The sequence below is a fragment of the Acipenser ruthenus genome, chromosome 9, assembly GCF_902713425.1.
Source record: "Acipenser ruthenus chromosome 9, fAciRut3.2 maternal haplotype, whole genome shotgun sequence".
Lineage (NCBI taxonomy): Eukaryota > Metazoa > Chordata > Actinopteri > Acipenseriformes > Acipenseridae > Acipenser > Acipenser ruthenus.
Genome location: NC_081197.1, coordinates 47,142,164 through 47,406,544, shown reverse-complemented (window position 1 = coordinate 47,406,544; position 264,381 = coordinate 47,142,164). Strand labels below are relative to the sequence as shown.

At 37.2% G+C, this 264,381-nt stretch overlaps 2 protein-coding genes across 8 annotated transcripts; one reads left to right on the top strand and one right to left on the bottom strand.

Annotated features, from left to right (window-relative positions):
- Window positions 1-30,134: 30,134 nt before the first annotated feature.
- On the bottom strand, window positions 30,135-61,225 carry LOC117405102 (male-specific lethal 3 homolog). Of its 3 annotated transcripts, XR_009329517.1 has the most exons (15): window positions 60,938-61,225; window positions 56,645-56,727; window positions 56,007-56,102; window positions 54,623-54,723; window positions 49,929-50,026; window positions 47,343-47,438; window positions 47,120-47,242; window positions 45,916-46,076; window positions 44,559-44,717; window positions 39,072-39,334; window positions 37,553-37,662; window positions 36,913-37,012; window positions 36,101-36,185; window positions 31,662-31,811; window positions 30,135-30,776 (listed from the first exon to the last, which is right to left on the bottom strand). XR_009329517.1 is itself a non-coding variant. In XM_034007896.3 (14 exons), the coding sequence occupies exons 1-14, from the start codon at window positions 61,034-61,036 to the stop codon at window positions 30,677-30,679; spliced, it is 1,674 nt and encodes a 557-aa protein (XP_033863787.3). In that variant the 5' UTR covers window positions 61,037-61,224; the 3' UTR covers window positions 30,135-30,676. The 3 variants fall into 3 exon arrangements, 2 of the variants coding, with proteins under 2 accessions (XP_033863787.3, XP_033863789.3); XM_034007896.3 differs by lacking the exon at window positions 31,662-31,811 and having other exon boundaries at window positions 60,938-61,224; XM_034007898.3 differs by lacking the exons at window positions 31,662-31,811; window positions 47,343-47,438 and having other exon boundaries at window positions 60,938-61,223.
- A 13,360-nt stretch (window positions 61,226-74,585) lies between these two features.
- LOC117406087 (rho GTPase-activating protein 6-like) lies at window positions 74,586-248,241 on the top strand. Of its 5 annotated transcripts, none has more exons than XM_034009846.3 (13): window positions 74,586-75,342; window positions 216,860-217,019; window positions 220,668-220,736; window positions 227,128-227,384; window positions 229,935-230,130; window positions 230,245-230,300; window positions 232,031-232,181; window positions 232,320-232,468; window positions 233,889-234,068; window positions 236,767-236,864; window positions 238,820-239,079; window positions 244,367-244,447; window positions 244,987-248,241. In XM_034009846.3, exons 1-13 carry the CDS (start codon window positions 74,824-74,826, stop codon window positions 245,742-245,744), a joined length of 2,934 nt encoding a protein of 977 aa, XP_033865737.3. In that variant the 5' UTR covers window positions 74,586-74,823; the 3' UTR covers window positions 245,745-248,241. The 5 variants fall into 5 exon arrangements, with proteins under 5 accessions (XP_033865737.3, XP_058886112.1, XP_058886109.1 ...); XM_059030129.1 differs by lacking the exon at window positions 244,367-244,447 and adding an exon at window positions 239,253-239,316 and having other exon boundaries at window positions 244,987-245,091; XM_034009848.3 differs by lacking the exon at window positions 74,586-75,342 and adding an exon at window positions 162,816-163,213.
- Window positions 248,242-264,381: the final 16,140 nt, after the last annotated feature.

Sequence of the window (264,381 nt, the reverse complement as noted above, 5' to 3'; positions counted from 1 at the left end):
TACTTGTGTTTAATTTGTTAAACCAAGTGTTTTGTTTTTGTGTGGTGGAGAAGCTGCTTAGCCGTCCAACTTTATAGTCCAACGGAGCAAAGTACTACAAATGAATGGGAGGTTTATTGTTGTTTGTTTTTCCAAAACATTCTGATCATTGGACAGAAAGATGCTTACTTGTCTACTGTTAAAGTGAGTTCCAGTATCACACTTATACAGCATGATTTTCAAAAGGGGAGAAATAAGAACTAGGTTGCAAAGTGATTTCTAAAAGCTGATTTGGGTCACTTGCTGACGGTTTAACAATATAAATCAAGTGATGCGGTTACATTAAATCAGGCTTTAAAAATCATTTTGTGACCTAGTTCTTATTTTGCCCCTTTTGAAAATCACGATGACAGTATCACACATGAGTACATCAAGGCCAAGCTCTTCAAAGCGACGCGCAATCCCCTCGCAAAATTAGTGCCTTGCAAAAATTTTGCACAAAAATTGAGATTTTCCAACACGGCACAAAACAGTTGCACGAAGTTGGAAAATGCTTTATTGCTCAATTTGCAAATGTGTTTGTGCCTCGCAAAACTACCTGCGCATTCATTACCAATATAGCAGAAATGCGCAGAATTGGAATACTGCACGACAATAGACTGTTAACAATACCCTGCCAAGCAGCTATCACAGGTGTACAGTACATACCAATATTCCTCAGACAAGTCTACACTCAAATGGAACCTGCACATGGAATGCAGAATCAAAGCTCAACACACATCAGTAGCTTTGGCACCCCCAAAGTTGCCTGCCCACCCTCACAAATATATTAATAAGCTACTAAATGGAGAAATGAAACAATGGACCACAGGATAGTAGAGGCTAGTCAATATATAACTTAAATAAAAGAAAATATATTGGAGCGACTTGCTAACCGGATACAGCAGCCAACATGAAGGAGACGGACAAAATACGCTACGCCATGCCTTTTTTGAAGTTTTGTGCAGAACATCAGTGATTTTAATTCAATAGAGAATAGAGAATGAAGAATATTTCTGAATGTTTCTGTCTTGTTTAATTTGTCATTTGTCAGTCAATGTGTAAACTTAGGTTGATGAAGTATTACAGAAATAAGCATCTATATTAAATAAAGTCATTTGAGTAACTGGAGAAAAGCACACTGGGATATGTTAAAGCACGTATATGTTAAAGCAACAGCAGAATTAAGTTAGCACCACTATAAATGAATCGCCACTATAAATGAATCGGCACTATTGTGCCATTCGGTAACATGCCTCCATAAACTGACGTTGCCAATTGTCCAAGTTTTTCAGATGAGACTGCCATATTACAAAAAAAATTGTGCAGAATAACTGTCAATTTGTGCAGAATTTAAGGCTTGTGTTTTTAGGCACCTTTTTTTGGAATGACATAATGCATATTCTGCTACATCTGAAAAAAATAGTTTATACAAAAGCACATTAGATAATGTAATAACATTGTATTAACTGGGTAACTGCTATTGTGTTCTGCTCTTACGTGGTAACTACAAGCAGGGCCGCCCACAGACATTTTTGGGCCTGGGACGTTTTTAAGTCGGCCTATCCCCATCCACCCTCGAGACAATATGTGACAGAAGAAATGCCACTTATACTAATTAATTATACGATGGAGCGAGGTAACTAGTGGTGTACCACAGGGATCAGTATTAGGTCCTCTGCTATTCCTAATCTACATTAATGATATAGATTCTGGTATAGTAAGCAAACTTGTTCAATTTGCAGACAACACAAAAATAGGAGGAGTGGCAAACACTGTTGCAGCAGCAAAGGTCATTCAAAATGATCTAGACAGCATTCAGAACTGGGCAGACACATGGCAAATGACATTTAATAGAGAAAAGTGTAAGGTACTGCACGCAGGCAATAAAAATGTGCATTATAAGTATCTTATGGGAGATACTGAAATTGAAGAAGGAATCTATGCAAAAGACCTAAGATTATGTTGACTGAGAACTGTCTTCATCTAGACAATGTGGGGAAGCTATAAAAAAAGGTCAACAAGATGCTCGGATATATTGTGAAAAGTGTTGAATTTAAATCAAGGGAAGTAATGTTAAAACTGAATTGTGTTCAGTTCTGGTCACCTCGTTACAAAAAGGATATTGCTGCTCTAGAAAGAGTGCAAAGAAGAGCGATTAGAATTATCCCGGGCTTAAAAGGCATGTCGTATGCAGACAGGCTAAAAGAATTGAATCTATTCAGTCTTGAACAAAGAAGACTACACGGTGATCTGATTCAAACATTCAAAATTCTAAAAGGTATTGACAATGTCGACCCAGGGGACTTTTTCGACTTGAAAAAATAAACAAGGACCAGGGGTCTCAAATGGAGATTAGATAAAGGGGCATTCAAAACAGAAAATAGGAGGCACTTTTTTCACAAAGAATTGTGAGGGTCTGGAACCAACTCCTCAGTTGAAGCTGACATCCTGGGATCCTTCAAGAAGCTGCTTGATGAGATCCTAGGATCAATAAGTTACTAACAACCAAACGAGCAAGATGGGCAGAATGGCCTTCTCTCATTTGTAAACTTTCTTATGTTCTTATGATAAAAGTCTAGCTGTGAAATAATTTTTTAAAATAATGAGCAGCTGTTACAACAGTAATCACTATTGTTGATCTTAATGTAACATGTTTTTTTTTTATATATATATATATATATATTGTCATTTGTCTATCTGAAAGCATTCGATTACAGTAAATCTTTATTTCACTTCTCCAACCGAATGTTGATGAAGGCTGTAGCAGCTAAACACAGCCAATGTGTGACGACGATGATCAAGTCATGATGAAAAATCAATTGACGAAAGTGTACCTTATGAATAACACTGACATAATTCCATCACATTTCATCTTTCAGCTTTGAGAAGCCTCTTCAAAAGCTACTTTCTTCTGGAGTAGTTCATGGTAATTAATAAAGACAGAAACACAGCATAATATATCATTGTAGGATTAGTAATAAAATAAAAAAATAAAAGATAAAACAACAGGGATATATGTTCTAATCCAAGCCTATCAATGTATCATGGCAAGGTCCTATTTTATGTGAGTACCCAGGGTCTGGAAAGTATGGGGGTGATTTCAGAGAATACTATGGAGATTAAAATGGACAAGTCAAGTATATCATTTTTTGAATAGTTGTACCTGTTACATTGAAAATGTCAGCCCCTATTGTGCTTTGTTTTACTAAGACCTTCATAATATACTTAATCTGAAACTGCCCACATCAATAATAATCAGCACCATAATTGGTATACATGCTGACATGTCAGCATGAGGGTTTGACTCAACATATTTGGCACAACTGCTCTTTCAACAAAAAGCCTTGGATAATATTAAAACTCTAAGCTTGACTCTCTGCATTTATCCACACGTAAATGATCCCATGGTATCCTGGTACCTGCCACACCACTTAAAAAGAATAAAATGACCTGTGGCAGATCAATGTTTATTTCAACCAACCATCTTTAATAATACTTCTTCTGGACAGTCTTCTGGACAGTGGCCAAATACATTGCTCTAGTTATTGAATATGGATCCAGTGATGGATGATTCACAATAAAGTTATAATGCAGATCTTTTTCAGAACATTTCCCCCTAGGTATAAATAAACTTTGGCACAGAATAACCTACCAATACATCATCAGAGGTATGTGCATGAGCTGAGAGGGTCAGCATCCTCATTTCCGAGAAATAAACGGCTATCTGATTACAATAAGGGATTATATAAAATCGTTCTTAAGCTAAATCCATCTGATATATACCGGTAGGGTGCATGCTTTCACAGATAAACAGAAAATAGGGAAGGAGGACATTTTAACCAAAACCTGCTACACAAAGGATTAAAATCTGTGAAAATGAATGCATGAGAGATGAGGTTGTCAAGGTCACGTCATTGAGCAATTATTATTGTAATATTGATATTCACTATTATTAGTTATGCATTCACAGTTTATGAAAGTCTATTGTTGGTGACACACCTACAGCAATGCTGTTTTCTCTGTGTTAAGAAACCCTTTCTTTGTGATACGTTTCATTGATCTGTAAATTGTAATATATTAATAATATCGATACAATTTAAAAAAAACATTGTCATGAGAAGTATAAGGGCTTTACATTATAAGCTGAAAGTAGTTTGATTTTGCCCAGGGAAAGAGTCGCAACGAGAGTCCGTACAAGACTGACCCCTGTAGTTTTTTAACCGACTCTTTTGCACATGTATTAGGACGCTGACTGGGCTGGCAAGTACAAGGACCATTAAACAGGGAGAAAAATTTCTATACACAGAGAGAGAGAGAGAGAGAGAGAGAGAGAGAGAGAGAGAGAGAGAGAGAGAGAGAGAGAGAGAGAGAGAGAGAGAGAGAGAGAGAGAGAGAGAGAGAGAGAGAGAGAGAGAGAGAGAGAGAGAGAGAGAGAGAGAGAGAGAGAGAGAGAGATATTGATTATCTATGTCTCAATCCTAAAATTCTAGCTGACGCAAAACTTTTGGCCATAGTTGTAGACAGGATGCATTGATCAAACCAGTAATCACTTATCTGTGTCTGGTGGATGTTCCTTTGAATTCTCTGAAATTGAAAGGCACTTTAAGAACAGTTAAAATTATCCTCTTTTGTGTTATGTTGCAGGCATTAGCCCAAACGTTTGTCTGCATGACGTTTGTCTATATTGTCATTTTAACTTCTTATTGTTTTATTTGTATGCATTATTATTATTATTATTATTATTATTATTATTATTATTATTATTATTATTATTATTATTATTATTATTTTTGACTGGATTAAATTTCTTTTACGGTGCTACTGCTTTGAAGGGGGTTTTTTTGTAAATGGGTATGGGCTTCAGTATGGAAACTTCTTTAACAGCATATGCATGTACAGAGGGCAAAAACAAATAAACACCAGCAACAAAAACATTAAAAGCATCAAATGGTTACCAAAGAAAGTCTCAAACTTTGGTTCACATGCCTCAAATCCACAGAAAACATTCCATGCTTAAAAGTAAGGTGAATGTCTTCACTATAAACAGGCTGGTGTGCGGTGCATAGTTAAAAGAACGTTTTTCAAACAATACAAATGTCAGCATTAACAAAAATAAACCAGCATTCTCCATTTTTTTGCTTGGCAAGTTGCTTTTAATGTTTATGGTCTTAAGGACAGACTAGAATTAGCTGTATATAGTGTATCTCATGTCAGCCTTTAGACAGTAACTCTAAAAGTTGCCAGAATTACTTAGTGAGGGTACAAGGTGATACAACAGCTTAATTTACTATCTCTTAAGGCCGTTCTCCCCTGGGTCTAAATCATGTTCATTTCACATGTTAAATGGCAAGGGTCCACAGGGAGTCCCCAATTAAAAACACTGCCATTCAGAAAGGTTAACTATGCCAGCAGGGTTCGATTCCTGCCTGTACCAAGTTCAAAAATTGCTTGGGGGTGTCAGGTTAAACCTTATCTATGGCACAAAACCACAACATACTGGCACAATTTGATGAGGCCCATGAATTAGGCAATCTAATAAGACGAAACCTGACACAGTACCAGTGTCAATTTACCTCACCTTCCAGGGACACTAAACTCACAAGGACTTAATTACAAGTAAAAATTAAGGGAGTGAAACACCTGAGCAGGAAGTGGACAAGTTATTAGAATTCCACTCTGGTAGTAATGTTGTATAGTTGTATAGACACACAAAATAATTTTGAATGGGTACAAAGATACATTATTAAAAGGCTATACAAAGGAGAAATACTTTGTTGGTAGAATTTGTTAAGAATGACTGGAGTCTTTAAATGCATTTTTTATTCCATTGTGAAGTCCCTGAACTTTATCAAATGGGCCACGTGTCTCTCCCTGTACTGGATCTCCTGTACCTTGAAGAATGAAGACTTGTCAATAAGTCACCATGGGCAGCCAGCACAGGACTGATTCAACAAGTCTGGAGATCTTGATGCACATTATTATTTAATTATTACTGCATCCGATTTATTTAGGCCACAGGGGTCCATTAAGCATAACAAACTAATTATGCACGCAAATGTGATTGTTCTAATTATTTTCCAAGGTTATTAACTGAGGAGAACCATTTCTAGCCCTCGGCGTCTGGGCTTGCATACAGTAGTTCTGTTTCAAATACATTATTACAAGAATTTGGCAAAATGTATGAAAAGAGGCTTATAATAAGCGTTGCCCCACTTTCACAAGCTTAATGAAACTTGGGTTAATAGTCTTACAGAAATGTCTGTTTATCAAAGTGGCTTCCTTCCTGGGCTTGGATGAATATTAGGAGAAGAAAGAATATCAGATTAGAATTGATTTCTTACCATATATGTACAGGCTACTTAAAAAATGAATTATTACTTCTTTATACAAACTAATATTTAAGTTTTTATTTACTGGATTATTGTGAGAGATTTTGGATTGACATTGAGCAAGTGTTTTTAGAAAGTGAAGGGAAGTGAAGGATTGATATTTTAGCCATGCTTGCCAATGTTGTTGTTATGTTTTTTGCAGTAACTATTCACAGTTATAATAATATCATCTATTTGAGCATAGTGTCTTGTGTTCTGCTCAGGAGGATCTGACATATTTTTGTCATGTGTCAAATACCATTATTTTTTTTTATAAATCAGTAACTTGTGTTACACATTATTGAATTTTGGTTTCGATCGGTGGTCCTAACTTCAAAGTGCACTTGATTTTATAGCATTAGGCTACAGATCCCTTAGCAGTTGATCAACCCTATTCAATATTCATATTAATTTCATTGTTCATTATGTTGACCTTCTGACTCCCTGCCCATAGATGTGCCATGTAGCAAGCTTGGTTTTATATTGTACTGTACTTACTGCTCCAACTGTAGCATTGCCATGCGAGGCTGTGTGGTCCAGTGGTTAAAGAAAAGGGCTTGTAACCAGGAGGTCCCCGGTTCAAATCCCAGCTCAGCCACTGACTCATTGTGTGACCCTGAGCAAGTCACTTCACCTCCTTGTGCTCCGTCTTTCGGGTGAGACGTAATTGTAAGTGACTCTGCAGCTGATGCATAGTTCACACACCCTAGTCTCTGTAGGTCGCCTTGGATAAAGGCGTCTGCTAAATAAACAAATAATAATGTGTAATTCAACCTTGAGTGTCTCAGCCTATAGTACTGAAATGATAAAATGTAGAACTATATTGTGATTATTCTGACTGAGGGTGGTTCTACATTTTACCCTTCTTAATGTAGTTTAAATCCAAAGCAGTTACACAAGCTTTCAGTGAGATTTCATCTAACAGCAACATTCTTCTAACAGGCCTTGAAGCTTTACGAAACCATGGGCCACAATACATTCATGTTTGCAAATACAGTTAAATGATATCCCCTCCAGAACCTGTTTTCTCTTCAATAAAATTGCATTTTTACTGTTGCACAAAAGGAGATGAAGCGTTCTGTTTAGCTACATTACATTAGGTAGTCCAAGATTAGTTCTAGCCAGTTTATCGGTACCTTAGGATAGAAACTAGATAAAGTAGACAAATGAATCAGCCCACCTATCAGTCACTATACTGATAGCTAACTGTGATAGGCTTCAAGTATTGCACTGCCAGTCAGACCTTTCCCTAGCGGTATTTCCTAATAAAGTAGTTATACGTAGTCTATGTAGTATATGGTGGAAGCAGTATTATTATTATTATTTATTTCTTAGCAGACGCCCTTATCCAGGGCGACTTACAATTGTTACAAGATATCACATTATACATTATTTCACATTATACAGATGTCACATTATTTTTACATACAATTACCCATTTGTACAGTTGGGTTTTTACTGGAGCAATCTAGGTAAAGTACCTTGCTCAAGGGTACAACAGCAGTGTCCCCCACTGGGGATTGAACCCACAACCCTCCGGTCAAGAGTCCAGAGCCCTAACCACTACTCCACACTGCTGCCCCAAACAATGTAACAATAGTTATATAGTTGTCCATATTGCCATTGTATTTACACATAGTTGTTACTACAATTTAATTGTAGCAGGTAATTACAATGCTAATGATTTTGATGAACTGTGAAGTGTTACCAATCTCAGAAATGCATTAGGAGGTGTGGAAGGGTAGCATTGTAGCAAACACAGGAGATTGCAGTTCAGAGCGCTTTAAACACACTTTTATTAACAACAAAAACAAACAAAAGATGTAAACAAAGAAATAAAAACTAAGCCAACGTAAACTAGCACCCAAGCAAAGGATACAGTATCTTGGTGCAGAAGGCACAACCTGCTACTCACAGCCCTGTGTCTAAACCGAGGCCTTGGAGCTGTCTCCCAGCTCCTCTTTGATCACCTGGCCACATTATGATCATTATTTATATTAGTTATTATTTATGCAGGATGTTATCCAGTAGAGACCATGACCTCATTTGCAAGGGGGTTCTGGTAAGCAATTTAGGAGGATACTGTAGTGACCTCAAACATTAAACTTCAAGCAAGTTTGAAATAACGTTTGTAGTGTCTCGTCTTGTTATTTAGAAAATACAGTTTAAGAGGAAAAAATGAACACAATAAAAAATTGATTGTTTTAATCATATTGTAAGACTACTGTATACACTGTATATAAACTGCAAAATCAAATGTCAATCCATGTTTGTCTAATCACTGTTTTAAGAAAGAAAGAAAGAAAGAAAGAAAGTATGCTTCTTAAATGTTTAATATTCTCATAAATCAGAGGAAGGGGTGAACTTTTGCAGACCCCATTCAGAAACATACATATCACTGTATTTGTTCTTGCAAGGCTTGCTGCTGTGGCATTTAGAATTGCACTCCCTTATGCACACAGAAGCACTTCTTTGTTTGACAAAAAATGAAGCCTTGCATAAAAATCAGCTTCTGCTGCTGTACGAAGAGAAAATTTGATTTCTTAGGGTACTTCGTCCAAATTAGGAATGAAGTATCGGACAATTGAAATTCAATTCGACTGTAGAGCTCCTCCAGACCGAAGACTGAAGAAGCTGTCTCTTCTGTTATGCCTTGTTCTTCGTTTGTTTGATATCGTAACGGCAGGTCCCGAGGCGGGCTGACTGCTTGTTAACCCGGAAGAGCGCACCCCACGGGTCGGGGGCGTGGTCAGTGCGCTGGAATGAACGGGAGAACTAAGCCTGTACTTTTCTATCCAGCAAGGTTACCCGTGGTCAGGCTGGGGCCCCGCCCCCTTTCATCTAGAGTGTTCCGATCCCCAGACTGAGGCACCTGGGCTGGGGGATTTCCATACAACTGTCATTCTGGAACCTTCCAGCAGGGTGAGGTGTACGTTCTGGATTGGCTGGAACGGGCACAGCCTCCCTCCAGCTCTCCTATAAAAGGAGCTGAGAGCTGGATCCCAGGGTCAGACTGAGAGAAGGAGAACAGAGCTAGAGAGAGAAAGAGCTAGAGAGAAGAGAAAGCCGACTTGTAGAAGCGTAAGCTGTGGCTGACAGCATCTTTGTAAAAGCGATTATTAAGGCTAAAACAAATAAAAAGTTTAGCCTTGAAACCTTGTCTTGCTTCCTTGATACCGCTACAATATTTTTCATTTCGCAGTTTTGATCAAAATAATTTGCTCAGATCAAAATAACATTTTATTTTGTTCTTTGATCATTTGTAAATGCTCAAATCGGAAAATGGTTATTTTTTTCAGAGATTGATTGAATCCTGACTGAGTGTAACATACATACATCTATCTATCTATCTATCTATCTCCACACACACACACACACACACACACACACACACATACAAATATATGTACTTGCCCATGTCAATGTCCTCTTAGATATCCACGGATGGTCTCATAAAACACAAAAGTAGGGGATCTTTAAGAAACCTTTATGAAAAATGTACACAGCCATTTAATTATGTCTAAAAAGGTATAGCAATTCAAAGCATTGTATGTAAAATTTAAAGGGCAGTGGATCACAATCCATCTCAGTGTACAGTACTTCCATTGCATCAATTTAGCTTTCTAGGAGTTGCCGGTGAAGCATAAAATCATACCTTCAGAACTGTGACTGGAACTACTTTAACACCAATACCACTGACTGACATTCAATTAGTGGTGTATGGCTTTGTACAGGGATTACTTGTTTTTGCACAATTTAATAATTTTCAAATTCACAATTGAGCCACATTGACAGTACATTTTAAATGTACTGTCTGTACTTTCACTGCCCAAGAGGCAAATAGTAAAGCCAGTGGAAGCAAACAAGGGTTTCCTTAGAAACCACTAACAGGGAAAAACACCAGTACCAACTGATGTCCTTAAAGAGTAAATATAGAGTTATACATCCCCACGAGTTGCTACAACTGTTTAAATTACATTATTTAAACAGTTGTAGCAACAAGGGGAGCCATATAACTCTATTTTTCGGAACGCCTGCTACTCTTTAAGGTTATTATTATTATTATTATTATTATTATTATTTATTTCTTAGCAGACGCCCTTATCCAGGGCGACTTACAATTGTTACAAGATATCACATTATTTTTACATACAATTACCCATTTATACAGTTGGGTTTTTACTGGAGCAATTTAGGTGAAGTACCTTGCTCAAGGATACCTTGCTCAAGGATACAGCAGCAATGTCCCCACCCGGGGATTGAACCCACAACCCTCCGGTCAAGAGTCCAGAGCCCTAACCACTACTCCACACTGCTGCCCACGATCAGGTTAACATAAGAAAGCTAAAATAAGAAAGCTAAATGAATGTTAAGTTTCTCAAACCAAGCATCCTTCATTTTCAAAGAATCGCTACCACCTCTGCGCTGACTCAGGAGCGGCAAAGACGACTGCTTCTTTTCACTCTGCAGGCCCGCTATGCAGCCAACCCAGAGCTACAGCGTTGGAGGACAACACAGCTCAGGGCAGCTTACAAGCAAGCCCGCAGGTGCCCAGCCAGTCTACAGGGGTCACTGGTGAGCGGTGAGCTGAAGACACCCTGGCCGACCTAAGCCCTCCCCCCGCGGGCGGCGCTCGGCCCCCTGGGAGCTCCCGTACACGGTCGTCAGTGGAATAGCCTGGACTCAAACCAGCAATGTCCAGGCTATAGGGCGCATCCTGCACTCCACTCGGATGACCTTTACCGGATGCACCACTCGGGAGCCCATTTTCAAAGAACTTAACTCAATCAAACCACCCGATGCCAAGCACGAAATCAATTTTTTCTGATGTTAGATTTCAATGGATGCATTATTATTCCATTCAACAGCATGCCAGGTGCTGATGTAGATTATAGAATCAATGCCATCATTTCCAATTACACAGGGTTTTTAGAGGTGGTAGTGGTGGGGTTTACAAACTAAACACACTTTAAAAGTGCAATTGCATTGGTTTCTACCAATGATACAGAGCTTTATAGATATATCTCCCACTCAGTTATTCACACCAGTCAGAGAGGAATGCAGAGGATCGTGATGATGAATTACAGTTCACGGCCACTGCTGTCTCTTGGTGACCGGTTTCCCTTTGTTTTGCCATTGCTGATAGACTCTGATGAATAATGTCTTGGTAAAGCTTACCAACAGACAATTTTTGCCACTGTGGTGCCTGCTCTATATGCATCCAATATCATACAAATGCTTTTGATCTTTGCCTTTCTGGTAGACTGTTTGCAATTGTGCTGCTTCTACAGGTCTATAATGCTGCAAAGATCACATGTCACACTACATGATCAACTTAATTAGCATCTCTAATTCAAGGTGATGCCAGATACAATTAGGTTGACAGGTCTTAATAAAGTATTAAGGCAGAGTATATGGCATTTCTGATGCAAAGTGGCTTCAGCAATTGAGGGTAGGGAGTGCTGCCTATAATTGTGTTTGAGACCTCATCCCTTCAGCATTTTATCAATCAGTGATGTTAACACTCCTAGTCAATTTACTATGTGATAATTAACTAACCCAATGTGCTCCCAAGGGTTTTTCGGTGCCAGTCCAAGAAATACATTACTTTACATCTCTTGCATAAGCACAGCATGAGTGGACATTCCTCAGGGTACTTTATTCTAGTCTTGTATAATACAGTGCAGTAAGGTGTTAAACAAACAACAGGCTGCAATTACAGCTCATACTAAAATATTCTCTCGCAGCAAGCTTTATCTAATCTGTTGTACTACAATCTCAGGGGGACCTATAGTTGCAGGCTTGAGTGGAAAAGCAGATTATCATGAGGTCACAGGTTAGTCAGACGTTGTGAAAGGTGGGAAAATATAGATGTATAGAGAACTTTACATGCAGTAAAATTAAAGACTAAGATAGATGTTGTGAGAATAATGGAAATACAGACATACGGGGGTCTAATGAAATAATCCAGCATCAATGTAATTAAGTATTTAACTGTAGGTGAATTATATGGGTGTTTACCACCAGGAGGTGCATCACCCCAATCCCTTTATTAGCAACTACTAGCATTATTAGAAAGATCCATCATTGTTTATTTTGTTACGGATTTCTCTAAAACGTACAGTATTCACCTATTAGCCTTTCTCTCTTTTCCTATGACCTAGATAAGCTGATCATTCAAAGGCACATGATATTGAACATGGATGTAGGGGTACCAGTAAACAAATAGTTAAATACCAGCAAATTAAATCAGTTCAGTATAAACAGATAATGGATTGATACTTAACTATATATTGAATCTGTTGCTTCCAGATTGTAAGGAGACAGTCTAAAAACCACTAAGGAATTTAATTACGTGTTTGGGAGTGTATTGGTGTCATCACTCCTACAGTACATATACAAACATACAGTTGGTCTATTATAATATTTGTACTCTATTAATATGACTATTTTGTTGCTGCTACATTTATTTACAGGGTGTTAGTGCAATGCAATATTGATTTTGCCTGCTGTTTTCCAATTTTGTACTAATCTTTTTAAAAAAAAAACTTACTTTGTGTCTTGGGTTGCCATTGTTGGAGCAGGACAATTCTCAGTTTTTGTTTTAATTGATTTAGACAGGGGTATAAGATCATTGCTCACTGCATGAGCTTGTGGAGCTGAAAGAACAGCTGTGTGTACAGAAATGCCAAAATAAATAAATAAATAAAATACAAGTACCTATGACATATACAATGCTTATTAATAAATCAGTGAGAAGTTACTCTGAAGACTGTATTGAAATCTACCTAAATGTGTTTTCATTATTATTTATTATTATTTGTTTATTTAGCAGACGCCTTTATCCAAGGCGACTTACAGAGACAAGGGTGTGTGAACTATGCATCTGCTGCAGAGTCACTTACAATTACGTCTCACCCGAAAGACAGAGCACAAGGAGGTTAAGTGACTTGCTCAGGGTCACATAGTGAGTCAGTAGCTGAGATGGGATTTGAACCGGGGACCTCCTTGTTACAAACCCTTTTCTTTAACCACTGGACCACACAGCCTCCTATAAGTTTTCATGAAGAAACGGTGACATCTACACCCTGGAGTAAACTGATTTGATAAACAGACGTCACAATGCCCTAGAAAGTACATAAAGCATTCTTTCAGTCCTGTCAACAAAGTTGTTCATGTTGTTCAACATTTACCTTGCATGACCATAGTACTTCCTAACCTTTGTCTCATTTGCAGCCACTTTTAAACATTTTTTGTTTTCTATGAGTACTAGAACACATTTGTAGTCTACTGTATATGCACAATGAAAGAGATAATGTTTCCCGTGATTGCATCCCAGACATATGATAACTGGGCAAATACCTCAAACCTTCCATCTCTGCTGCAGAGGGAGGATTGCATTCAGTGTAACCAGCAATTATCTGTAATGCTGGAGAAAATCAATATAAAGATGGTAAGCTTGAAAGGTCAAAATGTAATCACTGGCACTTAAAAATGCAGTATGTCTGCTGTTACCAGTTTTTATTTTACCAATCTGCTTACAGGCATATCAATGCATTAAAATACTTTTGCTCTTTACTTAAGGTATTGGCATTTTTATTTATTTTTAAGCACGAGGAAATCTCATTTATGTGGTGAGGCCATTCTGTTTGTATCATTTCATAGGTCTCACATTTTCCTATATGAAACAGTGTGTAATAAGACGAAAGGCTGGGCATGAACCAGCAACTTTTAACAACATCTCACCGACAGAATCTGTAACAGCAGCGAATCACAAAACACTGCCTGCCTGTTACACTCGCACACATTATGGTGAATTTGATGGTACTGTATTTCATTTGAAGCTCATATTTGCATTTAGTGGGAGAAGCGAGGTGTGCAGGGGGAAAAAAAGTTATTTGTTGGTTAACTTACAAGTGAAAAATATTATCATCACAATAAAGCATGTATATAATATAACCTCTCTTCACCGCATGAGTTTTAATACTGCCATAATGCTGTCAATGGGTATAGCGGGTCACCACGGCAACCAGGAGAGCACTGAAACCAAAGCAAGTTTCTTAAGCAATAAGTCTTTAATGGATTATTCACCAGTAATTCCTTCAGGGATGATGGGGTGAACATTTTCAGCAATCACTGCTCGTCAGAATTGGTTTTGAATTTTGTATCAATTTTGAGACCATTCCTTACAAAAACATTTGTAATGGGCTCCCGAGTGGCGCATCCAGTAAAGGCGTTCCACGCGGAGTGCAGGATGTGCCCTATAGCCTGGAGATCGCAGGTTCGAATCCAGGCTATGTCACAGCCGACCGTGACCGGGTGTTCCTAGGGGGCGGCGCACAATTGGCTGAGCGCTGCCCGGGTTGGGAGAGCTTAGGTCAGCAGGGGAATCCACGGCTCACCGCGCATCAGCGACCCCTGTGGCCGATAGGGCGCCTGTGGTTCTGCGGTGGAGCCGCCAGATCTGTGTTGTCTTCTGGCACTATATGTCTGGTGGCATCGCTGTGGATCTGAAGTGCGAAAAATGACGGCTTGGCAGGAGCACGTTTCGGAGGACGCGTGTTCCAGCCGCCGTTTCCTGAGTCGGCAGGGGGGTTGCGAGCGGTGAGCTGAGGATACAGATAATAATTGGGCATACTAAATTGGGGCAATGACTAAATAAAAAAAAAAAATCTGTAATGTGTGCGGTCTTGGATACAGAAGCACCTGCCAACCAAGCACCTCCTGTCAGATCTCCTGTCTGAAATTTTTTTTTTTACACACGTCAGGGATAGCATATGCAAAACAAATTAACTACTGTATTCAAGTTAAGGACAGATCACTTACATATAGATGTGTGCTATGCAGTGTAGGTGTTTGGGCAATTTGGCCCCTTGGGCTATTGTAGTAGACGCATTACACAGAAGTTGTGATAGAAGCAATTTTATGATTTATGAGGCCAGTGGCATTCCTTTAGTTTAAAAATGGGGTGGGGGTGGTCGGTCAGTTTCTGTAGCTGGGGCATATAGTAATACAATTACAAATACATGTTAATTTAATTCAGTTTGGCGCCTTTGCGGTCGTGATCTCCCTCTTCAGAGGACAGGAGGGGGCATTTCACAGCCACTCTACAACAATAAGATCCCAATGTTCAAATAGAAAATATTTTATAGTATTGAGACCACAGACATGGGAAATGGTATCACAATTTAATTTTACAATGAAACTAAATAATAATAATAACTTGTAGAAACAGTTCCTTTACTTCTGGGCTCCGCTTTCTCCTCTCCGCTTGAGATTGCCCATAATGTATTACGTGCCAGTGCTGCTTCAGTTGCCATTTCTGCTGGGTCCTAGTGGAGACTTTGATACTGCTGCAAAGTGAGGCGGACATCTCCCCCTCTTGTCCCTGTGTAAATTACACCTGTGTTTACAGGCTTATAATAACTAATCCATATCACAAGTGTAAAGACACCAGTCACTCCTTTTCTTCAGTCAGCATCCAATGAAGTAGAAAAAATTTAATTACAGAACAAAATGCCTTGATTATGTTCAACATGTACGCAACATGCAATGTAATAAAATGCTCAGTAAGTACTGCATGTAAGTTTACTGCATCTGCATAGAAACTGGGACGCTTACAGGGACCAGTTTCAGCTGCATCGTCTCAGGATATCACCCCCACACATTTCACAAATTGGATGTCGAGTTCATGACCAAATCAGAACGAAATAACAATTTCCAATAATGTATCAGAAGGAACTTTGACAAATCTGTACTTTTTCAAATTACATTTTGTGATATTTGATAGTCTGGCACTGAGGGTGCAACATTGCTTTTACAAAGTGAAAATTGCCCACAGAAGTCTTCAGAGTAATAAGTTATATAAAATAATAATACTACTAATAATAATAATAATAATAATATGAAGACATATCCAATTACAAAAAAAAAAGTTTCTTAGAATTTTTACAAACCTGTAGTGAGAGAGAGAGAGAGAGAGAGAGAGAGAGAGAGGTGTCTAGGAAAGGTGACTCCACTCCAAACTACAGACCAGTAATATAATCTATCTATCTATCTATTAGATATATGAATAGATATACTAACAAGTATATCTATTCATAATTTTATTTGTTTTCACTGGCACAAACTATTTATTAGTTATCTTAACTAATACAACTATTTTCTGTTAAGTTCTGCTGAAGAGAGTAAAAAATCGATCTGTTTTCTTTTATAACACTTAAAAATGCAAGGTGTCACCAAAAGTAACCCAATAAGATTAGTTTCTAATATACATGTTAATTGCATTGAAAAGTCTTTCTTAGCATTAGGCACAGTAACGGTGCAGTAGGTATAGGAACTCACTCCAGCTGGTCTTCAGTCGGCTCGTCCGTGATCTTGACTTCCCAGGCTGAAGGTTGATTTTCCTCCAATTCCACGGCTCTATCTTGCAGTTGATTCCATTCCATGATAAGAAAAAGAGGAAAACAGTAAGCTTCTCAGCACAGCCTTGTAGGCAGCAGCTTCTGCTTTCTCTTTTCAGGGTAAGATTAAGTTTGTAGAGAAGCACTGAGTTTCTCCTGAAGTAAACATCCTAAAAGGCAAAGGAAAAAATCAATACCTTGTGGCCACGTGTACTTCAGAATTCTACGCATTAGAAATTAGATACTGTAATGTGCTGTGTGCCTTCTTAGCATTAGCTGTTTTTTTTTTTTTTTTTTTTTTTTTGTTTTAAATGCATAGCAGTATAAAGCGCTCATAAAAATGAAATTATTTGAGTGCTGGATAATATTTCCCATAATGCCAGTAGAAAGCCTACAATCAGCTGGGACAGGATAGCTATATGAAAAAAAAGACTGAGAATGTTGTTATTATACTGAAATACAAGTAAAACAACTTCCAATTGATACAAAAATTATATTTACATATACAGTATTACTAGAATAGTGGACAGTTCATAGAAACTAAAAAGTGCCTTTTGATTAATATTACAACAGACAGTTTAAAAGAATACTTTTCCTTCCGAGTCTGCATAATATCACTAGCAAATTTTACCTATTTTACATATTTTATCTCGACTCCGAGATATGCAGAATTTCTGTAATAAGTCCAGAATAAAAATAAAAAAACACTAGTGAGCCCCCAGCTTTTCTTCTACCCTGAAACAAGGTGTTTGTTCAATATTTGCATTGGCAAATATCTAATTTAGGATTGCCATAAACAACCCATGTGACCCTTCAGGGCTTTAGGGTTATTTGGCTATCCTCATTCGTGGATTAACTACAGAACAGTATTTTCATGGTGTACCCTCTTGACCTTGCAAGAGGAGTTAAACTTATGTTCCTCAAAATGCTGCAATGTCTGTTAGACTGCACAAGGGATTTTAATATATTGGGGGAATTCTCAAGATGTCTTTTTTTAATTACATGTAGTTACAGAAATTCCCAATGTGTTAAGGTTTAATTGTTTAAATGTATTTAATCCTAAAGTTTAAATGGTTAGGAAATTAAACTGAATATAACATCCCTACACCCTAGAGCTTTTGCCTTTAATATTCCTTTGATTGCAGTTTTCTTTGTGAAGAGCTATTATTATAGACCTTACATCACTATTCAATTTATAGTTCTTCTGTTGTTTAGGCATTATATTAAAAGTTTAATGCTAAATCAGCAGGCAAATTATTATTATTACTTATTTATTTATTAGCAAACACCCTCACAAAGTTGCATACAAAAAATACATAAAGAATTACAGTACAATTATAAGATACAAGATACAAAATACAATGACTTCAGACCTCATAAGAGCAAATACAAAACACAGTACAATTTGATATCGGGGCAGTTCAAGAGCAGATAACAGTGTTGATAGTTACATCAGGGTTAGATACGAGTGCAAGTTACATACAAAATACTACAGATTGGGTTAAATGCAGGATTAAATACAGTAAAATAGAGAGCATATACGTGCTAGTTAAAGTGCATTAAAGGCAGAGTGCTATATAGTGCAGAAGGGAAGAGTTGAGTTTTACAGGTGTTGTCTGAAGAGGTGTGTCTTGAGGAGGCACTGGAAGGTGGTCAGGGACTGGGCAGTCCTGACATCCGTGGAAAAGTCGTTCCACCACTGCGGGGCGAGGGTGGAGAAGGAGCGAAAGGGGAGTGTAAAGGAGGTACAGCCAGTCTTCAGTGCAGGCAGAGTAGAGAGGCTGGGTGGGGGTGTAGGGAGAGATGATTGTCTGGAGGTAGCTGAGTGCAGTCTTGTCAAAGCATTGGTAGGCGAGTACAAGAGTCTTGAACTGGATGCAAGAGGTGATCGGGAGCCAGTGGAGTGAGCGGAGCAGTTGAGTAGCGTGGGAGAAGCGAGGCAGAGAGAACACCAGGCAAGCAGCAGAGTTCTGGATGATCTGGAGTGGACGGGTGGCGGACACAGGGAGGCCAGCCAGGAGGGAGTTGCAGTAGTCTAGGTGGGAGAGTACCAGGGCCTGGACGAGGGGTTGTGTGGAGTAGTTGGTGAGGAAGAGTCGGATTCTTCGTACGTTGGTCAGGAAGAAACGGCAGGTGCGTGCTAGAGTGGAGATGTGCTAGGAGTAGGAGAGGCAGGGGTCCAGGGTTACTCCGAGGTTCTTTGCTGTGGAGGATGGAGAGAGCGTGGTAGATTCCACAGGAATGGAGATTTAGAGAGGTTTCCAACAGCCTCTCCTCGCAGGTCTCTCCTCGCTGGACTCCCACAGCTAGACTCCCTGCTCTTTGGTAGAGAGGCTGTTTGGTTGGCTGCCGCTTCGTGCTGGCGCACACATAGGCTAGCTGTTTATTATACTAAACTGCGCTAAAGACAATACCTAAGCAATACAATAGTTTCAATGCACTTCAATGGGATCACACAACTACAAAACGCTGTGTGGAAACCAATCAAATTGCAAATCAACCTCTATTCAATTTAACCATACTCGCCTGATATTAATCACAAACAGTAGATCATCTAATTAAAACAACACCACCTTTATAATGTCACTTAAATACAGCTAATGTTAAGAGTTGGAATGAGGCATCTAGTAGCCACTGGGAGAGATTTGGAAAAAACCCTCGCTCTACCTGTCCTCGCTCTGACTACTACAGCTCAGACTGTCCTTGGACGTGTGGCCCTTAGACTGCCACAGCTCAGACTGTCCTTGGATGTGTGGCCCTTAGACTGCCACAGCTCAGACTGCCCTTGGACGTGTGGCCCTTGGATGGCTGGCGCTTAGAACGGCTGCCGGTCTAAGACACCGTTTGCCTATTTATGCTGTCCTGCAGGTCAAGAGCTGGTCCAGTTTACACGCTATCTAAATTCACTTCACTTTAGAAAATTAACTCCTTCAACCAGCTAATGTAGTTACATCAGCAACAAGCATTCAATTGTACTTACCAAAATCGCTAGTTTCTTCCTTCTGAGTGCAAACAGCAAAACACAATCCATGCAGGTCGGGTGCTGGAACAACTGCTTAGCCAAGGGAATACCAAATACAAAGGAAACAAAAACCCACTAGATCTAGGATTTACATAACAATGAACAATAAACCACTTGTTCTGTGACTTTTAGTTTGAAAGTACACCGCTTGATTTGGAAATTGCAGGTTTAATTTAAACGGCAAGTGATTTGCAAGTGATTTGAATCGTGGTTCACTTGCAAACAGACCATTTTTTTCAGGTTTGCTTGGGTTCATTTCAGACCAGAAAAATTCAAGCAAACTTGAGTTTCTTTTAGAGTGCATTCACATTTGTTTGTTTGGTTCGCTTGCAGCTTCATCTAGACTAGAGTTCTATTGGTTTCACATTGCACTTTCCAAACGCACTCGGCTCTCTTGCTGATTACTGATTACAGTTACATTGTAACTGAAAGCTCTTTCTCCTTCCCTTTTTGTCTTAATCTTTGGGAGGGACAGAAGACCAGAATCAGCCGACTTTAAAGCACATCTAGGTACATACAGGGACAAACGCTCTTTTAGATAATCAGGTGCCAGGCCATGTAGTGTTTTATAAGTCCAAAAGTAGGATATTATAAATCAACTCTATCTTACTGGAAGTCATTGTAGAGAAGGAGTTATGTGGTCACGTTTTTTTTTTTTTTTTTTACTAAGCACCTGCGCCACTGCATTTTAAACAAGCTGTAACCATGAAAAGGTATGCTCTGGTAACCCGGCTAAAAGAGCATTGCAGTAAAATCGCAGGAGGATGATTGGAAATGTAGTTCTGAGAGGTCCATGCGGGTACATGGGAAGCCACCCTGAGGCACGGAATGCAATTTAAAAGTTTAAAAAAGTGGTCAAAATGTTTAAAAACACACACACACACACACACACACCTTACATAAACAGATTATTAAGGGAAAACCCTACGCTTTGCATACAGGCATAGAACAGGAGCCATTTAATTGTATAACTTCTATTTTCTTAAGTAAATCAGTCTCAACTGTATTCATCCTCCCTCCTCTTAGCTAAATGAAATTCAATATTTTCTGCCAATTTACTTGCCCCCAGTTTATTTAGGTGCACATGTATTTACTAAGTAACTACTAAGTAAATACACCATAATTAGAGACACAATGTAAAGTGTAACCCAACAGTTTCTCCTAAGCCTAGTGCTGCTGAACTGAGACTGCAGTAACAGACCAGCACCTGATACCATGGATAGCAGATACCACCCGTTTTGTTACCAGCTTAATAAATAATGATGTGTGTATTTTATATGCATTGGGTATTCAGTCTGTATGCTTGTAGTATTTAGGTTAAAATAGATTTATTGTAGACAAAATTGTAGACAAACTAACTTTTGCCTTCACACAGTATGTATTCTCAAAGGTTCACACCCTCCATTATACTGTAATGAGAGTCAGGAGTTCAGCCATGTTTCAGTTCATAAGAGCTATCTTTTGTGAATAATTATCTGAGTAATTACCAGTGGATGTGAAGGTCATTTACCAGGGATTAACTGGGTTTTAATTCATCATCCCTGCTTTGTTAAATGAACATAATGATGACTAATTAGCTACAATATGACATTTAATAATTACAATGAAAAGTGTTACATCATTTAAAATCAACTTTGACCAAAAGGGTACTTTTTGGACAGGGTGGCCCAAGCCCATAACCTTTCCAATGCCACATTGGTCAGTCAGTTAGAGCTAAGTGCACCACTATATTGTGGTCAGTAAAATAATGAAGGATGTTGGAAACACAAAGTCAGGCTGACCAGGCTTAAAACAAGCTAAATGTGACAGAACTAAAAAGCAAAATAAGATAAAGTCAACACAATTCAGAGAATTGAAGGCATTAACAAAATGGCATTGCATTGGCTGTGGGCTTGCCCTCACAGCTCTGGGAGTATGACCTGTTTTAAGAAACCAACGTATCTACCAATTACTCTCCATTTACATGGTCATTATCGCAATGGAAAACACCTCTCTCTCTGTCCTTAGATTGGGTCATTTAACTAATACTGTGTTCAATTAGCACATTGTTCATATACACTACATCTTGTTGAATTGCTTTGACAATGTAAATTTGCAATAATAGTCTGTTTCCCTGTGTTTAATATGGCACACATTGCCAATAGTAATAAATAAAAGTAAACTGAAGCCTTTCAGTAGTAGATGAAATATAAAATATGGTCCTAGAGTGCCAGAATATGTGTATTGTGTGTGTGCAGTTTACAGTGCTGGTACTGGCTCTATTTAAGATGAAAAGGAAGCACACATAACACGTAATAAAACTATTTATGGATTTTTATCTTTGCAGCATTAAAGTTAGTATGACATGTACCTGTTTTAATAAACTTGAAACAGTAATCTAAATGTGTCATTATTGTTAATCAATGTCTTTTGATTTTACATATTTAGGTTAATGTTTAATTTGACTGTAAATGTTATTAAGTGTTGTGTAGTTTTCCTTTTCATCTTAAATACAGCCAGTACCAGCACTGTAAACTACACACACACACATACATTCTGGCACTCTAGGACCATATTTTATATTTCATATGCTGCTGAAATGCTTCAGTTTACTTTTATTTATTACTATTAATAAACATTTACAAACTTGAAAGCCTTCAAGTTCTACATTTTGAGGTGTGTGTGTTTTTTTTTAAAGATTCAGAAATTGATGGGGGCAAACTGGAAATGGACAGGCCAATTGGAGTTGCCAAACAATAAAGTTGTGTTAAAATGGATTCTTAGCATTGCAGTTGAAAAGGCCAGTGATAAAGTCAGGTTACAAGCTCCAGGGCAGCCTGAACTTGCATTGTTCAGGGAATTAAAACAGATATCTCAATGCATAACTGCTCCCATCAGAGATACTGTAATTGGATTTGCTTTAAATCTCTTAATATTTCTTTGCATTATATAACTCTGTTTTAGTTTGCCAAGACACCTGGAAGGCTTTGCATATGCAGCATGCAGTATATTAATGGTCAAATGATACAACTATAGGACAGACATACAATTCTCACTGTAAACTAGTTAGTTAAATTCCTTGGAAATGATTAAGAGAAATTACATAATCATTAAGTCAAGCTACAAGTAACAGCACAAATTTCTGAGAAGCATATGGGGCCATGCACGCTCCTGAAGGAGAGATAACCACTGGCCTGCACACATTATTGCATTAATCAAATGACACTGTGCGTAGGCCTTCAACTGATGCAGATGTGTGCAAAGAATAAAATTATATATAGAAGATAGATGGGTTCTCTCTCAGGAAACCTTAATCACTTAATGTAAACACAAGTGAGAGTATCTATCCAAGGCTTAAATCAATGCATTGGCATGTAATGCAGGACAGTATAGCAAGATATTTTAAATTGGAATGTATTTTTTATCTCGGACTGCAATTAGCTATATTGTTTTACTCTCATAACAGTTTATTATATTAGAAGCCACAGTATAAACCGATAAAAAAAATAAAAAAAAATAATCACAACCAGTAGCACTTTCGATTACAGGTAGAGAATTTCCATTGGAATAATTATAGTCTCACACATTGAATAGAAGTTACCACTGCAATACTAGAACATTGCCAAGAGCAAACGACAGAAGAAACAAGCTGATCACAGTGTTGAAGTGCCAGTATCACGTCCACAAATAAGTTTGTACAATATCTGTAAGATGTATTGGACCTTGCTGTGCTGTTTCCTGTCTTCAAAAATCACTTGAAAAAGCTTTATGTACTGTGAAACAGTGTCTGTTTGCTGGCCCCATTTAAACAGTATAAGGTGTGTCAAGAAGAACCCAGAGCGAACACGAACTCTCTTTTTCTCATTTTACTAATCACAATTACTTAATATATTTTCCTGCAGCCCAGCGACCCCTGCTGGTTACTTCACTGCTACTGCAATAAAACTATATCTCGGTTTAAGCAGAGGCTAATTGATGCATCTTCCCTCGGTCACTGTCACCGTATCTTTTTCGACATTATGAAAACTACTTTGGACAACTCCAACTTATCCCGAAGCTTGGTGGGATGTTTACATTTTTGGTTGAAATTAGCATCTTCATTCTTTCCAGTCAGATAGTAGCAGATGCACCATAATAAACGTGAATTTCATGTTTTACCGACAGTAGCTGCCTAGGTTGCTAGGCTATGGTGTGCTAGGCGTCACGTTCAGTAATGTCATCTGGGATGAATGGTTTTTGTATTTTTTAGACACCATTAAAACATCACTTCAAAATTTATTTAAATGCCTACTGAAGCTCTAATTGTATACAGTAAATTAAACAAGACAAGACCGCTTTGGTTATGAATGGAGGTCAGAACCAATGTTTGGTTGTCATCCCCTGCATTGTTTCAAACCAGAAGCCTTGTAATTAATCCGGCATTTATGCAATTATGCATTGTTACTGTAACGTAATACACAGAATGAATGAATGAATAAATAAATAAATAAATAAATAAATAAATAAAGTTTGATTTATTAAAATATCAACATTTGTATATTATGGCAAGAAGAAATAAAACAAAAAATGTCTTCTTTTTTAAATACAAATGTGTATTGCTATTTTTAGGGAAACAACATTATAATAATTGAAATAGAATGCATGCACAATACAATGAAGATTACAATATGATACTGGATCTTTAACACCACCACAATGGATTTGGAACAAAAATGGCATAATATTAGTGATATTAACTGTTGGTTCACACATTGTTTTGTCAAAATATCAAACAGTGCCTATCATTGCCCCTCAGTACAACATGTATGCTTTAATTATTTGGAAAGGGTACTTACAAGATAGTATTACTACATTGTTCATGATAAAACCCCTATTTAAATATATTTAGAAAACAAGTTATATAAACTAATTCTGGATTAACAGAAATAGTTCTATAGGACCAGAACAAATGGTGCCTTAATAGGCATTTAATAATGGCAAACATGTACGTTCTACGGCTTCGTGTAACATAAATCATTAACCTTTTAGAGAGGATGGAGTGTCATCACTATCTTGGTATAACAGCTCTATGATGGCAAGTAAAATGGAGAACACATTTAATATATTACTAAGTACATGAATATGAAGTGTAAAATTCATTTCCTTTCATTTGCATAAATCAATACTGTGAGGTACAACACATTCACATTTTTAAATAGAGACATGTATCCACAACTTCGAAAACACTTCATAATAGGTAAGGTAAAACTCATAGCATTACACAAATGAAGGCACTAGCTAAAACATTTGTCTAGTTTCTCATACATCGTTTTTACTTTGGATATTGCAGAGAACACGTCTGGTAAATTAAAAAAGACCCAACTTCCATGTGATCGTTTTAATATTAGATCCAGCTTGATGTGTAACTATTTAACATTGTGGTTTTTCTAGCATATTACACCTCATATTCTACAGCTACAATTTACCTACAAATACAATACACCTAATGAAATGATAATATCCATTAAATGGATCCGCAATAAAAATGGTCCTGGGATTAATTATTTATCAAACTTGAGATGGTGGAGTCCATTAAAGTGCTCTTGGCAAATCTACCATGTAAAACTACTCAGTGACAGACACACTAGTGACCCTTCAGAAGAAAGGGAGAAACTGGAAGCCTAGCAGGAGGGCAGCTACTTCAGAGTGAAAATGCACTCAAGTCTCAGCCCACAGTAGCAATTAGCCATTATTAAGTATGATGTGACCAGATTCCAAACAACGATTCTATCTGGGAGGTGTATTACCACTATTAACAAAATGCATTTATTCTTACTCCACACCACATAATAAATGGGATTGACACAAAGAGAAATGATGAATGCAAACACCAGCATCATCTAGTGCCACGCAGTGCAAGTAAAAAGCGAAACTGGATCTGAACTAGCAGATCCCTAGGTGGCCCTGGCTGTTATTTTTATAAAGACACTTTGGATGATATAGCCTATTAGCTAATATATTGCAGAAAACTAGAACTGAAGAATAGCTCCTTAACTCAGACTTACTCAAATATGTGTTTTTTTGAATTTTTTTTTAAATTGCAATAAGAACCACTCAGAATCATATACAATATACATGTGGTGTCATACGGATTTCAATCTACTTCCTCTTTACGCCAAAACAAAAATGTATTTTTTTTTTTTTTTTAACCATGTTTTCCATCTGACCTTTGTATACATTGTCTCCCAATAGATCTAAATCATAAAAGTGTGAATGAGAAGACAAACAATATGCTGTGATGGTCATGTACCGTTGTAGACAAAAGTATTGGCCCCCTACACTTAAGATAAGACTCAAGAAAACATGTTAAATACAAGCATTTAGTGAACATTACCCCACTAATTAATATGACAAAACACCAAAAATACAGTTTCTGGTAGTTTAACAAACAATCATATTTTATATAATATCTATCTATCTATCTATCTATCTATCTATCTATCTATCTATATAAAGCACTTAAACCATTTCAAATATTTGTTCAAGTATTGACACCTTTACCTTAAGTCTGTAAAAATGTAATATAACTGATTAAAAAATAAATGTGTTGATTGAAACCATTTACACAGTAACAAAGCTGCATTATAAAGTCAGTAGTCAGAAAGAGGTCATTGTTTCCAGTATCTGTTAAAGAACAACATTTTGACAATACAGCAGATGATGGTCAAGACAAACGAGTTGGGTTCACATTTGAGAAAAGCACTCATAAAACAAAGGAAATGGCCACAGAACAGTATCAAAAGAAATATGAAATACCAAAATCCACAAATCAGAGCAATAATCAAGAAGTACCACAGAACAAATTCAACTAAAGTAGGCGCCCAAAGAAAATTATGGGCACAGTAGGTAGGAGAATAGTCGGAAAAGCAAAAAATAAAATGAAAAAATCCAAGATTAACAGTCAAGGACTTAAAGATTTGAAGTATCAGACATAATAGTGCATGAAATAACTAGAAAGGCACTTGAACACAGAAGAGATGTATGCATGTAGAGCTCACTGCAAACCACTTTTAAAAGAAACTTCATGAAACAAATATTCTAAAATTTGCCAAGCAATATGAAAAGGAATCTAAAGTATTCAATAAAATTCTCTGGTCAGATGAGACTAAAATGGACAGTTTCTCCAAAAATGGACCACAGTATGTTTGAAGAAAAAAAAAAGGGAAAGCCTTCAATGAAGAAAACCTTGTACCTACAGTTAAGCATGGAGGTGGTTCAGTAATGATATGGGAGTTCAGGGACTGGAGACATTCATGTGGTTGAAGATCAAATAAATGCATTCATGTACCAAAACATTCTACAGAAGTACAATAATACCTGCTTGTAGGCTGATTGACAGTTTATTTTCCAACACGACAACATCCCAAAAAACATGGCTGTCAACTCTGGAATTCTTAAAGAAAACACAAAGATAAAAGTTCTGGAATGACCTTTGCAATCATCAGATCTCAATCCAATAGAAATGCTTTAGAAAAAAAGCTGTAGCCAAGCATTGTGTATCCAATCTGTCTGAGCTGAAGGAAATACGCCAGACAGAATGGGACCAGATTTCACCAACAAGATGTAACATACTGGTTAAGAATGATCATAAACATCTGAAAGCTGCAATTAAAGCAAAAGGAGGACACACAAAATACTAAAGCAGGTGTGACAATACTTTTGTCATGAACGAATACTTTAAATGAAATGCATTTTTGTTTTTTGATTAAGAGTATTTGTTAAATTACTAGAAATTGTGTATTTTGTTTTTTGATTTATTAAAAAGTGGTTAACATTTACTAAATGCTTGTCCTTAATCTGTTACATTGAATTCTAGTATAATAAGAACAGGGTGCCAACACTTTTGTCAGCAACTGCATTTCTATAACAAAATTACACTAGATGTAGCACTGCAGAAACAGGTTTCTGACCCTTACCTGACCGGAAGAGAGTTATTCATTCAAAAATAGTAATGATGTTGTGGCTTCTTCAACCACTTGCCTGTTAATGCTACAGATGCACTCAGGAAAAAGAGACATGTGCAGAACTCTCTGCATTAAAAGCATATCAGGTTTCCTGGACTACACTTTTACAGGGCATTAGAGTTTCACACCTCACGTTAATGACAATGAAGATGTAAGGCTGCATAAAATTCAATAAAAAAAAAAAAAAAAAAAAAAAGCTTTTCTAAACAATACAAAAGTTATTGTCTACCGGTAACAACCAGAAAATACAATCTCAATGGTTCAGTTAGAAAGAGAAAAAAGTAAAAGTAAAAGTAAAATACATACTATAAGCCATCTCGTGTTTAGAATTTGTATTTTATTACAATAAATGTTTTGTTAAGACTATAAAACGCTATGGCCAAAAATCTTGTATAAAAATCTTGTATCCGCTAGAATTTTATGAGAATGAGAAAACTAGGAGAATAATTTAATATATTATATATATATATATATATATATATATATATATATATATATATATATATATATATATATATATATATATATAATTTAACATGTAATCAAAGAAACTACAAAATGATACTGCAAGAGTCTACCGGAACCATTATGTTTCGTAATGTTTTTCGGTATGTAGTTCAATATGTTAACGTAATATTATTCAACAGGTTTCATTCGATTTTGATGCAAAATTAGTTAATTCTATAGGTTGATGCAAAACATTTTGCCATAGCTGTACTGCACACTTGATTATTTACATAATATGTAGATGAAATCAGATTTGTCTGTTATTTATTACCTCTCCACAATGTTGTAAAACTAAATTGAATCTTCACATAAAAATCGAAGATTGACTGTATTCTTGTTGTTTGTGGCAGATTAAATACAGTCATCGTTTAAAATGCCAAGATGACAGCACAAAATGTTGGCTTGGAATAAATAAAGGATTACCATATTGATCTCTACATCCAATTACTACAATAACAGCACTTTTCTTTTAGGTTGGGTCGAACATTGAGGCACTGTACTGTGCAAGAGTGAATTATTGGCAACGCTGTATAGAGGGTCCGTGTATAATTCTGAACCCCACCTTAAGGGGTCCAGTATGGATTAATCCAGAGAAACAGCAACAAGGTGGATGTAATAATAATAATAATAATAATAATAATAATAATAATAATAATAATAATAATAATAATAATAATAATAATAATATACACCCAGCTGTGCTGTGCATAATGAGGCTGTAATTATATTGAGGGTTTCTGGCAACATACAAATAATAAGAGTGCTAGCTCAAGTGATTCATCAATGTCACCAAAGCCAGAGATATTATTTGTTATAATATGTGGTGACATACCAGACAGAAATGTTAGAACTAGCAGTGTTTAACAACTGAAGAAGTGTTGAGAAGAACATTGGAAAATATAATTTAAAAAAATTAACAATTCCTATTAAACTTCAATATTATTTTACGTTATTAACATCTTTTTTGGTGGGGGACACTACATATATTATTACAAAGAATTTTAGTAGAAAAGTTTCTTGGCTTTTTTGGAGGGTGCAGTTGGACGATTTCCTCTGCTTAGGGCATGTGGCTGACGTAATTTCTTACTAAATTTATGTTGCTTATTTTCTAAGAGTTCTTGTATTCTGGTGTTCCACAAATTTCTCCTGGTCTTCTGTAGATAAAACTTAATCTGCAGGCCACTGTTTGTTTTGATATTTACATTGTTTTGTTTCTGTACTGGTGGCGGAATTTGTTTTTAAAAACAGGTTAGCAGTTCAATCTTATACACAGGCAATCTTATTGTACAAAGGTCTCGTACCTCAACTGTGTACAAGACTGTAAAACACCAAAATTATCGTTCACCATGTTTTGTAATGGTATTAACAACAACAACAACAACCACCCTCCTTGTGGATGCAGACAATTAGTCCATTTCAGCAGGGACCTCATCCTATCACTGACAGGTGAAAGAAAAAAATAAATGCATACACTTTTCACAATAATGTTGTACCAACTACTTTGCAGCTTCTCTATACAAGCAAAGTACATACCAAAATACAGTGCATTGTAACCGACACAGAGATGCATTTATCATTTATGTATTAGTCTGTTACCAGTGCCACCCTGCTGCTCTATATCCTGTATCTCATTTGCTCTCTTATGTGAAGTTTTTTGTAGACATATTTGTTCCAAATACGTAAATATTTTAGAGAAATAAAAAGGACCAGTTATGCAATCAAGAAATACCTCTCTTGTAGTCTGTGTTACTTATTCACATACTAGAAGTCACTAATTGTGACTCTTGCTTGTTTTTATTTCTAACAGAAGAGATGTTGTACTGTAAACAACCAATGTGAAGGCGAGTTTATATAAGAAAGTAACATAGTTCTGGAACAAGTTTTATAGTCAAGTTCCTATTGAAAATGAAATAGTTTCTTTACATTAAACCATTACGAACAAGTGGTTCTACTCCATGGAGCTGTATTTAAAACAAGGTAAAACTGCCACCGAAAACATTAAATAATGAAACAATGAACTGCATATTTACAGTAACGCTTGTCCACATTTTCTGCCCAAAAATAAAACTGAACAGCTACACCATGTAGAGGAATGCAGTCATTTAGCAATAAAATGTCAATGCAAGGCTCAGACAAAAAAAGGGATGCAGTGCAACAGAGAAACGATAAAAGCACAAATGTGGTTCCAGTCTTCACCACCACTGTATATCACTTCCAAGCAGCAGTATCTTATGAAGGTACTAGGCCTCTTGGCTTTATGAAGGTCATTCAAAGTCCTCTAATGCTTCAGCTGTTAGCGACAGGGCAAAAAAGCTGTAATGTATCATACATTAAGTGAAAAGTTCCGATCTGTTTCCATTATTGATTTCTGAATCAGTAGATCGCCCGTGGGTGTTTCATGCTGTAGTGGGCCTCTGACGCAGATACATACGCAGATTCGGGAAAGAAATCCTCATGGAACTCTGCCAAAAACCTGCAATAAATAAATAAATAAATAAATAAATAAATAAAATAAAAATAAATCAATCAATCAAAACACAGGTTTTTAGTTAGCCTCTCCATAGGCAGAAATCGTCTAACGCCTGCTTCACTCACCCTAATATCAGAGTGGAGATTCACTCAATCGAAATCACGCATGCGTACAGGTGGATGATAATTTTGAAACTATACTAACCTATGACCTGCTAAAGAAAAATGAAATATTTATGCACAATGGTTTAGAGAGAATACATAATCCCATTACATCAATTCAAGATCATTTTCTTTTACTTTCATTTTTATGCTAGTAACTTTGTCAGATGTGCCAGCCCTGAAACACTTAAAATGCACACCAAAAAGTGCAGCAAATAGTTTCAATGTAAATCTGGTTGGCGTTATAGCCTGTAGCTATGCAACAGTGTTTAAATCCGAGTTGGGTGGTGGTATTGCTTTGTGTCATTTCCATCAGTACTTGAGAAAACAGGGATTGCTCGCATTAGATTGCAATATTTATATATCGATATCTTCACTGTGTACAGCTGTGGCAAAAAGTTTTACGTCACCTAGAATTGTATCTATCAATCAATCTTTTATATAGCGCCTTTCATAGTGGACCACCATCACAAAGCGCTTTACAAGATAGTGTAAAAAACAAACAAACAAAAAAATGCATAATACATGAAATACAGTGAAAAACAATGCATAATATATTAAATACAAGGCTAGGATGTAAAAAAAAATGTGGATGCGAGAGAGAAAAAAAAGTAGCAACACCACAACTGCTAATAACAGATATCAGAGTTAAAGAGCATGGAAAGCAAAAGAACAAGTGGGTCATGAGAGTTGATTTACAGCGAGCGACGGTGGGAGTATCACGCACCAAAGCTGGGAGAGAGTTCCAGAGAGTCGTAGTCATGAAGCTAAACCAGCGTTCTCCAAGTGTGGGGGATAGCAAGCAGGCCAGAGTCAGAGGACCTCAGCTTGCGGGCAGGGACATAGTGGGTCAGCAGGTTGAGGAGGTACTCAGGACCTGTGTGATGAAGGACATTGTAGGTGAGCAGGAGAGTTTTGAAAGTAATCCTGGACTTTACAGGTAGCCAGGGTAGCTGGGCAAGACGTGTTCAGGTTTTTCACATCTGGTAAGGATCCTGGCAGCGGCATTCTGAACTAGCTGCAGTCAGTTTATGGCGCGTGCGGGGAGACCACCATAGAGAGAGTTGCAGTAGTCGAGTCGAGAGGAGACAAATGCATGACAGAGTATCTCTGCATCCGGGAGAGAGAGGTAGGGACAGACTTTGGAGATGTTTCGAAGATGGTAGAAGAAAGACTTGACAACGGAGGAGATGTTGGCATCAAAGGAGAGGTTGCTGTCAAGAAGTACACCAAGCTTCAACAGTGGGGGAAGGCAACAACAGACAGTTTCCGAGGTTCAGGGCAGCTATATTGAGATTCATAAGTCATTTTACATGCTCCAAAAGGACTGAAAAAAAATAACACAATCTGTATTGTTAATATGTGAAGTAACGTTATTAAAACATAATTAGTTAGCTAAAATAAATAAATAAATAAATAAATAAAATAAAATGCCACATCACAGCCTGAAAAATGACATATTGACATCATTATTCAGATAATTTACAAATCAATCACGTTTTTGTAGAACATACCAAAGTAAACATGAAGTTCAGGCCGCATAACTAATCAGGCAGGCACGACTGTGGCTTGGTCTAGCAAAGAGAGAAGTTTACAATGTCCTGCTGCGTTTCATTGCCCGGTGGAGCATTTTCTTATTGTATTATAAACTAAAACACTAAAACGGAACGCTGCTCTTCGATCCCTTTTTAATTCAGAACACTCCAAGTTGCCTCTGGGAAGGTTAAAAACCATGACTCGGAAAATCAATTCTTGCTGCACTGGTGATGCTGTCCCACTTATCTGTATATTTTTAGAAATTAAATATTTGGCTATACCACAGTTTTGCCTACTAAGCACATAATTTTACTTTCTCCTAAAAAAAAAAAAAAAAAAAAAAAAAACACAACAACACATGCACAGTTCCCCTTCCTGGAATTAAACATATGGACTAGTGTACAGCAGCATTTTATTTATTTTTTCTAGTTGGTCTCAAATTATAGAAGCATCCCTTTGAAGACTGTTCCTTGTGAATCAATAACTAGTGCATTCTTGGGTATAGAAGCATTGTCTAGCTAGAAGTCTGTCCGATCTGTATGGCAAATGATCATTTAGAGATATCTCAAATAAATGTATAGATATCTCTAATTATTTTAAGATCTCTAAATCATGTTAAGATATCTAAAAAAACATTGAGATATGTTTAACACTAGAACCGCCGAGATTTCAGACTACATACAACCGCTGCACCCGCAAAATGTGCGGCTCCATTTTAAAACGGCTTTGATATGAAAATGAAAAACAAAACAAATCAGATACAACTTAATATTTTTTATTTATGAATATCATACATAATATTCAGAGCAGAAACACCGTATTTACATTGAAAATTAAACTTCTTATTTTTCAAAAAGAGCACATACATAAACATGAAACTAATAAAATAAACTTTACGCAATAAACTTGTGTAAACAGGTGTAGAGAGCTGTAAGCACATAAAATTATAAAACAAATAACTACTTAAAATAGCATAAAAACAAAAATGTAACATAACTTATATAACGTGAAAATGCTTTGAGTGAAACAGAGTTCAAAGGCTCTGTCTGTCTGTTCAGAGCTCTAGTACAGCTTTCTAAGTGCAATCTACACAGAAAATACACTTTTCAACTGTGCCAGTGCATTTGCCAACGGGTGCAGCAATCTGGCATTGTCTTTTATTCCGTGTGCCAGTGGGCGCAGGGCTGGCTGAAGGTTGATGGGCATTTACCAGCTTTCGTGTCTATTACCAAAATATTTCTGCGGTAGCTCCAGGGCTAGCTGCAAAATGTGATTGTGTTGCCGGTGCACTCCTTGTACAAAACCAAAACGCTGATGGCTGCCAGGTCCAAAACATTATAAAAAAACAGCCACAGGCCACCTGCAAGTACCACCTTTGACAGAATGCAGCTGTGCCAATTGATCCAGTATAGCCACACTGTACTTCGTTGTGTTGTAAAATGCAACAGTCTCTGGCTTTTGTTTAGTCCCGATGGTCACTAATTTGTGCAGAGAGCTTAGAATAAGCCCTTTTTTGTTGTTTTTTTACACCTGTACACACCTCAGAGTGGCACTGTTGTTCTGCATGAGGAGAGGAGTGGAGTGGAGTGGAGTGCAGGGGGGCTCGCACGGCTTGAGCTGTTGGTGGTAGCGCTTGTCTTGCCTTGTACACAGTCCCTACCAAGGTGTATTTTTTTTTTTTTCTTCAACTCCCTGGCCAAATGGAGAGAAGTAAAAAAAAAACAAAAAAAAAAACACAACAACAACAATAAGTGGTGACATTTCGTCCTTTGCCCAAGTACGGCTCCATCAGCCTCAGCACAGCACAGCACAGCACAGCCTCCCTGTCTCACACCAGTAGGGCGTGTTTTGTCCTTTCCCAGGTAGGGAAAACCATTTACAAGGTATTTGGAATCCACGCCAGCTGCAAGCCAGAATTTGATGCCAAACTTTGGTTTGTTGGCCATGTAACAACATGCCTTTGTGGGAAACAGCTGCTCATCCACGGTGATGAAAGGTCCAGGCTTATAGCAGGCAATGCTATTTTTGATGAAGCTATCCCAGACCTCTGATGCCATAGCAAATTTGTTTGTAATAAGTCGGGCTGCTCTTGTTTTCAAATCAAAACATATGAATCTCAGGATTTCCCAAAAGCGATTCCGTGACATTGTTTCCTTGAAGGAGGGAGACCCCACTCTTGTGACTCTTGTGCTTTTGCGCCACGCACATACAGGATTGCAATGAAAGCTTGTAATTCCTCCAAAGACAGATCTCAAGGGTCAACATTTAGTACCCGCTGTGCCTCTGCCACAGTACAGCGCTGGATTTTCTGATGTGTACTCTCAAAGCCTCATCACTGGGATTTATAATTTTCCAAACTGTCCCATCATTGCCCGTCTCCTGAATTACACTTGGAGAAGCTGATGCAGCAGGTGTAGTTGTCCTTGGTGCTGAAGTGGCAGTGACAGCAGCTTTTCTCCATTACTGGATATCTGGATCTGCCACGACCACTACCTCTCCCTCTCACCCTGGTCGGCACTTCTTGTGTTTGACCTGCAGGTAAATCCGGCTCGGTGTCCTCACTTTCACTGTCGGAACTGCTGGTTTCGACAGCCCAGGATGCGTCACTGTCGTTATCACTCACCCCGCCATCAGAATCTCCTTCAGCCAAATCTTATAACAGTTCAAGCACTTCTTCCATATTCAGTACTCGTCTTTGAGCCATCTTCTCAGTCAGTATAAAGATAATAATGAATTGGAGTGCCCACAGCACAGTCTAATAAACACTAACACCAGCCAGCCTGTCGCCAGCCCTACAACTAATACAATGAAATGCATTTAAAGATATCTGCAAATTATTTACAGACACAGTAGTCTCCATGTATAGGAACACCTCCTAAGAGAATACTTCGTCTAAGGGAACACCTTTGTGGGGAAACAGATTACTTATTCAGTTCATTTCATATGTTGATGCACGTGTGTCATGACAAGTAATACATATATTTATCGATTCATATTGTGTCTGGTGGCTAACTCCATGTTAGAGAACACTTTGCTTGCTTCCTAAGGGGTGTTCTCTTAGTTGGAAACCACTGTATCTCTAAATATTTCAAAACAACGTAAAATGCAATTTGGCTACTAAAGTATTTAATTTTGTGGATGGTGTTCCCTTATAGAAGCCTCAACCTGGGATTTCTAATGTTGTTCATTTATCAAATCAATGAATTGAAACACCAACTTGCAAACAAGCTACTTTACTGCACTGCTCATCAACACTGTATCAGAGGCATACATGGGAGTAATACCATTAACTGTGTAGCAACGTATTGTGGCTGAGACAGACTAAAGTCACATTATCATTCAAAGCAGAGTACTATACTGCAGAGTGATTAATCAAGATTGATTATGATTAACAACGTATTAGATTGAACATTCATACTAACGCTTAACTGAATCTTAATGAATTCTGGAAACTGTAGTGCACCCTTGTAAACTGACTAAAAATCAAGAGTCTTCTGTATAACACTACTACTCAGGATGGATAGATAGATAGACAGACAGATTAAATGGATGCAGAAATGTAAAGAGTAGATACAGCTCATTTTTATTGGGACCGTAAAGTCATAGTTACTAATACAAGTTAAATGTTACCTCAGGAACAACTCCAGATGCTTCACTAAAGCCTTCAGATTTTTGTCAGGAATGTGCATCTTTCCCAGGATTTCTGGAAGCTTAACTGAAAACAAACATTTGTTTAGTTTTTTTTTTTTTTTTTTTCTAAACCCACACAAGATACAATTTGATGTGAACAGCTGACAAGTATTAACACAAAACAAAGTGAAAACATTATAAAATTTAAATTTCTGGTGTTTTCTCAACTGATACCCGTTAAGCATTTGTGTATCTCAATCACAAGTGAAAAACACGTTAATAGTAAAATTGATTTAATGTACATGTTTTTTTTGTTTTTTTTTTGTGTGAAACAACTAAATGGGCTTTTTAAAAATCATCCAAGCCTCCATTTTTAATCTACAAGCAGAAAGTACAAACAAGATAGCAGCATGTTAATAAGCAACTGATCTTTATTAAAGCTATAATGAAAAATAAAGTTTTTTATGCTGCACACAGTATTGCAAAACATTATGGGTAACTATTTACATTAAAAGATGTCGCGTCTGCTTTTACATGAAAAAAGTAAGACAAGATTTAAGAGCCCATTTTTTGTTTTTTTTACAGAAGAAAAAAAAAAAGTAAATTAAATCAATTTACTATTAATGCGTTTCTCAGTTGTGATTGAGATACACGAATGGCTTAACAAGTGTCAACTGAATTCTTAAAAGGAGAGTATAAAAGTCGGGGTAAAACACCAAAAATCAGAAGCACTAGTCCAAGTGTGCAGGGAGATTCCAAGCATGGTTACAGGGGTTCCTGGAATAGAATATATATTTTATACACACACGTACCAAAGAGGCGGAGCAGATGTTGTGATCCATACATGTATGATGGAGGAGGGGGCTGATCACTCTGTGGATAATTGTCAGGGGTCAGTTTCCAACACAGCACCTAAACAGAGGAGGGGGGGGGGGGGGGGAGAGAAGATTTACTTTTATTATTATTATTATTATTTGTTTATTTAGCAGACGCCTTTATCCAAGGCGACTTACAGAGACTAGGGTGGGTGAACTGTGCATCAGCTGCAGAGTCACTTGGAGCACAAAGAGGTTAAGTGACTTGCTCAGGGTCACACAATGCGTCACTAGCTGAGGTGGGATTTGAACCGGGGACCTCCTGGTTACAAGCCCTTTTCTTTAACCACTGGACCACTCAACATCAATTTAAGATTACAAGAATACCCCAAGCTTGGTGTGTGAACAAAAACAGTCAGCGAGTCATTTTGCATTCATAATATTTTCATCCAAGGTCAGTTCTTTTATTCTATGTTTTTCACATGTTGGACCACCCCACCCGTTTTCAAATGCAGTAGCACTTTACCTTATGTATACAATTTAATTCACACATGATGCTAAATGTGATTGCAGAAAGGCACGACAACTTCCAGATGACCTAATAAACAATTCTAGCTCATTTTATTCCACACTTTACCTCATTTAGTTCATTATTTCTCCTCCCTTCCCGTCCCGATAACATTGAGCTTCCCTCTTTGCTTGGAGTCAGTGTAAGAGGAGAAGAGGAGCCGCTGTGAACAGGAGTTTCTGCAAGAAAAAGTAAGTTCCTGAGATACAGTTCATCCCCAGGAATGATTATATATATACAAAGATAGAGCTCTCATGAAAAAGTAAAATCACCACGACCGATATCCACTGCAGCATTTATCTGTAAAAAGGCAAATGTGACATTACTAACTGATAGAGACTAACATAAACCCACAGACTGATACTCAACAACTATGCTAAAGAATGTTGTAACCAAGTTTTACCACAACTGGACAAGCAGTGCCCCAAATACTTTATTTATCAAATACTTTAAATATTTTATTTATCAAGTAATCACAGAAAATACAAAATTATATTGCAAGTCTACCGGTACCCAGAATAGTAGTATAGTATTTCAGGTAACATTTTTTAATTTCATTTTTCATTACTTATATGGAAAACTACAAAGCAGTATGTAATTTAATATGTTAACGTAACATTATTCAGCAGTTTTCATCCGACTTTATAAAGCAAAAATTGTTAATTCTATAGGGTGATGCAAAACTTTGTGTAAAAATAAACCTCAAACTACATCCTTTAAGTTGGTCAGACTTCAGGGCTTCGTACAATCCAATGTAGAAAGAGATACAGAAGAAATAGCCTTTTTTGGTATACAGTACCATGGGGTTTTAATCTTTAACCTTATTAAACCCTACCAAAGGCAGAGGCTGATAAGAAGCTGAATTTTCAGTGGTCCTTTACTGACGGTTATGGTAAATTTCTTGCATAACTAAAGGATTGAAGGACACACTACTCCCTACAGTATTTGTCTCTGAAGAGAGACACAGGAAGAAACAACGGCTTTCAATTAAAACATACATCAGGGGACAATCCTAGCAGAGCACCAAACCCACCACAGCCCCTCCAATCTTCTTTATCCTGTGAAATGAAGGCCTAATAATTAGATCTAAAACCAACCACAGGTATATTCAATTCAAATGTATATCCATGCCTTTTGTGGTACAGAATGCAAGGGTGTGTTTCATTAAATTATGCATGCTTAGCTTTTTTTACAGAAAAAAAAAAACAAAAAAAACACCACATACATCAAGTCAGAGTTAATAACAATGATAATGACATTCTTTAACAGGGATAGATATGTGCCACAAGTGCATTTAGCATTCGATTTTAAAATGAGAGATCAAACCATTAATTGCTATAGCGTCCTATTTGTAGCCTCATGTATACATTACATTAATAACACATTTTCAGTTGTACTTGAACATTGTGTCAAGTCTACAATATATACATATTCTCAACGTTTTACTATTGTCAATCATTACCTGATCGATATTCAATTTAAAAAAAAATTGATTTAAAAGTCACATCTTGTCTCCTGTAAATGCTGTACAAGACACACACTTGCATTACATTTCAAACAGGATTAAGCTCTTAGCTTGCATACATACTCTTGTCTAAATGCAGGAACAGCTTTGGCAGTGGAGCGGGGGTCTCTGCATGACGGCGCTTGGGCTGTGGGGAGGCACTGCTTTCGGAGAGCCGGTCTCCCCCAGATGCGTGTCTCGTCGATCTCCGTAGTGGCTGCTGGGCTTCGGGCTCTGCTTTCTTGCGCTTGGGCGTGGAGACTTCGCTCACTGTGGGCTGGCTATCCGTGGACTGGGGTGTGGAGGGGTGCAGAGGAGGGGGACTAGGAGACAGCTCTTCAAGGCTCCTGCAAAAAAAAAAAATCATAAATCAGTAAACCCCCTCAGCAAATCAAAATGTTCAGTTTATAAAATATTCCATCTTTTCAGAAGTCTCAACAATATCAACGGACACATTTGACAAGCACAGAATATTTATCAAATGGAACACAGTCAAATCAAAAGAATAAATCTGGCCCAGGTCTCTTCTGGTATAAAAGACCATCTTCTCAGTTGCACTTTAGGTCAAAGAAACACAGTTGACAAATTGCCAGAAAACCATCTAGTCACATGGACAGCAAATGAACATAAAACAGAGCCCTTTTAAAAGTTAACATACCCCTGTCTGTACACTATTCTACAGCATACTTGGATATTTACATGGTTTACTGTCCCAAACAATTAAGAAATAATTTATTTGTTAAAAAGAAGCATGGCTTACAATTTATAATACTTCTGACTAATGAGCCAGTTGCTCGGTCCTAAAGTGTTAAAGGAGTCTTAGGCCCTGTCCACACTACATAACCAATCTTGAGAACCGTACTCAAACGTTTTAATCAATCTAGCTCAAATCGTCCACATTAAAACACTGTTTCATGTTTAGTTGGGTTTAATGCTTACAAACACTAGTGAAATAGTTTGGTTACAGATCCTAGCACCTCAAGAGACTGTGGGGCTTAATATGATAGTATCCCACCACACACTGTCTTGCAAATATGGAAGACATAGCGTTGCTTTGCATGAACTTTATGGGTTTGTTTCTTAAACACGAGGTATCAGCGATGGAGAAGGCAGCAACGGTCTCGAAAGGCAAGTTGCATAGGCTCCTGCACCGGTTATGTTCTTTCAAAGCCTGCTTCTTGCATGCAAGTAGACATTTCATCATAAATGTGAATTGATAGTTGTTCTCAACTCCTTTAGGGGCCTGTTCCGAGTACTGTATATGTAATGTCCATGCGACAAAGCATATCAAAAAGCATTTGGGGATTTTGGAGAATACAAAAAAAATGTGGTTCGGTATTACAGCGTCCACACGTCTGACAAACCGCACTACTGATGCATTCTCATTTAGAACCAGACTCGAGACTACCCCGAGGTGGTCTCGAGTACGTATTAAACACTGCACAGTGTAGACGCTAACCCTATTAAGACGGTTAAAAGGCAACTAACATTATTTAAAGGCATAGTGTGGACAGGGCCATAGTATTTCTGTTATTTAGTGCTGCAATAGTTAAGTGACCATTCCAGTCCTCCAGTAGATCTGGAAACTCACCACAGTCACAAACTTCACGGTTTAGATAACCACAGCAGTTTATAAAATATACATCCAGACCAAAAAATATTTTTAATTTACAAAACAGCATCAAGTTATTACACTGCTTTCCCCCCTGGACAAAAACTTTTTTTTTTCTGTTCTATTTTTAAACTCACAGGCACCTTAGCTTTTATTCAGGCAATTTATCAAACCGATAGCAGTACACAGGGACTGACTATCAGAGAAACAGATGATTTGTGGAGTCAGCCAATTGCTTTTGTCAATATCTAAGTGGGGTCAATTCAAGGACATGTTCCAAGCCGGGAATTCTACATGCAGCACAGCCTTTCTGGTGCTAATAAACAATGGATTTTAAATGTAATAGTTTGTATTTGAAAGATTAGATCCCTTTGTTTGAATTTAATTTTTTTTGGACATAACTGAAAAATAAATACATTCAGAGCTGACTCTCTTTGTATTAGTTGTAGTTTTAAATCTGCATACTCTCCATCTAGGGCAAGTGCAGGGAGATACAGTTCATCTGTTACACTGCGGCACTGAATTATAGGTCATATCTGCCTTGATCAGCACATAGATAAAAACTACAGTCTGGCTGACACACAGCTCAGGCCATGACAGTATTAGTGCGTTAATCCTCAATATCATGAAATTAAGCTGGGAAGCCAGCTCAATCAGCTTTAGATTTCAGTGTTTGTCTGGGGAGGGGGTTGGGTACCTGAGGTTTACAAAACTTTATAAAAAAAAAAAAAAAAAGTCAGGAGGCCAAATTTCAAATGGTTTAATATATTTAAAGGAATTTGCCTCAATGACGACGACTGTAAATGTAACATTACAGCCATTAGTATCAGGAAAATGTAGACAATATACATCTACTTTTTAGTTTACCTTGCAACTGAGGCCACACATGCTGTGTGTCTGCTCATTTTCTGAACTCCAGTGCTGCTTCTGGGCAACTCAATATACAACCAGGTAAGTGGATTGTATTTAATTTGATAGTTAAATCATCGTTGCTGGGGTAACTATTCCTGCCTTTAACAATTGTACTTTAAGTTTTATAAACTGTGCTGGGCTGTGTTGAATCGTAAGGTTGATTAGAATATTGTTTTAAGTATACGGCTCCAGGCCTACAGGATAGTATAACCTGGCAAACAGTGTCTTAGAACGCCAGCTGTTCTAAGTGCCAGCCAGTCTAAGGGCCACACGTCCAAGGGCAGTCTGAGCTGTGGCAGTCCAAGCGAGGACAGGTAAAGCAAGGACCTTTTCCAAATCCCTAGCAATGGCTACTAGAGGCCTCAGTCCTACCTTCACACCTGGAGTCTGGATCCCCTGGGCAAAGCCGGCTCACTCATTCTCCACTCCCAGAATGAACACTGCTAAGTACCTGCTGCACATACCCGTACTAACTCCTTCTCCCCTACACTGCCTGCTACAAACTTGAAAATCTCATTTTACAATTGTCGCTCTCTGACGAACAAATTTCTGCTTCTCAGCGAACTTATAACCAATACCAATCTTGATCTTCTCTGTCCCACCCCCAAGGGCTATACCCTCTTTGACAAACCTCACCTCACGGCAGGGGCACTGCTGTTATTGCAAATTCTGTGCTCACTTCCTCAGTTCTTTCTATGCCTGCCTTTTCTTCATTTAAGCATCTCGCCATCCAGCTCCCCTCTCCCATGTCCCTCACCCTTGTTGTTATCTACCGTCCACCTAATAGCAACTCTGCTTTTATTGCCGAGTTTTCAGAATTCCTCTCCCTCGTCTGCACTTCTACTGACAAAATCCTACTCCTAGGTGACTTCACGCTACAGGCATGCGCTTGCCGCGGCCAGGGTGAAATACTTCTCTGAAATCATAACCATGGGACACGGTAAACCAAATGTTCTCTTTAAGACCATTGACCAAATCCTACATCCAGCCACCGACAGATCCAACTCCCGTTCATCCTCCTCTCTTACCTGTCATGATTTCTCCTCTTTCTTTCGGAACAAAATCGACATCTATTCTACGCTCTCCCACCACAAACCTTCTCTCCATTGCTGACATCTCCGGCTTACTGTTGAAGTCAACTACTGCCACATGCTCCCTGGACCCCTGGCCGACTAACCTTGTCCGTCTGTTTCTGATCTTGCTCCCTCCATTATGCACACTCTCAACCTGTCCCTGGAATCTGGCTCGGCTCCTGCTGCCCTTAAACTTGCCAGAGTTACGCCAGTACTCTAAAAACCCTCCTTTGACCCAACTTATCTATTTTCTGTCCCATCTCCAATCTCCCTTTTCTCTCAAAAACTCTCGAAAGTGCTATAGCCAGTCAGCTGATGAAACATCTCATGGATAACAATCTGCTTGAATCTCTACAGTCTGGTTTCTGGCCGCACCACAGTACTGAAACTGCTCAGCTCTGGATTGTGAATGATCTCCTGTTCAATGCTGATGCTCCCTCTGTGCTTGTCCTCCTTGACCTAACAGCCGCTTTTGACACCATAGATCATAGCATTCTTGAACCTGGAAACTGTCTCTCCTAGATGTCCTCTTACCTATCCGGACGCATGCAGTCTGTTTTCTATGCTGGACGCAGTGGCGTTGCAAACCCAGTCACTTGTGGTGTCCCCCAAGGATCCCCCAAGTACAAAAAGCCTTGGTGTACTTCTTGACAGCAACCTCTCCTTTGATGCCCACATCTTCTCCGTGGTCAAATCTTTCTTCTACCGTCCCTACCTTTCCCTCCCAGATGCAGAGATACTTTGTCATACATTTGTCTCCTCTAGACTCAACTACTGCAACTCTCTATATGGTGGTCTTCCGGCACGCACCATTAACCGACTGCAGCTAGTTCAGAATGTCGCTGCCAGGACCCTTACCAGATGTAAAAAATGTGATCACATCACCCCCGGTCTTCCCAGCTGCACCGGCTACCTGTAAAGTTCAGGATTATTTTCAAAACTCTCCTGCTCACCTACAATGCCCTTCAAATCACACAGGTCCCAAGTACCTCCTCAACCTGCTGACCAGCTACGTCCCTGCAAGCTGAGGTCCTCCGACTCTGGCCACACTTGGAGAACGCTCGTTTAGCTTCATGGCTCCGACTCTTTGGAACTCTCTCCCAGCTTTGGTGCATGATGCTCCCACTGTCGCTCGCTTTAAATCAAGTCTCAAGACCCACCAGTTCTCTCTTGCTTACCATGCTCTTTAAGCCGGATATCTGCTATTAGCTGCTGTGTTGCTGCTACTATTTCATGTATTATGCTACTATCATGTATAATGCACTTTCCACTGTATTTAATGTATTTTTTTATTTTACCGTATAGCATGTATTATGCCTTTCTCTGTATTTAAAGTAAAGTATTATGGATTTTCTTCTTGTTCCTGCATCTTCTACAGTGCTTTGTGATGGTGGTCCACTATGAAAGGCGCTATATAAAATAAAGATTGACTGATTGATACTGTACGCATAAAAATGTGACAAGTCCTGCATTCACAGAAATCAACAGGAACTTTAGCCTTTCCCTTTCCATTCTAGATCACAGTTGAGGGTCTAATGGTTTAAAAACAAGAAAGAAATCCATCTCTTGTATAAACACACATATTGATTTGGGGGCTAGTAAACAACACACCGTATCAATTACATTAAAATAAAAAATTATGATTTTGGATTACGTATGCAAGTCTGGTAGTGCTTTCATATCATTGTGTGACTGTTTATAATAGAATACCACTAATTGAATAGCTTTTTAAAATCAAAGTTTTTCTGTGAACATTTTAAGGACTTCTGTGCTTTGTATATGTGCTCTTCAGCAACATTTCTAACACACTGCAAATTGAGTCAAACTGATTATTTTTGAACACGGTACAATTTAAAAAACAGGTCAGATTTCAGTCATTCTGTTCCTTCAATGGAAATAACCCCATTTGTATTACAGCAAACTACCTAAATAGTGCCAGTTAAATTCCTTATAATGTCCATAGTGTCCATTTACCTGCTGGAACTGGCAGAGTTGTCTTTGATTGGTAGAAAGAACTTGGAAGACGTCACCTTCTTGAACTGGGCATGTTCATAAGGGTACAGCAGGATCATTGGAAGTGTGAAGTCAAAGGTAATCCGCAAACCATCCACCATTTCTTTACAAAGTTCAACACTGTAGGAAGGAAGCAGCCATTTAGTATAGCAATTGACCTAGTTTAAAATCTAAAATTAAGCGGTCACAAAATTACCAAATACAGCACCCTCCCCACCTGGGAAAAAACAGAATATGTCACTAATTTACAGTAACTTTATACTTTGTGTAAACAAACATGTTGCAGTTTGGACATGACACAACATTAAAGGAAATACCCACAACGTTAAGGAATGTTTTCAGGAGGGTTTTTCTTTTAAAAAAACTAATTGCTTAACTTAATCAAATTTGTGTTTCATTTTCAACTGTTCAAGGTGTAAAAGCCAATTCTCATCATTGTTTAAACCTGAGAAATACTTACACACTATTCAAACTACATTCTCATATATTTAATTTAAAAAAATCAAAGTTGTTTGACACTTTCTTGTATTCCTATATTCTGTGCCGTACTAAGTGTACTAAAAAGAGGTTTTCTGTTCTTTCCTTAGGAGAAATAAAAGGATGTACTGCAGGTGGATTAGTCTGAACAGGGATAGCCAATTATATTTCAGTTGTTGCTTAGCAAATATTGGATTATGCCAGTTTAATAACACAGATGAATTGCTTGTCAATTTCAAATCAGGTGTGTAGGCATGGCAGTCAGGATAATTAAAAGTAGGTTAACAAAGCACCATGGCTGTGCGAGTGACTAACAAGCACAGTTGAGTTTATTTTCAATAAATAATCTATGAGAATGAGAGCTAAAGTTCAGTTTGAGAAGTGTAATATCATTATCAAAGCTCAATATCTGCTTAAAATTCAGCTTCCTTTGTTACCGTCTCTGTTCATACATAATTAACTGTGACTTTAAAAAGCATACAATTCTCTTTACACCATTCCCCACTGATTCCCCATGATGCACCAATGAATTGCTTTTCTAATATAGGATTTTCAGCTTTGCATATATATGCATTTGAACAGACAGCACTGCTTTTTTTTAGTGCTCAAAATGTCATTTCTTGGGGTCCCCAGTGGCTCATCCAGTAATGAAACTACTCGGGAGACGTGACTATATGAAAAGCAGTGCCATCTTCTGGATTTTGCACATAATGCTTAATAGCAGACTTTTTACTTCCTTATAATTCAACTACACTCTTCAGCACTGTTGCAATCCCTCATGCACAAAACATAACACTCCAGGAGGTGAGGAGTGTCTGTTCACTACAGAACCGGAACTTACTTCTTTTCTGGTGGGACATAATGAGGATTTAGATTAATCTGCGAGGTAGTCAGATGATGCCGGCATCTTTCATTTGCTGAAAAAGCTGCATTAATCGCAAAATGTTTCACGTAGGACTCCAAGATGTTGACAATGTTCATCTGGCAAGGAAGTTTCACCAGCTGTTAAAGGTAGAAAGACAGAGCCCAGCATAAATAAATATGAATTTCATACAAATTATTTTGTTGAAAAATTCAATAAGTTGTTTTTTTTCCTTTTGCTGACTATTCTGCAGTCACTGAGCTACACTTCCTTTTTGTATTTTTAAAGACCACAAGGTTTAAGGATGAGGAAGCTCTGAAATAAAAAAAATAATAATATAAAACAGTAGGAAACAAAAACACCATTAGCCTTGCCTTTTTACAGGTAGACTTTGATTATAGTCCAACATGTGTGGTGAAACAGAGTTCATCTGTTTCACTGTTCAGGTCTTGATGAAATTGACTACTACCAGTTTTGGGTTGACAATTATGTTACTGATTATACTGCACATTAGAAAATGGCATGTTCTCACAACTTAAATCAGTGTTAAAAAAATGTTCATTATTTCTGCAATTTCAAAATAGAACTTGATTTTTACGCTGCGATTCATCTACAGTCATATCCCTTTAACTTAACATTAGCCCAATGTCATCATGCTTTTCACATGAACTAGGACTGGCAAATTGAAAATTGTCCTGCTACTATTCTCAATAATATTGTTATAGCTACACTAAAATTACTATTCCTAACCAGGAATTGCAAAAACCTCAGGACGTACATAAAAAAGTCAGAGGAAGCAAGGCTAGACAAATTGTTTGAAGATTGCTCATATTTTACAAGACCTCGGTCCTTGTGAAGGCCTAATAGCACAGAGCTTCTGAAACCTCAACTGTTTAATGAAATATACAAGAACCACCAAAGTGCACTGAAAATAGAAGTTATGTTTAATGGAACTGAAATTAAATTACTAAAAATCACTGGCTGTCAAACAAAAAAGATGAGCTTACCAAACATCTTAAGTAGACAGGAATAGATAATGTCTCATCTTGTTTTTTTTCCACAGAAGTCTGTATAAACTAATCATTTGGCAACACTTACCTGTTTTTCAGAAGCAGAGGTTATTTTTATAACACAGGAGATCCATTTCCCTTTCAAGCACTATACTATGCATTCGGTCCATTACCTTTTTTCTCTTGTTAATGTAGTAACAATCATCTTCCAGCTTCTTCTTCAAGACCTCAGGGATTTCTATGTTTATTGCTTTATCCTCCATGTCCTTTTTAGGGTGAATGTCTTGATCTTCTTTCTACAGGATTAGGGGAAGGAAATGTTGTGAGTTACTGCAAATGGACATTTGGCCTTTTTTGGGAGAAAGTAAGATCTATTAAACACTAAAGTACACTTACAATAGGCCCTTGCCATGGATTTCTGAGGGACTGATCCAGATGGATCAGCTGGGCAATGGATGGACTAACCTGTCCAAGTATGAACTGATCCTCGTTCTTAATAGGAAAAAGAGTTGTACCACACTCAGTTAGATAAAAGCAACACAAAAATGTAAGTGTTCGTTTCTGAAGATACTAAATGCTATCTTTTCTCATCTATTCAAAGGGAAACTGGGTATTTATCACCAAGTGCAGCAACGAAACCCACAGTATACAAACTCAGTTTACCTTTGCCTATCCAGGAATCCGTTTGCTGCGGAGTAACACAGATTTTCTATTCTGTCGAGAATTTTTAGTTTTACACTTGGGGCGGGGCAAAAAACATGCAAGGCTTTGTTTGGTTGTTTGATAACCAAATCAATATACTTATCATATATACACATCATCAACACAGTCAATTCTGCTTTAAATTTAGCAAATACACTTGTTTAATAAAACTGCTTCTGGTGTACATTGGTCAAGGTTGAACGAGGCGTACTGTCAGTGTCACATACAAAATCACCCCTAAAGATGAGTTTGGCAATAGCCATCCAGGTGACAAAAACTAACTCAAGATAAACTAATATGAATACTATTTTCTGGTTTTCGTTATTACTACAGACGTATTTGTAATGTTTAAAATTAAAATATGTTTGTTTCTGATTGATGACACTCTGGTGAGCTTCTAACTTTCTTCGAATTTGAAAGTGTACCAATAAATACTTCCTGTGTTAACTGTTATTCAGTAGTACTTTGTGTATCACATAACGTGACGGGGGACTCCATTTTAATTGCGGAAAACTGGGATCCCTGGTTATCATACTATGAAGAAAACAACTGGGAATTCCACAACCATTCCCCCACCTAAATTCCAGAAATACAAAACTGCAACTGATAATACCATACATGCATGTGTAAATGATGCACATTATACCATGACAAGGCACAGCATTTAAAAGGTTAAACTCTATAACAGTAATAAAGTTGCAAATAAGATGCAGAGAATATTGAAAATGAAATATAAAATGGCTATTTCTTGAAGGTGCCTCTGAATCGTAATCGAGTTGCTGGCTGGTCAGTGGTCACCAAGTCATTCTAGCCAAATAAAATAATTCACATTTATCCACAACACAGCCTTTAAAAGATAAAACAAATTAATTACTAACTGCTCTGAAATACAAGGCTGTAATTGATCACATCCCTAAAGCTGGAAAAGAAAGAATACATTATAGATGTGTGTGGGTATTAGGACAGAATCTTGTTATGAAAATCACATTTGTCATAAACAGGTTATTAAATATGACTGGTATGAACCTTATGCTCCATTTATCTGCATACAGTATTTTTAAATATCTATTTTGTCACTCTGGTTTTCTCCATCAGCATATTTGAAGTAGACGAGCAAATTGTTAAAATCCAATTTTACAAATAACTTTAAAAACAAACAGTCAAAGATCTTTAGTAATAAAATAAATCTTGCCAAAAACAGCAATTCACTATCTAGTATTTTAAATTAAAGCTAAAGTGTATACCGGTAGCTATAGCCAAAAGTTTTGCATCGCCTACAATTTTAGGATTAAGACTATATGAACATAATTTAGATATTTTATTTAACATCATGTAAATCAAAGAAACTACAAAATTATAAACCACAAAAGTCTACCGGATGCCACAATAGTAGTAACCGTAGTCGAAATGTCAATTATTTTCATTTGTCAGCTTTTCGTAAGTATATGTAAAACTACAAAGCGGTATGTAATTCAATATGTTAACGTAACATTATTTCAGCAGGTTTCATTTGACTATGAAACAAAATTAGTGATGCAAAACTTTTGGCCATAGCTGTAAATTTTAATATACTGTAATAGTAGACAAATGTTTTGACAAGGTGTGAAATTCCCTGTGTTTAGAACAGAGGTGTCAAACTCAACCAAGGGCCCCAATGAAATCTGGTATTTGCTTCACGGACTAGAAAACCATAATAATGTTTTCAAATGTTAATTTTGTTTTGGGATGGTGGTGGAGGAACACCAATCACTTCTAGCTGGTAAAATAAAAGCATGCAATAAAGCCAGTATTACTTAGACTTTCCAATTATGTCCGGTCAGAAGGATCCGCTGCAGTGTGGCGAGGTGACTTGACCCCTGTCATCTGTGACTCACAAACACGATGGCAACTTTGCATAGCCAAAACCTGGAAATGCACTCCCTTGACTGCATGACTCACTCTGCACACCACATTGTTGTGCCTTTACTAGGGCACTCAACTTAATGCATGTGCTTGTGAGTGTCAGGTCAAATGGTCACTGTGGAGCACACTTGTACCCTTGATAGCAAATCAAAGAAGAAAACTTTCAATTCAATTAATCCATGCTTTTAACTTTCTACTTTCACATGAAGAGACCTCCGATGTCTTGAAAGCTTGTGTTCAATTATTGTTTAGTTAGTCCAATAAAACGTATCATCTCTCCTTCTCTTTGTCTAACATTAATAAGTGAATGTCTGTTATGCAAGATTTCTTCATAGCTTTGTGAAATTCTTAATTTCACAACTGTTTAACACTCATTACCATTTCTGCAGTTTCTTCAAGATCACTCTCCTCACTTTTTAATGATTCGTCGTCATCAGAATCGTCCTCATCACTGTCTTCAGAAGACGAAATTAAAGCTATAATAGAAAAAGTAGAAAGGTTATTTTAAAACTTTAGACAGAACTATGTTCTTACTGGGCTTTTGGATAATTTTCTCTTATTTTACTTTCTTGTATTCTTGGTATGCTTTTTCTGGCTCTAAAAACACACAGTCTTTCCCACTACCAATCATGAAACATTTTTAAGCAGGAGAGCTACTTAATTAAACCAGAAAGCAAAGCAGCAGCTATGAATACCACAAAAAACAATTCTCATGATAGAAACTGCAATGGCCTGGAAAACAATACATCAGAATTTTTATAAATAAGCAACAGCCGTAAATTTGAAAACCGTATTCAAAACAAAAGTAAATCCCTGCCCTTAACGGGCAGGTGGGGGAGTTGCATACGTTAGTTAGCACCGTTTGCAAAATGTAAAGAGTACATTCATTTTAGTAATTCTTAATGCCGAATTGGGGTGTCACTACTGCTCAAGTCGCTTTAGGTCAAAGGTCCTTGCAGACCTGTGATTATTTACAGTGTAATAATTGTAGATTCAAGGTGTTGCTTTTCTATGTAACAACATTTTCATTAATTTCAAGATGCCACGCAACATCTATAAAGAGACTGCATATTTGATGTTGGCAATGTCAATACAATTTTCAGCAACACAAAAATGTAAGCGCTTCATGAACCAGATCAATAATGCAAATGCCTTCAGGAGCTGCTCTGTATACGTGGAAGATACAATAGTGTAGACGTCAGCATTACATCGCAAACCAAAAAAAAAAAAAAATGCGAGGATGCATCTGTTGACTGGGCTCAAGGGCATACCAAACAACAGGACTGGTTCCTGCTCTGCTGTTTTAAGTGTAATTATTTTTCCTAAACGGCAGTCTGTGGTTCTGTGTGGAGTTATTAATTTTTTTAAATGTATAAACACATTTGAAACACTTAAATAAACCAAAGCTGTAGATACTAAACAGGGATCATTTCATTTTCTGTATAATCCTTAAGATTATAGCAGTAGCTGCTTACTTCTAATGATTACATAGTTCAATTACTATTTATATTATTTTTCATTTGCAACAGCTTAGTTTCATCCACGATCTAATATAACATGGGAACATTCCTTTGCATACTGTGTTGTCCCAGGGATCAGGAACAAACCCATTTGGTTGGTCTAGTATAGTCTCCTAAGGTTTTTCTGGCCATTGGCCAACCCTGGATAAGAGTTTTTCCACATTTATGGTCATATAAGTGCTCGGACAAGTAAGAATAGGTTGAGAAAACAATGAACATTAAACTACAAAACAATGAATGCCAAACAGTAGTTTAAGTTAAACATTATTGTTGTGTGTATTTAAGGAAAAACAACAAGCTATATAAAGCAGACATAAATAAAGTGCCCAAAGATACATTTTGATCAAGTATAACATTACTGTGGTTTGCTGTGCCTTTTTTACAGTAGTTGTTGGAGTGAGCTGAACAAGCAATCAAATTTAACTTGAATAAACACTTCAACATCCCTTCAAAAAATAAATATGGAATGAAAGGAAAAAAGAAAGAAAAAAAAACTGGGCCAGTGTTGAAAAGCAGGAGGCATTTTGGAGTGACCACCTGTATCGTAAGCAAATACAATTCAAGTATCACAGTACAAGTAATAATACAATTAAGAGCAAGATAAATACATTATTTTTTACATACAATTACATTATTTTTTACACATTATTTTTAAATACAATTACCCATTTATACAGTTGGGTTTTTACTGGAGCAATCTAGGTAAAGTACCTTACTCAAGGATACAGCAGCAATGTCCCCCACCTGGGATTGAACCCACAACCCTCCGGTCAAGAGTCCAGAGCCCTAACCACTACTCCACACTGCTGCCCTATGTATGTATCTGCTATCCCTTTTGAGTTCTGGGATGCTGAAGTGATGCCATTTCTGGCCTGATGTCCGTTCTCGTGGCTCGTAACCTGAGCTGTATGTTTTTCATGATAAACAATAGCTTAGTTCAGTCTAAAAATAGGTATTTCATAATTAAACATAAGATCTATTAAATGCAGAAAAAAAATGTTGTCACATTTAAAATGTATCATTTCTCAGTTATTATACAACACATGTTCCTAAATATTTAAATGCTTACCTGAGCAACAGTAAATGTTAAAATTGAAGAATCTGTCATTTATGTCCACCTTTTAACGACTATTTTCACTATTATCTGTCATTAGCAGTTTTAGGTACACGCGGGCCCGTTGTCGTCGCTCAGTTACTATTAAACTTATATTCACCTCAAGTCTGCACCAGAAAGAATGACTTATTAGCCATTTTACCAATCTTTTTATCTCTACACTACAAACAGAAAAAATATGTGTAGGGATTTAAAGCCGTGCGCAAGTTTATCAGTATATGCAATCATGTCACCCATGATTTAACCTAAAAACAGCAAGACATTTAAAAATTAACTAATTTCAACACACTGAAAACAAAGTTTGCTTGCGCATGCCGTCAGTGCTGCAAACCTAAGGGGAATGCATTTATCGGTGTCTCACACACGTCGGGCTGCGTGTTTGAATGAACCCGGAAACCAATTCAAATAAATGTTTTTCCAGCCAATATATCGTCCTCGCCTCAACTACATCTACAAGGGAAATTTACTGGACCTGTATCCTAACCTCATTATTATTGACTTGCATCTGCTTTTGACTGACTGTGCCTGTCACAGTAGCGTTAGGGGAGAGAAGCTTTTCTTCCTGAAAATGAAATTAATAAAAAACTTCTTTCTACAATGTTGCAAGAATTTTTGACTGGACTAGGAGAGATATCGATTGGGCACCACATTTACCATTTTGCGACTGCTGTGGTAAAATGCAATACATTTAATTGTGTCATTGTTGCCCTGTTTGAATGTCATGGTGTCATAGCGCAGTATTACTGGTAAGAATAGGGGCCTCAGAAAATCAAGCTTTGCATGGGGCCACCGTGGGACAAACGCTGCCACTGCCATCAGTAAATTATCAAACAAAATAAAACATAAATAAATGTAAAAATAGCACACATGTGAAATGATCTCTTCTGCTACTGGACAGAGCGATCTTTAGCAGAAATAAAGGTATTTGTCATTGAGGACATTAAAGAAATCGTGCAGCTGCGTGCAGTGTGTTCAGTTATTTACAGGAGCAAATTAAACAGGCTGCTGGATTCCTAAATGTACTGTACAGTAACAGGTAGTAGGTCAAAAAGTTAAACATTTAGTGTATTTATTTATGCTATTCTTTCAGAACATAAGGAACTTCATATTACATGGCAATGGGTACATTTCGCGTAAATCGCTAAATCCATGATAACTGTGGGGGGAAAAAAAAAAAAAGACAAGAAAGCCTTACTCATAACTCGATAACCATGAATTACCCTGTAACACTGACATTGCATATATATATTTCTCCTTTGTTGTTGTTAGATAACATGGAGAATTACAGTGGTTCAGGAGTTCTCACAAGTACAATATGTAACATTTTTATTGCCATCATAGTACTTTTTTCTACATTTGGCTCCATTGCATGAACATCCATAGCCACCAATAGGTAATATGCTGATACGTTATTAAATCAGAAGACCAGTGTGTGTGTGAAACGAATATCAAGACGATATCGCGAAAGTTTGGACCACTCAAACATGGCACCTTTTCAGTGCTCGTTTTCATCCACCACAGGCACCTCCCATTATAAACCCATAACTCCAAACATAATGAGAGTTGAGGCAATCTTTTGGGATTCTTCCTGAAACAATACTAGGGGGTGAGGTGGGGAAGATCCAAAAATGCAATTAATTTAGTGTGGAATAACCTGGCGGGATACTCATTTTGTCCTGGGAGTTTCCATAAAATATGTCAACATCTGAAATGGTTTAAGATACATTTATTGCAGCAGTGGCTGGTTTCCAAAATATACAAGCCCTCCTCATGCTAAGGTAGAGTTTGTCTACTTTCAATGTTAAACAATAATGTAACCTGGCATGCCATTTTATTAAAATATATACAGAATGAATCCCCCTATCCCTAGGGTATCACAAGTGGAATACAAATGTAATCTCATGGAACAACATGACCTATTCTCAACATACAGTACAGTCAGTTTGACACGCTTCAAAGCTCTTCAAGGGAAGTTTTAATCAGCGATAACCAAAATGTGAGCACTGTGACTTTTTCCCACTACAATCTATCAAGGTTTGCATTCCCTTCCAATTATGAATTGTTAGGAGTTTATCATTCTTGTGCTTCTTAGTTACAACGGAAGAGACCATCAATAATAATGTAGTAACTGATAAAAGGTTCTTCTGTTTTAATTGTTTTAAGTACATAATTTGAACTGTACATTTATGAAGAAAAAAAAAGTAATCTTCTGCAATGACAAAGACACTGTAAAATGTTTCTTAATGCAGGCTATAGAAAGAAATCCAACAGTCCCAGTTTTTTTTGTTTCAACTAGGAACTAAACATTTGTTTTAAATATGCATTGTTTTCTAGTGCACACAATACATTGCTTACAGATTGTTAGTGATTGCTCTAGTTATTAGTCATAGCCAGATTGCAATAGAAATACTGCTGTGCTAGCAAAAAAAGAAACTTACAATTGTCATCATTTTCCTCTTTTTCCTCTTCAGGAAGAGTTTTTAACACAGAGTCAACACCAGGCAGACGACAGCGTCGCTTCCTTCTTCCCTTTCTCCTCCTGTAACAAAGTATTACAATGCCATTCACTTTTAGCACCAAGGATAACCAAACCCAGTCCAGTGAAAAGCAGTGTCCCAGTTCAAGTATGTACACGTGTATATAAATACGTTTTTATAAAGTTGAATTTTTACGTACAGTACAGATATTTAAAACAATACTCAAACTTCAACAAACGACAAAAAAAAAAATTCTTGTAGCGGCCATAAATATGATCTTTAAGTAATCTTAAAATACGTGAACTTTCAATACATCGTGTTTACAAGTTTCATCAACTAAAACAATCTGTGACATATCGGTGGTAGCAGTTTTAATGTTTGCCGATGGATTCATAAATGTGCCCTTTACTGTATCCCTGAATTACTGCATGTTGTATTAACTTGAAACTCGGAAAATGTAGTGCCAAGGAACAAGCAAGCATTAGTCCAAATAAAAAGAAAGTGTGGTTCAGGTAATGCTGGAATAAAAATAAATAGGATGGTAAATTGGTAAAACTTTGTTTTATTTTATTTCCTGAAGAAGCAGTACGAGCATGGTAAAAGTGGCAAGAGCTTTTTTACACTACACTGTTAATAACCCTAAGTTGCCTTTCATTAGTTACACTGTCATCTTGCTTCATTCTCCCATCATTTCCCCTTTCTCCACCTCACAGCTGGCTCAGTCTCATTTTGAGGGTGCATCTCCATTAATAAACTTTCCACCTGCCTTGTTTTATGCTATAGCCAGGTAGCTCTAAGGAGTGAAACCACTGGGACTAAAATACAGCAGCATCATTACTGCGACACTTAATGACTGTCAGTACATTCTACACTGTGAAAAAATATTGCCATTAAAAGTCTGCTGCAAATAAAGTAATTTTTGTAGTAGAGGGCAAAAAGAAAAAGAGAGGAGTCTCCTATTAAAAATAACACATCTGCAATAATTGTAATCTTGATGGAATTCAGAAAATAACAAAATAGACGTAGCAATTAATTAACAGTTAAGTGAAACAAGTCAGAGTGTTAGCTTTAAAACATACTAAACAGCTTTTTCTATATATATAAAAGAATACATCCTTATTTATCTTAAACAAACATGATTTGCAATTATGTATTTGCAACATTAATATCTGAAATCTGTCATATTTCAATTTTGCAAATGAAAAATGTTGGAATTTAACATTTAATCTGCTTTTATCTGCAGTTCAGAATCAACACACAATCACTAGAAATCTTATTTTACTTATTTATTTTTTAAACAAACATCAAAAGTTGTCAAATAATGTGCACTATGCTTTCTCCTTACATGCGAGCCACAGCTTTTCTGGCCAGTTTACGTTGTAATGTGCGGTTTTCATCCGTGTCACGAAGGACATGACCCTCTGCTGCCCATCTATCCCAACTGAAAGGAACAAGAAACTTACGATAAAATTGAAAACAGGTACAATAGAGAGAACCTGGACTGTTCTAATTGAGCCCTACTTTTGTTTAAACTTTGGGAGGTAGGATTGCAGAGAAGTGTATATATAAAGACACAGAAACCCATGGGTGCAACATTTGACTCCTGAATTAAGCAAGGCAGCATTGTAAAATGCAGGGCAAAGAGAGCAGAATGCATACATGATTTATAGTATGTATGCTGATAAATAAACATTTTCATGTAGAAACAGCATCTCACTTACCAGTTACAGGCAATGAAATTACTCCCAGCTTAGAGTAAGAAGCGGGGTTCCGAAATATAGTGTTATACGTCCCCACGTGTTGCTACAACTGTTTAAATAACATACCTGTAATTTTTCTTATCACTGTTAACAACCCAACAACTTTTTACACTTATAACTTTAAAGTCGGTTTCCAAGCTCTTTTCAAAATGGCCGCTCTAGTGCACTGGAGTTTGAGATTTATTTATATATATATATATATATAACAATGAATGCAGCTTACCTTCTGTTCCAACCATTAAAGTGAATTAGATACTCTGGGACTTTCCTACCCTTTTCATCTTTTCCACTGACAACATCTACAACCTGTTGAAAAATAAGATCACATGTTAAAGTCAAACATGTCCTGTTTTAGTATGCCTGCCAGGGTCAAAACCAAGTACAACATTTTACTCATTAAAAAAGCAGGGAATATGCTTTCGAACAAACTGTTTACCTTAAGGCAATAATATACCACTACAGACTTTTAGTCTACTGTACTAAGTGCCAATGAGGTTATAGTATCATAGTACATATGGACAGATACATATATATAGTGTTCTGCGGTATTTCGGTATATCGAAATATGATGATACAAAAATTATACGATACCTAATATCGGGGTAAAAAAAAAAATCGATATCGTTTTTTTCGATCCCGTCTTTTTTTTGGTGATATATCGTGTTTTTCGGTCTGACTTTAATTGTGTGCTTTAAAAACAATATGAACTTTTTTGCATATACCGGAAGAAACTAACTTTCCTGCACTGCGCGTTCGCGGAAAATTTAATTACAGTACTGCCCAAGTAACACCATGGCGGACGCGGGAGAACAGCTGGTTTCTAAAGCCAATTCCACAAGTGTAGTGTGGAACTATTTTGGTTATCCATTAAATGAAAGCGGCAATCCAGTTGAAGGTGGACATCCAAAATATAGGAGGTGTTTGAAAGAAGTAAAAAACAAGGGAGGAAACACCACCAATTTATTTAAGCATTTATCAGATCTCTTTGTTGAAGTGAATCGACAGCATGTAAGTTACAGTGAAAATAGTTCTACTTTTACTGTAGTTCTTTTGTTTTACATATTATTGAGATTCTGTGAATTACATCTCGCCTTAAAAATGTAAATAATGCACCCAATTAGTATTTATATATTATATATTATATATATGTGTGTGTGTGTGTGTGTGTGTGTGTAAGAAGTTGAAATAGTACAATTTTGTACAATACTATATTAAAAAAAAGCACTACTTTGCAGACGTGTCATTAAAATGACTCCATGTTAAAAATTGTTAACACTGTATATATTCCTTGGATTTTGTCGTAAAACTTTTTTTTGTGTGTGTAAAACAATTAGCTTTCATGCTGGAAACGGACGTCTGATTTTTGCAAGTTCAGCACAAAAACATACAGTACACAGTACATAGGCTGCATAGTCCCCCCCCCCCCCCCCCCCCATATATAGTTCAGCAGGTAAACGATGTGCTCTACTATATAGTTGTAAAAGTCTTTTATCTAATTTATTTTCTTAGCAAAATTAACATCCACGCTCGCATGATGGTCTGAATAAAATTGCGTAACATTTCCTATGTTTATAGTGCACTGCAACGTTGTTTTGAAGGAGACGTTTGGCTTGAATAAGATGAAACATAATATTATGTTCTAATAGTTATCAGTGTTTTCAGTACTACAGTATCAGAAGTTCTTTGCCAGAAATGCTTTTTTTCATCAGCTCAACTTATTTTATAAAATTAATTTGAAGTAATGATTCTCTCTCTCATATATATATGTATATGACAAAATTCAAAATTTGTGAAATTTAACAGCTTTGTTACCTTTACACACAAACTGTATTCCTCAATGTAACACATTACTCTGTTCATGTTAACATTTTTTTTATAGTGTAGATGAATCAATCAGGCTAGTCTAGTTTAGCATTACAACAATTCCTTTTATGTGTTTTTTTGTAGGCAGCAAGTAGGGAAGTTCCAGCAGCAACTAATACACAAACTAGCAGTGGTAGTTTTAAGCAACAGACCACCATCCAGAAGGCACTGGAGAGAGGAAAAAAGTATGATCCAAAGTCAAAAGAAGCACAAGAATTAAACCGTGCAGTGGCTGAGTTCATTTGCTTGGAACAGGTTCCTATCTACACAGTCTCAAAAAGTGGTTTAAAAAATATGTTATCAAAGCTGAACTACAAGTATGAGATACCAAGCCAGAAATATTTTATGGAAACTGAAATTCCCAAGCTGTACACAGAAACCAAAGAAATTATGCTTAAAATTATGAGTGGAAACACTGCTGCTTACTCATGTACTACTGACCTGTGGTCTAGCCGCAATATGGATACCTACATGGCAGTGACAGTCCAGTACATTACAGGTGATTGGGAGATGTGCTCTTGTTGCCTTTCTTGTGTTGGGATGTTTAAAAACCACACATCTGAAGAGCTGATTGAAACTTTCACTGAAGTTTTGTCTGAATGAAATTTGGACATTGCAAAAATGTCAGCTGTTACTACTGACAATGCAAGTAATAACAAAAAGGCATTTGATTCAAATACCTGGGTACCTTGCTTTGGGCACAATCTGAATCTTGCCATTCACAGGGCACGTGATTTCGATCAAGTATCAGCAGCCCTTTCTCAACTTCGTAAAACCATATCTGCTTTTACCAGATCTTGCAAACGTAAAACTGCTCTCCTTAACAAACAAAATAATCTAGGTTTGCCAAAGCACCAGCTTATCCACGATCAACCTACAAGATGGAATTCCACATATGATATGGTTGAAAGGTTCATGGAGCAGCAGCAGGCAATTTCAGCTGTTCTTGCTGAAGATCGAAAAAGCTGGCACTTGATGCCCAGGAATTCTGACATCAGTATCTTGGAGACTTTATTGGGGGTCCTGAGTCCTCTTTCTGACTTAACTGATGCTCTAAGTGGAGAAAAGCAAACCACTATTTCTTCTGTCCTCCCAGTTCTGTGGAAGATTTACACTTGACTTTCTGTTATTGACACAGACCGAAATCTTGCCAAAGAAATGAAAGAAGCCATTGTGACAGATCTGAAGAAGCGCTATGAGAGTGAACCACTTCAAACAGTTCTTAACTGTGCAACATACTTGGATCCTCGTTTTAAGAACACATTTGTCCTGGACGCAGAAAGGGTTAAAAGAGAGCTTTTAAGACAAGTGCAAGCCACGGTTACCCAAGTGCAAGAAGTGTTTCAGGACAACAGTCAAGTCAGGAGAATCTTGAGAACTCTGACAACCTAGCAGAACCAGACAGTAAGAAAAAAAAACATGACCTTAAAGATTTGCTTTCCAGCATAAAGACTCAAAAGAAGATGAGAAACACTTCAGAAACAAGTCATGCCAGCAGCACTGCAAGATCTGCTACAGAACAATTAGAAAATGAGTTTGCTTTCTATGAGAAATGTGAGGAAATAGAAGATCCACTTTATTGGTGGAAATATTGTATATATCGTAATCTTATGCAGGGTATCGTATCGCGGTAGCCTAAATCAGGTATCGCACAACACTACATATATACCCACAATCCCAATAAATTATGCTAAATAATGTTAACGAGTTCCATCTGAAGATATAAGCAAACACGTCAGTACATTTTTGCATACACACACACAATCTAATACTCTCAATAAATGTTGTTACGTAATGTTATTGTTAATGAGTTTCATCACAGTTGTAAACGCGTTCTTAAGTTGTATGGAAAAAAAATTGTGTGACGTACGTCTTACCACTATCGCTGGGCATTTTAAAATTACTTCCCGGGGTCAAGTCTGAATTGAATCTGAGATAAGTGCTTCACAACAGTCGTGGAAAGAAACGTACAGGTTTTGTTTTTTGACACTCCATAATTTTTTCTGTCCACACTAATGAAGAATTAGCGTTTCTTCGTATTTGTGTTTCGTTGGGCGTTGATACAGATTTAACAATGAAGACCGCTAAACAATTATGTGAACATAATTCAGGACTGCGTTTCAAAATGGCAGCGAACAAAAATAAACGGACATATGTATTTGTGTGTGTGTATATATATATATATATATATATAGACACACACACAAAATATAATATTTACCGTGCTTTGTAATACAAAATAGGAATTATATGCAACATTTATCAGACCATTACATTTAAAAAAAGGTCGCTCAGTCCCAGTGCCTATTTCTCTGTACCGCCCAGAGTACTGCAGTGTACGATTGGCGGAGGTCTTTGGCCTGCACAAAAAAAATAAAAATAAATAACAACCAAAAGTAATAGGAAATGCGAACACCAACTGGATATTACGTAAATACTCGTACATTTCTAGCATTTTGTAAAAATAAAAATTACGCAACTCAGTTTCACATTTCCGGACAAAGGCTAAAACGACGTATGATTCTACTCTTTATTATTATTTTTTTTAAAATGAATACATTAAAAATGTAAAATGTCTGTAAATGTCCTGGTAATCGAAGACGTAATCTTATTAAATCAAATATATTCAAAAACAAAGGTTTGAACACCCCACCTTAGCATCGTAAAGCACTTTGGCCTTTGTTGGATCTGGTTCGAAGCAGAGGACTTTCTCTCCTTTGTGAAATTTAAATTTCATTCCCCGAGAGTTCATTTGTTCATCATGGCGAACAAGAGAGGAGGAATCGGAACCCCCCCGCTCTTTAACCTATTCTGCGCCGGTCTTTATTAAATCAATCCTGCTCCTAAACTGGAGCTAATGTTAGGATACAACAATACACATGGAAACACGGTAAAGACTGTGAGAAGTGGAGCTTCGTAGCAGAACACGTATTTTTAGACAGGCATTGACGAGAGACGCCTATTGAAAATAAAAGAAAAGGGAAGGTCAGGGGGCTTGTTTTTTGTGCGCAAATCATTTTGAATAATGTAGTCCTCTGGTGTGTGTAGTCCTCAAATACATGTCAATTTGCTACAGAGTACAGCACAATTTTTAGACGTTTGTTTTACCGAAGTTTATTTTGCACCAAGTGGAATTTTTACCCCAGTGGAGGTCTGCAGCATCACCTAATAATATCCTGGAACTAGATATGGGTAATACTACTCGTTTTCGAATAGCTTTGATTTGGTAGTTTCCGATCTGGGTTACCGTATTATCACGAATATAAAGCTCCTTCACACTAGTGTTCCTTCATGAGTCCTGTCTTCGGTTCTGAATTAATAAAGAAAAACCTGTGTGCTGGCAAGTTGCTTCTAACCCCAGTGGCTCATTTTTAATAGTTAATTTAATATAAGCTTGTTTTTATACACTTTTGTTTGTGTTTAACAGCCACATTTTTTGACACATTTTCATTACTACAGATATGTTTATATATTTTCATGGAGCTTATGTGTCAACTGGAGCATTGCTGTGAATTATTGCACTGAAATGAACCACCAAAAAATCCAGAATACTATCCCCGCTGCCAAAAAAACACTAAAGCATTTGGAAATGATTAGATGCTATTTTGAGTTTTCAAATCACAAACAACTGAGGTGATGTTTTAGAGCCAATGGTTTAGCACACAATGCCACAATCAGTGTTTGTTTTATTATTTCCAGGTGTTATTTACTAACTTACTATATGATAAATAGTTCAGTTTAATATAGGGTTATAAGGCAGTGAATGTTAATGTATCAGGTAATAGCAATATCAGCACAATATATTTTGATATAACCCACACTTTTATTTTGTTTGTCTAAGGAAGTGGGAGTTCATTTGAAGTTTGAGGTTATATCCCAAACAGGAAATTGGTCATAAGCTGCACTATTAATTCTTGTTCGTTTTACTTCTGATTCTCTGTTGTCTTTGTCAGGCAAGGAACTGAAACAATAGAGTGCTGGCTGTTTAAATGAGCGATGGTCTTGTGAAATATGTAGTAAGATTCGTGTAGGACTTGAAGTACATTTTTGCAATCATTATTGGGCTGAGAAAATCTGGTAGAAATTGATTGTCTAGTAACTGTAGTTGCATAATCTCTCCCATACCCCTAACCTAACAATTAAAACTACAACACATACTGTATGCAAATATATTAAAGACTATAAAGAATAGGGTCTCCCGAGTGGTGCATCCGGTAAAGATGCTCTGCGTGGAGTGCAGGATGCGCCCTATAGCCTGGACATCAGCGGTTCGAGTCCAGGCTGTTCCTTTGCCGACCGTGGACAGGAGCTCACAGGGGGTGGCACACAATTGGCCGAGCGCCGCCCGGGGGTGGGGAGGGCTTAGGTCGGCCAGGGTGTCCTCGGCTCACTGCGCACCAGCGACCCCTGTGGTCTGGCCGGACACCTGCGGGCTTGCCTGTAAGCTGCCCAGAGCTGCATTGTCCTCCGACGCTGTAGCTCTGGGTGGCTGCATGGTGGACAGCGTGTGTTCGTCTTCGCCCCTTCCGAGTCAGCACAGGGGTGGTAGCGGTGAGCTGAGCTTAAGAAATAATTGGACATTCGAAATTGGGAGAAAACAATACAGATAATTGGCAATGACTACATTTAAAAAAAAAAAAAGACTATAAAGAATAATAGATGGCAGGAAGTGTGTTCTAATGCTGTATAGTTTAATCAAGACAATCTGATGGAGTAATTAAAAAAAAAAAACAAGATCAAAGTCACACCATGCAATGCATGTTAAACATTCATGAAACCTAACTAAAATGCACGTCCCTTGTAGCTTATTAAATGGCTACATAGGAAAATAGGTTTTCATATCTTACATAGTATAGTTTCATATTTTTAACCAAGGTGTATCTGTTCTTCCATTTCTTTTCTCAAAACATCCAGATAGAAAAGGATAATTACTGGTTTAAATAAAGCTAACAGTTTTATTTATAGGTTATGGCAATGACAAATAACTCTTAGAATAGACAGCGTTATTTGCCAAGTATATTTAACGCTATCTGCACTTTTTAAACATTCTGTAAAAATACAGTCAGTTTATCATCTATGTTTACTCTTAGTTAGTAGATACAGTCATGTTGTATATCTTTTGCACTCAATTACTGGCCTTCATCAAAGCAAGAACATGTTAGCTTTATACAAGTTTTGTCATTTTGTTGTTGTTAATTCATTTCTACATCAAGATACACTTGGCTGAACTAAACATTTTGGAATAATACATAAATTAACCACTTTCATTGGGGAGGTATAACTGGTGCCCCGGGAAGATGGTGATTGTTTTCCTTGTTTTGTAGAACAACGTGCAGGATCTTTGTTTATGAAATGTGTATTCCATGACCTAAACATTATTTAAATTCTGCAGTTTAAGTTCCCTAGTTATTTCCACTATTCTTTTTTTTTCTTCGTTTGCATCTGCCTAGACTCTGGAATGCTTTTTAAAATTCTTACAGTATATTTAAGCATTTCTTTAAGGGGTGCTTGAATGAGTTAGTCTAACCCGCCACACCTACTACTCAATATGTCGTATAAGTCATTTCAGCTGGCAACTTGTCAGTGTTATAGAAACTCATTAAGGCCTGTTATTCTACAATATACAATATCATCCCAAGACAAGTTTAGTAGTATCTTACAGACCAGAGCTAAAAGAGTACCAGGTAGTTCTTATAAGCCATACCAAGCCATAATAATCAACACTAATATAAGATCAAATGTTTTGATAAATATAAACATAAAACTTCTTACAGGTGGGTGTTATTTGATATTGATATTGTAGCGAATCAAGCGAACGCACAGAAGCGTTCTCATTAGTCAATCAAATCTTTTTTGGGAAAGCAGCTTCCCTACATCCAGCAGGGGCCACCAGCGCTCAGCTTGAAAATGAAATTCGAGCTGATAACTCCTCTATCTAGCTGATATCCACATATCAAGGTGTCCAAGGGAATCCCACTAAACCCCGCAGACCTGTGTTGCTCTAGCTCAGGGCAATATTTAATACGGGCAAAACCTGATAACAATCCTAAAAGTGCCATTCATCATCCTCTGCACTAATACATTTGCATACCAAGCACAGGCAATTAGTTTGCATTGAATTTATTACATTACTATGATCCCAATAATGAGAACTCTTACAATTAGAATATACTGTTTTATAGGCTAATAATACTGTAAGGGCACAAGAACACATTGTATCCAGAACCCAAATAGTGAGTAAAGAAGCTACAATTTAACAAACTGTTACCATACAGTATGTCCATAGAAAATAAAAATGTAAGACATTTCAGTGAGATTCTGTGGGACTGCTTTACAAAACCTTTATCTAGTGTAGGACAATCATTTAAGATCCATCTGTCACTGACTATTTCAATAATAAAAAAAAATAAAGATGGCTGTGTATACAGGAATATAACTTCTGCCCCGTTTGCACTTGCCATGTTTAGATACACCTCAGCTGGACCGTCCAGCTAAGGTGTACCTAAAAATGGCTGTCTGCGTTTCCACTGCATTTTCTCAGGTACAGCTAACCTAGGAAGTATTTGCGCAATGCCAGGCATCCCAATATGTTGTCCATTAGCTCAGAGTATTTGAACGTTTTCTGCTGTTGCCACTTTTGTTGTTGGTGTCCTTCACTTTTTTGTATGCTATTTTAAGTATTTATTTTGTCACGACACTGATTGCCATCCTTTCAATTCCCATTGTCTGCTGCATTTTCTAAATTTTGTCAAAAACTCTAAGATTTCGCACTGCACCCAATATTTGCTCCTGAATAGAACTTTCTGACTAAATATTCAAAAGTGCTTTCATTTCCTCTGCATCCCAAGGTAAATAAATATTTTCTTTTCTCACAGCTCTTGACTCGCTGAAATCCAAAAACACACTGACATTGTGTAACATGCTACGTAATGATACTTTTGCCTGGACCAGTTGGGACTCGTCAGGTATAATATGTGAAACTGTATCTTCTCAGACCGGTTTGGGACACACTGAGGTGCGCCTCAGCGTAAGTGGCAATGCCCTGGACAGACTGGCTGTCTAGATGTGGCTAGTGGAAATGAGGCATTAGTTCAGGGGGCTGACAGTTACTGTAATTTTGTGATAGCCTATAGGTGATAGCCTATAGGCGTAGATCTGGGTCTCCACCCTGCTTTCCCTGTCAATCTTCTCCTATTTCCTATTTAAGTCTGAATCTCACACAGCTCGCTGTCTAGCGTTTTCAGTGCGTTTTTTCATCTAGTGTTTCAGTTTTCTAGCAGACCCCGTCAAACATGCTTAAACTTTCTCTTTTTACTAATGTCTAAACTTCGTCTTCTCATTTTCTCGTCCAACTTAGATTTGGAGCAATTTTCCTACTTGCTCCAAAGCTTTTTCTCATCCTTTAGCACACTACTGGCGACAGTCCACTGCACACTGTTACAGATTACCACTTCAGCAGATCTCTGCTCTCAGCGAAGCAAGAAAGGATGTTAAGATGTGGGCTACTTTAATTCATCATTGGAACGGCCTGTCTCTGTTTTATGAAGACCTGATTTCAGCTCCTCATCAGCAAGATCATCCTACTCTACAGGCTGGTCTTCTTTCTCCTCCTTCTGTGCAAAAAAAAAAATCAGCCAGTTTCCTTTAATCAAGACTGGATCCTAACCTTTATCATCCACGCACGAGGCATTCTACACCTCTCTGCTTCCACAAATCTTACATCTCCGGAATTCAGTTCCATTACCGTCTCATGTCAGTGTCCTCTCCAATTCTCCTGGCCATTCCAGCAATCCGCCTGACGCTCCGTGGCATATCTAGAGCTCACCTCCTACTTCCCCATCTCGACTTCCTGTATTTTCAGATATTCTACAGTCGCTTATATCAATCTTGTGAAAATGCTGTTTCAACCCCTTCGATCTCCTCATGGAAGTCATCTGCTTAACTGCTTTCTTTGGATTCCTCAGATGCTCCGAATTTATGGTCCCATCCCTTTCCAGCTTCCCTTCTCTCGGCATCTGTTCCAACGACATCTCCTTAATTCCAGATTCTCATTTCCTAATTATGCTCCACATCTCTAAGACAGATCAACTTCATCAGGGTCAATTTATACAACTGTCGAAGATTAATTCTCCTTTATGTCCCTACACCTCCATGTCTAGATACATCTAATGCAAGATACCTTTCCGAATGTTGGATCTACTTTTCACCAGCTCCTCCCATGCAGTAGTTACAAGACATTGGTTCCCAACTCACCTTGCCTCTCTCATCTCCAAAGCAGGCCTTTCTCCTCAGTTCTACACTCCTCACTCCTTTAGAATTGGAGCAGCCACCTCAGCAGCAAAAGCCAACATCAATCAGCATCTAATTAAGAGCTGAGGGCGCTGGTCCTCCTCAGCAGTAGAATCATACATACGCACATCTGTTGCCGATATAGCTGCAGCTCACCAAAAAATTGTTAGCATGCCTGGAGTGGGGACTACCTGATCCGCCGGGTTTTCTTCCCTAATGGGTTCAATACACAGCTTAACACTAATAGGCTTCCCCACCTTACTTACACACAATCCATCTGAAGTAGTTTTTTTAGAAAGGATGTTTGCTGGAGTAGTTAGTAGGTGTTGCAGATAATAATAAAGAATCATACAGAACACACATCATAGGATATTAAACAGAAAAAAAAATATTAGGAAAATGTATATCCCTTATACTGATAAATATATAAAAATACGTAATTCAATCAAATTTACTTTTGGCGTGGAGAAACCAACAAAATGATTTAACTAAAAAATGTTCTTATTATACCTATACTGTTATTGCGTCAACCAATTAGTGTCAATATAATCTGTCAAGCTAATTATAAGGCAAATTTCAGGGGTAGACTAGTGGAAAAAAAGTAACAGTATAATTAGTATAAGACATAAATAGCAGCCTTAAAGGATGTCAGTAAAAAAAGTGTTTTTTTAAGGATTTATAGGACACTACAAGAACAGAAATAAGGTAAAGCAAACGCAATGGTACTCGTTATTTCAACTTGAAATTCAGAATAGACCACAAAAATAAACGAAAAAGCAGAACTGTCTGATAATTCACGATTTAAAAATGTCCATCTCTGGAATTTCTGTGCAAAAGGGAAAAATGACAACAATCTCCTTCAAATGTTATTGGCAACATACTTAATTTCAGTTGACATATTTATATGTCATGCAAATCCTTCAAATATTGTCTTGAATTCCAGGGATTATGTATGAAGCGTATCATTACCTGAAAGGCTCACCGTTTTAACCCAGGCAGCTTTGAAACAGTAGGATTTACATATATATGAACAGCTAAGAGGAAGGCAACAGAAACACCCAAAACTAAGCATCTGTTTGGGGTCACTCCAACTTTTTTCAGGAGCAACATTAAAGGCCACAGCAGAAATTGCACTTGTATTGCTGTTGTTAGTTTAAAATGTTCCCCATATTGAGTGTTTTATAGTTATGGGTGGGAAGTGGATGTTAAAAAAACATGGATTTAAAACCTTAGCATTAGAAACATTTTCTCACCTTTCAATAGCCTAACAATATTCTCACATGGCTTTGTTTTGCTGTGCATTTTTTTTGTGTGCTAATTTTATAGACTTAATTTTTACTCTACTGGTTGAAGCCTGTTTTCCTGCCACAACACTGGAAATAGGAATTAATCTTCCTATTTAATTCCTACAATATAGGCAATAGGATATGGAGGATATTTTATGCCAAAATAAATAAATATATTTCTGTGTAAAAGCATGGCCACGTGGTGACAGTGTAAGTCATAGAATCACGGAGTGCAGGTTCGCGTCCTGGCTGTGTGAAGTCACTGGTCTGCACTGACTCTTGTGCTCACGCAGGTTAGGGAGGCAAAACTGGAAGGGATTGTTTCTCATCATTGCGCTGCAGCGGACCCTACCGGCCAGGTGCCTAGTGAGCTCAGGTGGACACCTGCAGGGCTAGCCATTGTCCACCAGAGGCCAGTAGCTCGCTGCCTTCCGCTATTGAGTTACTGGGTGTAAAGAGGAAACTGGTTTGGTCGTGGGATCGGAGGGGGGAATTGCTGCGGTGAGGGGAAAATAATTGAACATAAAAAAAAAGTTGCAGTGAAAATGTAAAAAGCTATGTATAAATGTAAATGGCAGTAGAATGCAGAATAATACACATTTATTTGTTTATTGATCTATTTATACATTTTGCCCATTTATTCATGTATCTATTCATTCATTCATTTATTTTAAATTTTTGCACAAATAGTCTTCCATAATAGCCCTATCTGAACCCACATTATGTAGTTTCCAGTGTAGCTTTTTATGGGAATACAATTTACAGATTTGTTTCTTTGCTGAAATGGTCAACTATAAATAGATGCACCTCCCTTTACAGTTAATTTAGACAGTATACAGTAGATTATTTCAAGGGGATTTTGTTATAAAAGAACATCTGAAACCAATTACCAAGGTGTCCATTCTCACATAAAAAAGATATTGAAACTAATTAAGCCTAATTTATGAAGAAAGTCAAGCAGCAAAAGATGACAATTCCAACACAATAAACCGTCAAAGTGTTATATAGGAATAGACCTGGCCTGGAATAAATCTTACATAACAATAGCTTTGTCTACATCATAATGAAGGTGGTACAGTATTAACAAATCACACAAATTCTATTCCTGTGCAATAGCTTGGTATTTGAGTCGCCTTAAATAGCAACCTTAGTCACCTGCTATTTGTAATAGGTCTGCTTGTTTCTAAGAGCTCGACAGTATTCGAATACAAATACTGTACCCATTCAACCAGGAAAACACAAAATAGTACAGTAGCACTACAACGGTCATTTGTTTCCTGACAAAACTGACTGTGAAGAGCAAGCAGTATGAAGTCAATTACTGGATACGGATGGCAAAACAGAAAGCAGAATGTATGGCTATACGGTTCATTCTGTTTAGGAATGCTCCTATAAAACATTCCTTGATGGGGGTCATGATGCCCCATATTTTACTTTGGAGAACCTGCCCATTAATTGTAAAAGGTGACACAAATGGAAAATTGCCACAGGCAAAGAATCTGGGAGGGTTCATATCAGCATTAGTTGTAATGAACCCTCATGAATATTATATAATATTAGCTTCCAAAAAATTGAAGGCTGCAATTAAAATATATTTGTTGAGGGCAACAATTCTAAAGTAGAAGCGACCAGTGCAAATGTACCACATTCTTGGTAATATACTAACTGCATTTATGTAAACTAGGGGACTGTACAGCACCGGCACGACTAGAGTAATAACAAGTCACTAGTCATTTTCTATTTGTATTATTGATGACAGTTTACTTTTATGGGCTCAATAATTTGTTTTCATAAAGAAATAACAATTCAACAGGACACAGAGGGGTTGGATGAAATAATCTAAATAAATCAACGCTGTCAAGGACCATTCTTCATCCACCTCTAATTAAACTGCATCAAAGTCTGTTACCCAGAATGTCCAGTGTCCAGCTTGATTAACTAATGTACAGCAATATTCAGAGATAAACCCTATTCTGAAGCATTTGCTTAATGCTTTGTGGTTTATCCTCTAAATGTGAATGACACCACAGTAAATGCCAGTCTGCATATCCCCACCTAAAAAAGCCTTGAAATATTTTGTACATAGTTTTTTTTTTTTTTTTTTTTAATAGTTCATTAAGAGGTATTTGTATTTGTTTATAAATGTTCCATTACTTTGATATGACAGTAAAAGGGAGTGAGATATGAGCCTCATTCCAGGGCTATGGAAAAAGGCTTACTAATAAGCACTTTTCTTTCCTCCTTAGTAAGACTTGGCACTTACAGAGATTCCATGTCTATCAAACATTTGAATGCCTTTTTCTTTTTTAGTAAAATGAATTCACCACAGTCAGTGGTTCTCAAGGCAAGTGGCTGCACTATACTGTACTCACCAATAATTGAAGGTAATCTAAAAGGAAGAAGCAGTAGGAATAAAAATACAAACCATCCAAACCAGGACACCAGTAGTGAAATGGGAATGACATTTAATTAATAATAAAAAAATAATTCCCAACAAAGTAAACATCAACTGCACTGACATAAAGTTGCTTGGGGTGGTTGTAGCTTATCCAGCTGAAGGAGAGTAATGAGTTTTGGTTCTGGCATAGAAAAAGGCACAGGGAACACAATGATGCAATTAAAACACATTCCCATAGGAAGTGTAGTTAATTATAAACTAACTTTTATTCATATGAACTGGCACTTTAGTTACAAATACTTTTGCTGTAAACTATGATCGTTGTTTCATGTTACACTAATATCCAATGAAACAGTGTGTGGCAGCACTATACCCTATGACACTGGCCATTCCAAGGTTTTGATGACGTCTAAACTTTCCGCACCCCGCAGTGTGACACATCAGCACATTTGACAGGTTAGAGAGGTGTCAGAGTAAGAGGAAGGCAGAGGCGATGGCCACAAATTAGTAATCAGGACTGGCTCTTTTCTAAATAACTTGTCAAAATACAATCATTTCAAAAGAACTGCATGCTGTTGGTTAATTCACGATACTTTTTGTATCCAGCACAAGTAAAATAAATAAGGCTCTAATTCATTAACAGTAGTAGTCCATGTCCCAAAACTCCACAACTTTGCAGGCAAAAATAGACATCAAGGATGTGCTGGATATGGAGACTGAATCTCTCTCACCCTCACAAGACCTGGAGCCTGTTTGAGGTCAGGAAATCACCCTTGCTACTGCTCATTTTCCCAGTTCTTTGGATAAATTAAGTCGATTTCACTGCAGAGCTATGAATTCTTGTGAAAAATACCTATACAATTACAGTACTGTACTGCTTACGAAACAGGAGAATACCAAAAGGCTGGTAAACCAATGCATGTCCTTATAAGAGATCATACAATCAAACCATGTAACCTTGACATTACTACAGTATCTCATTGACAGGATGGCCCACAGTAAGCAGTGACTCCAACACAACATGAAAGTTCTATATAATGACAAATTCTCAGTCATGTCTGTTTGCAACTGATTTTCTAATAAATAAACAAAAAATCCCAGCTGTCTTTGTTTTTCAGAACAGATGGGTTTTTTTTGTGTATGTTTATTGTTTTGTTTTGTTTTTTGCCTGGGAAATCTTTGAACTATTTAAAAGGGATCAGTTAGTATTTTATTCTGAAAATAAATTAAGAAATGTTGATGGTAGTTTCCACAGACAAAACAATTGGCTGATCTTGTGCATCTCAGGAGTGAAATAGATGTGTTAATGTGGTGTTGTGATACTGTGTGTAACACACAGTAAAAGTCACACAATCTACACTGGGTGGGGGGGCGGGGGAGAAGAGGGAGACAGGCATAAGAGGGTAGACTGTGATTATTTGTAGTGACAGCCCTGTAAATAGGGGGGTCACCATGGACAGTTCATAAATCTGTCTGACCATGTACCATGGGGACATGTGAATGTGCACTTTTTCTAATTATTGAATACTAGCTAATACTGTACTGCTGTGTTTTTATAGGATACTAGCTGAAGTACCCGACATTGCCCGGGGAAATTCAATATTTCAATATTTCATGCATGACAAATTGGGGAACGGTAGCCTTATGGTTTCCTATAAGTTACCGACCTTGGGTGTCGTACAATGCGCTTGGACCCCTTTCCCTTTTTTTAACTTTATTTATTTATTTATTTATTTTGCCTTTTTTTAAAAAAAAATTGTTCTTTTTTTTTTTTTTTTTGGTTTTGTGGGTTTCTTTAATTTGAGATACATGGCTACTGTAGTGATCCAGCAATGGGGTTACTAAATAAAGTACCCCGGGGATCAATATTTTGGATCCAAACATAGCCCTTGACCTTCCCCTGGATGAAAGAGGAGGCCATGGTATGGTTGCACTGGCTCCTGCGGGGTCTGAATTCATAAAGGAACGGACAGATAGACAGACAAACTTTCTTCTTTATATATTATTCAGGACTGCCCAGTCCCTGACGACCTTCCGGCGCCTCCTCAAGACTCACCTCTTCAGAAAGCACCTGTAGAAACTCCTCTTTTCCATCTGGACACTTATCATTCTTCCTTAAATGTACTTTACTTGCTTTTGTCCGCTCCCTATTTTACTGCATTTGATCCTGTACTTTAGAGTACTGTAATCTGTCAAGTGTCATTTAATCTGTAGTATTTTGTATTTAATTATATCCTGATGTAACTGTCCCTGACAGTTATCTGCTCCGTTATTGAATCATATTTTGTCATATACTTGTACTTACTAGAACCAAAGTCATTGTATTTTACCTTGCTCTTAATTGTATTAATACTTGTACTGTGATTCTTGAAATGTATTTTTGTTTATGACTGTAAGTTGCCCTGGATAAGAGTGTCTGCTAAGAAATAAATTATATATATATATATATATATATATATATATATATATATATATATATATATTAGAACATGTCTATTTTTGTATTATCCTTTTATATTCTTCTTCTTCTTCTTCTTCTTCTTCTTCTTCTTCTTCTTCTTCTTCTTCTTCTTCTTATTATTATTATTATTATTATTATTGGTGATGTTAGTATTATCAATAATCAAAAATAAATACATAGTGCTCGTCAATCACTTTGTTCATGTATTTGTAATTTCCTAATTTATTTATTTTTTTGCCTGGGAAATCATTGAACTATATAAAAGGGATCAGTTAGCAATGAGCTAACAGTTAATTGCAATGGGTTAAATATACAATTGATATAGTTACATTTCAATTACATTACTAAACCTACTTACTGTTTGTTTATTGAAATGTCTGTTTTTATGCTGCTTTGTGACGTGCTTTGTGATTTTTAAATGAAAAGCGCTGTATAAATAAAATGTATTATTATTATTATTATTATTATTATTATTATTATTATTATTATTATTATTACTTGATACTTTGCTGGAAAATATAGCTAATATCCTACAGCAGAATAAAAACAAGCATCAAACGACAAACAGTTATCTCACAGTTTCCGCTTTCTGTTTGTAGGTTGCTGATAACCACTGTCCTGTTATCAGAGTAAAGCAGTTCTGGTTGGTAGCTCTGTTTATCAGAAATGTTCCCTTCCTGAGATGTTCCCATGGGAAGTACTCTCTTAGACATAGAGGATATAGATTTTTTTTTTTTTACTAAAAAAAAATTAGATTAAGTAATCCAATCCAGCAATGTGGAGTAGTGGTTAGGGCTCTGGACTCTGGATCAGAGGGTTGTGTGTTCAATCCCAGGTGGGGGACACTGCTGCTATACCCTTGAGCAAGGCACTTTACCTAGATTGCTCAGCAAAAACCAAACTGTATAAATGGGTAATTGTATGTAAAAATAATGTGATATCTTGTAACAATTGTAAGTCGCCCTGGATAAGGGTGTCTGCTAAGAAATAAATAATGATTTATTAAAGCTTGTTTTCCCAGTGCAATGTTTGTGTCCCTTTTTTCTACAACACATTTAAAAATAGGCTTAAAAACTATAAATAAACATATTTATGTTTTTAAATTTAAATCTAAGGGTTTTCCAAAGATTTTTTTTTCCTACAAGTTTTATAATAAGGCAACTGGTTAAGTTATTGAATACATCTTTCCATGGAACTATAACATATATACTCATGAATACTCTGAATTAAATGTAGGCAACCACTGTACAGCAATCTTTCATATCGGATATGTCATAAAATAGCTTATATACAGATTTTATTATGTCTAATTTGTAACAAATGCGCATTTACTAAACAGCAGAAGATACAAACTAGACAATTGACAAGCAGATACAAATTAGTGCTGGTGTGCTGGAGGTTTTACTTATCGAGAGGTGTAAGATGTACATACGTATCCCACCAAACACTAAACCATATATCTGAAAGGCAGCGTGTATTGCTGTCGTTTAAAATGATTGTATAGTGTACTCTGTTTTGACATCTTTTTTTGTATTGTAAAATCTTATCCTGTTTCCACTAAAGTGGCAAATATATATATATATAAAAAAAAAATAATAACTTTTCAAAGCTTTGGTTTCAGAAAGTCCTATCCAGGATTTGCTTTTCTAACACAATCAGGTGCAGGACGATCTTGATGCTGGAATACTATGGAGTGTTCTTTGGCGGCTACACTGACTGAATAACTCACTGCGTGCTCAAGAAATTGTAAACGGGATGGAGCGGGGCAGTGCTGTTTTGGAGTGACGCGAGTGGGCTCAGGGTTGTGAAACTCGCCAAACTCCAGCCTCCCCACATTGCAACTCACTTTTTCTCTGATATAGAGTTACGTACTGCATACAAACCGTAGGACACAGAACAAGCCGGGCGATGCTTTGTTTAGCATTATTTAGCACTTCAACTTGAAACAATGTCGTGCAACAAGTGTTTAACAGTGCTATGCGCAGGGAATGGAATTTGATGCCTGAATGTGGGGATTTTTTTTTAAAGCAGTGCAGCTAAATGTCGCATTTTAAAAAGAGGACATTTATGTGACTGTTTATATCAATCAAAATACTATTTCTGACATGTCTGCTCAAGGGTTACTGAACAGCGTTTTCTCCTGCTCTTCTCCAGCATCCAAAACGATCACCAAAAGAAGATTGCGCCAGACACGGAGCTTGGATCCAGCTATAATAAGGAACTATGGGAATGATGCAGAAGCAATTTTGGATGTGTATGAAAACACGCGATTGTCCTGCATGGGTCTAAGAGAAACAGGCAGCATCTCAAGCCGCTTAACCCCACAGAGTTCAGCCGAATGCCTTGCAACATCCAAACTGGGATTGCGCTGCAAATTAAAGCAGCCTCTCTCCTCTTTCTCCAGCCCATGCACTCCCACAGAAACCTCGCCGTCCTCAAATTTTCACTTTGATTATGACATAAAAGGCGTGAAGAGGAATACTGCATGGGACATACCATTCCTGGCAAGGAGTCCTGCTCTTACCCCACCTGGAAGCACCAGTACCATCTTCTCTCCAAGAAAGTGGCTTCAGAAAAAATTGCAACAGTCAAGCTCACACTCATACATCGTATGGAAGTCAGAGGTAGGACTGTAGTGTTTAATTCTTAGACTACTTTTCCAGAATACATTGGTTTACTTTCAAGGAAAAGTATTTATAGTTTCATGTAAAGCATTATGTCGCCGTTATAAATTAGCACCGGTCAACAATCACACCTGCTGTTCTGTTAGGCGTGATTTTGGTAAGAGAACGATATAGTATATATGAGGCTGAACAAAACTGCAAGTCACGTGCCACTGACAGCTAATGGACTGTAGTAATATGTCATACAGTTTTGATTTCAAGTAGAATTGTGATTTTCCTTTTGTATTTATTTTAATGAATCAGTTCTGGTGATATGACATTGGCCCCTATATGACATTGGCCCCTACTATACAGTAGTATGTATCTTGTAACATATGCATATAGGATATACTTGCATGTAATTGGAATAAGAAAGTATGTGTTGACCTTCAGGGCTGTTGTTTTGTTGCTCCACTATTGAGTTATTATACTTTATAATATATACACTCTATATCTCTTTACCTGTCTGAGCTTGATTAGAGATTATTTGAAGAACTGCCTAACTGCCAGTCAAGGAATATACTTCCTGATTCCAGTCAACTCTGCTTTGTTGGTGGGGCTGGGTGAGTTGAAAGGTCATATTGTCACATAATTTAATGGAAGCAGGAGGTTAATGCTCTGAAGTTATGATTCACCAAGCAAGCCCAAAGCCAGTAATAAGAATATGAATGATTACAAAAACAATGCTGGAGCAATCAAAATGGAAAATGAAAAAAACAAAACACAAGAAAACCCACTAAAAAACCCAGTTAAAAATAGAATAGTTATTTACTTAAATATTTTATTTACAAACGCTGTGTCTGTTTGGCCCTGTTAGAACACATACCAGCTTAGCAGTGCTCCTTCATGTGTATAAACTCTGTAAGGGATGCCCATGTGGAAAAAAGTGTAGCCACACATAGGCTAGGTGGTGGGACACTATCAGACCACAGGTAAGACATTTATTGATGGAGTCTAAGTGACCGCAGGCATTTTGTTTTTCCCAGACTGAAATATGTTTTGTTCTTGACACTGCTAAGTGTTGTCACTTGGTATGCAATGCTGTTCCTATGTTAGTTCCTGGCTGCACTAAGGAAATCCATCAAAGTTCATATTGTCCATTGTTTGTTTTACTTTTGCAAGGCTAGAAGTTGAGAGATTCACATTCATGTTTTATGTAAGAAAGTGTCTCTTAATTGTCTTAAAAACCTTTGGTGAAAGGCTGGCAGCTATCTGTAAACCAATGCACCTCAACTGCTTTTGAGAAAGCTCAAAACAAAACAGGTGACTGCTTGTAAAGATCTCTCTTGAAACTGTAAGTGGAGATATAAAGCAGGTAGAGGAAGTTTAGGAGGGATGTTCTGTACTTGTGACTATGTTTCATTGTGATATAGCAGATGGAAAAATCTAATACAAACCAGCTGATCTGAACTGGATGGTTGATTACTGTTTTTGTTATTGTTATTAAGAAGATGATTATGACGATACCTTTTATTATTATTATTATTTATAATCTGTTATAAGGCCCAAAAAAGCCATCTGATATCATACATTAGATCCCAGAACTTACAGATAATAAAAATTGCCTAACACAAACAAGAAAGTTATTTTCGGAACAGGAAATCTCCATCCCCCAGACAAACCAATTGCACTATCACCCAGGGACTATGATGGGCCTCTGTCTTCTTGAGAGGAAAAATATATCCCGTATATACAGTGATTCCTGAATTAACCTGAACCTGTCACATATAGAACTGAAAATGGTAGCTACTTCAAAATACCTTTCTCTTTTACATGTTTTTATAAAAATATTCCTTGGCTGGTTAGCGAAATTGATTTCAGATGGCTGTAGGTTTTACTACTGATGTTTGTTTTTCCTCTTCCTACTAAGAAGGCCGAAATCCAAAAAAAAATAGTTTTCATCCTTTTTTGCCATTGGAAAGACAGGCCCACACCCTCCAATAATAATAAGGGAATATTTAGATTGTTTTTTGGGGTTTTTTTTGGGGGGGGGCGACTTCCATGAACTGTGTGCCATTTTAGGATGGAACATGGCAGTGCATTCTTACTGGCAGATAAAATCAGCTTTTGGAGCTATAAGGATGCAGAATTAATATGATTTGATGTATTTCTATGAGTTATAGGGCTCATGACCCCCCCTTGCTTATTCATTATTTTAAACTATAGAGCAAAACCCTAATCCTTTGCTACTTTGGCCTTTCTTTTCCCAAGGGGGGGGGGGGATTTATTATCTAGCAACAAGAATGACTGGTTGAATATATCAATATATCCTTATTAAAAATTGTGTTGGTTTTGCTCATAAAATAAATATCTCTTCTATTTCTTTGAATCGAAGGACATACACAGAGTCAATGGCAATGACAAGAGTTTACCCAGTATAAACCTTAATTTCATATGCATTGCAATTGCAATTTATCAAATGTTTGTTTCTTGTGTCTGTGTTAAGGTGCTTTGACCTGATTCCAAACTGCTCTTCATTTCGAGTTGCCAGGCATAGACAAAGTGTCTTTATAGTAGTAAGGAGTCAGCCCAATCTAATGAAATGCTACAGTGGCTCTAGTTTCATTTTGTATGGCAGGCATTAACTGTAGCTGTGCACTAGACTGCCAACTAGAATTAAAAAGCAGCATCTGATGTCTGTAAAAAAAACACAAAACAAGATAAGGAGACAGTAAGAATCAATGACAATGTAATCTGAAGCTACTTACTATTTAATTAGGGTCTATTTTACAGACTACACAGCGACAAAAAAAAATAAAATGTTACCCTAAAATGCACACTCTTTGCACACAGAACACTTGTATGCATGGGAATGTAAAGCAGATAAAGCAGAGTGTACAGAAGACCAAACAAAGGTAGAATGATGTTATCACACTGAGGGGTTATCTATATGAAATTGAACATCACTGGAACAATGCAGTTTTCAGTTTGTTTAATTTGGGGAGGGAGGAATGTATAATAATAGCAATTTGCCATGTACTGTAGTTATGTTTTACTTGTCTTAGTTGTATCCAACTGGACTTATATTAAGTTCAATCCATTACAATCCAACATGTTTGTAATGTTTTTCCAGGTAGCTAAAATACCCCCAAATATCCCTGCATCAGGAAATGGCTGAAATTCTAACCACCCGGCTTTATTATTGGACTGTATATTTTGTCCATATTTTTAATATTAAAAATGTATGAAGAATATGAAATTGGGTGTGCTATATATATATATATATATATACTGTATATCTATCTATCTATCTATCTATCTATCTATCTATCTATCTATCTATCTATCTATCTATCTATCTATCTATATATAAATGGTATATAACGAAAGTGTATAGCTTTTATAGTTTTATGGGTTTCTAACAGGTTAATCAGGGCAACAATAATATGGACGAATTCAACTTGTATAAACTCACCAGGATGTTCTCTCACAGTCACTCACCCTCTTTGCTTCGAGGTCGTGCTTCCTTTATATTGCCACAACGACCTCTCGAGCAATCTTGTGTTCAGCATACAGTAACAGCATCCTCTCGGTTAATCCAATCCGCTTGTTATCCAGAGCTCAGGGTTCCAGAGCTTCAAGCATCAAGGGTGCTGAACCCAGCACCTGACTTTCAATGCCATAGACTTGATGAATCACATACAGTAACATCTGGTTCAATAAATGTAAAGGCAGATCCATGTTTTCAAGTGTGAAGTACTCTATTGCAACTCATTTGCTACCACTGATCGCATAATGTGTGTATTACGGTACTCTGTTGTTCTTTATACAGTCATGATATTTGTTTCTTACTTGCTTTGCAACTTCTATCTTTGCCAGTAAAGTTTTCTCCCCTCCAGGTTTGTATTTTTCTTGTTGTTTTTTTTAACAGTGCATTCCTTCCTAACAACCCAGATTAATGTATGTACATGAATGCTGCTTTAAGTTATTTTGAATGTAACTCTAATTACCTTGACCTCAGCTGTATGCTATTTATAATCTCGCAATGGCTGCGCAAGCTGAATGTACCATTATAAAAAGAGGGTGATTGAAAGGAGAACAACATGTCACATTTCTGGGAGGGGCCTTGAGTCAGTATGGGAGTATGGGTAACTCAAAGTTGGAGTATTCGAGCACTGAATTACAGCAAGTTATTCAATAAGGAAACAGCTATGGGGCGGGGTGTTTTTCTTTGGGGGAGGTGTAGTTGCAGACAGATCAGAGGGAGTTGAAAGAGTTCAGAATGTCTTCCTCTTGCTTTTAGGAACCCATTTTTTTAATTCAAATATGTTGTTTTTTAGGGTTTATTTATTTTTTTCAAATACACACCCCTTGATAGTGACATTTTGTCACAATGTGCAACACGGGCTGTATGTTAATTGGAAAGCTTTTTCTTGGCTCGTTGGTAAATACATATTTTTTGGTATCATTTCACTCTTCAAGTGAAGCAAGTCAGATGTCTAGAAAGATTGGTCTAAACCCTTATTAAAGGTTTCCTGTGTTTGGTGGATATGAATCAAGAGTTGTGTTTGAATACACATGTTTGGCTATAGTCTCAGCCAGACATATGACAGCAGACTGCCAGAAAAAGAACAATGTGGACTGGCCAAAAAAGGTAATTTCTTCCCCCCTCCCCCCTTTTTTACATTTTGTTTACACTTACGGGCAGTAACAGCGCACTGCTGCTCTTTTGCTTTTGTAATTGCATTGCAATGATTGCGTCATGGGACTAGAGGTTTGTAGAAGTTTTCAATTAACTACTTTAAAACAGTATCGCTCTCTCAGATCTTTTTTTTTTTAATTATGCTGTCTCTTCTTCTGCAGACAATCTGACTCACTTCAGGAAATGCGATGTATTTGACTGACATTTTCCTACATACGATCCAAAAACTGAAAGGCAAAAAGCACACACAGTAATAAACAAGCTATAATTGAAGAGTTTTCTGATAGGATTCATCCTTCTTACCTTGATGTGTATTTACAGTGGCAGAGAGACAGATTAACAGAGAGCCAACAGTATTCATTTGCTGGCCTGGAAGAAAGTCCGGAACTGTATAATATAAAATGTATTTGATGGCATTTTGTATAACCAATTCGGAAGAATGGAGTATTACACTGCAAAGAATTCAGCTCATTCATGAATTTTATGACGTGGCATATAAGATAGCTTCATGTGGCTTCATGTGGCACAGCTTCTTTCATGCACTTGCTAGATTTCTATCATGATGCCCATCAATACACTACCCACTAGTGTGAGATTCTGGTTGTCCTTTCTTTATGAATGGAGTAAAGGGGGATCGACCACAGTATGAAAGGCAGTGCAGTGATAATAGCATCATGTTCTGGCATCAGAACATTTTTGAAAGTTGTACTGCAAACATTGGAAGACAGCGGTAAGGCAAAGACATATCAAAGTCAGGTAAAGCGTTACATTTACTATGGTTTACAGTCCATTGTGTAAGTTTTTTATCTTTACCATGTGTTACTAAAGTATAGTGAAAGAATGATAAAGCACAGACAGGAATGGTAAAGAACAAACATGATAAATGCAATGTAAATGCATGGGAAAAACTAAATAGTAGTAGGCACACATGTCATTCAACAGTGCTTAAGCAATTAGTGTCATTCTGTTAAATAATTGACTCTTCTGGTTTCATATATATATATATATATATATATATATATATATATATATATATATATATATATATATATATATATATATATATCTGTAGATGATCAGAACACCTCCATTCTAGTTGTATAAAACTTTTCAAAACTTTTCTAGATGTTCTCCCGCTAACTTACTTTTTTAGTGGCTCATTCTAGAAAGCAAGGAGTGATGTAGCAGTTGGAACGGTGCTGTTATTGGCTACATTTACAACGAAATAGAGCTGTGATTGTCACACTATTATTCCGGAAAAAAAAACCTTTCACCCTGTCCTTTTTTTGACAAGGGTTTACAACAAACTACATAAGATAATACTTGCTTTATTTTTGGTTACTCAGAATTGCAACTATCAGAATCGCTACACTGTAACATGAGCTTCATAAAAAATGTGTCTGGTAAAAGATTCTTAACTAACTTCAGATGAATTCATTTTCAAAGATATAGGCTATAACTACTAGAATTATTATACGGGCAGTATTTTATATTAAAATATGCTTCAACAGTGGGATTCAATGCTATGATCTTAAGGACTATAAGCTTAGGGCTTATTGATTCATCTAAACAGAGAGCTCAGCTCATTGCTGAGATTTCAGTGATTTATCACATGGTCTTGAGGTATGTTTATCAGCTTGTATATTGCATTTATAATTTATATGTATACACATATAGTCCAATATGCATTTCTGAATACTCTATTTGATATTTGTTTTGATGTAGTCTAATATGAAATTTCTAAATACGTTATTTGATATTTATTTTGATGTATTCCGATATGCATTTCTGAATACGTTATTTGATATTTGTTTTGATGTAGTCCGATATGCATTTCTGAGCACTTTATTTGCTATAGGATTACAAGAGATAAGGAAGTGCATTTCTATGTCAGGAAGATGATGGTTCTTCAGTTTGTCCCTTGAATGTAACACGGTTTGACTCATGGAACAATGTTAATCATACCAGATTGGCACCGGCCTACCACCTCCAGATGTTGGAGAAAAAGAATGTTTCATTATGAGTGCCAAAAGCGTTTGTAAACATATCCATGTTCATTTAAATCATAAACATAAATCTTACCAACAGATGCCTTCACCTGACAGCTGTAGCAGCAAGCACTTCATATTTTATCTTTAATCTATTTTTAGGTCCTGCAAACATATAAAATTTAATAAAGGGGGTGTTGCATATTTGGAGCATGAAGATGCTTATCTTTAGCACTAAGTTGGCCATATCTTCCATGCTAACACACACCCACACACACACACATTGAGATAACAAGTAAACCACCTTTAATATGTTCATTATGTATTCTGTTCAAATAGTAAGTACAATGTTTGGAAAGAAAGTATGTTTAAATCTACATTTAATAGCTGATATAGGAGCTCGGCATCTGCTTAGCAATGTGGCATAATTTGGAACCGTGCGATTAGCCCGTTGTTGGATTTAAATGAATGCAAGATCCGGTAAGAAAAAAATTCATTCAGGATCACTGAGTATGCTAAAGTTATTCAAGTGGCAGTAAATACTTCCAAACAGGCCTTCCAAAACCAGCAGCATAAAATGACAACAACTCTATCTGTCTATCTATTCAAGATTTCCTCTGAACAATTGATAAAACAATATGTTTTATCTGTGACTAAGAAGCAGTATTTAAAAATGGTATTGTTATCTTGCCAACTAATAATACAAGATCCACAAACTTAGACAAGCCCTTTTGAATGTAGCATGTGAGATGCACAATGGCATTTTTTTTTAATATAAGTATAATATTTTGATAGATTATTTAGATTATGAACTATGTAATTCCTTAACTATCATCCATAACCATTAAACACACAATACTGCAGAATTTAGAAATACTAAAATAAACTAACATTTTTATTATTATTATTATTATTATTATTATTATTATTATTATTATTATTATTATTATTTATTTCTTAGCAGACACCCTTATCCAGGGCGACTTACAGTCGTAAACATTTCTTGAAAAAGGCTGCTATCATTGAATTTATTTTAGTATTTATAAATTCCTCAAGTATGAATGTCATTTGTAAAGAAGTAATTTATTGATCATAAAATTAAGAAATATGATTTAAGTAAAAAAAAAGTAATCAATTGCTCTGCAAGTAAACATGGAAAACCAAGCTGCTGGTAGAAATAACATACTCTCATAAGGTTTCTGTTTCCTTTCAAAGGACAACCATGTAAACATACTGTATACCATTTTAAAATTAAACTGGGATGACATCCAAATCTAATCCAAAGCCATAGAAATGCTTATGCACACACACAAAGGAAATGATAAATATCACACCAGTGGCCATACATAAGGTTAGGGCAGTATTAAGAGCCATTTCAAAATACAGAACATTGGAGCAAACTGTTTGTTTAATTTTTTTTTTCCATCATAGCAACACCACTGTTATTGGACCAAGGTAAGAATAAACAAAACAAAACAAAACAAAACAAAACCGTACGTATCCCTGCCATAGCAATATGGCAGTGAAGTGTATTTTTTTTTTATCGCCTGTTTACAGGTCGATATCTATACTTTTGAGTGTTACTGGTTTTCGGAGGTTTCAGGAGTATTTGCATTTTGTACTTTGTAAACTGAAGTATAGGAGAGTTTATACAACATTTTTCTGCTTGGCCAGCTTTAGACTCACTTGAACTATCAACTTAACCCACACTGTAGTACAGCGTTAATTCTGTCTAACATGGCGTCCCGGAATAGATCACCTGGTAAAGGCACGACTGAATCATAGTCAGGGGAGTGCAGTCATGGCAGTGCAAAGCTGTAGATCTGTGATTGATGACCTGCAGGGCTGGTCTTTGTCCTCCAGGGAGTAGTAGTTGGGTGCAAAGATCTGTTTTGGGGTGTTGCTGCAGCGAGGGAACATTATTGGACATTCTAAAATAAGGAGAAAAACAATGTTACAGAATTCACAGTGGGCTTTTTGATCCTAAAATCCCCCTTCAACAACATCCCTCCAAAGGATATAAGTTGAAATAGGTTGTTAGTATAGACCAGACTAGTTTTGTAATGCTAGTATGCTTGTTTACGTTGTATTTCCATAGTGTTAAGCTGTTTTAGTGCTTTGGGAACAATCACTAAACACTTTCATGAACAGCTTACCAAAAACAAATTATTAACCTCTCCATATTAAGCCGGTTAGACATTCGAGAGCCTTCTAGAGGGCCGCAATGATTCACACTTTAAGTATGTTGGCTTGATATTTAAGAGAATCTAGAGAGGTTTGGTTCCGATGGTGGTTCCATTACATTGTTGTTTATAGCTGAAACCCAGTTTGACATGTCTTTACACTAAAAGGGTACAAAAAAAAACAAAACACTCACAGCAGATGCCTGTGGGCAATATTAAGGCTGTTGGTTTCAAAAGAGATAAAAGGAGCTTGAAACAAAGGGGCTTTGCTGGGTCATCTTGATTCTGGTGGGCTGTTTATTGACGAGATACAGATTGAGAAATGTCAACGGGGTTTACATTTTAGGCCTGTCTTATGTTGCAGAGCAAGCACAAAACCACAAGGCATTGAAAAAAAGGTACCTGGAAGAAAAGTTAAAGCAATACAAAGCCTAAAGAAAAAGTTTACTTCGAAATAACCTTGTCAAAACATTAAAAAAGGTCACATGTTTACTTAAAGAACAAAAATGACTTTGACTTTGACGTTGAATCTTCTAAAGAAATTATCTGGTACACATGATCTATGTCACCAGTCTAAAGCAATCTTATTTTGTAAAATACCCAGGATTAGAGAAAGCTCTTTTCTCAGGGATTCAGATGTACTGTAAATAACCTTTTAATTTATTGGATAATATGGAGAATACTGGCTCTAGGTTTGTTCTCCGTGAACAGCTTATTTATTATTATTATTATTATTATTATTTATTTCTTAGCAGATGCCCTTATCCAGGGCGACTTACAATCGCAAGCAAATACAAATACATTCAAGTGTTACAATACAAGTCATACAATAAGAGCAAGAAATACAATATTTTTTTTTCAAGTGTGACAAACCACAATTCAATGATACAGCAGATAATAGTGAAAGTTACATCAGGATATGATTAAATAGTGATAGCTTGAGGTATATCATTTTTTTGCCTGTGCTGCTAATTACTGCTGTGAATGGAACTCTTACCAACATCTACTACATGCACCTGTCTCTGCTGCTAATTATATCTGCTGCTAATTAAATCTTCCGTCTGTGATCGGCAGATGAGAAGGACAGACAGACAAGGATTTTGGCTGTTTTTTGTGGATGTTTGGCTTTAATCGTGTGTTTGTCTAAACTGTATGGCAAATCTCCTTTAAGGAGGTGAAATAAGCCTACTATCCTAACTCCTAGTTCTACTCGTAATGTATGGATCCCCCAGACCTTTCGTGCTTCGGTAATGAAAAAGATTAGAAACAGATTTCTGACTATTGTTCCAAGACTTTCTTTTTCCTCTTGGAATTCTGCCTGCACCTTTGTTACAATCACGCTCACTTAAGGTTGCTTTATTTAACACACACGCTCTTGCTTCTAATGCCCCTCTTATTGCAGACTTAATCACTGATAACTCATTTGATCTGTTATGTCTTACAGAAACCTGGCACTCTCCCCACGATCTCCACCCCACTGAATCGGCTACTCCTGAGGGCTACTCTTTTTTAGAGAAACAGTGTACAAGTGGTCGGGGCGGGGGTCTGGCACTTATTTACGAATCTCATTTTACTCCCGTAGTGATTTCAATCAAGGAGTTTTCTTCGTTTGAGCACCTTACTCTTAAATTCCCCTCACTTTTGTCTGACTCTTTCTATTATTTATCATCCCCCGAAGCACAACCTATCTTTTATTTGTGACTTTTCAGATTTGACCTCTTTATTCTGCACGGGTGCAGGTAAAGGTCTCATTATGGGGGATTTCAATATTCATGTTGATTCTCCCTTTTCCTTTATGGCTCAAGATGTACTGTTTTTTTCTGAACAACGATCTTCTCAGTTTCTATGACGGTGCTCTATCAATTCTGTGGGGCTACTGATTTTCCATTCAATAGCAAATTTTGTTTTTTTTATTTTTTCCCCACTTTTTATCAATGTATTGATAATTAAACATGACAGTTGGACATACATATGTTGATAGTTAAAATAAATGCATTAATAAATATTACCACTATTTTATTTTAATTGTTTATTAAAGCTAAGATTTTCAATCAAACTTTTTACTGTAATAATAAGTAAAGCACCTGAAAACACTTCAAACATGTCATGTTTATAAACATCACTTGGCTCATTGCTGGCATTAAAATAAGCAGGAAAACTTAATTATATTACAACCGTTCAGAAAATAAATAAACATTGCAGCACATTCTATCTTATTGCTGGCATTACAATAACAATACAGAATATTAAACATTTTAGTAACAGTCCAGCAATGTCATGTGAGACTAATCCTGTTTACAGTACTCCACAAATGAGTTTAGCATTTTACTGGATTACAATATCCAGGATAAAATATGAAACACTTTGATAAAAAAGACGTGTTGACGGACTAGTTGCTCTACACAGATTCACTGCTGTGTATCACCTGATTGCAATTTAAATAACGCCCCTTTTAATATAAACGCTTAATTAATCCAATTGTTTTTTGCTAATTCTGCCTTGTTATTTGCAAAATTTAACAAGAGGTGTGTCTCCAGACAGAATGTCTTTATGAAACAAAAAAATGTGTAGTGTAGTGACTACATCCTTTATACAGCAAAGCGATCAATTTCCTTTAGGATTGTATAGCTAGAAAAATAGTCACATCCACATCAGTACGTGTCATATGCTGGTTCTAATTCTTCTACATCTCAAGTAGTCCATGGAGACCCACAGGGCTCTGTTCTTGGCCCTCTCCTTTTTAATATTTATTTGCTGCCATTAGGAGATACGTTATACAGCAGCATGGTTTAGATGTTTACTCCTACGCAGATGACACCCACATTTCTTTTAAAATTAATTCTACTACTGGAGTGGTTCTATCTGCATGTCTGGTTGGTGTAGAAGCATGAATGTCAAGTAATTTCTTGAAATTAAATGCTAACAAAACTGAGTTGCTGGTATTAGGGTCTAAACCCCAGATTTACTCTCTCTCTCTGGGTTTTCTTGTTCTTTTAGTGGTTGTTCCCTTAATGCTTCCTCGGTGGTCCGAAGTTTAGTTGTTCAGTTGGACTCTAGGTTATCGTTTGACACACACATCTCTACAGTGGTGAAGGCAGAGTTTTTCCACCTAAAGAAAATTTCTAGAATCTGTCCTTTCCTGTCTCCCAGGGATGCTGAGATCCTTGTTCATGCCTTTGTCACTTCTTGCTTAGATTATTACAATGCCCTTTTTGCTGGTCTTCCTGCTTGCTCTATCAATAGTGTGTGATTGGTGCAAAACCCAGCAGCTAGAATCTTGAAGGGCAGTAGACGGACTGAACACATTACTCCTGTTCTTGCTCGTTTGCATTAGCTACCTGTCTGTTCCTGTGTCACTTCCAGGATTCTGCTGCTGACATACAAGGACCAATTCTGGACTTCTTAAATGCATTTCACCTAAACGTATTACTCTTGGTGGGTGTAGCTTTAGTTGCATTGTGCCTTCCTTATGGAATTCTCTGCCCAGTTGCATTCAAAATTCTAGTTCAGTTTCTCAGTTTAAAACTCTCAAAACTTACCTCTTTTCATCTGTCTTCTCTTCTTAGGCTTCCTAGGTTTTGAAATATGAATTGAGATTTTGTATCTTGTTTTTAGGCTTACACTGTTTATCAGTGTGTTTGGACAAGTTTGCTTTTAACTTGTTTATATTTAAGTTTACAATGTTTATAAATTAATTTGTATCTTGGACATTTTGGTTGTGTAGCGCCATGGGACACTTTGGTGTGAATGGCACTATATTTAAATTAAAGTTGTTATTATTATTATTTATTATTATTCAAATCCTCATATCTATTCCTGACTCCAAAGTCTGAGGATTAAATTTGATGCAAGACTAGAATGATGTGGGAAGATAAGGAGATTACACCATGAACATGCACGGAGTACTGTAGTTATCCCATAAATAAGGATTGACAGATACGTTTTTGATGGTCATCCTCATGCATATAATATCCACAGTACTCTATATACGTTCATAGAGTATTCAGGTTGTATGACATGTAGGGATGTCACGGTATATCAGTTTTACGGTAAACCGCGGTATAAACTGCCACGGTTTTGAAACTGCAACCATTTTTCTATACCATGATTACCGAGTTCACACGGTTTAAGGTGATATGGGCGTGCTTTTTTATTCACTGTTTGTCCATCGATGAGCCACTGTGTTCATTAGAACTAACTAATGAACACAGACATGTCAAGTTATAAAAACTGCATGAGATTATCTGAGTAGGCTATTAAATAAGTGACGTCATATTTAATATAAACCGCCCTAGTAAACAATGATCGCTAGCAAACGTGATTGTCAGTAAATGAAACACAAATACTCAAAAATATCAGCAAGAACAAGGCAGTGGCATGTAACTTTTCATCACTGCCTTCCTATTAATTTACCAAACCAAAGAAGTAACAGTAGCTATTATCTATCGTATCGGTCAAGAGAAACGCAGTAAGCACACACCAATGCAGAGAATCAAAAAGTCTGTTTACTACAATATAACTAAGTCTAAGATGCTACAGGCATTTGTATAATTTGTATTTTAAACGATATTGTAAAGATGTTGCCGTCTTTTCGAGTTGATAGTGTTGTAGGGATTTTGGTTTTATGTATTCAAAAAATAATACAATTTTATTCCCATTAAAAAAAAAAAAAGTCCCCTAGATGTCATACCCACCTTAACCTTTCTTCTTTCCTTTGTGTTCGTTGCTGTTAACATGCAGTCCAAAAAAAAAAAAAAAAGATTTGCAGGCGCCGTCTTCTCATCATTAAATTTTGCCCTCTGCTGCGAGATCAGTGGGCGGGCACTGCATTTCTTAAAACGCACTCGATTGGCTATTGCTAGGTAACACTTTGCTTCTCTTAACTAATAGGATGCCGTCCAAACTAATAAAGATGAAGAGGGTATTCAGTTGCAGTGGTCACCTCCTTACCCCCTATCGTTCCAGACTGAGCCCAGAAAATGTTAATATTTTGGTGCTTCTCCACAGTAATTTGAAATAAAAAAGCAGCATTATTTTGCTGAGCCTGTGTGAGCTGGAGTGAACACTACTTCCAGTCAGGTAGTGCCTGATAGAACTGTAGTACCAGTGTGTTGTATTTGTTTTAAAACTTTAAATTAAAGTTATTTTTCTTGTTAAAAAATTACTTGACTTGAGTGTATTTCTTTAAATCGCCATTTAAAAACGGATTACAAAAAAAATTACATTATACTGCAGTACGACCATAACCGTGGTATATTTTTTCACGGTTACCATACCGTCAAAATTTGATACCGTAACATCTCTAATAACATGTACACAATTTATGGAAAAGTTTAAACCTAAATTAAACAGCTAGATTCTTAAGATCAAACTCTGTATCTGCTTAGCAATGCGGTGCAATTCACACGTACATTCTGTCACTGAAAAAACAAAAACAAAAAAAACTCAGGAACTCTAAATACGAAAAAGTTATTCAACACTTGTGGGTGGTTTCACAGACCCTGATTAGCACTAATCAAGGACTAACTAATACTTAGGTAAGGTTGTCCAAGACTAGTGTTAATCGGGATCTGTGAAACTAGCTATTTTATATAACTTTAGCTTATTGTGTACCACATACATTACTCCTAAATTACCATCAAAATGTATTTTCTTCTCAGACACACAAAAAAAGCAATTCAATGTAACTGTGCATGGGTGTGCAATTTTTGAAAAATCTACTTGTCCTTCTTAAAAATCTACTTTCACCTTAACCCATCGCACAAAACACACACAAAAAAGTAGAATATAACTTGTAGGATTTTGGTTTTATTTAACAGTGAACACAATCAATCAATTAGTGATTAACAGGGGTGGATCTAGCCTTGTAGCTTGACTGGTTCACTAAATTATTCAAGATACACAAAAGGTTCCCTGTGACCCGACCTCACCGCAACAAATGTATAACATACTTTAAGAAAATGTTACTTTCAGTGCAGTTTGGAACGCATTTGCTAGTACATTTAAGTAACATATTAAGAGTACAACTATAATAAGTAATACTTGAGAGTTATTGAAATACAAAAATAGCTTCTGCCTGTTTTTTCCACTTTCTCTTTAAGCATAATCCAACTCCTGATGTTCAGGTGTTTTAGTTTGTTGCATCACAGATACAAAATCATTAGCAACTATGACTGCTGCTTTGTGGAATTCTGCTACATCTCCTGCTGAGGGGAGCATGGCAAAAGGCGTTGTCCATGCTTTGTAGCTCATAAACTGGATTGGACAACAAGCCAAGAGAACTTACTTCTATGTTGCATTATTATATCAGATCTGATTAGTTTAACGCTTACTTAATAGAAATTACTCATATGGCATTAATACACTAGCAGTTTTTTTTTTATTTCTGTAATGCAAAAACAACAGGAGGAAGCTGTCACCACAGGAATGTTAAGCAGATGTACAGTTTTTGGTTTTTAATGTTTTAACCCTCCAGTGTCACAAAGCTTCTTTCTGGCAGTTACACAGATTACATATTCTAACAAGCCAAAGTATGGAGAAAAAAATAAAATTATGTAAAATATGTTTAATTTCTGTGGCTTGACAGCTATGAGTTTCTTGTGTGGAAGTTCAATTGTTCTTTCTATTCATAATTGTGTTTCTTTATCTGGTGGTTTAAACATGATGGCCCGTATGCATAAAACTTAGCATCTCCTTTATCGTGCCAGTAATAGTGTTTAAAATGACAGTATGCATAAATGCCATTTACCGTCAAAAAACATCACTCGTCACAACGTTATATTTGGACGTGAGACCACTGTTCTCATTAGCATATTATTCGTCTGATTCATAAATCTGTATTGTGCCATTAATTGACCTCGAGGTGTGTCTTAACAGTATCATTACCTAGCATAATTCCTGCATTTAGGAACATGTATTTAAGCCAATTATAGTAAAAAAAAATAATAATAATTATCTGTTTAATTATCCAATAATTTCATAATTTACCATAAGTAGTTTGTTATTTGTAACACATTGTGGCAAAGTGGTTAACAGTGTGCAGGTGCAGGTGATCAATAAACAGACAGACAATTATAATCCAGGTGCAATAGTGATTTGTAATTCCAGTGCCTGACAGAAAAACAAACAGTAAACAATAAATGATGCTAATAATACAGTTGCGCGTATTACTTTATTTATAATCCCCGGGTTAGTCCTGAAATAATAGTCCCGTTCTTTATACACCCACACGAAACACACAACACATACACAAGTCCTTTAGTGAGTGAATTAGTGCTCATGGTGCAATTAAGTTCTCTGTGATACAAGCGCAGTGATGTTGTCCGGTTTGGTGCTGGCCTTTGGCGATAGCTCCGGATCGTGTTAGCCGTCTAATCACAATAAACAAACCGTTTTTAGACACGACAGGATTAACAAACAAAACACTCACGTTTTCACCAGTCTCCTTTTAGGTTTGTTCTAACCATTTACAAAGGAACAGATCACCTCACTATGTCCCCTTTATATACCGTCAACCATGACCCCTTGGTTAACAAGCGCACCCGCTCCTCCAATCCACGGATGCCACACCATTAACCTTCTGGGTCAATGATTTAGTGCACCGTAGCTCAGTCCTCTTTCTAGATGGCCGACTTCTGCCTAAGCCTGGGAGTGAACTGTCAGGCCATCTAGTCCACTGTACTCTGTTCCCTTTACTCAGCGCCCTCACAGGTCGGGAAGGAGATCTAACACTAAGAGTCATCTCTGTCACACACATACATTAAATTGTATTGTAAACTTGTCTGAACAGGATTACTGGTTGGAAAACACAAATCATGTTTGTGGCCTATTCGTTGCTCTAAGAATATGCCAGGCTTTGGTGTGCTTGTGTGGACTTTACATCAAGAGGAAGGAGATGATCCAGAAGAGTGAGAAGACCCCCCCAGTTTTGTTTACAATCTGACGTTCATTTTGCCAGTGTTTCTGGCAGTATGTGAGCTCCCTTTTTACAGTACCAACCGTATTATTTTTTTTTATAAAATTAACTTTATTTAGGAAAGTCATATGAGCTTCAGGTAGCTCGTTTTCAAAGGCGTCCTAGGAAAAACAGCAGCAGATTTACAGGTTTCAAAAATAAAAATAATAAAAACACATAATGACAAGACAATACACAAAGTACACTGTGGAAGGGTGGGGGTATTCACTGATACGGGAGACAGAAGATGGTACTTGAAAACACAGCACAGGTGCCCCGTTTTATTTATTTTCTTTTTTTATTTATTTTAGCCCACAGAGGGCGCTGTTGTCTGTGGCCTGTATACCGTCAACAGTAATCAGGACCACAGGTTACCAACACAGGTAAATGCAGGCGCACTCACAGGTGCTCAAAAATTATAATGAAAACCAAAGGCGAAATGAAAAAGGGAAGCAGTGTGGAGTAGTGGTTAGGGCTCTGGACTCTTGACCGGAAGGTTGTGGGTTCAATCCCAGGTGGGGACACTGCTGCTGTACCCTTGAGCAAGGTACTTTACCTAGATTGCTCCAGTAAAAACCCAACTGTATAAATGGGTAATTGTATGTAAAAATAATGTGATATCTTGTAATAACTGTAAGTCGCCCTGGATAAGGGCGTCTGCTAAGAAATAAATAATAATAATAATAATAATAATAAAATAAAACACAGTAATAAAACTACAAAACAAAAGTGCTGCTTACGCAGTGCCCCCACTGCCGCTATGCCGGTCAGCTCGGGTCTCCGTCCTACGCTTCGCTGTGCACTATACACTGGGGTGGCCAAGGTTCCCCTATCACTACACATGTCCCCTCAGGTACGTAACCATATATTTTCATAAATTGTTTATTTAAGGCTGGCTGTCTTCCTCAGCCGTGCTTGCCTGATTTTATTCTATTCTTTTTATTCTTTATTCATGCTTGCCTGATTTTAATTTAAGAGTAAAGGGAAAATAGGAAGTAGGTTAAATTATCGAATGTATGATTGTAGCTTCATTAAATTAAATAGGTCACGCCTTGTCATTACAGCACAGTAGAAAACAGGTCCCTGGTATCTTTACTGTGTACCTATACACTGGTTCTCTGTTATCAACCTCTCTGCATTGCTTTTTTAAGCCCATTATTTTGGGAGTATGTATTTGGTATAGAAATGTGATTTGATATATTTTTTGTTTCAATTGTTATTCTATATCAACATTCCTCCCATATTGTCACTGACTTGATATGGTGGCTGGCTTGTTACCTTGCAGCCAGGGCCCTCATCTGACAATCACTGACAGGTGAAGCAGGGTAGAAGGACTTTTTCTTAGGTTTGATTAAATGGTAACCACAGCAATCCCCTGTTTTTTTTTTAAACTTTGGAAACCTATTTAAAACCATTTAAAAAAAAAAGCCCTTTCAAATGAAGGAGGAGGGTAATACTTTGTGTGTATCTTTTTTTAGAATGCATTACCACATATGTTGGCAGAGGTTTCAGCTGAGGAAGGTACAGAAAAGGGAAAAAGTCAACTTAAACTATCAACACTTTAGGAATGAAAGTGAATGTCATTATTCATTCTAATGAAAGCAGTTCTGTTTCACATCTTGATGTACACAAAACATAATAAAAAGTCATTAACACTGGATTAACTTCACAAATGAAGGTACCTCTGACTTTCCTGTGCAGTAAGCTGCTTAGTATCATTGAAAATCCATATATGGTCCATTTAAGATTATGAGTTATGCGAACATGTTGAATTATCACAGATTAATGGAATCTATTTTTGGTGTGTTGTGAACCAGATTGCCTGACAAGGTGAATGAAAAAGCATGATGGTGACGTTCATTTAAGTGATTTCTGTGGAAGGATCCACTTTGAAGTGCACAACAATGTGCAGCAATATACATGTATAAAATAACTGGCAGCATGTACTGTTTATTTGGTAATACTTTAGTTTAGTGATCTGATATACGTGATTATAAACATGTTATTAATTATACACTTTTGTCATTTTTTGTGCTATTGTTTATAATTGCTTATAACGGATATAGTCTGTCTGTCTTTAAAGGTCTGTTTGTCTTTCTAACCCTGTCTGTCTGTCTCTCTGTCTGTCTTTATATGTCTGTCTCACCAATTGTATGGGGTTGTTTTGTTTTTGCAATACAGCTATTATACACTTTTGCCATTGTTTTGTTTTTGCTGTTGTTTATAACAGTGCCTTTCAAACACTGTAATGTAAAACAGCAGCCACCATAAATTAATCATTAATGCAGTAAACATACTTGGAAGTCTGTGGAAAAAAATAATATCTATAGAGGATACTACCTGAATTTGTCTTACTATGTTTAGAAACTTTAAATTGAAAATACATTTTTTTCATTTTAAAAGGTACAATAACTTAGGGTTTGCAAGGTTATGTAAATAAAAGCCTAATGGGAAAAGAAATTCACCTGGGATGTAGGTCAGCAAATTCAATATCTCTGTCCCTTCAGGCACTAACTCACTAGGGGAGGTATTGCTTGTGGAACACGGTACCAGGGGATATAGGGGACGACAAAAGATATTTATAGTTAGCCACGTGACTGAGATTTTAGGTTTCTTACCACTCTGCATACTCGGCATGAACCTTATGCTCTATTATAACTGTATTTACGGTCGTCTTAAAAACAAAAAAAAGCTTTGTAACCAAATGTTTGTGTCTAAAACTATGGTATCTTGTTGAAGATGAACTCGTTTGTTGATGTAAACCAGGGGTACAGGCAGCCTTGGCTCTTTCAGTCAGTTGCTTTCCAGGAATTTGTTCCAACCAAAGTCCTACAATGGAATGGACTGGAAGAGTCAAATTTGCCTGTAACACCGCTGATCTAAACAGTGAAGGGTGCAGTTTTTAACTCTGTACTAAATCCAGTAAGTGTTTTTTTTTTGTTTTTTTTTTTACCCCTACATTAAATACAGAAAAAAAGGTCTGAGAAAGGGCAGTTTATAGTCTTGGGGCTGCTATTAAGAAATGTGAATGTCCCGGAGTGCAGACAAAGTCATAATAATGTAAAGTGGATGGCGCAACGTGCACTTCCTTTTAATGTATAAGCATCTTAAAGATAAAGGTTGAACTTTAGATGCGGTTTAAAATAAAAAGGAGGGACTGCCAATTAAAACAGTCTGAAAGATCTGTCAGTAGCTAAACCCTAACCGTCCTGCAATAAAATGTTTTTAAAGATAAATAATTAGACAATTAACCAGTTGTGTGACGGAAAATGATATGTCTTTATTATAACTTAATTTAATATAAACTGGTTGTGGGAAAACAATGGCTCTGCAGGGAGACTATCTAAATGCATATGCAGAACATTAGGAAGTTTAACCACATCTGGGAAACACACACAAAATAAGGTAGGGATAGACTAGGAAATAATGTATTGCCCTTTGGAGGCAACTTCAGTATAACCACCTGTATTAACAGATTGTGAAAATGATTGAATAATAGGTACACATGGAGCAAGAATTCCTGCCTTGACCAGAACCCAAAGAGCCTTTTTGCTTCAGATGTTAGGAAGGGGCATTGACATTACAAAAGTACCAAAGCAGGTCAAATAAGTTCTTTGTATATTAATAGAGCATTTAAACTCAAGTGGTTGCTGACGTCACCTGACAAGTTTTTTTTTTTTTTTTACTGTGGGAAACTGTGGCCATGATGGTTTGTTCCCTGTCATAAGTCTTTCAACAATTCGGGTTTCAATTTAGGGATTCATCTCTCTTGGAAAAAACAGACATAAATAAAAGACCCTTCTGTTTTGTGTACCTAGAGCAGCTTGCAACCCCATATTCACGGATAGCTAGGTTAAGTTATACTTCTTTGGCCTGTCATAAGTCATTCCTTAAAAATGCACTGCTTATGTTAACTGCAACCATCTTCTCTCTGCTAAGGAGCCTAAATATGGAACCCTGGTAGCAAGTCTTGTATATCTGCTCTTTGCTCAATACTAGGCCAGGCCTTAAACTTGGGCAACACTGATTCCAAGCATATTCATTAAAATGGACCTGCTTTGTTAAGTCAAATTCTTAGAAACATATAATAATCATCCAACTATCATCCAACTTGCATGCAACTGTTTGCCTCAGCACATTCAGTCATCAGTAATGAACAATACTGTACCTTAAAAGTTATCACATTAAGTGGCAAAGCCTCTGAAACTGCATAATTAACAGGTTTCATGATGTTTCAATGAGGAGCCCAGCTCTTTCATTACAGTCATTTGGGCACTTTAAGAAAAATACACACAATTTATGCATTATGTGACAGGCATCAACACCTTGAAATATCACTTTTCCTAGAACTCACTTTAAAAACGGTCTGTACTTTGTTTTTAAGATATCAAATCCCTTTAGCAAAAAATATTTTTCTTTTAGTCTTGAGAACCAAATATGGTATTTGTTGATAGTACATAATCTTCCACCTAACTTTGTAAACAAGCTGTTTCTTGTCCTACAACAATTGTTTGTCTACTCCATTTATCTACTTCTTTAAAATACACATTCATTTATGAGGCTAACATGAGATTTAAAAAAAAATAAATTAAAAAATAAATTAAAAGTGCAGACACTCAGACACCCAAGTAATTCCCTTGAAGATGTTTTTTTTTTTTTTTTTGGTAGGTATGAAATGAAACCAAACAGGCTTATCAATAATTGATAAACAAGAGCATCTGAAGGAATTACTTGTGTGGAGTAATTCACACTTTTTTAATTCATGTAATACGTAACAACTTAAAAGCTGAGTATCTGCCCACACTGTTCATTTTGTTATAGGAGGCTGTGTGGTCCAGTGGTTAAAGAAAAGGGCTTGTAAACAAGAGGGCCCCGGTTCAAATCCCACCTCAGCCACTGACTCGTGTGACCCTGAGCAAGACACTTAACCTCCTTGTGCTCTGTCTTTCGGGTGAGACGTAATTGTAAGTGACTCTGCAGCTGATGCATAGTTCTCACACCCTAGTCTCTGTAAGTCACCTTGGATAAAGGCGTCTGCTAAATAAACAAATAATAATAATAATAATGTTATTGTGATTCGAGTAACAATGGCTCTTTAAAATGGACTATCGCCCATGTCTAAATTGTCCAAAAAACAATGAAGGAATCTCTTCTACTGGTCTTCTTTAGATATGCATTATGTTTGAAGAACCTGGTACTCTTGTTTCCTCCATTTTGTACCAATAGTTTACTGTGCATATCGATACACCGTTCAGCATCTGCTTTCTCTGAGTGGTATTCAACTGTGGTCCTCCAGGGGAACAAAGAAATACCAGTAGAGCTGAACACCACACAATGATCACCATAGGCGGCGCGTATAAATTGCCCAAACTCTCAAAAAAAATTGTTCTGACCAACACAAAAAATATTTGTGAGAGAAGAAGATCAATTTTTTCCCCCACAAGCAGGTCTAACAAACATATTTCTCGTTTTCCTACTGCGCAACCGCCAGACCGCTAGGGCAGCTGGGATATCAAAATCAACACTGTAGTACAGATACAGGATTTAGTTGCATTTCAATGTCATTGGAGGAGACAATGCTTGGCTGGTTTAACCCTTTGCAGTCCATTTATTAAGTGCGTGTCAGGCGCGTTAGGTCCAATTTATTTTCACACGCGCAGTTAATTTTAGACGCGCTGTTTAAAAGTATTTTTTTCCACAGTCAAACGGGTTTAAAAGGCCCTGCATATCAACAAAGCACTCACTAGGCATCTCCAGCCCCGCCCCACCCTTTCGTTCGCTATCGCTTTCACATATGCTAAGAAATAAATAATAATAATAATAATAATAGTCGTACATACCTATCAATCATCTCCTGATCACTCCTTTTATCACCAAACTCCTCAATAATGCGATCCAAGTCATTATTTTATTACTATAACATCTCAAAAAAGCTCTGCAAATGTCTGTGATATTCTCTGTGCGCTGAGTCAGAAACAGCCAGCTTGTTTCCTTATGGCCGCCCCTATCTGATGCCAGGGGCAAGTATGACGATTCATGAGATACGCCCTTTTTGTTTTTTGTTTTTTTTGGCTTGTCTCGGCTATTGTCGCTCCCACTCGGCCAATGAATGGTTTTCTCGACTTTTTCTGGAGAAAAAACGACTAGAAACCAGTTTTTTGCGTTTTTTTGATGATGTCGGACAGGGTCCGACATTGGACCGGATAGGAATAATTGCAATGTCGGACCAGGTCTGACGTAGGACCGCAAAGGGTTAATGTCAGTTCTTCCCGCCAATCTGAGCCATCCATACCGCTGCAGGAGGCAGCCGACGAAAACGAAAACTGAATCCTTTTCGCTCATTCCCTTGCCTGGAACATGCTCTTCACAATTTCTACATTTATTCGAACAGCTTGATCCAAATCTGATTTTACAGAACTTGTGGCAAAATATTTTCGTAGCATACTGTCTGTTTTCACACACCACCGTTTTGTGAGAATTTGATAACTGTGACGCTACAGTCAAAACATACTTCATTCAAGTGTTTGAACAAATTACGAATGTTTCTGAAGTTTTTTCTTTAGATTTTTCAAGTCCTTCACTCCATTTCCAGTGAAACCGGGGTCTTTTGAACTTCTGAAAAAGTGTCTGCAAGGAAAGCAGAAAACCGCATCAGTCTGCTTACTGTACTCTAAAAATAAAACAAGTTTTAATATTCTGATGAAAATGAATGGTTTTGCTTACCAAAGACAGTTTTCGGATACACAGGTAAACAAGGCTATGACGGTCCTGTTGCAGTATCAACAAGGTCCAAAATACAGGATTTAGTTGCATTTCAATGTCATTCGAGGACACAATGAATGGCTGGTTTAACGTCCATTCTTCCCATCGATCTGAGCCCCATATAGATATTTGAAAGTTTACAGTAAGAGTGCATTACCTTATGAAATACGTTGAATGCCCCTTGATTATAAGTATGATAGTATGTGCGTGTTTAGAAGCTTAATAGTCAGTATTAATAATAAACTTCATTTATTTGGTCGCCTTATGTTGGAAAAAAAACAATGTCAAATATATATGTAGCATCCCTGAGTGGTTTCGATGTCTGTTTTGTGCTGTAAATTATTATACAAGTTCTCAAAAAGACACAAGAGAATTAATCCGGTTTACTGTCAGCCCGACTCAAACTCAACACAATGAATGAAACTTAGTATTTAGACTCACTAGTAACAGAATAATTAAAAATATAATGTAAGTCTTAATTAAATATAATGTGTGTGTATCTTACTGTACATCATTGGGTTCAATACATGAATGGGGAAAAGTGTGGAATAGCCTCCCCAAACGAGACTCACGCGCTGCCGATGATGATCATACAAATGACTCATATTTGCAACACTGGTCTTTTAGTGAGAGCTTCATGAACTCTCAAAGACCACTTTTAATCTGAGTAACTTCCTGTTACATGCTTGCTAGATTTGCACGTAGCATGTTCATTTTAGAATAACATGTCTCAAGCGTAATTTGTCAAAAGGAATTACTCAGACAAAAATGCTTTTCTTAATGAGAAAGCGTTTCTCATTATAAGACAAACGAAAGAATAATGTTCTCTAAAAATAGCAACATGAGGATTCATTTCCCACCTTACTCCAAAGCCAAGAAAACTAGTAAGGTAATCAATTAGTTCTTATTGTAATATTATTTAGGAAAATTATTCACATATTTCTTTCTTATAATAGGGAAAACTGCATTTATTTTTTTTAAATAGAAAAAAGCATTTTTACAGTGTAGATAAATGTGAAGTATCAAATACTTCCCACCCTCAGTCTAGCTAAATAAAACTAGCTAAACAAAAATAAAAAAAATTAAAACAAGGGGGTTTGTATTTCAGTGATCTCCAGTGTACAGAGGTCCACCAGTGATTTCTTAAGAGGTGACATTCTTTGATACCTAGGTGTGTTGCTCGTAAAGATCATTTCAATACTACCCACAATTGAATGGTATTTTGACAGGTTTTGCTTTGAATATCACATGATGGAGAGCAACAGCTGGGGGATAAGAAAGACTGTGTGGCAGAACATGGCTGTTTTGGTAGGCTTTCTGTAATGTTATAGACATTCGTCATACAAACACGCATGTTATCGACAATTGCAGTTTGACTGCCTTAATTCCTATGAAATTGCCAAGATCTTACTGATACTTGAGCAGACCATTGAAGCAAGCCATACCACACGGACAGCAAATTTCCACTGAGTTTACAGTAACGTCTTTCATGTTATTTTAAGAAATATTGTTAAACTTTTCTGTCTCAAAATGTTATTTAAATTACCGGTAGTTCTAATTGACTGTGTAATAAAGACTGGGTATATTGTACTTTTGCAGGTTACAATACATAGCCCTACAGCTTGTACTAGAACCAGAAGAATAAAAGATAGATATAAATGCCTGTTTTACTGCACTCACACCCATACATTTCATACTGCATATCTTGGTATCCTTATATAGATAATCCTCTGGAAAGAGTTATTAGTATATTGCATATTTGCAATAGTTAAGTCCATTGCAGTAATAAAATGCCAGTGGGAAATGTAGTATGTGGAACATCTGTTTTTTATTATTATTATTATTATTATTATTATTATTATTATTATTATTATTATTATTATTATTATTATTATTATTATGTGATTATCTTTGGGCTGTTTTTATAATTGGTTAGCGCTCATACTGCCACAGTACAGCTTGTGACTGTGTATGCATAAACCAGACTGTTAAACAACAAGTTTTGCTTACAACAGCATTGATGGCCAATCACAGTCAGCTTTGCACAAGTTTGTGTGTTTGCAAACAGTTTTCTTACATAGAGGCATTGAAGTATTGTTTTAGTGCAGTTTCAGTTTAAACCTCTCTGACAGTGCTGTTTAATGCTTGTTTAATTTAATTATAATATAATTAAATACTCAACTGTGACTTACGAGGATCTGCATATGACAGGTTTCATAATAGATGAATATATTCAATAAATGTCCAGTGCATCTGGAGAGTAGAACCAAGAGATGGGTAGCTGTGTTTGTGCATTTTCACATCAGCTACCTAAAATAAGGATAAAACAAATGTAAGAACTGTCAACAACAGCAGACAACATTTGTTGTCACCACGATGAAAACTGCAGCCTTTGTATGTCAGGGAAGCTGAAACTAACTGGCTGACAACAATCGGAGAAGTGTACTGATTATGTCGTTCTGTTAAAACTGATGCCTTCACTGTCATTAGTTTTTGAGGGAAAAATAAGATTTGTTGTAGTCAACATAAATATGCAAGAATTAATCGATTATTGAAAACCATGAATTAACATAATTGATCCATTTAGAGCCTAACAATGCTAGCTACCCAGTAACACATGCTTCCTTGTACCTCTGCACCTAAAATGTGTATTTCTTTCATTCTTTTGCATTTTTTTAATATATATTGAATGGAAAGCAGCGTACAGTGTTTCCTAGGTGCATCACCTACCTCAACACAAAAACTAGTTTAATACTGATACTTTATTAAACTTACAGAACAGAATGCTAAATGAAAAAAATGCATTGATGCACATAATTACCAATTTTGGAGACAACAGAGTGTGCAGTCTTCATTTCTTCCTCTTGCCTAATGTGCATGATAAATCTAAATTTACTGCCCTGTTTACTAACAGAGAATGCATTAAAAAACATGTACAGTATTTGGCTAATTTACATACCATACCATGCACACTACATGTATTGTGAGCGATAATTTAATGTGCACAATAATGTCAGCAACTTACCCATTACTACTGTGATATCAAAAGCCCCAGCAGTCCAGGCGTATCTTTTGGTCAGTAGCTTATTGTGAAGGTGGAGGTGGCTTACACTGACCGAAAATGAGCGATCAGCAGACACAGCACTCAGCAAGGGACAGGCAGAGGCAACGTAAAATGAAACTGCACTGCTTACCTTTTAATTTTAACATGTATTCCTTGTCTGATTTCTACTTTAATGCATATACTGTACAGTAAAAGTCATGTTGTGCTATGGCAAATTTTTCTTTTGGTTCTGCTTACCTGAGAAATATTGAGGCTCCATGGATCTGGTTGACAGTACTATGTGAGTACAATCAATAGCACATCCTGTAAACCTGTCCTCTGTGTGGGAAATTGAATATAATTCCCTGTGAGTTTTAGCATGGCTTATTAAATAGGTTCTAGTTAAAGCTGAATGACGTAGTTTAAAATAAACAGTTAATACTCGAAAGCAGGGGTGCCAAACATGCGGCCCGCGGGGCAATTTTTGGCAGCCCCCATTAGTTTCTAAAATTGCACTGATGTACTGTATCGTTTTGGAATGCTTCTTTAAAACAACCCGCCTCTTTATAACACGCATATTCAACATGTGCAATCTGCATTGTATGAGTGACATTCCCATTAAGCGAATCACAGAGATAGTAAAATGGCCAATCAAATAGCACACATAATCCGTTTCCTCACGCACACATGTAACAGCACAGGACACATAATTTTGATTAGGGTAGCAAAACGAAGGCTTGTTTAAACTATTTATTTAACTTTGTGTAAAATTTAAAATCAGTAGCCAAAAAGTAGTTGGAGATGTCACAGAAGCGAAAGTGAAACACAGAGATTCTAAAATTGTAGCCAGTTGATTATTTGTTCAATGAATATTTTTATTTATTATTATTTTTTTTTAATTTAGTAGTCACCAATTGATTTTACCTAGTTTTTCTCCCAATTTGAAATATCCAATTGTATTTTAGGCTCAACTCATTGCTACTACCCCTGCGCTGACTCGGGAAGATGAACACATGCTGTCCTCCGAAATGTGTGCTGTCAGCCGACTTCTTTTTTTCACTCAGAGCTATAGTGTCGGAGGACAACGCAGCTCTGGGCAGCTTACAGGCAAGCCCGCAGGCGCCCGGACAGTCTATAGGGGTCGCTGGTGCACGGTTTGCCGAGGACACCCTGGCCCCCTGGGAACTCCCATCCACGGTCTGCAGTGGATTAGTCTGGACTCAAACCGGCGACCTCCAGGCTAGAGGGTGCATCCTGCACTCCACGCAGAGTGCCTTTACCGGATGCGCCACTCAGGAGCCCCCTTTCAATGAATAATTTTGACGGCAAGGGAATATGTCTGATTTGCAGTGCAGCGGTTGCAGTTATAAAAGATTATAACATACAACATCACTATGACATGCTGCACAAAGCAATGCATTTTGAGTTTCCTGGAAATTAAAGAAGCTATAGAGTCTCATGAAAGGTTTTTCTGAAAATGAGAAGAAAAAATTAAAGTGCTGTGGATGCCATGAACAACACAACCACAGGAAAGGACTTTTTCCACAAAGGTAGTTAAATGACCTTCTCGGCTCAAATCAAGCAGCTACTGAACCAACAACAAGCTCCCACACAAGCCCCTTTTTCTATTTCAAATGTTATTAGAGGTCGTAAGTAGATGACTTTGTATAATGAACTGTGGAGTTCTTTACTTCATTTAGGTTGAATAATTATAATTGTTAAGAACTTGACTCAGTTAAAGAGCAGACTGTAAAAGCAGAACTGTTAAGAGAACCACAGAAGTACCCTCTGCACCTATTTTGGTGGCATGTTGAAAGCTACACAAGTAAAAGGTATTGGCTTATAATCTGTGTGCCCCTGTGTTTTCACAGGGAAACAGACCATATTATTTGTTCTTTTGTAGATCATAACTGTAAACAGTCTAAACTCATAAATCAAACAGAAGTATTTCTAATTTTAGCAAGGTAAACTAAATATGTCAGAACTAAGTCTTTATTAGGATGATACAAGGTTTGTTCAGCAGATCTCAGAAAGTAGTTTCAGAATGTTTGCACAACCCATGATAAGTGTGTTATTGAGATAAGATACATATTGGTAACATAAGGTGTCTTTGTTATCCAATACAGACCTGCTCCATTGGAATAATATTCCAGTTCATATTTGGGAAAACATGTTGGAGGTTGGATTAGCGGTGTTGTGTAAATTGGTAACATATCGCTTTTCTTGTTTACCTTGGCCATCATAAAATGATAAATCATAATTAAAAACAATGTCATGTAGGATGTGAAAAATTTACTGGCACTGTTTTTTTCTATGCCATCTGTTTCCAGTTGATTTAGGAAATAACAACAGTATAGACTGTTTGAAAGTTCTGTCTGAGTTGAAAAGAGCATGACTGTGATTTAGCATGGCGGCTACATTTCCATGCATTCTTCCTGGCTTTTATTGAAGAAATCTAATCATATAGTTATTTTGCTAACCACAGGGTGTAAATGTATTCACAGTTGATCTATAATGTATATAAAGTGCAGATGGGTTCCCCAAAGCAAACATAACAACAACATACTTATTTTGTTTTATAAAAACAATATTGGAGGACCTTTTGGAGAAAGGTTATTATTCATTTTATAAAGGTTTTAATCCCCAATCCCTAAATCTTGTGGTTGGTTTATACCTGGTGGTTTATGTACTGCAGATGGTTGTAATGTTTTTGCTTTAATTATTATTATTATTATTTATTTCTTAGCAGACGCCCTTATCCAGGGCGACTTACAATTGTTACAAGATATCACATTATTTTTACATACAATTACATTCTTTTTTTTACATACAATTACCCATTTATACAGTTGGGTTTTTACTGGAGCAATCTAGGTAAAGTACCTTGCTCAAGGGTACAGCAGCAGCGTCCCCCACTGGGGATTGAACCCACAACCCTCCGGTCAAGAGTCCAGAGCCCTAACCACTACTCCACACTGCTGCCTCAGAGCTATGGGTCTTTCTGTCTGTTCAACCAAGCAAAAGATTTCATATGAAACTGGCCATTAGCACCTTTAACAGTTTGAAACTTTCAAACACAGTGCAGTGATTTGGTTAAATGTTCTTCATTGTGTGGATTGCACTTGAGGGTGATAGGAATAGGGAGAATATTACAGTAATGTCCCCAAAGACACAGTGACACATGCAAACCAAACAATCAATCAATCAATCAATCTTTATTTTATATAGCGCCTTTCATAGTGGACCACCATCACAAAGCGCTTTACAAGATGCTGTAACAACAAGAAAATCCATAATACTTTATACAGAGAAATGCATAATACAAATGCAAAGCATGAAAGACAGATATTTTTCTACTCCTCTTGCTGATGAAGTCCTGTCAGGTGCCTAATCTAGCTAATTCAGTCTTTTGCTTGAATTAAATTTTGATCTTTCCCAGCATAAATTCTCATTCAGTGTCAGATTGAGGGCTTGATAATACTTGATGGGTCTAAGCTGCTAACATGCAGTTGGTGGTGGACGGAACAAAACAAAACAACTTCAGGAGATGAGGATACACAGAGCAGACACGAGAAGCCAAAGAAAATATAATAAGAATGATGTCATGCTCACAGTTTCACAATGATCACATCCCCTGCCTCATTGGTACAAATCTAATTGACAACATATGTACGATTTTAAAATGCTGATCTTAGAAACAGTAATTAATCTGCATGTATAAGTCTTTAAATCTGTGCTGATCCATGTCATATTAACTGTGAATTTGCTACTTGTTATTCAGACTGCCGAACCTGTGTCAAATGTGTCTTGATTGAGGGATTTATAAAGAATAAAAGCTAAGAGGGCTAAGTAAAGGTTGCTTTCTGTCTCATTTGCAAGATGAGATGAATTTTTGAAGAGCTTTTACAATCAAGAAAGATTTACACATTTATGTTTAAAATATTTGTTTCTACTTTTCAAGGTTTTAAATACAACAGTGATGGAATAGATATTGTAATACCAATACGGGATATTGGATTTGTTGGAAAAATTACAAATGTAAGCCCATGCACCATTGACCTGTGGTTGTGAGTGTTCTGACAGTTTAAGATCCCATCCAAATGATTCCTCCAGGATTGATATTAACTATGTGTAATATCTCTCAAATGGACAGAAATATTTTTAAATCCTCTTTTCACACTGTAACAGTGCTGTAACTCCTACACTGGGTATATTGTACGTCTTAAATTAGGTAAGACAACACAGATGTTTAACATCCAGAAAACTATTAATGAAATACTAAATAACAAAAAAAGGCATCCGCTGGTTAGAATCAGAAAAATCAAAGGATACTGCACATGTTGTGCATACTTAACAGTTATATTATAGATCCATAAGAAAGAGCTTCAATCACTCAGTCATTGCTGTGGTAAAACACAGTCAATCAGACATACATTTCAGCCAATGCCTTCTTATTAAACAGAAAAGAAAAAAACAAAATAATGTAATAGGACAAGAATGTAAAAAATGATTAGAGTAAATATAGCCAGCATGACCTTGGACAAAATTTAAATCTGCCACAAGCGATTCTCTCTGCAGTAAAACACTTAGCTCCTCTAAGACAGCAGTCACATCCTGCACTTCGATTTCCTGAGCAACAAACCCTTTGTAGTACTCCACACGATGGCAGTGATACTCCACGGCTTTGAACCAAGTATTCCATCTTGCTACAACGGGCGTTCAACGCCGTGGTCGATAAGGTAGTCTCTGAAACGAGCATGCCTGAGTAGGGCTTTGCAGAACAGCTTTTTATTAGAGCACACAGGCGGTCCACTGGAAAGTGAACGGCTCAAATGGACGAAGCACAAAGGGGTGAAATCGGAAGTAACCGGAAGTATCAAGTGATTTCGGAAATTAAAGGTAATTTCGGAAGAAAAACACTGCAATTTTGGCAATTTCCGGAAATCACTGGCCCTAATGATGAATAATGCAAGGTACATAATGGGTTAGTATGTGATGTACTATTTACTGTGTCTTCACTGTAGGGAAAAGCATTGGAACTGCCTTGGTTATCCCATGTAGTACAACCTCATCATGTATCCTTGTATTTTCATTCTCTATTTGTCTGCTTTACCTACTGCCTATATGAAGAGATGCTGCTATAGTTCAGCCAATGGCAGTTGTTATTTTCATTATATATGCTACTGTTCAGGGGCGCCTAACTTTGTTTAATAGTGTGTGTGTGTGGGGGGGGGGGGGGTCAAAGGTAAAGAATTACTGCTGAGTGTAGCAAGGCGAATTTTTCATTTTCTTTCTTTTTTTTTTTTGCTAAGAAGCTCCGGTAAACCTAATTGTTACTGTTCAATTTTTTTCAAGTTACTGTTTTTGTAATAGTAAACCCACAAAACTGGACAGGTGTTTCAGCATAAAATATAGAATATTTACTAACTGAGCATTTATTAAGTACAAACACAAGTAGCACCAAATGGCAGAACCAGTTCCAGTGGCATATCTGCACAATGCTGTACAGTACCTATAATTCCAACATGCAGCTTATTAAAGGGAAGTGCTAAACAAACACAAACAGTAACATGCACAACATGTTATAATATGGCTTGTTTATTGATAGATATATTGGCATAACTATGTTAAGTTAAAATATTCCTTGCTCTGCTTTGTTTTACATGTAGTGCTGGATGCTAGAGAATGTTTTTCACATTTTATCATCAGACAATGCTGAGCTGAATTATCACAGCGAAACAGGCTGCTACAAGACTTTCGGAAAATAAACACTATTGCAGGACAATGCTTGGTGCCCTCACACAGCCGATTCATGACAATATTACAGGCAGTGCAGATCATCCATACACTGCTCATACGTTAACAAGAGTACAGTTGTTTACAACAGTCTAAACTGTACGATAAGAATAACAATCTGCACTTTGAGAGGTAAGCTCCTTGATCCTGGATCTGGATCAGATTAAACCTGCATGGCACACCATTGAAATAATGTCTCTATACACAGTATCATAACAAGTGGTGATGTACTTAAGATTTAATCCAGGTTTTAGTCATATTGAAAAGTCATCCTGCGGATGAGTTGTTAAATCAATGTTCTATTGTAAGTGACTCTGATAGTTGTAAGGACGTTTAGAAAGTACATATTTAATCTCAATTGGAACTAAGCAAAATATACATTTTATACTGATTGTTATACTTATAACATTTTACAGGAAATGGTCAACTGTATGTGATGAATGCTAATTATAAATATGGATAAATTATTAAGAAAATAAGATTTTTGAACAAGCCTGTAATATCAAAATAATTGTCCATTTTTCACACGTTCATACCTTTTTGTGTGTTTATGGCCCATAAGGTTCTTCATGTTGTCTTTTTGTATGTGTTTTTTTTTTCCCTACTGTTAGTCATGTTTCAAAAGATGTATCATTGCTTTAAAAAAAAAAAAAACATGTTTTGACATCCTCACACACTGGAATGCTTTGGTTCAAAAACTCTCAACATAAAATTAATTTATAGGAATATACCCTTTCACTCATGCACAGTGTTATCAACACTAGAATGTAAATGTCATTAGCAAATTAAGCCCAAAGCCTGTTTCTGATGCACCATTACAAGCGCTTCCTTTTCTAAATCTGGTTTATGACTAGGTCTCAGCTGAAGCAAGGGCAAATACCTACAACTGCAATAAATTTGCCTTAATAAATGCACTGAAGTTAGTTCAGAGTCCCCTGGCTATTTTACCAGCCACATGCTTAGTGATTATGCAAATGTATTTATTTTAAGTGGCTTTTGTAGCACTAAATTACTTCTGAAAGACTTCCAGTTGCAGCTAATGAATGGACAGTATTGCTTCTGTGTGATCTGTGAATATTAATGCTCATTATCAACTGCTTATTAGTATGTAATACATGACCTAAAGGAAAATACACAGCCTGCAAATGTTTATTTCCCCACACATTTGTCAAATAAAGAAATATGTTACCCGTGCTTGCTTTATTACAGCTGCCAATTCAACCAACTAAGTTGGTAGTGCTGGAGATTTTATTTTGAAATATGCACCATTTTGTAATTTTAACAATTTGATTGTCACTTGTTAGTAACTAACTGAGTGTCGTTTGTGTGATATTGCAGTTGCTGTCTTTCAGGGCCATCCTTGGAAATTAGATTAGTAAACCCTAATTAAATAACAAAGACCAAATGCATTTGAATATATGAGTACACTTTCATAAGACTTAATTTTCTGTATCCACTACCTTCCAATATAGCCAGTATTTGCCTCCTAATATTTGTAGAACTATAGTGTCCTGATACTGTTGCTGTGCTTGTTCAATATTTCATCGTGTACTGTGTAATACAGTGCACTCAATTTATAAGAATTACTAATATAAGAATCAACCGCATATAGTGATCAAAACCACTGGGACCAAATCATTCCTATACTAACCATGGTAAAATACTCCGCTTGCAAGAATAATTTCGGGGGAAACTGACTACATGTAATACGATACTGCATCAAGTGCAATGATGTGTACAACCAATACAGCTGTTTCTGAATTTGAATTTGATCACATCTTGTGTGATTAGGCACGTACACAGTGTGTGCGGTATAATCCCTGGTCCACAGTGACTCCCAGTAGAAAAAAAACAAGTCGTGCAGTATACAGTGCCTTGCGAAAGTATTCGGCCCCCTTGAACTTTGCGACCTTTTGCCACATTTCAGGCTTCAAACATAAAGATATGAAACTGTAATTTTTTGTGAAGAATCAACAACAAGTGGGACACAATCATGAAGTGGAACGAAATTTATTGGATATTTCAAACTTTTTTAACAAATAAAAAACTGAAAAATTGGGCGTGCAAAATTATTCAGCCCCCTTAAGTTAATACTTTGTAGCGCCACCTTTTGCTGCGATTACAGCTGTAAATCGCTTGGGGTATGTCTCTATCAGTTTTGCACATCGAGAGACTGAAATTTTTGCCCATTCCTCCTTGCAAAACAGCTCGAGCTCAGTGAGGTTGGATGGAGAGCATTTGTGAACAGCAGTTTTCAGTTCTTTCCACAGATTCTCGATTGGATTCAGGTCTGGACTTCGACTTGGCCATTCTAACACCTGGATATGTTTATTTGTGAACCATTCCATTGTATATTTTGCTTTATGTTTTGGATCATTGTCTTGTTGGAAGACAAATCTCCGTCCCAGTCTCAGGTCTTTTGCAGACTTCCAGAATGGTCCTGTATTTGGCTCCATCCATCTTCCCATCAATTTTAACCATCTTCCCTGTCCCTGCTGAAGAAAAGCAGGCCCAAACCATGATGCTGCCACCACCATGTTTGACAGTGGGGATGGTGTGTTCAGGGTGATGAGCTGTGTTGCTTTTACGCCAAACATAACGTTTTGCATTGTTGCCAAAAAGTTCGATTTTGGTTTCATCTGACCAGAGCACCTTCTTCCACATGTTTGGTGTGTCTCCCAGGTGGCTTGTGGCAAACTGTAAACGACACTTTTTATGGATATCTTTAAGAAATGGCTTTCTTCTTGCCACTCTTCCATAAAGGCCAGATTTGTGCAGTATACGACTGATTGTTGTCCTATGGACAGAGTCTCCCACCTCAGCTGTAGATCTCTGCAGTTCATCCAGAGTGACCATGGGCCTCTTGGCTGCATCTCTGATCAGTCTTCTCCTTGTATGAGCTGAAAGTTTAGAGGGACGGCCAGGTCTTGGTAGATTTGCAGTGGTCTGATACTCCTTCCATTTCAATATTATCGCTTGCACAGTGCTCCTTGGGATGTTTAAAGCTTGGAAAATCTTTTTGTATCCAAATCCGGCTTTAAACTTCTCCACAACAGTATCTCGGACCTGCCTGGTGTGTTCCTTGTTCTTCATGATGCTCTCTGCGCTTTAAACGGACCTCTGAGACTATCACAGTGCAGGTGCATTTATACGGAGACTTGATTACACACAGGTGGATTCTATTTATCATCATTAGTCATTTAGGTCAACATTGGATCATTCAGAGATCCTCACTGAACTTCTGGAGAGAGTTTGCTGCACTGAAAGTAAAGGGGCTGAATAATTTTGCACGCCCAATTTTTCAGTTTTTTATTTGTTAAAAAAGTTTGAAATATCCAATAAATTTCGTTCCACTTCATGATTGTGTCCCACTTGTTGTTGATTCTTCACAAAAAATTAGTGTTTCATATCTTTATGTTTGAAGCCTGAATTGTGGCAAAAGGTCGCAAAGTTCAAGGGGGCCGAATACTTTCGCAAGGCACTGTATGTCTGTCGACATGGCAGGAAAAAGAAAGATGCGCTACTGCATTGTACAGGTATTTTTTGTGTTCTCTGTTACTGAATAAAATACTGTACTGTAATGTCATTTTAATTCAAAGGCCATTACATGTAGCACCACACGGCAGTTAAACTAGGCACCCTCACGAGACGATCGCTTCTCAAGTATACTACAGTAAAATAGGATTCTGCAGCCTTCAGTAAACATAATCGTGATCATATAACAAGCTGCTTACCCACGAGGACTTGTTTTGATTGTTTTGATGTATTGTCCTCAATGATTGAGCACCATTGACATTTGTATACTGTATTTAAACTGCTGATACGCGGAGGCACGCTTTTGCTAATTGTAATTATATTGGTCATTTTTTAAGAATCAGCCGCTTATAAGAATCAAATCATCCGGGCGGATGTGATTCTTATAAACACAGTGCACTGTAGAAAGCTTTCATGGACTCTGATTGGCTGGTATTCCAGACTGAATTACAAAACAAACAACAAGTGTCACAGCGCCCCCTAATTGAAATAACATAACAGTAGAAAGCTATGGGCCATTTCTATAAGCTTCTCTTTACTTCTGGGTCAAAAAACAAAATACATTAAAAACGCTTTTGTTTTACACAGGAAAGTGAAATTGTAGAAATACTGGCAGTTTAAATTGCTTGTCTTGTCAGACTCACCCCTAAAGTTTCACCTTTAGTACCTCTGTGTTTCTTTCATTTCTGTGTTCTTTTTATCTATATATCTCTCTATGGGTTAATCTCAGTCCAACTGAATTGCAGTAGAGAGATCATGTATTAACAAAGCAACCTTTAGTCCATTGTCTTCATTGCCCACTTTTTCAATGAGACCAACCCATTTTATTTGAATACTGTACTGAATCGGATCATCTCAATGAGAGCTAGTTTATTAAAAGAAGTATCACTTTTAGTAGTTTAGCAGCCCACAGCGCCACCTGTCGCTTGGAAAGTAAATTATTTCCAAAATCTGATGACCATAGGAAGTAAAACTCAGTAAGTTAATAGCTATTAGCTACATTTGTAGGTTATGCAATAATTGTGGTGAACAAGAAACAGTGGAACATATATTCATGAAATGGAATACATATGATCAGCAAAGACACTTATTAAATAGAATGTTAAGGGATATAGAAATTGAAGTAGCAAGAGTAAATTATATTTTGAAGGTAGAAGTGAGAGAAAAACAAATGGTGAAAGATAAATGTATATTAAAATTTATAAAATGAGAAGATATAAGGGAAGAACTATATGTACATATATAAAGATTGAGGGAGCTAATCATCGCCATTTAGATGGCATGCGCCAACAACCCCTAAAAAGAAGAAGTAGTGGGCCAGACTCCAGGCTGACACCTGCATGTAGACCCAGCGCCTGCTGAAAAGAGAAAACACTGTTGAGTGAGTTTAAAATACTTGTGTGAAACACAGTTTGGTTTGAAACCGGTAAATGGATTAGCTGTCTGGTAATTTAATTTAGGAAACTAGAAGAAGTTTAGTTAGTTCTCCGAAGTGGAGATAGGCTTTTGTTTTGATTTATTGTATTTGATTTTAAGTTTGTTGCTTTGTAACACTAGAAAGAAACTACTCAACCAGTAAAGGTACTACATCTTCTTGCAATTAAGTGGTCTCTTTCTAGTTGTATATTTTAAACTGTATCAACAAAAAAACGTATTCGTACATACATAGTTTTGGACTGTAAAAGTTGTTTTCTTTATCTCAGAAAAGGTGCCTTTTTCCTTTACACTCGCTTCAGAACACAAGGCGAATGCTAGTCTCATTAAAAGGAACGTCCCACTCCAGGAACCTACTACACTACGCAAACCCTCTATACTGTTTGGGTGCAACATCCCCTAAACTGACTTACTTTTGGGCTCCCGGAGTCCCGGTATCCTACTCTGGCCTCTTCCAGCGGCCTTTTCAAACTGCCTCAGCTGGGCAATGCCTTCACGAGCACAGTCTTTGTGTAGTAGTTCTCTCCATGGAGCGGATGCTCTCCTCCTGTCAATACAACAAGCTTTCACTCACCACCCTTCTGTATGACGATGGCCATGCAGTAACCTCGAGCTGTGACGCAGATGGCTTTTGAGCTTTGCGCAGCCTCCCCGGGCACGCCCCCAGCCAATCCGGACCTCCCGATCAGCTCAGTACCAGGCGAGCCTAACTACGCAATTGGTTGCCTAGCAACGCGTCTCCTGTTCCACACCCCAGGTGCACACATCCGCGCAAGAACCAGCAACAGGGCTCTCCCTGTCATAGGGACACACACAGTTTTTGAGTTTGTTTTATATTGACTATAACAAAAAAAGCTGCTGTATCATTGCTGGTAACACAATGGCTGGAAAAGATAAATAAAACAAAGTTAAATAAAGTGTTCTGTTTTATTAAAGTCAGCTGAACCTAACCTCTACACAAAATATGATTTCAACATTAAAACTGTTGCTTGCCAAAAAATGACTGCCTAAGATCTTTTAGCTTGTAAGTTGGATTGATATGGACTCCTGCAAAGATGGATCTGGAGATTATGGGCCTTTGGTTCTTGTTTTTAGCTTTAGGCTAATTTCATTTGGCTCCAGCATGCTGATACTGTAAACAGGATATTCATCTAAAAATATCCCCCCCCAAAATAAAATAATAATACTTAAGTCCTAAATATGACAGTCTGCAGCATATTTGAATCCACCATGAAGTATGGTAGTGTTTATTAAGTCATTTAGATATTATGTGGTTTCTTTTCTTTTCAGTCTTGAACAGTTCACATCAGAGTACACAATACACATTTACAAACATAAATGAGTTAAAAAATTTAAAAAAACAGACTGGAAAACAACAATAAAGAAGAGCTTCATGGCTTACAAGAATCTGTTCTGGTCACATCTAATCAGAATCATAAAACTATGTTCCTTAGAATATCTATCCATTGTTTTTCAACTGAGGTCACCTCTGCCATGCTGGCATTCAGAAGTCACACTTTTTGAAATTGATGCCAATGCCTTGGCAACATTCCCTCAAGGAAGCGCAAGTTCATCATAAAATAATAGTAATGAGTTCTCTTTGTAAAATAATATGCATGTCTTTCACAAATAAGAATTCAGTTTACTTTCAATTATTGTAGATAACAAGATATTTCAACATCGATTCTTATATAGGTCTCAAATAAATGTGTTATAGTAACTATGCATGTTTTAATATGATATCTGGAAGAAAACTAGGTTGAAGAAATGCGTTTTTGCTAGCCGTGCTTTCAGATAGTGTTGCACTTCCTTGGTGATTTCACCTGTAGGGTAAAATTATCCCCAATCTTCAACGGCTTCTTCCTTGTCATTAATCACCAGCTGCTTCTCCTACTGACTGACATGTAACCATGATTTTGCCCAGAAGACATTGCTGAGGTAGAATGGCCTAGAAAGTGTAATAGATTTCCTACAAGTAAGGCATGGAAACATGCTATAGCTTGTGTTTCTTTCAAAGTGGCACACTTGAGACCTATGTTTCTAATGGAAGTGCAAAACCTCTAGGATTTATGGAACTATCACCTTAGCTACAATCACTTTAAGGACGATAGTAGTTCTGCCCTGATTCACATTTATATGAAATGGATCCCAGCAATATCAGTAGCTGGACTTTGTTGTGTCTCTTTTTTTATTAAGTGCCACCCTAAATGGCAAATTAAGTTTGGGCACATGTAACTGAAGTGTCAAATTGAGACGACATACTGCACAGGATGTTGTACTAAATGTATTTAGATGTATGTTTGTATTAGAATAAGCCGTGTAGAGCACAAATGTAGAGAAGAAAAAACTAACTCTACTGTATAGGGAATCTGGGATATTGGTATTTCCAACTGTCCCGTACAATTATATTTTTCTTGTTTTGCCCAAATATACTGCAAGGATCACTCGTAATATAAAATGCTATTAATATGTGTGGAGGGCAGCCAAAACATTGCAAAAAATCTGTTTCTCACTCTTAGCCAGTGTTTTTATTTATAATGTTGTGTGTATTGCTGCCACAGTTTAATGGTTGTGCCAGCTGAAGTGAGCACTTGACCGTAGACAGTTAAGATCTTAACATCAACAGAATCCATTAGGTTTGTTATAGCAACGCATGGCAGAGAAAAAAAAAAAAAAAACATGTTGGTCTTGTCCTTGCAGCACACAAGCTGTTGAGCTGTTTGGCTTGCTGTCGTGGTTTAAGATTGGTTTGGAACTAATTTGGAAAAATTAACAAGCAACTCAGCAGCCTATATAAGCAGAACATCCAGAGCAAGTTTACATGTAAAAATGACAATAATAGATGGCTGTGTATTATAATTGGAATAACTGGAATAATAGTATTTCAATCTGTAGTAATGACTATAAGCCAGAGTAGTATATTTGTAACATCGCAAATATTACATGTAGTTTGTAAAAATACAAAGCTCACTAGCTTATACGTATTAAATGTTCACAGTTCAAACTGCAAAAATTAATAAAATGTATTTCAGTTAGCAAAACACCTGTGTTTCTCATTTAATCGACATTTTAACATATGGTGTGTGTTAGTAATGAGTAAAATGTGGTCTGCAGAATTGCAAGAAAGTAATTCTGTGACATTTTATAAATCACTATTGTGTTTTATAATGTCAGAAAACCCCTCGATGTAATTATTGTCTTGCAATTCTCTGCAGCCTATTATCTGTTATTGTTTTGTGAATTGCCTAACTATGTTCCACCCACTGTTGCAAATTGTTTTTGAACAGTCAGGCTCATTGTTAATATTGGATTTCCCTTCAAAGTTCACCTCTGAAGGTTTTATCAATATGCTTTTGTCTAAATTAAATCTAAAAATAATTATTAATGTCAAGCTTGCAGCATCATAAAATTCAGGTGGTAAACGAGGGACGCTATTTTGAATAAAATTAAAAGGGAACAGACACTCACCATTTAAGGTTGATGAAAACTCCACACATCATAGTACAGGCACTGCTACACAAGGCAATGAACTGGATAAATAACTGGAGCTATTCCTATGCTATGGGTGAATATTTGCTGAATAAAATAACTTAAACACGATTCACCTAATTCACCTATAATATATATTATAGGTGAATTATATATATATATATATACACACACACACACACACACACACACACACACACACACACAGTGCCTGGCCACTTCATTAGGACCAGTACCCGATCAGGAAGGGTCAAAGTTTTCCCCTGATTACAGTTTTAAGAAAATGTGGCATATAATCCACAAGGTGCTGGAAGGTGTCTCAAGGCATATTAATCCATTCAGGCATTTATATAATCGCACGATTTGTGTAGGAGAGGATCGTGGTGATGAATACATTGTTCAAGGTCATCACACACATGCTCAACTGGATTGGAAACCAGGGACTGCAATGGCCAAGGAAGATGCCTGAATTGTCATTCTCCTCAAACCATTTGCTCAATGGTTAGATTATTGCAATCACCACAAGGGTAAAAGTACAACATTATTAGATGGATTTAAAAAACATTCATACAGCTATCCAAAGTAAACTCATATATATATATATATATATATATATATATATATATATATATATATATAAAATGAGCCTCCTATGTACCTCCCTGTCTCTCTGTTTTCATTTATATTTAAACCTTCCACACAGGAAGATCGTTTTCATGGCCTATGACCCAAGTCATACATTTTCATTGGGTTTCAAGATAAGGGCTCTCCCATCCGCTGTCAAAACCTCTTTGGAATCTTCAAACACTCTGATCGGCATGCACAGATATACCTTGCAAGGGCCTTTAAGGCAGGAGTGAGTTAAAATGATGTAAAACCACCCCTTGAGCAGTACAGACACTGATTTTTTGTTGGGTTTTGTCTGCGTTACATAAATACCTCAGAAAAGATGACTTTAATCTTAATCCCTAAAAAAAAAAGGTTTACCATAGGGAAATAATCAAAGTTACATAGTTCTGTTGCCCAAAAGATGAATGTGTTGTGGTTGACCATCTATCCTTGACATGCATTGAACCTGGTTTACTTAAAAGCTAAAACTGATTATTTGAAAAACAATAATAGAAAAACCAGGCTTTGACTTTATAAATTAACAGCACTGGTATCTGGTTTATATTACACTTGAGATTGCTACCAAATACTGCAGCAGACCTGAGAAGCATGGGATACTGTACAGTATGTTTAAATGCTGTGTTTGTGATTTCAGTCCTTTACCCAGCAAGTTCATAAGCAAACTGTACCACGCATATTTTTAAGACCACTTAGTTTATTAAAACACTTTACCAGGAATACAGATCCATCTTGCTTACAATGATAGTGCTTATTTCAAGCGAGTTCTGCGGTAGGAATTTGTTCTAAATATATTAAAGTAAATTTGTTTAGACTCAAAAGGGTTTCTACATACTTTTTGGAGTTATAAAAGTTTCAGTCTATGAATCCTTGACACAAGGCATCTGAAACTCATTCTCTCTCACTGTACCTTGTCAAATAGGTCACTTGTAATCTTTCAATTGTTGTTTGCCCTAAACCCAAATCAGGTGCAAGAGGGTACAGCCACCAATGGTTTGATCACCTTCCCTAATGCAGTGATACTCAGTTTGCATATATCTAATTTGCTGCATAAAATAACAGTTGAAATGTGGCCACTGAAGGAATTTGTGTTAGTTTGCACCTGGTTTGTCTGGTATGTACATTTATCTTACTTGTATTCTTTTTTAATTCCTCTGAATTTCCAGCTATAACTGTTTGACTCTCTTATGTTCTATGTATAGGTGTTACAGTGATACAACATAAAACATCACAAAGAAATTCACTGTTTGCATATACAGGTAGTGGACAAAAAAATGGAAACACCAATGTAAAGTCACTTAATAGGGCATTGGGCCACTATGGTATCCTGCTCTGTGGAGTTCTCGGCAGACCGTTTTTGATGAAACTGGCTGCTCGCGCCCCAACTACTGTTGCCCTTTGCTGATGATGTCTTTCCCTCGGAGTTCCATGCCGACATCACCTAGACACTGTTGCTCGTGAAACATCAGCAAGTTGAGCTGTCTTGGTCACTGAAGCTCCTGCCAAACGCTCCCCAACAATCACCCCTCTTTCAAAGTCACTGAGGTCTCCTCTTGCAGCCATAATTATAGGCAACCAGGCCTGTCCAGCATTTTTATACATGACCCTAAGCATGCTGTGATGTTATTTGCTTAATTAACGCATGAGCCACATCTGTGTGGAAGCCCATGCTTTCAATATACTTGGTGTCCCTCATTTATCCAGGTGTTTCCATTTTTTGTTCACTACCTGTAGCTTGTAATTGGTTGTATCTTGATTCTGCCAAGCAAATTAGTTAACTGAGCACAGGGTTAAGGAAACAGGGAAGGCTCTTCAACATAGTAGTATTTGGGAGTGAGATTTTTTGTGACATAATGAAAAATCTACAGATGTTTTGTGGTATCTGAATGTAAAAATGTGCTTTCTAGGTCGCAGGAAACTGCATATTTTGAAGTCAACATTAAAAAAAATTCTCTGAGTGGGAATGTCACAAGTTAGACCTCCCTGAAAGCGTCTCTCTCACTTTGCTCATTCACAACTGCACTATGAGTCACTCACTCGCTGAACACCCTGCCATGAGTCGCTCGCTCACTTAACCTATTGTCATCTGTCAATTGCTGGAGGGTATGGAATCTTTGTGTTTAACAATATATTCGTGACAAGACCTCTTGTCATTGACACATATAACCAGCCTATGTTCAGTCACAAAGGGTAACCACTTAGTTGAGTAAAACCATCATCCAACAGCTGTATTTTCCATTGTGATCATACAAAATGATACAGTACCTCCAGCTAACTATATTTATGATTAAATTCCTTGAAAAAAAAAAATCAATTTCTCTTTGTAGTGGTGTTATTATTTTATTACAGAAGTTGATTCATTTTATGTTGGTGTGCCAGACTATTTTCTATGGCAACCAGGGCCCTACTAGTTTGTTTATTTTCATTTTTTAAAACACCACTGCTGTGTGGGGTGATTTGTAGCTTTTGAATTGTGAAAACGCTGTTGCACCAGGCTGACTTTTGGAAGGAAAATGTCTCTCTGATTCAGAACATTTGGAGAAGGAGACATAATGGATTCAAGCAAAATCTGATGTTGGTCATTATTTTTGTGCTCAAAAATCAAGATTTTTTTTAAAAGATTTTAAAGCAAGGTGTCTTTCCGTTGAAATGCTATGTTCCCATATTTGGAGTGTCTGGAGTTCTTGCAAATGTACAGCAGCCAAACTGCTGTACATAAGAAATAGCAAAATAATAATAATAATAATAATAATAATAATAATAATAATAATAATAATAATAATAATAATAATAATAATAACACTTAACCGACTGCATTGTTCCTGGTTTAAAATTAGAATGTATTACATGCTTGAATGTAGTCCTTTTGGCAGTGTAGTTATATAATGTACTGTATTTATAGCTCCCAGGATATATAACCCTGTAAAAATGAAAACCAAGACGTGCCAACAAAGTTGATGCTTTTCAAAAATTCTGTGGGTTTTCCATTTCTCTGCCAACTCAGACGATGTTGTCTAATGTATTCTCTATATCATATTCTGTAGTTTGTGTTCCTTTATTAGCATTCCGCTTATTGAAAATGTAGTGCCAATGTTTTCACACTGAAGGAGGCATCCCCACATTGGATTCTGAAAGACATACTGGTACAGATTTTATCAGCACTCTTTGTTCAATACTCATCGGCTTACTACAAGAACAAAAACAACCAATTATGGATAACTGCTTCAGGACATGGTGTGATTTTAGAGGAGTTTAGAAACTCTTTGGCTGCATGTTTTGTTGCAAACTGGCATTCTGTAACTGTTCCACGTGTGTGATGCATTCGTTCTAATAACAAAACATACTGTTATATAGCAAAATATAACAAAATAGCAACCTATAATTAACAGGAATGCGAGTTGGGTAGGTGTCACACCAGTATGTGAGCCTGCAACTGTTTATTGTAATTAGGGTTGTTTCTTTCTTTTGAAAAGCAGTCGTGGTGAGTTTGCAGCAGGAATGCAGTTATAGCTGAACATGGCGTGGAACAAAAGGTAGAACAGTTAAGACAAGGTTACTGGGGGCAGATGCATGTTTTGAAGCGGGATTGAATACTTAAACCTAAAATAGAAAAATGAAAATTAACTTAATGGTTAGCTGAAAACTGTCACTGCAAGCCAGTTTTTAAACAAATACAGAAGTATGTGCATAGGTTACAGATGACTGCAAATCAGCAGTGTGGAGTAGTGGTTAGGGCTCTGGATTCTTGACCGGAGGGTTGTGGGTTCAATCCCCAGTGGGGGACACTGCTGTTGTACCCTTGAGCAAGGTACTTTACCTAGATTGCTCCAGTAAAAACCCAACTGTATAAATGGGTAATTGTATGTAAAAAATAATGTGATATCTGTATAATGTGATATCTTGTAACAATTGTAAGTTGCCCTGGATAAGGGCGTCTGCTAAGAAATAAATAATAATAATAATAATAATAATAACCGTGTATAGCGCACCATGCAAAATCAAAACTTTTTTTTTTTTTTTTGTACAAACGTTTGAAGCAGTGTCCTAATATTGTGGTTATCAGTTTGGATGTAAAGATCTGATCAGAACACTTCATTCTCAAGTGTAGCTGACAAATTGTAAGACCTTGTATAATATGCATTATCTTCCCACTTCATCAGTTCTCTCAATGTAGGTTTTGAATGACCCATGGAGGTTTTGAAGATCCCAGGGTATGGTACTGCATTTCACCCTTGTCAAGCACCTCAAAAACAGGTTTATAGGTCTGTGCTTGTTGGGTATTCTGGGGATGTGCTACCAATATAGCTCTTCCCTTGACCCGTCATTCCTACAGTATCTATGGCAGCAGTGCCTGCTACTGATTCATTTTCAGTCCTCTGTTTTGACCTGATTGTACTCCTCAGTTTTCCCCTTTCCAAGGCATTTTTCTAGTGAAACTTTTTTTTAAAGATCAAAGGTAATTCTTGGTAATTGTTTATGAATTAGGGCATTATGCCATTAGTAAAATGCCTGTTTTATTTTTCTTTGTGGTTTTCCTGTATAAAAGCAAATTAATATATTTATTAGTCATCATTCTGTTGCAACATATCCTGGGATTTGTTTTCATTTAAACATGCACCATTTTCTTTTTCTTGCATTGCCTTTTAATGACACCCTAGCTTCTAGTTCTGTTCGCTTGACAACAAGGTATTTATCTCTGCAGCGCAGGTCTTAAATCTTACTTCCAGTAAAGGCTGCTACCCACCAGACTCGGTGCGGCAAGCGGAACTGTGCAGCAATGCGTCAAAATAAATTGAACCTATACTTTTGATAAGTACCTTTGACACCAGAGGCGACGAGACAGGCGCGCGCATCAACTAGGGCATTGAGCAGAGAACAGCTTCAATGCACATGGTCCAGATACAGACTTGAAAGGCAAGATATGGGAGTCCATTTCAAAGGAACTGGATAAGCCTGGTATGTATGATTTGTTGCCATATGTTTTGAAATGCAGTCAGAGAAGGCACTCGTAATTACTACATCATGTTGACAATATGTATTAGTCTTGATCATAGGTTTGTCAATAGCCATTTTTAACAGTTGTATAGATCTGGCAATTTTCACCAGACTACAGGAGGTGTGGGGTGAGCGGAGGACACCCTGGCCAACCTAAGACTTCCCCACTCAGGTGGCGCTCAGCCAATTGTGTGTCGCCCCCTGGGAACTCCCATACACGGTCGGCAGTGGAATAGCCTGGATTCAAACCAAATGCGCCACTCACGAGACCCCGTGACACATACATTTAAAGGCTGAAGTTGTTGTTGGTCCTGATGACTAAAGCTACAAAGGACTGGCTAATCTATGAAGATTGGTCCCAACAGTAATTACTATGAATTGATGCTGGGATGAAATGGATAATTCATATGCCTCTTTTTTTAATTTTTATTACAGTATTCATTTGACCTTTGACCTTCCTATTGACCCCTTGCAGCCTTCGAATTCCTGACTATAAGCAACGTTAAAGACTTGAGTACAAATTACTGTAATCATCTGTATGTCAAAATCTATACAAATACCTAGAATGGCAAGCAGACTTACAAAGTTGCTCAACCCTATAAGTTGTGCTTTGCCTTAACGGCTGGCCCCCATACTCTTAATTGATTTTATTCATTCTTTCAGAAAATGTGGCATTGAGATATCAAAAGATATTTTTGGAGCAGTATGGTTTTCCTCTTTTTGTTTTTTACAAGCTGTGGAAAAATCAATTTAGCACAATTTGGCTACATTGTGTAAAGAAAAAAGTAAATACATTGAACAATGAGGATTTTAGGACAAACGTACTGTAATATCTAAAATCCTCATGACTTTATAATGTACACAAGTAAAGTGGGTACCCGAGGGCACTAAAGACACAATGTCCTATTGTTATCGTGCCACCTCTGGTGAAAAAGTATATGCCTGTCATTGTTAGCCTGCTGCGTACAAATGAATGAAAATTTGCTAACACATGAATGAATACATTGACTTTCAAATGAACATCAATTCATAATGATTCCTTACAGGGCCAATCTCCATAGATTAATGCCAGCCCTCCTTTATGCATCTTTGTAATTTGCATTACTATTATTTTGACATACAATTACATCATTTTTTACACATTATTTTTACATACAATTACCCATTTATACAGTTGGGTTTTTACTGGAGCAATCTAGGTAAAGTACCTTGCTCAAGGGTACAACAGCAGTGTCCCCCAACTGGGATTGAGCCCACGACCCTCCGGTCAAGAGTCCAGAGCCCTAACTACTACACCACACTGCCGCCCACAAGAATTGGCATTATTAGAAATGCTTCGTTGTACTGCTCGAGGTGTTTAAATGTTTAAATAAAAAAAAAAATTCTATCTCCTTAGCACATAACACCCCTGAAATCATGATGTTTGTGAGTTGATATTGTGTGAGTTGATGTCTGCATATATGTGCCTGTGATCCGATGAGTTGTCCCCTGTCTTATATTTCGGTGGCACTGGCTTGCAGTATAACTGCTTGTGTGGGGCTGGGTGACGGTTACCCTTCATGAAAATAAATAGCCTGAGGGAGTCGCTGCCAACTGCAACTGCAAACCTGTGCCACTGTAACATGACACAAGGGAACAGTCACCTAATCACAGTTTCCATAAGTCTTCATATTTTGTTGCCTACTTTACACAGCACATTAGACCTATGCTGAATATACCAGCTATTGCAAAATGTATTTGTATGCAAAACACCTGCCTTTTTGGGTCACAGTTATGTAGGGCTAAAGGAAATGAGAAACATCTGTTTTACAATACAGACAATTGCACAGGCTAAACTCTGATATTAGACCAACACCAATGAATTATATTTTCATACAAAATTGAACACAAGTTTGGGCATTGATTTGGATTGAAAATGGTTCATGTGCACACCTCAGTGGTTTATTCCAGGTTTACATTTTCCACCAGTAATCTGAATGCCTGCAGCTTCTGTAACTGCAAATTCTAATATGTTAAAATTACTTATTTTTACTGAGGTTAAGTGCCAGAAAACAAATATCAAACTTTGCAGAGTTTAACTAAATTATAGAAGCTGAGTACTAGATTTGATTTAATGGAATTAAAAGTATCATGTACCAACTTTGATTACATAAAGCTACAGTGTTGATTTTTACTGATTTAAGCATGGAAACAATAAAGCAGCTGGCATATTCCAATGAACTCACTGACTCATGGTTGTAATTTTTATTTGGCAGTTCTGGGATAATTTCTGGATGGGTTTTGCTTAACTCTTTCAGCACTAAATGACTTTACAGACAGACTGTCTTAAGATAACTTATTACATAGTTTTAGCGCTTATATATATATGGGGACATGTCGTGGCCGAACTGAAATACGGAAATGATTTTAGTTTAGGCTCTATCCGAGGAGGCAGAGCAAGTAGCAACTTGCTCTGGTTGATGAGGAAAGAGGCAGATTGTGGACCTCAAAAGAGAGGTGATGGAGGAAGTTAACATCAGTTAACTGCACTAGGGTATTGACTTAAATGTGTTAAGCTGTTTTCTGCAACAGCCTTAAACTCAAGGAACACTTAAGGGAAAAACTAAGGGGAAATTTAACTAAAGGTGTGTACGATTCAGCAATAGGGAGACAGAGCCCTTAGAGACTGGTAAATGGATTTACTTGCTTGTAAGTGTTTAGATTTCTGATCCTTCTATGGATAGACACATGTTGTGTAATTATCTAAATCCCTGTTCAGTCCTCATTTATTTAGAAAAGCAACCCAAGCTGGTTCCGCACAAATTCATACAGAAAGCCAAAAATAAACCAATGGAGTTATCAAATGAAATGGTACATCTGATCATGGACAATTACTATGCAAGTTCATCATTGTCAACTTTTAAATATTAAGCATTCATTCATCTACAGTAGGTTACGTTAAATGAAAAAAAAAAAAGTCTGCAAATAGTCTTCCCTTGAAGCACAGACAATCCCATCTACTCAGTATATTGGCAGAGAGAGCAGGCAGGGCTGACATTTGAAAAGTTACATTTTCACACGGTTGTAATGAGGAAGGCTGATAGACCCTGTACTCAGGATGCTCCAGACAAGCTCACAGGCAAGTTAAAGCAGATTTAGAGAAGCATGGTAATAACTCAATAGCCCAGCAAGAGAACCCAGAACCACTCAGAATGATAACAAACACCATCAAATACTGGAGGAAAAAAATTAATTAAAATGACATTTGAAGCTACACTACTTACACTAACAGACTTACAATGCTCAGGGTAAACATGTAAAATGATAAAAGCCTAATTAAAGCTGTCAAAAAAGGTTGCTGTTTAATAATTCATTGGTGGTAGTATGGTATTTATTCAGTCCTTAGGCTTAAAACAGGTGTTGTGTATTGATGAATAGGATCTCTGCAGGGTGTTTTAAGCAGATATACTGTACTAATTAGGTTTTAATGAGGAACAGTCTTTATAATGAAGAACAAAAATAAAAAGTATGCAGTATCATAGTGCCTTCCCATAACCCCCACCCAATCTTTTTACCCTTGTGGTGGAACATCTGATACAGGGTTCAATTAAATTAACACAAGCTAAATATAAAATCTCATGAACATGAAAACAATGTTCCATTAAATCCTGTTATACTGTTAAACATAATTAAAAACTGTAGTAGACACCTTTTTTTGGGAGACAAAAACTGACGGATCAAAATATTCAGGTATCCCAGATAATCCTGACCAGACATGTCCACTTTTACAAACTTACTGTACAGATTCACTGATATGATGGTTTTGGCGTTAACAATCATTAAAAACATGAAGACCTAGGAGGCAGGGGCAGTCAGTTCTTTTCAGCCGGGCTCAATTACCATTCCACCAAGCAGCCAAGGTGACCCTTCATTCAGCCGACTGGGAAATGGAGGACCTTTTTTTCAGCAGGAAGGTTTTTCCAACTTGATGGAACAAGACAAGAACAGGAACATTATCATTAACTTCTTAATACACTGAAAGTCCAGATTAAGAACAGTTGTGAGCAAATAGCTTGAAAGTATTTTTTTGGTTGTTGTTGTTAACTGCCCCATTATCATTTTATGATGTTCTTATTGTGACTAGAACTGAAAGAGAAGCTCCTGAACTCACACTCAAAGCATGTCGACACAAATATCAAAAACACCCAACAAGCTCCACAATATTGGAGTAATTGCAGTAAGAACCACGAAGCACTGTTGCAAACGTCATAAAAGGTAAAGGAATAGTACACAAAACAATTCATTTTAAGCTACTTTATGTGGTACCTATGAATGTGAATTTACATGAAGGGTCTAAGTCAGAGTTTGTGAAACCAGACAGTATATTCTATACTGTTTGGTTAAAAAGTGTGGTGATTAGCCACAGTGAGTATAAAGAGATAAAGATAAGGTACTCTGCTGGTCTCTCGTCCTGCAGTCTATTGCCAATTGGCTCAGTATTACCACCTAGTGGACAAAATGGGGAAGACAGTTAGTGAGCTTTGCTTTGAATTTGCTAAAAGAATGTTTTTAAAATGTTGTAATCTGCTTTAAAAACAAACAAACCTAAGCGTATTCCTAGAGAGACCCAGTAATAATTTTGTAATAACAACTCATAACTGACCACTTCCACAAAAAAAAAAAAAAAAGTTCCCAACAGAAATCATCAGGAAACAGGAAATAAATAATAAGATACTGCTAATTGGATCACGGTACAATGCACTGAGTGAGTCGAATTTTATAACAGCAGTCAATAAAATGCAAACATGTATGGGCCTGTAAAGGGGTCCTGCACACTCATCAGGTTTCTTCACTCCAAGGTGTTTGTGCAAGATCAAGACCAGGCAGTCAGATCTGTATTAACTGAATATATAAACAAAGCATTTGACTCTGCTTACTGAGGTGAGTGAGCATGGAACCTTGCTGTGTCGAAGAATCTCTGATTGAAATAAAACAGAGACTGGTGGTTAAGTAAAAGGTAAAGACCACTCGGCCAGGTTGATGGTCAAGGGTCAAGACCTAAATTTGGCCCCATCCTGCTCATCATGGTAATCAGTTATGTGCATACCAGGAGTGATTGATTGATGTACATAGATGATACAATAGATACTAGAACCTTTCATGCTGACATATAACAGCTGGAAGGATGGGCCATGGGTATTAAGCTTGGACCATGGGTATTCATATGCAAATGCAATTAAAGAAAACAAAAGAACTAAGAGTTGATTCATTGTCAGATTTCTGGGGCTGGATGAACTAAAATTGAATGCCCTCGTTTTTGGTAAGAAAACTAATACTCACCTGTACTTTCTTCCTTCCATGAGAAGATTTACTAGCTCCATGTTTGTTCGGCTTTAACTTCAAATTATGAAAATTTGCAGGATTGGACTTAGTAAAAGTTCAGATCCCATAAGGTTTGCAGAAAGCTGAAAAAAGTTAGAAATTAATCTTGAGAAATGAGGTGGGGACAATGAATGTTTCAGGCTGTACTTATATGTATTTTGCAAAGCTGTGAAGCTTGCCCTTGAATCATATCTCTGTTTTAAGGTTTACTACTATATCATATGACATAACTGTGAGAGAGCTAAATATCACATAAGTATACACTTTCTTTAAATCACGTCTGTAAGTGCATGCTTGTTAGAGTTACAGTAATAATTTCCTTAAATGGGTTGTATTGTAAAACTGTAACAAAACCAGATGTACTGAATTATTTATCTTTGTCCAAAATGGTAAGTTTTGTATTTTTACTGATTTATAACTTGATGTTCAATTCTGTACCGTTCTGTTTAATGTGAGTGTCCCATGGCATTTTTGGTAGGTGCTTGTTATACAAGAGATGTGTATTATACCTACAGTGTGCCTACAAGGGTTACCCAAGGCTGCTCAGTCATGCGTATTATACACAGTGCTTGTGATACACAGGTGCATGTTATATTCAGAAAACTACAGTGTGCGACATGTTACAGTATACAGAAAGTCTAGAACGCTCAATTACAAACTCAAAAGCATTGCAGTGATGAAGGTATTTGCTGAAACGTGCGTCTTACTTGATTTAAACTCATTTTTGTTTTATTGTTGCTATAGCAGCACCTCATTTTGTGCACCAGAACATTCTAAATTCAGTACATCTGCTGATTCAAGTACTGTACAGATCTGAACTAAGGGGAGGAGAGGAAAAGCTGGCCAAATCTAAAATGGAGCTTGGTATTAATCCAGAATCAGCTCCTCCAGACCAAGCTCTCCCTCCTGCTCAAATTGATAAACACTACCATAATAATTTAAGAGGGGCCTTGTATCAGGGAGTTCAGAACAGTTATAGAATTTTAGGATTAAAACAAAATAATAGCACAAACACTGTACCAGATAAAATAAAGAGTAACAGCTTTAGCCCAGTTTGAAAAGGAAATGTAGTCACTTTGTAGTAATTAACCACAAAAAAAGATGTTTTGTGTAGTTTAAGTTCTATTGTCACCAGGGGGCACTGTTTGCTTTGTGTAATACAGACCACTGTATTTGTCCTTGAGTAAAAGTGGTTGCTTGGTTACTGTTTTCAGTGAAGTAATGAGATTATGGGAATAGGCTGCTTCTAATTTTTTTTTTTCTGATTGATTATATGCTGTCCCATTGTCAATTATGTACCAGGTAGCAAATGTGACAGTCTACAATTCTTTTGTACTGACTGATGACTTACATAGTACTCTGAAAAGTCTTTCTGACTCTTTCAAACAGGGTCCTCTTGAGTGAAGCACAATGCACAACTGCATTTTGAAGGCCATCAGTTATGAAAGATTAACATTTAATGTTTCACCAGGCCATTTACCGTTCAAAATTGATTTAAAAAAAAAAAAAGTGACAGCTTGTGTAAAGATCTTTTTTCTCCTTTCAAACATATTCCAGATCCGCTGTTGTCACCGTTTCTGGGGCAGTCAATTAGATACAGTCAAAAATGGAAGAGGGGGTTATGACAAGCATCTGCGGCATTGCTAATGTGATAAATATGTCCGAATCGACTCTGGGTCAACAGTGGTGGGTGGGCCAGGACAAGGGAAGATCCTGTAATAAATATCCATGCAGTTTAAATGGTTTACTTAATGGTTTGGTACAGTAAATGTGCACTCTTTACTGTAGTAATTTTCAGTACTTCCATCATCCTCGTGTACTTTGCTTTGGAATTCACACTACACTCATAAAGACCTCTGGGACGAGCACTTTCGGTCTAATATTTATCAAAATGGCCCTCATCGATCTAGATACATAGAAATGTAACAGCTATGATAAACCCCATTGATCTCCAGGTTCTGAGTAGATCTTTGGAATCTTGATAATCGCCTCTTACACCAAGGTCCTCATACTCAAAAACGTATTTTTTAATTATACCATTAATATCCTCCGCATCACCTGCACGTAGTTTACCTTCTTTCATTAAGTGCCCTTGCCTTTGGCGCAATACAATGACTGATGCGTCACACAGTGCATTCATATATTGACCTTCTTCAAAATGAAGGAGACACACCTTCGACTCACCTGATTTAGAGCCAGAAGGTTATGAGTTAAAATCCCAATATAAGTTGAAGTTGCTGACCTATGAAGAGAAATACTAATGTTAAAAACATGAAAATGACGCGGAGAAAGATTCACACTATTGTGATTCTACAATTCTGTGTGTAGTTTTATAGTTCTTTTCTTGCATTGATTACTACAGAGCAAATTTATCTGTGTTAATGTACCTTCCTGTGTGAGGTTTTCAAAATATGTCTATAAATTAAAGTGTTACTGAACAGGCTGTAGGTTTTAAAACACAATATACTGTATTACTTTTCCTAGATTTGTTGTATGCATTCCTGCAATATTTTTTCTACATAATTGCAATTGTTTTAATTTATTTTATTCACATATCCCTGGTCATCAATCCCAAAGTTCAGCATTTTGATTGGCTCATCTTTGCCAGGATTCTCGGTCCAGCACAAGTTCTTAGGGGCGGGAACTGGTTTATGAATATGCATGACAAACCCCATATAATCACAATATCCACTTTACAGATGCCTGTCAGGTTAGAGTGAAGATGCAAGGTGTACAGGGGGTGTACCTCCATGTTTGTACTCAAAATGTGCATAAGACATTGTCACACAGAGAACTGTATAGCCTGGGCAGTGAAATCTCCTGTTTCTTTTCTGTGAATTCAGAAGACATTTTGATGGGAAAGCCCAATGCATAACCAATGTAAAGCGAAAATAACTAGTCAAAACTGATTTATGACCAGGGATATGTTAATAAGTATATCAAAACAATCATGATTATGCTGAAAAATATATTGTAGAAATATGTACAACAAAGCAGAAAGCTAAGAGAAGTAATGTGTTTTAAACCCAACAGCCTGTTCAGTAACACTTTAAAATCTACATCTACATCTATAAAAAATCATGTTCATTGAATAAACTTGTGCCGAAACACTGAGATGAAAGTTACTTTTAGCACTGTTTTTTATACTATACCACCTGTGGTAAGGTATGGGGTAAAGTTGTAGAGGGGAGATGTATCAGACCCCGAATAATGAGAAGTGTATACCCAGAAATGTAAGGAAAGACTACATCTCCCAGGATACTTCTGGGTGAAACAAGACATCATTGGCTGGGAATGGGCAACATAGACGTACCTGTCGATTATTAACTTGGGTATAAAATCACTGGTTACACAGACAAAGAGTTGGCTGTGTTAAGGTAAAGACTTACAGATAGTCTGGTATACTGAACTTATAAAAAGAAAGTGAGTTAAATGTATGCTTGGTCTCTTGTTATTTTAAAATCAGTAACTGGGTTAGCCACCTGACTGTGATAGTGAGGGGCCTGGGAGATACAGGTTATTTAAGTTAGTTAGTGCTCCAAACAAGGAGCTAGGATTTGTTTTTGTTTATTCTGTATTTGTTTTGTTGTGATAAAGACGACAAACCTTCTGTGAAGGGACACCGAGACAAATAAATGCACAGGTACCACCCTGTTCAAACATGTCCCATGCTGTCATTGTGCTGCATCCATTAAGAGCAGTGTTGAAGATCCCGAACTAAAAGTGACAAAGGTACATGGAGAGAGTAAGCTTTGTCACACACCCAGGAGAAGACCTTATTGATCAAAGGATTGATCATTCTCAAAGACAGAGATTATGGAAAATCTCATATGACCCATGTGAAATTCCTCTCAAGTGAAGCTAGGTATTTTTAAATCGGCTCAGAACTGTCTGTAAGAGCTGCTTTATGTGCCTAGACCCCGATCTCATAAATAGACTGCTGCCGATCACAGAGGGTAATGTAAGGGGGACACAGAGGGTAATGTAAGGGTGAAGGGTGTAACAAGAAGGGTTGTGTGCTACACTGCAGTTACGGATTGTGACCCTGTGGATGAGACGCGGTTAAACTATCTCTAAGCACACCTGTGGACAAGCCTGGCTCGTTTGCCCAGTAGTTATGATACTCTCTTGCAGTGTACATGGTAGCCAATTTGTGGTTAAAACAAATGTAGAAAATAAAGAGATCCCTGTATTCTTCAGTATTACTAAAAATGTTATATAAAATTTGGCAAAAATAATGTTATGTTTAGTTTCACAAACCAGAATGATATATTTACCCTGTCCATCTTGATATTCAAAGATAAATATCAGAAAAAGGCCAGTACAGTATGTGCAATGTTTGCTGGTGAATTATGGCAGCCAATTTGGAGGCTGGCACCATGCTCAAACGGTAATGATTTGTACCTGCAGAGAACTCGAAGACAAAAAAACAGTATAATAATCATAGTTTTCTTAAACTGTATTGTTTTGTTGCCACCAAGCCGATTTAAACATTTTATAAGACATTTTAATAAGACAGAAACAGCATATGTCTAAATACATTGATAAGAAGTATTTTAGTACAACTTTATTCTTATGATTGAATGTTCAAGGTTTTGGCAACATTACCAACTATAACAGCAAAGTGTAATGAAGCATACTGAAAGAATAGTAGTTAGGAAGGAAAAGTATTATAAAACCTAGTATCAACCAGTGTGATATACAGTAGTTCTGTAAATGTATAGCAATAAATTGCAAAATCATAAGAGCTGATTAAATAATATATGCTACAGTGCACACCAGTATCCATAAAAAATTAGATCAGTGAGCTACATAACTGACATGAATTGTTGTTGTCATCCTGGTTTCCAAAACTAAACGTCACATCACTTTTTTTTCACTCACACCTTTTCTGGAAATGAAGCATTGTTCTAGTAGCTCTGCACTAAGGTATTTCAACGCTCCTCAGAGCTGGAGAGAGTGAAATTCAAACGTCCAGTTTCCTGGAACTGAGGCCCATAAAATGAATGATCCTCTTCCTGTTTAAAGTCTCAGAACACGTCACCACACACAGGTTGTTTAAAATAAAGACTTCTGATTCTCTAGTGGAATAGTTCAACATGTGGCTGCTGTATGGCAGTCTTTGTACTAGTGTTTGGATTTGTATGCACAGTACAGACTGGGCAGTTTTTAATTATTATTATTTATTTCTTAGCAGACGCCCTTATCCAGGGCGACTTACAATTGTTACAAGATATCACATTATACATTATTTCACATACAATTACCCATTTATACAGTTGGGTTTTTACTGGAGCAATCTAGGTAAAGTGCCTTGCTCAAGGGTACAACAGCAGTGTCCCCCACTGGGGATTGAACCCACAACCCTCCGGTCAAGAGTCCAGAGCCCTAACCACTACTCCACACTGCTGCCCAATAATGCCCAATAATGCTGCTGTGATGAAGGTAGAGCCACCAAATGATGGGAAGGGTCATAAAGGGCCCTAAGAAGATATTTAACAAGGTTTACAGAGGGGCTCCCGAGTGGCGCATCCAGTAAAGGCGCTCCACGTGGAGTGCAGGATGTGCCCTATAGTCTGGACGTCGTGAGTTCGAGTCCAGGCTGTTCCTTTGCCGACCGAGGACGGGAGCTTCCAGGGGGTGGTGCTCAATTGGCCGCACGCGGCCCGGGGGGAGGGAGGGTTAGGTATGCCACGGTGTCCTCGTCTCACCACGCACCAGCGACCCCTGTAGCCTGGCCGGGCGCCTGCGGGCTTGCCTGTAAACTGCCCGAGAGCTGCATTGTCCTCCAACGCTGTTGCTCTTGGGTGGCTGCATGGTGAGTCTGCAGTGTCAAAAAAAGCGGTCGGCTGACGGCACACGCTTCGGAGGACAACGTGTGTTCGTCTTCGCCCCTCCCAAGTCAGCGCAGGTGTAGTAGCGGTGAGCTGAGCCTAAAAATAATTGGCCATTTCAAATTGGGGAGAAAATAATAAAATAATTGGCAATGACTAAATTATTTAAAAAAAACAAGGTTTACAGAAAGATTTTTCTGGTCGTGAAACTACCACTTAGTTACATGATTTGTGGAATAAAGTTCCTTTTCATGATTCCTACACGGGTAATAGCTCACGTTTGTATGCTGTTTGTCATTGAAATTTCCGTTGTCATGATAATTGGGAGCACTTTCACATGGACACTCAAAACGACATCCTTCAGATTTCTTGGAAATGCATTTCCAGTGGCAGGTGTTCAAAGTGGCATGTTGACATTAAAATCCCCCACTTGTGTAGACCAAATGGAAGCCATCAGTATAAATGTGCATTTTGTAATATAAGAAAGCATTGCAGCATACAGCATATACAGCTCAAGCAAAAATATTTTTAATTCAGCTCTAGCCTTGGCCTGAAATGGTTCTGTCTACAAAGAAGAGCCTTCTATCACATTCAGACAACTTTAGATTGTTAAAGCTCTTAGCTGGACATGGCCAGTGACGCACACATCCACACACTCGCATGCACATCTGTGAAGCAGCGTGTCGTGACTCAAGTTTCAAGGCTTGTTTTCACTGGATGGTTTATGGACAGCCATCTAGAAGGAATGATGTGGACCTACAAAGGAAGGACCCGGAAAGAAGTGCAAGCACACTGCAGCCAGCCCACTTAGCCAAAGCAATGAGAAACAGCCAGCTGCAGTTACTCTCGAATAGCATTCTAATGAAACTTACACTCTCCCTGCTGGCTGCGAATGTGTTTCAGATACAAACAGCAGAATAAAGTCTGGTCATTTAAGGACGCTTTACAAATTTCAGAAATGTAGTACCTTCTAAACAAGAGTGACGGATCTGAATGTCACTGTCCCACTATTTGTATTGTGTTGTGTAGGCAAAACACCAAAAGGCCAAATACAGATTTAAAGTGTGGTGGTATTTAGATCGGCCACTTTTAAGAAACAAATTAATTAGAACCCAATATCTCAACCTGTTCTATTTTTGTAGTTGTATTGCAGTCTAATGCTCAACGTAGACCCCAGACAAGAGAGCAGTATATGCATTGTCTGTAAGTGCTGCTTCATGTGCACTAGAATAAAGTGCCTGCTTAAAACATATCTTTAGATATGAGTTGAAACAAAAAAGTGATTATTGGGGGTTCTATTGAAAGTAAAGAGAACCAGGGTGACAACTTTGCCCATGAGTTATTAAATTTTAGACTATTCTTTGAGTTACAGAGGAGCTTGTGGGTAACACTTATTACCAATGCTGCTACAGGAAAAACTACCTTCAGGGCATATATAGTAAACAAACTGGTAAATCTTGAACAGTTTAAATATGGAATAATATTTTTAAGTTTATGCATTTAATATGCCTGTGGTACACTGCTGCTTTAAGTGTCATTTTTTTGAATTTTTTTTTGCTTTGCAGCACAGTATCCTGCCAGCTTGCTGTCTCTTAGCAGCTGGAACAAATCTAGCTAAACTGAGCACTTTTCTCTGACCTTTAGTCCAATGTACTTTCTTAGGACATCAAGACTGAGGCACACTTAACAGAATGCAGGGGTTCTTGCTCGTTATTTACTGGTTGCAGTAGGATGAATTCATATGGACCTGACGTTCATGTGCTACATGATAGTCTAGCTGACAAGAACAGGAGTACCAGTGCACAAAGGTCAAGTTAATAAGACATTCCCAATTGCTTTCCCTTCATCTCAAAGACATTCTCACAAATGAGAGCTGAAGTAGTTCTCTTATAAGTGTTTACTACAGTAGATTATTCAAATCCTTGTGAAGCACATTCAATGCATGGTAAAGCATAGGAGAGCATGGCAATGGAAATCGCCATGAACTTGTATTGGTAACATTTGTTTTTTGTTTAGAAAAAACAAAATGAAAACTAAATAAAGACTTTCTTTTTTCTTAAGCATTAAGTTCTGTATGTTACTGCGCTGGGTTTTTTCTGCTTAAGATGTTTTTCATTATTGAAATACAGGGAAAGGGAGTATTTTTGTGAGGGAGATGCCACCAGAAAAAAAAAAAAAAATAATAATAATAATAATAATATGATGTGCAGTGATGTGAAGAGTCAGATTAAACACATGTGCTGTTTTCTCAAACTGCGTATTACATCAACACTTGACAAAGCACACAATGTCGTATTTCTTTGCTCCATAAGTATTTTCTTTGTACTTTTTAATTTTGATTTTTTTAGATTAAAAAAAAAAATAATCATAACTCCTGTTTCTGTTTAATAATCGTTACTGAGTACAATCTGTTTCTGCGATTTTCATCAGTTAATACGTCATGTGTAGGGTGTCTTATATCATGAGAGATATCATTTTGCACAGTTTGAGCAGCCAGAACCTCTCATTTTGCTTTTTGATACTTGTCCAAACAAATTTTTCTCTGTAGACACCCCCCTCTCCCACTTGTCTCAATGCCCCTGGTATGTACTGTATCTAAAATAAATACATGAATCATTTATAGTAAAAATGTACATATCACTACATTTACTGTATATTCCTATTGTAACAGAACCCTGATCGATTTAATGATTTGTATGGCATTCCTGTTTCTATCTGTAATACAGGTGAGCTAAACTAATTTATCAGTTTTAAAGAAAATCTTTTTGTGTGTGTGTAAGCAGGAAAGAATCCAATCTGAACTATCTTGAAAGAACAGCAATAACAACCAAAAATGTATCAAGATTTCCATTACACGAGAGTAGATGTTAAAACTTCATGCTGATTTGAACTCGGCTCTCGCCAAGATAAGCACCAACTAAGACGTAGCTTTACAGTAAACTAATGTGATCCATATGTGTCTCCATCCATTTACGTTTCCTTCCATATGATGATGTAGATATCCTTCTGTCTGGTGTTAATGGCTGAAGTAATGGCTGGCTCCAGGGATCAGCTTATTTTGCCTCCCTGGCGCATCAGCACACACAACGGCTGCGATGCTGGCTCCGGGGATCAACCAAAGTGCGGCCTCCCCAGCGCATCAGCATGACAACCGTTTGGATTGAGCTAAGTAGGGTACATCTCTGGGGTTTTCAAGTGGGCACCTTCCATCCTCAGTGTTTCGTCGACTAGCCCACGACACCTCAAGAGGGCTCGACGGTGATTCTGGCGTCCCAGCATCACCCCCCTCCGTCCCCCACTCAACTCAGCCCAGCTTACTTACCTGTCCCCAGCCAGAATCTTTCCGTCTCAACCACAGCCAGTTGCTGCTGCTTCAGATAAGTTCTTCACTGTGCGACGCAACTCTTGGCCACTGAATCCGACGTCTCTGAGAAACCGGGTTGTAGAGTGTGCCACAAATCCTCGACAACCCACTTCCACTGGGTAAACCCGAACTCTCCATCCTCGCTGTTCCGCTTCAGTGGCTAGTTGAGCATACCGCAGTTTCTTCCTCTCATACGCCTCATCTACAGCATCCTCCCATGGCACTGTTAACTCTACCAGGTGAACAAGGCGTGCTGATCCAGACCACAAGACAATATCTGGTTGAAGGTTAGTGGTGGCAATCTCAGGTGGAAAAATAAGCTGTTGACCAACATCTGCCAGCATTTTCCAGTCTCTAGCAGCTTCCAGTTGTCCTGGGCGAGGATTGGTTTTAACACCTTTTCTTGGTGGTTGCTTTCCTGGGCGGAGGAATGTTGTCTTTTGTGTGTAATGTTTTGATGGAACAGGTGGCAACTTATTGGTCATGTTACGCTTGTCTTCCAATGCTAAGGCCAAACATCGCAGCACCTGGTCATGGCGCCAAGTAAACCGTCCTTGGCTAAGAGCCACCTTACATCCTGTCAAAATGTGCCTTAATGTTGCAGGTGATGAACACAAAGGACATGAGGGATCTTCTCCTACCCAGAGGTTTAGGTTCTGTGGTGATGGGAGAACATCATATGTTGACCTGATGAGGAAACTGATCCTGCTCTGTTCCATTGACCATAGGTCTTGCCAGCCAATCTTGCGTTGTTCCACACTCTCCCATCTCATCCATTCTCCCTGCTTGGCCTGGGAAATGGCCTTTATACACCTCATCCTCTCCTCCTGCTTTTGCACCTCGTTGACTACCAGCTTCCTCCTTTGAGCTGGGGCCGCCTTGTGCCATGTAGGAGGAGTTGAACTGAAACCAAGACCCCCTCTTCCATGCTGAACTTGCCCCATGATATCACCAATTCGAAGGGCAGCCTTTGCATCTTCCATAGCTTTCTTTGCCGCTCACACAGGTCCTGCCTCACATACGCATTTATCGCGTGACTCTACTAATGTCATTTCCAGTCTGACCTTGGTGCACTTAAACTCCTCGGTTAGAGCAGAGACTGGTAGCTGCAGTATTCCTTTACCATAAAGTCCCACTCTGCTGAGGCAGCGTGGAACTCCCAACCATTTCCTGATGTATGAACTGATTAAAGCTTCCAGCTTCTCTACTGTTGTCAAAGAAACCTCGTACACAGTCAGTGGCCACAGCAACCTCGGCAGTAGACCAAACTGAAAGCACCAGAGTTTTAGTTAAAAGGTGTTCAAGATCACACACCCAGCTGAAGAAGGGTTGTGTTTGGTGTTCTGACAGGTATCTTAATCATTCCCTCGACGCATGTCACATTAAATAATCTGCATGCTTCAGAGTTATAAATCAGGCATTTGGGCATTGCTCGAGGACGGCTCTCTGAGTGCCTGTGCTACTCACACAACAACAAATGGTCATTTACCATCAGACAATTAATCATGAGCTGTCATGCAAGCTTTGTTTTTGATTTGTTTTTCCTGCGGCGAGCTGAAGAAGGGCAAGTAAATGGATTTGAGACAGATCCTGCCCTGTTTAAAAACAGATTAGCTGACATTTTCACAGGCAATCATTTATTACCTGGGGGTTATTAAATTATAATTTTTTTAGTTTGCCTTTTCTTTTTTTAATTTCTTATAAATCTTTATTTGTTGTTTGTTTGTTTGTTTGTTTCATTATGTGCTTTTAGTAATTTAATAAACAATAGCCTTTCGCTGTCATAATATTACCCTTATAAAAGTTTACCACTGTATTTTTGCAGTTTTCCCATGCTTTTCCTATAGTTGTACTGTGCATTTACCATAGCATACCCTGATTTGCTATTTTTAAAATATGCTTTACCATACCAAATCTTGCTGGTCTTTACTATGCCTTATCCTGATTTCACTGTGCTTTATTACACTTTACTATGCTTTTAACGTGGGGAACATTTACAAGGGTAATGCCTTTCAGCGGTTTATAGCATTCTATTGTTAGAGTTTAAAACATGTAGTTGATGCATGATTGATGAATACTTAGGTCTGGATTATAGTCCACTATTTTTTATTTATTTATTTTATTAATGTTTTATATGTTTATATTTTTATTTTTTTCAAATAAATCTAATGGTATTTGCTTTTAAAGGAGTAACCTGTAGTCTTTCATCAATTTGTATGGTACCTTCCATTTTTCATAGACCCAATCAAACTAAACTAACTAGAAAAAAAAAACATTGAAGGCAGTAGAAAACAGACACAGAGATCACGTGGGATTTGTGTTTACTTAACAAGCAAGAAGTTTTTGTTTTTCTAATTAAATTTTGATAAGTAGAAGTTAAGGTAAAAACAGGTGGGTGACAAAGAGATAAGCTGAACAAAGTCATATGGAGCAGCTTTATTTACATAAAGATAACCTTTTCAGCCATCAAGTAAAATAAATCATTAATAATGTAACAAACTAAGATATGTTATACTAACAACATTAATGGTATTTAAAGTTTGATAATCTGATCAAACTCCTTTTGTGAGGTAAACTCACCCAGTCGGTATTGCAGACAGTTGAAACAAACACAGTTTTGCTTGTTATCTACAGATAATCAAAATGTGATGTTTCTGTTCCGACTACTATGGCCACCCGGGGGAACTGTGTACGATCCATAAACCAACCAAGAAATAAATAAACAAACCACATTATTCCAGTTTATTTACAGGAAGTCAGATGCTACAAATATAATATGTTACAGAAAACTGATACGAGAGGTGGGGTACAGTTATATGAACCCTATAGGTCTGAGGTTATTAGCAAGTCATTCAATATAAACACGTGCACTGTATATTGAATTCAAGACTCTGTTCAGCCAATCAGAGGGCTGAACAATGTTTCTAGTCACATACGTTATGCAGCAAGAGTCTTGGCTCCTACCTACAGTGGATCATATTCGTACTGACAGGCTGACAGGAGATGGCAGTGTGATCATTTGCGGTCAATTTCACCAGTTTTTAAAATAAAAAACCTCATGCCAAGAAGAGTAGAAAAGTTTAACTGACTGTCTTGACTATAACGTTATAAAGGAGCATTATTCTAATTGGTCTCTATACATTTAAATAAAGTAGCGCCATGTATTGGGTTGTACTCTAATGATTATCTTGCAGTGTAATGATTTTTTACTAATTGGTTACTGTGCCTTTAAGTAACCTGCTATCTTCTGGCCTGGTAACATCAAACCAACCTGCCCTTCGTATAATGACTGACAAAAATAATCTACCATGCTATATTATGGTCTAGGCTTGGAGAAGGTCCTGGGTTGGCCGATCAGCATTTAGCTACAGTGCCCTTATGGCATGGAACAAGAGTATCCGAAACATGATCGATAAATAACCCAAATGTTTCAGCTAAACGAAGAATAATGACTAAGATTACATTTATTTTAATGAGTAGGTTCCAAGAATTATCAAAGTGTAAATGGTTCTGATCCCAGATTTTATGTATAATGTGATTGTCTTTTAGTTTCTGGTCATCTTGCCAGGACACTCTTGTAAAAGAGGCCTTGGTCTTAATTGGCTTTTTCTTGGTTAAAGAATGAGTAAATAAATAAAATATTAATTACTGATGATGTACAGTGAGCTGTACTGTGAACCTAAAAACAACACCCTCACTGCTAGCCGTGCTGTTTTTCTTTTCTTTTGTTTTGTTAAACAGAGTGTTGTCAGGTCTTTGACTGGGTGGTAGGGTGCAGTTACCAATACCCTTGAAGAAGATCCACTCATGATACCTGACTTGCTCCTACTCAGAAAAAAACATGTGTTTTGTTCATTCTTATCAATTCTAGTTCATCCACAGCACACAGTTCAGTATGATATAAACTGACTGCAAGATGGTGAAAACAGCATAAGAACTGAGAGGAATTTTGCTGTTTCTTTTTTGCCTTGCATTTTGTAAATCATTTTGACTGTAACTGAAGAGCACTTACAGAACTTACCATATGAATGCATGTTTAAAATATTGTTAAATTCCGTACATACTGGAAAAGTTCACATTTTAGTTTAGTTTGATTTAAAAAAAAAGAAGACGACACAAATAAAACATTTGAAGTATGTGAACAGTGTCAAGGTGAAGCGAGTTAGTTTATGTGCCTGTGTTTTACCCACGTATACAAATGGGGATCAGCTTACTTGACTTTCAATGCAGCCACACTAATACTCTTTTCAGTGTGTTCCACTGCCAGTCTGTGTCTTGGGCGTTCAGGCACAGCGTTCAGACACAGCGTTCCATGCAGCGTTTTTGTGGTTTTACTCTGTTGACAGGATTGTTCTCCGGAAATGAAACCCAGCAGACTGCTATCCATGGAATCTGCAAAAAAACAGATTTTAGTAAGCATACATTTTTTAAACGGTGTCATGGGCCTGGATTAATTTATCAGCTGATGACAGAAATGCCTTTTTTGTCCTTTCCTTGCAGCATATTCAGTGACAGATGGACCAAGCTGTGAAAATAAATACATACTTTAAATACATAATTACATACATAAATAACTAGCTAAATGTGGTTTCCAATAAAGAAAGTGTTACCTACACAGCCACCAAAATAAAATATCTCTATGTTCAAGTTCAATCTTTAACCTCTGAAAAGCTGTTTTTCAATACTGCGTAAAATGTTCGTCAAACCATTTTCTGGTAGAAGTGCCTGTCCTAGCAAGGCCATTTTGCAGTTTTACCCCATGCTTGTCGGGGTTACACTATGCATTTACCATACTGTACACCATAGTTTGCCATGTTTTTAGTATGCTTTGCCTTTCACTATGTTTTATTACACTTTGCTATACTTTTACTATGGAAAACTTTTATAAGGGTGGTTTTATTTCTCATCAGCAGTACTGTTTTTCAAAATTCTTAGAGCAGTAATTTCATGCTAAACTAGAAGAACCCTAATTCCAGATCCACCTATTGGGTCAGCTTCTTGTGAACTAAATGTAAGCTAAAGGACCTTGACCATGATTAAACACTGGCATCTTAAGGAGGTGAAGTTCTTCTATTTCAAGGCTTGTTATCCAAGCCTTTTCTCTGACATTTAATAAGATAAACATCTTAAACACACATGCTTGTTTAAAAGAAAGAAAGGACGAAAAAGTCCCCAGTTACAGATATACAGCTTGGCAGATTTCAGAAATGCGTGTGTTTTCTGTGCTCAGTGATTTGGATCTGTTTTCACAGCAGTAAATTCCTCAGATACAGTCTCCATTGGGTGACCTTGCGTGGAATGCTAGAAACGTTTTAATTGGTGGAGCGATCATTCACTGTCACTCAAGTGTACCAGTCAGAGTGCACCAATCAATAAAAAAACCTGCCAATAGCAATTTCGTAAAAGTGCAGCATTTAGCAATACTATATATATATATATATATATATATATATATATATATATATATATATATATATATATATATACACAGACGTGCTCAAATTTGTTGGTACCCCTCCACAAAAAACGAAGAATGCACAATTTTCTATGAAATAACTTGAAACTGACAAAAGTAATTGGCATCCACCATTGTTTATTCCATATTTAATAGAAATCAGACTTTGCTTTTGATTATTTATTCAACATAATATTGTAAATAATAAAACAAATGAAAATGGCATGGACAAAAATGATGGGACCGCTAACCTAATATTTTGTTGCACAACCTTTAGAGGCAATCACTGCAATCAAACGTTTTCTGTAGCTCTCAATGAGACTTCTGCACCTGGTAACAGGTAGTTTGGCCCACTCTTCCTGAGCAAACTGCTCCAGCTGTCTCAGGTTTGATGGGTGCCTTCTCCAGACTGCAAGTTTCAGCTCTTTCCATAGATGTTCGATAGGATTCAGATCATGACTAATAGAAGGCCACTTCAGAATAGTCCAATGTTTTGTTTTTATCCATCCTTGGGTGCTTTTAGCTGTGTGTTTTGGGTCATTATCCTGTTGGAGGACCCATGACCTGCGACTGAGACAGAGCTTTCTGACACTGGGCAGTATGTTTCGCTCCAGAATGCCTTGATAGTCTTGAGATTTCATTGTGCCCTGCACAGATTCAAGGCACCCTGTGCCAGGCACAGCAAAGCAGCCCCAAAACATAACCGAGCCTCCTCCATGTTTCACTGTAGGTATGGTGTTCTTTTCTTTGAAAGCTTCATTTTTTCATCTGTGAACATAGAGCTGATGTGACTTGCCAAAAAGCTCCAGTTTTGACTCATCTGTCCAAAGGACATTCTCCCAGAAGGATTGTGGCTTGTCAATATGCATTTTAGCAAATTCCAGTCTGGCTTTTTTATGTTTTTCTTTCAGAAGTGGAGTCCTCCTGGTCTTCTTCCATGGAGCCCACTTTCGCTCAAAAAGCGACGGATGGTGCAATCAGAAACTGACGTACCTTCACCTTGGAGTTCAGCTTGTATCTCTTTGGCAGTTATCCTTGGTTCTTTTTCTACCATTCGCACTATCCTTCTGTTCAATCTGGGGTCGATTTCCCTCTTGCGGCAGCACCCAGGGAAGTTGGCTACAGTTCCATGGACCTTAAACTTCTTAATAATATTTGCAACTGTTGTCACAGGAACATCAAGCTGCTTGGAGATGGTCTTGTAGCCTTTACCTTTACCATGCTTGTCTATTATTTTCTTTCTGATCTCATCAGACAACTCTCTCCTTTGCTTTCTCTGGTCCATGTTCAGTGTGGTGCACACAATGGTACCAAACAGCACAGTGACTACTTTTCTCCATTTAAATAGGCTGAATGACTGATTACAAGATTGTAGACATGTGTGATACTAATTAAAGAAACTAATTAGTTTGAAATATCACTATAATCCAATTATTTATTACCTTTTCTAAGGGGTACCAACAAATGTGTCCAGGCCATTTTAGAATATCTTTGTAGAATAAGCAATAATTCATCTCTTTTCACAGCTTCTTTGCTTTATTCTATGACATACCAAAGGCATGCAAGTATACATGATAAAATAGCTTTTAATTTCATCACTTTTCAGGAGGAATGAAGCATTATTTCAATGAGCTGTAAGGGTACCAACAAATTTGATCACGTCTGTATATATATATATATATATATATATATATATATATATATATATATATATATATATATATATATATATATATATATACGGTGTCACTTTTTTAACAATTGTTTTTATTATTGTAAGTTTAAGGGAACAGAAGCCTTGTGGTATGATATGTTAGTTCACACCGGCACTCTTTTATAATGTTTTAGGAGGAATGGAGGCCCTCAGAACTCTGCATGAAGTCATGGTGATCCATGGTTGCATTGCTGTTTGTTTAGGAATGTTGACCACACTCTAGCCAGGGACAAATAAGGTCCTGTTTCCAAGTCAGTCTTGAGGCTGTGCTGAGTATTCATTTTTTCACACAGCTGCTTGGAAAAGAAACAGGGCAGTGTGGTATTGAACTCTCTTTTCATACAAACTATCCTTTTTACTCTAGGACCCACTTTCATTACATTTTACACCGGAGAGACATAAATATTTTTGAGAACATAATAATTATGCATATAGCAATATTTGTGATATTACATATTTGATACTGTAACACAGCAGGGAGTGGGTTAAAATCTTCCCTGCATAAAAACATATGTTTATTGTTTGTTTAATTGTTTAATTATAATTGTATTATTGTTTTGTTATTAATTATCCCCTGCACCTGGCTGTCATTGTAAATTAGAGCCTGGTGCAGGGTATTTAAAGAGAGCAGCCAGTCTCGTCAGGGCTGTTGTGTGAAGAGCCCGACTGTGTGTCATAGTCCTCAAAGGTACTATGTGAAGCCTTTTTGTTGAGAAATATATCTGTAAAACTGTGTGTTTTGTTTTTAGCCGGTAAACAGCCTAGCTGTCCGGTTATTAGTTTAGAGTTACAGTTTATGTTTAGTTTGTGCTCAAAAAGAGCTAGGTGTGTATTTTCGTTTTATTTATTTTTGTAAATATTAAAATTGCACAAAAATGCTTAAAACCTCCAGTCTGTGTGTCCTGGGTCTATTTTTAAAGGGGCAACGAATGTGAGAGAGTGCAGCTCGATCACAATATGTAGCACATTTTTGTTCAGTTGTTGTATAAACGTATCCCTTACCTGAGCCTTTGTGTTGTCTCATATTGGCCCACTGCTGCTTTTTTTCACAGAAACCACTGTATTTATGCCTAGTCTTCATTTTTTCATGTTAAAAGTTATTTCAAATAAGTCCTGTCTGATTCTGTCTGCAGCAGATCTAGACATGAGACTCCTGTGTACAAGTGAGAGTCTTGTAAACCCCAGTTAGGATTGCAGGCTCCCAGAAATTGGTCTCTCCACAACCGTTTGATGAGGAAGTTAGTCAGTCATCTACATTCAAATGAAACAGTGAAGTGGTGGTATTAAGGTTTCACGTCTGATTGCAAATGGCATCCCCAATTTGGTACTGGAACAAGTTGAGATGGACTTGCACATGAGGAGAGATGCAAGGAATTGTTGGCAGACCTCTTTGGTCTATTAAGCTTGTAAGTGCAAAGATGACACATCACAAAAATATAAACACAGGCTCCACGTCTGAGGGATTACTTAAGAAAATATTTGAACATTCTGGTCTTTACCATGACCACTACGAACACCAAGCTGCGTGGTTTGCTATTTTTTTTTCTCAGCCATTCAACTGAAACTGAAGAGGAGCACAGTAATCATCACAGTGTTCTTCTAAGTACTTAGCTGTGGCCAGAAATTTAGCAGCACCTAGAATTTAAGGATTGAGACATAATTAAAATATATATAGAATGATAGATGGGCTTCATTGAGACAGATAGATGGGCTTCAGAATGATAGATGGGTTTCAGTGAGACCTTTAACTCACTGAAGCCCATCTATTATTTTTTATAATATATGGATATTATCTTTGATAAATAAAAAGTTTCAAATTGCAAGTGAATTTAATGAATAATAATAACATAAATTAAGTCAATATTAAAGAATCTTAAATATAATTATTTTTTGATAATTCAGGAACGGTGAATTAAACTGGGTAGGTGGAAAAGGTGTTTCAATGGGGTATGCTCCTCTTCAATTGGTTGGTGCTGCCGTTGGTGGAGGATGATTGTAAGTCTTCGTGGAGGATGATTGTAAATCTTCACGGAGGCAGATTTGTTAAAAAAGTGCCTAAACCACGAATTGTGGGTGTTGTCGAGTGACTTAAAACGGGACATTTTATTTGAAAGTGGTCGGGGTGCACAGGAGTGAAATATGTGTCAAAGGTCAAGTATAATCTTCTAGACGAATATGCCATTTTGTCATCACTACTGCAGTATCGTGCATTATTATTTTTCAAACGGCTCAGGATGCTAATATTGCCTTCGTCCATGTAAAATATATATATATATATATATATATATATATATATATATATATATATATATATATATATAATTTCGATATTTTATTTAACATCATGTAATCAAAGAAACAATATAAAATGATATTGGAAAAGTCTACCGGAAGCCATAATAGTAGTACAGTATTTCATGTTAGAGTTCGAAATGTCACATTTTTCAATTTTTGTCAGTTGTTTGTTAAGTATATGGACAACTACAAAGTGGTATGTAATTCAATATGTTAACGCAACATTTTTCAGCAGGTTTCATTCGACTTTATGAAGCAAAATTAGTTATTTCTCTGGGTGATGCAAAACCTTTGGCCATAGCTGTAGACAATATTCAGTTAAAACAGTGACTGTGACCTTCACAGACTCTTTTAAAATGTCTTAGTGGTCTCCACATAAAGCACTGGAAAATCATTATAAATGAAAGCCGTCTTTCTACTTGCAAAAACTCAGTTGCTAAGTGTTGTCAGTCTACTCAGGCAGCTTCAAACAGACTTTAATTTGACAGAAAAACACATAATGCATTGCCCAGTATTACCAGTAACATTATTGTGTCATTTAACATTGTGTTTTTAAATACCAAATATTTACAGAACAGGTCCTGCACATAACTTGTATCCATGACAACACAGTTAATATAATGTGTGCTGTTTTTTTTGTTTTATCTTAAAACAGGAAACTTTTTGTATTTATTTTGTTTTACCCCCAAAGCTGTGAAGTGGATTAGTATTGATGTAGGTGATATGGATAATTATTGTTAAACAACTGAGTCTAAGGAAACAACAGTCTATGTTGTGTTTCTTATTTGCTCCAGTCTGCCAACTTGTTTTTATCATCAGAGCATGCGCATTAAACAATGTGACGTCACTGGAATGGCGAGGAGGGCGCTGGGACCAGAAACACGCTCGTTACGATTTTCCATGCAAGTGTTGAATAAAATGTCTAGCGAGCGAGATTGTCATACGATTAAAAACTTCTTAAAAGTAAAGACTTCAACTGTTTTCCATAGTGTTTGTCACATATATTTTCTTATTTGCATACGTTTTACTGAGCTTAAAAGTTGGATGGAAAAAGGCCTTAAGATTGCATCTTACGTACTTCAGTTCTTAAGTGCTGTCTGGATTTAAGGCCGGTATCCTGGAATCTGGCTAACAGGTACTTTATAGACACCTCAAGTCTCATACATGCATTGTGAGGAAAGGGCTCTTGGTCCTTGTCTCACTCTCACATAATCAGGCAATGGTGTCAGAACACTGAATTGTGTACTGGTTAAAACAGAATTCCTTGCCAAACATTTCTACTACACTGTGACAATGCATACAGTGCTCCAAAAGTACATATGCAATAAATACATATAATCCCTACCAGAAGTTACATCTTCTGGAATGTGGCCAAACCATGCCTAAACAAGTAAGGTATGTATTGTGAAAACAATTGGATTCCAAACCACTGTGCTTTTAGACATATCTATTGGAAAGTTTGGTATAATTTTAAGCGCTGTCGGCCTGGTGCAAGCAGTTTGTCCTGGTCAGATTTTGTTGAGGTGTTTAGTGACTTAAGAACTAACCAAGTGGAACTCTCCAGAATGTAAAAAGCCACCTGACTGGACATCCCAAGTCTTTAGGTAAGACTTTCTATCTGGGGATGAGTGTTCACTAGGTAAGTGAAGTTATGCAGAGCGAATCTTACAGCTCATAATCCTGGAAACAATGTATGGTCAAGTCATAGACTGCGATAGGGTTACCATGCACCTCTTTCTTATATGACTAATGAAAGGCTTGCAGTGCAGTGCTCCTCTATTCCTGTTGATGTGTCTCATAGTTTTTGCAGTAGTTTTAATGAGTTATAAGAAAAAAACAAAAAACAACAAGAAAAAAAGATGCTTTTGCACTAAAGATTTTTTTTTGATTCCCAAAACACTTTATTCCTTTATTCACAGTATAGGAATTACAAAAGAAACATAAATAAGAGGTATCCACCATCATCTCTCTCTCTCTCTCTCTCTCTCTCTCTCTCTCTCTCTCTCTCTCTCTCTCTCTCTAATACATTTAAATAAAATCTGTAGGTATCTCATCAGGATTAGAACTCCTCTGCCGTTAGTGCCAGAAACACTTGCTCTTGTTGAAGCTTCAACCAAACTTAACTGCTTCCGTTTGCTCATTACTACTAAATAAACAGTACAATTCTATAAGCCCTTTGTTTCGTTTCAACCAATCGCACGAAATTACACGTGAGTCCACACTTATGGAGCGGCAATGGCACACACAGTGCGTAACTTGCATACAGCAGTGGGCGCCAGTGCATTAGTGGACAGTATACACACACACATGAAGTGAACAACATGGATAACCAGTGGATGATATTTTCTCCACAGTTTGTTGTTTGATTAATAAGTATTATTGTATCTCGTTGTACTGTTTTCTAAAATCGATGGATGTGACCTTTCTGAAAAAGAAAAACAGGGATTGTAAGTGACTCTGCAGCTGATGCATAGTTCACACATCCTAGACTCTGTAAGTCGCCTTGGATAAAGGCGTCTTCTAAATAAACAAATAATAATTATATGGTACTCCAAACCGGTAGTTTTCAGTGTATTTCATTGCAGAAAAACAATTTAACTCAAATAGCGAAGAACACCTAATTCTTCACAAGATGTAGCTATGTTCGCTGATATCAGATCCCAAACATACTTCTCATTTAAGGTAATCAAATTTTACTGCAATGTTTTTGCATGATATTTCTGCACTTTTACCATGGTTATGCAATGCACTTACCATAGTTTACCTTGGCTTGCTATGTTTGTTAATTTGCTTAACCATACCTCTCTGTGCTTTACAATGTCTACATGTGCTTTATTACACATTGCTATGCTTTTACTATGGGAAACTTATGTGACTGAGCATCCCCTTCCACAGTGCTAAGTCTTGACATTTCAATAATGCAGTAATACTAATAATTGCGAAGTAATTGATTGCAGTGACTGTTGAATGTCAAATGCTGAAAATCTAGCATATTCAGTAATGCAGGTTTGAATGGTTTTACAGCTATGTTGAATTAAGCTGTTTAAAAGCGACAAGATTCTATTGCTTAGCATTGAGCAAGTGGAAGGTTTAATTACATTTAAAAAAATCAATACATAATAAATGTATTTTACCCTGTGGCTTAAAATTGTAAAATGTAAATGAATTGTTGAAGGAAATCAGCATATCACAGGCAAACAATCCACACTGGGTTATAAAATAATAATTACTGGAGGCAAGATGGATACCTATACTTCATGTATGGGTCACTCAGTGTTTCCCCTAGAAAATCATATAGGTCCGGTGGGGGGGTAGGGGGGGTTGCTATTATTTTTTGCACAAAGTGCAGGTGTCGTCTGTTCTTATTTTTCCTGGCTTGGAGAAAAAAACATGGCCTTCTGATAATCATATTTGGATCTGGAAGCCAGTAAACCTCCAGGCTGCGTTTCAAACAAACACTCACATCTTTGATATTTAACAAGTTTGATTTGCCTTACACTGACAATTCAACACACAAATCTTAATTCATGCAAGCAAACTGAAAATTGATCATTGGAGGAAAATACTCTCCCATATGGATTATTAACAGCATTATACTTCTTCATTGGTAATTTACGCAATTCACATTGTATAATCGTTAGTGACACAAAGCATTTCCTTTAGAGTTACAAATCAATCAACCTATTTATTTTTTAAAGGTTTTGAACATACCATGGTCAGTGTTGTACAGCCAGGGGCTGTACCGGGGGTCCTTTACCCATTCCAGTGCTCTATGTTTAGGTTTTTAACTACTGAGCTAGTGTTTTTACTGGCCTGGATGCAATTTTATCTGGCCCAATATATTTATATATTTTTTCATGATGGTTTTTATTTTCAGTATGTTTCTAACTGTGTATGGTGACCAGAGAGCCCACGTCTCAAAAGAAAGTGGCTAAACGAAGCCTTTCAATATATGTTACTTCAGCCATTTAACATGCACACATTTGTGTGCTTGTCGGAAAATTAAAATACTGTATTAAAGATTTGAAAATGTATGTGTGCAAATGATACTAATTTTTTCACAAGCAAACCCGCAACCGAGCTGTTACCATATCGTCACAGCAACGCCAAAACTGAATTATAATAATCCTAATTAGGGATGGGTCAGTGTAGTCAAATACATTGATTACACGAAAATATACAATTTTTTTTTTTTTTTTAAACTATTCGAATAGCATATTACATATTCAAGTACACAAAAAAACCTTATACATTTGCTACTAGTAGAAGCAAACGCGTGTTTCTTTTATTTTTTTTAATGCTGATGCTTAACACGTGTTATGTCTTAAACCCGTTGTATTTGCATATTAAACGTAAGGACTCTAATTAATTATGCAATGCTTGTAATAGCAACATTCTATAGTAATCGTATTCTGTTTGAAATTGTTTTATTGCCTTGTTTTTAGCTAATGTTAACAGATCCCTGCATGAGTTCCGCTGTAATGACTGTACACAGCAGCTTCTGCAGTTGTTGCTAGCCAGTAGTGAAACAGCTTCTGGGAGCATGGCACCGGCGAACTTTGAATGTATGAATAAAATAATATATATAGCAAGTGCTAAAAGAAGTAATCCAAACTTGGGTAACGTTGAAATTAGAAAGGTAATTTAACGTTATGATGAATATAAAGACATACTAAATGTTAAGCAGAACAACGCAGTGACTAATAAGAAAAGGCAAGATACTTGGAGTTGGAAAGGAGTTCTTTTTTAACTCTGGACTGCAGTTCAATGTAAAACATCTACTGTTGACTTTCTGTGAATGGACATCAACATTACCATTAAAAGTACATTATTTTACATTGAGTGCACTCACTATATTAGATTTGGGAACCCGGGTTGTTCTTCAGTCCAATTACCTTTTTTTTTATTACAAGATGGCGCGCTTGCTGCGTTATGGGAGCAACCCATTAGTAGAGGCGACACGAAGAGGATATATAAAATCAGTTCTTTAAATCCAATCCAAACGAAATTGGTGTTGTCTGTAATAGACAAATGAACATTTAAAAGTAAACAGTCCCGCAACTAATATTTACACAATCCCAGATCTTCACCAAATAGACAATATGTAAAATATATTTCTATTATCAAAGAGAAATAAAAAAAATCAAATAATAATGAAGTGGTATGTACTAAATGATGAAAAAAAACGAGTCTTTTACTCACAGCCTTTTTCTTCTGAATTGTAGACGAAACTCCCCGCGTGGATCAGAGTCTCGCACTGGCCTCGTTGGTTAGAGAGGTGACGCAGAAGAAAATTAAATAATGCAGATGAAACCTATCCTCAACCATCAGAGTTTCGTTTGCCGAATCAAACAAAGTCTGAACTGAATGATGTTACTTTTTTTCTTATTTATTTTACGAAGTTAAGGTAGTTACATGGGTATTGCTTCTGGTTTGCTGACACACTTTCTTCACATAGCTTTCACAGATCACCAACACCCCAGTTCCAGAACTTTCTTGCTCTTTTTTTTACCATTTTAATTCCCAGCATGCATGTCAGGATGGAACAAAGGGAATTCTAGTTTCTTCACAACCAGACTACATTTAACACTAAACAATCTATAGTTCAGCAACAAAATAGAACAGCAATAGAAAATGCATGCAAGTATATTTAAACAAACAATTTACAAGTCCCCCAGGAGGGGACTACAGAAGTATAAGGTACATCCTTTATTTGTCATCAGAATGGAGGTTTTGCAGAAAGGAGAGAGAGCCCTTGTTTGCTTTTAGTCAAAGGAAATGAATGGTATCTATGAGTTTCAGGTTTTGGTGTTTCCAATGCCAGTGTTTGATTATTTTTAAAAGCTAGCTGTGAACAAGCAAAAAACCATACAACTGCAGTTGAAAAATATTTCCTATTAAGGGGGTCTAAAGGCATACCAAAAGTTTTCCAGGATTCAAGCCCAGTTTTCTCTAGGACTGCAGTCTGCATTAGAAAAATGGAACTGTTACAGGGCTCCCCTTTGACCCTGACTTACCAGCACTGAATGGAACTAATTGTGGCTTTTAGGCATCACTCCGGCATACAGACTGGTGGAAGGCTTCTAAATTAATTACAGTTTATAAGACACAAAACTAAAGGTTTCATTTGTCCCAAATGAACTGTGGTTTCTAATTGAAAAGCATGAAGTGTTTAAACCTCTTCTCAAACTTCAGTGGTCAGAGAAGCCTGGATAATAATTAGCATCTAAATCACAGATTGTGCACTAATCTCTCTGAATAAGCTTCTATTAGCCCTGTGGTCTGGATACACGAGTAGCTGATTTATCTGAGTGGAAAGGTCCAGTGGTTCACTCCACACCAAATGGAACACATTTAGGATCTTCCTCGCCTAACTGTTTCTTATTCATTTGATTTTGCAAGTACCTGGAAGTTTTTAAAGAAGAATCCCTCTGGCTTGATGTCCACTTTTGGAGCTCATAACTAAGTACTCTGAAGCACTTTGGCACTGCACACTTAGTCGTTGATAGATAATCTGGAGAATTTGAAGGCAAGCACTTCAGCTGTTTAGGAGTTCTCACTAGCACAGCATAGCACAATAACCATAATATTTGGTGTGGAATGATCCTGAAGGGATCAGATAAAATGTCCTCTTTATCCACAAACAGGTACTATACTGCAGCCCCCCTCTAGGTAGCCTGTCATTTCCTGCACGCCTATACTCTGGTAAATGAGACTTTACAGACATGTTAACTTATCAAATCCAGAGCCCTGAATGATGCCAATAGCATCAGTACATCCTGCGTCATCAAAATGCATGTCCTCAAAGTGTCTTTCAAATAAGGAAAACCTTGTAAATTAGGCTTTCTGCCTATGCTGTTGGCAGTAATACAATAAACTCTTACCCTGTGAAAAACATTCCATCACTTCACATTTACGGCAGAGGTAAAGGCTGCCAGTCCATTAAACCACAATTCTACCACTATTTATGCATGTTTGTACCTGCCTCACCTTTTGTGAATACAATTTACTTTTATATTTTGTTTTGGCTCAGTGTATTATAATGGTTCCTGTGATTACTGGTCCAGTACACCTAATCATTATTTATTGAATTGGACAGAAATTTGCACTGAGCTTTGTGTGTAATTGTAATACTAATGCTTCAGAAAGGTATCACAGATGTTCTATCAACATTTAGGTTTAAACAAGGACTGCATTCTTATTTTCCCTTAACCTACAGGACCTTTTGCATAACCATCTAAAAGTTTATCATAGTAAAACTATAGCAAAGTGTAATAAGTCATAGTGAAAGCATGGTAAAGGATATGTAAGCATTGTAAAGAATAGCAAAGTATGGTAAAGCATATTACTAAACATGGCAAACCAGGGTAAACACATATGTGCAAAAATACCATGAAAGACCCTTATAAGAGAAACCAGGAGGTTTACTGTAAATGCTGAGGAGTTATTTGATGGGAACCTTATAAAATAATTCATAAATCAGATTGTTTTGTTCTGCATGCTGCTCCTGTTATTATCCCTAAACCAGGGAATTTTAAAAGACAATTAAAGCCTGAGCTTTGATCTCAACGGGAATGAGGCGGGGTGTTCTTGTATTTAATGAGGAGAATGCCTCAAAGCTATTTTTATCATCATTAGCACAATCTTTTTGATAGTAAAAACAATAAAGTTACAAAATCAATTTAGGGGCCTGCGAGTCGCCTGAAGTTGTTTCTTATTCCTTTTAGAATTGTCATTATAATTGTAATTTGTTCCTTTCCATTCAGACAAAAATAACGCTAATGGAGATTTTGAGAATCTAGCCTAATGCGTGTTGCTTTACAGTAGGACTTCTCTGAAGAAAGTGTTGTGTACCAGGCAGGCATTCGTTTTCACTGGGGCTTAGGCTGCACATCTGTATCTTTTTCTTACTGAAATGCCAACAGTGGCTATTTAGTTTAAAATGCCTTTAGCAGATGTGGATTTCATTTGAAACTACATAAAGATTTACAAAACACAGCTTGTACATTTCTTGTCAACGGTTTCTCAGAAATGGTCCGTTGTTTTGGATTCTTGAACACAACTTTATATTACCAGTGCTGAGATGTGAGGAATGGTTCACAGATCGTAGTTAAAATGAGTGTCCAATATAAGTACTGAGTAACTAGTTAATGTGGCATGAAAGCAGCATTTAATGAACGAGGAGCCATCAATTAATGAAGATTTCACTCTCCTATTGACAAATAAGACTGGATTATCAAAGCTAACTCCAGGGAGAAAAGTTCATTACGAAAAACTTAAACATTTGTAGTAGTCTTAGATTGTTTGCAGTTGTTGTGTTTTCTTTTCCGAAAAAAAAGTACCTAATAATGATTTGGAATGATAATCTAGCCCATAGTATTGTATCTTATACCCAGGTACAGTTATCACAGAATGTTAAACCAGTGATCTGTTAATGGTAGAAAATCTAATCATTAACAATCAGCTATAATTGGTGTTTTGTAATTAAGAATATTTAGCACATTATGTACTCAGGACAATGTCAGCACTAATTAAAAATAAAAATAAAGCCTTTTTTAAATGAAAAAAAAAATAAAAATATACATAAGCTAGTTTTTTTGTTGTTTTTTAGCTTGGACTCGAACTCGAAGCGACATCCAGGCTGTAGAGCGCATCCTGTACATAAACTAGTTTTAAACATATAAAATAGATTAATATAACAACTGCTCTAGTGTATACGGTATTCATTTGGATATTCCAAGATTATTTCAAAATTAAAACCAAGCTTGCCTGTTTACTCAAACCAATACCTGTTTCGTGTGGCTGTGTGAGAATAGGGTGAGTTTAGGAGGGTCTAGTGTTAAGGGAAAGGTGTGGGTGGATCTCAGATTTCACAACTGAAGACAATTAGTATACAAATAGTAACTGGAGTTGAGTCTTAACCACCTGATCCTCCTTGAGTAATGCAAAAAGATAGTTGTAACAGGGCGATGTTACCTGCGTGGGTTGTCACTGAATAATAGACACAGAGCAGTGGGTGTTGACACACTGCACTGGGGCACAGATTTAATAACAATACAGGCACTGCCGCTAGAAAGGAGGTCCTGTTCCAGGTCCCTACGTAAACTAAATACATTTGAGAGGGGTTAAAAATCCCCTAAATGAATTAATCCCTACCCTAACCTGGGTCTACACGCAGTCAACACGTGGGGATCTACCATCGCTCACCCTTGTTATCCACACAGCCATGACGGTTCTTCTCCTTCACCTCCAGGTTTGTCTAATTTTCCAGCCCCCCAGGCTGGTTTGTGGGCAATAGCACAAACTATTTTTGGTCATGTGACACTGTATTAGCCAGTAGGGTTGTGAGTTTCAATCTAAAGGTTTAATAAAATTTATTTTTATACCCATGGAGATTTTTAAACACAATGAAATAAGGTATAATGTAAGGCTTGCATATAGTAGAAGAATATGCTGTAAATGTTGCAAAAGGAGACCTATAAAATGACTGCATAGTTTATAGTTTATGTACCAGAGCCAGTGTTTACATGTACTGTCTGCACCTGTTTATATAAAGATGGCATTACTGCAGCTAAAGTTCTGTCTTCGTTTTGGATTAAGGTTTTCTTATAAACATGTTAAACTACTGAAGATTTATGCAGCAGTCAGTCAAGAGAAACCTAATCCATCAGTACAAAAAAAGGTAGTTGAATAAATTATAAAGATGTAGTCACAGCACTTTTTTTTAAAGATTGGACTAATGACAGTACACAGTAAGTCTAGATTCTACATCTGTGCTTCTTGTACATCTGTACCCTGACACTACCAGGACCCATTTTGTAACACTGTAATATTTCTTACTTGTGCCAGACACAGAGGCCTTGCTAGGATGAGGAGGAAAGTTGATGTCCCCTTAGAAGGGAGGAAGTAAAATAAATCTTAGGTTCACTATGGGGGCCTCGATGAGGCCCAGTAAGGGTCTGAGTTTTTTAGAAAGCGTGTATCTTTGCTGGCTTTTGCCCTAGAACAATGATTTATGGCACAGGTTAGGAAACAGTATGGCTTTTTTTTATATAGAGAGGGTTTAAACCATGCAGATGTTGCTCTCAATGCAGATGGTGCCCCCCTTCCTCCCCACCCCTGACACACATCACATATGTGATGTATTTGAATGTTTAAAACCCCACACAGTTACACTGTTTTTCAGTCAGGAAAACTCATGCGATGGACAACAATATGTATTAAAGCTTAGACAACAAATACTATGTTATACTATGTTATGACCTTCGAGGAACCCCTGCCCATTTAGTTTGCTGATAGTTTAGAGGCTGACTATAGGGAAGCCATGGGCAGGGGAGCAGGATAGCTGCCCTCCCCCTTAGACAAAGCTGAAAAATAGGTGGAGGCTGATGAGGAGGTGAACTCAGACGTACATTGGACGTACATTGCTGATCATTAGACGTGTTGTTTATCGAATGAGAGGCCAGCCATTTGATGGACAACACTTCTGGTAATGAGGGTGCCTAATATGCTTGATGTTTATGATGTCCAACTAGTCGCAGGTCAGTACAAGCAAATTCAGGTTTGCAGGAGTTTTTTTTTTTTTTTTGCACAATAGCTGCTAATTATTGAGATAAAAAAGCACACATTTTCCATGTGTTTGTTTTTGTTTTGTTTTTTTTTAAGGGCAGTTTACTTTGCACCAAATCTATTCAGGTCAACTCCAAAGTAGGCCTACAATTTGTCTTTTTGTATTATATTTTTTACTTTGTGCTCTTTCTTTTATTGTCTAACTGCTGGAGATTAGCTTGCTGCCTTGATTAATTACAGCATTTGCCATCATTGAATAAACGTAAAGAGGAAATGTTTCACGAACTGGATTCAGATCAGAGATTTCTTTTAAATTTATTTAGGCCACTGAACAGCCATAATGCAGAAAATGATATTTGATCACAGCTGTCCTGCACTGGTAATGAACCGGTGACCTAAAGGTGAACAGCCGAGTACCCCTTTGCTAATCCACCCAGCTTCACCCTTATTCAGAATTCAGCTCTGTAGACAAGCCACGTTTTTAAAGTATGGTGCTTGGGCATATTATTAATTCAAACAGAGCAATTCCATAACAATAACTTGTCATCACCTAAACATTACATACTGCCTAAAGTATCTGTCTTTGGTTATTTGGTTCACTTCACTTGTCGCTATGAATGAGGTACTTTATAATAAGTTTGATTGTTTGAAGTTTGAACTGAAAGGTGCCTGTTGGTGAGACTAACTGAAGCTGATACATCATAGTTTTTGGGTTTTTTTTACATTTCTATGGGCAATACCGATTTTATGATTCCTAAGCAAACTGGCTCAAGTAAAGAGTTTCCTGAGCATGGAGAATGTGTTTAGTTTTCAAAGAATGCAGCTGGTGTGCAACAATCTCAAGTTGCTAAGGTTTCACAATATTTTGTAACTTTACCATTTTAATTTTTAAAACTGTGCTGATGAGCAGTCCAAGCCTTTTAACAATAGGTTAGTACTGCCAAGTTTTATTGTGTTTGAATCTGGTAAATATCCAGGCCTCGTTTTGTTAACTCAAACACAGCAAGTGAAAAAGTGCTTTGCTATCAAGTTTGTTGAACTATAATATATATAATTATAACAGACGGATATCGTAATTTGTGGATATATCATAGGTTTTATGGTTGCAATATTGCAATCCAAGTGAAGCCATGTTTCATCTTCCATTATTCCCTTTATAAACAATTTTGATAATTGCCATTTGTTTTCTTATAATTTGCTCAATTACCAGGCAGAATAATAATAAAGGGAACTCAATTAAGAACTTAGTTTTAATTCTTACTAACTAATTTCTTACAAATTCCACCCTGTTAACAGCTTCAGATATAAATCTATTTTCAAACATCATTCAAGATACAACACAAATATGTCCAAACCAGCACCTTAATACACTTGCCTCTAAACCTTTTTCCTGTTTTAACCGTTTTGGTTTATAGTACATTTATTTATCATAACGAAAAGAGGCTGCTCAGAAAATGCAAGCCAGTGATTATAAACATTTCTTATCTATTTTTGATGTCTAAATCCAGTAGATATGAATGCAGTCATATATTTGTCATCCTCCTCGTTATTTCAGAAATGTGGTTAATTCACCATCAGGACATGTTGACAGTACAGTATATTTAGGGCTTCAGATTTTCGGTTTTAACTGATAAAAACCACTAAAACACTGGAAATACTGGAAATGGTTACTCAATTAATGTTGACTTCACCCCTTTCTCATTAAAAAAAAAAAAATATATATATATATATATATATATATATATATATATGTATATATATATATATATAATTTTCTTTATGGGTTAAAAAAATTGAAATTGTATTACAGTTCAAAGTAACATGTTTATATTACTGCTCTTCTCTGCCTGGTTCTATACTTCATTTAAGGTACTTGCACTGCAGTAGAACGTGCATATACAGTATGTTATAGTAAAGGACGTAATTGGAAAGCCTTGCGCAAAACAATGTCATATGGCGAGCATACTTCTTACCTGACCTCACATCCCTAGCTCTGCTTTGAGAACATTTCCTGTAAAGATGGTCAGCTAAGAATGCTGCAATAATAAACTTGCGGGGTCCTGTTCCCATTGGGCCAGATTGGAGCTGCATTCCCAAGCAGTGATGTCATCTAAAAGACTGCTCCACTGCTCTTGCAAAACCCTTCAGATTCCACTTTTCACTTTGTTGCGCTGTATCCATAGCTGGGCTTGTGCCTTAAAATTTTATTCAGTAAAAACTGAATAAAATCTGCCTTTATTACCACCACAGTTGTATTTAACATACACCAGAGTAACTGGCTTCTTTCACCTTTAGGAGCTCTGTTCTGAATTATCTTTTAGATTTAGTAATTGGGACAGGCAACCTGCAGAGCTCCTTACTGCTTCTCACTAGTTGTAATTGCAGAAGGTTCTAAATTATTGGTGAATAAACTTACCTGATATTTTATTTTATTTTATTTTTATTTTTTTTACCTGGGAGTTAAATTCAATGCCCTATATTTAGCTATCCCACCTTAGCCCCTATCACCCCCCCCCCCCCCCCCCCCCCCTCTCTTCTGCCACCTCCTGCCTCACTCCCCTGCCCCTATCTTCCCCTTCTGTAAACTGAAATTTAGTAGGAAGGCATAGCAAGTTGAATAAAATGAAATATGGGGTGTTGTTTGTAATTACACTTAAGTGTTAAGAAGTCGTTCAAATCTCACCTTGCCTAAACAAATTCACAACAAGAGCATAATGAATCCCTCATTTATATGGATTTATAGCTTAGTGGCAGTCCAGTTCTCTGGCTGCACATTTGCTTGTTTACACAGATCTTTCTGTGTGTTGCTCACACTTTATTTCTTACTCTTACCAAACTCAAAGGGCCGCCTGCGCCCATGTGTCACTTTGGTCCATTAAGAGCCGGCTCATTAGATGTCTACAGGATTTACTTATGTATAATCGTGTTTACACTTCTCTTGTTCTTAGGAATCAGGGAGGTTTTTTTTGTATGTATTTCCTAGCAGACGCCCTTATCCAGGGCGACTTTACAATTGTTACAAGATATCACATTATTTTTACATACAATTACCCATTTATACATTTGGGTTTTTACCGGAGCAATCTAGGTAAAGTACCTTGCTCAAGGGTACAGTAGCAGTGTCCCCCACCTGGGATTTAACCCACGACTCTCCGGTCAAGAGTCCAGAGCCCTAACCACTACTCCACACTGCTGCCCTAGTTGCACTGTGTTGTGAAAAGGGTCCAGGTAAAGTGAAGCATATTACCTTAAAAGAAAACTATAAAAATATGTTGTATTCAGTAAGGTGATTTTAAATAAGAATAGTGCCTTGCACCTTACGAAACAGATTTTTTTATTATTATTATTTCTGTGCTTCTAGAATGGGGTTATTGAACTGCATTCCAGAACAGACAAAGCTTTAAAGAAGACATTACATCTGTTTTTCTGAAGTTTGATGTTTGTGTAACTGTTGTAAATTGTTGATGCTTTTTCAACAGTCTAGATAAAACAAATATGCCTACAAACCTTTATTTAATTAATCCTTTTTTTTTTTTGTTCAGTGCGTACACCCTCAACAAGTAAAAGCTGGCAGGATACCAACATTACAAATGCCCTAGCACCAATGTATTAAACACTGTTATTGCAGATGGAAACGATAGGTCAGATTATGTTTGTCTCTTCCCCTGCTGTTCCCTGTTTTGTCATATGCTTCTTTGGACACAAGTAGCTTGGTTATTTATTCTTTAACTTCTTTGCCTTCACATTTCCAGCTACATTTTAGTCTTGCATTCCATTCCAGCATTCAATGTTCTTACCTGTGCTTGCATAACACATTTGATTAATCACTCTCATTCGAGACTGATCCATACGCAGCCTGTCCTCCCTCCAGCCCTCCCCTTCTTCTTAGAGAAGAAACACGCTTTATAACAAATAAAATCCATGACCTTGAAATAAATACGATTGCTAGGGCAGTCAGCTTGAACACCAAGAAAATTAATTAATTAATTTTTAAAAAATCTGTGATATATTACAAAATCAAACTACCTGAAAATTACGTACCCTGGATTGTCCAATTGAGATAGCATTAGGTGCCCGTTCTTACCCACTTTTATACAGTAGGTTGACTGACAGAAGTGCAAACCAGATTCACCCCACAGGTCACAGACAATGCCTACCGAAAGCTAGTGGTGGCACCCATATGCTCCTGTCACACCAGAATATCTGTCAATCTACCTATTTTAAACCCCTTCCTTCTCCACTTTGCTGTGCCACTTCTGCAACAGTCTCTCTCTGGGGGGAAGTGAAGCTCACTTTCCAACCTTAGAGGCCCAGCTACACAGCCCTGCAGACTCAGACTCAATCATTTAAAGATTATCAATTTAGATATAAAATGGCCACTCCCTCCTGTCCCAAGGCTTTATCACATCAATTTTCTTATTGGGTTTCTTGTCATCATTAGCAACATTAGCAATGGTACTCTTATGTGTACTAAATATTGTTTTGTTCTTGTTGTTTTACTTTTGATTTAAGTTAACCTTGCTTGTATGGTCTGGCTTTACTTCCTCGGTGAGGCTGACCTGTAAACAGGAAGTACCAGGAAGCAGCTTTAAAAAAAATTTGTGGATATCCATAATTTTAAAAAAAGCAAAGAACAAATGGTCTTCAGCACAATGATCTGTTAAAATATCAGCTTAAATGTTTCCTACAAAATGTTATCAGCATAACAGGTGAACCACTTTATTTGGGACTAACTATAACAAAGCTTGAAAATTCACTTATGACCCTCCTGCAGCTACAAGTGGTGACAAAATAACAAGGTGACAAGAAGGTTGGCGGACACTTGTGTCACACGACAGCTAAAACTGTTATGCGAGGAATTTAATGTAATGGTAACAAAGTGTGAAGAAGGCTAATCTGTTAGCTTTAAACAAATATGATGAAATTATATTTAAAACACAAAACTTAGCTATGGAATGTGTACGACCAATGGTTTAACAGACCCTGATTCACACTAATCTTTGATATCTTTGAGGTTAGGTTCACCAAGATTAGTGTTAATCAAGGCCAGTGAAACCAGCCATCGTTAAGGGTCCAGTAAGTAAGAAATGTCATGGTTGGTTAGTGTGCTCCTCTAAAACTAGCTTGAGCAACAGGTTTGCCTGACTTTTGGTTTAATATTTTGTTTATGAGTGGAATGTGCTGTTGAGTTCTCCATCTGATTTTACTTTGTGAGCTAAACTTGTATATTTAAATGTTCTTAGTTTAGATAACATGATGTTATCTAAACTAACATCATATCACCCCACCACAAAACCCATTTGTAATAAGTTGAATATTTGCAGGCAAATTACCAAAATAGCTTAATCAGCTAAATAAAAATACAGCTTTGTATTGGTCTGGCTGTTAAATCAGAATTTTCTTCTTTTTTTTTTCTTTTTTTTTTAAGAAAATCTATTTACAGATTGTATTTCATTTTGGACACATAGGCAGTCTTTATCGTCCTTAATGTTTGTAATCTCTATTTATATAATATTGTATGGGGTACACATATAAGCTGATGCCCACCCTAGGTCAAATCAGCTTTTATCTTATGCTAGGGGTAGCATCAAATAGTCAACTAGTCATCTAGAACCTCAGAAACTGTTCACCTAACCGCACACTTAAAAATTCAAAGCAGTTGCAGCAACATATTCATGTCTTTTGTGTGTTTAAAATGTATGCTACTGTAGTATCGAAGTAGCAATGTGACTATCTTACTTGTATTCCAGTTCTGAATTAAACAAAGTAATTGCAAAGGGTGCAGTTTCAGATGGACAGCAGTGCAGTTGTGGTTACAATCCATTACACAACAACAACATTTTTCAACATTAATTCCTAGCAGTTTTAAAATATAGTGCACATACTGCAAAGTGTTACAGCACAGTCACAAACAGAGAACCAGTCATTATCAAATACATGATTAATATATTTTTTAAAGACTGGCAAATAAGTAGTTGTTCTACAAAGCACCCTGTCCTGTATATTTTTTATAATGTATAGTTATTTATTTATTATTATTATTATTATTTATTTCTTAGCAGACACCCTTATCCAGGGTGACTTACAATTGTTACAAGATATCACATTATTTTTACATACAATTATCCATTTATAGTTATAGGTTTTTAGTGGAGCAACCCTCCGTAGGACTAGTCTGGGTTTGGAAATATATGGTAACACTGTAATATTTAAAATTGAAAATGTATCAAATAGTATACCCTTACTAAAATGACATACTAGTTTATTGCTCTTTGAAAGAGATTTCCAGTACAAAGCCAGTAGTTTGGAAGTTGTACCACCGTATGAATCTGGCTCTCGTCGTCACTGAGAACCCTGACTGTGCCCCGCCTTTGCTTATTATAACTATCTTCCTTCTTGTTCTATTCAGTCAGCTACTCCAGGCTGCAGGGAGCTTCGACAGCTGATAATTGGTTATGAACTATGCAAAGCCGAGTTTGACAGAATGCGAGTTTGTCCTGGTTTACGTATTTCAAATGCATTGTACCAGCAGTAGTGCTGTTAACTTACAAAGTGCAATGTTTTCTTTTCCGATCTTACAAGACGCCCTTTCGTGGATTCTGAATTTGTGATTTTTTTATTTTTTCTATTTCTATTTTTCTATTTACGTTTCAGGCTAATTTCTAAGACTTTATAAGGGTTGCATTGCTTTACATCTTTTATTTGGAGGAGCCCAATTCCAGTTCTATGTGGATATTATTTAACTGCAAGCATGGGGGACTCTGTATTCTTTGACAGACAACTTTCTTACATAGTAAGTACTATTTTGATACAGTTTGCGAAAGTGCATGTTCTTGGTAGAAAATGTCAGTACCGGTAAATTCATTATAACGGTAATTAAAATAGTTGTCAATATACTAATACATTACTTTCTTTTACTAGGTATTTAGCACTTTTTTTTTTTTTTAACAGTTTTTGCGTTTTAAAGAAACCGTTGTTAATACTGTAGGCTATCATAATTCATAACGTGCATTTTGTCAGATGTTCACGAACGTTTACAAACTTAGTAGAAGTAGAAGGATATTTATTTAATTGTTACTCCCGTTGGCCTATTTGTAAATCTTATAAAAAAGCAAAGTTTATAACTGTACTAAACATGTTAACCCGTTACTGTATTCAAAGAAAGTTTCCCCTTTTCTTTTTTTTTTTTTGTAAAGTGTTACTGGTAGAGGTGATAGTTTGCATTAAAAAGCTAACCCATTGCATGATGAGTAACGAAAAGTTCAAGACAGAGTTTTCGTTTCCTGCAGTTCGTTTTGTTGGTGTCAGTCAGGGTGGCATCTGCGCTCCGATATGTTAGGTTTTCAGGACAGCAATTGAGTGTTGACACACTGTATATCCTGTTTGTCATACCAACGGCGCTTGTTATGAACCCAGTCACCTCTTGAGGAGTGTTTTTATTAAAGGTGTACAATACAGCGTAAGAATTGGGAGAAAACGATTAATTAACTGCCTCCTGCTTGAGCATATTTAAAAGAAGAGGCAGGTTTATATAGAACACTGTCAGCATTGGCTCCCTCCATCTGGACTCTTGATCAAATATTTAAATACTCAGCATATTTACCAACACTCAACATATACATTACCCAATCCTGGATGTTGCCCTTAAAAATCTAGAATGCAGATTATGCCAGAAAGCTTGTCATTGATTTATTCTTGAACACCAAAGAAGTAGACAACCAAACACACATTTCACAAGTTATTGACATTTTTAATATTCAACGGAACTATTGAAGAGCAACTGCAGTACATAAATTGACTTTCTGACTGTACTGGTCTCTTTGAAGAATCATCCTGTAATGTATGTTACCTGTAGACCAGCTGTTTCTAAAGCATTGATTCATAGCAGTGTTCCACATCTAAACCTCAAGGCAGGGGCAGGCCTTTACTTCTCTCCTACCTTCGTTGGATGCAAACATCTGGGTCTGCTTTTTAGAAAGAATACAGTACTTTAGAAGAATGTAATATTATTTTATTTTACTAGTGGAACTAACTCAATAAACAGGTTGTGGTAAATCACTTACATTCTGGCAAAGCTAGGTACAATACATTGCACAGATAGCAGTGTTTTTGGATACCAGCTATGCAGGTAGATTTGTCTTTCCCAAGATGAAATGTTTATTTAATATCCTTGCTGTTGGACTCTGCAGCAGTTTGAATGAACTCTATGTGCTGTGGTTGTACACTGTATTTTTTCACTGTATTTTTTTTTATATATATATCTATGGGTCCAGGGAAGTTGACAGGTTTCCAGGGGAGGGGGGAGGTAGTAGGGGGATATATAATATACTGTATGTTATTCGGTTCTGTATGTTAATCCTGAAGAAAAAATAAAAATGTGATGTTAAAAAAAAAAAAATGTTTATTTTATAACACTAACTATGCTTTTTTGTTCAATAAATCTAACTTTATTATTATAAATAGATCCAAGTAACTTTGAGCGTAATAAAATGTTAAATGCAATCTGTGTTGAATTGGTATCCTGCTGGTTATCCTTACTCAATTTTGCTATTGCTGTATTACAAACGTGATTCATTTTAGGTATGCACAGTTCTGCCAACAGTTTTATTTATTTCTTTTTTTATTTTTTTTACAAGTAATGTCTGATTTCTGATGGCTTTGCCACTAATTGGATGCATATCCTGTTTGACATCTAGCTCAGGTACTGTACACATTCTTCATCCAGAAAGGAAAAGAGCTATTAGGAAGCAAGTGGGATTTTTTTTTTTCTTTTTGTGTGCCAAAAGTCTCATTGAACATGTAAGCCTTATAGATTTTGAGATATACAATATGGGTGTACTGTTTGTAAAAACTGCGTGAGGCACTGCATTTCAAACAGGTATGCCTTGCTATTCCTTAAGTAAAACATGCATATATGGTACCATTCATAGAATCGTTAGAAATGTACCCAGAAAGGGTTAAACTTGTATGTGAAAAAAAGTGATCTGATACAGTGAATTAACATATACATTCAAAAGTGACCCAGGTAGAATTTACATGCACTTGAAGATGACCTCATGCCAATAAATGTATCTGCACCATAAACCAAAAAGCTGCTCGGTAATGCAAAACAGGTGTCAGAGGAGCCACAAGAATGCATTTGGTGACATCATAGCTCAGGGCTTGAATTTCATTTTTGTGTGCTGGGAGGGATTTCCCCCCTATGCTGCAGCCAATGGGGGGCGGGATTCCAAAATTTTAGGGGGAATGGCAAAAAAAGGCACTTTTGCATATAAAAACTATATACAGTACTGTGCAAAAGTTTTAGGCAGGTGTGAAAAAATGCTGTAAAGTAAGAATGCTTTCAAAAATAGACATGTTAATAGATTATATTTATCAATTAACTAAATGCAAAGTGAGTGAACAGAAGAAAAATCAAAATCAAATCCATATTTGGTGTGACCACCCTTTGCCTTCAAAACAGCATCAAGCATCAGTTCTTCTAGGTACACTTGCACAAAGTCAGGGATTTTGTAGGCATATAGTCAGGTGTATGATTAAACAATTATACCAAACAGGTGTTAATGATCATCAATTCAATATGTAGGTTGAAACACAATCATTAACTGAAACAGAAACAGCTGTGCAGGAGGAATAAAACTGGGTGAGGAACAGCCAAACTCAGCTAACAAGGTGAGGTTGCTGAAGACAGTTTACTGTCAGAAGTCATACACCATGGCAAGACTGAGCTCAGCAACAAGACACAAGGTAGTTATACTGCATCAGCAAGGTCTCTCCCAGGCAGAAATTTCAAGGCAGACAGGGGTTTCCAGATGTGCTGTCCAAGCTCTTTTGAAGAAGCACAAAGAAACGGGCAACGTTGAGGACCGTAGACGCAGTGGTCGGCCAAGGAAACTTACTGCAGCAGATGAAAGACACATCATGCTTACTTCCCTTCGCAATCGGAAGATGTCCAGCAGTGCCATCAGCTCAGATCTGGCAGAAAACAGTGGGACCCTGGTACACCCATCTACTGTCCGGAGGTCTGGTCAGAAGTGGCCTTCATGGAAGTCTTGCGGCCAAAAAGCCATACCTCCGACGTGGAAACAAGGCCAAGCGACTCAACTATGTACGAAAACACAGGAACTGGGGTGCAGAAAAATTGCAGCAGGTGCTCTGGACTGATGAGTCAAAATTTGAAATATTTGGCTGTAGCAGAAGGCAGTTTGTTCGCCGAAGGGCTGGAGAGCGTACACAAATGAGTGTCTGCAGGCAACAGTGAAGCATGGTGGAGGTTCCTTGCAAGTTTGGGGCTGCATTTCTGCAAATGGAGTTGGGGATTTGGTCAGAATTAATGGTCTACTCAATGCTGAGAAGTACAGGCAGATACTTATCCATCATGCAATACCATCAGGGAGGCATCTGATTGGCCCCAAATTTATTCTGCAGCATGACAACGACCCCAAACATACAGTGAAAGTCATTAAGAACTATCTTCAGCGTAAAGAAGAACAATGAGTCCTGGAAGTGATGGTATGGCCCCCACAGAGCCCTGATCTCAACATCATCGAGTCTGTCTGGGATTACATGAAGAGAGAGAAGCAACTGAGGCTGCCTAAATCCACAGAAGAACTGTGGTTAGTTCTCCAAGATGTTTGGGCCAACCTACCTGCCGAGTTCCTTCAAAAACTGTGTGCAAGTGTACCTAGAAGAATTGATGCTTGATGCTGTTTTGAAGGCAAAGGGTGGTCACACCAAATATGGATTTGATTTTGATTTTTCTTCTGTTCACTCACTTTGCATTTAGTTAATTGATAAATATAATCTATTAACATGTCTATTTTTGAAAGCATTCTTACTTTACAGCATTTTTTTCACACCTGCCTAAAACTTTTGCACAGTACTGTATATATATATTACTGCATCATCATTCACACTGGTGTTGCTTTAAAATAAGCTGCTTTCAGGAGCCCTAACAGCTGTTCATCACGGAGACAGAGCACTCTCCATTGCTTTTGCCATTGCCTGACGTGAAGTTTTTGCTGCAGCAGAAGAAAAAGGTGCTTTTCTTTTTAACCAGCGCTCCATTTCTTTTTTTTAACTCTTTACACTCAGCCCTATTTCTGCCTGTTTTTCACTGTTTTTATTTATGTATGTTTAACTACTGGTTTGTACTGCATGCATGTAACATATCAAATGAAAGGCCACAAAATTCCCTTTCATATTATGCATATTATTGCAACAGGATCAGGCATACTATATGTGGTAGAGATGAGAATATATGTTAAAAAAAAAAACTCTTTTCCAAAAAATCATGTTTGGTCACTGCTATATATATTGTAATCATAGATGGCGAAAAAAAACTAAAAACTAAATAAATCATAGCACACTAGATTTTTTTTTTTTGCACTGCAGACTATGTACTGTCCATACCGTCCATAAACACTCCAGTTTTCTGCTGTACTATTGTAGTTTATTGTATTAAATGTGGTGTGTTATTATTTATAACACTTGTCAGTTAATACTTTCCATATCAAACTCAGTGAAAGGGAGGCATACTTTACAAAGGTCTGGAGGGGACAACATTTTTGTGTTTAAAGCTATGTGTATATTATTTGTCAAAACACTGTAGGAACTCTTATCTTTATTGGCATAACATGCTGTTATCAAAAATACTTTTGCATTGGTAATCAGTTATACAGTTATGCAGTCCGTTTATAAGAATCACTGATATAAGAATCAACCTCATATAGTGATCAAAACCACTGGGACAAAATCATTCCTATACTAACCAATGTAAAATACTCTGCTTGTAAGAATCAAGCAATACACTTATAAGAATAATTTGGGGGCAAACTGACTACATGTAATACAGTACTTGATCAAGTGCAATGACGTGCACAGCCAATAAAGCTGTTTTTGAATTTGAATTTGATCACATCTCGTGCGATTAGGCACGTACACAGTGTGGATAGTGCAGTGGTGCAGGAGACACTGCGTTGTTTGTAATCAAACGGTGACTGCACCACTGCATTGTGCAGGTATGTTTTTTTGTGTGTGTTTTCTGTTCGTGAAAATCTGTTTCAATAAAGTGAATACACATTCATTGAATAAATAGTGAGTACAGCAATGTTACTGTGTGATATGCATGTAGAGGGAGTGGGATTGCAGCGTGGTTGGGGGGGGGGGGGGATTGCAGAGCTTTGCATCTCTGCTTAATGAAACACTGTGAGATTTGCATCACAACAGAAAATAAGTAAGCCACAGATGCTTAAATGCAGTGGTAGTCCTGACAGTAAAATACTGTACTGTAATCTCATTTTAATTCAGGCCATTACACGTAACACCGCACGGCAGTTAAACTAGGCACCCTCACAAGACGATCGCTTCTCAAGTATACTGTAGTAAAATAGGATTCTGCAGCCCTGAGTAACCATAATTGTGATCATATAACAAATTGCTTACCCACGAGGACTTGTTTTGCTGTGTTGTCCTCAGTGATTTGAGCACCATTGACATTTGTATGCTGACGCACGGAGGCGCTTTTGCTAATTGTAATGTGATGTGGCCGAGAGCAGTCTTGATTTACAGTTTAAAACCGGTGTTGGTTTTATTATTTTTACAGTGCGGTGGGGAAACAACCTCTATTAAAACAAACAAACAAAATAAATAAACCTAGCTTTCAGTTGGAGCACTAACTTAACTAAACAATACTTTGTGTGGTCCCTGTGCATACATGCGGGAACTCATGACACTGCAGGGAACAAAGCTTTCATTCTCAAACTAATAAATTGATTCTGCAGCACTTCACCACAGTAATCATATTAGTCCTCTTTTAAGAATCATCCGCTTATAAGACTCAAATCATCCGGGGCGAATGTGATTCTTGTAAATGGAGTGCACTGTATTCAAATACTGTTTTTTGTGGTTTGCATGATTTGTTTTTTCACTGTGTTGTTCACCTGAATACAGCAAGTGATAATAGGTATACTTTAAAGGTGAAGCGAACACAGCAGTCTGCTATTGCTTTGGTCCTGATTGTTCTCGATGTTGGCACACACGTCTGCTTTTTTAAAGTTCTCACAGTTGATAACTAATGTCAAGTTTGTAAAGGTTTATACTTCAAGACTTTTCTTAATTGTTATTGTATAAAATCAGTTCCAAATTGCTCAGTGAACAAAAGTATAATCATGGTTTTGAAGTATACTTCATAAAGATGTTGTTGGAACATTTTATTTAGATATAAATTAATTTTTGGTCTTCGAATACAACTCACAGAATGGGTTAAACATTAACTCAGATTCTGGTTAAATTCCTAGTTAGACAGTAAGTTGATAAAGATCTTTCTGGTCACTTTTGTCCTTGCTAGGACAAGGCTCCAAGACAATCTGAAATAGGTGTTGGCCTCTCCTTTGATGTCCAGTTCTTATTATATTTCTTAGCAGATGCCCTTATCCAGGGTGACTTACAATTGTTGCAAGATATCACATTATCTTTACATACAATTACATTATTTTATTTATTTATTTTTTACACATTATTTTTACATACAATTACCCATTTATACAGTTGTTTTTCTACTGTAGCAATCTAGGTAAAGTACATTGCTCAAGGGTACAGCAGCAGTGTCCCCCACCTGAGATTGAACTCATGACCCTCGGGTCAAGAGTCCAGAGCCCTAACCACTACTCCACACTGCTGCCCTAACATGAAAGGCATTTGCCATTTAGGGTGGATCATTGTTTTTGTGTTAGAGGTACCAACACATTGTTAAACATATTTACAGACTAGATATAAAACAGGTTTTCTTAGGCGGGTTATAAAAACTAGCTACTTCAAGGAGAAACTGGATTGAACCAGATGCTTGGAAGCTAGGGTTAGGACAATGGACAAATAACCAAGTAATAAGAGATTTGTGTCTTTGTCTGATTGGTTTAAAGAAAAATCATGATGTCACTGAAAGACTACATTTACAGTGAGAATACCGAAATGTTCTTTTTATTGCTCTGATCCGTGCTTGGAGAGAGGATGCCTGCAAACTGTTGTCACCTTGTAACCTTTAAGATGTCTGGTTGTAACTTTGCAACTCAGCACTTTTATCTTCAATAAACTACACTTATCTGGACTCAAAAGCCAGAAGCCCGCAGCTTCTTCTTTTATTGCTTATCACAACAGACGTAAAACACATGGTATAAAAAAACACATTCATTCAAGCGTTGTAGAACCAGCATTAAGTTAAAAAATCATTAAAACAACATATAAATGAGGTCAGACAGGTTTTACTAACACCATTAATCTGTAATAAGTGTTACACTCCATTGTTGAGTGACTGCAAGTAATATTTTAGAGTGTGTAGGCTTTGAATAAGAAATATTTCATATACATATAAAGTTCCAACTGTAGGCTACATCTTTGCCTTCAGCCAGTGTTTCACCTTTAGCTTTTCCAAAAAAAAAGATATCTACCAGCATTTGTTATTCATCTTTTTTTATGCTCTTGAGACCTATTATTGTTCTAAACTGTAAAAGCTATCTAGCCTATAGTCACAACAACAATAAAGGGCTAGTATACTTCTATATTCTAAATATGTACAGTACATATGTTGCTACGTGTTTTCTTCCCTTCTGCTGTTTGCATGCTTTTAATGCCCGTGTTTATTTAGTTAAAAGTTGGTCTGATTCATGAAAATTGTAACTTCAGTTCACACCAACAGGTAAAACATCCCTGCAATATATCTCACCTCACATTTTGCAGCAGCTTCAATTTCAGAAAATGTTTGACTTGATGTTACGTAAGAGAATTTTCATGGCTTTAGCTTTAGAGTTAATCTACCCCAAAGAGTTATTGTTATATGCAGAGAACCTGCTAGCTGGTTTTGATCGAACTTGTAAGGCCTTCAGCACAAGTTATTGAGTGTATCCCAGAAAGTGTTGATTTTATATGATAAGTGAATGCATTTGATTGCGATGACTTGTTTTAGTTTGTATAGATGTTGTGGCTTTTTGGATCCCTCCCGCTTCTCTCTACTTTCTGTACTTTCTGTGCATATCTAAGGTTATCCATGGTTTGCAAAGCTGGAGTAGAATAATTCATGTTTACATTGCATGGATTACATCAAAACCACCCAACGTGTTAGTTTACTTACTGCCCTGATTGAGTAGATCACGTACCAGTGTTTAATGTAAGGCAGAAGAAATATTTAGAATACTTTAAGAAAGGTGTCACACATGAAGTGAACACAATGAGGGAGAGGGTGGGAGTTCAATAGAAGGGTTACCGGTGTGCTGAAAGTAATTGCTTCCACATCCAGAATTGCTTGTGGGAATGCAACTTGCTAGTTTCTACATGTTTAGCATCACAAGACCCTCAGAAGTCTTATATGTTAAATCACTTTATTAAAAGTAAAGCATTGTAAGTTTAATGAAAGTATGTTCAATTACAAAACGTGTCATTTAAATGCATAACACCAGCTAGAGGAAGAAAACAAACAAGCACACTTTTTTTGAAATTCCTAGTTTTAGAACCATAGTAATATTCTACAAATGACTGACAGATGCGCTACTTAAAATAAATAATATTTTAATAATATGTTTACTACAAGGAGTGGCAACTTTGCAATTTGAAATAATGACTTTAAAAAGTAATAAGTAGAAATGATTAGATTACTACTGAACCTGCAGAATTCTTTCATGAGTGTTAGATTAACACGTTTGCAATTGTGCAATTATTTCTCTTTTTTTGTCATCCAGTCACTATCTGACACTTGTGTGAATAATGTTTTTTGTTCACTATTAAAGTTAGAAATGCATTTGCTGGAGATTAGATCCCTTTGCCAACCATCTCTTGAAGTTTTTAATTTGAAACTTATCCTTACTTTCAGGTTCTTGAAGAACAGCTGACATTAGTTTTAGTTTGTGACACTTATAAATGATAAAGAAGACTGACCACTTGCCGTTTCCGCAGAAGCAGTGTTTTCTTTTTTTGCAAACTTATTTTCATTAGTAGCTGCTGACTGTGCCAAAGCAACCCAAATGCACTCCCTGACTCTCATGTTCCAGGCTGGTAGTTGATGGGTGTGAGGATGACCTGCGGCAAAGGCAGTGATAAACTATCAAGAAACAGTGGACTTTTAAAACTGTTTACTCCAGCCTTTAATTAACTCAACACAATTGTAACCAAACAGTTAAGTAATATAATGTTATGTTCCCTAAAGGGCTATACCTGAGCTTTCTTACATAATGCATTCTTGTTGTGTAGATTAACTTTATCCTGGTTACTTTATAAAACTAAAATGTTTAAAGTACCCCTGAGGCCTGTAGAGTCATGTCTAATCTCTCAGTACATCAGGTGCACCATCTTTTGAACTATTAACCTCTCCCTCGTGCAACACTGTGCACTATTAAAAACTGGAGTGAACTCTTAAAAATGATGGACCATTACTGTTGCATTTGAGAAATCTACATATCATGGCATAAAATGTCCATGTATTCATGCAGAGGGACAGCTCCATTTCAGATACTGTATGAAACATTCTTCTGGTGTTTTGTGAAAGGGAGGGGGAGATTGGTGCATTTAACGTGTTACAATCATATAAATAAAACTTACAATACTGTTTTCAAATGTTGACTAGAAGAGCACCTGATTTGCATACAGTACACTGCTACTGTACTATCTAGGATGTTTGCAGATCTTTTATAATCCCCCTGCAAATATTTGTAATTGTTAGTTCAATCAACAGTCAAGCTACTTTTGTTTTCAGAAGCTGGTATATCCAGCATACAGTATTCATAAGAAAATGTAGCCATTAGACCCATCATTGCGTGTCTGTTTTCTAGTAGCTGATTGACTGATTGAGACTTTGTCAAGTTCGGTCTTAAAGGATTTAAATGATTCAGCATCAATCACATTGCTTGGTAACCGATTCATACACTCACCACTCTGTGTAAAACCCTATGTCGTCATGGTGTAACCTTTTTGATAACTGCAAAATGAACACATTGTACCATTAGTAGGTCATTCTTGAAAAAATTGTTAAAAAGACAAACTTGCGTTAGATTTATTAAGAAATCTCCAGGCGGAACAAGACGCCTTCAATGGTCACCAGTAATTTACATGGCCAAGAGAGGCTGAGCAGTAATGGAAACAGTAGATAGTGTCGTTAGGGCTGATATGATTTGAGTATTGAATTCATATACAGTAAAAAAAACATCTAGCAGTGACAAAATAATTAAGAACAGGCAGTTACATTAGTGTGATGACACAAAGGGCAAGAACTCTATTTCAGCAATCCAGTAAGCACAATGGAAGCTTCTTAACAAACAGTCTGTTCAATGCAAGGTTAAGCTATCTGCAAGCTGTTAGTCCATCTGCAAATCTTGACAATTAGAATGTTGTGGCAGGATGGCTTGGTGGTGATGTCAGACCAGGAAGAAACAAGGGCACCAGTACTACGGGTTAAAGCACTGAGCGCATATTTATTAAATACAAATAAAAGGTTTACACGAAACAAAACACTGGTATGCAAAACAAAAGGCACGTTGCCCAAAACAGACAGACACCAAACACGGAAACAAACGAGTATCTCGCTGGTGTAAAGCCAGCACGAGTTGCACTTATTATTATATTTTTAGTTCTTACTTTTCAGTTTCACCTCTTAACAACCCCAACCCCAGTCAGCAGAAGCTTTTTATATCGTGGTCGAGGGACTAACTGGCTAACAATTACATTGTTTATCCCTCGACCATTTTCTGCACAGGATTTCTGAAATGAGCGGGCAATAAATCATTAACTGCTGACCACGCATTCTCACGAGCTGAATGGGGAATTGAAACCCCATCCATGCTGTAAAACAATACCAAAACATTGTTTTAAATAAACACAAACCAGTACATTACAATAGTAATAATACAAAATAATATAAATAAACACAGGGGCAGGGGTACCCTGTCACAAAGGTAAACATTCTTCTGTTTAGGTTTTTTTACAATCCTGAGACTCTAACTGGCTACTGTATTTGTTCTTACTGTACTTGTTTCAAAACAGTTACTTTAACATAATGTGAACTTTGACCTAGAACCTAATAAATGTGCAGATCCTCTTCAAATAATCAATGGAATATATGTGTCTTCCCATTAAGGTGATTATCATGTTTTTAGTGGCAGACAAACATGTTTAACAGCTAAGGCTGTGGGCGGCCTTAACATGGACAGTCAACGTACATTTCATGAACTTTTACATTTGAACACACAATGTTTTTGTTTTTTTTTTAGCGTTATGAAGTATTTTTTTTTAATCATTTCAATATTCCTTCCCTAAACAAAATTGTGCAGTCTTTTTTTTTTTTCCTAATTGCATAAACATTGAAAGAGCCCTGTGGAATTTCAGGGAGCATGTTTGTGGAATGTATGTAGCCTCCTATAACACTCCTGCAAAATGTCAGGACACTGTAAAGCCTTTGCTGCTTGACTCTGGCGCGGAAGTGCTCTTTGTAACCCAGAGGGTGCTTTTTCATGCACCTTGTGCACCATGGTACAGTACATAATTGTGTGTAACAATCTGCTTACCGTATTTCACTGCCACTTGCTTGTTACGATGACATCCCATTAATCACCCTGGACTGTCTCTTTACAGTCAGAGTTTAAGCAACTTGCAGAGATTGCTGAACCCATATGTAACAGGGCGGAGTCTCTGCTGGCTGTCTGACGCAGCATGATCCTGCAGGAGGAGCTCTGGAGCCCCGTGGGATCCCCCTGTCGATCATGGTAGTGACACAGGAAGGTTGGGAGAGGGTGTGTTGCCTCTCCCTCTCGCTGAATGGTCAGGAAGCGGGCCTTGGGGGCGTTGCTCAACTGATAAAATATTCTTATGGCTTGGCACTTTCAGGAGATACACAGTGACGTTGGAGTCCGGTGTAAACAAGCTCGGTGAGAGAACGTCAGCGGCTGGAGCGAGAGACCGAGCCACGCCAGCACGACTAAGGAAGGCAGTCGCTATTGAAAGAATTATCTACTTACCCAAGAAGGACATGTAGATAGAAGGGGGAACCTAGGCGACCCCTGTAACAGTATAGAGAGGGAGTAGCAAAGGTATAGACTGAAGACCCAAGCCGAACGGTGTAGCGGCGGTGGGGGACACTGCTGAACGCGGCACCTTTATTTTGCAGTTTGTATTAGTGTTTTATTTTCTCTTTTTCTTTGTATCTTTTATTTTTGATTATTATTTTGGGCACTTGCGTGTGCATCTAGAGTGGACTGCCAAATACTTTTACCATTGCTGGTAGCAACAGTGCAACAGTGCCTCCTTGTGGTGATAATAAATCAGTGTGCCAAGCGGCGTTTAAAGAAAGCCTCCTATGTGTCAGTGAATTCCCCACACCATAGTTAAAAAGTTAGCACAACAACCAAGTTAGCCACTAAAATAATCTTCTTCTGAATCATACAAGTATAGAAAAAAAGCGTATAGCAGTTGCTCGCTTTATGGTTTAAACAGATCTGTGTTAGTTAATATTCTTTACATTGTATCAATTTGATCACCGGTTCTATGTAAGGGACCATTTTGGGTGCTGTGTCTGAATGGAGTCTGCACATGAAAGAAGATTAGTTCCATGCTGAAAATAAATGGTTATCTAACTCTCTTTGAGAATACCATGTAAATATGTTTCTCACTATAGTCTATTTTTGAAGGTTTTCTATGTATGGGTATTTTCTGTTATATTCAAGGGACTAGAACAGATTTGTTGAACACTTAGCTCAGTAATTATGTTGTGACAGGGTATTCATGGCCTGCATAATAGGAGCAATGTTATCTGCTTTTTCAGGTAATTTAGTACAGAGAGTAAGCCCCAAAGCACCAGATGGCATAGAAAAGTGAAGTGGGAAATACAGATAGTTCTGACATCCGCGTTTTTCTTAATGTGGTGCCACATAATACATGCTTCCTCATTGCTGGAATGCAGACAATGTCCTGGTTCAAATCATAAAGGTGGGTTTTGAATTAAAAAAGAAGCTTTTCCAGTTTGGGATTTTGGGCTGAATCAATATTTGAGGAATGACCGACCCACCCAGTTTGAATTAGTTGTCATAACTTTTCTGTGAACCTTCTTAGCTAATGTGTTATTAGCTAGTATGCATAGATACCAAATGTGGTGAATAATGTTGTTTAATTTTCCAGGTTTGGGAAGAAGTGGCAATATGTGTGCAGTCTCAATGCTTGAATTTAAATACAATGACATATCATTTCACTCAACAGACATATGGAGTTAAAACCACAATATCCTGTGGTATTCCTTCTGAGTTTGTCTTCTATATGGAAAATCCATTTGTAGCATTGTGCTTGTTGATGCCTTATCTGCTTCTGAAATGTAATATTCAAATACCTACAATTGGTTTTACTGTACATTGATATCAGAACTCAGTTAACACCACTGAAGGGAAACATAAATCACAAACACTTCTAAGTCAAATGACAAACAGTCTTTATCTCAGCTGTGACTGTAGTGGTATCTCAGGGAGAACAAGTTTACATTATCCAGTAAATCCCATTTAAAAATGCAACATCTTGTTTCAGGAAGAGTCCTGCTTGCGTCCAGTTTAACTGCCGGGAGGGACTGACACACAAAGAGAGACACATAAAGTCGATGAATGGATTTATGCCCAGGATTCTATTACTCACATTCTTTGGCTACTAGCCCTTAGGCTACCTTGACCCTCTTGACTCCTAAAATCTAAAACTGTTAATCAAACAGTTAACTCATTCTAGGTTTCATTCTTAAGCACCCTGGGGAAGGCTCGGCTTCTATCATGATGGTTGAAAGGGTTAGACTAAACAAAACCAGGTTGGGTACCACAGCTTGTCACTTTGATCCATGGGTTCTCATAGGATGGGGTGACAGTGCCCAGCTGTGGCATAGCCAGTATAATACAATGCATAAAGTGCTACTTCCTGCACATCAGTGTCACCAAGTTAGTAAGTGGCACTTATTTAGGAAGTCAGTATTGCTTAATCTTCATTCTTACTTTGATGGCAGTTGAAAAAATAGATTGAACTAGAGATGAAGTGCCATCATGTTGGTGATTACTCTCTGCCTGTGTTGACACGTAGGCACATGCTGTCTGGTGGTGTCTCTGCAGCTCTGATACATTAAATCCTATGATCTCTCCAGGCGTTTGTCACCCGGAAGAGGTCTTGGCTTTGTGTGTTCTATTGCATGGCACCTTGTGCTTGCTGATAGCATGCTCATAACTAGGCTTGCTACTTTTTGATATTAATCCGTAAAGCTCGTTAAACGTCAAATTCCCCAAAAATATGAGTATAAATTTATATAGGACAAACGTTGGTAAAACCACTCGATATTTTTTATTTTCTTACCAAAAATCATTTAGAAATCATCTCTCGTTTGTGTAGTTTTTATACTTACTGTCTGTCCCATCTCCGTTCCTCCTGTCCATTAGTACTGTAGTTTCACTGTCACTGTGATTTCACCCTCTGCTGACAGATCTTGTTGACTGAAGCAGCGCTAGAATGCTCTCATTTGTTTAATTGACTGTCAATCATCAAGACCTGCACCGACTGTGCACTTTCATTTGCCAGCTGCAGCGCCTGTCATTCAAAGAGCCTACTTAAGGTGTAGGTAAGCTTTTGCTATAGGTATACGGTGACAGTTACTAATTTGATTTGAAAATGGGGCGCAAGAGGAAACACTTAATGAGTATTGTGCACAATCCCCTGACCGATGTCTGAAGTCTCCACGGCAGGACGAAGCGGGCCTGTCTGCCTTACCTTCCAGTGAGAAGTCCAGCTGTGCTGAAGCAGGAGAGGGGACGTTAGTTATGTTAAACTATCTAATGTTTTGTTCTGTGCATATTATTTTTACTAGTAAATTTATGCTATAAAAATCTGTGTAGTACACTTTTATATGCTGCTTTTTCTATGGTTTATTTGAGACAATTTGTAAATTTGTGTAGGATCTTTATCTTTACAAGGTATAGCTCCGCTGTGACCAAACATTATTTCAATTAGAATATTGGTAACCATGGTTTTGTTGCATGTTGAATATGATAAAGGGTTTTCTCTAAATGAGACGTTTCTCAGTGGTATAAAAAGTATTTTTTTTTTAAGCACAAAGGTCAATTTCTCCCATTCTGTGCTTGAATTGAAAAATAAAGATTGAAAAAAACGGTAAATTCTTTCTATAATAATAATAATTAATCGTCGATTTGGCAAAAAATAATTAAATTGAATAGTAGCAAGCCTACTCCTAACCAACTGATCACAGTTAAACTGCATCAAATTCTTGCACAACAGCTTGCATCTCCATTTACAACAATAAGGCCCAAGGTACAGATTCCCTGTGTTTCAGCTTGGTCTGAACATCAGTCACATGCAGGTACTACTGCAATGCCATGCTCAAATGAAAGACATTATCCTGTAAGATGTGCCTGATTCAAGTCAAATGCCCTATGGAAAATGATAAAATTGGTGGGGAGATTGGACAAAAATGGTGGCATTGACCAAAGAGAATACCGCAGACCATGTTTCACTGATTCTCAACTCCTTAATGGAAATATCAGGGTGGGTTATTCAACCATAGCATGAAATACTCAATTGTGAAATCTAAATAAACAAAAGCAACTTCTCTGTCTAGTTGACAGCCATCTTAGCATTAGTGTAGTTGGAGTGGCTTCCACAGAATACTGGTTTATTATTTCCCCGACTGACTTCCTTTTCAAATTCACTGTCGGGGAGGGCATCTTTGTGATTCTGAATAGCTTTTTTGTTTTCTTTCAAAGTGCAGATCAGGGACTTTAGGATACAATACTTTATCATTTCCTTTGCCAAGTTCAACAAAAGATAAAAATGTTCTTTCAAGTTCCTCTGCACTGATGATTTTCCGAGGGATAATTTAGAGACAAGGAATCAGATGGCTCCTGATCTCCAGACTCCAATACTGCAATGGAACTAGACAGGCTTCTCTTTTTTTCATTTCTTTTTTTTCCAGTTAGTGCATCTGTACATGTTCTTTAGCTTTACTGTAAATGTTTGGCATATATATATATATATATATATATATATATATATACAGACGTGCTCAAATTTGTTGGTACCCCTCCACAAAAAACGAAGAATGCACAATTTTCTCTGAAATAACTTGAAACTGACAAAAGTAATTGGCATCCACCATTGTTTATTCCATATTTAATAGAAATCAGACTTTGCTTTTGATTATTTATTCAACATAATATTGTAAATAATAAAACAAATGAAAATGGCATGGACAAAAATGATGGGACCGCTAACCTAATATTTTGTTGCACAACCTTTAGAGGCAATCACTGCAATCAAACGTTTTCTGTAGCTCTCAATGAGACTTCTGCACCTGGTAACAGGTAGTTTGGCCCACTCTTCCTGAGCAAACTGCTCCAGCTGTCTCAGGTTTGATGGGTGCCTTCTCCAGACTGCAAGTTTCAGCTCTTTCCATAGATGTTCGATAGGATTCAGATCATGACTCATAGAAAGCCACTTCAAAATAGTCCAATGTTTTGTTTTTATCCATTCTTGGGTGCTTTTAGCTGTGTGTTTTGGGTCATTATCCTGTTGGAGGACCCATGACCTGCGACTGAGACAGAGCTTTCTGACACTGGGCAGTATGTTTCGCTCCAGAATGTCTTGATAGTCTTGAGATTTCATTGTGCCCTGCACAGATTCAAGGCACCCTGTGCCAGGCACAGCAAAGCAGCCCCAAAACATAACCGAGTCTCCTCCATGTTTCACTGTAGGTATGGTGTTCTTTTCTTTGAAAGCTTCATTTTTTCATCTGTGAACATAGAGCTGATGTGATTTGCCAAAAAGCTCCAGTTTTGACTCATCTGTCCAAAGGACATTCTCCCAGAAGGATTGTGGCTTGTCAATATGCATTTTAGCAAATTCCAGTCTGGCTTTTTTATGTTTTTCTTTCAGAAGTGGAGTCCTCCTGGTCTTCTTCCATGGAGCCCACTTTCACTCAAAAAGCGACGGATGGTGCGATCAGAAACTGATGTACCTTCACCTTGGAGTTCAGCTTGTATCTCTTTGGCTGTTATCCTTGGTTGTTATTCTACCATTCGCACTATCCTTCTGTTCAATCTGGGGTCGATTTTCCTCTTGCGGCCGCGGCTAGGGAGGTTGGCTACAGTTCCATGGACCTTAAACTTCTTAATAATATTTGCAACTGTTGTCACAGGAACATCAAGCTGCTTGGAGATGGTCTTGTAGCCTTTACCTTTACTATGCTTGTCTATTATTTTCTTTCTGATCTCCTCAGACAACTCTCTCCTTTGCTTTCTCTGGTCCATGTTCAGTGTGGTGCACACAATGATACCAAACAGCACAGTGACTACTTTTCTCCATTTAAATAGGCTGAATGACTGATTACAAGATTGGAGACATGTGTGATACTAATTAAAGAAACTAATTAGTTTGAAATATCACTATAATCCAATTATTTATTATCTTTTCTAAGGGGTACCAACAAATGTGTCCAGGCCATTTTAGAATATCTTTGTAGAATAAGCAATAATTCATCTCTTTTCACAGCTTCTTTGCTTTATTCTATGACATACCAAAGGCATGCAAGTATACATGATAAAATAGCTTTTAATTTCATCACTTTTCAGGAGGAATGAGGCATTATTTCAATGAGCTGTAAGGGTACCAACAAATTTGATAACGTCTGTATATAAATTATTTCAGCTCTTTCAGTGTTGTATTGCCAGGGCAACAGGGATTTGCAGCTGAGTCTGTTCACATCTGCAGAAAACCTACTGTATGAGGGTCTATCTACATATTACTACTGTATGAGGGTCTATCTATATATTACTACTGTATGAGGGTCTATCTGTAGATATTACTGCTGTATGAGGGTTTATCTCTAGATATTAGTACTGTGTGAGGACCTATCTAGATATTACTACTTTTTGGAGCATTTCAAGCACATGCAATACACACATATATACATACACAAACAAAGAAAAGCCTTTTACAGTAAGCATTATTTCATTTCTTATTGAAAAGTTTCTGGAAGTCACAGATGCATGTTGTTTGCTTCTCTCTGCACTGATAGAGAAAAGATAATAATGTATGACTGAGTACATTCGTTTTCCCAGTAAAGAGCTGATGATCTTCAATAGCAAAGCAGTTCCACTGAAGTTCATTTCTATGGGGCAGTACCAGCACATGGCCAGCTGTAGGTCAATTAGAATGGTAGCACAATGGTAACCATCTCATATGCTAACATATCGTTTGTATCACAACAGTGTGAAGCATCGCACACTTAATCCATTGCAGTACCATGTTGCCATATCAGGACCAGTCTGCTATTAAAGTATATAAGGAGGCTGTGTGGTCCAGTGGTTAAAGAAATAAGCTTGTAACCAGGAGGTCCCCGGTTCAAATCCCACCTCAGCCACTGACTCATTGTGTGACCCTGAGCAAATCACTTACTCTCCTTGAGCTCCGTCTTTCGGGTGAGACGTAGTTGTAAGTGACTCTGCAGCTGATGCATAGTTCACACACCCTAGTCTCTATAAGTCGCCTTGGATAAAGGCTAAATCAACAAATAATAATATAAGGATGGTTGTGCAATTGATCTTGGATAATGCTTTGGACTGACAGCTGCTAAATAAACAGATATCACAATTGTATTTTTTTGGAACTTCACTGTTTAATGTTACCATGACAAGAATTCTTCTGCAAGGAGACATTTCAACATTTCTATTTCTGTAGCAGTTCTAATTTTGATACCATTTGTAAGGATGTTTCTACATCACTACATTATACTGGCATCATTGCTATGTGGTGTGTACAGTAGTTTTCCTGTAGACCCCCTGTCTGTGACCTGCTCCCTTTCTCCCCTTCTTCTTTTATAGAATATCATGTTTGTATGACATACTGTACAGGATTTCACATAAAAAAAAACTTTAAGCTGCGATGAACCTTTTTGTTGTCAAAGGGGTACAACATATATAAGCAGCGTAGGACAAAGAACAAACTGTTACGATACAGCAACCTCACATATTGGTTTACAATATACAGTAAACACATAATGTACTGCCAGCTTTTAGTTTTTCAGGACCTGAGGCAAAGAGATTCTATAGTGTAATGAGGGGTACATTCCAGCATAAAAAGATCATTTACCAACATTGGACCTGTTAGTTCTGAAGCCTAGAGCTGTTTGACAGGTAGCCTAATGTATAATTGTAATATGATATACTTTAAACACAAACACCCCCCTGGCTGCTGTGATGCCAAAAGTGGTCTTTACAGTTGCATTGTATTGCTTGGATCCTGTTACACAGCTGCAGTACATTCAAAAGGTCCCAGCATACAGTGAATAACAGCCTATCCTGGAGTTAATGAAAAGAGCACTGTTGGTAAAATGGTAGCGCTTTATTTCGCTTGGAATATAAGTATTTACTTGAAATGCAAAATCCATGTAATGTCTATTGGTTAATAAACAGCCATAGACATGCAATTGGGGTGTGCCTTTGCAATTGGACAGCCATTGCAATGATGTGCTCATTTCCATTCTGTACTGTATGTTGAGCATGTTTGTTAGGATTTATTTTGATGGCTTCTCAGTGCAATAAACATTACTTTTGAAAGCACAACAATGGCAGACATTTGCTATTCAGTTTGGGAATAATAATTATAATTTCCATATGGTAACATTTCCCTATTGCATCTCTATTGACTCTGCATTAACATGTAACCAAAAAGTGTAAAAACAAAAACACACAATAATAATTAATAATGTGTCATCATAAAATATCTTACTCATTGTTTTAAAGCACCTAAAGTGTTAAGGTTGACCTGAGCTTCTCCTGAGTTGCAGTTGCTGATTCCCCTGTGCCGTAGACATATGTAATGCGGGTTAGAGCAGAACAGTGTCTGTTTAGATGAGACTTGTTTTGCAACATTGTACGTGATGCAACCTTTTTTTTACAATGATTGTCATTGATTGAGTGTTAAAATTGTTTAATTATGTGTGGTGAATATAATGGAGACATGGATAATATAATTGACAAAGACCTGGATATATTTGGGTTGGGTAATTTACAGATATTGATTAAAACACTGTATATGTTATAATTTAATGCATAAAGAGAATCAGTCCATAAAGAGAATAGATGATGATGTCTAGTATGGTACAGTATATGTTTATTAGCGTGTGGAGGGCAGTGGTAAATGTTTGTACCATTGATGACTCTTCTATATATGACTATGAAAGACTTTCAGTTTCTGTAAAAATTGATGTTTGCTTTTTTTTCTATATACAGAGGATTATCAAAAATAGCCTAGTTACATCAGATTTTATCAATGTCGGTTCTGGTCATTAAAATCATTTCACAGCAGAAATGGTGCCCCGCAAGAAATTGCTTTTACAGTAATAAGGCAATAAACTAATAAACTGTGCAGATGTCAAAATATGATATCATTAAAGACTCAGTGGTACAGTAATACTTGTCTAAACTTCTATCAGATTTATGTTCTTGCTGCCCTATTTTAAACCATTTCTTGATATTTTCCCACAAACTTTATTTTCAGACAGTCATTATTAATCTGTTTCCCAAATCTTAATAGAAGACACTTATTTAAAGAAGCCATTCCTGATGCTATGGGAACCTGGCATTAAACAGGAATGCAAATTAATCAAATTTGCTGTCTGGACAATTTCTATTAACATTGCCTTTCTCACACTGAACAATGTCCAGGTTTGTCATTTTATCTTCTTGGTAAACTTGTTTAGCAGGTACCATTCTGTTTATATTAGGAGTTGGTAGCATATTCTTGACCTAAGCGTTATGTAAGTGTTGAGTGTAGTGAAAATGCTACATTTCTATGCAGGTGTACTGTATACACAGATAGTTTATTAAAAACAACAGGGCTATTCCCATGTGAAATTAAACGTACTTGACTGTCACATTTTGCACTTTCTATGATGTTGCTTCTAAGGTTATGGCAAGACCTTATGATGCTACTAGGTATTCACCTGCATTATTATTCACCTGATGTGGCTTTTCTTGGTGGGAAAATATACAAATAACATCCTTGTTTTATGAAAAGCCTTACTATGTTTGGCAAAAATCCATGCTTAGATAAGGTCATGCCAACTTTAATGGACAGGAAAGATAAACATTGCCAAGTCTTTGCGTGGGGAATTGATTTGAACAAACTCTATAAACCTGACCAGTTTAGTTGTAGTAGTCGTATCAGTCATTCTGCTAAAGTCAAGTTTACATATTTGTTCAAAGCATTAGCTGTGAAACAAGTGACAGAATTACCCCTATAAATGTTTATGATAGGAAAAGAATAACAGTGTATTAAAGTATAGGCAAAGCGTGGTAAAGCATAGGTAAACATTGTAAGCCCAGACAGCATGGGTGTAACTAGCTATGAGGACACTGAGGTTGTGTCCTCGGTTGTTTTTTTGCATCATAAATGTTGATGGTCATGTAAAAATTCTGGTAAAGTACAAAAGACTCAAGCAGTCATATAAATACTGCCAGCTATAGCTTGAAACCTAAGTTTGACCTCGGTAGAATGTCAGCTCTGGTTCTGGCCCTGCCAGAGAGGTATGGTAAAGCAAATTAAAAAACATTATAAACTATAGTAATTGCATAGTATAACCATGAAAAAAGCATGGGAATAGTGCAAAATCATCACCAACTATGCTACCCAGCTCCTGGTCCAGGCCCTGGTACTCTCCCGCCTAGACTACTGCAACTCCCTCCTGGCTGGCCTCCCTGCGTCCGCCACCCTTCCACTCCAGCTCATCCAGAACTCTGCTGCCCGCCTGGTGTTCTCTCTGCCTCGCTTCGCCCATGCTACTCCACTACTCCGCTCACATCCAGTTCAAGACTCTTGTACTAGCCTACAGATGCCTTGACCAGTCTGCACCCAGCTACCTCCAGACCCTCATCTCTCCCTACACCCCCACTCGACCTCTCCGCTCCGCCTGCACTAGAAGACTATCTCTACCACCGCTACGCTCCCCTGCCTCCAAAGCCCGCTCCTTCTCCACCCTTGCTCCGCAGTGGTGGAATGACCTTCCTACAGATGTCAGGACTGCCCAGTCCCTGACCACATTCCGGGGCCTCCTTAAGACTCACCTCTTCAAAGAGCACCTGTAGAACTCCTCTGTTTGTATCCTGGGACACTATCACCCTTCATGTAAATGTGCTTTATTTTGCTCTTATCAGCCCCTATTTTACTGCATTTAATCCTGTACTTCAGAATACTGTAATCTGCCAAGTTTTTAACCTGTAGTACTTTGTATTTAATCACATCCTGATGTAACTATCACTATTTAATCATATCCTGATGTAACTATCACTATTACCTGCTGTATTATTGAATTGTGGTTTGTCAAACTTGTACTTTACTTGAACAAAAGTTATTGTATTTCTTGCTTTTATTGTATTACTTGTATTGTAACGCTTGAAATGTTTTTGCTTACGATTGTAAGTCGCCCTGGATAAGGGCGTCTGCTAAGAAATAAATAATAATAATAATAATAATAAAAAATGACAGTGCAAAATTAACACGGTAAACACTTATAAAGGTACCACATTTCCTATTTCAGACTGTTTTTGTCATTTTTTCAACTCAGCTTAACAAATCCACATCATATCATATCAAATATAATAGTGGTTCTACTGGAAATGTCAGTGATTATTTGTCAATATCATGTAGCAATAAATAATTATTACATTTTCTATGTGTTTTTTTTAAGCTTTGAAATCCACAAAGAGTTTAATTTGCACTGTATGGTTTCAGAAAAAGCTTAAGATTACTTTGGCATTCCTCTATTAACAAACAGGATTTTAAAGCAAGTATTTTTTTTTTTTGCTGAGTAACTTTATTCTACTGGGATTATATGGTTCTTTCAAAATCTATTAACACGGCTTTCCTCATTTAACATGTTATCCAGATACTTGATACTGATTTGCTTACATTCTCATAAAAGGGTAAACTAACTGTAAAAGAAATGTAACTATAAAATTGTCTCAGTACTACCATGTAATGCTAACCTTAGCCATTATCCACAACTATAAAACACTCAACCGTTAAATATCTAGCCGATTGGTAAAAACGTATATTCTAATCATTTGTCAAATAATTGACCAATACTCAAATCCTAATCGCTATTGCACTTAAGAAGAACATATAGTTCTACCTATATCATTAAACCCTAATAGTTCCATATACAGTATGTTTATCTTAGAAAGCAGTTCGTAATTTGTTATGCAGTAAGCGTGTCGGGCTAAAATAAAAACAGGGTGCCTGCAAAACAACAGTGAGCGCTAGAATGATCTCAGTGGATTAAAGCAGTGAAGGCAGTGCTTTCTTTGATGAACTAACTGTGGGAAGCAAGAATCTACTCCAATCTGAGGAGTGGGAATGTTTTTTCAATCGCACTGAGTCACTCCTGAGGAATGTTTAGATTATTACAGCAGATGAAGCCTGTCACTAAGGACCGTAGTGCTCTGACAGAAAGCTGAACTGAGCTGAATATATATAGTTGTAGTCAAAAATTTACATACCCCAATGGACATTTATAAGTTATAATTTCTAGAAATTTCTAGAAAAACTAATATTTATAGGCAAGATCTTTTGAAGTTTTGATTTTGTGGATAAGGAAAAAAATAAACATCTACAATTATTTATTTTTTTCAAGTCAACAGTATTCATACCCTTTGATGTTATGATAGTATTGTCTATAAGGTGCTCGAAATTTCAATATGATAATGCAGAACCTAATTCTAGAAATGTCTGAAGTTTCAGTCAAGGTTCACATGTAGTAATATCCATTTTTAAAAACAAGGTATTAAACAGAATACAGCTCTGTGGGAAACGAATACCCAGTAGGATCTTTAGTCTTGCCTAAAAGAAAATGTTGTTAGAAAAGCAAAACAGGATAATATGCCTGTCAGCTGTAGGAATAGCTTTATAAATACTTCCCACCGCTACCGAATACTGTTCCAGGAATACCCTGGATTTATGCATTAACCATCGTCAATATCACTGGTCCCCATTTTCTTGAGTCTTTTTATCCTCAGTTTATATTTAGTTTAGACTTTACATAAATGTAATATTTTACTTACAAATTCAAAGTTAATGCTTCTTCATGGTTCCTTAATCACATCCTGTGTTGTTGTTCACTTCAGTGGTCTAGTTGCAATCAGACCATGTGATCTATAACACAGGTGCCAAGAAGGACATTTTTTCTTTGATGTACTAAATACAAATCTGTATACCTAGAGTAACTGATTGCTCATGTTAATATTTTAAATGGTGACAGTATTAAGATCCACCACTGTTCCATGCCTTGCCGTATTCTACCACTGCTCTTAATTAGAACTACAGGTAGTGGACAAAAAAAAATGGGAACACCTGGGTAAATGAGGGACACCAAGTATATTGAAAGCAAGGGCTTCCACCCAGGTGTGGCTCATGCAAATAACATCCCAGCATGCTTAGGGTCGTGTATAAAAATGCTGGACAGGCCTGGTTGCCTATAATTATGGGTAGCATGGCTGCAAGAGGAGACCTCAGTGACTTTGAATGAGGGGTGATTGTTGGGGTGCGTTTGGCAGGAGCTTTAGTGACCAAAACAGCTCAACTTGCTGATGATTCATGAGCAACGGTGTCTTAGGTGATGTCGGCATGGAACTCCAAGGGAAAGACAAAGGGCAACAGTAGGCGGAAGCGCATACTCCAGGATCGTGATATCCGTGCATTCGAAGTGCAAGGCAAAACAGACGAGCAACTGCATGCTGGACTTTACTTGTATAAACAAATGTTTTTATTACAAGTCAACTGCTCTTAGTTGAACCCGCTCTTACATGGAATTATTTACTGTATTCTCTATTTTTTGCTCTTATTTGAATTTGATCTTTTCTACTGATTTTGTTGTACTTTGCAACTGCTGTTGTCTGTAATGTGATATTCTGAAATGTGATACATTACAATATGATACTTTGTACTGTGATATTTTGAAACTGTTGTAAGTCGCCCTGGATAAGGGCGACTGCTAAGAAATAAATAAATAAATAAATAAATAATAATATAGCTCATAGTGTTGTTGTCAGAACAAAAAAAAACAGGACTTTGATACACTATGACACTCATAAATCAAACCCTCATTTTGTGTGGAATATTCCATAGTAACATTTGAGAAACACTTTAGCTTTTCCCAGCCTATTTACTGTATAACCTATGATGTGTGAATACAAGAAAAAAAAAAAGTAATGCTTCTTGACAAACCCTACATGGTATTCTGTAACCCTTTAACATCCCCAAAAGATTCGGGGATCACAGGTGATAAGTGAATTGTACTAATTATGCACTATGACTGAAACTTTTCTTTCTTACTTGTGGTCAATCAAATGTCCAAAGAAATTGAATTCCACAACATTGGGCAACAGTATGAGTGCCCTGGAGCCCAATTTAGTCCAAGGCTTTAGGAAGTGATATGACACTCTATTATTACTATAATTATTTATTTCTTAGCAGACGCCCTTATCCAGGGCGACTTACAATTGTTACAATATATCACATTATTTTTACATACAATTACCCATTTATACAGTTGGGTTTTTACTAGAGCAATCTAGGTAAAGTACCTTGCTCAAGGGTACAGCAGCAGTGACCTCCACCTGGGATTGAACCCACCACCCTTGGGTCAAGAGTCCAGAGCCCTAACCACTACTCCACACTGCTGCCCATAGTGTGTTGACATCCATTAACATTCATAGAGTACCGTCGCTATTCCACGAAAGAGGGTTGTCAAGTAAGCATCAAGATAGATTGCAAAATGAGATCCAGTAATAAAAAAGATATTCACACAGTTGCATTTAATACATAAAAAGTTATTCAAAGCTACAGTAAATCCTTCAACAGCAATGTCTACCCAACAGTATATCATACCATTGTAACCTTTCTGTAGCATTATAGTAATGAACTATGTTTTAAACAAAATGAATACTTAGCCATATAGTATTTCCTTATTTGTAGTACCACTGTGTAAGTCAGTTCTTGTCATAATCGAACCAATGCAATATTCAGCTGTAACCCACAATAACATCATTATTATGACCTTGAATTGTCAGTCTCAAAATGCCTTTTTATTTGCTCCTTGTGTTACTGTTGAGACACAGCGATTGGTGGTATGACATGGGTTTGGAATGTTTTGCCTGTTTCTGGCAAGCTTTGAAGGCCTGGCTTATTATTCTATTAAAATAAATGGGACAGGAACATAATGCAACCAGTACTGCAGAAGCAAAATTGTTTCTCCTTTTTTATTAAAGCAATCATAATCTACGTCAACAAAATCTTGTGAATGTCAGGGGTGCCTGCAAAACCAGAACAGATCTTTATCTACCTCCAGAGTAATATTTAAATCTGCTGCTGTTTAAATCAATTGAATATAGCCTATGTCTGTCCACATTCTCCACATTGTGTGACTTCCACTGCTATTGTCTTGGAAGGTCCCTCTGTTGTAAGGAGATTGTGCTCCAGTCTTCATATCCAAAGCAAAATCAGCGAGTTGTACCAGGTTGTGCTGACCTATATTGTGTACTGTATGTTAAAAGGGGTCAGTTTAAAAATATACATACAGCACCAGTGCCCAATCAAATTTGTATTTATAGGTCGCTAGGTTTGAAGATGAATCCCACAGACAACTGGTGTTGGCTGTGTGTAATGTTCTAATAAGGGCCTCAGGCTAATCCCTTGATAATTAGCTTTTACGGAAGCTGTTGAATGCAGTTTTGAAACAAATCCTGGTTCCAGAGATCAGGGACCAAGGATGTTATTGCAGGACACTATCTCTTGAGGCGGGTATTACTGAATTGCGTTGGTGTTAATCTGTGATTGTTCCGTAACACAGAAAACAATGAGTGACGCGGGCATGCACTGTTGCATCACCAAAAACAGGGAGACAAAATAATAACAAAAAGGAATCCTTAGTTTGATAAAAAAAATAAATAAATGTTTGTAACTACTGTACAGTATATGTTGTTACAGTATTTATGCAGGTACTAATGTTTTGCCATTATAAAAACATTGAGCTACTGGAGCACTGGAAACTATCAGTAAAACCAACATATAACATAACGCATGTGTGCAGTGTTTTTAGATTTCTTTCTTTTTTTGAACAACTCATATGCTGTCTTTAAGAAACCCTTTCCCTGATTTGGCTTTGGCTGTCAGATGTTGTTTCTCTTAGTCAGTTCCTACAGGCTCAGTGCCTCCCAGGCAGAGGAGTGGCAGCCACAGAGCCCTGAGAACCAATGGGGCTTCCAGAATCACAAACCGCCAAACTCATCTTCAGATACGTTTTGACAGTCTTCCTTTTTACATTACAAAAGCCAGATTTTCAGATTATTTAGGTGAGTCCCACTGAGGGACATCACAGATGGAAATGGCTTTCCTCACACATTTTATTGAAAACCAATACCCGTATTATTATTTTTTTTTAAAGAATCTTTTCTGATTAAACTGTAGCAGTTACACTGAAGACCCTATCTGGCATGCCTTAATGTTTTGATTTGATATGCCCTTTAAAACAAGAAACGTTGCTTGGCAGGGTGTTTATCACTGGGTTTTTTGTTTTGTTTTCCCTGGAACACACATTGGGATACTTAGCTGCCAGCAGGTTAGTAGTGATGTGATAGTGAAGTTCCTTGGGCAATGTAATGGAAAATACTTGGTCAGGGGCCCAATTGGTGAACACTGAATGACATGGCTGGAACTGGAAAGACCAAGCTGCCCTGCTATTGTGATTCAGTGGCTTGATCTGTACTCATACTTTAGTGACCTGTGTGGCTCTTAATGCCAGCACATTACAATCTGCAAACCTGATATTTTGCAGACCTCATTTCACAGTGTTATTATCTTATGTAGAAATGTTACAAAGCGACCCCATGATTTTTCCTTGATGTTAAACACCTCCAGTTTCACAGCTCGGTTGAGCAAGCTTTTGTCATTCTTGCAATTAAAATGTACAGAAAAATGCCTCAACAGGAAGTAGTGCTATTGTCATAATGTGCTAAGCTACCTCACCTTCCTCCTATTAACAATGTTTGTGTACAGTGGGGTCTAGGATACAGTAAAAATAAACCCAGTGAATTTGAACTGTGCTTTATGAAACAGGACTGTTAATGGGAGGTAAGTACAGTTACAGTTTGAATCTGATTGCTTGATATCAACCACATGCTGTATCACATTTAGATCCATCTTGTTTTTGATTTGCTAACAAATATTATTCATTTCAATTAGACATAAAAGCATAAAACTAAAACTAATGCATTAATAAATATCATGCGTCTATGTCTTCAATATGTTATAGTCTAAGTGGTGTGGTGTTGCAGTTTATTATCAAGGAAATGTTATGGTAAGAGATCCCATTATTTCTGTGATGTACAGTACCATTGTAAAATTGAGCCTATCAATTTATCATACAGTCATATTGAGTACAAGACAAGTAAGCATGGTAAAACACATGGTTAAGCTTAAAATCAGAGGAAATGCATGACATGCACGGGGGCTGCATTTATTAAGGTATAACACTTTCACATTACCTGTCAAGTTATTTACCAATGTATTCAGTACCTTTTAGTATTCATGTTGTGGAGGTATTTGTCCTTGTAAACTCTGAAAGCAATATTGCTACCTTGCTTTATGTTGACCTATCCTCCTTTCTACAATGTCTGTTCACTCTTCATTCATCTTGACACACATTGACTACATACTGCATGTTCTGCCACATTTCAAAGACAGACAGATGACCTTTGTGATCTTAAACACATCTCCTTTCAATTGATAATTTGTTATGCTGAACCGGTTGAGGAGGGAGGGGTGTTGATGACGGATTTCATTTTCTTGAGAACTAATACATTGTGTGTAGGGTATCTCTTATTGTATAAGCAATGTTATCTCGAGAGAACTGCACAGCTGCTCAAACTGTATGAAATGGCATATTTTATAATGTGAGACACCATTTCACCTGTCTCAAGATATATATAAACTTACTACAAATCACAAAATGAAGATCATCTGGGACTTCTTTAAAACGTTTTTAATGTATTGTTTAACTTTAGAGTTCTCTACACGGGATAAGATGTAGTGGAATGTTGACAGATTTGTACTGTGATTTCTTATATGATTAACAATGATACAATGAAGGATTTGGAGACATCAATGCAGTAGTAAGTGACAAGCACATTAATCACCACATCATATCTTAATAAGGATATGAAGAGTATCAGTTTTAATTGAGACAGTGGAGCCAAATACAACATGTGTTGCTTCCTGTGTAAGTGCTTTTGAAACTGAATTTATTTTCTCATCCGGCCAGAGACTGACTTAATTTCCTTCCTGCTGCTTTGAATTTTATTGTCCCGGTAGTTTTGTTTCTTAATGCACTGCAGTAAAAACAAATCTTGTGCCATTGGCTGCATAGTAATCATAGTTTTGTTTTATGCAAACCCCTGCAAATCAACAGTTTCCTTTTTGGTGATAAACATTACTAGCTCTGTGCCCTGCAAGGTCCACTGACAGTCGCAAACTAAAAGAGCAAGAAATATTTTTTGACAAATTATCCCCATGGAATAAAAAAATAAATAAATCACACCACTATCTAAGGATCTTCCTTACCTGATCTAATTCTATTTTCCTTTTATTTGTTGTAGTTACCTTTCCATCCTGCCCAGTTTTCACACATCTCGCTACTGATCATCCACCATTAACAGATTAAATCATAATGATGGTTACGGTTTATACATAACTGTCACAGAGAGGGGCTACCACTTCCTAACTGATACAAAAATACCACCACAGACAGTACACAGAAGGCGGCACTAGCCCAATGTGTTCATGTGCTGCAGTGACAGTGCTTGAAGCTATTTGAGAACATGGTTAACTTCCTCCCCAGGAGGCCATGTTTTATGTTTGTCTTTAAACCACTCAAGACAGTATGTGCATGAAAGTTATAAGGCCATTCTCGTCTAGACAAGCAGTCTGCAGAGACAGTGATCCGGGCTTATATTTTATTGTGACTCTACCTCTCAGGACAGGCCCTTACAGCTTTTCTGTATTAAATAGTGCTGGTTGTTTTCAACCAAGCACTCCCAACCAAACTGCTTGGAAGTTTACTGTTCAAAGGTAATAAATAAGTATCTGAAAATAGATAATAGTAATACTGTTACTGTTATTAATGGTTCTGTTTTGCTCTGAGTAACATTCATGCGTTTTTAACTTATACCAGAAAAGGCAAAAGCCAATGAACCCTTGTCACAGCCACACAGGAAGCTGAATACGAGGATGGTGGTAGAGGTTATGACATTTCACCTAAAAATAAACGTGCCCATCCTTACAAAAATGCACTGCATCATTAATATGTTTCAGTATTATACTGTGTGTTGACACTGTAACTGTGGCGTTGTGGTCATAAAAGGAAAGAGAGCGAGTCTGTGCTATCCAGTGCTAACACGTCTTTATTGTTTCTTACGTTCTCTCTAGTTACAAGGGCGCATGCGTGTACAAAACAACATAGCTTTATTAACTGCTATTACAAGAACAATAGCAACCCCTCACAGTAACCTTGCTTAAGTTCTGACATACTGTAGTATAAGTCTGCAGTATGTTTTTGTGTATGAACTGGCCAACCTAGTAATGGTAGATATTTTTTGTCATTTACGCAGTAAAAGTTATCCCAGTGATATAACCTTACAGTATGAGAATTTTAGTTTACAGAGCAACTTTAGCTAAGATTTAAATATTTGTAAATTTGCAAAGATGTTTTTTCAAGCAAAACAAGAAATGTTATTCTGTATAAAGAACAATTTGGTTACAAAATCATGTTTAATAAATAAATAAATAAATAAATAAATAAATAACACTGCAAGTTCAAGCCCATGAGATATGATTTTTGTGCAAATTAAGTCCTTGGAGCCAATTAGTTTGTGGGGGTTAAGGAGTCTTCTGTTAACTCCCCTTCACCTTGGAACTCACTCCAAGAAACAGTCATTAGTTAGTCTCACAAACTCTCCTCAAATAACCTGACATAACTCTAATTCCATTGAATTAGTAACTTTATGAAAGTCGTGCCAGGAAAGGCAATCCATATTCATAGTGGTTACATGTTTCACAGTCCTGCTGCTACATAGTAAGCGATCCTATACTGTAAGTTGCACAGCAGAGGTTCCATTTTGATAGCTATGTTATCAGGTGTGAAGTGACCCCCATTTGAAGGGCCTCTCTGTAACGGCACAAGGAATTAAAGTGCCAGTTAACAAGGGTTTCTAAAAAGTTTGTTTGCTCGTGCATCTGAAGGGAGTTGTGTATACATTGACAGCTAAGCAGAATTTAACATCCGGCATCAATATTCATTGACATTGGACCAACTTGATGCTAAATGAAACCGCAGGGCTGGATTGATTGGTGGTTAGTAAGTGAGACACAAATACTCCAGCCAGCTGTGATCTAATGTAATTTCTTGTCCTTTGGCTAGATGTCCATATGGCAGACCCACAATCATAGGAAAGAACAGCTCTGCTGGCAACCTTTCAAAGAGGCACGCCTTTTAATAGCAAGGTGGGTGCATAACAAGGCATTTAAGGTGCAATTTAGTTTTCATTAAATCAGCACTTCACCTCCCCAACCCACAATGTGGTTGCTGACCAATCTCCACAATATAGGAGGTTTCCAAAATATGTTTAACCTAATGTGAACGATCCCACCCAAGCTGTCCATTCCCACCATCTAGAGTGTCAAAACTGGAACATTTGCAAAAAGGGTAGGCTGCTTGAGATAGAATTCAAGACACATATACCAATGCATCTACCAATGCATCATTTCTGGTTTGTAAAGCCTTTGTGTAATGACTAGGATAGGATAAAGCTGATATTTGCCAAACCTAGAGCCATTGAGGTATCATTTTACTGCACGGTAGTCAAAGGGATTGTTTGCTCTACAGTTGCAAAGTGTTACCCATGTTGACACTGCAGCTTCTAAATAGTAATTACAGACTGCTGAGTGCTGGAGCTGTAATCAAGCGAATTACATTTGAGAGAGTTCGACTACCACGATCTTATAATATTTTTTCAAGGACTGGGAAAAATCATCTATACACTCGATAATCAGAACACTATGCGCCCGATTTAGCAAAGTTCGCAAACCCCTAAAGCAATCGCAAAACTATTTTGCGGACAGTTAACTCACCAAAATCAGGTGCACATGTGGGCAAACAGCCTTTGCCCACCTATGTTTTAGGGCCCACCCGGCAAGTCAGTGATAATGCTGGACATGGGCTGAACTTTAGGGGAGTGTCCTCATTTACATACAAAGGTCAGTTTCTGCTGTCTGTGTAATGCTTGTTTACCTACACCATTGGAGTTGGCTCCAATGATGGCGTCATGGTGCATGCATTGAATCTTGGCATAGTACGATTGAATCATGGGATTGTTTGTCCTATCCTGCTTGCTTTGCTTGCTCGGCCCTGCTGATCCGTTCAGGCTCCAGAATTAGTAGCAACGCATTCATTCTTACTAAAATATTTCATTACAGTCGCACTCGTTACGCTGACGACTGTATTTGTTCCATTGAACCGTGGGATTGATTGTCCTATCCTTGCTTTCACCGCGCGCACCCGGCACTGCAGTTCCCATTTTTTCACGCTCATATCATCTCGTTCTATCTTATAATGCTCCTTATGCAATCTGCTGCAGCTCGACCAGGAAATTAATTGAGCGACATTCTTTCGCTCCTTCAGCAGCAGCCATAAACTCCCAACTGAAGTCGTAAACTACAAGCTCACTGTCACAAATCAAGCTCACTGTCGCAAGTTGAGCAGTTGCCGTTTCTGTCGCTAGAGGTCTCCCTTGTCCCAAGAGTGAAATGCTCCAGTTCTTCAGTCATATCAGATTTTGGTGGTCAGTTATTTTAAATATATTTATTTTATTTCTATTTGGTGTGGTGTCTGTTGTTCTTCAGTAATATCTGATACGTCCCCCATGGGGAGACCAATATACAGGGTGATTAGAAAGTAAGTAATGCTTGCCGATCGATTCAGTCTCACCTCCGTGAGGGCGGCTCTCCGCGGGCCAAGGGGAAACCTGAAGTCTCAAGCACATAGTTCCTTCTCAAGTCCCAATCCATTTAAAGTCCCAGGGCTTATTCCTCGCAGCCCTTGCTCCTGTTCCTTGAATAACTTGTGACATCATTACGTACAGCTGTTTGTTCACTAGAATCCAGATTGAAAACACATACATACCATCCCTCTAATTTTCTCCTTTCCAAAAATAGTATGGCGAAAATTGAAAATCGGTGTGTGTCAAATTTCCCAGTTTCATTTGACTTTCATGTTGGGATAAGAGGGACAGGATGTAACAAAGGGATTTATAATAAATGTCAGATAACCATACTGATCTCAAGTATACAGCTGCTGTATGGAGACAACTCTCTGAAGCAGTGAGGTAATGCACTAACATAAATTATGAAGGATAGAACTGGATGGATGTGTCTCTACTGATCTCCATATAAGGGTATATTGTATTTGTAAATTCATGCTTGTTTCAATACTCAGAAAACAGAAGCCAGCTGGGGTTCGGCCATGCAGAGCCATTAGGGTTAAGTTAAAGTATATTTATTTGGCAAACAGCCAATCATAATGTAAACAAGCACTATTACAAATATGATACACACTATGTAAAGTGTAAATGGGCAGCAGTGTGGAGTAGTGGTTAGGGCTCTGGACTCTTGACTGGAGGGTCGTTGGGTTCAATCCCAGGTGGGGGACACTGCTGCTGTACCCTTGAGCAAGGTACTTTACCTAGATTGCTCCAATAAAAACCAAACTGTATAAATGGGTAATTGTATGTAAAAATAATGTGATATCTTGTAACAATTGTAAGTCGCCCTGGATAAGGGCGTCAGCTAAGAAATAAATAATAATAATAATAATATGTAACTATAGGTAAACACAAAAAGCCTCAAAGTTGTTTTAATAATGGTTTGTAAATCGTTTGCATGGTATACATCTGGGTATATTCTAGTGACTTGCGTGCAGGGTTTGGACAAAAAATGGAAATGCCTGTGCGATGTAGCACATACTTACTCTGTGTCAAAATGATTTGGCCTTACCATGACAGATTAATTTATTATCCTAATACTATAACAGCCTGACATGTACAGTATTCTACAATATGCAGTCAGTTGTAGTCACTTGGGTAAGCAAGACTTTGAAAGAGGTTTGATATTGTACTTTGCATAATAATAATAATAATAATAATAATAATAATAATAATAATAATAATAATAATGTTTAATGTGTATTAAACAGAGTTGCTATGGAAAGTCAAACTATTTCAGCATGTGAATGGGAAAAATAGGAAACGCATATTAGTCTGTGGGTCACATTACGCATGGATTTTTCATTTTTATTTAGTACATTTATAAAAAATATACCTGTTCTTATTTCTACATTTGCAAAACGTTCTTGTATGCTTTGGAACAACAGAAAGATTTTTTGTTGATAATTGGCTACAAATATATTGTCCCTGCATTGCCAATTGAATGCATCAGTAATGACCATAAATAAAAGCAGAATAAAACCCTCAAATTGAGTTCACATACAGTACCTCCTTATCAGTAAGGAGATCCAAAACTTGTAAAGAGGAAAACCGAGTTTATTGTGACACAGATGTCTTGATCTGCAGCTGTGTTGATGGCTGCATGTTGACAGCTCACAGGAATGGTACAGTTCATACATTAATACACAGGGCCATTTTGTGGTCCACACTGGTTCTGGGTTAAATTTGAATTTATTTTTGGAAGTACTGCTAAACTATTACTAGGCTCCACAAGTCATTTTCTGGGAGGAACAGCACTTATAAAAGCGACACTGAGCAGCGGCAGCAGTAGCACTCGTTGTGTTCAGTTACACATATCGTCACGTCGAATCAGTGCTATCATTGTATTGTGGCCTTGCAAAGAAAGACTGTGGGTACGGACTAGTTTATAGATACCAGAGTCTCCGAGAAACTCAGAATCACAGTTATTGTTGCATCCCTTTTCTACAAGTAGCACTGAGACTCTCTAACTAATGAATTCACTTGGGGAATGTGTATGGATGTTGTATGCTAAAAGCTGCTGTTAGTTGGCAAGAGAACATAATAAATCTACAACTCCAGTAAAAAGCTGATAGATCCCAAGTTCTCCTGTATCTACAGTAATCAGCTCTTTGCTAAATCATTCTGTCAATTTATTATAAGTCTGTAAGGCCTCAAATGGAAGAAAGTAGGACTTATTCAGTTCATGCTAAAATCTTAAAATTGGTGTCAATAAATGCAAGTATTACACCAAATTATATATATATAAAAAAAAATCTTATTATCTATATATATATATATATATATATATATATATATATATATATATATATATATAAACTATTCATCTTTTGTTTTGACATGTGTAGATGTAATTGCATACAAATGTGGATAGCATTGGGTTGCCTTCACATAAGTAATTTATTAACTGTTGGTTTAGTGCTTCTCATAAAACGTTCCTTGTAAAAGCTAGTAATATGCACAGTTTACTTCAGCTGTGAGGGTCTGTAACCTTCTTTGTAGAATTCCAGTAGTTACTTTTGGCTTTCCACCTGAAATGTAAAATGCTCTTCATATTCAATAAAGATTGTCATGGCGTTTGGTTAAAGAGGGAAAGATACAAAAAGCGTTCCATTTTTTTTATTTCTGAACCAGATGCCATGTTTTTAAGTTGTAAACAGTAACGCTTAAAAGTAGAAATCTATAAAATGTAGCTCTAAGAAAGGTGTTTCCAAATAAGGCCTCTTACTTGTGAATATGGACCTGATGGTGAGCTTAGTCATCAACCTGCAAGAAAAAAACTCAAGAATCAAATGGAAGACGGACTGTGTTTCCACTGAATCATACTCCAGTGTGCAGTACCATACAATGCTAAAAGCATAACGATGTGATAAACAAGACAATTGTTTATTATATAATTTAGTAAGGATTAAATTCAATTTCAAATGATATAATGCTTTTGAATTAAACTCAGTATCCTGAAAAACACCTGAGGTGCGTGTGTCCTACATATAAAAGAATGGCGCGTTTTGCACATAATTTTCATATTGTCAGTAATGTTGCTAGACATTTCTATTTTTGACCTAAATTATCCTTTTTCTCATGAAAAAAACCCCAAAAACTATAGTGTGCTGTTGTCAGATGACATAACTATAAAGAGATTAAACTCTAATGAGTTGTATATATATAAAAACATCTGAATACAGACAGGATTTTATTTAAAAATATAGGCCTAATACTCTGAATGGATCGAGATGTGTGCCTCTCAATAAAGCTTGCTGGCTACATGGGACCCCTTGGGACTCAAGGTGTGCCCTGCTATCTCATGATATAATAATAAAAGTATAGAGCAGCAGACACTTTAACCAGCCTTAAATGCGCTAAGCATCTGTAACCTGTGAGCTCATCATTATTATTATTATTTATTTCTTAGCAGACGCCCTTATCCAGGGCGACTTACATTTGTTTCAAGATATCACATTATTTTTTACATACAATTACATTTTTTTTTTTTTTTTACATTATTTTTACATACAATTACCCATTTATACAGTTGGGTTTTTACTGGAGCAATCTAGGTAAAGTACCTTGCTCAAGGGTACAACAGCAGTGTTCTCCACCTGGGATTGAACCCACGACTCTCCAGTAAAGAGTCCAGAGGCCAGAGCCCTAACCACTACTCCACACTGCTGCCCCCACACTGCTTATCATCATTGACTTGGCCTCTCAATTAATGAAAATACCAGTGGGAGTCTTAAGTACAAGTAATGTGTGCTTATTAACCTTGAAAACTGCCAGATGAGGCAAAAAATATATAAATATTTAGGCCTATATATTTTGGACTTTTTATCTCATCTAAAGCCCCCTTTCACACACAAATGCCACTACTGAGCTGTCTCAGAGACATTACATTTCTTTTTTTTTTAATACCCATTTCACACAGCACGAAATTGCACAATATATGCCGGTATAATACCATCATAACCCTTTCGCACAGCCAAAGGGATCATGTGAGTACAACTTTCAAACCTGTCGGTCAAAAGATGGAAACAGCGTTTCGCCCATAAATTACAACATTACGCACCGTCCCTTCTATTTGTGAATTCACCTCCTCGTCAGCCCTTAAAGTTAACAATTCCTTAACTTATTCCAGACTCCAATTACTACCTCGTTCTTGATCAGCCATTGTATTTGAAAAAAATGAAAGCGCATAACACCAACGACAAATATACCAAACACGTCCAGTATACAGTCACGTGGGATGTTGACTTTCATCCATGCCCACTATAGTGCTTCAGTGCCGGCATGGCATTTCACACAAGCAGTTAAGACGGTTCAGTGCCGTCTCTGAACCACCTTGTGAGGTGGTTCAGAGACGGCATAAAATATGACGGCTCTGTGACGGTAAAGGCAATTCCGTCATAACTCGTCTGTGTGAAAGGGGTATAAGATTGCTGTCAGCACTTTAAACACATTAAGACCATTTCTAGAAACATTCAAGCCTAACTGATGTTAGCAGGCTTGTTCATGGAAGGTTTGTTGTTAAGATGTTAACAGAACAGTGAAATTACCCTGGGTAAGTTGCCAACACTTTTATTGTAAAACCATGCGTTTGGGGTTGTTTTCAGAAACCTGGGAGTTACAGATAAAATCACAATAAATCATTCAGAAATAGCTACATTAGTAATTGTATTAACATACTATAGAGACCCATTGTCAGCACATATTGCACGTATACTTTTTCATCCTTTATACCAAGTCTGTGTCATAATTTTTATTAATTCTCCAAATTCAGTTGTTTAATTTAGGGTTAAACATGTTTTTTCCACACATTGTATTTGTTATATAACATTAAATAAACCTTTGACATTTATTCAGCCACCCTCATTTGTTGACTAACCACAATACTCCATGAATAATCCAGGAGTCACTTCTATATACAGATAAAGGACCTTCAACAGGCTTCTTGACACCACTCCTTTAACTTAGTGGTATATAAAAATGCTAATACAAGCATTTTTAAAATTATAAAGCTGCTGGCAATGTACCAATGACCGCCTACATCCTCCACGCAAAAGGCAAAAACAAAAGGTCTCCAAGAGCATAAAAAAAGGATTTAATTGTGGAGGGCAATTTTACTGATCGAGGATTTCAGAGACTTCTTGTTTAAACTAATTCACAGCCAGGTATGTTTTCATTCAATATGTATTTAATGCACATCTGTTTCTGAAGGAAAACAACTTCCAATTTTTTTTTTTTTTTTTTGTTGAAATCAGTGTATGTGCAGCTCAGCAGTTTGTGGTTTAACCACACATTAAATGCTGTTGCTGGAAATGAAATACTGTCACGTTTACTTACTTCAAAAGCCAGTAGTGTAATGTACCATATTAGCTGGAATTCAGTGTGCCCTTTTATTATTATTTGTTTATTTAGCAGACGCCTTTATCCAAGGCGACTTAGGGTGTGTGAACTATGCATCAGCTGCAGAGTCACTTACAATTACGTCTCACCCGAAAGACGGAGCACAAGGAGATTAACTGACTTGCTCAGGGTCACACAATGAGTCAGTGGCGGAGGTGGGATTCGAACCGGGGACCTCCTGGTTACCTGCCCTTCTTTTCTTTGGTTTGTCATGAGGAATCGCAGTGAGGGTTTGTATGGTGGTGATCTTTCCTAGGGTCAGATTGTAAACAGCCTGGTAAGGTTTAGAAGGGATTATCTGCTGACCTGAGTTAGTGTAACGGTTCTTTTAGTTAAGAGATAAGGATCTTGTTTAGGTGTAAAAGGTCTAGAGTTAATCCCCTCTGTAGGTGCTCATCCCCGCTCTGGTATTCTACACAGTCTTAAAAGGTGTCAAAGGTGCTGTACAGAAGCACAGCTGTTTGGGTACAGTATTGGTTCAACACCTCTGAGGACACTGAAGACAAAAGAAGGGTTAACATAATTTATGATATTTGATTCCCTTGATTAAAATTCCATTTGGAAAGTCATACACATATAGCCACTGGAATTTTAAATGGACACAGTCCAGAAGCAAAACTTGATTCTGCTGCAGCCAATCAAAAGAGGGTGGATTCAGACGGTTCTTCTTCTATAAACAAGTCTGGGACATTCCTTGACCAGATGTGAAATGCAGGCACTTCCACTGGGAGGTACTACTCTTATTAGTGCAACCATTTTTAAAAGTGAATCACTGATAAACAATATGCTGTAAAACCAACAAATTCTGTGTCCCAAAACCCTGCTAACTGGTTTGCGCTTGGCCAGAAATATTCAGCAATAAACTTCTAGTTTCTAGCATGTTACCATATTGGTTACAAAAAAACAAACATTATTATTATTATTATTATTATTATTATTATTATTATTATTATTATTATTAACAATTAATTTAAACTGTTCTTCAGTTGAGGAGACTCATTTTTTGTAACATGTGGAGGTATATTTTGATTCCAACAGTATGTGCTTGGTGAAGGCCCTGATGTGTGTTCTTTTGGCTCTTGTACGACCGTAAAACAGGCGCTGAGGGTTCTGAATTCTTGGATGGGATTTATAAAACACACGCAATGGCATAAACACGCAATTAAGACATGATTTGTCTCTGTGTTTCTGAACGAAACCGCTAAGATTGGGAGGGGATTTTGCAAATGAGGTTTATTTAATATTCCATCTAATTATTATTATTATTTGTTTATTTTGTGTGAACTATGCATCAGCTGCAGAGTTACATCTCACCCGAAAAATGGAGCACAAAGAGATTAAGTGACGTGCTCAGGGTCACACAATGAGTCAGTGGCTGAGGTGGGATTTGAACCAGGGACCTCCTCATTACAAGGCCTTTTCTTTAACCACTGGACCACACAGCCTCCTTAAAGCTGCTGGTAATTGCAGGCATCGTATTTGCGTGATTATTTTAAGAACTGAAAAGCAGGCCGCAGACAGTAGGCTATATAAAAGGCAAGGTGATGTGGGAGACTTCTGCAGAAAGAAGGAGACATTGTTTTCAAGGACAAAGAAACATTTAATAACATTTTGCAAAGAGCTCATTTTTTAACCCTTCTGAGCAAGTCAGTTTGTAAATTACTGTTTATAATACCGGTACTGTATTGTTTTGCAAACTCCAATTTCCAATACATGTTTCATAGCTTACATGACAAAACAGAAAGTCTGCAAATAGAGACTATAGAATCCATGTAAAAAAAGGTTCTTAGAAGCACCTAAAAAGGTTTCCCCACAGTGGCAAAGCAAGGTTCTAACGAGAGCCTTTACTTCTTAGAGCGTATGCATTATTAAAAGAATGGTGTAGGAGATTAAGAAAAGATGGAACGATATTCCGAGGCGCATGAAAGAAAAAGTCTCATATACAATGAGAGCTCATCCTCCACTGTTATTTTAGTAATGCCTACAGAATTTATTTTTTGTAATATGGCATTCTGGTATTTAACAATACTGGTTCAAGCAGTATTGATAAATTCGAGTTGGAAAGAAAACGGTAAAAAAAAGGACAGAGGGACATATGACACAGTTAGTTTGTAGCTAGAGCAAGTACAGTTTTTCAATCATATATACCATAGAGATATGCTTTAAAATCATACATAGAGTAAGAAATATAGACAAACATAAGAAATAGGAGAGTTGTAACTGCATAAGACTTTAAGAAGATATAAGTCTTAGTTAAACTGAAGACTGTTCGTATGCAGCTGTATTGTTGCTGAACATATTGCTGTACAACAATGGAAGGATTATCCACCTGTTTTACTGACATGGATGTAAGTAAATAAAACTTATTGTTTCTGAAGTTTGAAAAGTCTATGCTGGAATTATTCTATACAAAATAAGAAGTTGAACTAATATGCAAAGCACAGTAACTGGATCATGTGTAAGCAACCTACTACAAACTCTGAAGTGGTACATTTGTTTATTAAGAAGCCACCGCGCATTCCATATTTTATTCATTTGTCCTGGTGATGTAGTTCGAGCTTGTAACACATCTTCATGTGTTAGAAGTACTGCTTGTACCAAAATCTCCAATTCCATGTGGTTAAATTTCAGTTTTCGCTTCTGAGCATCCTCATCACCATGGCTAGTACCAGGCTGAGGTCTTTGTGTGCCATTCATTTTCTTTTGGAATGTGTAGCCTACACATGCAGGGTTGACCAAACCCACTATTTGTTGTGAGAGGTGTGTAATTCTGCACCGCTAATTGCAGTGAGGGGTATTTAAATTGTTTGATTGCGGAATCGCCTGCTTCACCTAATTAGTCTTATAAAATAAGTCATTACGTGGTGTTTTGCAGTCGGTTTTTCCCCTTTATAAATTTGGGCCTGAATGTTGCTGCACTATAATTGCTGAATCATGAGGAGAGAGGAGTGTACCATAATTGTTTAAATGAGCTACATTTAAGTTATCCCAGTTTTGTTTGTATAGATCCATACATTTTTGAGGAGCTGCTGAGTCTTGTAGAACCAGGAATAACCCAGAATGACACTACAATGTGTCAGCATACATATCAATAAATAAAACAATTGATTATAGAAGGATTCCAAGTCATGTAATCTTTCTAGAAAATGCATCCTCATGTATACTTTAGAGTTTTTTGGTTGCTATGGCAATCACAGTGATGGACAATATTTCACTTGTAAGAAAGCAAATAATTGTTTTAATGATAATACAATAGCTCAATTTATAAACAATGACAAGCACACAGACTATTTGGAAGATCTAATGCTGAATAACCTTTAAATGAATGTTTACATTAGTTTAGACTGTGCTCATGTGTCAGACAATCTACGCTTGCTTCAGATTATTTAAGAGGCAGCTGTTTGAAGTAACTTAGAAGAGAGAATATTAACAGCACACTTGTAATATTGCAGGTGATTCAGATTTTGTAACTCCCCTTGGAACAAAAAGGCATTTTTTTATTAGGACCAGCTACTCAATTAATGGAGGTTTATCAAACTGTACATACACTACTTACCTAAAATGGAGATAACACTTGAACATAACTCTGATTATATCAAGAGAATATAACATTAATGAAAATCACTCATGTGCACAGCATTATAATGTAAGTTGTTAATATTTTGTATGATTAGATATCTACACTACACATTTACTTATGAAACGCCTTGGATATGCTGTTAAATTCAATTACAGCTGCTGACGGCAAAATTAGACCAAAGTACTTAAGAGGTTTGGATTGTCTCACCCAGTGAGTCAAAAACATGGGTTTCTTTCTTTACAGGCTACCCTAATGGACCTATCTTGAGGGGGATCAACAGGTAGAGTTTATGGCAAGCCAAGTAAACCTCTATCCACACCCCATAGATTTGATTTCAATAGTTTGATAATAATGGCCACAAATCAGACTACAACATTTCCAGATGCATGCATTAGACAGCAAACATCTCATATTAGCCTAATTGTCACTTTCTGAGTGCACGAGGAGGGCAGGTAAAACAGATAAAGATTCAGAAGCCAGTTTCCAAAATTGATGAAGTAAAAGGGATTGAAATTGAATACAGCTGCAAGTGATAATTTCACAGACTGTCTGTAAAGTATCACAGGTTTATACCACAGTTTGATTTAATGAGGATAATCTGAACCTAATCCTGAATAATTGGAGATTACAGGTCTAGTAAAAGAACAGTTCTGTAATCCTTTGGCCATTGTTCAATTTCTTCTCATACCTCCAAAAGAAAAGATTAACCTTCGTGTCTTCAGTAATGTTTTTTTTACAGACTGACTCCCAATAACAATTTTAACCTAAACTGTAATGGGCTCTTATATATATATATATATATATATATATATATATATATATATATATATATATATATATATATATATATACATACATGGATGAAGGCTATATTTGCATCCTGAGCCATTGGAAAAAAAGGCATAATATCACAGTAGTAACGTCAAAAAGTGATAACTCTAGAGGAAAAATTACTTGAACTTTGACCCATTCGACTCGAGACATCACTCAAACATAATTCAAACACAAAATGTCTCGTTTTCAATCACTCGACAACACCCACAGTACAGAAATGTTCAACATAATGAGAATACGTTAAAAAAAATAGTGTAAAGCTGGTACATTCGTATCTTGGAGAAACTGGAGAGGAACGGGAAATAGCATCACAATATTAGCATCACAAGGATATCCACGTATTATAAAAAATAACAGATGGGCCTCTTCAGTGAGTTACTGGAAAACAATTTCACCTTGGGTTTCTGTGACAGTTTATAAATTACTCGACCTTCTTAATCTATTTTTTCTATTTTTTTATTTATGACATCACAGAAACCCTAGATGGAATTGTTTTCCTGTAACTCACTGAAGCCCATATATATATATATATATATATATATATATATATATATATATATATATATATATATATACAGTGCCTTGCGAAAGTATTCGGCCCCCTTGAACTTTGCAACCTTTTGCCACATTTCAGGCTTCAAACATAAAGATATGAAACTGTAATTTTTTGTGAAGAATCAACAACAAGTGGGACACAATCATGAAGTGGAACGAAATTTATTGGATATTTCAAACTTTTTTAACAAATAAAAAACTGAAAAATTGGGCGTGCAAAATTATTCAGCCCCTTTACTTTCAGTGCAGCAAACTCTCTCCAGAAGTTCAGTGAGGATCTCTGAATGATCCAATGTTGACCTAAATGACTAATGATGATAAATAGAATCCACCTGTGTGTAATCAAGTCTCCGTATAAATGCACCTGCACTGTGATAGTCTCAGAGGTCCGTTTAAAGCGCAGAGAGCATCATGAAGAACAAGGAACACACCAGGCAGGTCTGAGATACTGTTGTGGAGAAGTTTAAAGCCGGATTTGGATACAAAAAGATTTCCCAAGCTTTAAACATCCCAAGGAGCACTGTGCAAGCGATAATATTGAAATGGAAGGAGTATCAGACCACTGCAAATCTACCAAGACCTGGCCGTCCCTCTAAACTTTCAGCTCATACAAGGAGAAGACTGATCAGAGATGCAGCCAAGAGGCCCATGATCACTCTGGATGAACTGCAGAGATCTACAGCTGAGGTGGGAGACTCTGTCCATAGGACAACAATCAGTCGTATACTGCACAAATCTGGCCTTTATGGAAGAGTGGCAAGAAGAAAGCCATTTCTTAAAGATATCCATAAAAAGTGTCGTTTACAGTTTGCCACAAGCCACCTGGGAGACACACCAAACATGTGGAAGAAGGTGCTCTGGTCAGATGAAACCAAAATCGAACTTTTTGGCAACAATGCAAAACGTTATGTTTGGCATAAAAGCAACACAGCTCATCACCCTGAACACACCATCCCCACTGTCAAACATGGTGGTGGCAGCATCATGGTTTGGGCCTGCTTTTCTTCAGCAGGGACAGGGAAGATGGTTAAAATTGATGGGAAGATGGATGGAGCCAAATACAGGACCATTCTGGAAGAAAACCTGATGGAGTCTGCAAAAGACCTGAGACTGGGACGGAGATTTGTCTTCCAACAAGACAATGATCCAAAACATAAAGCAAAATCTACAATGGAATGGTTCACAAATAAACATATCCAGGTGTTAGAATGGCCAAGTCAAAGTCCAGACCTGAATCCAATCGAGAATCTGTGGAAAGAACTGAAAACTGCTGTTCACAAATGCTCTCCATCCAACCTCACTGAGCTCGAGCTGTTTTGCAAGGAGGAATGGGCAAAAATTTCAGTCTCTCGATGTGCAAAACTGATAGAGACATACCCCAAGCGACTTACAGCTGTAATCGCAGCAAAAGGTGGCGCTACAAAGTATTAACTTAAGGGGGCTGAATAATTTTGCACGCCCAATTTTTCAGTTTTTTATTTGTTAAAAAAGTTTGAAATATCCAATAAATTTCGTTCCACTTCATGATTGTGTCCCACTTCTTGTTGATTCTTCACAAAAAATTACAGTTTCATATCTTTATGTTTGAAGCCTGAAATGTGGCAAAAGGTCGCAAAGTTCAAGGGGGCCGAATACTTTCGCAAGGCACTGTATATATATATATATATATATATATATATATATATATATATATATATATATATATATATATTACTGTCAATATACATATAGACAACCCCATTTTTCTGATTCTTTCATGACCTTGTGTGTAGAGCTGCTTTGAGAGGATTGGAGGGTTTAAGATATTTATTGAAAATATATTATAATATTTTATAAATATTTATTGTTTCGTTTTGTTATACAAAACTCGCCAGGAAATGAATGAATAAACATGCTCTGTTTATATAATAGTATATGTTTAAGTAATAACTCTTGGAAACCATTCTTTCTTTTTTCTTTGTTTTTTCTTTGTTTTCTAGAACTTGAAATACTGCAGATTAAGGCCTGATAGTTTTAAAATCCCAGGGCTGTATTAATTTTAATATGATTAATATCATAACAGACTTTTAGCGCCACCACTGTCTTCTGCTGTCATAAGACTATATTTACATATTAGTTCTTCCATATTTTCAACCCTGCCAAACACACCACAGATTGAAATAATCTTACAAGGCATTCCATTTGTTACGAGTTCAACACGTGACTGGGGCCATGGTAAGAAGATAGAAAGAAAACACTTCCACGAGCCAGTAGAATTCAGAACGACATCTTCTGCATCTTTGATTTATCCTATAGTCCCACTGAATAACTTGTCTCTGTCTGCCCAGAGTGTTTACAAGGAAATTCTGCACCAGTGGTTTGAGCTGGAACATTAGTGGAGAAGGATGTGAGACTGTATGGTAAGTGGGCATGCCAAGTAGTTGTGTTTCATTTTGAAGATATGTTGGTGCTACTGTAGGGTAAAACTTGCTGCATTTAGAAAGTACCAAATCTAATCACATATACTGAACAGATGGATGCAGAACTGTGGTCAGGTTGCCATGGTGTTTTGAATAGCAGCATTATATAAATGAACTGGGGAGGCTTGGAATTAAGAAATACAAAAGCTTTTTCAGAACATTCAGAGCACAGATGTACAAAAATGCATAGATGTGAAGATTTTTCTCTGCATAGAATACTGCCTTATCCTTGTATCATCCTTGCATAATTCTTGCACGTCGTGCTTGATCCCTGTATGTACCTTTTTAAATATACTGTATTTTAGTGTATTCCTTAAAAGCATGTTATTGGTAGCATTCCTACTGCACCAGTGAATTTAGAATGTGTTGATTTCTTTCCTTTGAAAAGTCTCTAGTGGTGCACCCTGAAATTAAGTTGTTTAGCGAGGCAAGTGTGCAGAATTACAAGTGGTTTTGAAGACTATATTTATTGTAGCCCTTGAAACTTTAGAAAGCATAAGGTATTATGTAATGTAGCTTCACTCATTTTAGCGTACCTGTTGAGGCTCATGTGGAAGTTTCATTGGTATAAGAATCTGCCTTACTGGCCAGAGGAGCATAGAGAATATTCTCTGAATGGAAAACCACCTGGAAACCCACCTAGGGTTCACAGAAGACACGTGACGTGAAACCAACCACAGGAATCCTAATTTATACCAATTCTTTGTAATATGTTACCCCTACAGTATTTCTACCACAGCAAGTAGCTGCCATCCTGTTTTGCAAGAGTGGCTATATTTTTGGATAAGTTGCTTAATATCCGCTGCACTGTAAATGATCACTGGCTGGTCTTTACCAAGACCCTTCCAGTTTATATCACTATTTAAGCTTCTTAAAGATTGACAGATATATTGTATAAGCAAAGGTGGAAGTGACAATGAATTGTTTCTAATTCTGTTTACAACACAATATATGCCTTTGGTCACAATCTGCTTTATTTTGTAATGTTGTTCTCTGTCTACTGTAACAGGGAGACCAATAAATGTCAAAACTTGGTGGAGTTTCCGAGCAGAGTGGCTTTTATAGGTCTGAAATTTAAACATGACGATAATAATCCTCAAAACCTTGCTTTCAAAACAGCTTTAGAACAGCTTGTATTGCTTTGTATCTTACCTTGTAAATCAGGGACACATTTTTATTTATATAAGATACATCAGGTATTTTTACAGAATAGGCCTATGCACTTAAACTTTTTTTATATAATGAAGGAAAATATCAAAAAGAGAGTATCGAGAATAGGGAATATTGAAATACATCAAATCTAAATGGCCTCTAATCTTTAGCTATAATGAAAAGTTATAATTTGTGAACCAAAACTTCCTGACCCTTAAAAGATTAACTTTGTAAAAAGGGCTATTTGCTTCCATAGTTCTGATAGAAACCAATGAATTTCAAATCTATCTCACACACTATTGTTTATGGTAAATATAGAAAAACTACCTGAATATGAAAACTACCTCAGGAAAGGACAGTAAAGAATGAATATAAAGTTTTAAAACAAGCGTGCAAATAATGTCATCCAGATTCATCTCTTATATGGAAAGTGTAAAGGTTTGCCATTATTATTGTTGTTGTTGTTGTTGTTGTTGTTGTTGTTGTTATTATGTACTAGTAGTAGTATGCATAGTAATTGTGGTTTTAGTATTGCTTTATTTTTGGTTTGTTTTTAACCTTGTCCATTGAAACCACCTCTCCAAACATACTGTTTTGTTTAAGGGATTCTCTTTCATTCAGCTCAGAGGCCATCAAATCTGCTTTTTTACAACTCTCTGGGATGTTACCCGATGCCTCTGACATTCTTTAGCCTATTCCTAATAAGGAAACTTTCCAAAATAACAGTCCAGCTACGAGGTGGTGGAGTTGGAGGTTTTCTTTAATTGGACCACCCCCTTTCTAAACCACTTTTTATTGTTTCTTCCAATGAAAATCAGATGGATAAAGCAGTGTCCTTTCTTCTGTATACATAGAGAGATGAAAAAGGGGCCAATTTAGAAGTTGGCCTCTGAGTGTAACTTACAGGATATCTAAGATACCGAAGATGAGTCTGGGTTGCATGGATTTATTTTGGCAAACAAGGTTGTTATGGGAGTTTTAGCTGAGACAGCTGGGTTATTTGTCAAGTACTTGGAGTGCGGATTGATGACAACTTTGCTTTGCATGTAAACTGCAGAATTCATTTTTTTGTGTCAGTTTGTGATGAATCTGGCGGACTGGCGGGAGATAAATATCTAGTTAATGGGTAAGCAAAACAATTATATGTTTCTGAAATGATGTGTTTAAAAAAAGAGCTGAGCTATTGGGGAGTGTTGTTTGTTATTATTATTATTATTATTATTATTATTATTATTATTATTATTATTATTATTTATTTGTGTATTTATTTGACAGACGCCTTTATCTATTTGCAGTACAACACAACTCAAGCTAATAAAAGCCTTACAATTTATTTGGATAGCTAACTAATAATGATATTTTCTGCATTGTTATGTTTTTTGTTTTTTTTCCCATAAGATAGAACAATGTTACAATTTAGAGTAATTTTAAAAAAGGAATGTTCCATTAAGGGCTTTGGATGTTGAGAATGTACATTCTTTACAAGAAATAGGTCAAGATAGAGAGTAAAACTAGTGTGATCTGTTCAATTGTTTACATTTTAAAATCAGACCGAACCTGGGATTTTGCTAACTTTTAAAAATATACTTCTTAAACGCATAGACACTGTTTTTCACAAACTTCCCTTCTTATAACGACTTAAACAACAGTGTTGTTTAAATCCGCCACTGCAGACTAGTTGGATAGACCCCAATATGTTTTTAAATATCATGAGATTGAGATGCCATCTTGTTTGTGTGAGGGTTTATTTTTCCCTTCACGTTTTTTATTTGTTCTTTGTGTACCGAGGACAAGATGCACAAAGCAATAAATCAAAGCTGATCATGTCAATATGGAAAATGCAGGAGGCATGAGGCCAGGGTGGATGGAGGGTAGAGTTGTTCTGCTCAGCTTTCCTTGGTTGGGCCAATTCTTCATAAAAAAAAAAAAATACACTGGGTTTGCTCCCACGTTTTACCAGCGAGAAAATCCACATGTCCCTTACCTGAATCAGTGTCAGTAGGGTTAGGAAAGGGAGTTCTGAAAAGGTCTAAAACTTTCTGAAAGAGACACATTTCAAAATATATCTAACAAAACAAAAATTGAACAGATCTAAATTCTACCAGAAGGACACCAAACTTGTTTCTTGCTAGTTACTTGTAAAATTTATACTGCGTTTTTCCTTGTTAGAAAAAAGGATTATACCCTTTATAGTGGAGACAGATACTTACATCTGGCACTATGTGTTAGTGTATTGCATACAAACGTATATTTTCATTCCACCCTGAGTAGCCCCCAAACAGTGTTCACTGCCTAATATGTTAAAAGGCCACGACACCTGTAATAGATATAGACATACATTGTTCCGATCCTAAAGACAGGCACATATTAGCTGCAACATTTTACAGTATTTTTCATTTCCATTTATGAATATGATTTTCATGTTGGATATTTTAAAACATGTTCTAGCCTCATCTGTTTTTCCCCAGAAAACTTGGCTCAACAGTATTGGCTGAATAAGTGTACTCAATATTAGAAACAAGGTTAAAAATGTGCTAAAAGATTGTGAAACTCGAGTGTTTTGATTGCTGTGACTACAGAGAGAGCAAAGTTGTGAGAACACTGGAAACTCAATACAAGTGGAAGACTTTTGTTTTGTTCACAAAAAACACTTTTCAGCCGTTTCAAGGTATTGAAATGTAATTTGACATTTCATTCTGCTTAAATAAGAAAGCAGTATTTACTTAAAACATCAACTAACCTTAACCAGACTGCTCATAAATCACCTTTGTGTTGACACCTGACGCCAGCATGTTTATCAGGTGTAAATACAGTTTATTTTTAAATACTCTCACTGCATTGTCCTGCCAAACAGGACCTGTCCGTCAAAAGAACTGTAGTGCTTGCACCTCAGCTGGAGTCTCCTGAGCAAAATATCAATAAAACAGGAATTCTCATGAAAAACAACCTATTGAAAAACAGCACAGATTTTCTCCAGTTAAAGAAAGTTGTAACAATAACAAATACATGAAACAATTTCTCTGTTACCCGAACAAACCAAAAAAAATGACCTGGGTGACATTTAAAAAAAACTTTTGGAATGACTTAAGATAGAACAGCCAAATGTGGCCAAATATTGTCTCAGATTTGAAAGGTTTCAGCTGCATTACCGAGTGTTATTGGAGACTTTAATGGTATTCAGGTTGCTAAGTACGTACCGCCTTTGAAGAATAAATGATTGTTCTGGAATAGGAAGCAACTGCATTCCATTAAAGTGTTTTTCACAAATTATTCTATGATTCCTACATTTAAGCATAGATGTTTTTTTTTTGTTTTTTTTTTTTTTTCAAGTTTTAACTTTGACATAATTATGTGGCTAATTGGGTTCAGCTTTTTGAATGAGACTTAATGTTGTCAAGATATGTTTTGCCTGGTTAGATCTGTATTAGTAAAATGAGACAAACAGCAACAGGTGACAATTTATAGTTAATCCTATTTCTGCTTAAGTCTCTATAGAGCTGTATATAAGTGCTGGAGGGATCTAGCTTATTAGAAGCTAAGCCATTTTATTGCTGGTCCCCCTTTTATTCTATTCAAGTTATTTTGGTTCTTTGCTTGTATTTTATACTTCAGTTTTTAAATATGCATATATTCCAATGACAACACTATAGATGAAAAGTTCCTGCTGCTTCCTGGTACCTGATCACTTCCTGTTTGTTCAAACTGGCTCCACTGGTCAAGCTGCAATCCGGCCATGTGACCTACAAAGGTACCAGAATGCATAAGTTTTGCATGATAACAAAAAGGTGAAGAGCGAAAAGAATCTGCACAATAAAAGAAGGGCCAGTAGTAATGCTAATAAAGCTAGTAAGAGGTAACATTGAATTGAAAGCATTGGTTAACACTCCATTAAGAGGCAATCCTGACCAGGCTCTTTGCAGACCGGAAGCAGGCTCGTTTATTGAGCTGGCAGTGCTGATATGATTAAGTTGACATTGTCGGTAAACATGAAAGTGCACATCTGTTTGGTTTATAAATAGAAAAGAAATGTTAGTACAGAAAAACGTTTTGTGTCCAGACCGCTTACACGTCAGATGTGATGCGATAATATGTGAGGCAGTATGTGAGGCAATTCTACTAAAATAATAGAACCTATACTTCTGATAAGAACGTTTCAAACAACAGAACATATGATACCAGTGCATTGCAATATTTACAATATTTGCCAGCAGACCCGGCGTTTATTGGAGACCTGCGATTATTTGAGATCAGCGTTTATATTAGATCTCTAGCTTCACATGCTTCACGCGGTCATTGAGAAGCCGCTAACACACAACCTTGTAGCAACATCGTAAGTCAATTTAAACATTCCAGAAACTTTGTTAAAAGGTTGTGTGTAAGTGGGAACTAAGTAACCGTTTTGTTTTATAACAAAATCACATTGTACACCCTCAAGTATAAAGCGAAAGTATTATTACGGTCTTTTTATATGCGCTGGTTTACAAGGATACGGTATGCAAAACATTGGAAAATGAACAAGCAGAAGTACAAATTTGTATTTAAAAACAGAATTATATCTACCATTGTTAATAATAATAATAATAATAATAATAATAATAATAATAATAATAATAATAATAATAATAATAATAATAGTTAAATCCACTAAAAGAAAGCCCTGTAGATATCAGTGCAGAGGCGTGCAGGCTACACTTACAGCAGCATCATAATAATAATAATAATAATAATAATAATAATAATAATAATAATAATAATAATAATAATAATACAAACTTCTAAAAGGTTTTTAAAAATGAACAATAAAAGCAATAAGTGTCAATATCAAAAATAACTTATTGTTTAATCTCAAACTTGTACATTGTTAATACAACAAACACATTAAATACACCAAGAGATTTGTATGTTCTTATGTTCTTATGTTCCTCAGTTTCAATGGCAATGACAGAGACCCAGCGTTTATTTACAATATTTGCCAGCAGATCCGGCACGTATTGGAGACAGGCAATTATTTGAGACCTGGCAATTATTTGAAGTTTTACAGTATATATATACTACAAAAAATACACCATTGCACTAGAGAAGGTACAGAGCAGGGCAACACGGCTGATCCTAGGACTTAATGACATGAGCTATGAGGACAGGTTAAAATAATTAAATCTCTTCAGCCTAGAACAAAGAAGGGAAAGAGGGGACTTGATTGAAGTCTTTAAAATCATAAATGGTATAGATAAAGTTAACCCAAGACACTACAAATTTAGAGTGAAGAACAAGAGGAGTGAAAGTGGAGTACAAGTAAGATTAGAACAGAAGGTGGGAAGCACTTTTTTACACAGGTATACATGCATGGGATAGCCTGATAGGCAAAGAAGTACCATCTAAAACACTGGAAACATTAAAAAAAAAAAGAAAGAAAAGATTGTGCTTTTAACTTAGTTCCCCCTCAGTAGGGGAAAATGGTGTGCTAACAAGGGATGAGCCTTTATGGGCAGAATAGCCTTTTTTCATTCTCAAACTTTTCTTATGTTCTTCTTATGTTCTTGTGATAATCATTATTACTGTAGTGAATGAAGGTCACTTACTGCATGTTGTTATGTTTGCATTCAGTGTTCAAATATTTTTCTTTGTCTGAATTACCCTAATGTCTGCTTTTGAACTGATGATTGGTAAAAGATTGTTTGGGTTGATAGATTTTTTTTAGATACACTATTGAATTTGAATGTTTAAATTCAATTTTTACATTTTATATTTATATTTGAGGAGACTGATTGGTCAATGTTTTTGAAATAATTAAATAACAATGTTTCGCCAAGGGGGAAAGAGATGGTTTGCCTTGACGATGCATTAATTAAATACATAATGTCAGTGATTGTTCTAATTATGAATTGTATAATATGTTGTTTATATTGATTGTTGTTTTTAATTGGTAATTATATAGTGATTTAAATCACCTATGTAATGTAGGTAGGGTTAAACACTCTATACACGCTGAGGACGGGCGGTAGGACCGAAACATGTTCGTGTTTTTTAATATGTTTGTTTTGAATTAAATAAAAATGAAGATATTTTGAGTGCAGACTTTTCGCTGTTTTGTTTTTTCCCATCACAATGCCACAGATACATCACAATACTACAAAAAAGCAATGAAACAAAAGCAACTGATTTACTACAGCCTTTAAAGCTATTGTAGTTATTTATCAAACTGTGGTCTGCTTAAATTAAGTTCCTTATACAAGTGAATTATGTGTTATCAGCTGAAGAGGATTGTTTACTGTCAGTACTGTCAATTAATTGTCTCTCTTTTGTTTTAATCATAGGGTGACTTTACCTGGAACAGCATGTCTGGGCGAAGCGTGAGACTAAAGCCAGTGCCCATTCAGAGTCTCTCCGAGCTGGAAAGAGTAAGACTACAGGAGGTGGCATTCAATCGTTTGCTGCAGGAGTATGACCTGGGCTGCCAGATAACTATTCCCAAAGGTAACCACATATTTACCATGCCACATTTTGTACAGATTCACGAAATGGTCCCCTGATGACAATGGTTTTAACTAGGCTTGCTACTTTTCGATATTAATCGGTAAAGCTTGTTAAACGTCGAATTCCCCAAAATTATGAGATAAATGTATATAGGATAAACGTCGGTAAAACCACCCGCTATTTTTTTTATTTTCTTACTAAAAATAATAATTTAGAAATCATCTCTAGTTTGTGTAGTTTTTATACTTACTGTCTGTCCTGTCTCCGTTCCACTGCCAGCCACAAGTGGTACAAAACCACTCTCACGCATGCATGCTGACAACCCACTACCCCACAGACATAGACGTTCTCCAAACCCATGGTAATACAGTGATAAACAACAATGAAACAATACAACCTTTTCAATCAATAACAGTTTGGTTGGGGGCCTGCTCCGGACCGGGTCCCATTGCCCAGACCCTCAGCCACTGGTGCTGGTGAATGCGGAGACAGGGGTGCACCCTGTGGTGTGTTCCCCGCTGTTCTGAGGGACAACCGTGTCCATCCCGAGACGATAAGGGGCCAGGCGGTTGTGGTGGAGGACTACCACCTGGCCACTTGTCCGCAGCCTCATCTGGTACATCATGTTGGAGAGCCGTTCCAACACTGTGCAGGGGCCCTCCCAATGACTGGTCAGCTTGGGGCAGAGCCCTTTCTTCCACTGGGGGCAGTACACCCAGACTGCCTCACCAGCCTGAAAATGGTGCCCCTGGCAGCGGGTATTATAAGCCTGCTTCTCTTGTGCAGACTGGTGGACGGCTCCGCTTTTCCGAACCCGATTAAAAAAGAACAAAATCCCCATTTAAAGAGAATTACAACCAATAAATACCACATATTTATTTTAAAATCTATAGAACGTATGCTATCCAGTTGAGATACTGTACTGTATATATTTTTAAAAAAATGACTATTTAGCCTTTTTAATTACAGTTGATGTAATTGGTGTTCACATTGCAGTAGTTGTGACTAATGTGTACCATGCCTACTTTCTGAGTCATGAATCACTTATATATTGCATGTCTTGGCAAACAACTGCCAGTAGAAAGGAAACAGTTGCTTTCAAATGTGCTGTAGTTTAATTTAGAATTGGAAGTGGAGTCTGCAGAAACAGGGCCATCTGACCCTCGTGCAACATCAGTTATTCAAGACATATGGATGGTGTTCCATAAATAGCACATGAATAAAAAAGAAACTTCACCAATGAAAATCCCAGAGCAGCTTACCCTAAACCCTGATTCATAAATAATTGAATCACTCCTTTTTCGAGTAAAAATGGAATGTAAGCAGAGGTCAGAAAAAATAAGGCTCACTCACTGGCAGATCCTCTCACTGCAAGGAAAACTTGCCATGCCCAGTGTCTCTACAGCTGGCATGTTTATGTATAGCTATTGTTCAAACCTTTTTGTTTTCTGTATTGATAAAAAAAAAAAAAAAAAAGACTGAAAGGGTATACAGAAAACAAGCCCAACTCTTGCTGGCTTTAATGTTCTCATACTTTGAACACAGTGACGTGGTGTTGTGGTGACGACACAGGTCTGTTTTAATAATCTAAACAGCAGTGAACCTCAATAGAAAGATTTATTGAGCTGCATGTTCCTGCAGTGCATTCCATTTAGGTCTAATTTATAATTCGATTATAATGGTAAGTACTTTAGGACATGGTCAGATGTTCAGTGGGGTTAATTTAGGTTAGAAATACATGTTCTGCAAGTGCTGAAGTTGCTCATCCATGATAACATAACATGCCTATTTGTAAAACACTTAGAACCAGTATTATTATTATTTATTTCTTAGCAGACGCCCTTATCCAGGGCGACTTACAATCGTAAGCAAATACATTTCAAGTGTTACAATACAAGTAATACAATAAGAGCAAGAAATACAATATGCGTAATTGAATAACTTACATATTGCCACTTGTAAGTATTGTAACATTTCTAAACTACTCCACACAAACTATGTAATCATGTTGTTGTTTGGCTCTCATGCAGGCGTCTCTCTAATTGCTGTAGAAAGGGCACTGCAGCCATAATGGTCATGAACAGACATACATTTTGAGGGACACTCATGGCAGTATTCAGGGGGAACATATAATCTGTGACACCAGTACTAGTGTTGGTGCTTACTGTATCCAATGTCAAATTTGTAATTGTACTTTTATTTTATAAAGAAATAATTCACTTTTGACAAAAAAGGAGTGATAGCCAGAATAACAAAGAAAGGTTTGAGTGAATACTGTTGCTTATTTAAGAAATATTTAAGAAAAAGAAGACTGGCAAAATCAACAAGACCATATGTGGATGGTTTGTTTCACTACAACTAAATATTTGTTGAAATACTAACTTTTCTTTGGAATTTGATACTTTCGCTTTGTTTCATGTTTTTAAAATCCCATTAGTGATAATGAGTTTATCCACAATTACAAAAAAAGGAGAGAAAATAAATGGACTAAAAAGTACAAAGTATCACAATTAAGAAGCATTCATCCTGTGGAGCCATTACATTCTTGTTATGCTCAGCAGTCTACTGTTGTTAGTCCCCCGCTCAAAACTCAAGATGTCTGGCGTTCTCTCAAGGAATGCATTTGTGGCAACATTCTCTGCCTCTTACTTAGATTTTGCAATCACCATTTTATTGATGTGTTCAAACTTTACAGCATTTGCAAAAAAAAACAAAAAAACAAATCTATATTTTTCAACAAAACAACGTCATTTATTCAGGATCATGACTGCATTTAACGTGAAGGGTTTTGATTTGAAATTATATATGATTGCTGTTATTTGATTGACAATGGTTATGTTGGTCATACTGGTCCAGGGATGAGAAAGAAAAAAACATAAGGACGATACCTTTTAGTGGACTAACATAGAGGCTAAAATATACAAGCTTTCAAGACCACATTGACATGGTAAAATATGGTAATGGTAAATGACTATAATAAATGTATACTTTTATGTGGAGTAGTGGTTAGGGCTCTGGACTCTTGACCGGAGGGTTGTGGGTTCAATCCCCAGTGGGGGACACTGCTGTTGTACCCTTGAGCAAGGTACTTTACCTAGATTGCTCCAGTAAAAACCCAACTGTATAAATGGGTAATTGTATGTAAAAATAATGTGATATCTGTATAATGTGAAATAATATATAATGTTATATCTTGTAACAATTGTAAGTCGCCCTGGATAAGGGCGTCTGCTAAGAAATAAATAATAATAATAATAATAATGTGACGACAACTAAACCCACAACAATCTCCCCATCCCCCATCCAGTTTCATTTCCCAGTTTTGCTTACAGTACCTGTAAAATGGGGGCTTAAAGCAAAGCGAATACCTCAATGTTAGTTTTGTTGGTTTTCAAAATGTTTTATGTTATACCTCTGTCTGTTGTTGCTGTCCAGTTGTTCTGGCTGGACTCACTCTGTTTATAATAACCGTATTATTAGGCACAGAAGGTCAGAAGTCTGTACTGTAACTAAGAACTCCACAGCAGATCATCAGTGATTGTCTTTGAACCTTTTTTTATTTATTGAATGAAAAGTGTCTGCCAGCGTCACTCCTTTTAACCTTTTAAAGCAATACTGCTGACTTTATATTACTGGTTTTCCTTTCAGATGGGCAAAAACGCAAGAAATCATTGAGGAGGAAGCTTGATTCCTTAGCCAAAGAGAAGAAAGACAAAGGTAACGTAAATATACTGTATGTGCAGCAACCCTAATTACAGTATAGATTGACCCATCTCAGCTGGCCTTGAAGTTATGGATTAAGTTTTTTTTTAACACAATTTTCTGACTACAATTTTATTTTCTAACTGTAGTGTTTTATCAGGATATATTCAAGATATAATTATCAATTGTTCTTCACAATTCAAGTCTAGTTAAAACAGTCCAGATTCGGGTTTGGCCTGAGAAGAAAACATCATTATAATCTAACTTCTGACTCATTTAAATGAGGTCCAGCAATTTTGTATGTATTACGCATTCCTTTAAGTTCGGTGCTTGTAGATTATGTTGCTCATAAAAGGTGACGGATAGTGTAGGGTTAGAAACTCACTCATTGGTATATTATTAGGTAGATTATTTAAATGCAAATAAAGTACTATTCAACTTTCCCCCATCACAGTAAAAACAAAGAGACTTTGTACATAAATGCATACTGCAATTTGGAACACCAACTTGAGAGAAGATTAAAATAGAGTTGAAGATGGGGGTGCCTTGCGTTCGCTCAGGCAATGCGGAATGGAGTGGGGACACCAGTGCATTCTAGTGAACTGGTATTTACATTTCAGGTGGTTATATCATTATTACCGATCTGCACCTGGAGTTCCGGTCCTCCCCCATCACAAGCAGACAATGATTCTCCTTTTGTAGGACAAAGGTTGTGCTGAGTTTGACATACTATAGCCTCCCAGCTTTGTTCTGTGGCAGCTGTGATCTGTTCCCTCACTGAGCCAGTGATCCGTTACAGTGCAGCTATGCGAGTGTTGCAGGATTCAGACATTCTCAGCTGTTTATACTGACATACCTCAGACCAGAAATATTAGAATAAACCCTGCACTAAAATCAAAGAAATAAAACGGCTATCAGTTCAAACATCTTTGTCATCAAGTGCAATATTGCTATTGGACCAGATATTTAACCTTTTCCAGTGCTCGAGAGCGTAATCAATTTTGAGACGCAGATGAACCAGAATACATAGATTCATCATTGGTACATACTGTAATGAATTGGCATTCCAGACCATTGAATTGAGTGGAGAGGTAAGGGCTGGACTTTAACACATAGTCGAGATTCAAGTACATGTCTTATGCTGATATTAGTAGTGTAGTCCGTCATGTATCCGTCTGCTGTGGGACCAGAGTAAGGGCGGATATGTAAAAAGTCGGATAAATTAATCCTGTTTTAAATACCATTGTACACAGCTGTAACAATTACTATATTCACACAATTATTGTTTTGAGTTTCAACTTTTATTAGAGAGCTCCCTTAAATCCCTTGTTTAGAAAGATGCAGGGTATTAATGCTTGTGACAGGGTAGTCATCTGCCATGTGGGTGCGTGCATTCGCTGCTGAGTGACAGGCAGGAGATCTAGATGGAGGTTGAAGTTGATACGCCCCGCAGACAAACAGGATTTATTTACATGTCAACACACTGAACAGCTCACGTGACACTATACAGTAATGTATATACAACATTGTGTATGAAAACTTTGGTGGGATCTACAATCTCTGAACTCATCTCTGAAGAGCTTGATGATGGCGGATAAGCGGTTATGACGGATATGTGACAGCTGGATACACGATATTGATCTGATATGACATCACTCCCAAATAATCAGTATACAAAAAGGTATGGGCATTCCTAACTAACTTATCACAGTGAAGCTGTTTTCTGCAAAAGGTAAAAAGAGCTTTGACTGTGCTGAACTTGAAAAAATACTTGCAATCCTTCAAAGAAAAACAGAAAAATAGTCACATAAACCTAAGAAAAAAACAAAAATAAAACAAAAAGACTTGCTGGGGAGTCAAACTGTGTAAAGGTATTTTAATCTCTCTCACAGACCTTTCAAAACATAAATATGCCCCATACCGGATTAAAAACAAACCTGGGAGAGGACCGAAAACATCATTCTGCGCCCCCTGTTCTTTTCTTTTTTCTGTTAAGGTATCATACAGCAGGTGGAGCTGTTTATTGGTTGGCTTAAAATGAATAACAGCGTTTGCCAAAAAAAAAAAAAAGTCTATAGAGAATACAAACTTTGAAACAGATCTGAAATTTCTACTAAATTCACACATGAATCTAAATTGAAAAAACATACTTCATTTTGTGTATTCTTTCCCTTCAAAACAGTCTTGAATGATCCGATTCAGAGTAACAGCTCATTTATTTTGCAGCATTACATTTTGAACATGGGATAAATTGGCAAGCTTTGTTTTTTCTATATACGAGATATCCTTCCTATTAAATAACAATTTTCCCACAAGAAAACATGTGGTTGAAACATTTCTTATTTTACTCTTTGATGTGATGTGTTTGTTTCTCTACTCTTGAGGTTTATGTAAGCTTGTGTTACAAAGAGCAAAATGTTACCAAACTGAACAATAGATGATATTTTGTGCATAACTGACTAGATTTTCACATTTTTTGCATTTTTTACATGCATTTTGTTTGTTCTTTAAAGCTTTTATAAATGAATATGAATATACTTGTGTACGATACATATTGCAAAACAGCTACTTTAATGTAACTTTATTAAAGTTGCAGTACATAAATCATTAATACGTTTATAAAATAGCTTGGATAAATTAAGTGCTGTGACTGGCTGAACAAAATCACATGACCGTGCAGTATGAATTGCCTTACTGCACAAGTAGAGGCTAATCACTTCTGAAAGCCTGTCTCTGTCAGCATTTAAAATGATCGCAGCCCTATTGGCAGTTAAGGACTTGAGGCTCTTAGATAGTCAGCATTTGTATAATTGTGTATAGTCAAACACTAACAGAAATCAAATAGCATTTTAACAATGTAAATAATCACACTGCAGGATCTGAAATTGTGGTGGAGACTGGTTGTGTTGGATCTTAACAACAAATACACCTCATTTAAAAAAAAAAAAAACTAGGTTCGAATTTGAGAATATGGTATACAAAGTGAAGCATATGACGGTAATTGCACACATCAGTGTGTATTATAATGCACTGAGCATTTTTGTTTAGGTTGACTGATATGAGCGACGTTCTGCATGACTGCGTCCCTTACCGTCTGGGCGACCTGGAAATAGTCAGGGGCTTAACAATACCCTAAAGTCATTATATTACAGTGATTTATTTCCCTTTAATAGAACTGTACCTAGACGTAATCATTCCCAAGGTTAACGTGGGATACCGCGCGATCATTTCATTCATGCAACGCTTTGGATGTTAAAGTGTGCTTTCTTTCTCTCTGTGTGGGTTTACAAAGGAAAGATGTTGTGAGCACAGGTTGAAGAAGTTAACGCCGCAGCAGGTATGAAACAAAACCCAGATGTGCTGTTTCAACTGAACCATGGTGCATACGTTTTGTCTAATTCAATATTGATGCAAGTGTCATCCAGGGCTGTTGTGTTACATACCTGGCTATGATTACACATTCAACAAAACTGCATGGTTTAGGGTATATTTACATGGTAGGGGTTGGCTTTGTGGTGTTGCTGGGTACTAAATAAATGGCTCTCTTAAATGACCGTAAGCAGTTATATTATAAATAACAGTACATGTGATGGTCTTGGAGGGATGTGTGATGTGTAATAAGATAAGATGGTCATTGACTTTTCATGTTAGAAAGCAAAACTTTAATAAAAAATAAAATGAACAGCATGTTCATACCAACTATGAATTAATTTTTGTCAGCACTCATTTTGCCCTTCACATTATTGTGCTTTTGGTCACAATGCAAATTAACACCTAAATTACAATACCGGAAGTATTAGTGAGTCATTAGTGAGTCACAACATCCCTGGAAATAGAGAACATTTTAATGCAGCATTCAGCAGCTGTGTACTGTTTTGTCATTCTAATTCAAGTATAATTACATGACTGCCCAAACACCAAAAACGTGTTAGTCTGATAAAACTAAAAGTTGTCAATCACAGGAGGTCAGATTAGTTTTCTTTTAAAAAGAAGCTTTGCCAGCTAAAGTTAATGTATTGCAGGGTTTTTACATTCCTTTGCTTCTGTAGGCAAAAAAAAAAAACCCATGTGCTTCTGCTTAGCTACGGTTGTATATGAAAGTTGAGGGATACAAATAAAATGACTGGGTGATACTTCTTTAGTATGCATTTCCTTTTTTAACAGGACATTATTATATAGCTCAATTTAGTTTTGTTCCGTAAGGTTTTATTCTTAGAATTTGAGAAGAGCTTTTTACTATGATGAAACTAAACTTTTAACAGATATGAAATGTGATGATAACGTCATTTTAATGAATCATAGCTGTAAGTTCAAAGTATGGTTATACAGTAGCTGCCTTTAATTATCTATTTGCATGTTTCGGGAGGACATTATCAATGGATGTTTTAACTTTTATAATTCTCTGAAGTATTCTCTGAAGTATTAGGGACTAACTTTGCTGCCTGTTTGCACGCGCCAAAATCATATTTGTTATTTTTAATATACTGTATTTATTTAGTTTTCTGTTTTTCTGATGTTTCTTGGTTCCTCTTTTGTATGTTGGTTCTATAAAACATGACCATTTTAGTCACATATCCCTTTAACACTGTAGACTATTGAAAAAATAAGTCACCCGCAAAGTATACATTTTCTTTTTCTGCACATCTAGCAGAATATGAAACAGGATGCTATGACCTCATCTAATTTAGCAATTATTTGCAAACTTAACAACAGCATGGTGGTAAAACTTGAAAAGATCATCACGAGATATAGAATACAGAAGGGGGAAATGTTATAATAATAATAATAATAATTAATAATGGCATTTTGTGACAAGAAAGTAAGAGCAATCCAGAAGCTACCTAGCCTAGTGTATTGTTGTGTCTGTGTGCATGCTTTCAAAGTACAACATTTAGTACTCATTAACTGAATTACTGTATGTTGATTATTATGTGACAAAACAGCAACAACTGGTAATGAAAAGTGCAGGTTTATAGTTTGAATTATGCCTGAATATGGAAGCATCGCAATATAAAACATCTGGACTCAGCATGTTTAAAAGAAATAACACAGTCTACAGGTTTACATGGCACTGGCGTTTTTATGTATTTTTCTATAGTTAATAATTTGCAGTAAAAATAGCTGGAATACTAGGCAGCTATTTTTAGAATGCTGGTTGTTAACAACCAACCATATTGTTAACTTATGCCTGGCATTCTAGCACAGCAGTACAATCAAGATAGGATTGAAATCTTACCAAAACTGTGGGCATTAGATTGATAAACAGTTTAAATAGATTTAACATTAATGATTGAAGCGTTAAGAATTTTACCTTAGACTTAACAAAAAAAATTGCTGTTGCTGTAAAACAAAAGGACTTTAATCAGCACTTGAATTGTAATGCAAGAAGAAGGTTTATATTAATCCTTTTTTGGATACAATTCGGCTCAGTTTAAGCAGCACATTTGACCCTGATGTTTAAAGTAAATGCACTGGCATGCTTTAATTTTACATTTTACATTAAATATTTGTACTAGTGAAAACTATTTAAAAGCTAAGAATGTATTTCAGGCGTATAAAATTCACATGAATGTGTAGCAGTCATTTGAAACTATCATTAACATACACATTGTGTACATAAGTCTAAAAAGGGTTAAGGGTTATTGGGCATATGGTCATTTGTAAAACCTGGAATGAAGTAACATAACAAGTGTTTGATTTTCACCCAGCTGGGCGTTTTCTATTAAACAAAAACACCTCTATTGACACCCTAGTGTTTACGTTGATATGTTGAGCTACGTTAAATTTGGAGTCACACTGCATCGAAATAATGTCCCCAATTATTAACACATTCAAAATCATAACAAATTTATTTGAAACAATACTGTACTAGTAATACAAGTTTACAATCACGTATTCCACACAGGGCTGCCGAGAGCCGTCATGGGCCCCGTCATGGGAAGGATTGATATGTCCCACTGCCGCCCCCGCACCTCCCAGGCAACTTACAGAGACTAGGGTGTGTGAACTATGCATCAGCTGCAGAGTCACTTACAATTACGTCTCACCCGAAAGACAGAGCACAAGGAGGTTAAGTGACTTGCTTAGGGTCACACAATGAGTCAGTGGCTGAGGTGGGATTTGAATCGGGGACCTCCTGGTTACAAGCCCTTTTCTTTAACCACTGGACCACACATATTGCTTTACCTGGTGTTCCTCCAAGTACATGTACTGGTACAGTTGCCTTATACAGTAATGGAACCATAGCCCAACACCCTATTTACTATAAAAGCAATTGGATTACAAATTTCTATGTGGGTCAAATTGACTGTGATCACTCAGATTTGCCTACTGTGCCAGCTACCCTAGCTTTGTTTTGCATAACATTCTTTGTTACAGTTTACCCCTTGCTCTTGTGTTTTAACAGAATTTGTGCCTCAAGCTTTTGGCATGCCGCTGTCCCAGGTGATAACCAATGACAGGACCCACAAACAAAAACAGGACTCCCAGAAAGAAGAACAGAAAGAATCCCCTGATCTGGTGACCTCCATCTTACAGTTTGGATTGAAAAGGCAAAACAAAGAACTCTCAAGCAGTAACTCATCTCTCAGCTCCACATCGGAAACGCCTAACGAGTCCACCTCGCCTAATACACCTGAGGCAGCCCCTCGGACACGCAGACGGGTAGGTGGTTAGTCACACAGTAGTTGTATTACATATTGTTATTTGACTGCTCCACCTACATTATGTTGCATCTGTGCACTGTGGAAGGTTGTCCAAGGGGTCTTTTTTTGTAAAACAATGCATACGGTATATTTATTGTATGAAAAGTGGTCTTTATCTGTTGAGTGGAGAGACATGCCTTGTGATACTTACAGACAATATTGACTTTGCACTCTTACCATAAGGTGTTGATTTGACCTCTTCTGAACTAATAATAGATCTGGAATCATTGCCTCTGAGCAAACAGATCTCAGAGGAAAGGATTCTGGCTTAGAAGAGGTCTTACAATGCAGAATCAGTTACTGTTCACCTCAAATTAAAAATTGGATTCAATGCTCCACACTGGTTACAGCTTAGCACGTTGAGGCTGTGCTTCAGGAACATAGATGATTTATACAGAAGAAGTCCTAGTTTATATACCTTGGTACTTGTGAATGAAATGAGACTATATGTCTCTTAAAACAGTTTTCTGTACAAGATATATTCAAAAAAGGATTTTGACTGAACAGCTTGTTTTCTTTTGAGTTATTTAAACATATACCTGAATAGATGTAAAGTATTTCTGTATTTAGATTCAATTTTTCAGTAACTTGTAAATGCAGTGCTTCCTTTTTCAGAACGGTAACTAAATGTGGTAACGCATTATAGTTTATGTAAAAAAATAACACACTTTGAAGTCACTTTTAGTTACACATAAAAAGAAGGACAATGCGTACCATGGAAATCAGAAATCACTTCAACAGTCAAACCCTACATGTTACATAAACTTGCTGTACTGCACACTTCCTGGGATACTTCCTTCCTTTTGTTACTGCAAGATCCTCCTCCAGTAAAAAGCCAGAGAAGGTTCTGATTGATTTGTCTGTTGCAGTATCAAGAAATGAGGAACGATGCTGTATGATTAGGCCAGCAAGCTGAACTCACCATTGTTGTCTTGATTTGTTTTATTAACTTTCACAGAATATTGTAATGTAAAAAGAAAGTTTTTATGTAAACGTATCCCACAATTCACCTGATAAATCTTCAGAAACAGGAACCCCACTTCCCACTATCACTAATATTTGTCTTTTACCTTGCCCATTCACCATCTGTTCAAGTTTTACACCCAGCAACAAGTGACACTGCATACATATATTCATAAAGTACTTATAATTAGAGCTTTTGTTTTTCTGGTTTTATTAATTGTATTTTTCTGTGCTTATTTGTAGCTATTTTGAGTTTTATGTAAATTGTTTTTTATATACTGTATGAAATTAGTGTTTTCGGTCATTTTTCAAAATGCTTGAGCATTTTTTTTTTCTGTTGAAATATGTATAGTAACTCGCCAGTACTTGCACACTTAAGTTGCACCTTCTTTCCTTTGCTGTCTTCCATAACAAAATCCCTGTGGTCACGTGTACATTCTTCTGGGGTTTTTGTGTGTAGGCATTTTTGTACATTTTGCCACAATTCTATTTCGAATCATCTGTATCTTAACTGTGATACAGCTTTAAATCCCGCTAACCAGCCTCCATCCTTATTGTAATCTTAATTTATATCTCGCAAACGGAGTCTCCAATAGAAATGTAGGAATGTGCTGTCACTCTGTAGTTGGGGCAGGTTTAAAGTATTCAGAAGGAATCAATGATAGATTCTATTTATTATTTATTATGTATTTATTATTATTTTTGTAGTAGGTTTTATTTTTTAATGGGAAAAGGGTAATGTCAACGTCAATTGATTAACCATTTCAACAGTTTTTCTGGTATTTATTTATCTACCAATTTAATTTTTTTGTATCAGGGGTGTTTTGTCGGTTAAAACCAAAAATCAGAAGCCCTACTTACCACACAAACAACTGTAAATTGCGAGAAACATGTATTTTGATTTCTAAAACCAGTGGTCTCAAAACCATATGTTTCCTTAATCTCAGTGCATGGAGCAATGTGAAGTAATAAATCACAAAAAATATCTGCTTGGCAGGTGTGCTTAACACTTGATTACTAGCAGGTTTAGTTACAGTTTTGCATTGACTTGGATAACCTTAGATAATCTGAAATGTGAAAACATATGCCCAAGACTGGTCTGTCTATCAGAGAGCTCAGACAAGATCCTTGCTGCTACACTTATTTTTATTTGGAATACGGAATACACATAAGCCCTGGAAACCATTAAATATAATGCAAGGTGTAGTGCTGGTAGTAATAACACAGGACTTTTTCTTGACTGACTTCAGATGCACCTGCCATATCTGGAGCCTGCTGGTACAGCCCATCTCAGTAAACTGTGTTGGATACAGGCACATTTTAAAGCTATCAAGCTTGTATTTGCACATTCCATCCATTACTACTGACAGCCAAATAACTGCCTAACTATCCACACTCCCACATCTGCTATGCTGGGTATAATTCTCTATCAAGTATAGTGCAGTTATAGGTTGGTCATAGGATAAATGAACTGCTCTTGTTCATATTGTTTTGTTGTCAACGCGTGCACTGCCTCTCTCCCTTATGTTCCTGCTATGTCCTCCAGGGTGGAATGTCTGTGGATTCTATCACAGACCTGGATGACGATCAGTCTCGACTGCTGGAAGCCCTGCAGCTCTCCCTGCCAGCAGAGGCTCAGAGCAAGAAGGAGAAGCAGCGGGACAAGAAGCTCAGCCTCAACCCCATTTACAGACAGGTTCCCAGGCTAGTGGACAGCTGCTGTCAGTATCTGGAGAAATACGGTGTGTAATATTATACCACTTACTTACTTACTTACTTACTTACTTACTTACTTACTTACTGGAACCTGAATCTGAATTCTAAAATCTTTTTTTGTTTGTTTTGTTTTGTTTCAGGTCTTCAGACGGTAGGAATATTCAGAGTAGGAAGTTCAAAAAAGAGAGTGAGACAGGTAACAGTATGCAATAAGGAACGTGATGGGAGATGCTTTTTATTCAACATAACATTATGTGTCAGCAAAATGTCACAATTTGTTATGGTGTGGTTCATATTTCAGTATTTTATAAAGATGTACTTACACTGAAACTAAATTTCTTCGTGAACAGAATGTGTATCCATGTTTTCCATTTGTAAAAGCTAATGGTAGTCCATAGATTTTCAAATGGCAGGAAAAAATATGAGTAAAGAAACAGAAAGAATAATCTATAAATCATTAACATGGTGTGACCTCTTCACAACTCAATTGTAAGACTTTGTATACAAAACAATTCATTTAAATGTGTAATGATGTGTTGTATTGCCTTGAAACGCTGTAAAAAAAAGCTTTCTTCTATGCATCCAACACAGGAAAGTATAATATTAAATTAAGTATGGACGCCATCATAGGTAGAACGGTACCAAAGAATTCCTAACAAGCTTTGGAATAAAGCAAATTCAATCTGAAGCTAATGCAACCCTTGTGTGTTTAGCATCCCCTTGAAAGGGTAAGCCATTTGAAGTACAGTACCTTTAACTTGGTAAAAAGTGCACTGGCTCAAGTCTGGATGCATTACGAGGTCCATAAACATGAAAAAAGTATAGAATCTGGGTAAACCATTGACCAGGTATTTTGACTATTTTCATACACATAGCCAGTACTGTGAAAACATTAGTCCAAATCTCTAGACAAGGTTTTGGACAATGAGAAAAATCCATAACAGTGTAGCAGTGTATATTATCAATGGGTTTTTTGAGGCTATTAAAATAAAATAATATCTAGATAACAACCTATTAAAAGGTAATTACTTTTATACACTTACCTAATGCACTGGGCTTGTTTGAGTTTTTGGGATAGCATTAGTCATGTACAAGCATTCTCAGCTCACTGGAATCTGCATTTACATAAAAAGAAAATATATACCAAGGGTTAACAGAACAGGCAAAGTGTTTTTCAACCTTTTACAACCCCTCCAGGACTTCCCTCTGAGCTGTTTGCTGTCCCTCAGAAATGGCTGTTTGCTGTCATCACCTCATTAAGCTCTTACTGGTGTTTCCCCACCAGAAAGCACAAAAATGAAAGAAATGACAAAAAATGAATTGCGTGCTTAAAGGGCAGAGAAAAAGCCAGTGTCTCTATACTGTACCTTGTCACTGCCTTACACCATTATATTTTACTGCACTCTTTATATTTAGTTAGGGAACAAATTGGAACACAAACACTCAATTTGCAGGTCCCCAGTAATCCACTACTTTTAATGAGTACTCTGTAAAAAAACACTAAGCCACACAGTATATAGATTTACGGAGGATAATTATAACAGGGCTCATATTCATTAATACAGGCGTTGCTATACCTTTATCACAACTGTGGCTTCTACTGTGCTTTACCATGATTTCACATTCTGCTGCTCTAATTCAGTATGCTTTTACCACACAACAATCAACTTGCAAGGGGCCTTGTTAACTCTGGTTTCTTTTTTTATAAGATAAACTGGACTGCAGTCTACACCCTTTCAATCACAACAGGTGTCCAAGTTTCTGAAACTTGTCAACTTCTCTTTCTCATAGCTTTATCTCAGAACTGTGTTCCACAAATGCATAGGAAAACAGCTTAAAGCCACATCATACCAGGCACTTTGGACAATAATCTGAGGACAGTAGGTGTTTGTGCAGCTTTAGGACACAGTGTTGTTTGGTTTCTAGCTCAGAGCGGAGTTTGACAGCGGTGTGGATGTGCTGCTTGATGAGGAGCAGAGTGTTCATGACATCGCCGCCCTGCTGAAGGAATTCCTGAGAGACATTCCTGACCCTCTCCTCACCAGAGAGCTCTACACTGCCTTCATCAACACTGTCTGTGAGTACCTGGTGGCATGGATATGGAGATACTATCCAGTTTCCATATCCATTAACCTAACTGTTGGAATTCGTTACTTGTAACCCTGTGTTTTATTAAAAACTCAGAATGCCAAATGTCTTTTTTTTTTCTCCACAGTGATGGAATTAGATGAGCAGCAAAATGCCTTGCAGCTACTCATCTACCTTCTACCTCCCTGTAACTGTGACACTCTGCACAGACTCCTGAAGTTCCTGTCCACAGTGGCCAGTCACGCTGAAGACTCCTACGACAAGGATGGCCAAGAGGTACACTTGTGTGTGCAAAAACATTTGATATTGTCTGTTCTGTTCCAGCTTCTTGGCACTATAGTTTATAAAACGGGTTTAAAGGACTGTCCATAAGGTCTTTTAGTAGTACTTTAGATTATGGGGCATACATAATTATACAGTAATAACTGAGTAACTACCATAATATCTGGTATTTACATGGAAAAACGGTGTACACTGCAAATGGCCTGTGCTACAGTGTCAATGTGTAATAACATCAGGTAACAAAATATTGATGTTGTTATATAGTGGTTAACATGTAAGAGTAGGTATCTCTGGTAATTATCACAATGTAATTGCAAGGCTATGTATACCTTGTAATGTAAAGTACTTACAGTCTTTTTGGTGTACATTTTTACGGCAATTGGCTCCTTATTTATTTTAGTTTAGCTCTGTGAAATCAGAGATGTTAAATATTAATATATGGTATTTATCTACAGCATTAAAAGTTTTAAATGCACAGAGGGTGTGGACTATCAGTAATGGGTTATCCTTATTTATTGCCAGAAAACACAACCTTTTTGTGTGTTGATAAGATACTGGGTCCATATATATATATATATATATATATATATATATATATATATAATCGTAATGTATAATTAACAACTTAATACCACTTACAAGCCTCTGAATCATTTGTCAATAGATTTTTTATTTCCGGTTTGGCCAGATTGTAGGGATCATTTCTCACTAATGGTGATTTGGAGTAAAAAGCTTGGAGAATCTTTTCATTATTGTCTGATGCATGTGTATGTACTTGTTAATGTGTCATTTATTTATTTTTTATGTTGTATTTGTTTGCTTTATGCTGCTGTGATGTTTGACCAGATTGTCATTGTAAATGAGAATTTTTTTCTCAATCTTCTTTTCTAGTAAAATAAAAGTTAAATGAAAATGAAAAAATCTTGCCCAATATAATGGCTACTTTTACCAGAAAACTATTTCTAACAAACTATATGTAGAACAGTATTGCCTATTTTCTTTTGTTTTTACTAACTGAGATGTTGAAGAAATGAATTCAATTACTGTTGATAGTGTTTGTCTTATTTCTAATAGCAATAACACTATTTTCTTGCAATTTTTAAATTTTAAAAAATGATTTTATTCCTCACAAAAAATGTGCTTTGGCCTTTTCCTTTGCTTTAATACAAAGCCTCTCATGTTTGAATTTTTTTTTTCAAGAATTTACACAAATTGTTGATATTTAACAATCATACAATCTCTTTAACCTTAATTCAGCTGAATATGCAAACAGAGGCACCACTCAGCTGTTTACAGTTTTGAACAAAGACATTTCCAATAAGTTCCAATAATCACACTGTAATTACACAGGCTGAGTGTGTAACTACACATGTCACTACATAATGTTATTTTTTTTTACTACGGTTTGATTTAGATCACTGGGAACAAAATGACATCGCTGAATTTGGCCACAATATTCGGCCCTAACCTCCTGCATAAGCAGAAAAGCACAGACAAAGAGTTCTCAGTGCAGAGCTCGGCTCGGGCCGAGGAGAGCACGGCCATCATTGGAGTCGTTCAGAGGATGATACAGACCTACGAGGCGCTTTTCATGGTGGGTGACGGCTTTTTATTTTCTCCCCAATTTAGAATGTACAAATATGTTGCCTCACTGCAGCAGTTTCCCACAATATCTCAGGAGAACTGAAGGTCAGTGGGCGAAGAAGACAGCTCTTGTTTTGATGGCTTAGTGAGGATTCTGCAGCAGACTGAGCAAAGTTCAGTCCTTCTTAACTGGCTTAACAGTCCATCTCCTACACGATTACACAGAGCGATTCAGTGGCATCCCTTAAGACTTGTGAGGGTGGGTGGTGGTGTCAGGGGCAGTGATGTCATTTTGCTGAGGGAGGGTGGTGGTGTCAGGGGCAGTGATGTCATTTTGCTGAGGGAGGGTGGTGGTGTCGGGGGCAGTGATGTCATTTTGCTGAGGGAGGGTGGTGGTGTCGGGGGCAGTGATGTCATTTTGCTGAGGGAGGGTGGTGGTGTCAGGGGCAGTGATGTCATTTTGCTGAGGGAGGGTGGTGGTGGTGTCAGGGGCAGTGATGTTGTTTGTGAATTTTTTTGAGGGTGTGACCCTGCCAGCTTATTGAATTAGGGGAATGTCAGAGTGTGATTTTGGAGTTTTATGTTGCAGGTACAGGAATGCTATTGAAAGCTTCCTGAAAGCCTCCCACTCCAATTCAAGTAAATTCTACATGGGAACCATTACACACTGCTGTTGTATCTCTAATAATACTTGTATATTTTTTAATCATGTTTCCCTCTATTGGATAAAGGATTTTAGTCTGTGAATTCCATGATAATGAAACTGATGGGGCTTAAAACAAAGCTTAGCTGGAGCCAGCAATAAAGATAAGAGCTTGAACTGGAGCCAGATCTTTTCAGAGCTAACCTAGCTCCAAATTTGTTTTCCTTAAAATGTATTGACAACTTTCTAGGAACTTAATAAATGTAGATTTCTTGGAAATTACCTGTTTAATTGGAGCGCCTGTGTAACCAGACCTTGCTTTTCCTACTCAACACATTGTCAACACTTGTCAATGTGTAGGTCAACCCCCTACTTAGTCTAGCACATCAGATTTGGTCACAGCTGTAATCATTATGGTTCCACTAAGTTTAAATCCTTTTTAAGTCCTTTTATGGGATTTATCACTGTTTTGAGTTTGCTGCATCAAGGAACTAAAGAAGATACCATCCAATTAAAAAGAAACATTGGGCAAAGTGGCATTAATCTGAAACAGCTGGGGCACATTCACTCATACCAGATTCCCCCGTCCAATAACTTATACAGTGGGATCTGCATGTTTCTACCCCTGCGGTGCAGATTACAGTATTCCCCCTGTCACATGGCAGCAATGGTGAATTTTCTGAAAAACTTTGAATTGGCAGTGCTTCATTATTTGTGGCAGGGCAAAATAAAAAACTAACATTAACATAACAGCGGGTTCTTGCATTAAATGCGTTTGGGAGACAAAACCCTAAACAAGAGTGCAGCTACAAAACGTAGACACAAAATCAGTTTTTTTTTTTTTTGTTTTTTTTTTTAGCACAGCGAAAGTTTAATACATTAAAACATTACAATCTGTCCGTCGCCGTGTAATAATGAATGGGAAACAACTGGATTCATATATTTATGAATATATTTGTGTTTTTTTTTTTTGTTTTGTTTAATTTGCTTTGAAATGTGTGTTATTTAAATGTGGCCTAAATTAATAAAAAAATAAAAAACAGTTGGAAGGAAAAGGGTGAAAGAGATTGTTTGTTTGCAGGTCATATACTGTATTGTGCTAAAACTGAGAGAGGTGTGTGAACATGTATTAACCAAAAACTAATGTAGTGGTTCTGAAGTGCTACAAATGTTTAGGGTGTTTTTGAGAAGCTGTTGTGCAGGGCCAGATGAGCAGGGTTGAGCATACAGTACATTCTGAAGTAACTTGCAGTGCTGACAGGAATGCCAGTTTGGTTGGTGGTGGGAGGGAGAAGTGACACTGTTCATTGCAAGTGCCAAATGAAGTGTTTATTGCATGAAAAATAAAAGTAATAAACACATTGGTACAAAAAAACACAAACAAAAAATAAAACATGTATTTAATTTGAGAACCTCTGCATGACATACAACTGATTAGTCAGACTTTAGTTAGGGAGCAGGAGGTGTTTGTATAATCAAAATGTTACTGCCAAAGAAGACAGGGCGCTAGAACCCCCCCCACCCCCCCCACAAAAAAAAACCAAAACGTTATCTTTAAATATATATAAAAAAAGCTGTACTGTACTGTAAACACCAAACGAGAGGGCTGTTAGTGCATTTTCTATCACAGAAGATCATGGCACACAACAAGACAAGTTGCCAGGGGGTTATCTGATCCTTACCAGTAACAATGACAATGAGTTCTGTAGATGTGACAAGCAGTATTAACAGTGGAGAGTTCTTTCAAGTCCTGCCTGTTTTACATTTCTGTCTGCTTTGAAATAGGGCCAGTGTCCTGCTTTAGCCCCGGTGCTGTAGATGCAAGAGGCTTTGCAGATTTATGACAGGTGGCTTAAAGCCAAGGCAACTAACAATTGTAAGTCGCCCTGGATAAGGGCGTCTGCTAAGAAATAAATAATAATAATAATAATAATAATAATAATAATAATAATAATAATAATAATAATAATAATAATAATAATAATAATAATAAAGCATTGCTGCTGTTGGGTTATGCATGATTGCTGTATTTCTTATCAAATGTGCCTCTTTACATTCCTATCAGGTCCCACCCGATCTTCAAAATGAGGTGCTAATGAGCTTATTGGAGACCGACCCAGATATAGTTGACTATCTGCTGCGTAGAAAAGCTTCACAATCATCGTGAGTAAAACATTCTTACTTGGTTTGAAATGCTGGGCCCTATTTAGCTTGTGAGTAACACTTAGCTTGTGAGTTATTTAACTCTTTCCACACTGCAGACCCATATACAGGTTTAACCACACTCAAAACTCAAAACAGCAGACCAATACATTATTCCATTATACCAATATATATATGCAATATATATGCTTTTTTCTATGCTTTTGTATGCTTTTTGTATGCTTTTTTCAGTACACACATACACTATTGAATTATCTCAGGGTAGTCTTTCTGTAAAGTTGCTTAGTGCTGAAAGATTGAAATAATGAACTTGAAACATGAAAAAATGAGTATTATAACAGTTTTGATAATTGGGCCTAATATGGATGAACAGTTTTTTATTTAAATAACTCATGAGCTTTGTGAACAGGACCCCTATGTTTAATATCTGGAAGGTGATGCCTTTTCATGATTGTAGTTCTAGCCTCTAAAAGACAAAACACTTGCACCTCACATTGTTACATCACCTACTGCTAAAATATTTACCATGGATGCAACTAATACTTGCCTTTCAAAACCTTTAAACCTTGAGGTTAGGCATTCTATAGCCATATGCTAATTGATATGATGGATTCAATAGTCACTAAAGCAACCACTTCTTTTGGTGGTACGACAGTCTCAGAGTAGAAGAGCATACTAAATGTTTCTCAAAGTTGGCTACTTTATTGTTTGACATTGTGAATGATAGCTCTTTCAAGCGTTCTGGCTTGGGTGACCACCTTTATACAGCTGCAAAATCTGACACTGCTGCAGGCATAATGTTAATTCCCTGGGGGCTCCCAGTTCAAGCAATGTTAACGTTATGTGCCAAAAGCTTGAGTGGGTAGTGTTTGAAAGTTGGTCTCACTTAATCATTTATGTAGAAAGAAAACTACACTCCAGAAAGCTCATTCACACAAGAGGTTTTCAGACAAACAACAGTTCCAAACCAAGAGAAAATGAGACAGGGATAGATTAGTTCTGTCACGTCACTGTTCCAGTTACCTTAAGCTTACTGTTGGACTTAATGTTTTCATGTATTTCTTTCCAATGTCTACTAGTCTAATGTTGTTATGTACAATAATCAACAAACTATTTTCTAAACAATGTTTAGTATGTATTGCTTTAGGAGAGTGCAGTTCCAATGAATGTCAACGTCATTCTGTTGTATTTTGCTGCCATCTGCTGGCATAACTGCACAAACCACTTTCATCCAAATAACCAATGACAACTAAAGTAAAAATGTTTTGTCACCTTACCAAAGTATCATACTTGTAATGTAAATGTTTTACTAGTGTTCATTTAAGTTTTGAACTGCTTTTAGTTCCATTAACTCCCAAGAACAGAAAGCTATGGAAGTTGTAAATGTAGTTTTCTTTTTTACACAGCAAACCTAAGGTACCCGCTCTCGCCATGTTGCACATAACAAGCTCTCCAACTTCAGTGTTACTGAACATTTTCCCTGCATGAAAAACTAAAGCAAAAATCAGAACCCCCCAAATAAAGCTATTGCTGTTGGTTTCCCCAAAAAAAGGTCACACTTTATTTTAAGGAACTTCTTTAGTTTATTAACTGTTAACAGTTTGCTTACTAAGACGTAAACACATGTTGTTCATGATAATAGTTAGGGAATATATTAATCTATGTATAAACTAAAAAAAAGGAAATAATAAAATAAAACATAATCTCATTTGCTAAACATTGCTACACAAACATATTTAAACATGTTTAAACTCCATTAAACCCCATTCCAGTAATACAGTATGAGCAACTGTGAGTTGATAACCCTGAATCTGATTTGCTGAACAGTTTTAGCTGGCTTTTCTGTTAGTTCATAAATAGGTTGCTACATATCAATTCACCATTCATTATTATTGGATGTACCAATGTTTTACTCGGGTATGTTGGCTTTGTTTGATTGTCATTTTTCTCCATAGATTCCCTGATCTGATGAGGTCAGACGGGCCTTTCACCCTCGGAGAGAGACACTCTTCCACAGACTCGAAAGCATCGAGTGGAGAAGTGTCTCCCTATGACAATAACTCGCCGATACTATCAGAAAGACTACTGTTCCAGAAACAGGAGGACATCAGTCCCAGCTCAGATAAACTCTTCAAGGTCCCTGAGCAGTACACGCTGGTTGGACATTTAAAGTCCAAATCGAAGGACCTGTCTCCTGGGCTGCAGGCTGGGAAAGGTAAGGATATATTTGTACACTTCAAACACTAGATTTGGTGATATACAGGCAAGTGCCTATTACATTTAAGTCATTTTGACTTTTAGATTAAAATAGGTAAGTTTTACAAATCGTTAGGGTACTTCTGTAGATATGTGCCAATGTTTACAAGACTTTGCCATTTTTCATTTCAGCATATTACAAAACATACCAAGAAAATGTCAGTTCGAAGCATTTTAAATAGAATATCTTTTTCAGGTAGGTAAACATGTCTATGCTAACGTTAACAACCAGAAAAAGAGTACATACTGTAGTGTGGTTGATTAAAATCCCACTATAGGCCTCTCAGCTGGTAGTGTTGAAAACAGAGGATTATGTATTGCTAGAAAGGTTAAGGGCCCTGTTCTGATGAAATGAGTGCAATTGCAAATGCAGTGGTTAAAGTCAATGGCGTCTGCCTCGCAGGGAGTGGCTTCTCCAAAAGTGTCATTCTGATGAAATTCAAAACCAAGCACAAGCGCGTTTAGTGGTGCACTGACAGTGCCCAGCCAATCAATGCTGAGTAGGTTGGAGAATCTGCTATCCAATCAGGGCCAGGCAACAAACCCTTTAAGAGACAGCATGCGCTTGCATCACCGCAAGGCTCCATTTTGAATGTAGAAGTGGCGATCATGTCGAGCGGCAGTAGCACAGAGCGAGAGCAACCAGCGCAAGTCAGAACAGTCACTCTCCGAGAGAATACGTAAACCACGCTTCACAACACAGGAGATTGCTATATTAAGAGGTAGAGGCATGTTGGGCAATAATTTATGGCACAGGAAATCGTCCACCTAGAAAGAGAGAAAGCATGAATTAATTTTCTAGTGGGACATGAAGTGCCGCATCATGTTCTTCTCCGAGCTTGTAATCCTCTGGAGCAGCGGTTTTCAAACTGGGGTACGCGTACCACTGGGGATATGCAAGCTCTCGTCAGGGGGTATGCGAGAAAAGTCCTGTAGTGGCAGACAAGGACTTAGCTATCAAATCAACAATGTTGAATCTCCTTTCAATGGTAATACTGGTGTACGTTTAGTTTCTGTTGGGCGAGATTAACTCTATAAACACCCAGCTGGCTAATTTACTTATTTAAATAGCAGGGCGGTGGTTCTGCAGTCTGTGGGCTAAAAAGAAAAACACTCAAAGATTATCATTGTATGATGTTGCTTCTTTTAAAAATGTGTAGTATTTACTAGGTAAGTTTACTTTCTGGAGTTGAAATGCTCAGTGTTAATAGTTTAATCAGTTCAGCTATTATTATTATTTGTTTATTTAGCAGACGCCTTTATCCAAGGCGACTTTCAGTGTTTTATCTATGTTTACGTTTTTAAATAACAGTATTATTGAGTTGAGCAGGCAGCTGGGCCGCCCTTCTTTAGACAGTGAAATCACTCACCTGTTCTGCGCTGGACTTGGAGCGTCACGACTGTTATCTTTACTTGCAATGTTTGTGTTTTTTCATTATTAATTAATTTGTTGAAGAACTCCTTTGTCGTTTGAGTTCATTACCCTACGCCTCCACATCGGTAATTATTAATAAAAGAAAAAGCACAATATTATTATTATTATTATTTAAAACATGGAATCATGGGATAAAAAAAATAAAATCAATCCCTAAATCCTGGGATTGGGAAAAGTGTCTGGAATTGGATTCCCTACTCCAGACCTATTGCGTGTGTTCATATCATACGAGTGCCCATCAACAAGCTTTAATTGTTTTAGAGCTGATTTAACATGAACAGACTACTGCACTAAACACTTTGACATGTAAGCATTTTGCTAAAAGTCATTTTTGACTTCTGATATAAATATCCCCGTTCTACTTTCAACAAATTAGCTTTTTGGAAATATTCACTCAAAAAATGTGCTTATTGGGCTCCCGAGTGGCGCATCCAGTAAAAGCACTCGCTAGAGTGCAGGATGCACTCTATAGCCTGGACGTCGCGAGTTCGAGTCCAGGCTATTCCACAGCCGACCATGGACAGGAGCTCCCAGGGGGCGGCGCTCAATTGGCCGAGCGTCGCCCGGGGGGAGGGAGGGTTAGGTCGGCCAGGGTGTCCTCGGCTCACCGCGCACCAGCGACCCCTGTAGTCTGGCCGGGCGCCTGCGGGCTCGCCTGTAAGCTGCCCAGAGCTGCGTTGTTCTCCGACGCTGTAGCTCTGAGGCGGCTGCACGGTGAGTCTGCAGAGTATAAAGAAGCGGGCGGCTGACGGCACATGCTTCGGAGGACAGCGTGTGTTCATCTTCGCCCCTCCCGAGTCAGCGCAGGGGTGGTAGCGGTGAGCTTAGCTTAAAAATAATTGGGCATTTCAAATTGGGGAGAAAATAATAAAAACTAATTGGCAACGACTAAATTTAAAAAAAAAAGTGCTTATTCTAGCTGGATTAGGTACCGCACAAGACACACATAGCATTTTACATTGTCTCAGCTCAAGTGTTCAACGATAGAATTCGAGTTCAATAAAAATTAATTTTTTACAAAAAGCTTATTGCATAACCTGTTTTTGTACTCTTAATCTGGACTCGTTTCAGCATACTTATTGGAGTCTCGATTTTGAAATAATTTTACATAGATTTTTTAGTTGGTGTTGTCGCACCGTGGTTAACTAATTGTATTTTATTTTGTTCGTTTTTAACAGCAGTTTTCCATTTACAGTATGTAATCTAGTAATTAGAAAAGACCATATTTTTTCCTGTTTTCATAGGTATATTATGACCTTATCTTAGATGAGGGTACGCGGTAGACTAGATTATTTGGAAAGGGGTACAGGGCCTAAAAAGTTTGAAAACCACTGCTCTGGAGTATCAATATAACATCCATTACGTATACAGTCCTTTGAACATACACACCTTCAAAGGACTGTACTGTAGTGTCCCACACATCTGAAACGCATTTTCACTATTCCAAATGTGTGCTCAATGGCACTTTGAGCAGACGTGATGGCTCTGTTATACCTGTGTTCAGCAGGAGTAATGGGATGTGAAACTGGCGTCATGAGCCACCGTTTAAGTGGGCATCCATTGTCACCTATCAACCAGCCGTTCAGACTGCTCAAACAAAGCTGTCAGCTGTGAGTTTGCAAGGATGAACGAGTCATGAGCTGAATCGGGATAGTTTGCATACACATGTGTGATGATGTTGTTTGCATCGCAGACTACTTGCACGTTCACAGAGTGGACACCTTTACGGGTTATGTAAAGGTGACTATTCTGCATAGTTGCTCGTAGCTGCACATGTGTGCAATCAATGACATCAAGGACTTTGGGGAAACCACGCTTAACTAAAAAAACTTTGCTTTGTTTGCTCTTGCAGCTCGTCAGACAGTAGAAATATAATGAATTCCCCTGAGTGCTTCACTAAAGATGCAGTCACACCTTGTACAGCACGACTTATCATACACTGACTGATACCTACAGTTAAAGTTAAAGCTGCCGACACTTTTACAGCTACAGGTAGACTGTTCTATCTCTCACTTTCGTTTTCCAGATCTGCCTGCAGTAAGTGACAGATGTCAGTTACTGTTGGCTTATTTAATCTCAGCTGCTGATGACACTGTCACTCAGAGAGGGTTAAGCAATTGATTCTGTTTCGAGGGACTGTGTTCCTCATTGTTCTGCCACTCCTACGTCTTTCATTCATGAGCACTCTGTAGTACTCCATTGTATCTGCAAAATATATATTTGTTTATTATTAATTTACCAATAATATTGTTTAGTTTCTTACGTTTTGTTGTTTTTTCATCTTAGGTTCTTTTTTTTCTTTTCTTTTACTTTTCTTTCTTTGATTTCCTCTTTGTGCCACTAAACCTGATTTCAGCTGGTCTTAACGCAGTGCTCAATTGTCTATTTGGGACCTCATTGCGCTGTCATGAGAATAGCTTCAGCGATGCCCCAAAATTCATGCCAACCCATGGCAATGGAGCAGACGCTCTATAATGGCGCAAGACATGTCTTCAGAATACCATTTCAGCAAAGTGTGTGTTTGGTTTTTTTTACGTCGTCGCTTCATTTATGTGCCACAGAATCAGGGGGCAAGCGCCGTTCTCACTTGCACTGGCATTTGCACTGTGATCAGAATACAGCCCTAATTCTGGATCATGTTGAAATGTAGCTCATTACTTGGCCAAGAACATCACTTTTCTGGTTGGTTCTTTGACACTTTGTAACAGTGTAACAGTGGTTATGAACTCCAATTCAAGGTGTGGTCATTTATATTTATATTTCCAATATGTTTACAAATAGGCTGTAGTTAAACTCTGGAGTTGCTGAACAGTTACCATTACCCAGTAATGTTCCATACCAGGCTTTGAACTAGTTCTATAAAACTCTTCTACAATCTAACCCTTTCTCTGCTTTTTAAACACAATTGCTGATTGTTTTGTTACATCTATTTATTGCACCTTGTAACACGATTAACATCTGCTGTACAAATGTGCTAGAAGTTTTTTTTTTAATTTTTCATGCGATTTAAGGCCCAAATAACAAAGCTTTGAGGTCTGCTTTCATGACTTTGAAAATTACATTCTTCAAATAACTTATGAGGTATTTTAAGCTTTGTGTATATGGGGAGATGTATACATGTCATGTGGTTTGTGTTAGCCCCATTCCGATGTGTAAATCACCGTAATCTTCTCAATATAACATTCATCCTGTCTAACATGCTTCCCTGCATACCACACATGATATGCACTCCATGTATACTACCCGATAAAAACCACCATAATATACTATATAGAATATTACTATCTGACTTCACTGAGCACCTACCATTTAATGAACAGTCTGTTTAAAACACACAGATATTCTCCCAAAATGTGTAAAATGTTGTGTTATATTTTGAAGAATATGGTAATCTTGATCAGTCCCATTGACTTTAAAATGAAAGTATGTGGAGGATTTTCTTGCCCTTATTACCTGTCAAATACTGTACATTACTGGTGCTATTTTCACAATGAGTAAGAGGGTGTATTCAAACAAGTAACATGTTTCCAGCCCTGATAAGCAAACTGTCCATACAATGCTGTTAACAAAATTCTCACTTGGGGAGATAAATAGCCTTAACTGAAAACACTTTTAAGAAACAATTGGAAAATAACAATTTGGTAAAAGAAGCAGAAGGATTTACTAATGAAAATTAACTGAAATGTAAAAGAAAATCTGATCAAAATGGTTTAAAATGACTCTTTCTAAACATTTCTGTTTAGACAGTTTCTTTTGCCAGACCCGAGAAGCCTAAAATTCCAAACACCAAATGCGGTTGTATTTTCTTCAGATATTTCAGATGACCACACTGATATTTGGGGCGCCTGGCATTCAACACTGAAACCAGGTTCGAGAGATCAAGGCATGACAGGTACAGGTGTTTGCGGTTACATTTTGTTGACAGCATTGCAAATGTGTTTGTTAAAAAAAGGAATAAATACATTTGTAAAGTACACTGTTCATTAAGCTTTGTAATGACACTACAATATTGTAGAGGAATGTTTGTATTTAAAACACCCAAGTCTAAAATGAAAGTGCCGTAATTGTTTCAACTATTGTTGAAACAGCTGTTCAACTGCTATAGTTTATTTAGTTTTTATATTACATTATTGTTTTATTGTATCCTCCATACAAAGCATCTATGCAAAGCTAATTGTGCTGTACACTGGGCAATGCTCTTGTGTCAACACTGTAAAAGTGAGTGTTCTTGTGTCAACACTGTAAAAGTGAGTGCTCTTGTATCAACACTATAAAACCTATTGGAACAGTGTATAATACTGCATAAAGTTATAACAAATATGTGTACCTTTTATACATGCATATCTGACAACATGGTTTTCATTCATCTATATTGTAGCAATTGTAATTAAGAGAAAAAACACAACTTATATGTCTTTTTTATTGTCTTAGGCTCCCCTGGGAACATATATGAATGCAGTTCGTCACAAGACGTTTCCTACCATTCTCATGGTAGTCTGACTTCTGAGTGGCTAGAAGGCCATGACTCAACTTCACTCCTCGTGGACAATGGGAAGCAGCCAGTCAGGCGCACTCAAACCACAGCAGGAGTCCAGGAATGCCGATCTCATCCTCCAGTTACCAGGGCCTGCAGCAGCCCCCAGGTGGAGAGAAGCAGAATGCATTTCCAACTGAGTTCAGACAATTTATACTCGAGGCCCGAGGGACATTCAGCTTCAAGCAGTGCCGAGGACATTCCCCAGAGGAACCTCAACCCAGCCTGTTTGTTGCAGAGCAAACCCAAGCCAGGTTATACCAAGCACTGGGACAGCAGCAGGAATGAAAACAGACCTCCACCACCTTACCCAGGCCCCTCGAGGCAAAGCTCAGCAGGTACGCAACAGCAGCAACAGCCCGTTTCTCCAGCACTGCAGGCTGTGAAAAGACTTCCCAAGTATGAGAAAAGCCCTACGCTTATCAAGGCCTCAGGCCTAAAGGTTGCATCCACAGAGCAGCCTAGGCTTAATGTGGAACAGATGCCACCCATTTCCAAGAACGAGGTAAACAAAGCCTACTGTAGTCAGACAGACAGCCAGAACAACAGGAACATTGGGGAACAGGACTGGCAGGAGTGGCAGAGAGAGCGGTGGCAGATCTGGGAGCTCTTGTCTGCTGACAATGCAGATTCACTGCCAGAAACTCTTGTATGAACTCTGCTCAAGCTGCACAGTATTATTCTGTCACTTTATTTAAAAGAAGACACATTAGGGAAATTCAGTCTATGAAAATGTCTATATATAACCATTTTCCCTTTTACAAATTTAAAACATTGCCACTGTCTTTTTAAAACTTTTTGTTTTTTGTTGACGAAAAAATGACTTTGCAACTCTTTCCTTTTCCAGTGTATGGCAAATTGTTGTTTAGAGACACATTTCTGATTTCTTCACAGATTTTCAAGAAATATGCACAGGTATACTGTAGCATTTTAACATGATACTTTTTTTTTTTTTTTTACATCAGATTCAGTTATTGATTTCTATAACTACTAAAGTCTTTGAGTACAGGTGATTCCCAACATCCAGGTCACTAGAAATGGGCTGGAACTTCACCCTTTTCTTTTAATTAGTTTGTATTTTATTTGCAATAAATGTCCCTCCGTAGATCAGACAAAATGTATTGTAAACTGTACTATATATAATATCTGCGTAATTTGATGGGGACTGCTTGAAGGTACATGTGTAAAGTGCATAGAGCTAACAAAATAATTCCAGTAAAACTTACATGTTACTCACTGTCACTTCATATGTCTCCCATTTCCTGGATAAAAAAATGGACACGTTATGGTACAGGGGTAGCCAGGGCCAGCATTGCAGCATTCTAAAAATGTTGCAAGGTTGCAGTCCTGTTTTATCTGACCAGCTTTGAATCAGCTGCACATTATTAGTGAAAACAAAAAAAAACCCTTAACAAGGTGGCAGCTGCAAATTGCAGGCAGGAAGTCAGGATTTTTTTTATAACACAAGTTGCATTAAATGTTATTTTATTTTGGCTTTTGCTGAATCACGTCGCAAATTGAATGTAGATCTTTGGATAATAGCCTACTCTTCCCTTTAATGTCACCTTATTTTATTTTCCCAATGTACAGTATACACATTGCAGGATATGCCAACTGTCCACAGTCATGTATCAAATTTCTGGAAGGAGAATTGGCCCACTAATCATCACATCATATCCAAGCGCCATAAACTCTGTGTGGTTTGCATTCATGTCGCTTCTTTTTGTTTGGCCTCCAGTCATGCAAGACCAAACAGGGAGACAGACGTTTTTAGAGCCTGGAGGAAGGGCTACCCTCAGCCATGGATTCTCTCCTACCAGTGATTAGGGTTTTTTTCCTTAGCTGAGTGCGGTTCGTATTTAGTTTCTGCAGGGTGCGTGTCAGGCCGGAGCAACCGGGTTCTCCCTCGGTGCGTTTCATAAGCGGGGGGTAGGCCCGTGTTTCACCTGCTAACTTTTCATTCACCCTTTTCCTATTTTTGGGGGTAACACCACTGCCGTTGTAGCATTAACCATTCATCATTTTCTTTTTCCAGTAGTGGTTTGGCGGCTTTGTCTTTTGGGGGGAGGTGGCCCTACGAGCCACTTCCTATCCGCGGCACTAGACTACATGATGTCATCATGTTTTCGCTAGTCGGCCAACATTATGGATAGCTGAGCACCCACAGACAAGGTCTCCAGGCAAATTCCTTATCATCATTAATTTATCTGTCCAATTGCAATTTAAATCATCCATATTGCATAATGATGAATGGGAAGCAAATGGATTCATATATATTTTTATATAAGGTTTTTTTTGTTTTTGTTTTGTTTTCATTGGCATTAGATGTAATATTTATTAATGTTGAATGTGGCAGTGTTGAAAGGCAGCGTTTTATACTCAAACCAGTAAATTAACAGTGGTATATTAACATATTATCAGCGACCATGCCTTATTAAAATTACCAAATATGGTAGCAGAAAACAATATTAAACTTTTATAAATTTTGCATCATTAACAGATGTTGAAATAACAACAAACGTTTCGAAACCCTTCCCTGTGGTTTTGTTTTTGTTTTTTAACACTGATATTTATGAATTGCTTCTGCCCACTCACATCAGAAAGTGAATTTACATGCAAGCTTTGATATAACCCTTCTTTTTACCAACGCCATTTATTTCAACCCTGCAGTTTACCTGCACACTAGTGATTCGTGCGAGGGTGTTCTCGGTACGATTACATGTCAAATGATTGTGTCAAATGGTGTTTCAGCTTGGAGTCAAATTTGAAACGAATCTGACATTCATCCTTTTTTGTTTTAGTATTGTTAAAAATGTCGCCAAATATAAACATAAAACATTTGACAATTATTTGTATTGCAACGTTTTATTCCTACCCTACACAGACTGCCAGATTTATGAGCAGAAACATAATTTGACATATTAATGTAACTTAACCTACCTGACTTTTTATGTTCTTTATACATTTGCCAGTGCCTTTATACACCTGGCTATTCTATAAATGAACTTGGTCATTTTATATACTGACCCATCAGTGATTATTTTATAAATTGACCTATGAGCTGTTAATAACATTTACCAGTTATTTTAAACATTTTACAATAATATATTTTCAGAAATACAGAATGTTGTAAATGTATGTTTGTCCTATATATATATATATATATATATATATATATATATATATATATATAACTATTCTAACTATAAACTGCTAATATCTAATACGATATATGTGTAAAATATTAATATATATTTGCGGGTACCTTCAAACTTTCTAGTTTGCTGTTTTTTAAAAAGATAATTGAAGAAAAAACAGAAGACACACATGTGAATGTATGCCACTGTAGCTAAAGTGCTTGAATTTGATGAGTCCGTTCACACTTCTGGATGGGGAATGGCATGCTTATGTTGTTTCTTTTACATAATTTTTAAATTAAATTAGGTTATCATTGGTTTTATCTGTCATCTTTAGTTTCATGAAGTGCTCATTTAGAGTAACTGTCCATATCTGGCATATCAAATATTGTATTTGATATCTCTCTAATTTGGTTTCAGATTACACAGAGTAGAAGTAAAACACAGTTACAGATCATAATCCCATTTAGGGACACCCAAAATGGGTTTATAGACGCATGGAGAGCAGATATCTATAGAGTACTTTAACTGATGTAATAAAAAAAAAACTGAAATTAAATTACATTTATTTGTACAAGTTTAAAAGGTATTGTTACATATTTTCAAATATCTGGAACCATTTCTATATTATTTTAAAGTGGTTTCAGGTTATTTAGAGATATACAGATATTTTTTAGCTGCTATTGGACAATTTATTTTTGTCATACATATAACAATGGGAAAATGTAAGGCAATTAGTTGCATTTAAAAATTCTTGTACACATACGCTATGGAAAATGTATAAATAGCCACGCAAGGAGTAATGTTGACTGTATTTATATGTATGCATTTTTTTTTGGTTTATTGTATACAGTATTCTGTAATAGGTTTTGTTTGATGCTGCATTAAGTTTTCACCGTCAGAAAAAAAGGAACAGTTTTGACTGCTTCAATAATATTGCACTTATTTTTGTTGCCTTGGTAACAAACCAGAACCTGTGCACAAGCTGGTTTCTGTGCTTTTAAAAAATCTGTTTTTATTAAATAAAGCCACTTTTTTTGAAAATTTAATCAATTGGGATGTTTAAACAGAAAAGCTGTTTAAATCTACCAACACGTTAGACAATTGAACGGTTTCAGAAATTCAGACAACAAAGTGTGCCGATCAAAACATGTTTTACTACATGTATTCCTTTATTGCATGTATTCCTTTTTTTGTACTTTTACTGCAGGATTTTGTGGATAATTCATTTGAATACATTTTGTACCCTGCAAGCAAGCTTAAGTATTTAAACGGTCCAACGCCTATGAAAAGATCTAATGTAGATGTACAGAAGTGACAAACATTTACTCAGCAATAGTTATATTCTATGCTGCTGAGTTAAATGGGAGATTACTGGTCCGTCTACCAAAAAGAGATGAGTTAAAAATCTACATTTTAAAATGTAGCCACTCATTGGTTTCTTTTTGCAAAAATAACGAACTGGAATGTACATGACATGCAAAACATTAGTTCTTAATATTTGTTTTTCTTTAATCAAGAGAAATCAATGCTTTATTCAGCCTAATAAAACCCCATTCATATACAACCATATTTTAAATATGTAGTATATCGGCTACTGTGTCATATTTGTGTTGCGTTAAAAAAATAAGTGCCAAAGTCTTGCATCTAGATAAATGTCTGGTCCATATAATATTCTAATTAAGTTGCTTTTGTTACATTAGGATGTTCAGGCTTCAGTACATATATTTCTGTATTAGGGGGAAATATACCGGTATATGTATTCTGAAAAGACTACCTGTCATCTGTATTGTCCAAAGTCCATCTGAAGTTTGTTATTTTTATGTCATGTTATGTCTTACTTATACCATGATAGAATAAAAATAAAAATTTTATATATCTGTCTTTTTAGTATTAAAAAAATCTTCATCCTCCCTTCATTTTTCAGGAATAGCAGCACCATTTATCTTCCTTAAATATGTATTTTGTTTAATAATTTTGTAAGTAGTGCCTTACAGCCGGTCTACTGTAGCTCTTGTCACCTTTTCCCCGATCATGTCCAGTAAATCACCCTAAGGTTCTGGGTGCAGCCCCAACGGTGCCATGCAATCCTCCCTGAGCATGTTTCGAAGAATTCCATGGAGTGCCTCACTATTTAGGTATCTTTTTTCCAGACCTATTATTATTATTATTATTATTTATTTCTTAGCAGACGCCCTTATTCAGGGCGACTTACAATTGTTACAAGATATCACATTATACATTATTTCACATAATACAGATATCACATTATTTTACATACAATTACCCATTTATACAGTTGGGTTTTTACTGGAGCAATCTAGGTAAAGTACCTTGCTCAAGTGTACAACAGCAATGTCCCTTACTGGGGATTGAACCCACAACCCTCCGGTCAAGAGTCCAGAGCCCTAACCACTACTCCACACTGCTGCCTATATAGCAGATCAACCTCTCAGTTGTGCTGTCTACTCCTGTGCTCTCCACTGCCGACTGCCTTCTGATCAAATTACAGAGTATAACATTTGAAATCCACTGATGAACTACAATTGTCACAATACAGACAGCATTCTTACTGCAAAATATCAAGCCTAGAGACCAAAGAAGATGAGCGAAGGTAAGAAATGTCTGTAGGTAAGAAATGTATTTGTAAGATGTGGTGTGGGTTTGTCACCCTACCCTGTTCTTAGAATACGCTTTTTGAACATATACACTGTTGACCAATTGAACAATTCCTATTGGTCTTTCTCAAATTCAAAGGCCACACAAGAAAGTGGTATATAAGGTCTGATTTAGAAGATATCCTTTTCCATCATGTCAGAGTTTTTGGACTGTGGCAAAGTGGTTAACAGTGTGCAGGTGCAGGAATGCAGCAGTGATCAGTGAACAGACAGACAACTGTAATCCAGGTGCAATATTATATATTGTTATAATCCAAAGTTTGATAACAAAACAGCAATAAACAATAACAATGAGAAACAGGCAATACAGTGGTGTGTATTGCACTGTTTTAATCCACGGGTTGGTCCCGGAATAATAGTCCCGATCTTATACACCCACATGTAACACAAAACACAAACACAAGCCCACACGGAGTGCTAAAGTGCTTGTGGTGTAAATACAGTTAATCGTGAAACAAAGTGCAGTGTAGTCTGGGTTTGTGCTGGCCTCTGGTGACAGCTCTGGATCATGTTAACCATCTAAATAACAACAAAAAGTGTATTTAATAATGACAAAACAAACAAAACACTCACAATAATAACACACATCTTTCCTTCAGGTTCAGCTTACCCATAACAAGGAACAGATCACTTTGCTACACCCCCTTTTGTAACGTCAATCATGACCCCTTGGTTAACTAGTGCAACCCCTCCTCCAATCCGCGGCTGCCACGTCATTTTCCTTCCGGGTTGATGATTTAGTGTATCGTAGCTCTGCCCCTTTTCTAGATGACCGACTCCCTTCTAACCCTGGGAATGAATTATCTGGCCATCCAGTCCAGGGCACTCTGTTCCCTTTACACAGCGCCCTCACAGGTTGGGAGAGAGATTTATCACCAAGAATCTTCTTTTCCAGTAAATGTGACTACTGTAGACTGGTAAACACATCTCTGTGGCATGTGCCCACACCAAGGCAGAAACTAAAATAGTGGACATTATCATTAAACTGTCCTCTGAAAGCTAACAGGACATTAGAATTGTAAAACTCACCCAAAATGTAATCTAAACACATTAAAAAAATACATTTTCTTTCCTTAAGCTCTTTCCTTTGGCCCCAGACTCCAACTGTCGCAATAATGACAGATGCGTTGGATTAAAAATGTCATTTGAAGCTACTTTTTAATCTCCAGTACAAGGAGAACAAATGCTTGAGAAAATCAACCCACAGGTGGAAACATTCAAGAAATGCATGATACAGTATGCATAGCCAAACTTGTGTTTAAATTACTTTGTCTTACACACTAGTCATTTTTAAACAAAAGCAACTCATACTTCCTCACAGTTTTAATAATTCAGTCTTCACATATTAATTTAAACTAAAACAGAAATATCAGTCCTTGTGAGAGTTGCTGTTTATCTAATCAGCTACAAGTACATGTGAGCTATGATATAATGTCAATGAGTTCACGGTCTTTTATTTCACTTGACATGCGAGATTGAATTATGCTTTGATAAGGGCATTCCTTTAATTATTTCTTAGCTGAATCTGTTGAATCTTTCTCAAACCCAATAATTTTCCCCATAACATGGTGAACTTTAAATCTGATTCTAATAATTCTTGTCTGGACATCCAGTATGCATAATATATAATTCTAGCACTAGGGGGAGCCATTTTCCTTTTTTTAAATACTGGTTTATGTTATTCTAGGTCTGATAGCCAACAGCTCCAGGAGTGCTAATTTTAAAATAACTTAGTCATTGTCCATAAAGTTCATTAATGGCTTTCAGACACAAATGAATGTGACATGAGTAATATTAAAGGATTACTCTGTTGTTTCACTCAGGGGCTGTGGAATCCACTTGCCATGCTCCCACTTGATTTGTTATAGCTTTGGTTGGGTGTTACTAAATGATCAGGTGCCAGCAACCTGAACAGACACTTCCATACTAAACCTATTCAGAACCTTTCATATAGGTGTTATCCAGTATAGGTCAAGTTTGGGTGTCTTAAACTGATCACTAGCTGGTTCAGATCCAGCCACCCATGGGTCCATGGATACACTGTTTGTCCTAGTTCACTCTCATTTCAGATATGATTGTTTCCATTTTAATAAAGGTTACTAGCTACTTTGCCATGTTCTCTGTCATTATCATAGGAAACAATAGTGAATCATGGTGAGTTAATAAATATTATTACTTATTGTTTTATTTTATTTATTTTATTTAGTGTAGCTTTTTTTGCGATGTGAAAAGAAGAAGAGAAAAGACCTTTGAGTAACAATACAAAAAATATAAATTATGAAAACAAGTACAAGTCACCACAATACAGGATATCAATCTGTATACATATTAGGAGTGTGAACAGTGTGAACAAAACCAACAAAAATATACTTGTAGCCTATATTTTGACTTCTTAAACTGACACATCACTGCTAATCTTGAGCAATTGCCAGGCAACGCTACCGATTACTATGAAATAAGTTGAAATGATTACAAGGGATACAAAAATAACCAGAATAGAGTATTTTAGATGTTTTTTTTTTTTTTCCATTTTCCATTACTGAACAAATAATACAAATTAATCAAAATATTAATGGGTATCCTGCTGGTAATTTTTCATTGCTTACAATTGATTTATCAAGGCATTTTAACCTGGGACCTGATTCATGACAACCTCTTTACTCATGGAGTTATTAACTTACCCACAACTACTAAAAATAATCTTTATGATTCAAGAACCTCTTACCCCTGTTTGTAACAACCCCTAATCCGATTCTAATATAATGTACACTAATGCTACAGTGTTAGCGGCAACATTTTTGTAACTTTTGTGTTTCTTGAAAACAATCTGGAATGCAAGGTTTATGGTTTTTGAATATTACTGGTAGTGCCTAATGTGACGTGGGATTTGTTTGCTTTTTTTCAGAATTGTTCAGCCACTGCATAAAACACTTAACAGCAGCAACCAATAAAAAAAAAAAAACTGTTCAGTAAACAAGAATTATTATAGATGCTGGGAAAAATAATAATAAAAAAAAAAAAATCTACTGTTATGGCTGCAGAAAACATTCTGTACTGTGAGCGCACTGAAAGAACACTGGTCGGTCGTCTTGTGCAAAGTTGCCTTTATAAGTACAGAGTCTAAATATTCAGATTTTTATCATGTGTGGATTGTGTAGTGGAACCTGGCCAAAAATCTCAAAAGGCATGAAAAGCAGCACAAGAAGTTCAAACTGCTTAAGTTGTCACCTAATGCCTGGGTCACAATGTAATGATAATGAAGGGTTAGCGAGATGGAAAGTGTAAGGCTTCACACACAGCAGAATCTATTTTAGTGATCTAAAAAGCATTGAATCTAAATACTGCTGGTTTAATATCAATCCCATTGTTGTTTTCTCTAAGCCTTTATAATGAACCCATTAGGCCCTATCTGAAAACACAAGTGTTACATTTAGCAAGAAATAACTTGTAATAGTAACAATAGCAGTAACTTGTATTCTGCTTTTGTAATAAAGGTGAAAGGTTCATGTCCCAAGACTATGGAAGGTCTTACCATGGGATGGTCCGAGCTTGAATGTGCTTTTAAATTAGTGGTCTGCTATGCAGTATGCAGTAAACCAGGATATTTTAAATATCATTAATATATATTTTTGTACTGTATTGTATTAATAATGATGCTGTATCAAATTAATGACATGTGTAATGAGAAACAAAATCCATATAATATGATATCATTTTGAGAAAAGAAAAAGCACATATTTGTAACATTTTTAAGCCTAACAATAAAAGCAAACTAGTCTGTTGCCAATTCTCTATGTCATATTACATTTTGGGGTAGTAATACTTGTTAATTTGGTGCAGCTAGTGGCTTTATAAGCAATGAACATAGGCTGTCTTGTTATATTTTATTATTACATTAATTGCCAAGCACATGCTTGTTCTAAAACTTGTTCGCATGATAATGGAATGCTATTTTGTTTTTCTCTCCAGAGCTGCACAATTCTTTTGAGAACCAACCATGTAATCTAATAGGTAATCTAGCAGAGTCCAGGTGGAGACTTCCAAGGATGGCCTTTCACTGTCAGGGTTCATTAGCTTGGTTACATCTGTTGCTTACATTCAACAGGTGAAAGGAAGTCATTTGGTTGCCCTGTCGATGTGACATTAGAATTAGGCATTAATCAATGCAACAGGGCAATGGAGTAAAATCAATTTTTTAAAAAAACATTATAAAAATAACAAATACTTATAATTTAGGGAATATGCAGTAGCAATTAACACAATCTTTACTAAGCCAAATATGTTTGGATATGTTTCTGAAGTATGTTGACGCGTGTTTTAGGGTTTCTGTCGAACAGTTTCAACGCAGAGAGATTGACAGAAGAGACGAAGCAACCCAAGGCACAGGCAGAGATTGGTCATGGACTCATTACCATGTGCTCTCCAGCTCCAAATCATAACCACTGTACAAAGAAGCCAAGCTGTCATACAAGAGCTGTTACACACCTACTGTACATATCTCCTTTCTGTACATCACCTAACCTGCAATAGCTTTATTTTAAACTAAATCTGGCAGGTCGGATATTGATTTATAAAGATTTCTTAAAGCTGTTCAAAGACAGCCCAGAGTATACCTTATCTCATCTCAGGTCAACATGTCAGTACTTCAGACTTTATTATTATTTGAGCATACACTAAATTTAGTAGAATAAAACATAAGAAAGCAAAGCAAAGCTTTTGAAAAAAAAGTGCCACTAAAACTATATAGCAGTAGTTGAAGATGCACCAGAACCTGTTGTCCCAAAACACATTTCTTTTCGCCCCAAGCTCAATCTGTGGACAGGAAATTTTTAAAAAATGAGCTTGCAGGCTCTAAAGGCTCTCAGTGTATAAAACAGCATAAACAGCAGCATCTAGTTCCAGTCCACTGCTGCTGGACGAAAGCACCTCAAACTCCCTGCCAAGTCTTTCAACAAGCCGTAAGTACTGTCTATTGTATTCCTGCCAATTTCTCTATCCCCTCTCTGCATCTTGTATTCTGCCTTTCTCTATTTCTCGGTGTGTCTCCAGGGTGCTTCTCATAATTACCACCATCCGTCCTTTGTCTGTTCTTCTTCCAAGCCATTCGGCCCATTTCCAGTCATGTTGCTTTGACTTTTAAAAGTTGGCAGGTATTTTGGCTTGCCCTGGTACGTATGTTTTTAGTGTAGGTAGCTTCTTATGAGATATACAACAAAATCCTAGAAATAGGAGTGATCACGAGCTAACCATAGTCATTCCTCTTTCTAGGATACTCTTGAAGCTTACTTATCCAATGAAACTAACTTTGTTCCTATTGCAGCTTGAATGATGATGCAGCACCACAACTTTTCTGCAACTCTTCACATATACATCAACCTTGCACTGGATCTAAAACGACTTCAGCAACGTTAGTTTATTATTGAACAAAGAAGATTAGTTCAGAGATTGTAGATCCTACCAAAGTTTTCATACACTACCACTGCTGGTAGTGTCACGTGAGCTGTTCAGTGTGTTGATATGTAAATAAATCCTGTTCGCTTGTGGGGCATATCAACTTCAAACTCAGTCTCGATCTCCTATCTGTCACTCACCAGCGAATGCATGCATCCACATGGCAGATGACTACCCTGTTACAAGCATTAATAGCATGGGATTTAGGGGAGATCCTAATAAAAGCTGAATCTCAAAACAATAGTTGTGTGAATATAGTAATTGTTACAGCTGTGTATAATGGTATTTAAAACAGTATTAATTTATTCAACTTTTTACATATCCACCCTTACTCTGGTCCCACCGCAGTCGAGATGGATTACTGTACCAATAAAAAAAGAGGCAACTATCAACAACACTACAGATTATTTGGTTTGATTTTTATGGTTCTCATTCTTTTTTAGGTATTTCTTAAATTGTTTTCTTTAATTTTGCTCAATGCAAATTCCCTTTTAATGTAAGAACCACTTTATCATTTACTGTGTCTTCTACCAACAGATCATAGACAAGAACAACAGAACCAACGACGTGGAAGCTGGCCCAGAGGCTAGACACAGACGGGCTGTGGTATATCATTGCATTTCTCTGTATTTTCCCTTTGTCTCTAGTTTTTATATGTTGTTTCAGGCCAATAACTGGTTTTTGGTTTTCAACAAAACAAATGCCAACTATGAGACTAAGGAAAATGTAATTAACAAATGAAGATCAGATTAACTTATTTATGTAATAAAGCATGTCTGGGAACTGGTCATCATAAAAGAAACAGTAACATTAGTCAACCTAATCTCAAATGTTAGTACTTTGTACAGCAATGCCTTTTAATAGGACCTCAACACTGTATGTATATAAAATATAGTTTCGAGACCACAAAGGTGCAGGCACTTAATCAAAGAAAGTTTCTATTAAGGTCTGTTCAGCCTGAAAAAATAAATACATAAATAAATAAATAAATAAATAAATAAATAAATAAATAAATAAATAAATAAATAAATAAATTAATTAATTAATTAATTAATTAACAAAAAACAGTCTATTATTATTATTATTATTATTTTTATAGATTGCGCATATTCAGCTGACCATTTTAAAAGGAATACACAACAACAAGAAATGTTGTTGTACTTCATATATGGACCAGAACAGCTTATCCTATTTTACATGTACTGGTAAGTTTAATAGAATTTAATTATGTAATATGAGATGATAATAATAATAAAAAAAATACATTAAGTTAATTAACTATTCTATATGCTCAAACAAAATGTATTTCCTTCAGTTTTCTTTTTCCAGAGTTGCATGAGGATGCTTCATTCCTCCTGAAAAGTGATGAAATTAAAAGCTATTTTATCATGTATACTTGCATGCCTTTGGTATGTCATAGAATAAAGCAAAGAAGCTGTGAAAAGAGATGAATTATTGCTTATTCTACAAAGATATTCTAAAATGGCCTGGACACATTTGTTGATACCCCTTAGAAAAGATAATAAATAATTGGATTATAGAGATATTTCAAACTAATTAGTTTATTTAATTAGTATCACACATGTCTCCAATCTTGTAATCAGTCATTCAGCCTATTTAAATAGAGAAAAGTAGTCACTGTGCTGTTTGCTATCATTGTATGCACCACACTGAACATGGACCAGAGAAAGCAAAGGAGAGAGTTGTCTGATGAGATCAGAAAGAAAATAATAGACAAGCATGGTAAAGGTAAAGGCTACAAGACCATCTCCAAGCAGCTTGATGTTCCTGTGACAACAGTTGCAAATATTATTAAGAAGTTTAAGGTCCATGGAACTGCAGCCAACCTCCCTGGGCGCAGCCGCAAGAGGAAAATCGACCCCAGAGTGAACAGAAGGATAGTGCGAATGGTAGTAAAAGAACCAAGGATAACTGCAAAAGAGATACAAGCTGAACTCCAAGGTGAAGGTACGTCAGTTTCTGATCGCACCATCCGTCGCTTTTTGAGCGAAAGTGGGCTCCATGGAAGAAGACCCAGGAGGACTCCACTTTTGAAAGAAAAACATAAAAAAGCCAGACTGGAATTTGCTAAAATGCATATTGACAAGCCACAATCCTTCTGGGAGAATGTCCTTTGGACAGATGAGTCAAAACTGGAGCTTTATGGCAAGTCACATCAGCTCTATGTTCACAGACGAAAAAATGAAGCTTTCAAAGAAAAGAACACCATACCTACAGTGAAACATGGAGGAGGTCGGTTATGTTTTGGGGCTGCTTTGCTGCGCCTGGCACAGGGTGCCTTGAATCTGTGCAGGGCACAATGAAATCTCAAGACTATCAAGGCATTCTGGAGCAAAACGTACTGCCCAGTGTCTGAAAGCTCTGTCTCAGTCGCATGGGTCTTCCAACAGGATAATGACCCAAAACACACAGCTAAAAGCACCCAAGAATGGATGAGAACAAAACATTGGACTATTCTGAAGTGGCCTTCTATGAGTCCTGATCTGAATCCTATCGAACATCTATGGAAAGAGCTGAAACTTGCAGCCTGGAGAAGGCACCCATCAAACCTGAGACAGCTGGAGCAGTTTGCTCAGGAAGAGTGGGCCAAACTACCTTTTAACAGGTGCAGAAGTCTCATTGAGAGCTACAGAAAACGTTTGATTGCAGTGATTGCCTCTAAAGGTTGTGCAACAAAATATTAGGTTAGCGGTCCCATCATTTTTGTCCATGCCATTTTCATTTGTTTTCTTATTTACAATATTATGTTGAATAAAAAATCAAAAGCAAAGTCTGATTTCTATTAAATATGGAATAAACAATGGTGGATGCCAATTACTTTTGTCAGTTTCAATTTATTTCAGAGAAAATTGTGCATTCTTCGTTTTTTGTGGAGGGGTACCAACAAATTTGAGCACGTCTGTATATATATTGTAACACAGCAGGGAGGGGGTTAATATCCTCCCTGCAGAAAACATGTGCGTTTGCACGTTTGTTGAGTTTAATTGTTTTACTTTATTGTTTAATTGAATTTGTTAGTTGTTTTATTGTTTAATTATCACCCGCACCTGATATATATTGTAAATTAATGTCAGGTGCAGGGTATTTAAGACGTGCAGCTTGTCTGTACGTGGCTGCTGAGTAGAAGGAAGCAGAAGAGAAGTGCGCTGCTTCTGAGCACTCATAGATGAAGTAAGTGCTGTGTTAGTGTCGTGTTTGTGGTGACAGGTAAACGGCTTAGCCGTCCTGCAAGTCAGTCAGGGGAATAACCTGTTTAGTTAGTACTCCAAAACGAGTTAGGTTTTGTTTTGTGTTTGATTGTTTATTAAAAATTGCGCGTAAGCACTTAAAGCTCTATTTCCTGTGTCCTGGGTCTGCTTTTAAAGGGGCAAACGAACGACCGTGAATGCCGGCCGGTTACAATTATATATATATATATATATATATATATATATATATACTGTAATCATAGTATAAAGTTTAGTTCTCCCTTTATTATTATTGTCAGCTGTCTATTCAGTCTATTTACAATGACAAACTCAAATAAATCCATGTCAATTCTCTCTATGGTGATCACATTATGTACTGTATTTACTCTGACTTTTTTGTATTTATTTCATTACAATTAGTGTTAAAAATGATTAATTCACCATTACATTATTTTCTCATAAAAACAAAAATGAAACAACATATTACATTTCTCAGACATCTTTTTTTTTATCATTATTATCAAACATTTCTGTACAATGGGATCAAAATGGGTTTTCATATATTTCTACCATTCAGTCCTTCAGGGCTCAGGCACTGTAAATGATGAATCAATTTTGTTTCTAAATGCAATTTTGATTTACACTTTCTGTAAACCTATAAATCTACATGATGATCCAGGATGATTCACCTGTCTAAAAATAACTGCAATGAGATATTTATTATGATTCATTGCACCTCTGTGATTTGAAACCCACCATGTACTTGCCTCCCCCATGTAATGTAGACCACATGGATAATGCACAGTAACAATAACATTTCCATAGCACATGTAATACAATCTTAAATCTGACTTCCAGTATGTGGTTAGTTAATAGATGTAGTGTTCTCAGTTCAATATCCACACTTGAAATTTCCACTGTTCCTTAACTCTGGTATATTCTCTCAGCAAATAGTTTTTAGTGTGTTTTAACCCATTTTTTGCACAAAACCCAGATACTTCATAAAACACCTCTGTCCTAATGTTTTAGGGTACAGTATTTTATATTTTGCTCTGGCTCTGAAACAGGCTTTTCGTCATTACGTTGCATCAGTCAGTACACTCCAAAAAAAAAAAAAAAAAAACATTGTGGGCAGCGAGGGTAATGAGAGAAAAGTACACCCCATGCTTTTCTAGTGGTTATATAGTACTATTCTTTTACCAGTTTGCCAGTTTGGCTATGTTCTGGGCTTTACAATGCTCACCTATAATTGTCCATGCCTCTCTGTGGTTTAGAATGTTTACCTATGCTTTATCATACTTTGCTAAGCTTTTACTACAGTAGAGTACACTCTTTTTATATAAGGAGGGCTGCTTTAAATAAATGGCTTTTCATTTACATTAAGTGTCCAATATAGGTGTGGTTGAAGGCTTGGCATATTCAAAGATTTAAGGATTACCGCTGTGAGATTTGTTTACATCTACTGTATCATACATACATACATACTATCATGCATCATTAGTATACTGTACAGCTGAGGCCATGTGGCTGGGCTGAGGCCATGTGGCAGAGCTGAGGCCATGTCGCTGGGCTGAGGCCATGTGGCTGGGCTGAGGCCATGTGGCAGAGCTGAGGATATGTGGCTGGGCTGAGGCCATGTGGCTGGGCTGAGGCCATGTGGCAGAGCTGAGGCCATGTGTCAGAGCTGAGGCCATGTGGCTGGGCTGAGGCCATGTGGCAGAGCTGAGGACATGTGGCAGAGCTGAGGCCATGTGGCAGAACTGAGGCCATGTGGCTGGGCTCAGGCCATGTGGCTGAGCTCAGGCGTTGTGGCTGGGCTGAGGCCATGTGGCTGAGCTCAGGCCATGTGGCTGGACTGAGGCCATGTGGTTGGGCTGAGGCCATGTGTCAAAGCTGAGGCCATGTGGCTGGGCTCAGGCCATGTGGCTGGGCTGAGGCCATGTGTCAGAGCTGAGGCCATGTGGCTGGGCTGAGGCCATGTGGCTGGGCTGAGGCCATGTGGCAGAGCTGAGGACATGTGGCAGAGCTGAGGCCATGTGGCAGAACTGAGGCCATGTGGCTGGGCTCAGGCCATGTGGCTGGGCTCAGGCCATGTGGCTGGGCTCAGGCCATGTGGCAGAGCTGAGGCCATGTGGCTGGGCTCAGGCCATGTGGCTGGGCTCAGGCCATGTGGCTGAGCTCAGGCGTTGTGGCTGGGCTGAGGCCATGTGGCTGAGCTCAGGCCATGTGGCTGGACTGAGGCCATGTGGTTGGGCTGAGGCCATGTGTCAGAGCTGAGGCCATGTGGCTGGGCTGAGGCCATGTGGCAGAGCTGAGGCCATGTGTCAGAGCTGAGGCCATGTGGCTGGGCTGAGGACATGTGGCAGAGCTGAGGCCATGTGGCTGGGCTGAGGCCATGTGGCAGAGCTGAGGCCATGTGGCTGGGCTGAGGCCATGTGGCAGAGCTGAAGCCATGTGGCTGGGCTCAGGCCATGTGGCAGAGCTGAAGCCATGTGGCAGAGCTGAGGCCATGTGGCTGGGCTAAGGCCATGTGGCAGAGCTGAGGCCATGTGTCTGGGCTCAGGCCATGTGGCTGGGCTGAGGCCATGTGGCAGAGCTGAGGCCATGTGGCTGGGCTCAGGCCATGTGGCTGAGCTCAGGCCATGTGGCTGGGCTGAGGCCATGTGGCAGAGCTGAGGTCATGTGGCTGGGCTGAGGCTATGTGGTTGGGCTGAGGCCCTGCATGTGTAAATACGTAATGTGTTTTTTTTTGTTTGTAAATAAAATGTGTTTCATTTAGCATATAAAGTTTATGTTATATATGGCAGGGCTGGGAGGTTAGAATTCCCACCCTGCCTAATTGAAATCCATGTGCAGCAGATGGCCAGGTGTTAATTGACATTGATTATCAATTAACCCTGGCCACATGCCTGTAAAAACAAGCTGAAAAGTCAGTGCTTTGTTCTGTGCTTTCATTACCAGCTGAAAGCCTCATTATGGCGTGTAAATCCACAGTTAGAGAACCAAAACCAAGGACCTCCGTGTGTGTAACCTGGATCTAGAACACAAAGGGATTCATTTGTGGGATTTTAATCCCACACCGGTATATTGTAGTTGTGTCATGGAGAAGGTTCCTGGAGCGGGATTTCCCTTACAGTGGGAGCAGCGCTTGACTGGTGTTTGGCCAGCTTTTGTTTTGGAAGCTGTTTTGCTCACTGTGTTTTGCACTTTTTGTATTTATTTTCATGTACATTTTTGTATATGTCCTTCCACACTAGGCCTACCATTGTTGGTACCCTAGTGGTGACCACCTACTGCTACACTTGCCTGTAAATTGTAAATAAAATGCCTGAGCAGGGTTTCAACATTAACCTCTGTGTCTCTCTTGTCAATCAGCGGATAGCCACACAGTAACAGAACACTCCTGGCACATTCCAGTATGTTGTGCTTGAGAGTTTTACAGTACATGTATGCAGAGAACCACTTACCCAAATTGTGATACAATTGGTTAAAAAGCTTTACCACAAGTTATTGAGAGTATCAGAATCTGAAGATATATCTCCGATTTTAGTGGTGTGTGTGTGTGTGTGTGTGTGTGTGTGTGTGTGTGTGTGTGTGTAAATAACTAAGATAACTTATATTTAGGATTTATCCTATGTGATTTCAACACCAAGATTATGTTGTTTTTAACCCTGTTTAAGATCTTTAACACATAAACAAATTGAAATAAAAAGCTGTTTTCAGCATATCAGGTTGCAAGCATTTGTAAAAGATTGAAAGTAGGGGAAGATTATGTTTCTCATTTGGAAGCTATTTTGTTTCATTTTTTACTCTTTATTACTAATTGTGATGACAGCTATTTCAACAACATTTAGTTCATATTTTTGAAAACCTAAACCACTAATATCTTCCATATGAAAACCAAAGGAAGTGGTCACTCTCATTTGATGGAAATTAGATGATACATTGATGTAATACTGCCTGTGGCACTTTTTTCATGCTGGTAACCAGCTGTTTATCCCTAACAAAGTTTGAAATACAATTGGGATACCATTATAATGACAGTGTACTGTCCTGAAGAATTCTGAAAATATTATCCAAGCAGACCACACACTGCTGACATGGTGCCATGGTCCTGAAAGTGTAGTTGTATAACCCACTGTGATAAAGTTGCTTTGCTTTGCTAAATATGCAAATGTTATCATTGTGGCAAGTTTCCACTGTTGGTTCATACAATTGTAGCTGTGATACGAGAGCCTTAGAACATAACCCATGCATTACCATTATAGTGCCACTGCATTGGACATTAAGCGCTTCCCTTCCTTGCTATCTAAGTGAAACACACTACTTTCTGAAGTGCATACAGCCAGCCCAGTCCACAGTCACATAGCAAAGAAAAACGTGTGGGATTGTTATTACTATGGGGTTTTGATCACAGTGATATTACTGATCAGACAAGATACACAATATTTTCTTTGCTTTGGGCTGTGCATCTGATAATTCCTGTTTTATACTGTGTGAATAACACCAGATTAGCCCTGAACTTAAGAATGGAGCTTTGCAATCGATGTTTAGAACAGAGGGCTTTCTGCAGCCTGATTGGCTAGGTTTCTAACCCAAAGTGACAGTAATTATCAACCTAGGGTCGATACTGCATCATTTACTACATCTCATCTCAATGCTTTTACGGAGCCAATTAAAGTTGCAACACATTCGTATTACTATTGTTTGAATATCTTTGTCTTGTTTCTGTATACTTTGTTGTGTTGCTGTTGACCACAGACCGTTCCTCAAAATTAGATCTTTAAAGTTGCATTTTAACAGTATTAACAGTGTAG

Bases quoted from the DNA above. Each gene is read 5' to 3' on its own strand.
- LOC117405102 (XM_034007896.3), bottom strand. From the start codon at position 61,036: ATGAACTCTCGGGGAATGAAATTTAAATTTCACAAAGGAGAGAAAGTC. The intron at 56,728-60,937 runs GTGGGGTGTTCA...ATTTTTCAACAG, and splicing joins AAGTGCTTTACGATGCTAAG to GTTGTAGATGTTGTCAGTGG. The intron at 46,077-47,119 runs GTAATGGACCGA...TACCTTTAACAG, and splicing joins ACATTAACAAGAGAAAAAAG to CTGGTGAAACTTCCTTGCCA.
- LOC117406087 (XM_034009846.3), top strand. From the start codon at position 74,824: ATGTCTGCTCAAGGGTTACTGAACAGCGTTTTCTCCTGCTCTTCTCCA. The intron at 232,182-232,319 runs GTGAGTACCTGG...TTTTCTCCACAG, and splicing joins TGCCTTCATCAACACTGTCT to TGATGGAATTAGATGAGCAG. The intron at 234,069-236,766 runs GTGGGTGACGGC...CATTCCTATCAG, and splicing joins CCTACGAGGCGCTTTTCATG to GTCCCACCCGATCTTCAAAA.